Source organism: Leopardus geoffroyi, chromosome C3, assembly GCF_018350155.1.
Source record: "Leopardus geoffroyi isolate Oge1 chromosome C3, O.geoffroyi_Oge1_pat1.0, whole genome shotgun sequence".
Taxonomy (NCBI): Eukaryota; Metazoa; Chordata; class Mammalia; order Carnivora; family Felidae; genus Leopardus; species Leopardus geoffroyi.
This window is the reverse complement of record NC_059338.1, coordinates 27,061,541-27,264,271: the sequence shown is the minus strand read 5'-3', so window position 1 is coordinate 27,264,271 and position 202,731 is coordinate 27,061,541. Positions and strand designations below refer to the sequence as shown.

Genomic DNA, 202,731 nt, shown 5'->3' with positions numbered 1-202,731 from the left:
CTCTTTCCATGTTCAGTCCAGTGTCAAAAATTGCTATTAATAGCCATTGGAGAAGGCCTAAGAGGCATTTGTCTTTCATTGCTTGATCTCCCCTGGAATGTAGCATTATCGTGCGTGCATTGGACGTTGGTGCATACCGGGACGTGCACAGGCAGGCTTCACCCGGGGCTCAGCCACCTATACCGACGACAAAGACAAATTGCTCCGCAGCCCTTAAAGTACAGGAAATCTGTTTCTTTTTTTTTTTTTTTAATTTTTTTTTTCAACGTTTATTTATTTTTGGGACAGAGAGAGACAGAGCATGAACGGGGGAGGGGCAGAGAGAGGGAGACACAGAATCGGAAACAGGCTCCAGGCTCCGAGCCATCAGCCCAGAGCCTGACGCGGGGCTCGAACTCACGGACCGCGAGATCATGACCTGGCTGAAGTCGGACGCTTAACCGACTGCGCCACCCAGGCGCCCCAGGAAATCTGTTTCTTTTCTTAATTAAATAAAGCCTAGCACCAAACTAGCTAAGATCGGCAAGAGGCCTGTCATTTTTTTAATGGTCTCGTCTCCTCCCCAGCCTTGGACGCTGGTCCGCTCATTCATTCAACAAACACACACTGTGCCAGGCACCGTTGTAGGCACCGGGAATACGACAGGGAAGGAAACAAAGTCCCTGCTCTCTGAATTTTGTCTCACAGAGGGGAGACAAAGAAGCAAATGCATAGCACGTCACATGGTGACAAGGACCAGGGAGAAGGGTGAAGTGTGAGGGAAATGGGGAGCGCATGGGGCATGAGGGTTGCCCTTCTGTGGAGTGGACGTTTGTGAAGATGTGAAGGCAGTCAGAGAGTGAGTTAGGGCAATACGAGGAGGAAAGAGATTCCTGGCAAAGGGCCCAGCAAGTGCAAAGGCCCTGATGCAGGAGATCGTGATGTGTTTGAGGACACACAAGGAAGGCAAGAGTTAGAACTGAGTGGCTGAGGGGGAGTGGAGGAGAGAAGTGCAGGCAGGAGCTGGGAGCCGGGCAGAGCCTGGAGGCCATCCTAAGGTTGGCGTCCAGGAAGTGGGAAACCATCGGAAGGTTTGAACTGAGGATGGCAATGATGATCTTACAGTTCAAGGGGATCACGCCAGCTGTCGTGAGGTTGCAGTCTAGAACAAGGCAGATCTGGCCAGCTCGCGTGCCACCGGCGGGCCCAGCCTAATCCTGAGGCACACAGGTAAATCCCAGCCCTCCGTCCCACTGTTGTCCTAGGACACACAGAAGAGTGAAAAGAAAATGCTTGTTCAAAAACAATTGAGACCTATCGTTTGCCACCCTAGTTCATTCGCGCCCTGGTTAGTGAAGTGATCGAAATGACATTCTCCTCCCTCACGCAAGGAGGGAACAAAGGAGACCATCTTGACTTGTGCCCTCCCTGTCCCAGCCTCCCACTCCCGTCGCCGCGCTGGCTGCCTGGTCCCCGGGGCGGGCCTCCTCTGAGCCCTGCTGAGGAGTTGCCTCCTTCCTGCCCAGGGCCCCGGGGGATCAGAACCTCTCTGTGTGGGCTGCCTAGGGCTGAGGGGAGACTTGGGGTGGTCAGCAGACATTTGCTCATCAGAGATAACACCTCACAGTTATCTCTGCTTCGTGGCTCTGCAGCCGCTAGGGCTCCAGGGGAGGCTACCAAACACGGAACTCCAGAGGGACCAAGAAGGCAGACGTCTGCCCGCCAGACTTAAGGAGAGTGCTCTCTTGCCCATCACCAAGCCACCTCTTCCAGGAAGGCCTAGCCTCACTGGGGGACAACCCTCTTGCTTCCAAATTCTCCTCTCTCTCCTCAAGGGCCTTGGGCAGAGCGGGGGCGGGGGAGCAGAGAACTATTTCCATACTTTCTAAATCTATTTATCCTAACCCTGCTGTCTCTCAAGTTTAACTTAAAAGGAAAGTATTTGCTCCCTTTGTTCTGGGTTTCAGACTTGCCTGGACTGGAGAAGGCCTCCAGCGCAGAAACAAGCGAACAGGAGGGTGGGGGGGGGGGGGGGGTCGGTTAAGGCTCCAGCGGCACCCTGCTGTGGTTGTGGTTGCTGCAGCCCCCAAACCTTCCCACACAAAGTCTCGCTAGAATTGTCTTTCACACAGAGCAACGTGGGCTTGTGTGTGTTTGTTCGTGTGTTTGTTTGGTTTTGTTTTGGGCCCAGAAATACAAAAGCTACTGTGGGGCGCCTGGGTGGCTCAGTTGGTTGAGCGCCCCACTTTGGCTCAGGTCATGATCTCACAGTTCCCGAGTTCAAGCCCTGCCTGGGGCTCTCTGCAGCCAGCTTGGGGCCAGCTTCAAATCCTGTCTCTGGCTCTCTGCCCCTCCCCCCACCCCGGCTCAAAAAATAAACGTTAAAAAAAGAAGAAGAGGAAAAAGAAATACAAACGCCACTGTTAACCCCTTCCTAGGGCAAAGGAGACCCAACACGGGAGCTGGGTCCACCTTCCTACAGGGGGCAGCGAGGACAGTGAAGGGCTTGCCTCTTTCTTTTGGCTGGATGAGCACACGGCGGGAGAAAATGCTGGACACCGATTTCTTTCCCAATATCTCACCCCATTACACACTTAGGTCATAAACTCACAGCAGCAATAAGCACCTGAGAGAACTTCTCAGAGGACCCCCCGCATTCTGATGATGGTCAGGCACCGTGCCAAATGCCAGAGATGCAACAAATAAAACAAAGTCCCTGCCCTGAAGGGGTTCAAAGGCTACTCGAGGAGACAGACATTTGAACAACTAATCCCAACAATCGAGGGCCGGTGCCATGGGAACGCAGAAGAGCAAACCCAGGTCCAGAAGGGGAAGTCTTCACAGAGGTGGTGACAAGACATATCGTTTTAAAAAATAACTCTAGGGGCGCCTGGGTGGCGCAGTCGGTTAAGCGTCCGACTTCAGCCAGGTCACGATCTCGCGGTCCGTGAGTTCGAGCCCCGCGTCGGGCTCTGGGCTGATGGCTCGGAGCCTGGAGCCTGTTTCCGATTCTGTGTCTCCCTCTCTCTCTGCCCCTCCCCGTTCATGCTGTGTCTCTCTCTGTCCCAAAAATAAATAAACGTTGAAAAAAAAAATTTTTTTTAAAAATAAAAAGAATTAAAAAAAATAAAAAATAACTCTATTTCTTTATAAAAATGACACTTGCTTTATATAATAACGCAAGCGATAAAATCCCGAGAAGGAAGTAACAAAACGCCTCAAGGCCCACAACCCAGAAATAACCAGTATAAAACTCTTCAAATGGATTTTATTGGAATTTTACGAGACAGAGAGGAGTCTGTCTGTCACAGTGGAGGAACCAGCGCAAGGGCCAAGGACGTGGAAGTGACCAGAGCCAGGGCTGCGTGGAGTGCAGAGTGCCCGCACAGGGGTGCCAGCTGAGGCTGAGTGCGGTGTGCTAAGCATCTAGAGCCACGTGGCAGGAGACTTCCCATAAATATGCGTGGCCCCCGGGGGGCTCAGTCAGCTGAGCACCTGACTCTTGGCTTCAGCTCAGGTCATGATCGCGTGGTTTCGTGGGTTTGAGCCCCACGTTGGGCTCTGTGCCGGCAGCATGAAGCCTGCTTGGGATTCTCTCTCTCCGGTGCTCGCTGCTCCTCTCCCACACGTGCTGTCTCTCTCTCTTTCAAAATAAATAAATAAAAATTTAAAAATATTAAAAAAAAAAAAAAAGGAAAGTGACACACGGCAGGCAGGCAGGCTAAACATCAAGAGAGGGAGAGAGAAAGACCAAAGGGGGCAGTCCACTGAAGTATAAAGAAATGAGTCGAATGCATAATGAGATAATCATACAATAGTGGCCCCCGTTTAATGAGCTCCTACATATGCCAAGTCCTAAGCTAAGCATGGTTCATGGTTAGCCCGATTCATTTTCACAACAGCATTACCTAAGTAGTATTACACTGTCAATTTACACCCAAGGAAACACCCAGAAAGATTAGAGGACCTGCCCAAGATCATCCAAGTAGGTCATTTAGGATCTGAACTTGAACTGATACTCTTAACGCAATGCTTCTGTCTTGCCTGAGGACTCTGAAAGGTTTCGGGTATTAGCAAGATCCGCTGAGTTAGCACAGAGCCTCTCCCCATCAACGGGTTTTGCTCACTTGGATGCGTAAGTTCCATCTGTTTAAAACCAATCTCAATACTTTAAAATCCTGTGTCACGTTCAACCCCGAAATCTTGGAAGGCCGTTAGAGGGAAACACCAGAGCAATCAGATTTAAAACATATACCCTATTTCCCAGGAGTGAGTCGTTTTCTTCCATTATTGTGATGGATAATTTCACACACCTATGTTGTGTTCTCATTTGTTGGTTTGATTGGTTGTTGCATGACGGGGAGGGAAAGGAGAACAGGGCGACAGGGCGCAGCTGGGTCTGAAAAACCTGGAGATTGTCTGCAAAGCCTCCTTTCAGAAGGCTGTTTCCCTCAAGCTGGTTGGGGGGGGGAGGGGGGAGGAGAGAGTCAGGAGACCCGGAGGGAAGATCAGTCTGACTCAAGCATTCTGGGTAGATAAGAGAACCAAGGTCTTAAGATGATCACGCAAGAGAATTTCTTTAAAAAAAAAAAATTTTTTTTTTGAAAGTAGCTGTTCTGAGGTTTGGTTCCATTGGCCCTTCTCTTGGACCGCCTTCCAAGTTCCCAGTTTGCACACAGCCTTCTGGCACCAGAGGCTCAGGACAGTCCTGGGGAGCCTAGCTTCTCTCTTCCACCAGTCCCGGCCACCAGGGCCATGGAGCAATGGATCTTCTCCTGAGGAGTCCTAGCTCTACGCAGACCCCATCCGAAGGACAAGCAGACAGACACCCAGCTTCCGGTTCTCGAACCAGCGGCCTCTGAACCACCTCTGCTTCCTACGGGGTAAGGCTGCGTGGAGGGAGGGCAGCGGGCACCTGGAAAGGCAGAGCTCTGGGGACAGCCGGCCAGGACCCACCAGCGGCCCCCCTGCCCTGAGGGCCTTGTGAGAGCCTGGACGCGCACAGCGGGGGAGAGCAGCCCCGGGAGGCCATGGGCCTCAGGGTCCACTGGGAAGAGGCAGAAGAGACATGGTGCGGAGGCACTGTCTGTATTCCGTGCTATCCCTCTGGGAGTCCATTGCCTTGTGGAAAGCCAAGTCAGAGGCCCTTCTTTCTTTGCTTTTTTTTTTTTTTTTAACGTTAAATTATTTTTGAGAGACAGAACGTGAGTGGGGCAGGGGGAGGGCAGAGAGAGAGGGAGACACAGAATCTGAAGCAGGCTCCGGGCTCTGAGCCGTCAGCACAGAGCCTGACGTGGGGCTCGAACTCACAGACTACTCCCGGAGCATGACCTGAGCTGAAGTCGCATGCTTAACGGACTGAGCCACCCAGGCGCCCCTCAGAAGCCCTTCTTCACATCCTCATAAGAGTCTTAGTGGCCCCTTCTTTTTTGGACTCTCCCGAGATGCAAAGAGAGTTTTAGGAGATGGAAAAAGGAAAGAGGAGAAGGGAGCTAGAAACACATATTGAACAGTTGTGTAAGTTTGGGACACTTTGGGTAGACAGGGGGGTATGGGGTCTCTGGCCTCTGAGATAGCCACACAACAAGCAGGACTGTGACAGATCTCCAGAAGAGTCCTGTGAGGGAGACAGCCAGCCGACAGGGGCCACGGAGGGCAGGGCTTCAGGAGGGAACGGCCTCCAGGGGCCCTGCTGACCCAGCATTGGCTTCATCCTTAGGGTAATACCCAGAGAGTCTCAGAACGTGAAACACAGACCAGCTTTGTCAAAATCACTCAGGGAAGTGTCTATGAAAATAGCCTGCCTCCCTGCCTCAGAACCCAAAGGAACAGTCATGAATCTCCCTCCACCTTGTCCCATCTTTAGCCACACTCCCCACAGACCACAGCGCACCCGGCCAACCCAGGGAACAGGGGGTGAAGACATGGTTTCTGCTATCTTATTGTAACTGAGCAGCGTTTCCTGTGCCCCAAGCTTCATTAGCACATTGGTGGTGTCATTTCCTGTGACGACTCTCTGTTTCCATTCTGGCAAAATGTTTGCTCTCTTCTGTCTGCTTTGAGGGTTGGGGGAGGATGGGCTTCTCACAGAGCCTCTCTCTCGGGCCTCTTGGCAGTTCCCCCCTCCTTGCCCCTCATACTTCCACCAGAAGGCAGAGAGCATAGCGTCTCCCTGAGCCACGTCGCTTGGGGGACACCATACCCGGCTGAGCTCTCGCCTCCGGCACTGTAGCCACATCCAGGTAGAAGCGAACCTGTTGTTTTTGTATTTGGGGTCAACGCAGCCTGACAGTTGCAAGGTAGATGCAAGGTAGAAAGTTGGCGGGGGGAAAGAAAGTTCTAGAAAGATTGGAAAACGTGGGGATGGGGAGGGTGTCCATCGTTCTTATCTACTTAAAAAAGTGGTCATGATGATATGTAAAACACAAACCAATTTTGCCTTTTCTCCTGGGGGTCGACAACTTGGGAAGATCCAGGAGAAGTGGCAACATGCACTAGCTGATGAGAATTAAGAGAAGGCTTAGAAGGAGAAGCTGAAGCCAGAGAGGTTCCCATGGCAATGGATATGATCACCCCAACCCTTTCAGAAATCAGAGGGGGGACCTCGGAGGCCAGGACTCTGCAGGAAACTGGTGGCAGCCTGGACAGGTGAGTGACTCCACCCTCCCCAGATTTAGACAGACATCCCCGGTGGACCCTGGGGGGGGGGGGGCGGGGGGCTCTACCCCAGCAGTGCTCCTAGCCCTCACAGCCAGGCTCAGGTCCACTGAGACCACCAAACTCCAGGCTTAGAGAAGTTTTCTCAGGGCTGCTGGGAGGAAAGGAATTGGTGTTGACGAGAAAAAACGAGTCGCAGGGGGTAGCTGTGATAACACAGGATTTCCCTAGAGCTCGCTGCCTGGCCTGGTTGGATTTCTGACCTCCCAGAGACCCAGTCCATCACTGTCCCCAATCTTTCGTGTCTCAGGTCCCAACCACCAGTCCCCCCACCACAAAAACACACACAAAAAACTAGGCCCTCCCATAATGGAAACAAAAGGCCTACTTTTTTCAATGATGTGTTTTTAGGTCCTAAAAACTTTCCATGAATGGAAAATGCAACCATAGATGTGATAAAGCTATATCTTTAGCATATAAAATCTCACAGAACTAATCGTGGATATAAATTTTACTGCTAAAACTTTCAGTATCATACTAACAATAAAAAAAAAAAAAACCCCATCAGCAGTTGAAGCTTTAGCAACACTGGTGGGTATAAATCTCAGTGCTGCGATAACAAATACATTTTTTTAATGTTCACTTTTATTTTTGAGAGCTAGAGAGAGACAGAGTGTGAATGGGGGAGGGGCAGAGAGAGAGAGACAGACAGACGGACAGAATCTGAAGCAGCCTCCAGGCTCCAAGCTGTGGGGCTCTAACTCACGAATCACGAGATCATGACCTGAGCTGAAGTCAGAGGCTTAACCAACTGAGCCACCCAGGCGCCCCAAAAATGATAAATTTAAAATCTCTGTCGTTCAGGGAAATAAATGTTATTACCATGACAAACAAATATATGTCACCTGCAGGTGAATAGGAGCATTGATGGGGAATGAATTCATAAAGTTGTCAGAACTCGGAATCCCCCCAGAAATCATCACTTCTATATTCCTTCGTGTTTATTAATTTACGCACTCATTCAACAAATATTCATCATGCCCTTAGTAAGTATCAGGCACTGTTCCAGGCACCAGATAAACAGGATAGACAAGTCCATGGCCTCCTGGAGCTTACAGTCAAGTGGAAAAGTCAGATCTTAACAGATAAACAAATCGATATATAATATAATGCCAGTCAGCCTTAAGCCTGAAAAACGAGACCAGAGTTAAGGGGACCGAGAGTAATAGAGTGTGGACTGGGAGGGCCTGTCTGAACAGGTGACATTTCAGAAGAGACCTGAGTGAAATGATGGACCGAGCTACGCAGACACCTGGGAGAGGGCCCTGTAGGTCGGAGGCAGGACTACGCTTTGCACGGACGAGGAAGAGCCTCGAATCCTAGCTGTCAAAGTCAGAGGGAAAGTGGTAGGAAACGAGGTCAGAAGACAGACAGAGGCCAGCACATAAGGTGCCAGGACGTCTTCACTGGGTAGGGACTGTGGCTGTCTTCCCAAGTGTGATGGGAAATTATGCAGGTCACAAGAATATGGGGGACGTGACCTGGTTTACTGTCAGGAGGACCACACTGGCTCGTGCGTGAAGATAATATGCCGGGGTCAAGAGGGAAAGCTAGGCGTCGCATGCGGGAGGGTGCTGCAAACCTCCACAGGGGCCGAGCGTTGGCAGTGGAGGAGCAAGAGGTGACGGGGTTTGGGAAAGATGCCCAGGATGGAGCAGACGGAATCTGCTGCTTGACCGGAAGTGAGGTGTGAACGAAAAGGAGCGCTCAAGGACGGCTCCAAGGTTTCCGACTGAGCCACTAGATGATGGGAGACACCACAGGAGAAGCAGGCTTATGAGAGAAGAACAGGCATTCTGTTTGAGGCCTATATGGCTGGAGACGTCCACTGGGGAGTCTGGCGGAAATGTCCAGTGTAAATTGGGTAAACAAGCCTGGGTCTCAGGAGGACAAAACGCTTCCCTGGTAGCCGATCGGGTTTCTGATATTTGGAGGTAGCAGGTCCCCTGGCGATTCCCACCGTAACCTCTGTTGGCTCTTGTTACGGTGGCAGCAGCCCCGGTCCTGTCAGGGAATCGCCAGCAGCACAAACCGTCTCCTGCCTTTGCACCGGTTACACCCCACGAAACAGCACATGTTGCTTGGCGGCCAGCTCCACACGTTGGTGCATGGGGGTGGCTCAAGTGCCTGCAGGCTGGACTCCGGCACAGAGAGCTCCCTCACTGTGCGTGGGGTAACCCCTCTTCCACACAAGACAGGAAGCCCAGGAGTAGGGGATAAGGGGAAGTAAGGGCAGAGGAGCATGATTTTGCAAACTTGGAGGATAATGTCGTGCGGTAGAAAGAGCACGATCGTTGGGTCCAAACAGACCTCAACTCGCATTCTATCCCTGCCCCTTCCTACCCGTGGGATCTCTGATACATTACTCTGCCTTTCTGAGTCTAGAATCCGGCATTCAGAAGGGACGGTTCCCTTCTCCTGTGTCCAGTGTCCCTCTGTCCATAGAGAAGACCCTCTCTTCAGCCAAACAGCCTACCCACCTCCGCTTTCCGGCACTCAGCTCCCATTCCAAGTCCTCGGGCTCCAATTCCTGTTGAAAGCACCTTCTCCAACCTCCTCAGCCTCCTACAGCTGGCCCTTGGTTTTCCTCACAGACATAAAGACCACAGCAGTGTCATCTTTTCTGGGTTTGCGGGCTTCCTCGCCATCCTCCTCACCACCATGATTTTCTACGGCCTGTGGAACTGGAATAAATTGAAGAAGCGTGAGTCCCTTGTTCGCCCAAAGTTGAGACCTCCCCCCACCCCCCCCAGGGTCAATCATCTAGCCTGGCGTTTAAAGCCCAGTTTATTCTCCAGGGATAAACTATCACACTGGGGAATCCTCTGTTCTTCTCTGACACATGGGTCCTTGTCTCACTCGAGACCCTACGCTGTGTCTCCATTTTGAAAGCCGTTGCCCTGGGACTTTTGTGTCCCAACCCTCGCCCCCGGCCCCCCGTTTCTTCCTCCTGCTTCTGTCTACCAAGTCTTCTAGCTCAAATGGAATTGGGCAACTGTGAAAATGTGTATTTTATGATACATAGTGAGGGTGGAGAATATTTTCAGGGACTACCTCATCCCCAAAGGTCCCCACGTTCTGTGCCACTGGCCTCTGCCACGATCTCCATCTCTGTCATTGCCTTGCAGGACAAGTTCCTTACTTCCGAGTTACCGTCATGCCCTTACTGACTCTGTCTCGACCCAGACAAGGAGCCAAAAATATTTATGACTCCTTGCCCCAGAGGCAAGAAGACCTGGGTAGGTTTTTCTTTCTAATCCATGGACTGCAGACGTTACTGACCTTCTACGCCCAGAATGCACCTCTCACCACCCAGAGGCAACATTCTTTGACTTTTCAGACGTTGTGCCCTTCAGGGAGCATGGAAGAGGAGGGGATAGGAGGAAACACTGGGGGCCTAGAAAGCTCTAAAAAGGGAGTTAGGGGCTCTACAAAGGTTGGGGGGTTTGTTTCACCTTGATGTGAGGTTAGCAAAGGACAGGTGAGTGTGTCTCGGGATGGGGAAGACAGACAGAGGAGAACATGGCCTCCGGCATTACAGGAAGGGAAGGTTCGCCCCAGGAGCCAACTTCCCAGCCTCCCCAGCCCCTGTGCTAGTTAGTGTCCTCCTGTCCTCTGCTAGAAGCTGAGGGCAGTTCCCGGGCTCAGAGCACATCATGCCCGTAGCTCCGACCCTCTCACCACAGAACATCAGGCCCCAACTGCCAGACGCCATACAAACCCACTTCACCCACGATGCAGGGACTGCTCAGGCTGGAGCGCTCAGGGCACCGGCCAGCCATCCTCAGGGTTTGTCCTCTGTCCTTTCAGGGAGACGTCAGTCAAGGAGTAACCGTATTTTCAGTACCGAGAGCCTCCTCTCCAGACATTCTGAGAGCCCTCCTTCTGAGCATGTGGTAAGAGTCAAGGGAAAGGACAAGTCCCTTGGGAGAAAGGATGTGTCTCTGGCAGAAGAACTGGGGGAAAGGAGTTCAGGTCACAGAGCAAACCGCGTGTCCTTTGGCAGTCACCCTGTGACCCTATTACGTTGGGAAGACTAGCCTGGGGACCTCCCTACTGCCCAGGGAGAGAAATGAGGAAAGATAGGCACAAGTGTTTGTGATGTTAAGCAAGGCACCAGGGCACATACATTCAAGGACATGGTGTTAGAACTTAAATGGATTGTTTTCACCAAGACAGGTAACCCTTTATCCAAAGGAGTCCTGTCCCCTTCCAAGTGATCACCTCAGGAGGGCACACAAGCATGCCAACAAGGCTGTCGGTGCTCAAAACACCCTAAAAACCCTGCCGTGGTAATAACTTCTGGGGCCTGTGCCAAACTATTTCAATTATCCTCCGGGGCAGGTATATTTGTAGGTCACTGAGCCCCGTAGCTGGCGTCAAAAGTGTTTGATCAAACGTGGGATTTTTTTTTTTAATTTTTCTTTTAATCTTTATTTATTTTTGAGAGAGAGAGACAGAGTGCACGTCGGGGAGGGGCAGAGAGAGAGGGAGACACAGAATCCGAAGCAGGCTCCAGGCTCTGATCTGTCAGCACAGAGCCCCACGTGGGGCTCGAACTCACGGAGTGTGAGATCATGACCTGAGTTGAAGTTGGATGCTTAACGGACTGAGCCACCCAGGCACCCCAAATGTGGGATCGTTTTTGAGGTGACCAGGGGAGTAGTATAACGAGTACCGATAAGTCCACATGTCCTGTGATCAGGCTCGGAAGGCAGCCCCCAGGGAGGACTCCCACAACACTGTGGCACCCGACACCGTAAAGGGAGGACTTTGAAACTCAGGGGGCTCATTTCCATAGATAAGTCTTTGTTTGCTTGCCGAAGAATCGGTTTGTGATCGTCTCAAGTGAACACAGTCCCGCTGCTGCTGACCTCCTGCTCTCCAGCCTACCCAAAACCCAAAGATTTAGGGTTCGAATACCATGCGACCATCTTCCCGCCGTCCTCCCCTATACCCCATCCTTGGGCTCTGCTCCCACCTCTAAAGACTTCCTGGGGGAGCAAGCCTGCGTGGCCGATGAAGGGCAGGAAAGAGGAAACTCCACTGCCAAAGTGAGTTCCGGCCCTTGGGGGTGGGGGCGAGGCGGGGTGGGGAATCCTGAGGGGATTTTGCATTCAGAGTGCCACACCCAAGTAAGGCCACAACGTGTCTGGCTTGGGCTCTGTAGTGTGCGAAGAACATTTTGAACCAATTGCCAACAGGTAAAAATCTAAAAGGTTTCGCATTCAAGTCTGAAGGCTTTTCTTGAAAAGTCAGAAGCTCTGGAAATTTCAGACCGGCATCCCTAAATGGCCAGAATCACCTGAGCCTTTATGTCAGCCGCCCCTTTCATAATAATGGCAAGCATTTGTTAGTGGTTTTGACGTGGCAGGAGCTATTCCAAACACTTGGCACGTGGTCATACACTTACTCCTCACAAACACCTGTATTATATAGGTATTATGATTATCCTCATTTCCCATGCTGGAAAGTAAGGCCACGGAGAGATTAAGTAACTTGCCCAAACCCAGCACAGAGTAGCGAGGCTGGGATTTGCACCCTGGGTCTGGGCTGAGTCACTACTTTTAGCTACATTGTCTCTCAGTGGGTTCTGAGGCAGGGGGCTGTGTCCAGTTTATCACACTCCCCCCCCACACACACTCCCCCGGTGAACACTCGTACTGTGGCCAAAAACTAGTAGCAATTTACACATCTACACTGTTGCTAAACTTACACTTACACTGTTGTTACACGGACACGGTTGCTCTCCACTTCTCTCATACCTGCCTAGCATCTAAAGCCTTGCAGGCCGGGGGGCGCCTGCGTGGCTCAGTCGGTTGAGCATCCGATTTCAGCACCCATCACGATCTCTCGGTCTGTGAGTTCGAGCCCCGCGTCGGGCTCTGTGCTGACAGCTCGGACCCTGGAGCCTGCTTCGGATTCTGTGTGTATCTCTCTCTCTGCCCCTCCCCTGCTCATGCTCTGTCTGTCTCTCTCTGTGTCAAGAATAAATGAACATTAAAAAAAAAAAAAAAATTAAAGCCTTGCAGTCGATTTAGAGATTTAGAGATTTTTCCCCCAAGGGGAAGAAACAAGTAAAAGAACTATCAGACAGTGGTACTGGCTGGGGAAGTAGAAAGGCTTTGGCCATATTTCCGCTTCCATATCCTATCACTACCCTTCTCTTCTTGTTCATAGCCCTCCCAAGCAGGCAATGTCCTCTGGGTGCACAGAGACCATTATCCTGCCAACGGCTATGCAGTGGGCATCTATGACAATGCCACAGGGCTCCAGATGCGTGGGGACCTCACTCCCTCAGCACACTATGTCAATGTCACAGCAGCCAGAGACTGCCTGAGCATTTCTTCAGAGGATTCCAGAGATTACATCAATGTCCCCACGGCGGAACAGATTGCTGAGACTCTTCTGGCTTCTGCCAACGCCACCCCCACGAACAGTTTTGCCCCCCCAAATGCTCAGAAGCTGGAGCTTACTGAGGAAAGAGAGCAGGGCTGTGGGAATGCCAGTGACCACACCGGTTTTTGGTCTCCAAGGTCTGAGAGCGATGATCCGCTCAGCGATGAGGAAAGTTCTTCTGAGACCTCAAATGACTATGTCAACATGGCAGGGTTGAATCTTGAGGCCATCCGCGGGAAGCGGCCCTGGATGGTTTCTCAGTGCTACAGAGATTATGAAAATGTCCCATCGGCACATGCCAGTGGAAACCAGCAGCAGGCGGAGGAAGAAGTGACATCCTCAAACACAGACCATGTCGAAGGCAGGACAGATGGTCCAGGGACCCACGTCCAATTTGTCATGCAGTCAGGGAGGTTCCTGGCTCTAGGGGATTATGTGACCTATCCGCCATCTGCACAGGAGACTAGTCAGATGAAACATGGAGAAGAGATGCCAAATGAGGCCTCGGATGACTACGAGAATGTGTTAGCTGCCAAGTTCGGAGACGTGGACCCCAAGGGGCCAGACGCATAGCTCCTTCCTGAAGAATTAGGCCCCAGGCACCCAGCTGGAGAGCTATGGGGTGCCAGATCCACAGCCACCACAGGGTCTAGTAAAGACCCTTGAACATCCTTGTATTTCAGTGGGTTCGCTCAGGTAGAGTAGTACAAAGAGGCCGAGATACACAGGAGTTAAGGAAGTCACAAAAGCCAAGGTCTGGGAAAGCCAGAAAGGAATTCTTCTGAAGCAGGGTGCTGTTATCTCTCATACCAACCTAAGAATGTTTGCTGAAACTGCCTTATAGGATGGTTAGCAGATTAAAAATGCGATAGTACTTTAGTGCACAGTGGAAACGTGAAGTAGCCTAAAAGCGTTACCTTCACAAATACCAGCAGGCTGCAAAGCAAGAATGCAGATTCGTCTGTAATCCAGGCAGAGGCCAAAAAGAAGGGACAAGTCAGAGTTGGGGTGGGGCAGCAGCTGCCACTTGAAAAAGAGTGTGGACAACCAAATGCTAGAGAAAGATGTGGAACACCAGGAATTGTCATTCATTGCAAAGTATAGTATCCACTTTGGAAAGCTATTGGATAGTTTCTTAAAAGCACGCATGTATTATACAACCCAGCCATCCCACTACTAGGCGTTTACCCAAGAGAACTGAAAATTTGTGTTCATGCAAAAGCCCATACGTGACTATTTATAGCAGCTTTATTCATAATGCCAAAACTAGAAATAACTCAGATGCCCTTCAACAGGTAAATGGAAAAACGAACTGTGGTATATCCACACAACGAGGTTGTCTATACTCAACAGGAAAAAGGAATGAACTATTGGTTCATGTGACAACAAGGACAAATCATAAGTGCATTTGGCTAAGTGAAAGATGCTAGACCTAAAAATCTATGTATTGTATGATTCCATTTCTATGACCTTCTGGAAAAGGCAAAACTATATGGAAGGAAAACAGGTCAGTAGTTGTCAGGTTGGGGGAAAGGAGAGAAGTTTACTATAAAGGAATTTTTAGGGTAATGGGGCTATTCTGTATTGGTACTGTGGTGATGGATACGTGACTCTATAAATTTGTCAAAACACAAAAAAAAACTATACAGATCAATGAGTGACTTTTATTGTATGTAATTTTTTTTTTAATTAACCATGCTGTCAGGGGAAGCCATGATGGAATGCAGATTAAGACAAATAAAACCTAACTGTCTTAGGAATGTATGATATAGCCTCACTGAAGGTGGGGCCGAGGGGGAAGGAGCTGACTAATTAACTTTGGAAAATAATGTTTTCACTTGAAACTGTAAGATAAGGACACACACACACAAAAACCTGTACATAACACTGTACTCCAGTTGGTAAATTTGTATCTCAGAGGAGGACAGGTTAGCAATTCGGAAACTCTTTAAATGTGTACTAAGTTTGAACAAATAAGTAAATATACATAAGGAGAAGCAGATTTCTTACTATCAGAAAAAGAGGTGACAAGTACAAGAGGCTACAATAAACTCTGTGGTGTTGATGAACTAGCGTTGGAGGCATAGTTTGAACTCTTGTTTACTTTGATATAGGTATGAATAGATACAGAAATAAATATAGATATGTATAGAAATAGGCTAGTATACATATATTTCTCAGCTCTGTCCACTGGGACATCTAGAAGCAATGGCACCCTGGAAGCAATGGACACACTGAGCACTCAGGTCTTGGTTTCTAAATATCATTCTCAATAAAAGGAAACAGAGCTCCTTGGAAAAATGGCTAGTTCTAGAGCTGGGACTGGGAAAACACACGGGGAGCTTGACCTTCTTGTAGATGAAAGAAAGAAAGGAAGAAAGAAAGAAAGAAAAGAAAGGAAAGGAAAGAAAAGGAGGGAAGGAAGGAAGGAAGAAAAAGAAAGAAGGGGGGAAGAAAAGACAAGAAAAGATGAAGGCATGTCAAAAGGAGTCAACTAAAAGAATTCCCAGGGGCAAAGCTAGAACAGTTTCAACAATGAAAACAAGTAATTATGATACAAATCTATAGCTCAACAAAATATTCTTGAGTCCATACCAATAAATGAATAAAATGGAAGAAAGGAATAAACTGTCTTTCCAGATGAATTCTGAATAATAAGTATAGGAGAAATGAGGGGAAAAGAAAATCACTATTGAGACACCACAGAGCTGTATGTTGACAACGCTGGAATTAAAAGATAATAAAAAAAAAAGATACCACAGAATAATTGCTGTGAGCAAGTCCTAATGAATGCTAAAATTAGTGGATGACACTTTTTTTTTTACTATATTAATGTTTTTCAACTTTTGAGAGGGAAACAGAGACAGAGTACAAGTGGGGGAGGGGCAGAGAGAGAGAGGGAGACACAGAATCTGAAACAGGCTCCAGGCTCTGAGCTGTCAGCACAGAGCCGGACGAGGGGCTCGAACTCACAAGCCACGAGATCATGACCTGAGCTGAAGTCAAACACTTAACCAACTGAACCACTCAGCACCCCTAGTAGATGACACTTTTTTTTTAATTTTTTTTAACGTTTATTTATTTTTGAGACAGAGAGAGAGAGACAGAGCACGAACAGGGGAGGGGCAGAGAGAGAGGAAGACACAGAATCCGAAACAGGCTCCAGGCTCTGAGCTCTCAGCACAGAGCCCGACGCGGGGCTCGAACTCACGGACTATGAGATCATGACCTGAGCCGAAGTCGGACACTTAACCGACCGAGCCACTCAGGCGCCCCTAGATGACATTTTAAAGAGAAGTAAGACAGTTGTGTAGCTTCAGAGATCTCCTCCCAAATATCTATACATTACTGTAATGACTTTAACACATGTCCACAAATTATTCAATACTCACCCTGGAATTTAATTCCCCTCCCCTTTAGTGAGGGCTGGATTTAGTGACTCTTTTCTTAAATATAGAAGGAGCAGGGGAGTAAATTTAGAGTGGAGACACTCAACAGACATCACCTGAACCATGTGATCAAGGTTAACTTACCAGTAATAAGTCATGCTGTTATATGATCAAGGACAAGGGTACTTCACCTCTGTAGTATTCTTCCCTCAAATCCGCAAAATCCCATTCTTATAATGAGAAAAAAAAATCAGAAAACATGCATGACATTCTACAAATACCTGAGCAGAACTCTTTTTTTTTTTTTTTAAGTTTATTTTGAGAGAGAGAGTGTGTGTGTGTGTGTGTGCAAGCAGGGGAGAGGCAGAGAGAGAGGGAGAGAGAGAGAAGATCCCAAGCAAGCTCCACACTGTCAGTGCAGAGCCCGACAGAGGGCTCGAACTCTCACAGAACCATGAGATCATGACCTGAGTTGAAATCAAGAGCTGGATGCTTAACCAACTGAGCCACCCAGGTAGTCCCCTGACTGGGACTTTTAAAAGTATTAAAAGTCATTAAAAACAAGGAAAGACTAAGAAACTGTTGCAGATTGGAGGGTGTTAAAGAGAGATGTTGAGTAGATACAAAATGGTACCTCATATTGGGTCCTGGTAGAAGAAAAGGACATTAGTGGGGAAAAATGATTACATTCGAAAAATCCATATTTTAGTTAATAGTATTACATTAATGTTAGTTTTTTAGTTTTGATCATTGTACCATGGCTATGTAAGATGTTAACATTAGGGGAAGCTGGGTGAAGGGTATACAGAAATTCTTTGTACTATTTTTGCAGCTCTTCTGTAAATTATTTCAAAATAAAAAAATAATTAAAAAATTTTTTAATGTTTATTTTATTTTTGGGAGACAGAGAGACAAAGCGCAAGCAGGAGAGGGGGAGAGAGAGAGAGGGAGACACAGAATCGGAAGCAGGATCCAGGCTCCGAGCTGTCAGCACAGAGCCCGATGTGAGGCTCGAACCCACAAACCGTGAGATCATGACCTGAGCCAAAGCCAGACACTTAACCGACTGAGCCACCCAGGTGCCCCTAAAAAAATAATTTTAAAGCATGAATAAAGCTGGGAGCGAAGACATCTAGTCTCATCCCATTTAAATAAATACGCCTTCGTTCCTTCTTCTGCAAAACGGATATGACATTAAAGTGTAAGCTAGTGTCATTGTTCTGGGTATTTTTTTTTCTCTGCATTGTTTGGTTGACGTATATGATCAGCCTCCCTATTAATCTGTATCGTTTTGCCTGCAGGAAAATATACTGGAGCCCTTTGTATTCACTGTGGATCTCAGCACACTGCCCAAGATAAAAGCAAGTTATTGATGATTGATGATGTGGTTTCAGTGCTTGTACTCATACCATAAAATGTTGAGGGAGGTTTTTTCTGTTGTTCAGAAATCCGCGCGAAAGCCTCAAGCTTGGTATAAAACACCTCACATTCTGAATTTAGCGTACTCTGGGCTGTCAGGGGTCAGCCTACCCCTCTCAGGGCTTACTGAGAGCAGGAAAATTAGTCCTACCAAGTGCCGCTCTCCACCACGCCTTGTTCCTGCTCCATGGTCAAGGAGTAACACGTTGGAGGCTGGCCTTTGAGGAGTATGAGGTTCAGGAAGAGAGGTTCTTTCCTCCTTCGCTGTCCCCATCCCTGGGTGAGTGGTAACCACCTCTTTCTGCACAGTGCCTCATACCCTAGGAGAAGGAGGAAGAAGGGAGTGGTGTCAGAACTGAGAGAGAGAGGGCTGTGAAGCCGCTAACCCCCCACTGTTGGGCCTGGCAACCCTGAGTGTCGCCAGGGAAAGATGACTGGGGCTGCGCCACTCAACAGGGTGCCAGGTAAGGGGCCTCTGGGATGCATCTGTCGGGTGTAGACCATCTGAAGGTGGCTTCACAAGCACTTGAATGGGTGCTCTAGACTGAACGTTTGTGCGCCCCCCAAATTCATATGTTGAAACCCCAATGTGATGGTATTAGGAGGTGGGGCCTTCGGGAGATGATTAGATCGTAAGGGTGGAGCCCTCAGGAATGGGACTAGTAGTCTTATAAAAAAAGAACCCAGAGAGCTCCTCCTCTGTCCATGTGTCCACATGAGGACACATGGAGATGAAGGCCATCTGTGAACCGAGAAGCAGGCCTCACTGGACACGAAATCTGATGGTACCTTGATCTTGGACTTCCTCACCTCCAGAACTGTGAGAAATTGTTGTTTAAGCCACCCAGTCTATGGTATTTTTTGTTAGAGCCTGAACAGACTCAGACAGTGGGATCAAGGCAGATTGTTCCAGGATCTAATTCTCCCATACCTGGGGATGGTATTGTGGGCAGAATTCTGCAGGGTGTTCAGATTCACCCCACAAGTGACGAGTGTTTAAATTCCTGCCACCCAGGAGGCACCACGTCTGGTACTGATGGCCAGCCAGGGCTAGCCAGGGAAGCAATGACAAGCACAGAGAGGATGGCAACCTCAAGTGGTCAGGTAAGAAGATGTGAGTGTCCAAGGTGAAAATGAAGGTTCGAGCAGATCTTAAATACCAGCATGAGAGAATTCTGGCAACCAGAAAGAGAATGAAAAACTAAGAGATCAAAATGAGAATTTGTAAAGAGAGGTACCACTGGGTATGAAAGGGGGGGGAGGTTCAACCAACCACAGTCAGGGGACAGGCCCTGGAAAAAATAAAGCCAACTCATGTTTATACCTCAATAAGCCAGTTATACTTACAGACATTCTCCCAAATTGGGAAAATGAGGAATAAATTGTAGACTGTCCCATACCGAAGAGTAACATTTCTGTTTTTCTTGTTCTGAGAATTTTTACAAATGAGTGAATGAAAGGCTGTTTATTACGTTACAATTCTTTCTTTCCCTGTATGGTGTTATTTTCTCATATTAGTTGCCAGGAAATTTTGCATTAAGCTGAACGCCCAAACTGCGGTAACCATCTCATCTCATGAGCCTGAGAATGCTAAGTATGAGGGAAATTTTTTCAAGATCAGGATGAGGAAGTAGATATCAAGATAACTAATCATCATGATTCCCGAATTAGTTAAATACAGCCATTCACGTTTGTATTATGTTGATTGCGACCTCGCTCGGAACACTGTTTAGTATGAAATACAGAGGTCGCTAAGTCCCCTTCCCTCTTTATGATTCACCCTTTAATGGTGAGCAGAAGACAGGATTTTGCTGTCCCTCTGTCATGCCCCCTCCCTGAGCACTCCCTTAGTGTCATGGTGCTTTATCATCACTTCTGGTTTCCCTGTGGGCTGAGGGCCTATACTGACTTGGAAATACTTCCAGAAACTCTCTTTTTTTTTTTTTTTTTAATTTTTTTTTTCAACGTTTATTTATTTTTGGGACAGAGAGAGACAGAGTATGAACGGGGGAGGGGCAGAGAGAGAGGGAGACACAGAATCGGAAACAGGCTCCAGGCTCTGAGCCGTCAGCCCAGAGCCTGACGCGGGGCTCGAACTCACGGACCGCGAGATCGTGACCTGGCTGAAGTCGGACGCTTAACCGACTGCGCCACCCAGGCGCCCCAGAAACTCTAACTCTTAAACCATTTGGGAAGCTGGTATTACAGAAAGAAGGCACAAATGACCTATCATATCCTTTTTTACTTCCATTATCTTTATATTAACTTTAACCACTTATGCTGAAAATGACATAGCAAGAAAGGGGAAAATAAGGTAATCCACAGGGCTTTTTTTTTCCTTCGGTCTTTCCCTTCCTCATCAATAAGTTAAAGGCAGAAAGTATTGGTAGAATGTGGTGAGTCAAGAAATGAAATTAACTATTCAGACTCTTAGCCTCTTGTCTCCCTCTTCTAAGGATCCTTGTGATTATATCGGGCCCTCTCAGATCATCTGGGATAATCTCCCCATCTCAAAATCTTTGACTTACTCACACCGTAAGGTTCTTTTTATTAAGGTAACATAGTCACAGGTTCCAGGGATTAAGACATGAGCATCTTTGGGAGGGGAGCATTATTTTGTCCACCACAACTACATAACAGATGAATATCTCTGGTGAGACATGAACCTGAAAATATCTGAAGCCATGTTATAAGATTCAAAGATATGTGCACACACATGCACACACATATACACATCTAGGTTTCAAAAGATGAGAGGGTAAGAAGAAGGCTGTTGGGCCTGTACATTTCCTGATTTCTTGATAAACTGATTTAGATCATACCCCAGATGTGGTATTAATTTACAGGAGGTGCCTCCTTTCCTGGAAGTCACAGAAAACATCAAAGCAGAAGGCAGACCTCGGGCCACCAGTGCCCCGGAAGATACCAAGCAGACAATCAGAGGAGGTCTCCAGTTGGCTAAACTTATACAAGGTTCCTAGGTAACTTGCACTCAGATGCCGGGACTCTGACAGAAGCTCAGGTTTGTCTCAGGTGTCCTGGAGAACTCTGAGTCTCTATAAGAGAGGAAATCCATTCTTTTTTTTTTTCTTTTTGAGTAATTTATTTTTTAATTTACATCCAAGTTAGTTAGCACATAGTGCAACAATGATTTCAGGAGTAGATTCCTTAGTGCCTGTTACCCATTTGGCCCCTCCCCCCTCCCTCAACCCCTCCAGCAACCCTCAGTTTGTTCTCCATATTTCTGAGTCTCTTCTGTTTTGTCTCCCTCCCTGTCTTTACATTATTTTTGTTTCCCTTCCCTTATGTTCATCTGTTTTGTCTGTTAAAGTCCTCAGATGAGTGAAGTCATACGGTATTTGTCTTTCTGTGACTAATTTCACTTAGCATAATACCCTCTAGTTGCATGCACGTAGTTGCAAATGGCAAGATTTCATTCTTTTTGATTGCCGAGTAATACTCCATTGTATCTATATACCACATCTTCTTTATCCGTTCATCCATCGATGGACATTTGGGCTCTTTCCATACTTTGGCTATTGTTGATAGTGCTGCTATAAACATGGGGGTGCATGTGCCCCTTCCAAACAGCACACCTTTATGAGAGGAAATGCATTCTTGATAATCCCAGATCAAGACATAATTCTTCAAGGGTATTCTAATTTTGCAGAATCTTACATGAAAAGAATGTGTGTTCAGCTGCCATTGAATGGAATGCTCTGAATACGCCAGTTAGGTCAAGTTGATGGACAGTGTGTTTCAGATCATCTATATCTTACTGATTTTCCTTCTGCTGGTTCAAGCAATTACTCAGACAAGAGTGCTGTCGTGTTCAAATATAAATGTTGACTTACCCTTTCAGTTGTACTCATTTTGTCTTCATGTATCTTGAAGTTCTCTTGTCAGTTGCATGTACATTTAGGATTGTTATGTCTTCTTGGTGAATTGACTTCCGTTGTTACATAATGACCCTCTTTATCACTGATAATATTCTTTGTGCTGAAGTTTACTTTATCTGACATTAAATAGCCACTACCCCTTCCTTCCTTCTTTCCTTCCACTTAAAAAAGTTAAACCCTTTTTATTTTGAAATAATTTACAACTTTCCGAAAAGCTCCAAAAATAAGGCGCCAATTCCCCACATACACTCCTCCAAACACTCCCTAATGGTAACACCTTACATAAATAAATGATAGGATGATGGAAACGGAGCAACTAACATTGGTACAGTGTTATTAACCAACTTATACGCATTACTGGGATTTCATCAGCTTGTACCAATGTCTTTTCTCTGTTCCAGGATCCATCCCAGGACCCCCTAGAACGTGTAATTCTACAACTTCTTCACCTCCTCCAGTCAGTGGCAGTGTCTCCTTTTTGCTTGTCTTTTCTGACCTACTATTTCTTCTAGCATTTTTCTGCATCAGTCTGTCTCTTCTCTTCTTTGGAACTCCAATGACATACACATTAGAACTTTTTTTTTTTTTAAGATGTTATTAATTTTTCTTTTCTTTTAGAATTTTTTTTTAGAGAGAGAGTGCGAGTGGCGGGCGGGGTGGTGGGCACCTGGGTGGCTCAGCTAATTAAGCATCCGACTCTTGATTTCAGCTCAGGTCATGATCCCAGGCTCATGGGATCAAGCCCCATGCGGGGCTCTGCACTGAACCTGGATTCTGCTTAGGATTCTCTCTCTTTTCTATCCCCAGTTTTCTGTGTCTTAAGGCCGATTAAGTTGCACGGTCTGTGTGCCTGGGACCACTGGGACCACCAAGCAATTCATTAGGCACTCAGTTTCTTTTCCTGGCTTTTCATCTCTCTGTCTTTCAGATGTTGGCACCCCAGGGCTGGGACCTGCATCTTTTTCCTCTGCTCCTTTTTGGTACGTTCTCTGTACAACGGCTTTTATTTTTATTTTTTAAATGCTTATTTATCTATTTTTTAATGTTTATTTATTTTTGGAAGACAGAGAAACAGAGTGAGAGTGGAGGAGGGGCAGAGAGAGAGAGGGAGACAGAGAACCCGAAGCAGGCTCCAGGCTCCAAACTGTCAGCACAGAGCCCAATGTGGAGCTCGAACTCGCGGACCTGACCTGAGCTCGAACATGCGGATCATGTCCTGAGCCGAAGTTGGACACTTAATCGACTGAATCACCCAGGTGCCCCTATTTATTTATTTTCTTGAGAGAGAGACTGAGTGAGCAGGGAAGGGGCAGAGAGAGAGAGGGAGAGAGAGAATTCCAAGCAGGCTCCACACTCTGTGTGGGTCTCAACCCCATGAATCGTGAGATCATGACATGAGTTGAAACTAAGAGTCAGACGCCTAACTGGCTGAGCCACCCAGGTGCCCCTATACAGCAGCTTTTAAAGCAGAAATCACATCACTGTCCTGCTTACAACCCTTAAGTGGCTTCCTTCGGCAACTAGAATAAAACCCAAACCCAGATGTCTTTTTGTAGTCTAAAAGGTGCCATGTGCCCTGGCCCTGTCTCCATCCTCCTTTCTCACCGTCCTCCCATGTGCCCTGGGAGGAAGACCAGGAGAGTCTGCTGTCACAGAAGCCATGTGGAGAGAGTGTTTCCAAGAAGGACTGGTCACTGCAGCCAGTGAGGCTGAGAGGCTGAGTGAGAAGGGACATACACACGGTCTCTGGATTTGCCCACACGGGGGAGGTAGTGACTTCACTTGCTCCATTAGCAAAGTGGGTTGTTCTGGGGAGTACAGATTATGGAGAGACTGTATCCAAGACATCATTAGTCTGAATGTAAATAATTCTACTTTTGTAGTGATATTCTATTATTAAAATACAGGTTTTCTGATTCATTAGGATTGAGAATTTGCATTCCTAACAACATTCCAGGGATCGCCGAGCCTCAAGCTGTTGGACAAACAGGAAGTTAACAGTCTTTTCCAGGAATTACCTTCTGCTCTTTTTTTTTTTTTTTTTTTTTTGAGAATCCCCATGGTGCCTGTGTGTCCACGAATAGCCTGGTCACTGCTCGCTACTTCAGTGCCCTGGTGAAAAGGAGACCAGAATACCCTTTGAGCTAGGCTCTGCAATTCCTGGTCCCTGATAGCTCCTTGGAGATGCCACTCTGACCAAGTCACCCGTGCCTGCTGGCCTCTGCCCAGCTGTGGGCAGCCAAGCACCTGCTGCCGCTGCTAATAATGGAACCACAGATCCACCACTCAGGAGAACTAGAACTCTGTTAATGTCACTGGTGTCAGTTTCTTGGCTTAAATCCCAGGAGTCCTGAAGGAATAAAACTCCAGTTTTCTGACTCCTGCAGGCCTTACTATAGGCATCTGTAGGTTTCCCTGGACAGTAAACTCTGGTGCCATGGGAAGGAACATGCTCTGTCTCCTGTAAACCCAGTCAAAGCCATCCCACTGCAGAGCTTCCCGGCTTTCCAAGGTGTGAGCTCACTCAGTACACACACATACACTACTCTAGGGTCACCTCCCTCTACCTCCAGCTGAAATCACTCTCGGGGCACACAATATACACTCTTAAAGAGGCTATCCCAGGGGCGCCTGGGTGGCTCAGTCGGTTAAGCGTCCGACTTCAGCTCGGGTCAGGATCTCACATTTCATGAGTTTAAGCCCCGTGTCAGGCTCTGTGCTGACAGCTCAGAGTCTGGAGCCTGCTTTGGATTCTGTGTCTCCCCCTCTCTCTGCCCCTCCCCTGCTCATGTTCTCACTCTCTCTCAAAAAATGAATAAACGTTAAAAAATTAAAAAAAAAAAAAAAAAAAAGAGGCTGTCCCATAGGGCGTTGAGTTGAGTCTGGGTCACTGGCCCCAAATCCATTTTCCCTCATAGGGATTTTTTTTCTTGAGAAACTGACCCTCCTTTCCTGAAGTCTGACTTCGGCCGGGCCTTCCCCACCCATCAGTCATGTCTTTGTAGCCTTAAATCTCAGTGGGGGGGGGGGGGGGGGGATGGGGTCAATGTTCCTGGTCCCTCTCTTTTGTGGGATGGGTTAGTTTCTGTATAAGTTTGTGGCTGCTAAAAGGCACAAGGGATTGCACCACAATTCACTGATGACAGCAAAGAAGCCCCCAGAGCAAACAGACACGGCGGAGGCAGGGCACAAAGTCCACCTAGAACATTCATCCTTCTCCCCAACCCAGTTTCCCCCCAGGTTTCCCCGCCCATCCCAGGGCCACAACCTTGATCTCCACTCTCATTTCTTCACACCTGGATTGTGCCCAACACTTGACTACCTAATCTCTGTCCCTCCAGCATTTCTCTCCCCAAGTCCATTTTGTCCTGCCCTTCCCTTACACAAGAAACAACCCGTCCCTATTTGTCATCATCCAAACTCCTCTCCCTGACCTTCAAACTCTGCTCCCTTAACTCGCCAGTCTTAGCATGTGTTCCCCCAAACTCATCCAAACACATATCAAATGCCTTCACGCACTGCAACTATAAGCTCTTCTTTTGATTTTTTACATGTTTATTTATTCTTGAGAGACAGAGAGACAGAGCGCAAGCAGGGGAGGAGCAGAGAGAAAGGGAGACACAGAATCCAAAGAAGGCTCCAGGCTCTGAGCGGTCAGCACAAAGCTAGACTTGTGTCTCTAACTCATGAGCTGTGAGATCATGACCTGAGCCGAAGTCGGAAGCTCAACTGACTGAGCCACCCAGGCACCCTTAATCTTTTTTTTTTTTTTATTGTTTATTTATTTATTTTGAGAGAGAGTGGGAGAGCGCACACAGGCGCACCTGCAGGGGAGGGACAGAAAGAGAGGGAGAGAGAGAATCCCAAGGAGGCTCAGCTCTAACAGCCCGGAGCCTGTCTTGGGCTCTATCTCAAGAACCTCGAGATCATGACCTGAGCTGAAATCAAGAGTCGGACGCTTAACCGACTGAGCCACCTAGGCACCCTGTAAATTTTAATCTTAATATACAGGTTTGGAATTGTTCTGATTCACGGATAAGTCCAAATTAAGGGACATGTTTAAAATGTGTTCTAGGGGCACCTGGGTGGCTCAGTCGGTTAAGCGGCTGACTTCGGCTCAGGTCAGGATCTCACGGTTCGTGGCTTCGAGCTCCCCATCGGGCTCTGTGCTGACAGCTCAGAGCCTGGAGCCTGTTTCAGATTCTGGGTCTCCCTCTCTCTCTGCCCCTCCCCCACTTGCACTCTGTCTCAAAAATAAATAAACAAAAATAAAAAAATGTGTTTTAAAGATCTCATAATATAGAGACATCATGTATTTGTGAACATGGAAGAAAAGCTAAGAGGAGTGACCAGTATAGTTTCAATTATACCCTATGTATCAGGCTCTGTCCTACATAAAACAATAGTTAGGCAGTTCATCAGGGAATGCAAGAAAGTCATTACTTGTATAGTCTCTCTTCATTTTGCATAATACTGTATATCTACAAAGAATCAGTATTAATTCATTCATCACAGTGATGGACAAGCTTGAAAAGCATTATGGCTTCCAGTCAGTGTAGGACAATACACGTGAACTCTGCCTCCTCTCATGAGATGGATTATATTACCTATTCAAATTATATGCATTGAAAAAAATGAGTCCATTAGTTCGTAAACACAGTATAAAATTCGAACACTAAAAGCCAGTGAAAAGTAAGTTTCTTCCCATACCTGTTCCCTTGACCCTCCCCAAAGCAACTACTCTTCTTTGTTGTTGTTGTTGTTTATTTTTGAGAGAGAAAGAGAAAGTGTGTGTGTGTGAGCAGGGGAGGGGCGGGGGGCACAGAGGATCCAAAGCAGGTTCTGCACTGCCAGTACAGAGCCCAATTCAGGGCTCGAACTCACGAACCGTGAGATCATGAGCTGAGCCAAAGTTGGATGTTTAACCGACTGAGCCACCCAGACGCCCCAGAAGCAGCTACTCTTAGAAACCCTTCCAAAGACCATTCTACATATACAAATGGTAACATTAAATAATGCTCTTTTGCATGTCTATACACATTAATACACAGTATAAAGTACATAGTATAAAGCACATCATTGTTCTTCATGACAGCATAGAACTGCATTATAGAGCTGTACTGCTCTAAATTTAGCCATTATCATATTTATAGGTAGGTGAAGTCATATCCATGTACATATGTCATTTTTGTTCACGTGTTAAGTACAAGTATGGGATAAACTTCTAGATGTAGAATTGCCGGGTCAAAGTATAGAGGTGTCTTTTTTGAAGCTAGTTTTTATAACAAAAGTAACATATGTACATATATATATATATATATACAAAATTCTAACTAGTACCATTTTGTCTCTCCCTCTCGCTGACCCTCCACAACATCAGGGCAGAGCCAGATGCTGGGCTTGAACTCACGAACTGTGAGATCAAGAATCGGATGCTTAACTGTGCCAGCCAGGTGCCCCTAGTGTTTATTATTGAGAGAGACAGACAGACAGAGCACGAGTGGGGGAGGGGCAGTGAGAGAGGAAGACACAGAATCTGAAGGAGGCTCCAGGCTCCCAGCTGTCAGCGCAGAGACAGAACTCACAAGCTGCGAGATCATGACCTGAGCCAAAGTCGGATGCGTAACCGACCGAGCCACCCAGGGGCCCCATAAGTTTATTTGTTTATTTTAAGTGATCTCTCCACCCAACATGGGGCATGAACTCGCAACCCCGAGATCAAGAGTCGCACGGTCTTCTGACTGAGCCAGTCCGGTGCCCCTATACTTGCATTTTAGAAGAGAATTCTGTGCTTGTTTAGAAGGGAGACATGAGAGGGCAAGATGGGAAGGCAGTAAAACCAACGAAGAGGTGTGGCAACGATCTGGACAAGAAGCAACAAGCGATAAAAGCCTCAACTAAACAGAGGCAGTGGGAACGGAAAAGAAAAATGCAGATTCGAGAGATAGCAGGAGGTAAAGCCAATAGGATTGCTAAGTATTTGGATATGGGAGGCGAGGAAAAGGGAAGAGTCCTCGTTAACTCCCAGATTCCTGAGCTCAGTAACTGGGTGGATGGCGGGTGATGCCATCTGCTAAGAGAAAGACCTCCGGAAGAGGAAGAGACGTTGGAGAGGTGATGATTTCGTTTTGGTACGCTGAATTTCAAGGGACTCAGGAACATCCAAATGAAGATTCTGGGAGGCAGTTGGACAGAGATCTGGGTCAGAGATACAGATCTGAGAGTCGCAACATAGAACTAATTCCTAGTTGAAACCAAGGAAATGGAGGGATAACCCAGAGAGAATGCGGAGTGAGAAAAGATGAGGGCACAGGACTGAATCCCGGGGACCATGAATGATTAAGTGAGGGATAGAGAAAGAGGGAAATGCGGCAAAACTAGACCACAGGCAGCCAGAGAATTTGGAAGGAAACCGATAGAATTTTGTCCTTTAAACCACGGGAGGGGGAGTTTAAAGAGAGAAAATTGGCGAACGAAGGTCAAATGATTGTATAATGATTTGGAGTTGGACAGATGTGGGTGTGGTTAGTATTGCCACATACCAGCAATGACCCCTTGGACTCATCAGTCGAACTTTATAAATGTTTGTAAAAAAAAAAAAAAAAAAAAAAAGGTTAATAATATTACTTAACTGGGGCTCCTGGGTGGTGGCTCAATTAAGCGTCCAACTTCAGCTCAGGTCATGATCTCATCGTTTGTGAGCTGAAGCCCTGCATTGGGCTCCGTGCTCACAGTGTGGAGCCTGCTTAGGATTCTCTTTCGCTCCCTCTTTCTCTCTCTGCCCCTCCCCCACTTGCTCACTCTCTCTCAAAAGAAACAAACTTAAAAATAAATAGTATTACTTAAGTAATAGTGATGATAACAGTAATCCCACAGAGTTATTTTGAGTATTAAATTGGATGTATATAAAACCATTAGCATAGTGCCTGGCAAATAATAATGACAATAATAATAATAGTCTACTAATGATATAAGTTGGTTGCAAAGAAGAAGAAGGAAAAGAAGCACTGAAAAAGAGCCATTCAATTTAAGACGAATGAACCCACTGCAGTAATTTCAGAGAAGCCGTGAGGATATAAATCTAAATGAAATATATTGAAGAGTGTATGTGAGCTGAAAAAGTAGCCAAGGAACTTGGCAATAAAGATAAGGTGAGAAATTAGGTGTGCCAGAGGAAAATAAGGAATTGAGCATAAGACTTCCTTGCCACCCTTTCTTTTCTTTTTTCTTTTCTTTTTTTTTTTTTTAATTTTTTTTTCAACGTTTTTTATTTATTTTTTTGGGACAGAGAGAGACAGAGCATGAACGGGGGAGGGGCAGAGAGAGAGGGAGACACAGAATCGGAAACAGGCTCCAGGCTCTGAGCCATCAGCCCAGAGCCCGACGTGGGGCTCGAACCCACGGACCGCGAGATCGTGACCTGGCTGAAGTCGGACGCTTAACCGACTGCGCCACCCAGGCGCCCCTCTTTTCTTTTTTTTAAATACAAGGGAGAGTCTTATATGTTACTAGGCTTTGGAGAACAACTATGGAGAGACAGGTTTAAAATACAAGAGACCGAGTATCACCACTATTACAGCCTCTCTGACACAATTTTGCAAACTTCCTACCTTTCTACAAACTTTCTACCTTTTTGTTCTTGTTCCAAAGCCTTCAAGGAATCCCTACTATGTAGGCAATAGTATTCAAATACCTTCCCAACATTCAGGGTCTTCTAGAATCTTGCTCCAACCTACTTTTGCGGGGTTTTCTCTTTCTATAACCTGGAGACTCCTCCAGCTGATTTTCTCTCCTCCCCCCTTGAGGGGTTTTCCCTTGTCTTCACTTACCGCTCACCTCTGGCCTCTTTTCCACTCACTCAAGTCTCACTCCCTCCAGAAAGCATTTCCTGAGAGACGGCACTTTTCAATGGCCACCTCTGCCTTTCTAACCCTCCTAGAACGAAAGTAGAAGGTGCAGACCGGCCCACAAAGTGGTTGTTTGTTGTTGTTTCATTGGAATTAGCTTCCAAATTGACAAATCAGAAATTTTCACATAACACCCTAAATTTCTAGTTTCTCTTAAAAAATCAGAAGATGTGGTGACACTGTGTCTGCATCCCCTCCTGGCAAGAATGGGCGGGAGCTGAGTGGTAAGAGCTGGCCCTTTTGCTAAGGGCCAAGTTTTATCCTTACAGCCACTCGCCATACTCATATACACACGCGCCTGGCTCATGTAAGTATTTACGCTTGTAACCCCAAGTCTGAACCACGGTGGGACACTTGGGGTGCACTACCTGGTATTTACCTTTATATTTATCATGTCTTCCAGGAAAGTTCCACATTGGCCTTTCCACGTCTTGGGCCCATTTGGGATGCCCCACAATGCCTAGCACAGCAACTTAAACTTAGGAGTACGTTTGGTGTAAGGGAAATGAGGATGGTGATAGTAATGAGAAGGAGTCTGTCTTTTCTTAAATAATCCATCACCCAATAAAAACTGTTATCCCTTCCAAAATTAAATACCAGGAAAAAAAAAAATTCTGCATGAAGAAATAAAACAGCCTAAGAATGCATTGGGAGTGACGAGGAGAAGGCAGTCCTAGGAAGGTGGATTTCGGTGATACCCGTCCCGGTCTTGCAGCTTGAGCAAGATGTTGAAATGTATCCATTGTAGTTAGCAGGTGTTTATGTTCCGCTTCTTGCTAGAAGGCTCTGTTGGTCCCTATTTCTTCACTCATGTGAGACAGCTGAGACCCAAAGGCAGGACAAAAAAAGAGGAGGGATGATGGATACTGGTGGTGGGCACTGGGTTGGAGACACGTAAGGGGTAGAAGCGGCTTTCAAGAATACCCCTATTACCCACTATGCGGACTCATCTGGCATTATGACCCAAAGCCATAGGGCCTGAGGTCCCATCTTGATGTAAGTAGCGTGTAGATTGCGGAGGAGAGACAAGGTTTGAAATGTATGGAGTTAGAAGCTAGTCTGTGGAAAATTCAGTCATCACGTGTAACATTGGAAGGGAAAAATCCAGTCGTCACTAATACCTACAGTAGCAGGCGTCCAAGACAGACCCCGGTGATGTCTGCCTCCCATTATTCATACCCTGCTGAAACTCACTGCAAAACAGCTTTACAGAGGCATTGGGAACTGTTAAAAAGAAGCCAGGCCTCTAAGCACTGACAACCATTAAAAAATATTCAAGATACATTGTAAAGTGGGGGGAGAAAAGCAAACTGCAAAACAATATGCATAGCATTGGCTTGTTCATATCTCAAAAATACTGTGTTTCACTCATTCTAAAACATATATCCTTTCAGCTGTTCATATCTCTGATCAGTGGCCGGTCAGACTTTAATTGGCGGGTTTTCTTGTCTTAGAGTTCCGTAAAATAAGATGTGTCTTGGGGTGCCTGGGTGGCTCAGTCGGTTAAGCGTCCGACTTCGGCTCAGGTCACGATCTCGCGGTCTGTGAGTTCGAGCCCCACGTCGGGCTCTGTGCTGAGTGCTCAGAGCCTGAAGCCTGTTTCCGATTCTGTGTCTCCCTCTCTCTCTGACCCTCCCCCGTTCATGCTCTGTCTCTCTCTGTCTCAAAAATAAAGAAACGTTAAAAAAATTAAAAAAAAAAAAAAAGATGTGTCTTACAATCAAGGATCCCTTAGATTTGATGAAATATGATATAACTATATATAGTATACCAATCAGACCAGGACTGGAGCTTGTAAAGCCCTAGCCTGAAAAACCCTTCAGCTGTGTGGCAAGCCTTCTGCTAAGTTGAAAAACCCTAGGTGTTGTGGCACAGACAGGAATTGGTTACCAGGCACCTGCCTGGCAGGCCTGGTTGACATGGCAATCAGAGTATTGTCATGTAAGGCAGGGATGGGACTGGGATTCTAATGTGCCTTCTCACTATGAAAGGAGATTAAAAGCCCAAGAGTGAGGAGCCCCCCCGGACTGCTCTGACCTGGACTAGCTGAGGCTCCCACACCAAGCTGGTAGCTGGCAAAACAAGCCTAAGAGGAAATAAAAGGTGCCTGCAGTCCCATCCGCTTTACTGTCAAACGTATGCTTTCTTAGTAGCAGCGCTGTACCCTTTACCCAAGTTTGGTAAAATGTTGCCATCGAAGGAAGTTCTGTTGAGCCACCAACCCAGAGGGGATCTTGGGCTCCTACTGTATCAAGAGTAATGGATTTAGATATATTTGCACACAAAAACGTTAGAATATATGCTAAATTAGTGAGAGATGATTTTGCAGGAATGAAATTAATGGAGAGTTAAACGTTCTACAGTTCTGTGTTATTTAAAAATTTTAAAAACGACTTATATGTATTTCTTTTATAATCAGAGAAAAAAAGGTAAACACATTCAAATTGGAAAGTAAAGGATAATGTTAATAATGAAGTGGCCAGATGTTTTTTCCCTTTCCATGCTCCAACCGTCATGAACTTTGTAATGAGCATGAATTATTTTTTCAATATAAAAACATAAAGAAACCCATCCAAACTCAATTTCACCTCTTCAAACAAAAATAAATGCACAGATGCTTCCACGCTGCGTGGGGCAAGTAGTTTATTTCTAAATTAAAACTATACACGGTTGAGGCGGTTTATTCATGAAGCAAATTCTTTGGTAAGAATACACTGAGGGCCTACTGTCTATAGACACAGTTCTCGCGGCTTTCGCGCTTATTACCTCACTCCATTAAAAATGAAAAGAAAAACTTTTTTTTTAAACCAAAGACGGTTTCAAGAAACCCGTAAGTTCCTGAAACGCGTTCCTCGCCAGGGAAGTTACCCCGCGTCCTAGCGCCTCCCCTCTCACGTGACCCTGCGACTCGGGGAAGCCATCTTAAGCCTCGCCTCACAGAGGAAACTACATCTCCCAGAATGCTTTCTCTTTGCGTCGTGCTGGCACTTTTACTGGCCGGGTCCTAGAGCTGAGCCTGTAGCCAGGCGCCATCTTTGACGCTGGCAGTCTTGGATTTCTGCTGGTGTTGCTGCTGTGAGGACGGCGGGCGGTAGCGGCTAAGAAAGAAGAAAGACGTGGCAGCAAGCGGGAGTCGGGGACAGTGTCGGCGGTTCGGTAAAGTTTCTGTTCTCTGGTAACTAGACCCGTTTTTTGATTCCCGGTGGCTCGGGGCAGGGGAGGTGGGGGAGAGGGCGAGGGGAGTGGCCGCGGCCTCCCCTCGCCCCCGGGTTGCGGCCTAGCCCGGGAAGTCAGAGCGGGTCCTTTGGCCCCGCCGTAACGACCCCCCCCCTTCCCCCACCTCCGGCCCGCCGCCCTCGCCGGGGCGAGCTGGGAGCCTCGGGCTCCCGCTCACAGTTCCCGTCCACCCCACCCCCACCCGCTGCACCCCACCCCCACGGCGCCTGCTCCTTTCCCAACAACCTTCCTCCCCTCCCCCACATCCGGTGTTGGCGAAACCGTAGGAGCCCGCCGCAGCCCCGGAAAGCCGGCTTCTTCCCGACTCCCGAAGAGAGAACTGACACTAGATCGCTTTCCTCGCGACAACAGTTTCCCCAGTTTAGCGGTCCCCCACTGCCTAAATCAAACTGAGTGCCAGGAGCTGAATTTACCTACTCTCATTCCTCTCCAGGGTCCCACTACTTGGGAGACACTCTCAAACTCCACATACAGAAAGCCACCGACCTTAATCCGGTATCCTACACCCCTTCCTTACCTTAATTAACTCCCACCCCAGCCCTCCGCATCGGAGTCAAGAACAACAGGGACACTTCCGTTCTCCTTGTAGGATTGATGAAACCGTAATGAAGAACACCCCCTAAGCTCCCATAATCGGTGCGGATTCCTATGGGGAAGGCCCATGTTGTTGACATCTTGCAGGCCTTGGTTCTGGACCTTGAGAAGGAGGCTGTGGAACTAGTGATAGCGATGCTTTTTAGGGTAAATGTATGTAGGTATTGGGGGAAGGGGAGGGATCAACCGAAAAGCAATGAAAGTGGTTTACAGCTCAGATTTCAGTTCTTGCTGCTCCCATAGAGTTCAACTCGTGAGTTACTCCTTTACAGGCAGTAAAGCTTCCCCAGTCTAAAAATGTGGCAGAACGAAATTTGGATTAACTCTTGATACAAACAGTAAATTGAAAATGCAGCTTGTGAACCTTACAAATTTTACTCCCAAATCCCTTTTTTTTTAGCCACCCGCATTTTTAAAAATTGAATTATTGTTATTTAGAGCTGAAAGGGCTCAATTAGCGTATGCTGTTAATGACCAGTATGTGGAGTTTGCTTTATATTTCCCGGATTTGACTTTTTGGGTTGTATTGTCAAATCACAGTCCTAAATGATGAATGTTGAATGATGCACTATGTTTTTGTTTAAGTGAGGTTTCCTGAAATTAAATAATTTCAGAACTAAGGGAAATTGATGTTGCTACCATGACGCATCCTAAAAATACACATTTTAAAAGCTGAAGGCATTTCAAGCAGAGATAGTTCTTGATGAACCAGAGAGAACATGGACCTGGGATTTGGAAGACCTGGCTTCTAGCTGCTACTAACTCTATGACTCTGGGAAGGTGGCCCTCAGTTCCTTTTTTCTATAACACGAAGAGATTGGACTGTTTGAATTCAGATTCAGAACTCAGAAGCTGGAAGGGATCATAAAGCCCTATAAGAAAGAGTTTGGGAATGTTCTCCATTGCTGTCACTTTTCTTCCAAAAATAACCTGGCTTGGAAGTCATTGTTCCAAAGGGAATTTGATTCCCCATAGAAATTGGAGACAAGGTAATGCGATTAGAGAGGAACAGCTGTATTTCTGCTTGAGTGATAAACCCACTAAGAGATTCTGGTACGAATTTTGGAGACATAAAGAGAATGAGTGTATGTACCTTAAGCGCACCAGTTTCCTCGCTCTCTCCTGGCCGAAGATGCAGCACTTTTAGCGGTGCTGGGATTCTGGGATGTGTTCCTATTAATTCTAACACAGATGAAGATGATGCGGTAGAGGGGAAGATGGTGGCCGAAGGAACGGATAAAGAGGCAAAATTGCCTGCTAAAAAGAAAAGGAAGAAGGGTTTACGGATCAAGGGGAAAAGGCGAAGAAAAAAACTGCTCCTTGCAAAAAAGTTTAGTAAGGATTTGGCATCTGGGAGGCCTGTTGCGGATGCGCCTGCTTTATTAGCTTCCAGTGCCCATGAGCAGGATGAAGAAAGTCTTTTCGAGAGCAATATAGAGAAACAGATCTACCTACCCAGCACCAGAGCCAAGACCTCCATTGTGTGGCACTTCTTTCACGTTGACCCCCAGTACACCTGGCGAGCTATTTGTAACCTCTGTGAAAAAAGTGTCAGCAGGGGTAAACCAGGCAGCCATCTGGGGACATCTACTCTACAACGACATCTGCAGGCAAGGCATTCACCTCACTGGACCAGGGCCAACAAATTTGGAGTCACTAGTGGGGAGGAGGATTTTCCTTTGGATGTGCCTTTATCTCCCTCTTCTGCTGGAAGCAGTGGAAGCTTTGAATATATCTCTACTGATCCATTAGATGAAAACAGAATGGGTAAGAAACGTGATAAATCGGTATCTGATGCCCTGAGGGCAGAAAGAGGGAGATTTCTCATCAAAAGTAACATTGTCAAGCATGCCTTAATTCCCGGGACAAGAGCCAAGACATCTGCGGTTTGGAATTTTTTTTATACTGATCCTCAGCACATCTCAAGAGCTGTGTGTAATATCTGTAAACGGAGTGTGAGCCGGGGTAGGCCAGGTTCTCACTTGGGAACTTCCACGCTTCAACGACACTTGCAGGCCACACATCCCATCCATTGGGCCGTTGCCAACAAAGACAGTGGTGTGGTTGGGAATGGATTAGATGAGACTGAGACTGAGAGAAATGATCTCTTAAGCGATCCTCTGCATGGAGAGAAGTCTACAGGCAGCCACAGTTTAACAGCCGAGGACCTTAGTGACTCTGATTCAGACGAACCTCCTGTATTAGAGGTGGAAAATAGTAGAAGATCTGAGAGTCCTAATCCTGTTGCAGAGCAAGACACTCTGACCCATGCACAGGAGAGAGAAACAACATATTCCGAAAATTCAGTCTCAAGTCAAATAAGTCAGGCAATTATTCAGATGATTGTGGAGGATATGCATCCTTACAACTACTTCTCAACCCCAGCCTTTCAGAGGTTCATGCAGATTGTGGCCCCCGACTATAGATTACCATCTGAGACTTACTTTTTCACGAAGGCTGTACCTCAATTGTATGATTGGGTCAGAGAAAAAATTTTCTTAACTTTGGAGAATGTTCAAAGCCAAAAGATCCACTTGACTGTGGACATCTGGACCCACGACCCATCCACGGACTATTTCATTGTGACTGTACACTGGGTCTCTTTGGAAACTGCACCTTCTAGTAATGGCAGGACCCCCAATTTTAGAAAGTGGGCAGTACTTTGTGTGACAGGTTTGGCCAAAGACTGTTTGATAACCAACATTTTACAAGAACTAAATGACCAGATTGGTCTGTGGCTTTCTCCTAATTTCCTCATTCCTAGCTTCATTGTTTCTGACAATTCTTCTAATGTGGTACATGCAATCAAAGATGGTGGTTTTACCCATGTGCCATGCTTCCTGCATTGTTTAAATATAGTCATCCAGGACTTCTTCTGTGAGCACAAAAGCATTGAGAATATGTTAGTAGCTGCTAGGAAAACCTGTCATCATTTTAGTCATTCAGTCAAAGCCCGTCAGATACTGCAAGAGTTCCAAAACGATCACCAACTCCCGTGGAAGAATTTGAAGCAGGATGAAACTGGCCATTGGATTTCTACCTTTTATATGTTAAAATGGCTCTTGGAGCATTGCTATTCAGTTCACCATAGCCTTGGCAGAGCCAGTGGAGTTGTGCTCACCTCCCTTCAGTGGACTCTAATGACTTACGTTTGCGATATTCTGAAACCATTTGAGGAGGCCACCCAGAAAGTGAGTGTCAGGACCACAGGATTGAATCAGGTGCTACCCCTAATCCATCATCTACTTCTTTCTCTGCAGAAACTCCGAGAAGATTTTCAAATAAGAGGTATTACTCAGGCACTCAATCTGGTGGACAGTTTATCTCTGAAACTTGAAACTGATTCCCTCCTGAGCACCATGCTCAAATCCAAGCCTTGTATCTTGGCTGCTTTGTTAGACCCTTGCTTTAAAAACAGTTTGGAAGACTTTTTCCCTCAAGGTGCTGATTTAGAAACTTACAAGCAGATCCTTGCAGAAGAAGTTTGCAACTATATGGAATCTTCAGAGGTCTGCCATATTGCGACTTCAGATGCTTCTGGTCCCTCAGGCATCGTAGGAGCTGATTCGTTTACCTCATCTATAAGAGAAGGCACCTCCAGTTCAGGGTCTTTTGATAGCTCAGCTGCAGATAATGTTGCCATTGGAAGCAAAAGCTTCATGTTTCCTTCTGCCATAGCAGTAGTGGATGAATACTTCAAAGAGAAGTATTCAGAGATCTCAGGAGGTGGTGACCCTTTGATTTACTGGCAGAGGAAGGTGAGCATATGGCCAGCTTTGACCCAAGTTGCCATTCAGTATCTAAGCTGCCCCATGTGTAGTTGGCAATCTGAATGTATCTTTACTGCAAATAGCCAGTTTCATCCAAAACAGATCATGAGCCTGGACTTTGACAATATAGAACAGCTGATGTTTTTGAAAATGAACTTGAAAAATGTTAACTATGATTATTCTACATTGGTTCTGAGCTGGGATCCTGGGAATGAAGTTATTCAAAGCAATGAAAAAGAAATATTACCTTAATTTCTTTTTCCTTTTTCCATTTGAAATGGGCAACTTGTTGCTATGTTACTGTATCCTAATTGCTATAGTTGTTAAACATAGTTACACTAATTATTCTTAATACACACATCTGGGGAAACCTGAAAACACAAAAAGTGCTGAAAATTCCTCAGAGGTAATAATGGTGACAAAGTGAAGATTAAAAATTTCACAATAGTAACTCAATGTAGCTGTCACTTGAAATTTTGTTTATACCAATTAAGAGAGAAAAGGTATTTTTTAACTTAAAAAATATAGTGCAGCATTGAAAGGCTTTAGGCTATTTCTGGCTGGTAGATTGAATTGTAATTGGTTTTAAGTAAAAAAAAAATTTCTCCCATCATGGGAAATTTGATTTCTCTGAAACCAGTGAAATTGAAGGGAAAACATACTAAGCTGGTATTCCTCCCCGTCTCTCCCATTTTTCTGTTCCTTTAAAAACCCTCATCCATACTTACAAGTTGGCAAAAACAAAACTCACGAAATTTGGAAATTTCTAATTGCCTCCTCATACTGGTCAGCTTTATAATTTCAACTTACTGAGTGTGATAGAGTTACCCTTTATATTTAGGGATTGGATCTAAGTAAAAGGGGAACATTAGAAAACAATTGGGAAAAATTACTAAAATTACTTTTAGTCTTTGAGTTGCCTTTTTTAAGCTTTATAAAATAGTGGGAAAACAATAAAGATCGTATGGGTACTTTTTACACATATGGGCAAATGACATAATAGGTTTACAGAAATTGAGAAAGATTGAATGGGAATTGGAATAAAAGCCCCAGGAGCATACTTTTGACAAATGCAGTGTCCGTGTCCCAAAGAATGTTTCTCATTGTAAGTGATCTTAAGTGTCTTAAAATATATATGCTGAATGATCCATAATACTGTATTCTTAACTGTGAGATTGGTTTTTGGCTTTTAATCTTAGCTAAACATAAGCATTCAGTATTTTCAGGTGTTAGGAATCACTGCCTCACTGGTAAAATAAGAGAATTGATCTCAGTGACCTTTAAAGTCCCTTTCCACTCTTAAAGTATGTTTCTGTGGTTGAGTGGGAGGCCAGAGAATGATGACTTTTAGTGAAAGTCTATTACAAGTTTCAGACTGAATAACTAATGTAAGATCCCAATTTTTCCTTTTTTTCATTTTAGATTTGGGGATATTCCCTGCCCAAAAATTTCCTGGAAAATTGACTAGTATTAAGTGTGAGTAAAAGGTGTCCACTTTTTTTTAAGTTTTGGTTTTAGTTTTGTCTTGGATAGTATTTGGCAAGATTTAGCCTAGAAACTATGTAGTACTTATTACATGAGAATCAAAATTGCTTTGTTACGGGGCTGGTTTCAAAATTTAGAACTCATTTCTCTGTATCAAAATTGTTCTTTTTTTGTTTTTGGGGTTTTTTTTGTTTTTTTTGTTTTTGTTTTTTTTTTTTTAAATTCTTAAATGGTAAATGTACCATTGTGCAATGCAATTTCAACTCCCAAAGTTTACCCTTTTACTAACTGGAGTAAATGAATAATTACAAAGTCTTTAGTTGTAGCCATCATTTGTAAAAAAAAAAAAAAAAAAGAAAAAGAAAAAAAGAAAAAAAAATGAAACCGGGCTGCATAAGCAAGCCTTTGCAGGGCCAATATTGAATGTCATGCCAGTGACACTGGTGTTGCTGTAAAAGAAGAGAAAAAAAATCTTCCCTTGGACAGAAGCTTTCTGTATTTTGACAGTCCCAGTTCAGGATGGCTATAATGCTGCTCTGCCTTCTACAGCTTGCTGCACCACTCTGTAGTTACTCGATAACTATACGTTTCTATCTTTTTTGGTTAAACACTCCCTGAAGATGATAAAGATGATAATGATGTACATACATCCGTATTAGTATTCTACACATTGATACATGTGTAAGGATCTCCCTTCATGTTTACTCTGTGGGCTGGGCGAAATTTAGTGTAACATATTGGTACACATCATGATACTTTGGTGTAAGAGTAAGTTCACTATTTTTATAATGAACCCAAATCTGAAGGCTTTTATAGTGTATTTTAAAAGGGAAAACTTACCCAAATGTTTTATTTCTACACATTTGTGTATATGTGTGTGTGTGTGTATAAGCCAGTTAGTATGTATGTATATGTATATTATATACATAAAACACTATATTTTTTCATACAAGTATGCTTTTATTATACAGATAATAAAGATGGGGGAAGGTTTCTGTTTTTTTCTTAATAGGTGAAGAAATCTTGAAGACCAGAAATTGGATCTTATTGAATTTTGGTGTTCTTTTTCTTTTTTCTTTTTCTTCTTTCTTTTTAAATTATATTGTTCGGCTATGGAAGATGGATTTTTTTTTTCCCAGTAATCTTTTGAATCTCAAGTTCATCTTTAAATGAACTCTCTTTTTGTTGGTTTTTTGTTTTTGTTTTTGTTTTTGAGGAGATAACTAACCCTAGCTGTCTCCAGTCTGACAAAGGTTATTCAAATGGACTTAATCTCCCAGTAGTTGGGAGATGTTTTAAAAACACCTCCTGTGTTTGAATTGTGGCTGAGAGGTTTCCTTGGCAATGTGAGGAGGAAAATTCTTTCTGCCTCATTATTATTAATTCATGGATTGAGTGTTGGTTCGACCTACAGGCGTAATAGATTGGAACTCAGTGAAGACACAGAGGTTCCTGTTGAGAGCAAGCAGCTAATGTAAGTGTGGGAATGGGGTTTTTCTTATTAAGGGAGTGAACATTTTTGTAATTTAAGGCATAATTTTCCTGGGTCAGTAAGAAATTAAAAAGCCATTGTCAAGCCATTTTTTTCTTGTAATTATTTACAAGCTTTTGGTTTGGGGATGGAAAAACTCCCCCCCCCCTTTTTTGATAATACATGCACATTATTAAAAAAGTAAAAACAATATACCACCTAATAGTAAGAGGTGATTCCATGTCCTCTTAAAAAAGCACTGTCAGGGGCGCCTGGGTGGCTCTGTCGGTTAAGCGTCCGGCTTCGGCCTGTGTCTCCCATCTTGCCGTTCCAAGTTCGAGCCCCACTGTGGGCTCTGTGGTGATGGCTCAGCTTGGGGCCTGTTTCAGATTCTGTATCTCCCTCTCTGCCCCTTCCCCACGCATGCACTGTTTCTCAAAAATAAAATAAACATTAAATTTTGTTTTTGGTTTTTTTTTGTTTTGTTTTGTTTTGTTTTTTAATAAAGCACTATCAAAGGGTGCCTGGGTGGCTCAGTCAGTTAAGCATTGGACTCTTGATTTCAGCTCAGGTCATGATCTCATGGTGAGATCAAGCCCTTCATCTGGCTCTGCACTGGGTATGGAGCCTGCTTGAGATTCTCTCTCTCTCTCTCTCTCTCTCTCTCTGTCCCTCTCTCTCTCTCTCTCTCCCTCCCTCCCCCCCCCTTCCCCAGCTTGTGCGAGTGCTTTCTCTCTCTCTCAAAAACACCATCTGTAGTTTATCATGACATAGTTCCATGTCCCTGCACGTAGATCTGCCTCATCTGTTTTTTTAATGACGTGATAGTGTTCTTTTATATGGAAGTGCTGTAGTTTAATATCTCTCACTGGACATTTGGGGCTTTGCCATTAAAAAAAATAATAACTGTCCATCCAGTTAACAGCCCTGTACACACATCTGTGTAAACTCTTTCCCTAGAAACAGTTTTCAGATGTGAATTAATACAATTCTCTAAAGAGGGTGTACTAGTTTACGTGAGTAAAGATGTTTTGAATTTGTAAAAGTTCTTGATATATCCTTTTAACTATGGTGATGCTAGGAAAGGTTCCCCCCCACCCCTACTCCCGGCCCAACCTGAGCCTATTAAAAAAATATCACTCATTTAGGGGAACCTGGCAGCTGGTTAACCATCTGACTTCAGTTCAGGTCATGATCTCATGGTCTGTGAGTTCGAGCCCCACACTGGGCTCTATGCTGATAGTGTAGAGCCTGCTTCAGATCCTCTGTCTCCTCTCTCTGCCCTGCCCTGGCTCGCTTGGACTTGCTTTCTTTCTCTTTCAAAAGTAAATAAACATTTTTTAAAAAAATACCATGCATTTGTTTTCCAGTGCTTGGTTATATTTTTTATATTAATAATGTAATCTAGAACTACCCTATGATCCAGCGATCACACTACTAGATATTTACCCAGAGAACACAAAAATAGTAGTTGAAAGGGACACCTGCACCCTAATGTTCATTGCAGCATTATCTGTAATAGCCAAATTATGGAAACAGCCCAAATGTCCATTGATTGATGAATGGATAAAGAAGATGTGGTAAATGTATACAATGGAATATTATTCAACCATAAGAAAGAATGAAATCTTGGCCATTTGCAACAACATGGATGGAGCTAGAGAGTATTATGCTAGGGAAAATCAGAGAAAGACAAATACCACGTGATTTTACTCGTGGAATTTAAGAAACAAAACAGGCAAAGGTGGGAAGAGAGACAAATCAAGAAACCGACTCTTAACTATAGAGAACAAACTGGTGGGTGGGGGAATGGGTGAAATAGGTGATGGGAATTAAGGAGTGCACTTGGGATGAGCACTGGGTGACATGGAAGTGTTGAATCACTTTTGTATACATGAAACACTGTTCATTGACTAATTGGAACTTAAATAGGAACTTAAAAACCAAAAATGTAATCTAGGGATTATGCTAATGTGGCATTGCCTCTCTGTCCCATAAACAGGGCAGCTGTCCTTTTTGCCGAGCACAGTTACCAATTTAGAATCTTTATTAGTATAGAGCTTTAATTAGCGAGCTAAAGCCTCTTTGCTCTCTTTGCTTTTATTACCCTGGAACCTTTTTGTATAAAGCAGAAGGTTTTTTTGTTGTTGTTTTTTTTTTCAAATGGGAGTCCAAAGTTTTTTAAATTTCAAATGCCACTTTTTTCATAAGTCACATTTATCCATGGACTTGCTTGAATTCTGTGGATCTTACATTCACTTGTTTGGGAATATTACATTTAAATGTTCTATTTCACATCTGTAATAGCAATAAGTCTTGTTGTTTTTTCTTTTCTTTTTAACGTTTGTTTATTTTGAGAGAGAAAGAGCACAAGTAGGGGAGGGACAGAGAGAATCCAAGCAGGCTCCTTACTTTTGGAGACTTACTATCTAAAACTTCCAAGTCCCGAGATCTTGAAATGTACTTTGAAAGGACATATCTAAGGTCATAATCTTCCTTTTAAATTCTGGTGCATAGCATTTTGTCTTCCGTCATTTAGAGATTCAGATGATGTCATGTCAAGTCTGATTTTCTTTGTTGTCAGTCTGCTTTTTCCTAGAAATCTGTGTGATTCTATCTTCACTCCTTGGAATTTGACATTTTCAGCTTATCTCTGGTACAGTAGAGATATCTTTAAGTTTTTTTTAAGCAATCTGTACACCCAGCGTGGAGCTTGAACTCACAACCCTGAGATCAAGAGTCGCACACTTCACTGACTGAGCTAGCCGGGAGCCCCAGTAGAGATGTCTTTAAGGAAATTTTCTGCCTGGCGTTTGATGAACCCCTTTTAATTTACAGACCCAGGTTCAAAAAAAAAAAAAAAAAACTCAAGTTTATTCAGTGTAGGGAAATTTTACTGTATTTTATCATTATCTCTACCAATTCCATTCTTTTTTTTTTTTTTTTTTTTTTTAAGATCTTCCATTGTATAGAAATTTAATCTCCTGGAATTATTTCCATGTTATATACATTTTCTTGTGTTGATGTCTTTCCGCATTCTGGAAGATATCCTGATGGTGATACTGTACAATTGAGTTGTGTTTTTCATCAATGTTTATTCTGCTTCCTGTTCTTTTGAAATCTCGGGGGAAGAGGCTAGAAATTTGCGTTTTCTTATTTTTTGCACTTTCTTTTGCTTCTCCTCTGTTTCATAGCAATATATTCATTTGTATCAAGCTGTGTCCTTAGCGTGAAGATTTTAAAAGAATTTCTTTTTCCTACATTAATTCAGGAGTGGGATAGGAGAGTTACTCCTCTTGGCTTCCTTTCACTATTGGAAAGTAATCAGGTTTTTCTTGGCATCATGAAAAGTTTTTTTCTTTTAAAACTTAAGAAATTTATCAGTGTGCATCTTGGTTTTAGGTCCTTGCAAAGTTGGGGTAGTGCTGATTACTGTCAAGTTTTGTTTTTTTAATCTCTGGAGATGGCTTTTGTTTTGTTTTGGGCTGTTTTCTTGAATAGCAGTTATATTCTCTTTCTTCCCCCTAGTGAAAGTTACAGAAGTTCAGTGTGTAAAACAGATATATGAAGTAAACGTTCTGTTGAAACATTAGTAAGGCAGTGCCCATCTACTCAACGTTCAGTCTCCGTGCTCTGTGCCCCTGTGAGGGAGTTTTGCAGAGCCTAACTAAAACAAACAAAAAACCACTGTAATTTGCAACAGTTCACGCTGTTTTGCTATTATTTCTTAAGTACCATTTTGTTTGATTGGGATGTTTTCAGGAATGAAATTGACCCCTGAACCTTTTATTTTCCTTTCTAAAATTTTTTTCTTTTGTAAAACGTTTTTATTCTTGTCTCATTAATACTTTCTCTTTTTGTATATGTATCATTGTAATTATTTGGATATCCCTTAGAGACTTGATCCCATTTGAGGTAGTGTTTTAAATTACCTTTTGCTGTACCTGCTATTACAGAATGCACTCCCCATGTTTAGGGTCAGGGGAATCCTACTAGTGGATCAGTGAGGTGCTATGAAGGGTCCAATCCTTGTCTAATTCTGTAGTGGATCTGTGATGGGCAGGCCGGTTAGGACAGACTTAAATTTTTTATTATGTCTGTGTTGCATTGTATTAGAAAATTTAATGTTCTTATGAGCATAAAATAAAATATAATAAATAGCCGCCTGTAATCCTGCCGATCACCCTGGTGGTAACTACTGTTAATAGTTTGGTCTATGTTCTTCCAAACTTCCTGTTGCTTCATCTTCACCGACATTTAGTGCTGTCAGTGTTCTGGATTTTCACCATTCTAAAAGGAATTTGCAATTCCCTAATGATGTATGATGTTGACCATTTTTTTTGTGTGTTTATTTGCCATCTGTGTATCTTTGGTGAACTGTCTTTCTAGATCTTTTGCCCATTTAAAAAAAATACGTATTTTTTTTGAGAGACAGAGCCTGTGTACTTGAGTAGGGGAAGCGCAGAGAGAGAGGGAGAGAGGATCCCAAGCAGGCTCTGCACTGTCAGCACAGAGCCTGACACGGGGCTCAATCCCACCAGCTGTGAGATCATGACATGAGCCGAAATCAGAAGTCTGACACTTAACTGACTGAGCCACCCAGGCACCCCTTTGACACTTAACTGACTGAGCCACCCAGGCACCCCTTTGTGCCTGTTTATAATTGGTTTGTTCATTTTCTTATTGGTGAGTTTTAAGTGCTCTTTTTATATTTTGGATACCAGTCCATTGTGAGTTATGTATTGTTGCTTTTTTTAATGTGTATTTTTTTTTTTTTTTGAGAGAGAGACACAGTGTGAGCAGGGGCTAGGGAGCAGAGAGAGAGAGAGACGGAGACACAGAATCCAAAGCAGACTCCAGGCTCCGAGCTGTCAACACAGAGCCCAGTGTGGGGCTCGAACTCATAATGAGATCATGATTTGAGGCAAAAGTCGGCCGCCTAACCAACTGAGCCACCCAGGCACCCTTCAGTTAATGTTTTGCAAAGATTTTCTGCCAGTCACTTGTCTTCCGTTTTTTCTTTTATGTTTATTTCTGAGAGTGAGAGAGACAGAACACAAGTGGGGGAGGGGGAGAGAGAGTGGGAGACACAGAATCTGAAGGAGGCTCCAGGCTTCAAGCTGTCAGCACAGAGCCTGATGAGGGGCTCGAACCCATGGATTGCAAGATCATGACTTGAGCCGAAGTCAGACACTTAACCGACTGAGCCACCCAGGCACCCCCTTGTGTCCCATTTTCTTAACGGTGTTTCCACAGAAGCCTCACCAGAAGCACCTTTAACATTCATATTTCCAGCAGCAGTTTCTTCTAGGCTTTTCTATGGCGTGCCTCCAGACTCTTCTAGTCTCTATTCATGACCCAGTTTCAAAGCTTCTACCACATTTGTCGGTGGTTTTTCAGCCACACCCCATTTCCCAGTACTCAAGTCTGTATAATGCTACATATTATCACGTCACATGGAAGTACTATAACTTTTTAAAACGACTCCAGTTTTTGAACATGTGGGTGTTTTTTTCATTATTAGAAGCAAAGTGATGGTGAACCTGATTGAATATTTACCTCGGAATAAATTCTAGAAATGAAATTGTGCATCACAGCATATGCACATTTAAAGGTTTTAGTATATGTTTAGTGGCACTCTTAATTCCTAACCTAGGTTGCTGACTTCAAGGCTGGTTTTTATTGTGGTCTGCTATTCTTGGATTAGGATTATTAGTGGGAGATATGATTGAGTTTGATTTCATTTCAAGTTGTAGATCAGTGTTTCTGAAACCTGGTTTTCTGGTGTATGTGAATTTATAGAAACCCTTTCCAAATTCTGGCAGGTGCTCTTACCGTGTGTTTTTATTTCTGTAGAAGCTTTCTTGAGTACTTCACTGTGAGGGCCAGGGTATGGCAAGAGCAGAGGGTGGGGTGTTGGTAGTTTTGTGTATTTTATGGAAGGAATCCCAAGGACGACTTGCACCTTGTTATAATTGGTGTGCAACTCTGTTTTTGTCAACCGTGATTTCTTTTTTTTTTTTAATTTTGCCTAATTTTTTTAAGTTTATTTTTGAGACAGAGAGAGGCCATGTGTGTGAGTGGGGAAGGGGAAGAGAGAGACTCCCAAGCAGGCTCCACGCCGTCAGCGTGGAGCCTGATGTGGTGCTGGATCCCACAAACTGAGATCATGACCTGAGTTGAAATCAAAAGTTGGATGCTTAACCCACTGAGCCACCCAGGCACCCTGGTGTGCAACTCTTTAACCATCTTAATTCCATAAGCTAGCTCTACAGATGTATTCAGGGGTAATTGTTTCATCAGTTATTCTAGTGAGACAGCTTTTCCCACCTACTTGTATACTTTTGAATTAAAAATGTTTGTGAAAATATTGGGACTTTTGTCAGATGAAAAAAGCCTAGTTTGTCAGATACGTAGATTTAACAAATATCTTGTGTAAAATAACGTAAATCCCATCAATAATCTAAAATTAGATTATTGGGCCACCCGGGTGGCTCAGTTGGTTAAGCGTCCAACCTTGGCTTAGGTCATGATCTTGCAGTCTGTGAGTTCGAGTCCCTCATCGGGCTCTGAGCTGACAGCTCAGAGCCTGGAGCCTGCTTCGGATTCTATGTCTCCCTCTCTTCTCTGTCCCTCCTCTCTTGTGCTCTGTTCCCCCCCCCCCAAAATAAATAAACATTAAAAATAAAATAATAAAATGTAGATTATTTATTGAGTTAGCAGTGCTTATTTTATGCCGAAGTCATGTAATGAGCACCGTAGAGAATACGAAAGAAGGGCATGGCTATCCTTAACGAAAATTTTACATTATAAATGAGAAAGTATAATATTCACATAAGAATAAAATACTAACCAGTGCTCACTAAGCCCTGCACAGGTAAGGACATATTCATGCAATTAAAATTTGGTTTTAACAGTGTGATCTCAGTCAAGGTGATTTGGAGGAGGAAGTTGGCAGAATTTATCTGAAGTACTTTAATTCATTGTCTCCTCATTTTAGGATTGCATTTTAAAGACGATTTCTGTGATTGAGTGGTCTTTTGGAAGATTAAACCCATTTCAAGAGGACTTGGAGCTGGTCCTCGCCTTGAGGAAGCAGTGGCTTGTTTTCAAGAAGCCACTTCTAATCTGAGGATCTACCCAGCATGCCTAATCAAGGAGAAGACTGCTATTTTTTTTTCTATTCTACATGTACCAAAGTAAGAATTGGCATCTCTAAATCAGTTCTTTCTACAGTTTCTCTAATAAAATTTGATAAGACTTACCCAGTATACTAAGTTTTTATGTTTTGTTTTCCTCAACTGTTTATTGTCTGCTACCTGCTACCCTTGTTTAAAAAGAGAATCGCAGTCCTGGGAGACTTCCATCGTTCATCCTTGTTTTTTCTCCTCTCGTATGCTCTTCACTGCCCTTCACGTTCTACAAAAGTGGAAAGGTTTACAGCGCATAGGCATCACTCACTGTTCTCTTATTGATAATTAATCTGTTCGGGGCGATTTCGGAATGAGGAGCGCTTTGGCCCAGCTTGCAAACTTTGATTTTATTTACTTTGCATTAAATGAATGTGTGGGTTGTATTATACTTCTAGAAACTATCGTGGGTTGAATTTGACTTTTTTCCTTCAGATTTCCTGCTGAGTCATCAAGCCATTCTTCTAAATATGCTTTTGCAGCATTTTTTGCTTTTTCTGTGTCCAGACTTCCTGTTTTGCTGCTTAATTTTTCTGCGGCTTCATTGAGATCTATCCACTTTTCTGCGCCTTTATGACTAATTCTATAATTGTATATGTTGTTAAAAAAACCCTTTTTTAAAATCATCTTGGTGCTGTGTTTAAAATGATCCGTTTTGAGCAAAGCCCTGATCACATAGCAGGTTGCACAGCAGTAGTGTTCTGTTTAAGATATTACCATTGTATAAAGTATATAATGAAGCATAGAATTAAACTGAAATCCTAATCTATTAACTTTCTGATTTTCCATCAAAAGCTAGTTACACAAGTCAAGATGTATGAAACGGTTTTGAAGAACTGTAAAATGTATTTTTAAAGTGTACCACTTTAAATACTCCCACTTATCTTTTTGAACCCCATCTCTCAGCTTATGTCACTTATGTTATAAAATCAGATGAAGGATACTGTCAAGGAAATTATAAATTTGTTGACCTCAGATTGTTCTTGTCTTCCCCCTGCACTGTTTTCTACCTTGCCTGTCTCCTTACTCCTTTGTGTTTGTCTAGCTGCCAGGAAACTGTTACAATGAACATTTCACGTAGGCTCTGTTTTGGTACCACAGTTCTTTTCTGTATTCTCTTTGGTTACAGGGTGACAGCTGTCCATTCCGTCACTGTGAAGCGGCACTAGGAAATGAAACTGTTTGCACATTGTGGCAAGAGGGGCGCTGTTTTCGACAGGTGTGCAGGTTTCGGCACATGGAGATTGATGTAAGGTTTCAGTTTGTTCTGTAATATGTAGTCTGGTGTTGTGATGGGCCAATGCAAAATACAGGGGGGAAATGACATTTTATGTAATATGCAGGTTACATTTTTTTTTTTGATGAGATAGTGAAATTTCTGTCATAATGCTCACCTAATAACTTGATATTTTGGAGTATTGGTATCATTTTCTAGGAGGCAGTTTGGTAATCTGTCGAAAGTGTAAAAATTTTGTATGTGTCACTGGGGAGTATTTTTGTTTCCATGTTTATTTTAAAACCACCTCAAACTTAGAGGAAAGCTGCAAGTACAGTATAAAACGTTTTTCTGAGCCACTTGGGAGTAAACTGTCACCTCCAAATACGTTCATGAGTATTTCCTACAAACAAGAAGGACATTCTCCTACATAAGCATAACACAGCCATCAAAATGAGAAAATTGGGGCACCTGGGTGGCTCAGTCAGTTAAGCATCTGACTCGATTTCAGCTCAGGTCATGATCTCGTGGTTCATGAGACTGAGCCCCGCATCAGGCTCTGTGCTGACAGCGTGGAGCCTGCTTGGGATTCTCTCTCTCTCCTTCTCTGTCTCTGCCCCTCACCTGCTCTCACGTACACATGCACATGCGCTCTCTCACTCTCTCTCAAAATAAGTAGATACATGTTTTTTAAAAATGAGAAAATTAACATTGGTATATTACCTTCATTTAATCCAGAAACCCCATTCACGTTTTGCCGTTGTATCAGTTACATCCATTAACGCAGAAGGAGCAAGTCCAGAATCTAGTGTTGTATGTAGTTGTCCTCGCTCTCATTCTCCCTCAGTCTAAAACAGTTGTTCAATCTTCTTTACTTTTCATTTGCCTTGACATTTTGGTAGGTATAGGCCAGGTATTTTCTAGAATGTCCTGCAGTTTGGGTTTGTCTGGTATTTCCTCATTACTAACTTCAAGTTATGTATCTTTGACGGGAGTATTAGTTCTTCTCGTTGCATGTCATTAGTGACACAGTCCTATAGTCTTTAATTATCCCATTACTGGTGATGTTAAATTAACCCTGATCCCTTCATTAAGGTGGTACCAGATTGCTTCACTATAAAGTTTTTCTTTTTGTAACTAATATGTATTTTGTGGAGAGGTACTTTGAGACCCTGTCATTGCCCCATTTCCTACCAAACTCCGTTTTTTCCACTTAGTTACCTATATTTGTGTGAACTCAAGGTTTTCTCTTTTATTCAATGTGTTACACTCCGTTACTATCATTTTTTTTTTATCAAGTTGACCCAGATTTGCCCTTTAAGCTGACTTTTGTGTCCTTTTGATGTTTACATCATTCTTTGAACACCTTTTTGCTTTCTAGCCTAATAAGATTTTTTATTAGGCTCATCCTATATTTTTCCTCCTCCAGCCCTGGAATCAACCATTTCTCTAAGGAGCCCTGGGTCCTATTAGTGAAGAATGCTATATGTATATAGAAATAAGATTTGGGTAGCTCCTGGAGTCTCACTGCTTCCAGGCCTGCAATGGACAGAACAGGGGAGTATATAAGTGTATTCATATAGACACATTCACCTCATTATTATTATTTTTTTTTTTCAACGTTTATTTATTTTTGGGACAGAGAGAGACAGAGCATGGACGGGGGAGGGGCAGAGAGAGAGGGAGACACAGAATCGGAAACAGGCTCCAGGCTCTGAGCCATCAGCCCAGAGCCCGACGCGGGGCTCGAACTCACGGACCGCGAGATCGTGACCTGGCTGAAGTCGGACGCTTAACCGACTGCGCCACCCAGGCGCCCCTCATTATTTATTTTTTATGTCTGTGTACTGAATCAAGAGTTCACAAAGATGCCTTCAATTCACCAGCACTGCAGGGTTTATTTAGTCTAGGCTCTCCTTTTCCATACTTGTAACTCTCTTTTCCAAAAGTAAGAAAGTCGCTTCCCACTGTCCTTAACATCAGCTGATTTTATCAGTCCCCTGGTTCCATAAGCCAGTGTCATATCACAGCCGCCTCCTTCCTCTCAGGCTCTGACATCACACATGAGGCTGCTGTTCTTCCACAGGGACATCTTGCTCACCTTGTGTTGGTTCCGACCACCCTGTAACAGGCCTTGTTCCTTGCTCCACTGTGAGGACCTCATCTTCACCATGCTTGGACCCCAACATACTGCTCCTCTCCCCGCGGATGCCCTTTTCACACCTTTGGTCTCTGATATCTGTGTTGGAGAGCCCTCCTATGTGAGATGCCTACTTTCTCACCCTGCTTGTATTCAGACTCTGTAGCAGGTGCCCACTTGGGAAGAACCTACCTTCCTTACCCTGCTTGGTCATTGCCCATTCTACGCTGGCCCTCCATAAATATACACTCCCTATCCTACCCTGGGATCCCTTCTGCACGGAAGCCTTGCGCACCCTGCTTGGGCTCCATCACTGTGCTGGCCACCCTCCCAACTCCTTCTGGGTTCTGACACCTTAGGCCAGTTCCACCTTGTCACGTGATGCCTTCCTCATTCAGTCAGGCTCCAACACCCCGCCCTGCGCCACATGCCCAGCATGAATGCCTGCCTCTCATCTCTTGGCCTCACCTAATGCCCTTGGACTACATTGTTTGAGGGGAGGTGGGGAAGGAAGGAAGACTGACCATGCACTTTATATGCCTGGGGTTACAGAGTTACTCCAGGTAGGTTCTAGATTTATGGCCTCTTAACTGCATTCTGTGCTGCCTATCTTCCAAAGAGCAGGGAATTCACTAAATAAATTCAGAGAAATACTCTGCAGCTTTTGAAAATTAATGTAGTACTGGCAAAGTATAAATTGGCACAACTCCCTAAAAGGCGTGGTGTGTCAGAGTCTCTAAGAACATCTACATTTAGAGGGAAACCTGGGTGGCTCAGTTGGTTAAGCGTCAGACTCTTGGTTTTGGCTCAGGTCGTGATCTCACAGTTTGTGGGTTCAAGCCCCACTTGTCATCCATGCTGACAGCACGGAGCCTGTTTGGGATTCTCTCTGCCTCTCTGTCTCTCCCGTCCCCTGCTCATGCTCTCTCTGTCTCTCTCAAAATAAATAAATAAACCTGAAAAATAGATTTACATTTAGATATACTTTAGAACTCATCAGGAGACTCAGCATATAGTTGTGTTTCATGGCTAAGATTTATTACAGTGATGGGGAGGTACACTGATTAGAAATGAAAAAAAGACACAGGCAGCGTCTGGAGGAATCCATGTGCGGTTTTCTTTTACGATCTCCCTCTCATGACGGGTCACGCAGAGCACACACTTCCTGGCAATGAAAGGGCAGCACTACGTGTGGGATGTTCCTGCCCAGGGAAACCCATTAGAAACTCAGCATCCAAGATTTTTAATGGGGCCAATCATGTAAGCACCCTCTACCTAGCACATTCCAGAACTCTAGACTCCCAGAAGGATGGCAGCCTAAGACATGTTATTTGCACAGTCTAGGCACCGTGATCAATTAACTGACTAGTAGGAACATTCCAAGAGCCAAGTTCCCACATGCCAACCAAGGGCCAACTTAGCAAGCAGGCTACCTAAGGATAGCAGTCTTTGGGCTGTATCTTCAAAGATACTGTATCCTGGGGTTTTGTTTTGTTTTGTTTTGTTTTTGTGTTTTTAGCTTTGTGTCATCTGTGCTCATACGTGCAAAAGAAGATAGATGCAGAATTACTCATAATTTGTAATGATAAGATATGTGAAATAACCTAACCCTCATTTAAAATAAATTTTCTACAATTAGGAGCGTCTGGGTGGCTCGGTCGGTCAAGCGTCTGGCTTCAGCTCAGGTCATGAGTCTCATGGTTTTGTGGGTTCGAGCCCTGCGTCAGGCTCTGTGCTGACAGCTCGGAGCCTGGAGCCTGCTTCGGATTCCGTGTCTCCCTCTCTCTCTCTGCTTTTGCCCCATTTGCACTCTGTCTCTCTCTCAAAAATAAATAAAACATTAAAAAAAAAATTTTGTTAATAAAGTAAATTGCTACATTCATACAGTGGAGTACTAGACAGCTGTTAAAATTTTTTAAAAGGGAAACTTTATTGATAAGGAAAGATTGGGATATATTGTCAGTGAAAAAGCAAGGGGGTAGAATAAGGTGCATAATATGCTACCATTTGGTAAAAAAAAAAAAATATTTTTCATTTGCATATGTATTTTTAAAATCTCTGGGAGTATAAAAGAGAAACTTAAAACATGGGTCGTCAGGGAGTGGGGACAGGAATGGAAAGGAGTGTTTTTACTGTAACCCCCTCTACATGCAGTTGATTTTCATTATTCATGGGTTCCATGTTTGCAAATTCACCTACTTGCTAAAATTTATTTGTAACCCCCAAATCAATACTTGTGGTGTTTCATGGGCCATCTGCAGACGTGTGCAAAGCATTGAAAAACTTGAGTCACGTGACCTACACACTCCCAGCTGAGATGGAACAAGGTGACACTCTGCTGGCTTGTTTTAGTTCTCATACCATTAGCAAGTGTCCTTTTTGTGGTCTGTTTAAAGCCACGTGTTTTGCATTTTTGTCCTTTTTCTTGGTGATTTTGCGGATTAAAATGATTCCCAAGTGTTGTGCTGAAGTGCTGTGTAGTGTTACTAAGTGCAACAAAGTTCTTAAAGTGCCTTATGTAGAAAATACCTGTATTAGATAAGCTTCATTCAGTTGTGAGGTATAGTGCCCTTGGCCTTGAGTTCTGTGTTAATGAATACACTAAAAAAGGTGTCTTTAAACACAAACACCCGTTCAACCATGCTATATTGATTATTTGATAAAAATGTGACCAGAAACTTGCAGGAACCTGACTAACTTAAACTCTGTATTTCCCTTAGGAGCAGTCGGGTTTACTATTAGCTAATTTAGTATTCGTAGTGACTTCATAGAATCAGCTGTATGTCTTTGGACCATGTGCTGTATCACCTTTTAAATATTAAAAAAAAATTCTGTAGGAGAATGTTACTAGGGAGGATCTGTTGCTAAGTGAAAAGTGGGTACACTTATATGGAATACTTTTAAGTTTTTAAGTATACATGTAGACATTTATAATTTTTCTTCTTCTTTTTTATTTTTAAATAATAAACTCTTGGGGCACCTGGGTGGCGCAGTCGGTTAAGCGTCCGACTTCAGCCAGGTCACGATCTCGCGGTCCGTGAGTTCGAGCCCCGTGTCAGGCTCTGGGCTGATGGCTCAGAGCCTGGAGCCTGTTTCGGATTCTGTGTCTCCCTCTCTCTGCTCCTCCCCCGTTCATGCTCTGTCTCTCTCTGTTCCAAAAATAAATAAACGTTGAAAAAAAAAAATAATAATAATAATAAACTCTAGACCCAACATGGGGCTTGAACTCATGACCCCAGAATCCAGAGTTGCTCTACCAACTAAGTCAGCCAGGCACACCTTTAGCAAGCATTTATTACCATTTTCCAAGTGGTTTTCATTGTGTATTACTTTTCATTTAGAAACAAAATCCAGTGGGGTGCTTGGGTGGCTTAGTTGGTGAAACATCCAACTCTTGGTTTCAGCTCAGTTCTTGATCTCAAGTTTCATGTGTTCGATCCCCACATTGGGCTCTGTGCTGACAGCTCAGAGCCTGGAGCCTTCTTCACATTCTGTGTCTCCCTTTCTCTCTATCCCTCTCCCGCTTGTGTGTGCTCTCTCTCTCTCTCAAAGATAAATAAACTTTAAAAAAAAGGTTTTTTTTTAACGTGTTATTTTATTTTTTAAGAGACAGAGAAGGACAGAGCACGAGCAGGGGAGGGGCAGAGAGAGAGGGAGACACAGAATCAGAAACAGGCTCCAGGCTCTGAGCTGTCAGCAGAGAGCCCGCCGCGGGGCTTGAACTCATGAACTGCGAGATCATGACCTGAGCCAAAGTCAGACACTTAACCGACTGAGCCACCCAGGCGCCCCATAAATAAACATTTTTAAAAAAAGAAACAAAATCCAGTAAGTGTGTTAAACCAGAGCAAGTAAATGTCATGTGACTATATACATGTGTCATGTATATAGAGGATATCATTACAGAAGTCATCCAGTAATTTGAAAACTGCTTCCAGGAAAGAAGTAAAAACTTAAGCAAAGACAGACCCAGGAGCATTAGGTTCTGCCTTAAGGAAGGAGTAATTGAATAATTGTTACTTCTGTCTAAAAGAGAATAGTACTATTATGCTTCCCTTTTGCGTGTGCCAGGAGACTGATAAATTCTGTCCATTTCTTTGAAAGGTAAAGGTTTTTGCTATACTGTTTATTTTTTTTAATTTTTTTTAATGTTTTTATTTATTTTTGAGACAGAGAGAGACAGAGCATGAATGGGGGAGGGGCAGAAAGAGAGAGGGAGACACAGAATCAGAAGCAGGCTCCAGGCTCTGAGCCATCAGCCCAGAGCCCGACGCGGGTCTCGAACTCACGGACCGCGAGATCGTGACCTGAGCTGAAGTCGGACGCTTAACCGACTGAGCCACCCAGGCGCCCCTTTGCTGTACTGTTTAAAAATGGGTAATTATAGGGGCGCCTGGGTGGCTCAGTCAGTTGGGTGTCCAACTTCGCCTCAGGTCATGATCTCCTGGTTCGTGAGTTTGAGCCCTGCATGGGGCTCTGTGCTGACAGCTCAGAGCTTGGAGCCTGCTTCAGATTCTGTGTCTCATTCGCTCTCCACCCCTCCCTGCCCTTGTGCTCCATCTCTCCCTCAAAAAATAAATGTAAAAATAATAAATAAATAAATAAATAAATAAATAAATAAATCGAAAATAGGTAATTATACATGTGGCAGTAAACTCAGGACATCAGTTTTGTAAGTACTTTTTTTTTTTTTCTAACCAAACTGCCTTTCAGAGATGTTGAGCTAATTTTCATTTCCATTATCAGTACACAGGGCTGTATGATCCTTCCACATTCCCACTGACACAGTGTATTATCAAATAATTTCTCAAAATCGTCAATTTTTATCTTTGCCCTTTTTGCTACATTTAAGGATCTTTTTATAATGGTAATTGTTTTTGTTTCTCTCTCCCGTATTTTTAGCTTTCTGAAGCAATGCTGCTATTCTTTCCTAGAATTTTTTTTAATTTATTTTTGAGACAGAGTGAGCGCACCTGTGTGCATGCTCGAGGGGGAGAGGGGTGGAGGGAGAGAGAGAAAAAGAGTCTTAAGTAGCCTCCCTGCCCAGCACAGAGCCCGATGGAAGGCTCCACCTCACAACCGTGAGATCGTGACCTGAGCCGAAATCAAGAGTCAGATGCTGAGCTAGCTGAGCCATCCAGGAGCCCCACTCTTCCTACAATTTTAAACCTTAGGTTGCTTATTATGATGAGCCATCCGACATAATCCAACAGATGCAGTTCTGTGTTCCCCTTTTATCTCTTGACTGTTGCCAACTGTGCCCTCGAAACTTCTCACTAACCTGACTGCTCTACCACGGAGAAATTTTACCTGTTTTGATCTCTACATCAGTGCAGCCACACAGTGTGGACTCTTCTTGTGTATGGCTTCTTTCCTTTTGCACTGTCATGTTAAGTGTAGCAGTGGTTTATTCCTTCTGTGTACTGGGTAGAGTGCTCTTGTATGAAAAAACTACAGTGTATTTATCCATTCTGGTGTTTGTGTACATTTGGTTTTCCATTTTGGAGCTGTTAACAAACAGTATTGTTTTGAACACACGTACACATCTAGTGTATGCATTAGCAGTAATGTATGTATTTCTGCCGAGCATATATCCTGTGACCCAGCAGTATATTCTTGATGTGAGGGTATTTCTTTTCTCGTTCCCTTTCAAAAGGGTGCGGTAGCTTGCGAAGGAAAATACCAATCCTTAGTGTGTTACATGTGCCTTCCTTAGAGAAGTCACAAAGGGGAAAATCGATCTCAAAGCTATGAACTCGCAGCTTCAAATAATAACTGCAGTTTAATGAGTCTTTTCTATGTGCTAAGTGTCTTGTATACATTATTTCATTTAATCCTTACATGAAACTTAAATAGCTACTCTTATTGCCATTTTATAGCTGAGGATACTAAGACTTAGAGGCATTAAATTACCTGTCCACCATCACATGGCCAGTATGTAGCATAATGGTATCTTTGATTCCATAATCTTAACTAATATATTATCCTGCATCTGTAAGTTAAGTGTAGGCATTTAGAGGTTCTAGGATGAGACAACAGCAGAGGAACTACTTCCCTACCCACTTCCTCTCCCCATCAAGCAGGAAGAGCGTCACTTTCAGCAACCCTCTTGCTCACAGTCTGCTCACATACCTCAGAGTTTTGAAGCCTGTGATGAACTTTATTGTTAGAAAACAAATGACCAAAGTAACACAGGTCACAACTCATTTTTTATTTGAAAACAATGTGTTTTTTCCTCTAGAAAAAACGTAGTGAGATTCCGTGTTACTGGGAAAATCAGCCAATGGGATGCCAGAAGCTGAACTGCGCTTTCCATCACAACAGAGGACGTTACGTTGATGGCCTTTTCCTACCTCCAAGCAAAAGTGAGATGTGTTTTTAGTTTTAAAAGAATAGTTACTATTTAATGAACACCTGCTGTGTGCAGTATATAGAGTACTTTACATACATGGCCTTTTAGTCCTGCAAGAAAACAGTTTTATTTCCACCTTATAGATGAGGGAGCTGAACTCTTCTTTAAGGTTAAATGACTTATACCTAGATAGCCCTGCTCATAAACCAGTAAGTATCATAAGCTTTTGTCGCCAAAAGCCATGCTGCCTCACAAATGTTTCTCAGCATGACAGTTTAGATTACGATAGCTTCATTTCCCATTTTCTTATCAGACCCAATGAGTTTTCCAAGAGAAACTTGATTCTCCAGGCCAGGGTTTGACAGAACTGGCCCCCCACCTGTTTTATAAAATAACCTTCTATTGGAAGGAAGCCATGCCCATTCATTCACATATTTTCTATGGCCAGATTTTATGCTCCTGCTGCAGAGTTGAATAGTTGAGACACAGCAGTCTGCAAAGCCTGAAATACTTACTGTCCCAACTGTTTACAGAAAGGGTTTGCCAACCCTGCTTAGGTGATTAAAATTTGATGGCTACACATTTTGGCCCCCGTTTAAGAGAAAAAAGTGGCTTTGCTCCTCTCTGGTTTGGTTCAGAAGTGTTATATCTACTATCTCTTATTTGCTGAGCAAAAAGCCTCAAATTTCAGTATTAAAATTAAGTGTCTAGAATTTGCAACCAGTTTTATACGTCTAGCCTCCAGATTAGTCTGTGTTTTGAACACCTACTTTGAGTGTGTTTATGTACGGTGAGGAGTTACTAGCTAAAAGCCCTGTTTTCCCTCCCTGGGAGTGTGCAGCTTAATTGTGAAAATGGGGAAATCGGGTATAAAAGGACATAAGTGCTCATAAGGAAAATGCACCAAACTTCTATGCGGTTGGAGATTTTTTGATGAAGTGGGACTTTATCTTCTATTTTTAACTTCTGACTGATGTTGTGTGTCTAGCTGTGCTCCCCAGTGTGCCTGAGTCACCAGAAGAGGAAGTGAAGGCTAACCAGCTCACAGTTCAACAGAACAAACTGTCTGTCCAGTCTAATCCCTCCCCTCAGCTGCGAAGTGTTATGAAAGTAGAAAGTTCGGAAAATGTTCCCAGCCCCACCCATCCACCAGTTGTAATCAATGCTGCAGATGATGATGAAGATGATGATGGTGAGTTTTCACCTCTTTCTTTAAGGCAAATAAGTGACTGGGGGTCATTTAGTGAGTTAGAAATCAGAATTAGGGCTTGTTGTTAATTGTACATTTGCCTTACATGTTGATACATAGATCAGTTTTCTGAGGAAGGCGATGAAAGCAAAACGCCCATCCTGCAACCAACTCCCGAAGTTCACAACGGATTACGAGCAGCTTCTGCCCGCAAACCTGGGGTCAGTTTGAAGCAAGGTAAGAAGAGGCCGTCTTGTTGCTGGTGCCTGCTCATGAGTCTTGCAGCACTGTTGAATGTGCCCGAACTCTTTTAAACAACTTGGGAATGGATCACGATCACCGCCACCTCTCTCTCCTCCGCCCCCACTGTACGCACAAGCAGATTTACACATACTTTCCCTTATTTGTCCAGAAAACATTTGCCTGCTTGCTGTGCACAAATAAAACACAGAGGGCGTGAGGTGTTCTTTTCTCATGTGGTTTCTGTTTGGGTTTCTCAGGTGAATGTTTGAATTTTGGAATAAAAACCCTTGAGGAAATTAAGTCAAAGAAAATGAAGGAAAAATCCAAGAAGCAAGGTGGTAAGTCATCAGTTTTGACACGGGTGGTCGGATTTTACTACAGGAGAATGACAAGAACCTTCTGATGAGGACACTTGGCAGCAGCCAGAATGAGCACATGTGGTTTGTTTGAAGTAAAGCACAGACTTCTTGAAATCAGGGCGGCTTTTTTAACTCAGAGCTAGACGTGGACAACAGTATGCTGGGAAGAACTGCTCTGTCTTGAGAAAGACAACTCCAAAGAATGGCATATAAATCACACTGAGGCGAGAAAAGCTTTATTTTGAATTATTTGAATTCTTCTCAGGAGCTGTTGTCTTCTGGAGCTTGCCTCAGCCTGGTTGGCCTATATTTCCAACCCTAAAAACTACAGATCCAGTGTGAAAAGTAGTATTTAGAGAGGATCAAATGGTTGGTTCTAAGTACTCCCTTGCTAAGGCTTGTTCTTGGAGCTGTGTTTTGCAGATGATTAAAAGACAGATTTTAAAAGGTTGAGTTGACACACTTGGTGGCTGGCGTGCTTCTGAGGTTAACTTTAGGAGCTAGCCTTCTTGGTAAATATAAGTAGATTCAGTGCCTGAGTCGCTGGAAACAATTTTATATTTTATTTTTACATTGTGACCAAGGCAGAGAAGAAATAGGGATTCTCTCCCCTCTCTTGCCCCACCCTAATTCACCAAAGGCAACTAGGTTTGCCTATACAAGACTGGCCTGTAGTCCTCCAGTGGTCTGTGTTGAACTTAACTGGTCACAAAAACAAAATTTCTTGGCTTGTAATGGCTTTATTTTTTCCTAAATTATTTGCTGCTCTCTGACTTGCTTTATTCAGAAGGTTCTTCCGGAGTTTCCAGTCTTTTACTCGAACCTCAGCCCATTCCTGGTCCTGAAAAAGAGAATGTCCGGACAGTAGTGAGGACAGTAACTCTTTCCAGCAAACAAGGTGAGATATAGGTCGGTCTGGGTTGAGAATTGTCAGGCTACTACTACTGTATAACTGAGAGAGCTAAGTCCTAGGGTGTAGTGTACCTTCGATGGATTTGCAGGAAGACTTTAGTATGTTGGTCACATATAAGGATGAGAAGAAAAATCAGTGCCTTTGACTCTTACTTATAAAAGGTTAAAATTCTTGTTCAAGCACCTCTCACATTTATGTATGTTTCATTTTTACATTTACCGTTTATCTGTATTCATTCAACAAATTTATTGACTGCCCATTGTGAGTAAAGAACTATAATAAAGTCTTTAAGCTGTAGAAAAATGGAAGTCTTTTCTCTTAATAGTTTTAAATGTGGTAAGAAATAATGACCTAAGTGTAGCGTAGATACATTTAAATGTGCTGTTGAAACAACAAAGAATTAGAAGAAAAAGAGCTCACTTTTTGCTGGTAATCAAAGTTCTGTACAAGGGTTAGCAGTGGAGTAGAGTGTGGTTTCATTGAGTATATCGAGGTGCACAAGCAAAAAGAAGAGCTTGGGTTTTATAATCAGTTGGTCAGAACACAGCCTGTGTTCATATGCTTGGCTACTGTTAGAATTAGGACCGTGTTATTAATTCCCTTTGGGCTGCGCATTTGGCTATTTAAATTATTGTTTAATAGGGCACCTGGATGGCTCAGTCAGCTAAGCACCCGACTCTTTGTTTTGACTTAGAGGTCATGATCCCATGATTCATGAGTTCAAGCCCCTTGTCGGGCACTCCGCTGACAGCGCAGTCTGCTTGGGATCCTCTCTCTCTCCCTCTCTCTCTGCCCTTCCCCTGCTCTCACTCTCAAATAAATAAACTTTTAAAAAAATTATTTAATAGGTTAAATCTTTTTTTCCCAATGAGATATAGTCTTTTTTTTTTTTAAATAATTAATTTATTTTTTAATTCTGGTGAGATATAGTCTTAATACTGAGACCTGACTTTCAAGAGACTTCCTGGGTGGACTTATCAGAGCATACGTTGTAACCCATTATTAGTTACTGAATACAGAAAAATTGACTAATGGTAGAGAAATCCTGTTTTTGCCATTTCAGGAGAAGAACCCTTGGTAAGATTGAGTCTAACCGAGAGACTGGGAAAACGAAAATTTTCAGTAGGTGAGATAAATTTGGGGCAGATCCTTTGTGGTTTTCTGTTTGTGCATTAACATGATATGTCCTCCAGAACTCCCTTTGCATGAACGTCCTGTCGATACTGATTTGCTGGTCCTTCTGAATTCTTGGCTGCAAGAACTTACAGAATTTCTTGATGTTTTTCACGTATGCGTTAATACCTTTTATTGATTACAGAAATTTGTAGTGTTACAATTTAGACTATAACCAGCTTTTTAGAAGGTACTGTGTTGAAAAAACAGTAAAGAAGATATCTCTTTGTTTCTATGGACAGATTGGAAGTTGAGTTTTTTAGCTAAAAAATACGACTTTTTATTTAAATGTCAGCATACATGTAAACTTTGTGATTTTATGGTTTCACATTTAAATTTTTTTTTTTTTTTTTCAACGTTTATTTATTTTTGGGACAGAGAGAGACAGAGCATGAACGGGGGAGGGGCAGAGAGAGAGGGAGACACAGAATCGGAAACAGGCTCCAGGCTCTGAGCCATCAGCCCAGAGCCTGATGCGGGGCTCAAACTCACGGACCGCGTCACATTTAAATTACAAATGAGAATGGAGAGAAAAATCCTACCTTGTGTCTAGTCTCTCCAGTTTCTAATGGGACCCTGCAAAGATGATACCTTCAGTCGGGCAACCTGAAAAACAACTTTCAGCTGGTGACACGTAGACACCTTGTGTAGAGCAGTACAAGACCGCAAACCAGGGGGCGGGAAACCTGGTTCAGGTCTTGGCTCTATCACTAATTGGCGACTTCAGTAACCTACAGAATCCTTCATAACCTTAGATTTCTTATCTAGAAGAGAGAGCTATTTAGTCTTCAGAGTCTTCATGTCACAGGAAAATGTAATGATTGCTTTGCTGGTCACCTAATCATCACAGGTGCATTTAACCCCAGATATGCCTAGAATTCAGCAGTTGGCCAAATAAGACTTTTGTTTGTACGTGTTTTTGTTTTTGTTTTTTTCCCCACATAATCCTAATTCTGAATTTTGGCCTTAATCAGGGCTTATCATTCAGGGCTATTTGTAGTTTTAGTCTATTATTTGGTAGGTGTTGATTTGTGTGTTCTAATTTTTTGTTCCTTATTTTTTCTTTCTGCTACCTTTGTATTCTCTAACACTGAATTCTAAGGAAGCTAGTGAATGAACACACCGTATAAACGCAGAAAACTTAACAATTATTCTGTGTTGTCTGTTTGCTTATAGTTCTTTACCTTGTTGAAGATGGATTTAAACTCTTAAACTAAGTTCTGTCTGTTTGTAGGTGGTGACAGCGATCCTCCATTAAAGCGTAGCCTTGCACAGAGGTTAGGGAAGAAAGTTGAAGCTACAGAAACAAACACTGACAAAGCACCAAAGAAAGGTACCTTCATTCTAATACACGTGTGCGTGTGTGCGTGTGTGTACGTGTGTGTGTAATCATGACGCTTCTCTCTTGTAATGTTATCAAGGATGGTTTGTATTTTTTGTGGTTGTTGTTCAGGTAAATCAGATTATCTTGTGTCTGTATTCAACAACAAACATTTGAGTGTTTACTCTGCTAGATTCTAGGTAGATGCCACTGGATAAAATAAATACCATCACAGTCCTCAGAAGTTTATAGTATAATGGCAGATGGGAATATTTCTATATATTGTGATAAATTCTGTGACAGAAAAAGTACACGGTGTTGGGCACCTGGGTGCCTCAATCGGTTATGTGTCCGACTCCTGCCTCCCACACACCCCCATATAAAGCTTTTTAAGCCATTGTAGAGCCTTTGGGCTTAGTAGCAATCCATGGGAAGGTTATGAAGGAGAATCAAAAGCTCAGATATGCATTTTAGAACCATCACCCTGCCTAAAATATGGAGAAAGATTAGAAGGAGACAAGAATGCTGTCCAGAATATTAGTTAGCAGGATGTTAAAATAATCTGGAGGAGAGGAGTTAGTGGCATAGATATAGTGGTCCTGGAAGTTGGTACGGAGAGATATGGACTGACTTGAGGATGTTTGGGAGTTAGAGTGATTACCTAGTTGAAGTTCTATTTATGGAAAGAAATCAAGGTTGGAATTTTTTTTCCTTTTATGACTTAGCAATGAAACACTGGTGTTAATTACTAAAAAAAAAAAAAATCTTTTTTTTATCGTGTTTAGTTTTAACTTCTCTCTCTCTTTTTTTAATGTTTATTTTTGAGAGAGAGAGAGCATGAGCAGGGAGGGGCAGAGAGAAAAAGGGACAGGAAATCTGTAGTGGGCTCTGCAATGACAGCACAGAGCCTGATGCGGGTCTTGAACTCAACGAACCGCAAGACCATGACCTGAGCCAAAGTTGGACGCTTAACCAACTGAGCCACCCAGGCGCCCTCCAAGAGACTTTGATGGGTAGCTGTTCTTATTTAGAGTCTTCCTTGCATTCTCAGAGCGAGTAGAAGTTATTCTTTTTCTATGCAGCTATACCCTTTTTCTCCTGGCCTATTGATCATATTGAAAATTTTCATAACTAAGAAGCCTATTTTAAAATAGATTTGAGGGGCACCTGGGTGGCTCAGTCATTTGAGCATCCAACTTCAGCTCAGGTCATAATCTCACTATCCATGAGTTCGAGACCCCCGCCGGGCTCTGTGCTGACAGCTCAGAGCCTGGAGCCTGCTTCGGATTCTGTGTCTCCCTCTCTCTCTGCCCCTCCCCCACTCATGCCCTCTTTCTTTCTCTCTCTCTCTCTCTCTCTCTCTCTGTCAGAAATAATAAACATTAAAAAAAACTTCTTTTTAAATAAGTAAAATAGATTTGAGGGATGGGAGCCTTTTGATGCCACTAAGACTTTAGAAGGCTGTACAATAACAAAATTATTTCCCTGAATTCAGTAGTTTTTGCTTTTCAGATCTAAGAAAAAAATTTTTTAAGCTTTCTGGAATACTCTAGGGAATTCATGATTCACATAGGTCTGTTTTGTGGAAAAGAAAAATTTTAAGATCTTAAGAGGGGTTTTTTTTGTTTGTTTTTTAAGAATTTGCATTAGAAGAGAAGCATAAGCCAATTTGTAAACTTTGGGGGGAAAAGTTCTGGGGCACCTGGGTGGCTCAGTCAGGTGTCCAACTCTTGATTTCAGCCCTGGTAATGATCCCAACATCATGGGATCAAGCCCTGTGTCAGGCTCTGCATGGAGAATGGAGCCTGCTTAAGATTCTCTCTCCCTCTTGCCCACTCATGTGCACATGCTCTCTCTCTAAATTAAAAAATAATAGTAATAATAATAATGAACAAAAAAGTCTGGGTTCAACTTTTTTTTTCTTTTTTCTTCACAGTTCACGTTTCCAAGTCTCTGAAGGAGCGATTAGGCATGTCAGCTGGTCCAAACAGTGAGGAGGCAGCAGGTAAGTAAACTCTAAAACCAGCTTCTATTATTTTTTTTTTCCTTGCCGTAACAATCTAAGTAATTAATTACTCACTGGTATGAATCCTCTTCTTAAAAGATGGCAAAATCATTAGTTCACCATAGCATTAGTAGTAAGAAACTGGAAACCACCTGAATAGCCAACAAAAAGAAATCCAGTTCAATTAAGGTAGTTATGTACTAACGTAATTATTGTCATAAGTCATGTTTTAACAATAATGATGTGGAAAATTTCTCACATTATATTGAATGAAGAAAGGTTACAAAAGAACACATAGTGCTTTTGACTTTTTGATGTAGGGTAAGAACCTTATTTTATGGGAGTGATGAAATTTATTTTCTTATTCTAGAAACTTATTCTCGGAAGTAGCATCCATATATATGAGATGACTCCAGTTTTGTAAAGATAAAAGTATATGCCTACAAAGAACACTGCAAAAAATACACCAAAATATTAACATTTGTTTTATTTGGGTGTTGAGGTTTTAAGTATTTTAATTTTCTTCCTTATATTGAGATTTTAATTTTTAAGTAATCTCTACACCCAACATGGGACTCAAACCCACAACCCTGAGATCAAGACACACATGCTTCACTAGCTGAGCCACCCGTAATTTTTAAACCTTTTAAATTTGAAAGTCTAACTACTTAACATATACATGTATACAGTTTAATGAATAGTAAAATGAACATGTACTCTAGCCCTTCAGCTTTTTTATACATTGCTAGATTCAGTTTGATGTTTGGTTGTTTTTTTTCTTTTGTTTTTTTTAAGTACTCTCTGTATCCAAAGTCGGGCTCAGACTCTCAACCCAGAGAGCAGGAGTTGCACACTCTACTGACTGAGTCAGCCAGGCGCTCCTCACTTTGATGCTTTTTAGTTTTTATATCTGTTTATGAATCGTGTTGGCATGTGCTCTTTTTTCATACTGTTTTCATCTGGTTTGTGTGTGAAGATTTTGCCAGCATCATAAAAAGGGAGTCTGATGTCAAACATTATTACCCTTGTAAAGAACCTGAATTTATTCTTCAGAAACTTTCAGTTGGGATTTTCTTTACCCTTCCCTACTATGCTGTGACTTTAGTACGGTGGCTCTAAACGTGGAACTTTTTGTTCATTCAGACCAGTATTCAGGTGGGCCCTTCAAATCTAAGGACTTACCTTTTTTTAGTTCTAGAAAACATTCTTCCAATTTCTTTGAGTATTCCTTTCCCACCCTTCTTTTTAGTTTTCTCTTTGTGGAATTCTTACTAGACAGAGGTTGGAACTTCTGGACATAGGCCTCTCATGTCTTTTAATCTTGTCTTCATATTCTCCATTCCTTTGGGTTTTGGGGGTTTGCCTCACCTTCTATGGTCTTTGCTTGGCTTTATTTTCTAGGTCAGGAATATAGTAAATATTTTAGGCTTTGCAAAGGTTTGTGGTCTCCATTGCAACTACTCCACCCTGCCGTTGTGGTGTGAAAGCAGCCTTGTACAATATGTAAATGCATCCGTGCAGCTATGTTCTAATAAAGTTGTATTTGTAAAATTGAGATCATGGCCACATTGGGCCCAGCAACTATAGTTTGTTAAACCTGTTCTAGATGGCTGATTTTTGACCAGGTTGGTGGGCTTTTTTTTTATTAGTTCCTTCTGTTGGATTTATTTTTGCACTTGTGTTTTTGTTTTCCAAGACCCTTTTTTGGTTCTCTGATTTCTCCGTCTTTTACAGCCTGATTTCAGGCTGCTCTGGAGTTTCTAATTTGAACCTTTTAAAAAATGTGTGAGTATATTATTTGGTCATCTTCATCGCTTCTCTCTATTTTGGTTCACTGTTTTTTTTAATTTATTCTTTTAATTTTAGAGAGTGCACAAGCAGAGAGAGGGGAGAGGAAGAGAGAATCTTAAGCAGGCCCCACGCTCAGTGCAGAGCCAGACATAGGGCTCTGTCCCCCAACACTGGGATCATGACCTAAGCCCAAATCAGGAGTCAGACACTCAACCAACTGAGCCATCCACCCAGGCGTCTCTGGTTCACTTTTAATGTTACTGCGTTTTCATAGCTGTAAGTTCCTAGCCTGGGTTTCCTGTGTGGGTTCTAACCAACTTGTCCTCAGGTGATCCTCCCTCCTGACTGGGAGGCACAAGTAAGGTCCGCCTAAGTGGGGAAGGTGTACTGAAAGGCAGTTGTGTGGGTTGCAGGCTAGAAGACTGGGGGCTCATACCATTGCCACAGTAAGAAGTTTCTTTACTTTCAGAGCACAGCCACTTTCTTTCCTTCCCTAGCTGTACTTTTTCTTCTTGTCCCCTGTTCTTTTTCTGCTTGTCATTTGTTTCATCTTCTCCCTTCAGCCCCGACCTCCTAATGTGCTCCCCTCCCCAGCGGATTCTCCTCCTCATTTTAGGGAGCAGTTCTCAGGAGAAGGTCATGACTGGTCCAGCTGTTCTATAAGTCATCCTTAAATTTCTTTTTTCCTTTTTTTTTTTAAGTTTCATCATGAAAGTGCCTTTTTTTTTTTTTTAAGTTTATTTATTTTGAGAGAGAGAGCGTGTGAGCATGAAAGCAGGAAGGTTAGAGAGGGAGAGACAGAATCCCAAGTAGACTTCGCACTGTCAGCACAGAGCCCAATGTGGGGCTCAATCTCACAAGCCTTGAGATGATGACCTGAGCTGAAACCAAGAGTCGGTTGCTTAACTGACTAAGCCATCCAGGTGCCTCCCATCCTTACGTTTCTACCCACTGTTGCTTTTCCTGCTAGTTTGGCGGGTTTTCTTTGGCTCTGCTGGGAAGAACAGATCTCACTCCTACAGTTTTTTTTTTTTGTTCTTTTTCTGTTTTTCTGTAATTCAGACAGCTGCTGTCTTATCTCAGAAATCCCTCAAGATTTATGCTCTGCCGGTGGTAGCCTTGTTTTCCAGCGCTGTGGATTTCTTCTACTTTTATTATCTTCTCTGTCGTTTTGATAAAATGTTGGTAGAGTGGGGAAACAAGGTCTTCATGTCCCTGTTCACGAGCTCCCTTGGAGTGGTAATTCTGAGATCAGCCCACTGTCTTCAAATGGAAGAATTTGTATTCGAGAAACCTAAGGAAGTGATTCAGTATCTGTTTGAGTGCTGTCTATGTACAGCTACGGTACTGACATATTTCAGATAACTAAATATAGCCCCTTTTTATGAAGTATCTATCTGGTGTGGTTGGAAATACACACACTTGAAGTACTGTGTGAGCAGTGCTATGATCAGAGAAATCAGCGAGATTGGAGGGTGTCAGGTTCTAAACTGAAATCAGTTAAAACTAACTAGGCAGCAGGAGAATGAGACCAGTAGGGAATATTCTGTGTAGAAGGGACGGCACATTCAAAAGTTCAAAAGGTGAAACCAAGTGTGATGTGTTTAAGGTTGTTAAAGGATATTTTTGGGTTTTGATCTTGCATGAAGAGCTGTCATTCACTTATCAAATGTGTGTGTACAGTCTCCAGATTTTCCCACATTACATCATTCTTTCTTTATTTTAGCCCTTCAGTAGTGAGGACAGGCGTATCTGTCAGTGTGAATTTGCTCTTCAAACAGATGTAGAATGATGAATGTGTCATTAAAAATAGCTCTTCGGGGGCATGCCACTCTCTGAGCCTTTCCCATTTCTCTTCTGTCTTGGACCCGTCTCACCTCCTTTTCATCCTTCACATATCACTTAAATATGACTTCCTCTGAAAAGCTTCCCTTCACCGGTTCCTGGGCAGAGGTTGGGGTTCTTGCTGTCTGTTCCTATGTATGAGCATCACACTTCCTGTATCAGATTATCATTGTTGGGGCGCCTGGCTGGCTAAGTCCTTAGGGGAGGGAGTGTGACTCTTGATCTCAGGGTCATGAGTTCAAGCCCCCATGTTAGGTGTAGAGCTTACTTAAAAAACAACAACATATCACAACGTTATTATCACACTTTGTTGTTGCCTGTTTGGTCCCTCAGAGTTTAAATTACATGTGGGTAGATACTGTGTTTTGCTTACCGTTCTTTTTCTAGCACGGTGTCCAGCACATGTTTAGATCTATAAATGAATGGAAGAATTAGTTCATTACTAGTTTGGTGAGATTTACAATGACAGATTTCTCCAGCTAGGAAGTGGCTTTGAGGTTCTTCGGGAATAAGCTTCTGAATACAACTCTAACAAATCAGTAATTTTTGCCACCTAAGAGTTTTCCTTGAGGGCCACTTCCTGAAACTTGGAGTATTCAGAAACTGAAAATGAGACTAATAATACTTTGATCATTTTAATTACCTGCCTAAATGATACTACTCTATTAGGACTCTGTCCTGATCCAAGAACAGAAAGATCGTGAGTTGTTAAGAGATAAACTCCAAATACAGTGACTTGTTTTTTCCCCCATGAAAACAGAGAGAGTTACTAAAGTTGGTGAGATTCACGTGAAGACATTAGAAGAAATTCTTCTTGAAAAAGCTAGTCAGAAACGTGGAGAATTACAACCTAAACTCAAGACAGACGGACCTTCAAAAGTCGATGATTCTACTTTAGGAACAAGAAGCCCCTCCACTATCCGAATCAAAACCTTCTCTGAGGTCTTGGCAGAAAAGAAACATCGGCAACAGGAAGCAGAGAGACAAAAAAACAAAAAGGATGTAACTTGCATCAAGCTGAAGGCCGACAGCGAAATTAAAAAAACGGTGGTTTTGCCACCTCTAGTCATCAGCAAAGTAACGTCGGAGGAGCCCGCAGGGAGAACCAAGTCCATGCAGGAAGTGCACATCAAGACGCTGGAGGAGATTAAACAGGAGAAGGCGCTGCGTGGGCAGCAGAGCTCAGAGAGCAGCATCGGTTCCCAGCAGCAACCCGAGGCCACCCCCGGGGCAAGGCGGCTTCTCCGAATCACAAAAAAACCAGGTAAGGACACAGTTCGGTCTGTGGTGCCATTTCCCCATTTCCCCAAGTCGTGTGTCAGAGGGCAGTCGTGCGCGCTGTGTTCGTAGGAGTTCTGCCAGAACTGTACTCGGATAACTTTGAAGACCACTGGATCCGATGAAGTTAAGCTGTTTCTTTACAGGAGCGCTCTGTAGACCTTTGATACTTTAACAGGCATTTCTAAGCTTTATGAGGACGATGGGCTTTATCTACAATTTTAGTTGTCCTGTCTTGTCTTTATTTTTATGAAGAAAAGTTTTGCTTTAATCTGTTACTGAAGTTGCAGCCTAAGTGAGAGAATTGATGATGTGTTTAATGTGAATATAGGTATAAAAGAAGAGAAGAAACTTCAAGAAGGAAGTGAAGTGGTTTCTCAGAGCACTGTTACTAGAACAGAGGCTAAAGAGGTGAGTTTATTTTAGATCATTGTATAGTTTTGTTCATGGCAAGCAAAGGCCAAATGAATGGTAAAATGTGCCTTTTAGTTTTAGCATAATAAATTTCATGTAACGTTTCACTGATAAGTTAGGGAAACAAGCTTTCACTGTGCTTATAATTTTCTGTGAGAGTTTTCTGTACTTTTGTGTATCTCGGTGTTCTCTACCCCTTTAAAGTTTTTAATTGGCCGCTTAATATTTTTTTAATGTTTATTTTGAGAGAGAGAGTGTGGGAGAGCTCACACAAGCGGGGGAGGTGGGGCGGGTAGAGGATCTGACGCTGGCTCCGTGCTGACAGCAGAGAGCCTAATGAGGGGCTCTCACTCATGAACTGCAAGATCACCACCTGAGCCAAAGTCGGATGCTTGACCAACCGAGCCACAGGCACCCCCATTTAATATTTAAAAAAAATTTTTTTTAATGTTTATATTTGAAAGAGAGTGTGATCCGGGGAGGGGCAGAGAGAGAGAGAGAGAGAGAGAGAGAGAGAGAGAGAGAGAGAAAGAAACAGAATCTGAAGCAGGCTCCAGGCTCTGAGCTCTCAGCACAGAGCCCGGTGCAGGGCTTGAACCCACAAACCATGAGATCATGACCTGAACCGAAGTCGGGCGCCTAACTGACTGAGCCACCCATTTAATATTCTTTAAATTAAGCATAATGTCACCCATTGTACAAAACTTGGGAACTTTTATTTATTTATTTTTTTTTTTTTTAAATTTTTTTTTTATTTTTTAAACGTTTTTTTTTATTTATTTTTGAGACAGAGAGAGACAGAGCATGAACGGGGGAGGGGCAGAGAGAGAGGGAGACACAGAATCGGAAGCAGGCTCCAGGCTCTGGGCCATCAGCCCAGAGCCCGACGCGGGGCTCGAACTCACGGACCGCGAGATCGTGACCTGGCTGAAGTCGGACGCTCAACCGACTGCACCACCCAGGCGCCCCGGGAACTTTTATTTTTTTAATAAAGAATAATGCTTATAATTCCACAACTCAGATGTAGTAACCATTAGGTTTCTTCATGGATTTCTTGCAAGCCTTTTGTTTATATACACATGTATATGTGAACTTGTTCAGTGTTTAACTCATGTTTAGAAAATGGTTGAGGGGCTCCTGGGTGGCTCAGTTGGTTAAACATCTGACTCTTGATTTTGGCTCAGGTCACATGATCTCACAGTTTATAGGTTTGAGCCCCGCATTGGACTGACAGCACAGAACTTGCTTGGAATTCTCTGTCTCTCTCTCTGTCTCTGTCTCTCTCTCTCTGTCTCTCTTGCCCCTCCCCCACTCTGTTTCTCAAAAATAAACATTAAAAAAATAAAGTAATTGAGAACTCTACAGTGTATCGTTTTGCAGCCTGCTTTAATTATGCTGTATTCATAATTCTTCAAGACAGTAGTTGGCCACATAATGTTCTATTATGTCAATATAGTCTGTTTCTGGACATGTAGATGTAGTTTTATACAGTTAAGAGGATGAATATCATTGAACATAAATCTTTGGGCCAGTGTCTGATTAGGAGGCGTTTGTAGTTGACTTAGGGTCAAGATCATCTATCCTATAACATTGGGGTTTTTGTTGTTCCACACATTTTTTTTTTAATGTTTGTTTATTTTGAGAAAGAGCATGCAGACACATGCACGGGGGAGGGACAGAGAGAGGGGGGGAGAGAGAGAATCCCAATCAGGTTCCCTGTTGTCAACACAGAGTCCGATGCAGGGCCTAGTCCCACCAATCAGGAAATCATGACCTGAGTGGAAATCAAGAGTCGGTCGCTTAACTGACTGAGCCACCCAGGTGCCCCTTGTTCCATGTATCTTTAACGTTCATCTTCAGCTTGGCATTTTCCGTTTAATATCAGCTCTTGTGTTCTAGATCACGTCAGACTCTGCTAGACTTAGAGGTCAGCCTAGTAACTTATAAATAAGATTTTCTTAATTGAAATAAAATTGACATAGTATTATATTAGTTTCAGCTTTAGTTTTTTTCTTTGAAACAAGTTTTTTGTTTTGTTTTTTTTAAAGATTTAAATTTTGGGGTGCCTGGGTGGCTCAGTTGGATCTGACTCTTGGGCATGAGTTCAAACCCCACGTTGGGCTCTGTGCTGGGTGTGAAGCCTACTTTTAGATAGATAGATAAATAGATAAAGATTTTATTTTTAAGTAACCTGTATACCCAATGTGGGGCTCAAACTCACAGTCCTGAGATCAAGAGTTGCGTGTTCTACTAGCTGAGCCAGCCAGGTGCCCTAAGTTTTTTGTTTTTTGGTTTTTTTTGTTTTTGTTTTTGTTTTTGAGATCTAAAGAAAGCCTGGTAACTTACAAATAATAATTATCATACAGATTGTTGGGGGTACTAAGTTTTCAAATCTGTCATTTAAATTTATCCACAGGCTTCAGAAGAGACCACGGGAGTTGGCATCCCTAAAATTCAAGCCAAGAGATGTGAGACTATGAGAGAGAAGCACATGCAGAAACAATTGGAGAGGGGAACGATGCAGAAGGAAAAATCAGTTTTGACACCCCTTCGGGGAGATGTAGACTCCTGCAACACTCAGATAGCAGAGAAGGCCCTGTTCGCGGCTGCGCCAGGCATCACACGGCACCTGACAAAGCGGCTGCCCACAAAGTCATCCCAAAAAGCAGAGGTAGAAACCTCAGGAATTGGGGACTCAATATTGAATGTGAAATGTGCAGCACAGACCTTGGAAAAAAGGGGTAAAGGTGAGTGGTTTTGCTAAAGTGTGTTGCTTTAGGATTTCACAATTGCCGAGTTTCTAGTAACTCCTGGCAACAGTTGAGTCAGATTCCGGTTGTGTTGTATGCTGGTCACGCAGGTGGAGAGTAGGATTTTTGATAAGTCTATTTAAAATAAAGACAAAACTAGAGGAGTTCCTTTCTCAGAATTTAAAGTTGCTGTTAGAGGTGCCTGACTCAGTCGGTTGAGCGGTCGACTTCGACTCAGGCCGTGATCTCACGGGCTGTGGGTTCGAGCCCCACATCGGGCTCCATGCTGACAGCGCAGAGTCTGCTTGAGATTCTCTCTCTCTCAAAATCAGTTGATAAACAAAAAAAAAAAAAAAAGAGAAAGAGCTTTGTCTAAAGCTCGCTTCGGCAGCACGTAACTAAAATTGGGACGCTGCAGAGAAAACTAGCATGGCCCCCAGGCAAGGATGGCATGCAGATTCGTGAAGGATTGCATATTTTTAAACAAGTCATGGGACGTAACGTACCATAGTTAACTACTACTGTGTTGCAGGGGCACCTGGGTGGCTCAGGTGGTTAAGCGTCCAACTTCAGCTCAGGTCATGATCTCACGATTCATGGGTTCTGAGCCCCGCAAAGGGCTCCCTGCTGACAGCCTGGAGCCTGCTTCAGGTTCTGTGTCTCCGTCTCTCTCTGCCCCTCCCCCACTTTTACTCTCTTAAAAAATGAATAAACGTTAGAAAACAAAATTAAAAAAAAAAACCGTATTGCATATTTGAAAGTTGCTAGGAAGTAGATCCTAAAAGTTCTCACACACAAAAAATTGTAACTGTGTATGTACTAAGTAGACTTACCATGGCCGTCATACGATCACGGTATATTGAATCATTATGTTGTATGCCTTAAGCTAATATAATGTTAATATGTCAGTTACATCTCCGTGGGGGAAAAAGCTTTCTGTGGTGTATCTTTCCTCTGGTTTTGAAGAAGGAACACACCAGGGAATGGAAGAACAGCAAATTCAAGAGCCACTGGAAGGGATTATTTGAGTATACATCTACATTATGCCCACATGTATAGTGCAGATCGTTCATGGATTGTTTTCATTTTGGGGTGTGTGTGTTATTTCCAGTATTGTGAAGGAAGGTCGATATTCTAAATTATTCTCCATGTGAAAGAAGAATTATTCTAGCTCTTAATCAGATATTTTCTGTCCCTTGTAGCTAAACCCAAAGTCAACGTGAAGCCATCTGTCGTTAAAGTGGTCTCATCCCCCAAGTTGGCCCCCAAACGCAAGGCGGCAGAGGTGCACCCTGCTGTCATTGCAGCTGTGAAGCCACTCGGCTCCAGCAGCGTCCTACAGGAAAGCCCCACCAGGAAAGCAGCTGTGGTAAGCGTAGATCCAACTAGACGCTGCTGTGAGCGGTGTGGGAGGAAAGCCGGGAGAGGAGCTCTGCCAGCTCCCTGCCTCTGTGCCGCTTCTGCCGTTGCCTCCGCATCTTGGTAGTTTAGGTTGTTACCGTAGTCTCCATCTACAAGCACACCTTTGTGGGGAGGCAGAATGGGATTTTTTTTTTAAAGCGAATTCTTGGGCAGCAAGATATTTTGCCTGTTTCGGCACTCAACCTTGGGACTATTTATTCTTGGATTTCCAGAATAATAACCAAGATTCTGAGAAAGTGGCAAAAGAACATGAGTATGTTCAAATAAAAAAAGCCTGCCTCCCACTGAATCGCCTTAATTTTCCTTTTGTAGGCTGTCGTCCCACTCCTCTCTGAGGACAAGTCAGTCTCTCTGCCCGAGACAGAAAAACCCAGAGACAGGTAATACTTGCGGTTCTTCCTAAGCAGACTTTAGGCCACTCTTCTTATTTATGCTCTGGAGAATAACACTGCTTAATAAACATTTGAACATTGCCGATTTAGCCACGTCTAAGTAAATGTAAGCTTCCAGTTAATCGCAAGAAAACATGATACTCGGGGTTGCTGTTCTCCTTTGGTGCCATTGTTTATATATTGACTGTATTTTTTTTTTTTTTTTTGATGTTTTAAATATCTGTTTGAGTTCCGCTTCTTTAAAGGATGAAAATGCTTTGTCCCAAATCAGTAAAACAGTTCTGTGTTACGTTTTTTATCCGAAACAGCTCTTTGCTAACTCTTTGTGTTCCTGAGACATTCAATGGGTGGGACCATTGAATGGTGGGACCATTCAGCCAACCACTGACAAAGGGCAGTTTTCTAATAATCTTTTGGGTTTTTTTCTTACAGTCTTGCGCTGCCTCCGGTCCAGTCCTCTTCCGATCCCTCCCCACCGGAAGTATCTGGCCCTTCTTCATCCCAGGTGGCTACGAAAACTCGCCGACTCAGCTCTGCCTCAACAGGAAAGCCCCCGCTTTCAGTGGAGGATGATTTTGAGAAACTAATATGGGAGATTTCAGGAGGCAAATTAGAAGCTGAGATCGACTTGGATCCTGGGAAAGATGAAGATGACCTTCTGCTTGAGCTGTCAGAGATGATTGATAGCTGAAGGCGGTAGAACACTTAAAACAAAAAAAAAAACACAAAAAAACAAAAAACTGGACTTAGTTTCATCTATTATAACATTTACCCAAGATGATCATTTCTTTAGTCTAGAATTTGCCCCGTATCAGAAGTATACCTCCGAATTACCTGTCCTGGATTCCTTGGGGTCAGATTTTTAAAGTCCCTTGATAACCATTGTCCATTCGATGCCATTGTCTAGCATCTATAAGAAAAATGTCTTGTGTTACACCTCTCCACAAAAAAACTGAGAGGGAGATCCAAGTCGAAGGGTGCGAGAGAACTTAGTGACTCCTTGAGGTGTTTGTCAGTTTGGGCTTTTTTCCCCTTTGCTGTATATTTCTTTTATGTCTTGTCTTAATGTACTTAATGTTACCTGAGTTTGAAAAGGATGAAGACAGCTGCTGCCATTAAGGACCAAATTTCACACTACCACTAAACAAAAAATCACTCAGTCTGTGTTAAATTGTATGTCTTTTTAAAGGTATTTGGAGATCCAACTAAGCTTTAGAGAGGGCTGAGCAGCTCAGAAAGCTTGTAATCTGGACATAACTTTTTCAACCTGATTTTCATGCTTCTGCTGCTCTGTAAGCCTCTAAAGAGCAATAGCTAATTTATTATTACTGTAATTTTTTAAGGCTTTAAAGTGCCTCAGGGGTCCTCTGAAACTAATTTTCTATTTCTGGGATTCCCTGGATTCTTAACAAGAGATGGTGACAGAATGATTAGAGGAATTCTTTTTTTAGCATGAAAGTTGTCCCTTCTCTTCTTCAGTACTTGCCTCCTACTGGCATTGAATTATCACAGGGATAAAAATTGGTTAATTTTTTATTTCTAACTCTCCCAGCAAACTCGTCTCGCCCAGTATTTATTTGGTACTCGTTAACCGCCAGGGGGAAAAAAATGGAACTCCTCCAAGCTGCCAATATTTATCTACGAACTGTAGCAGTACACCGAACCGTACTGTAGCAGGGATTATTGAGATGCTCTGGGGGTGTATTGTATACCTTCCAGTTCTCTTCATTTCAGAATTGAATTTTCTTTTCTTGATGTCGGTCTCCTTCGTATCACCTCAAGGTTTAGACGTGTGAAGGAACAAGCGTGATGGGGAGAAGAGTCTTAAAAGGAGACATGTTGTACATAATCGGAAGGAAGAGGAAAGGAGGACTTGTCCATTTTGATACTTTGCTGTGGGTGGCCAGTTTGTTTCTCATAGGGAAATCTGACCCACCTGTCGTGTTGGCTCCTAAGGAACTGCTGTTGTAAGCGGCTCATCGAGAGTTGAACTTCATGTAGCCTTGTTGGGAATATGGAAAAGGAAGAAAGCCACAGGACTGCCCATTCAGTCTTGGGAAGATCTGGATGATTCTGCACAAGCAAAAATGACTTGAAACTTATGTATAGACACCTCTCTACCAATCCTTCTTCAGCTGACTGAATGTTGTATAATAGCCCTTCTCCAAAGCAGGGGTGGAATGTTCTGGTTTCACCACAGATTTTCTACTCATTTCATTTTTGGAATCAGCTTAAAGATTCCAGGTCCCTTTTGTATATAACCTTTATTCTTTTGCTTTTTTTAAAATAATTTTGTTTCATATTTAAAGTCCTTGTATTAGTCAATGATTCATGTTCAGCATTATTTGAACCATTTGCCATTACAAGAAAGAGAAATACTTATTTGTGTTTTAAATAAAGCCGGTGTAGGAAAGTCTGGACCTTGTGAGTCAAGCGGTCATACGTCACTTCAGCCTAGGGTCTGTCTCGATAGGGGGCCCAGTCAGAACGTCGTTGGCCTCTTGTTTAAATGCTCCAATTTCACAGATGACTGTGTTGCTTTAGAAAACTCTCAAAAGGACGTATTGCCAAACTTACCCACAAGTATGCTCAGTTTTAGCTGCATAGGGTTTCCCAACATTAATTGAATTGAGTTCCATTATCATTGTAACTCAAATAATGCCGTTTGTTTTTTTTTAAAGAGAGGGTTTAGAAATGATCTTAAATGGGTTCCATTAAGAATTTTCGAGCATGAGAAAATTTTTTTTTCAAGCATGAGGTCCTAAAAATTTCAGACAAGTTTTTTCATATAATATGCCAATTTTTTGGTCAAGGGAATACACATAAGTTTGTTACCAAAGAACATAGATTTTTTTCTAATAGTCTAAAAGTAGTTCCGACAAGTCCAATCAACTTTTCACAAATAGCAAACAGATTGTGTGTTGAGGTTCGAGTGATGATGGTTTGCAGTTTTAACAGAAGAGGGCCCAAATGTTGCAGAGTTTGGCCACAGCCAGAAATTTCAAGATGGGCCCCACCCATCTGACTTCATTTAACCTTAATTACCCCGTTAAGGGCCTGTCTCCAACCAAGGTCACATTCTGAGCTGCCGTTGGGGAGTGGGTAGAGCTTCAACATAGGAGTTTCAGGGGGCACACTTCAGCCCATGACAAAAGGCATAAAATAAGTGGCCAGATGAATGAAAAAGCTCTTGAGCCGTATCAGGGGCTGCTGATCTTTGCTAGACTGCCCCTGGCTTTGCAACCCCACTCTTAGGAATGCTCATTCGTCCTAGTCATTCAGCAAGCTGTGAGGCTTCTGGTGGAGACGCAGGGAAGTTGAGCTGAGAGGAAGGATGCTGTTGACTATTGAGGCCTGGACCTGACTCTTCACTCAGGGTGTGTTTCTCTGGACCAGTGTTTCTCGAGCCCACTTTGCAGACACTTGGGGAGCGTTGTGAAAATCTCAGTGTTTTCCAACATTACGATTAGCTGTAATTGAAAACATTAGTTGTAATTTAAAAAGGGAAACAGGTTTCATAGTACTTTCCACTATTTAATGAATTGATGGAGTTGACCCTTGGACAACACTGGTTTGAACTGCACAGGCCCACTTATACGTGCATTTTATTTATTTATTTATTTATTTATTTTTGAGTTGACAGCGAAAGCTATGTGGCATTTATTTACAGATACCCACCCCGGTCTTCAAGGGACCCATGAGAAGGCCACTGATGCAGAGATTGAACCTGCTGCCCTTCCTGGGGAGGCCTCCGGGGCCCTCCGTGGCCTCGGGGAGCCCCAGGACTGGGCAGGGTGGCTGGTCGCCCTGTGTCGCTACAAGGTAGTCAGGTTGAGCAGGGGGCCGCTAGCAGGCAGGAGGCTGGGCTGAGGCAGAGGCCCAAAGGGCAAGGATGTTACTGCATAGGGAGCCCTGGCCACAGAGTCCTCTGTGCACTGGGCTCGGGGAGGCAGCTGCTGGTGGCCACGGGCCCGTGGTACACCTCTAGGCGGTTGGGGCAGATGTATTGTGCACTCAGGCCCTTGTGGCCACCCCACAGCCCCCCCCCACCCCCCCCCCCGCCAACCACCACCACCGGTGGCTACCCCTGCTAAACCAAGGCCACCAGGCTGCAGAATATCACTATACCGGGGCCAGCCTGCCACCACCCTATCCCCTTCTAGCCTGGCCAGCCTATACTCTGGGTTTTTTCAGTGAATGTATGCACAGTACTGTAAGTGTATTTTCTCTTTCTGGTGACTTTCTTCTTTTTTTCTTTCTTACAACTTGCTTAACATCTCCTTTTCTCCAGCTTATTTTAAGAATTCAGGATATAATACATAAAACAGAAAATCTGTGTTAATAGACTGTTCACGTTATCAGCAAAGCTTCCCGTCGACAGCAGGCTATTAGTAGTTAAGCTTCAGGGGAGTAAAAAGTTATACACAGAGTTTTCACTGCACGGTGGGGCTGAGGTGTTGGCACCTCTAACTCTGACACTGTTCAAGGATCAACTGTATATCCACTTACAATTACCAAAATTGAAAATGTATTAAGGGTATACAATAAAAAATTCTCCTTCCTACTCCTGCCCCAGCTACCCAGTTCTCCTCCAAAACCAACGTTATCATTTGGTATTCTTCCAGAGAGATCTTAGGTATATATATATATATATATATATATATATATATATATGCATATATATGCATATATATGCATATATATATGCAAATATATTTACATACAGTATCATTTAAATCCATGATCTGCACCTTGCTTATTTTTTTTTTTTTTTAATTTTTTTTTTCAACATTTATTTATTTTTTTGGGACAGAGAGAGACAGAGCATGAACGGGGGAGGGGCAGAGAGAGAGGGAGACACAGAATCGGAAACAGGCTCCAGGCTCTGAGCCATCAGCCCAGAGCCTGACGCGGGGCTCGAACTCACGGACCGCGAGATCGTGACCTGGCTGAAGTCGGACGCTTAACCGACTGCGCCACCCAGGCGCCCCTGCACCTTGCTTATTATATTTTTTCCTATGAAGTTTTAAATTATGAATTACAAATTCGTGACAAATCCTGTTTCATCTATGCCCATACCCACTATCCACCCCTTATTCTGGGCCCCAGGGCTGAGACTAAGATGAGGCAGGTAAGGTGCCTGGGCGCAATTTAAGGAGGTGCTCGCTCCCAGGGTTATATTTGCATGTGTGAGTGTGAATCCTTAAATGTTTCTCCTTAGGGGCACCTGGCTCCCTCGGTTGGTAGAGCATGTGACTCTTGATCTTGGGGTTGTTTGAGCCCCACGTTGAGGGCAGTGTTTACAAAACAATAATAATTGATTACTTTTGCTCCTTAGGCTTACCCCATCTGAGATTCAGCTCTGCTCACTCCATGGGATTATTATTTTTCTTTAATGTTTATTTTTGAGAGGGAGTGAGAAAGCGAGTGCAGAAGGGGCAGAGAGAGAGGGAGCGAGAGAATCCCAAGCAGGCTCTGTCCTGTCAACCCAGAGCCGGACGCAGGGCCCAAACCCACGAACCGCAAGATCATGACCTGAGCCGAAACCAAGAGTCAGATGCCGAACCAACTGAGCCACCCAGGAGCCCCCATGGAATTATTTTGAAATAAATCTCAGATATACCATAGCCTGATTTTTCTCTTTACTGTGTATGGAGTACCATTTCATATCAGGACACAAGGAGCTTCTTTGATCTTAATTACAGTTGCATAGTAACATACCATATGAATATGCAGTGATTGAGATACTCCCTGTTGATAGACATGCTGCTGCTGTGATTACATTATTCACACATGTAAGTTTATCTATAGGATTAAATACCTAATAGTGCAGCTTAATGATTGCCATTACTACCACTCTTTGATCTTTGTCTATGCTTCTCAGGGGAAATTAGTGTGCATATCTCATAATGAGTGAAGTTGGGCATCTTTTCATATGTGGGAAGATCATCTGTATTTCCTTTACTATAAACTAATTGTTCACTTCTGCCAATTTGTATTTCGGATCTTTGGGTCAGATTGGGGATGCAAATTCTTTAGCCTTTAACAGAAGTGGGTTCTATTTTTCCAGCCCTTGAACCTGACTGGGGGTGTGGACCATAAACTCGTTCCGGGTCTGGCCTTTAAAAGATACTGTTGGCTTCAGCCTTGGTTTTTTTAGAGGCCTGAATCCTCATGTGAGAAAGCCTCCTACTCTGCTAGGGGTGCCTGGGTGGCTTAGTTGGATAGGCATCTGACTTGATTCTGGCTTAGTTCGTGATCTCACAGTTTTTGAGACTGTGAGCCCTTGTCGGGCTCTGCACTGAGCATGAAGCCTGCTTGGGGTTCTCTCTCCCTCCCTCTGTCCCTCCCCCACTCATGCTTTCTCTCTCTCCCTCTCTCAAAATCAATAAATAAACTTTATTTAAAATTTTTTTTAATGTTTATTTATTTTTGAGACTGAGAGAGACACAGCATGAGCAGGGAAGGGGCAGAGAGAGAGGGAGACACAGAATCCGAAGCAGGCTCCAGGCTCTGAGCTGTCAGCACAGAGCCCAACGTGGGGCTCGAACTCACAGACTGTGAGAGCATGACCTGAGCCAAAGTCAGACGCTTAACCGACTGAGCCACCCAGGCACCCCAAATAAACTTTATTTAAAAAAAGAAAAGGAAAGAAAAGAAAAGAAAGCATCTAGTCTGCTAGAGAGACCATGTATGAGGCCCCGAGGCTACACAGACATGGAAGGGGACCCAAGTGAGGCCAGCTTTCCAAATACACACGCCAAGCCCTTGAATATGTCTGTCTTCTGAAGCAAAAAAGTTGCCCAGCTGAGCAATGCCCAAATTCTTAACTCACAAAATCATGAAATGTAACAATACTTGTTTTAAGGTACTATTTGAAATCTTTCACAGCAATAGAGAACCAGAAGAGCATTTTTAAAAAGTTCTTTATATACTAATAAAACTAGCCATTAGTTTGATGTGGTGCAAACATACTTTTCCCAGATCTTTTGACTTTGCTTATTATGGTGGCTTTTTAGTCACCCAAAATTTTATGTAATTTTTATGTAATTGAATCTATCACTTTTTCTTCTAAAACCCTGCTAGAGCATACAAGCAAGGAAAAGGCAATTGTTAAGTACAAGAAAGAGGAAATATCTATGATTACACCAGATAAGCCAGTAAGAAGGAACTAAAAAGTTTACTGGAAAATTCTCAAAAACTCAAAAGGAAAATTTAAACGAATAGCCATCAGGTACTTAGTTTTAAAAAAACTGATTCTAAGTTGTTCTCAAGTTTATTGTAAAAGGATTCTTTTAATCAGATAAGCTAATTCTAAAGTTTATAAGAAACAAACAAGAATAGCTAACAAAGTTCTACTGACTTTTAGTCCTAGCAAATAAACATCATACAATACTTGCAACAGTGACACTGGCCCATAAATAGACACAAAAATCAATTGAGCAAAATATAAACTACACACACACACACACACTTGGTATATTATAAATGTGGCATTTTATTTATTTCTAATGTTTATTTATTTATTTTGAGAGGTATACAGAGTGCAAGTGGGGGAGAGGGGCAGAGGGAGAAAAAGAATCCCAAGTGCAGAGCCTGACTTGGGCTTTGATCACAGGCCCCTGGTGGGATCATGACCTGAGCAGAAATCAAGAGTCCGACGCTCAACCAACTGAGCCACCGAGGTGCCCCTAAATGTGGCATTTTAAATTAAATGGGGAACAATGGGTTATTTTTTTGTAATAGTAATGGAAAACTGGGTAGCCATCTAGATATTATAAAGTTGTATCAGTTCCAGGATATACTGGGATACATTCTAGATGGTTCAAAAATTTAAATGTAAAAAAGCAAAATCATTTTTACTTTTTTTTTAATGTTTATTTTTGTGAGAGAGCGAGAGAGACAGTGAGGAAGCGCGAGCAGGGGAGGGGCAGAGGCTCCAAAGCTGGCTCCCCACTGACAGCAGTGACCCTGATGTGACCTGAGCTGAAGTGGGACTCTCAACAAACTGAGCCGCCAGGCGCCCAAGCAAACTTTTTTTTTTTTTTTTTTAAATCGCTTCTCACGAACTATGTGATCAGATAATAGGTTATAGGGATCGATCTCCAAAAGCCTAGGCATCATGATGTCAGAGCCGGAAAGTTGCAAAAGTAGTTAAGCATCTTTGTTTTCTGAGATGAGACAGCTATGATAGTCTATTCCACCCATGCTGTCTTTGAATTCAACAAATCTCCTGTTTACTCTGTGGACAATCTAACCCTCTACTGGGATTGGGTGGGACACCTTTTTTTTAAAACAAATAATTATCTTGTGCGTTTTCCAGCTCTTTATAGTGTAAAGCTCATTTTCACATCCTTTAATCGCAACATTTTATAAGGACAAGCATCGATATTCTACTCAGCAGAAGATCTCAGGCAAGTTATGATTCTGCCACTTGCCTAAGGGGTGTCCCCTTAGAGGAGTCCCCGCAACTCTGAGCTTCAGTTTCTTCATCTGTGAAATGGGTATCCCGATCAAATAACATTTCTGCCAGGCCACAAGCCCCTGACAAAACCTTACAAATTCCAGCTCCTCTCCTTCCAGCTCTGTCCCCCGGGCGACAGTGTGTTTCAACACGGAGGCCTTGCTGAGCACACACACAAGGCACCGCTTCACTGCATCTTCAACCCGGCGAGGAAGGACATTTTCATCTCCATCCTGGTGACACCACCGCCGAGACAGGGCAAGGCTGAGGAACTTACCCTTATTTGGGCCTAGTCCTCAGGTTTCAGGGCTTCCCCGCCAGCCGGGCCCTGCGGCCACCTTGCAGTAACCCCTTACTTACAGTGTTCAGAAAACAAAGGGGATGAGAGTGGGATCAGAGCGAACCACAGGGCCTGATTTTTGCATTCAGATCATCTGTGGCTGCTAGTGGCAGGTGTGTGTGTGTGTGTGTGTGTGTGTGTGTGTGGGTGGGTGGGTGTGGGTGTGGGTGTGGGTGGAGGGGGGGTCTCCGGGTTTCAGATCATCTGTGGCTGCTAGTGTCAGGCGGGGCGGGGCCTGGCTAGTGTCAGGGAGGCGGTCCTCCGAGTTGGGCTTCTTGCCGCCCTACCCTCTCCATCACGATGCGGCCCCTGATGCCTAAATTTCAAGGAAATAGGCCTCAGAAAAAGCCCTAGACCATAGAGGTACGCAGGGTAACCACTCGGCTCCTAAAGCCCACATAGAAAATGGAGCCGCTCCGGCGCCGTACAGGCGAGGCCGCTCGGCGCCTCCTCCCGGCTCCCTCCAGGAGGCGCTGTAGGACCGACTCACGGTCCAAGGTGCGGTCGCCTCCGGAGGGCCTCCCGGCAGGGGCTATGGAGCACCGAGAAAAGCAACCTCCACGGCTAGAGAGGCATTTCCCAGGAGCCGCCCCGGTCGCCTCGCGCGCGCCACACACTTCCGCTTCCGCCTCTTTTGCCGGAAGTTGCTCTCAGAGCTAGCGTGCGGTCTTTGTCAGCTTCCACCATGGCGTACCGCGGCCAGGGCCAAAAAGTGCAGAAGGTGATGGTGCAGCCCATCGTATCCTACGTAGGATGTCAGGACTGGGAGGTTCGGGCCAGAAAACGGGGGGCGAAAGAGCAGACCGAGAGCAGGCCTGAGGGAGCGGAGTGCGGACCCACATCCCATGAGCACCCGGGGCGAACGAGGCCGGGAGAAAGCGCGGGGTAGTTGAAGACCCGGTGAGAGGTGGGCTTGGGCAGCCCCCTGCCCTGGGCATTGCAGGAGTGGCGCGGATGAGCGAAGGAAGACGGCTTTAGTTAGGTACTGAGTGGAGGTGGGAGTCCTCAGGCTCAGGGAGGAGGAAGATGTCGGCGCCAAGAAGCCCCTGGAGAGCAAAGGAGTGGGAGGGATTCCTTCGGAACGTTCGGGAGCCCCTAAAGAGTGCCTGGCTGGGCTCCGGCCGTTGCCTGGACACCAGACCTCGTGTTCAGAAAACAAAGGCGAGATGGGGGTGGGATTGACCCGTTTCGGGGAGCACGGTCTACCCTCTGCCTGTATTTTTTTTTTTTTTCCTTAACCCCTGGTGCAGAACCTCATCTTCAGATACTTGCAAAATGTACGTAAGTTGTTTGTGCTTTGTTGTTCTGTCATTTCTTTTTTTAAGTAAAAGGTGAATTTATTTGGCTTGTTGGCACCATCCTAATCAACGTGTTTTAGAGTTAAAAATAGATGAAACGGGCGCCTGGCTGGCTCGGTCGGTCGAATGTGCCACTCTTGATCTTGGAGTGGAGTGTTCCAGCCCCACCGTGGGGCTAGAGTTTCCTTAAGGGAAAAAAAAAAATGTACGTGAAACCGGAGATTGGAGGAGTATTTGCGGGGAAGGGGCTCCGGGATGTAATGAAATGCCCACTCCAAGCAGTGAAAGAATAGTGTCATTACTTTTGCAAGACCAAAAGTACTTCAAAAAGCAGTTCTTGGCAGGCATGACTGGTATTTGGGTACTTTTGTTGGTACTCATTATTGGAACGTTTCCTCTTTCCTTTCCTCTGGGGTGAAACATTGAAGGAAAGAAATCCTGTCGACTTTAAGCCACATAATAAGGTGGTGTGTTTAGCACTTGGGAGAAAACAGATATAAAAAAGATGCCCGAAAAGGAAGAGAGGAGGGATACCTTCAGAGGATATAGTGGCAGGCAGCTTTCCTTTAGGGGAATTTTTAGCAATTCACATTGTGAGGTAGTAGGGCCGAGTATTTAAGTTATTTTGGAAAGAAAATGCATTTTCTGTTGCTCTGACAGTTGTAGCATGTGTAACGTAGTTGCCGACAGACTAATTTCAAGCCATGATAATTTTTTTTTTTTTTTGAGTAATCTCCACCCAACGTGGGGCTCAAACCCATGACCCCACGATCAAGAGTCACATGCTTCACCCAACTGAGCCAGCCAGGCACCCCAAGCCATTGTAACTTTTTTTTTTTTTTTTCTAAGCAGGCTTCATGCCCAGCGCAGAGCCCAAAGTGGGGCTTAAACTCCTGACCCTGAGATCAAGACCTGAGCTGAGGTCAAAAGCTGGAGTGCTTAACCCAGTAAGCCACCCAGGTGCCCCCAAGCTATTGTAATTTTTAATCACCAGGCTTGAGGGTCCTTCCCCTGGTTGTTAAATGTGAGATGTGGAAAACTGGGTACCTAGAGAAAGCTGTTTTGAAGCTGGATTTTGCTATTGCAGATAAGAAAGAAGCCCTGATGATTTGGGAATTGGCTGCTTTATGCTATACTGTCAATTAGCACTCAATATGTATCGAGACGAGAAGGTGTAAGAAATACAATTGAGTCCTAGCATCACAGGAAAATTATTAACTTGGTCCCAATATAGCATTTATTGAGACTGTTGCTTGGTAAGTAACTAATCTTGGTTACTAATTCTTACATATGATTTGAGTAGTTAAATTCTTGGCTTTTATTTTTGAAGGTTTTCTTTAGGAGCCAGATTTCTCTATTGTTTGACCAGAGTGATTATGTTTTACTTGTTTTTTTAACATACCTATTTTTACGATTATTTCAGAGATCTCGGATTCAGGTGTGGCTTTATGAGCAAGTGAACATGCGGATAGAGGGCTGTATCATTGTGAGTAACCAGGATGTTTTCTCTCAGTCGGTGTTCATAGAAAACGATTTTGCAAAAATGCCCAGCCAGGACAGTGTACAAAAAGACAGTGACCCAACCCAAGGAAGGTTCTTCAGGGCCACTGTCCTTGTCTCACTGTTGTACTTAATAGGGCTTGGGTCATTCATAAGAGAGGGACAATTAATCTTTAAAAATTATTTGGACAACAGTGTTAGTATTTGAAGGACGGGACGAAAGAAATGAAATTACAATGGGGTGAAAATCAGTGGTGCATTAGTTCTGTCTTAGGTGATAACCTGAATATAGCTGGGTGGGGTTAGTTCAATAGGACTTTCAGGATGGCAGAGTACGCTAAATAATGTTTTAAAGAAAGACAAAACAGTGCTCGCTTCAGCAGCACATGCACTAAAATCGTAAAGAAAGATAAAACATGGCTGAAAAGTAGTATATTAGGACACTTTGGTATTCCCTTTAGACACTGTAGATTCCGTCAGTAATCTCCCCTTCTGTGATTACTAGTAGAAAAACAAACGTTCTGGGTAGTGGTGATAGTGTTTTGTGAGGAACACGGGAGGAGTGGTGCCAGTGCCAGTTCACACACAATTCTGTATGGGACAGGTTGTAAAAGACAGGGACAGTGGCTCTTAGGCGCAGCTAATCAGATCTTAAGTCCAAAAGGCTCTAAAGGTAATTTGGAGTACGGTCTGCCTTTCTTTTGTTATTTAAAAAAAGGCTTAGGAGGGAGATGGTGTTTCAGCTGAAAGATCAGTAGAAAGGTGAATTTCTGAAGTTAGCTGGCATTTCTATATTGAGGTTGGTGTAGTCATCTGAAATGGCATGTGTGTGATTTTACTTGAAGATGACATTCGGTTGGCTTATCTTTCTAGGGTTTTGATGAGTACATGAACCTCGTGTTAGATGATGCAGAAGAGATTCATTCTAAAACAAAGTCAAGAAAACAACTGGGTAAGAATAGCTGGCCTTTTGGACTTATAGAAATATTTATTCGCTTGCAGAATTGAATGAGTTGTAACTCTATTCATGTTTAAATTTAGTGTGCAGTTGAGAATTCACTGTGTGGAGGAGTATATGCTTTTGAAATCCTCCTCAGCCACTTGCTGCTTACCCCACTCCATTTCTGCTTTTGTTTCTCCACTCAGACCCCTTTCGTGAAGGTGACCAAAGACGAACGGTGTCAAATCGAATCGTCAATACTAGTTCTCATTTTATAGAACTCTGAACAGCATTTGGCGCCGTGGGCCACTCCCACCTTAAAACGCTTTGTTCCTTTGGCTCCGTGATACTGTACTCGGTTTTATTTTTCATTTCTAGTTACTCCTTTTCAGACTTTTGTGTATTCATCCTTTCAGACCCCGCCATTAAATGTTTTGAGTTGCTCAAGGCTGGGTTCTAGGCCCTCCTGTCATTTGGTGTTATTTACCCAGGCCCTCTAGACTATACCTTCAGTTGCCATCTCTATATTGACCTCAGATTCACCTCTGTAGCGGTAGGCCTCTCTGAGCCTATTCACCATGTCTACCTGGATGTCTCAAAGGCTCTTCAAAGTGAGCATGTCAGAAATCAAACTCGCTTCCCACTCCCTGTACACTCTTTTAGACCTATTTTAGTGTTCCTGCCTTACTGAATGGCACCAACCCCCATTCAGTTTACTGGTTGATTTCTTTGCAACTGCCTCAGCCCCTTCCACTTTGCTCTGCAGGCTGCAGTTATCTTTGAAAGCACCAATTTGACCTTGTCATCCCTCTGCGTGAAACCTTCCGTGACTTTCTGTTGCTAGTGGGATAAGAAAATCTTTAATGTATTCTGCAAAGTTCTTCATGATCTTTTCTCTCTCTGCTCGTTTTGTATCACTGCTTCATTTTCTGAGCTTCATCCACATGTGTGCTCTCTCAGCTGTTTGAACCTGCATACTTGTTCCACCATAAATCTTTGTATATGTGGTTTCCTATGTGTTTAGGACTCCAATCAAATGTCAGATATCAGGTTTTCTTTTTGTCTTACTGGGGTGAGGATGGGGGCGGGGGGAGACAGGCTGTGCTGAGTTTATAGTAAAACACTCATTAGTGGGATTGTTCGATTAATGTCTCTCTCACTGGGCCGCGTGCTCCATAAGTCCTCTCTTTTTTGCTCCCTAATAGGCCTAGTGCCTAATTCAGTGCCTGTCATACAATAGAAACAAAAAAATATTTGAATAATGAATGCAGGTCCTGAACCCAGTTAATGAAGGGTCTTTAGGAATCATGACTTCAAGACAAGCAGTCATTTCTTTCAAAATCCTGTTCATTTGAAGTTATTTAGGTACTTTGTTTTTAATTGTTTAATGCCTAGTTCACAGCTCACTAGTACCTTAATCAGTGGTGGCCTTCAGGTGTCTCTTTTTTCCGGACCCTGAGGATTCTCTTGAGCCTGTAGGAGATATGTGGAAGGTAGAATCTGAGAAGTGGTATGGTGTTTTGCTATGCTTCTTTCTGTTTAGGCTATTTTTGTGAAAGTCTGGATTTTCGAATTTAAACGTGTCTTGCCAGGAAGGGTAAGCTAGCTTTATTGACATCAGTATATATAAATTATTTGGAGGGTGTTGAATTTCTGTAATAGTATTTATCCTATAGAATAGATTAATATTACCTGTTGTAGAAGTCTGAGAAACTTAAAAATCAATCACAATTGGGGTTGATTAGTATTTCTCAAAATGATTTTACTCAACACTGAAGATATTTATAGCTATTTCTCAGAAAAAAAGTATTCCCTGCTCAAATAAGTTTAGGAAATGGTGGATAAATTTGAAGAATTTTATTTATTGTAGTACAGACTCTTTAATTTATTGAAAACAAGAATGGTATCGGATGCTGTCAAGTGTTTTAAACTTGGAACACCACTCGTTCTTCAACTTCTACAAACTCAGAGCAGTGGGATATGTTGGGGTAGACCTAGTCAGTTGACTTAGTCTGTAGATATCGGAGGTTTTATAAAATAATATTTCTCTACATTCATTAGTTTATTGTTGGAAAAGCTCATACACTCTAATATGCAGAGCTTTTCAATGTGTGGATATTTGAAATTTTTCACATACCTTCTCAAGGAAGAAAGCATTTCAAAATTGCTCAAGTGTGATCTGAAATTCTGAGGCTAAAAGGTGTTGCACACTTGTCTGAGTGGCTATTAATAGCTTTTTTTTTTTTTTTTTTTTTTAATTTTCTGTTGCAGGTCGGATCATGCTAAAAGGAGATAATATTACCCTGCTCCAAAGTGTCTCCAACTAGAAATGATCAATGAAGTGAGAAATTCTTGAGAAGGCCATGTAGTTTGTTTTTTTAGAGGTCCTTTGTTGGGAGTATAGTTCTAAAACATTTGTTCCTATTGTTTTGATTACCTTTATGTTATTACCAGATGACAATAAATGCTGTGGGATTGTTTTTATTTAAACATTTACATTGTTTCTTTCTATCCAGTGTTAGAGACCTTTTACACAGTGGCCCCTAAGTTTTCTGAAGGGCGGCAGTTGCCCCTGGGCATTTGTTTTTTATAGGGCCTGGATCTGTAGATTCTTAAGGCAAAGAGTAGGAATTCTACCTGACAGGTAAGCTTCTGATATTGGGTCATGGAGAAGAGGAGGGTTTGCAGAAATAAAGGTTTTTAATTAAACTAATACATGTCTTCATTATCAGTTCTAGTTCTAGATGCTGGAACACTAGAATTTCTAACCACAGTAGGTTGGAGGTGCTATAATAGTTTCAGTATTTGCTTATTAGCACTCTCCGAGTCACTCTCTGAGGTCTTTGTGAATTCTTGTATTACTAAGATCAGAATGTGAGAAGTATTTGGGTATAAGCAAAGAGTAAAGTGCCCTAAACATACATTTAAAATGAGATCTGTTGGGGCACCTGGGTGGTTCAGTCGGGTAGGTTTCCGACTTTAGCTCAGGTCATGATCTCGCAGCTCGTGGGTTTCAGCCCTGTGTTGGGCTCTGCGCTGGCAGTGTGGAGCTTGCTTGGGATTCTCTGTCTCTGCCCCACTTGTGCTCTCTTTCTCTCTCAAAATAAATAAACTTAATAAGTAAATAAAATGAGCTCTGTTAAGAGTTAACAGGAGGGAGGGGTGCCTGGGTGGCTCAGTTGATTAAGCATCCTACTCTTGGTTTCAGGGCTTTTGCTCAGGCCATGATCTCATGGTTTGTGGCATCAAGCTCCACGTCGGACTCAGTGCTGACAGCATGAGCCTGCTTGAGATCTCTTTTCTTCCTCAAAAATAAATAAATAAACTTAAAAAAAAAAAGTTAACAGGAGGGACACTTTGTGAGATTGGTAACCTGAAAAAGACCGCAAGCAGTGCTGGTAAGTTGGTAGGCGTAATAATAGTACGTTCGTTGGAGCAACACGTATCTCTTACCCTTCTCTCTAAAGATTTTGGTGCCTCCCTCAGTAATTTCTTAGTTCCCAACTGAATTATGTGGATAGATCTTTCCTCCCCCAATTTCTCAGGGCGGTTCTAGTTAGGGGTGCCAGGCTGGCTTAGTCGGTAGAACATGTGACCCTAGATCTCAGGGTCATGAGTTCTACCCCCACACTTAAATCCCTATTTAAGTAATAGGGATTACTTAAATAAGTGAAAAATGACCCCAGGGTGGTTCTAGTTAGAATTCTGTTCAGTGATTATTGAGCATCTGCTGTTACACGGGCACAAGGTTGAATAAATGCGGTGAAACAGACTGGCAAACAAATAGCTTCAGTGCCACACACTAGGTGCTATTTAAATTGGATCTTGAAAGATGAATAAGGCCTACCTTAAATTCTTGTAGTGGGCATTATTAAAGGTTAGTGAAGAAGGAGCAAGACTATTTCCTGCTTTTCCAAGTGCCTGTGAGGGAGATGGCGAACTTTGCTTTAAACTGAGCAAAAGAAATCTTTCGAGATAGAGGAGGTTTGTAGGCAAGTGTAGAAATTTGTCCAGCTTAGAAGTTGGCATTCTAGTTGTTCCTCTGCTATTTGAACCTGTGCCTTTTTGGTCACATTTTGAAGTAAAGGGCTACTTTACTTTAGCTCTTTTAACATAGTTGAGTTTGAAATGCATTGAACCTGCTACAGCGTGCAAAGAAATCCTTGGGCAGCAGAGGGAGTTGCAGCCCTGGGACTGCTTCAGCCTTTCTAGTAAAAGCTTTTTCAGAGCAGAGCAAAGACCTCCCTGCAGCTTTCTTGGCACCAAAATAGGTAGGAAGAAGGATAAAAGCCGGAGCAGTATAATCCCTAAGAAAACCTGCTGGCTGCTTTTCCATTTCCCTGTGTGGCCTTTCTGACCTGGCTGCCCTGTGTAAGCAAAGCTGTGCCTGCTGTGGCTTATTCTGAATGGATCAAGACCTGGAAAGTTCTATTTTTGACAGAGCAAACGATGATAGAAATAAGGTACAGTGAACTCTTACAATTGAGCTCTGTATTTAGAAATCTCTGCTTGCTTTCCTGCCTTACTGGAGCCTGTGGTGTTTGCTTTTTAAGTTGTACTTTTCCACAATCTGTAGATCTCTTTTCCAACCAGAATTTGTATTATAGGAGGCGTTGCTCTCTGCTTCATTAAGGTTATTAAAACATGCTGCTGGGAAGCTGCTCTTGTTGGCAGCCCTTGGTATGTGAGCAATTATTTTTCTGGAATGGCTGTTGGTTTCTGAGGGGGTCTTGCTAACCACCCACTAACTCTCTTGTAACATTCTTGAAGTGGGGGTGGGAGGAAAATAAGGCTCTGAAAAAGTTAAGTGCTGGTGCAGGCCTGGTGTTTTATTAGTCTAAGTAGGTAGGGAGAGAACGCGATAAGAATAGTTTGAAAACCCTAGGATTTTGTATTTGCAGGCACCAGCTATTGTATCAAATTTGTCAGTTTCAAGATGAGAGAGTGGATCTTTGTCTAATCTAGTTTTAGGCATTATTGGCTAGGCAGTGTCATGGACAATTCCTGGGGTAAGCCTAATAGGCACATCGCCTATTAACTGGATGACACAGGAGGTTTTCCTTAATTATTCCTTTTAGAGCTAACCATAATCATTTACTCAGGCCATGCTTTTTGTGAGGAGATGTGCTTGGTAAAACTTTTAAAGTGGGTTAGAACTTAAGTCTATTGTACCTAGAGTTTAATTTTAAGTTATATCCAAAACACTTTTTTTAAAAATTGAATTTAAAAATCCTAGCATAGTGCATGTTTATAATTAAAATGCCAGTAGAATAGAAAGATAGGAAGTAAATAACAAAAGTCCTTCCTTTTCCCATCAGTGTTCTCGATACATAACTACTATTAGGAGTTAGGGGTTTATCCTTCTAAACTCTGCAAATATGTACAATTTGGGTTTTTTCTCAATTTGGTATTTGTATTTAAAAGCTTTTTTTTTTTTTTTTTTTTAAAGCTTATTTATTTGGGGGGATGGACAGAAAGGGAGAAAGAAAATCCCAAGCAGGTTCTGCTGACAACATGGTGTCCAACATGGGGCTCAGGTCCCAAGAACTGTGAGATCATGCCCTGAGCTGAAATCAAGAGCCAGACATCCAACTAACTGAGTCACCCAGGCGCCACTAAAAGTTTTTTTAATTTTGGTAAAATTGTGCAGCTCAGTAACGTTAAGTACATTGCATTGTGCAAACATTCCCTAGAACTTTATCTTGCAAGAGTGAAACTACCCTGTCAACAACTTCCCATCCCTTGGCCCTCCTAGCCCCTGGCAAACATCATTCTTTTCTGTTTCCAGGAGTTTGACTCCTAGATCCCTCATATATATGGAGTCAGAATAATACTTGTTTTACAACTGACTTATTTCATTTAGCGTAATGTTCTCATGGTTCACCCATGTTACAGAATGTGTCCTAATTTCTTTCTTCTCTTTAAGGCCGAATAATACTGTATGTTTACACACCATGTTCTGTTTATGCGTTGAACTGTCAGTAGACATTTAAGTTACTTTCACCTTTTCGCTATTGTGAATAGTACTGTTCTTAAAGGTCCTGTTTTCAGTTCTGTTGAGATATACCTAGAAAGTTTTCGAGGAACCATCTTACTATTGCAGTAAACATGGGTGTACAAAGATCTCTTTAAGACCCTGCTTTCAATTTTTTTGAGAGTATGAACCCAAGATCTTTTTGAGGAATCATCATCATATTGTTTTCCACAGCAGCTACACCGTTTTACATTCTGATCTGTAGGGCACAAGGGCTCCTGTTTCTTTACATCCTTGGCAAACCCTATTTTCTACTTTTGATAGTAAATGTCTTAATGGTTGTGAGGTGATATTGTGGTTTTGATTTGCGTTTCCTTAATGGTTAGTGATCATTTCTTCATATGTTTATTGGTCATTTGTATATCTTCAGAGAAATGTCTACTGTTAAGTCCTGGGCCCATTTTTAAACAGATTATTTTTTTGTTGTTGAGCTGAAGGAGTCCTTTACATATTCTGGATATTAACCCCGTATCAGATAACACACTTCACAAATATGACAGTTAAGCACTGGACTTCAGCTCAGGTTGTGATCTCACAATCCGTGAGTTTGAGCCCCACATCAGACTCTGCTGACAGCTCAGAGCCTAGAGCCTGTTTTGTATTCTGTGTCTCCCTCTCTTCCCCTCACCCTCTCATGCTCGCTCGCTCGCTCTCTGAAAAATAAACATTAAAAATTAAAAAAAATATATATTTTCATCCATCCTGTGGGTTGTCTTCACTCTTATGTCTTTTGACGCACAGATAATTTTGATGGAATCTAGCTTATTTTTTAAGATTTTGTTGCCTGTGCTTTTGATGTCATAGGTAGTTTTACTTATATATGCATACTCCCTGCAGCTTGACCCTTATCAACAAAGCGTGGATATATTTCCATGTTAAACAGCTGTATTCTATTGTATGGGTCTCTCAGGTTAAGTAATCACCTGTATTAGTGGCTATTTTAGGCTGCTTCCAGATTTTTGCTGTTAAAAAGAGTTTCTGTCCATTTACATATTCCTGTGAGTTGAATTCTTAGAAGTGGAATTACAAGATCAAAGGATATGCATATTAAAAATAATTCTGTAGGTACTTCTAAATTGCCTTCCACAGTACAAATGAGAAAATTGTTTTCTTCGTTCTAAACAACCATCAAGCAACAGTTTGAAATTCAAGCAACAGTTTGAATGAAATTCACAGGCTTATTGTGAGATGACTATGAAGTAGTGATTGCCAGCATCCTAAGGATGTCAGAGTAGAACAACGGAAAAAAAACTTGGTCTTTGATGACTTTTGAGCCACTGAATTAATCAGCTCTGGAACTTGCCTAACACCAAACTTGTTATGTGAGAGAATAAATTTCCTGGTTGATTTTCTGTTAGGTGAAACTGAAGCATTGTGAATGAGAACAATGTCAGTACAGGGCCACCTGTATTTGGAAGGGGATCAGTTGTTCAGTGAAGAATTTTTAAATGCCATAGTTGAGTTGGCAATTGCAGTGATGATCTTGGACTATATGCGGGAATACAAATGAAGTGATGTGACTGGTTTTATTCTGTTAAACAGCAGACTTTATTTCCTTCCCTAGTTATGAAAATAATTCCTGAGAAAGATGATCCTGGATCATCATTCCATGTCCATAGAAACTGCTGTCTCTGGAGTATTAACAGATTAGCCTCATCCCTAGGGCCATGCTGAGTTAGAGATGTTTTGCTGGGCTGGGAAATTGCAGAGGAGACGTGGGGAAAATAAACAAATGAATGCCTCTTCCTGGTGGACTTTGTTGCTAAACCAGAGAGAAGGTAGATAGAGTGAGGAGAGTGTTTTGCCCAAAACAGCCTTTTTTAGATCCTCTACTATAAGATAATTCAGTTTGGAAGGTGTTTCTCATTTTTCACCAGTGTCCACTTTCTTTGGGTGTTCTTTGCTAAACAGTGAAGGATATAAAAGGGTGTCCTTACCTTGGAGATTTAGGGAAGCAGTGAAATACACTCAAAAAGATCCAAAGATCTTGGGGGTCCACAATCACAACTTTAGAATTACCCAAACCTCTCAACCTCAGTTTCATGGTGGTGGTGGAATGATTTAATAAGATAATACATATGCCATCTCAGGTCTCGGGAATGCACAAGAACTATTACTTGTCTAGTTCCAAATGAGGATACTTTATAGTTTAAAAGATTCGTTGAGGAATATGTGTGGATAAGAGGTAAACTCATTCCACATAAACCCAAGATATTAAAATTTGGGGAATTTTTTGTTTTTGCTTTTTCAGTCAAGTTTATGGAGGTATAATTTACAGATACTAAAATCACACGTTAACACCTATATACTTTGATGACATTTGATAAATGTATACAGCCCTGTAACCACCAGCAGTCAAAAAGTATTTCCATGATCCAAAATGTTGCCTGGGCCCCTTCATAGTCAATCTACCTCACTCACCCTAGCTCCTGGTAACTAATGGTCTGATTTCTGACCTTAAAGTTTTGTTTCCCTCAGAATGTCCTACAAATGGAATTTTACAGTGTGTAACCATGTATGTGTGGCTTTTTTCATGGAATATGCTTTTGAGTTTCATTCATGTTCCATGAATCAGTATTCTGTTCCTTTTTATTGCTGAGTAGTATTCCATTGTATGGATATAGCACAGTTTGTTTATCTGTAAACTACTTAGTGGAGTTGGGGGTTATTTTCTGTTTTTTCGCACTTCTGCATTGATTCCTATAAAGTTCATGTGTAGGCCCATTTTAAAAATTGGGATGTGGTGCATGGGTGCCTCGGTTGGTTAAGTGTCCCAGCTTTGGATCTCACACTTTGTGAGTTCAAGCCCTGCGTTGGGCTGTGTGCTGACAGCTCAGAGCCTGGATCCTGTTTCAGATTCTGTGTCTCCTTCTCTGTCTCTGCCCCTCCCCTGCTGTGCTCGCTCTCTCTCAAAAATAAATAAGCATTAAAAAATAATAACAATAATTGGGTTGTCGTTTTTTTCTTCGTTGTTGGGAGAGTTCTTTATGTCTTCTGGATTTTTAAAAAATTCCTTACCAGATAGGTCTTTTGTGAATACTTTTCTCCCAGTCTGTGGCTTGTCTTTCATTTCTGTACGGTGTTTTTAAACAACACAGAATTTTCCTTTTTTTTTTTTTTCAATTTTCAAGTTTTCATTTATCAAATTTTTCTTTTATGGTACATACTTTTTGTGTCTAAGAATTCTTTGCCAGGGGTGACTAGGTGGCTCAGTTGAGAGTCCAGTGCTTGATTTCGGCTCAGGTTGTGATCCCAGGGTCATTGCATCTTTTATATAGATGATCATTTTGTCTGCAGAAAATGAAGATGCAAGAAATTTTAAAAATGCAAATAAAAATAGTTTTATTTCTTCCTTTCCAGACGAAGCCTTTTATTTCTTTTTCTTGCCTTATTTCAGTGGCCAGGACCACTCTAATGGAGTGGTGAAAGGAGACATCTTTGTCTTGTTCCTGATATTAGGGGGATCCTAGGGAAAAAACATACTAGTAAGTATGATATAGTTACAAGGTTTTTGTACATACATACAAGGTTTTGTACAAGTCTAATTTGCTTAGACTTTTTCTTTACTGAGATGATCATACGGTTTTTCTATTGAGGCCTGATAAGGTAAATTGCATTAATTGATTTTCAGTGATAAACTGACCTTGCTTTTTTGAAATAAACACTGTTTAGTCATGGTTTGTTATCTATTTTATATATTGCTAAATTCACTTATTTAATATGGTCATTAGGGATGTTGGTCTGTAGCTCTCTTGACAATGTTTTTGTCTTTTTTTTTTTTTTTTTTTTAAGGTTATTGATTTTGAGAGAGAGCACATGGGGTGAAACCCCAATGCTGGGCTCCATCTCACAAACTGTAAGATCATGGTGACCTGAGCTGAAATCAAGAGTCAGACACTTAACCGAGTGAGCCGTCCAGATGCCCTTTGTCTGGTTTTAATATCAGTGTAGTAGTTTCATATAAGGAAGTGTTCCCTCATCTTTTATTTTCTGTAAGAGTTTTATAGGATTGATGACCTATTTCCTTTCTTAAATGTTTGGTATGTTTTCACCTGTGAAGCCCTTTGATCTGGAAGGTTTCTATACTTTATCCCCCAGTTTGGAAATCTTTTTTTTTTTTTTTTGGAAATCTTTATCGTATCTATCTAAAGGAATTTACACACTTACTAAGGGCACTGTATTACACATAAATCCAAGAGAGAAAATACTATGAGGCATATATAAATACTAATGAGCAAGTGACATAAAAAATGCAGAAGGTATGGGGTACTTGGCTGGTTCATTTGGTAGAGCATGCAACTCTTGATCTTAGGGTCATGAGTTCAAGGCCCGTGTTGGGGGTAGAATTTACTTAAAAAAATGCAGAGAATGGTCTGGAGCACAATGTGAAAAAGACATTGTATGATAGAAGTTGGTAATTGTAGCCTTTCGGTGCTTATTTTTAGACCAACCTTATCTCTCAGGATTCCCCTGTAAGAATACTTTTCTGTATTACAGTTAACTTACTATCCCTCAAGTTCACCTATCTCTGTAGCTTGTTGTAGCTTGTGTTGTTTTTACTCCTAATTCAATTACTTAAATAGATCTAGGATTATTCAAGTTATCTACATTTATTGAGTAAGCTTTGGGAGTTCTGTTTTTTGTTTTTTTTTTTTTTAAGTATTTTTACCATTTCATCTAAGCTATCAAATTTATTGGCTTAAAGTTGTACATATTTCCTTATTCTTCTAATGCCTGTAGGATCTGTAGAGATGCCTTCTCTCTCATTCCTAATATGGGTAATTTGTCGCTTCTCTACTTTTTTCCTTAGTCTGATTAGAAATGTATCATTTATTGAACTTCTCAACCAGCTTTTCATTTCATTAATTTTTCTCTAATGTTTTATTATTTTCAATTTCTCCTGTTATTTTCTTCCATGGGCTTGCTTTGAATTTAGTTTGATCTTTATATAGTTTTTTTTTTTTTTTAACTTTTTTTTACATTTATTTATTTTTGAGAGACAGAGAAAGACAGAGCGTGAACAGGGGAGGGGCAGAGAGAGAGGGAGACACGGAATCCAAAGCAGGCTCCAGGCTCCGAGCTGTCAACACAGAGCCCGATGCGGGGCTGGAACCCACAAACCGCGAGATCATGACCTAAGCTGAAGTCAGACACTTAACCGACTGAGCCACGCAGGCACCCCTGATCTTTATATAGTTTCTAAGGTTGAAGCTTAGATTATTGATTCAAAACATTTCCTGTTTTTTAATGTAAGCATTTTGCCATGTGTTAGAAATTTCAGTAATGTTGCGTTTTGATTTTTGTTAAGCTCAAAATATTTTCAGTATCCTTTTTTAATTGCTCTTTGATACGTGAGTTACTTAGAAGTGTATTAATTTCTGGGACGCCTAGGTGGCTCATTTGGTTGGGCATCCAACTTCGGCTCAGGTCATGATCTCATGTTTCATGAGTCCGAACCCCACATCAGGCTCTGTGCTGACAGTTCAGAGCCTGGACCCTGCTTCAGATTCTGTGTCTCCCTCTCTTTCTCTGCCAATCCCCCCACTCACACTCTGTCTCTTTCTCTCAGAAATAAATAAAAACGGGCTCAGTCAGTTGAGTGTCCGATTTCAGCTCAGGTCATGATCTCAGGGTTAGTGAGTTTGAGCCCCATGTCTGGGTCTGTGCTGAAAGCTCAGAGCCTGGAGCATGCTTCAGATTCTGTGTTTCCCTCTCTGTGCCCCTCCCCTGCTTGAGCTCTTTCTCAAAAATAAATAAAACATTTAAAAAAATTTTTAAAACATTAAAACAAATTTTAAAAATAGAAGTGTGTTAATTTCCAAACACTTGGGGATTGTCCACGTGTCCCCTAGGTTCAGATAATTTATATGATTTCAGTTATTTTCAACTTGTTAGGTTTCTTTGATAGCCCACAACATGATCTATCTTGGTGACTATTCCACATCCATTTAAAGAATGTGTGTATTGCTGGGGTGCTTGGCTGGCTCACTTGGTAGAGCATGCAACTCTTGATCTCAGGGTCAAGAGTTTAAGCCCCTTGTTGAGTGTGGAGCTTACTTAAAAAAAAAAAAAAATGTATTGCTGTTGTTGGGGAAAATATTCTATAAATTATCAGGTCAGATTTGTTAGTGTTGTTCAAGTCTTTTATGTCATTATTATTTGTCTACTCATTCTCCATTACTGAGCAAAGTAGGTTTATTATAGATATCATATAGTTGAGGTCCAATCTGACAATCTCTGCTTTTTAATTTGGGTGTTTAAATCACTTACCTTTATAGCAATTATTCGTATGGTTTGTTTAAATCTGCCATCTGGTGGGAGACAATTCTTCATAAGTCTCTTGCATTTCTCTATGTCTTACAAGCAAGGTACGGACTGTCCTTTGTTTCTGACTATCTTTACACAGATGTTTATTTAGCAAACTACCTTGGAAGATAGATAATATCCCCCTTTAGAATAAAGAAAATAAAAAAGTTTACTCCTCAGATACCAGGCTTTTCTGCAATAACACAACCCATTACTTATATCAGTGTCATGTATGTGATTCCCTATTGATTACAATATACATCTTTAATTTCTTATAGATTATCATCAGAACTATCTTATTGCTTCATGTATGGCATAAGAACCTTATACCTCCAGTTCCTCCCTCTTTTGTGCTCTTTTTGTCACACTTTTAGATGTGTTATAAATCCTATAGCACATTATTAATGTCAGTTATCAAGACTCATTCTGTGACTATCAAGAAGTCCCATCTTTTTTAGGAATTTTAAAAAACATAATGTAAACTTGAATTGGAAATAATTTTCCAGGTTATTCTTTCTGAAAGAGGTGTGAGCTTTGTACTGAACAAATCTTTTCTTGGCTTTTACTTGATATCTTGCCATACATAACCTTCCTATGTCCTCTTAAAGGAAACCTGAGTGCTGATTCCATTTCTGTATAGACTGCCTTTTAAAGTGTTGGCGAGGGTTTCGTGTCAGGGAATTAGCAGGAAAGGCTGGAGGAAAGGTCAATAAGGGCATTTCCTTTTCCCCTCTTATTGTTAATTTCCTTCAGACAGCTAAAGAAGAAGAAATACTTTCTGCTACAGTCTTTATACCTTGCTCCAACTCTAGAGTGTTCCTTTTTTCCAGATTCTATTGTTAAAAACAGTTTCTTATGACATTTGGGGGTTCTAAAATATCACCCATAATCTTGCTTCCTGTAATAGCCATTTCCTGCTGTCCTTTACTTTAGGCTTTGTGCATAATATTCCATTGATTTAACAAATCATAATTTATGAAGTATTTTCTTATGTAGTTTCTTATTTTTCGCCTTAATAAATTATGCCACAGTGAACATCGTTATCTCTTTTGTCTCTCATAAGGATATATTTCCATGAGTGGGCTTCTATATTTTGAAACTGTCTGCATTTTTGTAGTTCTTATTATATGTTGTTAAAGTAAGGAAGAGGAGGACATTTGGAACATAGATACTTTGTGGGGGAAGATCTTACAACTTTGCCTAAAGAAAAGAAGGTGAGTCAAATTGGTTTTAGGTTTGTTGAGAGACTGGCTATGGCAAGGAAATTTTCAAAACTTTGGTTATGGATTTATACTTACTCTTTCTCCAGAGATTAGTGCTTAAGTTTAACCTCTAGATTTTTTAAAAAAATTATTTATTTAAGTAATTTCATTCAACATGGGGCTCAAACTCATGACCCCGAGATCAAGAGTCTCACACTCCCCTGAGTGAGCCAGGCAGGCACCCCCAGATTTTTTTTTTTTAATTTTTATTGTGGTTTAACACATATAGCATAAAATTTACCATATTAACTATTTTTATTCTATTTTTTATTTGAGAGAGAGAGAGTGAGCATGCGTGAGCAGGGGAGAGGGTCAAAGGGGGAGAATCCCAAGCAGGCTCCACACTCAGCACTAAGCCTGAATTTGGGCTTGATCCCATGACCCTGGGATCATGACCTGAGCCTAAATGAAAAGTCGATGCTCAACTGACTGAGCCACCCAGGCCCTTTCTTTCTTTCTTTCTTTCTTTCTTTCTTTCTTTCCTTCTTTCTTTCTTTCTTTCTTTTTCTTTTTAATGTTTATTTTTGAGAGAGAGAGTGCAAGCAGGGGAGAGAGAGAGACAATTCGAAGAGGCTCCACACTGTAGCGCAAAGCCCAACATTGGACTTGAACCCATGAACCCCGAGATCATGACCTGAGCCCATCAGACACTCAACTGACTGAGCCATCCAGGCACCCCTCCTTTAATTTTTTTACTAAAAATTTTTTTATTTTTATTTTTTAAAGTAATCTCTACCCTCAGTGTGGGGCTCAAGCTCACCACCCTGAGATCTAGAGTCACATGCTCTACCAACTGAGCCAGCCAGGCGCTGCTAACCATTTTTTTTTTTTAAGTGTACAATTTGGTGATATTAAGTACGTTTATAATGTTGTACAGTCATCATCATCATACATAACTTTTCATCATGTTAAAGTAAAACTATACCCATTGAACAATAATTCATTCCCCCCATCCCCTTCCCATCCCCCAGCCCCTGGCAATCATAGTTCTACTTTTTGCCTCTGATTTTGACTACGTTAAGTATCTCATATAAGTGGATTCATACTGTATTTGTCTTTTCCTGACTGGCTTATTTCAGTTAGGGTAATGTCCTCGAGGTTGATCCATGTTAAAATTTCCTTCCTTTTTGAGGCTGAATATTCCATTGTATGTATTATACCACATTTTGCTTGTTTATTCATCTGTCAATAGGCACTTGGGTGTTTTATCTGTTGTGAATAATGTTCTGAACATGAATGTACAAATATCTCAAGACCCTATTTTCAGTTCTTTTGAGCATATACCCAGAAGTGGAATTACTGAGTTACATGGTAACTCTATTTTTAATTTTTTTAAGTTTATTATTATTTTTTTTATTTTTAGTAATGTCTACACCCAGTGTAGGTCTCAAATTCCAACCCCAAGATCAAGAGTTGCATGCTCTTCTGACTGAGCCAGTCAGGTGCCCCTCAATTTTTGATTTTTTGAGGAACCACCATACTGTTTTCCACAGCAGCTGTACCATTTTACATTCTTACCAACAGTGTAGAAGGGTTTCCACTTTTTCCATGCCCTCACCAACGTCTCTTATCTTGATTTTTTGATAATTGTTTTTTTTGTTGTTTGTTTGTTTTGTTTTAAGTAGGCTTCGTGCCCAGTGCAGAGCCCAACACAGGACTTAAACTCACGAACCTGAGATCAAGACCTGAACCAAGATTAACAGTCAAACACTTAACTGACTGAGCCACTTGTTTTGTTTTTAATGTTTGTTTTTGGGAGAGAGAGAGGGAGAGTGTGTGTGTGCATGAGCACAAGCAGGGGAGGGGCGGGAGGATGGGGGACAGAGGATCCTAAGCAGGCTGTGCACTGACAGCAGAGAGCCCAGTGTGGGGTTTGAACTCCCGAACCATGAGATCATGACCTGAGCTGAACTCAGATGCTTAATTGACTGGACTACCCAGGCGCCCTGTTATTTTGTGTTTTTTGATAGTAGCCATCCTAATTGATGGGAGGTAGTATCTTAAAATGTTCATTTGCATTTCTCTGATAATGATTAGAGACACTCAGCATCTTTTCATGTGCTTATTGGTCATTTGTATGTCTTTAGAAAAATGTCTATTCAAGTCCTTTGCCCATTTTTTAATTACATTGTTTTTTGTTGTTGTTGACTTCCAAAGAGTTCTCTGTATATTCTGAATATTAATCCCTTATCAGATACATGATTTGCAAATATTTTCTCCCATTCTGTGGATTGTCTTCTTACCCTGGATACTGTCTTTCAATGCCTAAAATTTTAAAATGTTCATGATGTTCACTTTTTTTTTCTTTTCTTGCCTGTGCCTTTGGTGTCATATCCAAGATAATATTGCCAAATCCAGTATCATGCAGTTTGAGTCCTATGTTTTCTTTTAAGTGTTTTATAGTTTTAGGTCTTACATTTAAATCTTCAATCCAGGGGCGCCTGGGTGGCGCAGTCGGTTGAGCGTCCGACTTCAGCCAGGTCACGATCTCGCGGTCCGTGAGTTCGAGCCCCGCGTCGGGCTCTGGGCTGATGGCTCAGAGCCTGGAGCCTGTTTCCGATTCTGTGTCTCCCTCTCTCTCTGCCCCTCCCCCGTTCATGCTCTGTCTCTCTCTCTGTCCCAAAAATAGATAAACGTTGAAAAAAAAAAAAAATTTAAATCTTCAATCCATTGTGAGTTAGTTTTTCCAACTTCATTCTTTTATGTGAATATCCAGTTTTCCCAGCACCATTTGTTGAAAAGACTGTCCTTTAGGGGCGCCTGGGTGGCTCAGTCGGTTAAGCATCAGACTCTTGGTCTCTGATCAGGTCATGATCTCGCAGTTTGAGACTGAGCTCCATGTAGGGCTCTGTGCTGATAGCGTGGAGCCTGCTTGGGATTCTCTCTCCCTCTCTCGCTCTCTGCCCCTCCCCAGCTCTCATGCTCTCTCTCTCAAAATACATACATACATACATTAAAAAAAAAAAAAAAGACTGTCCTTTCTCCATTAAAAGGACACCTTCGTCAAAAATCATTTGATAATATATGTGAGGGTTTATTTGGCGGCTCTTTATTCTATCTCATTGGTTTATATATCTCTTTTTTTTTAATCTTTTTTAATTTTTTTTTTTTTTTTTTTTTTGAGAGAGAGACAGATGGAGTGCAAGCATGGGAGGGGCAGAGAGAGAGAGAGAGAGAGAATGAATGAATCCAAAGCAGGCTCCAGGCTCACAGAGCCTGATGCGGGACTTGAACCCACAGGCTGCAAGATCATGACCTGAGCTGAAGCTGGACGCCCAACTGACTGAGCCACCCAGGTGCCCCTGTATATCTGTCTTTATGCCAGTACCACACTGTTTTGAGCTTTGTGGTAAATTTTGAAATTAGGCAGTGTGAGTCTTCTAGTTTTCTTCTTCCTTTTCTGAGCTGTTTTGGCTATTCAGAGTCCTTCAAGATTTCATATGAATTTTAGAATGGGTTTTTTGTTTGTTTCTGCAAAAAATACCATCAGGTTGTTGACAGGGATTACATTGAATCTGTAAATCACATTATATAGTATTGACATCTTAACAATCTTAAGTCTTCCAAGCAATGAACATGGGATATGTTTCCATTTATTTATGTCTTAATTTCTCTAATCAGGGGGCGCCTGGGTGGCTCAGTCAGTTGAGCGACCAACTTCAGCTCGGGTCATGATCTCACAGTTTGTCAGTTCGAGCCCCGCATCGGGCTCTGTACTGACAGCTCGGAGCCTGAGCCTGCTTCGGATTCTGTGTCCCCCCTCTCTCTGCCCCTCACCCACTCATGCTTTGTCTCTCTCTGTCTCAGAAATAAATAAACATTAAAAAAAATTTTTTTTTAATTCTCTAATCAGTTGTAGTTTTCATTGTATAGAAGTATTTCACCTCCTTGGATAGGTTGATTTCTAAGTATTTTATGCTTTTTGATGCTATTGTAAATGCAACCGTTTTTGTAATTTTCTTTCAGATTGTTTATTATTATGTATGAAAATACAACTGATTTTTGTGTGTTTGTATCCTGACTTTGTATCCTGCTACTTTGCTGAATTAGAATATTAGTTGTAAAAGATTTTTTTGTAGACTCTTTAGAGTTTTCTACATGAAATATCCTATCTGTGAACAGAGATAATTTTACTTTTTTCTTTCCAATTTGGATGCCTTTTACATTTTCTTGACTAATTGCTCTGGTTAGAACTGCCAAGTACTATGTAAGTAACATAAAAGTGAAGAAAGTAGATATCTTTGTCTCGTATCTGATCTTAGGAGGAAAAGAGCTTTCAGTCTTTCACTATTGAGTATGATGTTTGCTGTGGGTTGTTTTGTTTTGTTTTTTTAGTATGGCTTTTATTATGTTGAGGTGATTTCCTTCTGTTCCTAGTTTGTTGAATGTTTTTGTAAGGAAAGGGTGTTGAATTTTGTCAAATGATTTTTCTATATGAATTGATATGATCATTTGAATTTTCTTTAAATGTTTATTTTTGAGAGAGAGTGAGGGAAGGGCAGAGAGAAAGAGGGAGAAACAGAATCTGAAGCAGACTCCAGGCTCTGAGCTATTAGCACAGAGCCTGATGTGGGCCTCGAACTCCTGAACTGTGAGATCATGACCTGAGCCAAAACTGGATGCTTAACTGACTGAGCCACCCAGGCGCCCCTGAGATGATCATTTGGTTGTTTTTTTGTTTTTTTTTTTTTAACTTCATATTGTTATGTGGTGTATTATATCGATTGGTTTTTGTATATTAAACCACCCTTGCATTCTAGGAATAAACCCCACTTGGTCATGATGTATAATCCTTTTTAGTATGCTGCTGAATTTTGTTTGCTGGTATTTTATTGAGTATTTTTGCATTGGTATTCATAAGGGATAGTGGTCTATAGTCTCTAGTATCTTTGTCTAGCTTTGGTATCAGAATAATGCTGGCCTTAGAATGAGTTAGGAAATGTTTCCTACCCTTCTAATTTTTTTCTGAAAATATTTGAGAAGGATTGGTGTTAGTTCTTTAAATATCTGATTGAATTTACCAATGAAACCATTAGGTTCAGGAGTTTTCTTTGTTGGGAGACTTTTTAAATTACTGATTCAGTCTCCTTACCAGTTATAGGTCTATTAAGATTTTCTATTTCTTCATGGTTTAATCTTGGTGGGTTTGTATTTCTGGGAATTTGTACATTTCATTCAGGTTATCCAATTTATTATAGTCGTTCATTTCTGTAGAATCAATAGTAATGTCTCCATTTCTGTTTTTTTGTTTTTTGTTTTTTAAGTTTATTTATTTTGAGAGAGAGAGTGTGGGAGGGGCAGAGAGAGATGGAGAGAGAGAATCCCAAGCAGGCTCTGCACCATCAGCACAGAGCCAGATGTGGGGCTTGAACTCACGAACTGTGAGATCATGACCTGAGCTGAAACCGAGTCAGACACTTAACCGACTGAGCCACCCAGGCGCCCCTCCATTTCTGTTTTTATAATTTGTGTCTTTTCTCTTTTGTTGTTAATCCATATAACTAAAGGTTTATCCATTTTGTTGATCTTTTCAGAGAACTAACTTTTGGTTTTGCTGATTTTCTCATTTTTCTGTACTCTTTTCATTTATCTCTGCTCTAATCTTTATTATTTCCTTCCTTCTGCTAGCTTTGGGTTTAGTTCCTTCTTTTCTTGTTCCTTAATTATAACGTTAGATTGTTGATTTGAGATTTTAAAATTGTTTTTAAGATTTTTTTTAATGTTTATTTATTTTAGAGCATAAGCAGAGGAGGGGCACAGAGACAGGGGGACAGAGGATTTGAAGTGGGTCTGTACTGACAGCAGCAGGTCTTGAACTCACAAACCCTGAGAACATGACCTGAGCAGAAGTTGGACGCTTGACCGACTGAGCCACCCAGGCTCCCTGAGAGTTTTTTTATTATAAACATTTATACTTGTAAATTTCCTTCTTAACACTGCTTTCACTTCATCCCACAAGCTTTGGCATGTTGTGTTTTTGTTTTCATTCATCTGTGTTGTCTAATTTCCCTTGTGCTTTTGTCTTTGAGCCATTGTTGTTTAAGATTATATTGTTTAGGGGCACGTGGGTGGCTCAGTGGGTTGAGCATCCAATTTAGGCTTAGGTGGTGGTCTTGCAGTTCATGAGTTTGAGCCCCACATTGTGCTTGCTGCTGTCTGCACAGAGCCCCTTCGTATCCCCTGTCCCCCTCCCTCTGCCTCTCCCCCGCTTGTGCGCCCTCTCTCTCAAAAATAAACATTAAGAAATATATAAAAAATTAAAGAAATTTTTAAAAAAAGATTATGTTAATTTCTACAGATTTGTGAATTTTCCAATTTTACTTCTGTTGTTGATTTCTGACTATCCTGTGTGTGAAAGAAAATATGTTGTGCACCTAAGAAGAGTATGTGTGCTCTTGTTGGGTAGTGTGTTCTTTATATATCTGTTAGATCTAGTTATTGTGTTGTTTAAATACTATGTTTCCTTATGTATCTTCTGTCTGGTTGTTCTGTCCATTACTGAGGGTGGGGTATTGAAGTCTCCAAACTGTTACTGTAGAGCTGTCTGCTTTTCCCTTTACTTCTGTTTTTGCTTCATGTATTTTGCTGGTATGTTATTAGGTGCCTAAATATTTATAATTGTTATATCTACTTGCTGTGTTATACTTTTATTAATGTGTGTAATAATTTTTTTGTCTCCTGTAAACTTTTTTCATTTAATGTCCATTTCTCTGATATTAGTATACCTACCCTTTCTCTCTTTTTATTGTTACTTGCATGGGCTATATATTTCCATCCTTTTATATTCAATCTATTTGTGTTTTTGGATCTAAAGTGAGTCTCTGGTAGACAGATATATTTTGGATCATGTGTTTTTATATGTACTGCTGATCTTTGTTTTTTAATTGGAGAGTTTAATCCATTTACATTTAATTACTGATAGGGATTTCTGTCATTTTGCTGTTTGTTTTTCTGTAGGCATTATAACTTTTTTTTGTCTCACATTGCCTGCATTACTGTCATTTGTATTTAGTTGATTTTTTTGTAGTGAAGTGTTTAAATTCTTTTCTGATTTTCTTTTGTGCATATTCTGTGGGTTTTTTTTTTTTTTGTGGTTACCATGGGGATTACACTGAATATCCTATTGTTGCAACATTCTAATTTGAATTTAACTAACTTAATTTCAATAACATTCAAAAACTCTGCTCCTTTACAACTTTGTCCACACCCGTTTCAATTGTTAATATCACAAAATTGAATCTTTATACACTGTGTGCCCCCAGACATAAACTAGTAATTCTTTTAAATGCATTAGTCTCTTGGGGTGCCTGGGTGACTCAGTCGGTTGAGCATCTGACTTCAGCTCAGGTCATGATCTCACAGTCCATGAGTTCAAGCCCCACGTCGGGCTTTGTGCTGACAGCTCAGAGCCTGGAGCCTGCTTCGGATTCTGTGTCTCCCTCTCTCTCTGCCCCTCCCTTGCTCATGCTCTGTCTCTCTCTGTCAAAAATAAATAAACATAAATAAATAAATAAATAAATAAATAAATAAATAAATAAATGCATTAGTCTCTTAAATTATATAGAAAACAACATATCGATTTATAAATCAAAATTACAAAAATATTAGTGTTTGGACTAATAATTTTTAAAAAATATATTAGTCTCTCTCTTAAAAACTGAGAACAAACTGAGGGTTGATGGGGGGTGGGAGGGAGGGGAGGGTGGGTGATGGGTATTGAGGAGGGCACCTTTTGGGATGAGCACTGGCTGTTGTATGGAAACCAATTTGACAATAAACTTCATATTTAAAAAAAAAAATATATATATATATATATTAGTCTTAGATCATGTAGAAAACAAAGTGGAGTTACAAACTTGTCAAAATAATACTAGCTTCTGGGGCGCCTGGGTGGCTCAGTCGGTTAAGCATCTGACTTCGGCTCAGGTCATGATCTCACGGTCCGTGAGTTCAAGCCCCACATCGGGCTCTGTGCTGACAGCTTGGAGCCTGGAACCTGCTTCTGATTCTGTGTCTTCCTCTCTGTGACCCTCCCCCATTCATGCTCTGTCTCTCTCTGTCTCAAAAATAAATAAACATTAAAAAAATAATAATAAAAATAATAATACTAGCTTCCATAATTTTCCATGTATTTATTTTTATTGAGATCTGTATTTTTTCATATGGATTTGAGTTACTGCCTAGTGTTTCTTCATTTCACCCTTGAGCGTATCTTTCAGGATAGGCCTAGTGATAAGAAATCTCTTAGCTTTTGTTTATCTAGAAATGTCTTAATTTCTCCATCACTCTTGAAGGATAGTTTTGTCAGATATAGGAGTTTTGGTTGGCAGGTTTTTTTTCTTTTAAGACTTTGAATATGTCAGCCCACTACCATCAGGCTTCCAAAGTTTCTGAGGACTCTCCTTTTTTCTTTCTTTTTTTAAAATAGGCTTCACACTCAGCATGGAACCCAACACAGGGCTTGAACTCACACCCTGAGCTGAGCTGAGATCAAGAGTAGGACACTTAACCAACTGAGCCACCCAGGTGCCCCTCTGCTCCTTTTCTTATTGAGGATCCCTTGTATGTGACAATTCACTTTCCTCTTGTTGCTTTCAAGATTCTCTTTAGCTTTTGAACGTTTGATTATAATGTATCTCAGGGTTGATCTCTGTGACTTCATCTTTATTGGAATTTGTTGAGCTTCTCGGGTATTTATTTTCATGTCTTTCATCAAATTGGTAACCTTTCAGCCATTACTTCTTCAGATAGTCTCTCTGCCCCTTTCATCTCCTTCTGGGATTCCCACAATGTATATGTTGGTCCACTTAGTAGTGTCCCACAGGTCCCTCAGGTTCTGTTTTTATTCATTCTTTTTTCTTTCTGCTCCTCAGACTCAGTAGTTTTCATTGTCCTATCTCCAAGTTTTTTAATTCTTTGTTCTGCCTACTCAAATCTGCATTTGAATCCCTCTAGTGAATTTTTCCTTTCAGTTATATTTTTAGCTCCATAATTTCTTTTTGGTTTCCTTGTAGGTTTCCTACTGCTTTGTTCATACATCATTTTCTTGACTTCCTCCACATCTTTATTTAGTTCTTTGAGCATTGTTAATATTGCTTCAGCGTCTGGCTAGTAGATCTGTTATTAGGTCTTCTTCTAGGATAGTTTCTTTTGACTTAGTTTTTTCCCTTGAATGGGCCATGGTTTACTGGTTTTTCTGTGTGCGCTTTGTGATTTTTTTGTTGACAACTGCATATTTAAATCTAATAATGTTATCTCTAGAAATCAGGTTCTTTCCTTCCCCAGGGATTATTGTTTTTAAAGTTATTTTGATGGTTTGGGTTTTATGTTGTTTTGTTTTCATTGTTATGGGCGGTCTCTGTGCCAAGGATCAGCCTGAGGTGTAAACTTAAGGTCTTCTCAAATTGAGAAATAATGGCTGAAATTTTTCTAAATCTGATGACAACTATAACCCCACAGATCCAAGAATCTCAATGTGTGCCAAACACACAAAACATGAAGGGAACTAAACCAAAGCACCTTTACTCAATTTCCTCAAGCCAGAGATAAAGAGAAAGTATTAAAAGCAGTCAGATGAAGACACATCACAGAAAGAGAAACAAAGATAAGGATGACCGCATGTTTCTCATCAGATACAGTAGAAGTATGAAGACAGTGGAGTAACATCTCGAAAGTGCTGAAAGAAAAGGGGCACCTGGGTGGCTCAGTCAGTTAAGCATCCAACTTCGGCTCAGGTCATGATCTTGTGGTTCATGAGTTCAAGCCTTGCATAGAGCTCTGTGCTGACAGCTCAGAGCCTGAAGCCTGCTTCAGATTCTGTGTCTCCCTCTCTCTTTGCACCCCCCTCTCAAAAATAAACATTTAAAAATTTTTTTCAAAATAAAAAGTGCTCAAAAAAAAGAAAACAAACTCAGATTCTATACCCAGCAAACATATCCTTCAAAAACACTGGTGAAATAAAGGCTGCTTCACATATGGAAAAGTTCAAGGGATTCACCACAAGACTTGTACTACTAGAAGTGTTAAAGAAGGTACTTAAGGGATAAGGGGAAGGATAACAAATAGAAATCTGGGGCCATACAAAAGAATGATGAGTAAAAGTTTTCTTTAAAAGATAATTACTGGGGTGCATGAATGGCTTAGTTGGTGAAGTGTCCATGAGCTCACAGTCGTGAGATCGAATTCTGCATCAGGCTCTGCACTGAGCATGGAACCTGTTTAAGATTCTCTCCCTCTCTCTCTCTGTGCCCTCCACTCATACAGGTGTGCACGCTCCCTCCCTCCCTCTCTCAAAAATAAACGTTAAAAAAAATACTGCTTAAAAGAAAAACTAGTAAATTAATCATGAGGTTTTTAATAGATGTAAAAACAGAACAGTAGGACAAAGGCCGGGAAGGGGTAAAGGGAATCACTGGTGTAAGATTCTTACCCTGTGCATAAAGTTGTATATTACTTGAATGTAGAATGTAATAATTTAAAGATTAGTGTATTTGAAAGGCCTAAGGCAGTTACAAAAATGAAAAAACTGATAAGCCAACAGAAGATATAATAGAATCATAAAAAGTTCTCAGTCTAAAAGAAGAGAAAAGAGGGAACAAAGAAGGGCTGGGACAAATTGAAGACATGGCAAGATGGTACATTTAAGGCCAATCATATCAATAATCATACTTCATGAAAATTTTCCAAATACCTTAATTAATATCAGATGAGATAAAAAAGCAAGATCCAATTATATGCTGCTTATAAGAAAACCACTTTAATAAGACATAAATAGGTTAAGTGTAAAAGGATGAAAAAAGAAGCCCTGTTACGTCTACTATAAAGAAGACTGGAGAGGCTGTATAAATAACAGATGAGGTAGATTTCAGAACAAAGCCATTACCGGGGAAAAGATGATCATTTCGTAAAGGGCAGAGGGTCAACTCTGTAAGAGATCATAACAATCTTATGTATTTATGTGCCTAACAGCTTCAAAATACATGAAGCAAAAACTGACAAAATTGTGAGAAGAAACTGGCAATTTTCACAATTACAGTCAAAATTTCAGTACCTCTCAATAATAAAATGTAGAAAAGTAATACACCTGAAACTAATATATGTCAATTACATCTGAATTTTCTGAAAAAGAAAACAATGATATAAAAATTTTGAACTATACTATCAATCGATTTAATGTACTTGACATTTATATAGTACTCAACAACAGCAGAAAATACTTTTTTCAAGTGCACAAGGGAACTTTATCGAGATAGGTCATATTCTGGACAACAGGGCAAGTATCAATACATTTAAAAGGATTCAAAATCATGCAAAATATGTTCTTTGACAAAATAAAATTTTAAATTAAATTTGACATTTAGAAATTGGTAATAGAACAGTTTCTGGGAAACCTCCAAATATATGGGAACTAAATAACACATTTCTACACAGCTCATCAATCAACAAAGAAACCTAAAGGGAAATTACAACTTATTTTTTTAAGTGCAAAGTGAAAACAATATATCAGAATTTGGAGAATACAGCTAAAACAAAATTTAAATGACAATTTATAATGTAAATGCCTGTGTTTGGAGTCAAATGCTCTGCCCCTGAGCTATCTCCACTACCTGTGTTTGAAAAGAAGAAAGATCTCAAATCAATGACATAAGCTTCCACCTTAAACTAGAGAATAAAGAATAAATGAAACTCAAAGTAAGCAGAAGAAAGGAAATAGAAGTGTGGAGATCAGTGAAATTGGTAAACCTTTAGCTAGACTAATAGGAAAAAAGAGAAATGGCAAAAATTACTAATATCAGGAATGAGAAATGACTTAATTATAGGTATGTATTAGAATATTGTGGACAATAAATTTAATAATTTAAATGAAAGGGACAAATACCTCTATAGAGAAACCTACCAAAGCTCACTCAAGAAGAAATAGGAGGCACCTGGGTGGCTCAGTCAGTTGTATTGGTTCTTGATTTCTGCTGCTCAGATCATTATCTCACAGTTCGTGGGATTGAGCCCCGCATCCAGCTCTGCAGTGCAAAACCTGCTTGGGGTTCTCTCTCTCTCTCTCTCTCTCTCTCTCTCTCTCTCTCTCTCTCTCTCCCCCTCTCCCTTTCTCTCTCTCCCCCGCTCATGCACATGCTCTTTCTCTCTCAAAATAAATAAACTTAAAAAATAAAAAAGTAGGATGAGTCAACTAGACTTGTTATGGTGATTATTTCACAATATATACAATTATCAAATCATGAAGTTTTTACTATAATGTTATATGTCAATTATATCTTATTTTTAAATGATAAAAAGTGAGAAATAAGTTTCTTCATTATCTGTGTAACTATTAGAGTTTGAAGTTATAATTAGAAACCCCACAAAGAAAACACCAGGCCCAGATGGCATTTCTAGTGAATTCTGCCATATATTTAAGGAAGGAAAAAAACCCATTCCTCACAAAGTCCCTTAGAAAATTGAAGACGATGGAACACTGCCTTACTCTAGGAAACCAATTAGTATAATTGTCCACACTAACGGACTGTCAAAGAAAAAAACATTATCTTCTCAACACTTGCACAAAAAACATTGACAGACTTCTAACATCCATTCTTGATAAACTCCCAACAAACTAGGAATCATCATTTATGAAAAGCCTACACCAAACATCATGTTTAATGTTGAAAGACTGCTTTCCCTGTACAATCAGAAAGAAGGCAATGCTCTCACCTCTGGCCTCTGCTGGCACCTCTTCTGTTCAATATAGTACTGAATGTTCTACCAGTGCAGTGAGGCAAGAGAAAGAAATAATGAGCCAAGATAGAGTAATAGGAAATGGATTTTCCCTCTTACCTGCAACAACTGAAAAACAAGACTAAATATATGAAACAGTGGTTTTCAAGACATTAGGCATCAGGCAACTATACAGCAATGTTTGGTTATTGAGAAACAAATACGGCCCTACTAGTTGGCCCAGCTTACTGCCTGAATATAGTTGCCAGGTTGCAGGGAGGGGGACCCCAGGTATAATCTGGACATCTCCCTGTAACAAAGAGAGGAAATTGGGTTACTGGCAGGCCAAGGTGGTTGGAATTCTCAGGGTAAAATATCCAACAGGACAGAGACACATAAAGAGTACTCTGGATTTGGCAGTTTTCCTCAGCTGAGAACATGCATCTAAACAAAAAACCCAAAGACTTGGAAATAAGCAAAGAAAGGAGGGCCTTGCCTTTTCAGTGTGTTCCTGGAGCATTGTTTAACAGACCCATCCAAAGTTTATGGACTTTATTTTTTCTTTTTTTATGTTTATTTATTTTGAGAGAGAGAGTGCACATGTGCTGGGAAAGGGCAGAGAGAGAGGGAATGAGAACCCCAAGCAGGCTCTGTACTATCAACACAGAGCCCAGTGAGGGGCTCTATCTCACGAACAGAATCGTGAGATCATGACCTGAGCTGAAATCAAGAGTTAGACGCTTAACCAGCTGAGCCACCCAGGCACCCCTCAAGGTTTATGGACTTCTTTAGGATTACTGTACCTGTATCTGATGTTACTGTTTACCATCTGTAGAGCCCAAACTGTGGAGTTCCATGTTAACTTGTAGGTTTCTATCCAGTAGAAAAAGGCTGTGGTTTTATTGTCCTGAAACTCATTTACCAGTTTTAGTATGTAACCTAGCAATCTTAATCTAGCAGTCTTTTTAAAAATAAAATATCTATATAAATACACAACTCCTCCAATACTCTCGGAACCAGTTTTACTATCTTGGGTGCATCATTAACTAGTTAATAAGTTTTTGACATGGCTTTATTTTATTATTTGTATGAAAGCCATATTTTCAACTTTTTGAATATTTTACTTTGATAGGGTTCCACTGAGATGCCCAAGTGGACACCTATACCAGAGTCAGTTAAGGAGTGCTGCTAGAAGTGCATCTCATGGAATATTTAAGCCCTTACATACCTTTTTCTTCTTTTCTTTTTTCAAGTGTGTCTGTGTGTGTCTGTATATATGCACACGTGTACGCTGAGAATAAATCCCAAAGGAAATAGAACTATTTATTTTTGATCTCTCTTTTTATTCCTGGCCCTGTGTTTTTCTTTTTGTTTCTGGTTCTTGACCAAAGTTGGTTCTAGTTCTGACTTGCAGGATAGTTGATAAACTATTTTCAATTGGTGATAGCAACAAGTGGGGATCTGATGTTATGGCCTGAAATTTTGGTCATCAATATCATATCAGCATGGTATTTCATTAGCTAATGGATGGGAGACTATGGCTTGTTACTCATTTTTCTTTTTGAATGCGTTCCTATTAGTGAGGTCATATCAATTAAGAAGATAATTTGTGAACACTGGAAAATATCTCTTTGAGATCAGGACTGATGATATTTTGTGTTCTGTGTTTACTTTGACCCATAGCTGTAATTGTAGAACTAAAGCTTTCTGTGATTCTTTTTTTTTTTTTTTTTTTAACGTTTATTTATTTTTGGGACAGAGAGAGACAGAGCATGAACGGGGGAGGGGCAGAGAGAGAGGGAGACACAGAATCGGAAACAGGCTCCAGGCTCTGAGCCATCAGCCCAGAGCCCGACACGGGGCTCGAACTCACTGACCGCAAGATCGTGACCTGGCTGAAGTCGGACGCTTAACCGACTGCGCTGAAGTCGGACGCTTAACCGACTGCGCCACCCAGGCGCCCCGCTTTCTGTGATTCTGTGTGCCTTTATGAGAAAATGCTTTGCCTCTCATATAAATTTGTAACATTTTCTTATCTCTGAGTATATTAATAAGTTATACTCTTCATTTACACAATACAAAGCCACCACATGTAATTCCTTTTTTTAATTTAAATTTTAATTTTTTAAAATTAACATCCAAATTAGTTAGCATATAGTGAAACAATGATTTCAGAAGTAGATTCCTTAATGCCCCTTACCCGTTTAGCCCATCCCCCCTCCCACAACCCCTCCAGTAACCCTCAGTTTGTTCTCCATATTTATGAGTCTCTTCTGTTTTGTCCCCCTTCCGGTTTTTATATTATTTTTGCTTCCCTTCCCTTATGTTCATCTGTTTTGTCTCTTAAAGCCCTCACATGAGTGAAGTCATATGATTTTTGTCTTTCTCTGACTGACTAATTTCACTTAGCATAATAGCCTCCAGTTCCATCCACGTAGTTGCAAAGGGCAAGATTGCATTCTTTTTGATTGCCAAGTAATACTCCACTGCATATCTATACCACATCTTCTTTATCCGTTCATCCACCGACGGACATTTGGGCTCTTTCCATACTTTGGCTATTGTCGATAGTGCCGCTATAAACATGGGGGTGCGTGTGTCCCTTCAAAACAGCATCGCTGTATCCCTTGGATAAATACCTAGTAGTGCAATTGCTGGGTCGTAGGGTAGTTCTATTTTTAGTTTTTTGAGGAACCTCCCTACTGTTTTCCAGAGTGGCTGCACCAGCTTGCATTCCCAACATGTAATTCCTTTTTATCCTGTCACCTCTTGGATGCCTTTGTGAAGGTTGTATGTGTAGATGTGTATGCAGCTGCGTATGGATATGTTTTGTATGTGTACAACATTTTGGGTTGTTTTTAGTGGGAGGGGTTGGGGTTGCCAAATAAAATTAGAGGGCAGCAGTTTAATTTGGATTTCAGATAAACAATATTTTTTCAGTATAAATATATCTGAAATTCACATTTAACTGGGCATCTTGTTTCTTTGCTACATCTGGCAACCCCGAGGGCAATGGGGATCAATTCAAATAATCTAGACTACCATCACTAGAAACAAACATCATTTCTTTTTTCAAATTCTTAATCTTTGGCTAGAAATTTCAAAGGCATTTAAATAATTAATTTTTTAAAAGATTATTCTTGTTTGTTATTTTAGTTTTGAAGGGAATAGCTCTAGCTTTTATCCATTAAATAGAATACTGGCTCTTGAGTTGAGATACAGTTTTTTATACTACGGATTGTGTAATGAAGAATTACCCAAAGAGATGTCTAGCTTCTGCCCTTTGATACCAGAAGGTGATTTCTGGGATCTGATCGACAGGAATGTCCTGCCTGATGGGAATGTCTTTGTTAGCTGGGGGCTTAGAACAAAAAAAAAAAAGTTTAACACTGTGGTTTATGTGGTTATGTGGTTTATGGCTGTGGGCCATACCATATTAGTTCCAACTTCCAGAAGAATTGATGACTAAAGGTATTATCTCAACCTTGGGAGGGAATGAAAATTAAGAATTAGCCAGGTGAGCTAAGCCTTAATAAAATCAAGCCTTAATAAAAATTCTGGACACCAAAGGTTAATAAGCTAAGCTTCTCTGGTTGGCAGTGTTGTGTGTATATGGTCACACATTGTGACAAGAAGGAAGTAACACCATATATGATTCCATGGGGACAGATGAGTAGAAGCTCTGCATGTAACCTCCTCCTTGAGTCTGCCCTGTGCATCTCTTCCCTTGGCCGATTTTGATTTAAATCTTTACTCTAGGGGTGCCTGGGTGGCTCAGTTGGTTAAGCGTCCAACTCGTGAACTCCGTTCAGGTCATGATCTCACGGTTTGTGAGTTCGAGCCCTGCGTCAGGCTCTGCACTGATGGCACGGAGCCTGCTTGGGATTCTGTTTCCTTCTCTCTGCCTTTCCCCCACTTTTGTGTGTATGTGTGCATGTATGCAGTCTCTCTCTCTCAAAATAAATAAATAAACTTTAAAAAATAAAATAAATCTTTACTCTGTAACAAACTGTAATTGTAAGTATAAAAGCTTTCAGGGAGTTCTGTAAGTCCTTCTGGGGAATTACCAAAGCAGAAGATAATTTTCAGAACCCCCCAAATTTACAATGGGTGTGAATTAGTAAGGCTAGTCTTGTGGGTACTGTTCCTTCAAACTACAGTTGGGTTAACTCTGGATAGGATATATTTATACTGTTGATAAGAACATTAGTGAATTTTATTATGCCTTCTTTTCAAACTTCTATTGAAATAATCAGTAAACTTATCTGATGGATTTTAAACAATAAACTCTATGCCCATCCTGGGGCTCAAATTCATTACCTAGATTGAGTCGCATGCTCTACCAACTGAGCCAGTCAGGTGCCCCTAGAGCTTTTTTCAATATTAATCTGTCATAAGGATGGACGCAGGCTTTGTGGAACCTGAAACTTCTATAATTTGGGTGAATCTTTTTAAAAAGTATATAAAATTATAAATATGGAATCATACATAGAAATGAGCAGTTATTTAGAATGAAAAAAGAAGTAAATTAAAATATTTTAACTTGACCACACAAAATCATAAAATCTATAAAACAACATAATATTTTTATTAACTAATGATTGAATCACTTCTATAATGCTTTTTTTCCTGCAACTCTTTGATTGCTTCTTAATATAAGCTTTTGTAATATTTTCTATTAAGTAAATAGACAAATCATTCTTTTCTCTTTCATGGTTGTTTGAAATTTATTTTGAGTGTTTAAAAAAGTTTCTTCAGCTTTGCAATTTGTCATTAATAATACCATATAGTTTCTTAAAATGTCAAGTTTGCTAAAATCTCTAGCAAGTTTCTCTCGTATATAATCTCCAGATTTCAGGGTGTTTCAAATTTTCTTGTGCAATAACTAATCCTAAAGTACTCTTTGTATTAATGACACTAATGCCATAGATATCTTCCTCTCGTGAGTATTATGAGTTATGTTCTCTTTGTAGTCAATTCAGCAACAAATTGAAAGCTAGTTCTAATATGTTTATATGATTCATTTCCCTTCATTGATTGGGTTAATAAATAATCCAAGAAACTATTTACCTCTATTTGAAATTTAGCTCATACTCCTAAAAAACTAATGATTATAGCGGCACCTGGGTGGCTCAGTCGGTTAGGTGTCTGACTTCAGCTCAGGTCATGATCTCACGGATCGTGGGTTCGAGCCCCATGTCAGGCTCTGTGCTGACAGCTCAGAGCCCGGAGCCTGCTTCAGATTCTGTGTCTCCCTCTCTCTCTGCCCCTCCCCCACTTGCACTCTGTGTCTCTCTCAAAAATAAACATTTAAAAAAATTAATAATTTTGATATGATATAAAAATGTTCCTGTTATAATTCACTTCTTAATTAAAAAAATACAAATTTGCTGATTCCACAGCTGCTCTTTATTGCTTTTATTTCCTAGTCTGAATTTTCCTTTGATTTTTTAATATATAAAGTTAAAGATGACAAAATTCATCTTTGTATAAATCCAAATTAGGAAGCTACCATTTTTCACTTTATTAAAATATTTCAAAATATCTCTTCAAATTGCAATGGAAATGGTGTATTAAGCTTTATACCACAAGTCATTCCCATCAAAAAAGAGGAAAAAAAAATCTATGGTACATTTGATATTGCATATGTTGCATTATCAGTATGTTTCTGACAGGAGTATCTTTGCTTTCAATTAGGTCTTCATGAGACTGGAATCCTCTATTGACAATTTTATGTGACCTTTAACATGTACCTTCCTGTGTCTATGCCAGGTATATTGGCATGGTAGGTTTTAGGAGTGTTCCTGGGTGCGTTCCTTCACTGGGAGGGCTAGCAATAATTTAACTGTGCGCAAAAGCAACTCAACTGCATACAGTATCTCACCTAACTAAAGTATACCCCCAGCTCAACTTCTTAGCCACATCCAAAAATATCTGTGACCTGATACAAGGGGATATGTGATAAAGGGAAAATCTAAGTGGAAAGAGACAATAATCTTAACCTTGATTTTTGCAAATTAAAAATATATTTGATCATGTAAAGATTGCTTGGGTCCCTCCTAGGACCTTGGAAGGGCCTGTATATGTGAGAAGGCCTGAAGCTTAAGCTTTATCTTCGTGTTGTTGTTTTTTTTGTAATTTTAATTTAATTTAATTTTTTATTTTCAGAGAGAGAGCATGTGAGTGGGGGAGAGGGGCAGAGAGAGAGAGAGAATCCCAAGCAGAGAGAGAGAGAGAGAGAGAGAGAGAGAGAGAGAGAATCCCAAGCAGGCTCAATGCTTAGCATGGAGCCTGAGGTGGGGCTCGATTCCATGACCCTGGGATCATGACCTGAGCTGAAATCAAGAGTTGGACACTCATTGATCTTCACTAATGGAGGCACCCCTTCATGGTTTTTAAAAAAAATGTTTTAAGGGGCGCCTGGGTGGCTTAGTCAGTTAAGCGTCCAACTTCAGCTCAGGTCATGATCTACGGTCTGTGAGTTGGAGCCCTGTGTTGGGCTCTGTGCTGACAGCTTAGAGCCTGGAGCCTGCTTCAGATTCTGTGTCCCCCTTTCTCTCTGCCCCTCCCCCACTCACGCTCTGTCTCTCTCACTCTCAAAAATGAATGAATGTTAAGAAAATAAATAAAATAAAATAATAAAAAAAATTTTTAAGTAAGTCTCTACATCCAACATAAGGCTTGAACTCACAGCCCTGAGTTCAAAAGTCATGTGCTGTATCAACTGAGCCAGCCAGGCACCCCTTTAAATGTTTTACTTTAAAAATTCATGTGAATTTTTCTTATATTTTATTCCATTTATGTTCATCACCATTTAACATGCAAAGAATGTTTTTAAAAACTTAACTCACCTTCAGTGCCCACTCTTTGAACGGTGGGGGAAAGGAAACAGTAAAGCCAGTGTTTCAGTTTTGTCATTGCTTCGCATCCTTATAATTTCTTTTCCTGTCTTTTCTCCTTGGGTTTATCATTTGAGAATATGATATTTTCTGGAAATTTGCAAGGAACACAAAAACCAAGTCGCAGTAGCTTAAACAAATATAAATTTATTTATCCCACAACAAGAAATCTGAGATAGGTAGTCCAGTTATCGGCCATTCATTGGTATATAGCACTTACCAGTATTGAATAGATACGGATGATAGATATATGATGATGGCATTCAGATTCCCAGGCTACCTTCATCTTTTCCTGCTGCTTCCCTTGTCACATAGGGCATTATCCTTGTGCCTATCCCCTTGTGATCACAAGAAAGGAATGCTGGTCTGCTAGGAAAATGGAGGGAGTCTGAAGGAGCATACCATCTGGGTCTGTCCTTTTTAAAAAAAGCATTCTCAGGGGTGCCTGGCTGGCTCAGCCAGTTGAGCGTCTGACTCTTGATTTCAGCTCAGGTCGTGATCTCACAGTTTGGTTTATGTGGTTGAGCCCTGCCTGGGGCTCTGTGCTGGCAGCAGTGGAGCCTGCTTGGGATTCTCTCTCCCTCTCTCTCTCTGTCCTTCCCCCGCTTACGTGTGCATGTGCGCTCTCTCTCAAAATAAATAAACATTGGAAGGAAAAAAAAAAAAAAAGGTCCTAGCATACATTTAAAACAATAATAAAAAAAATGAAAGATGAAAAGCATTCTCAAGAGTTTATACCCAAAGATTTCTTTATATGTTTTATTAGCCATAACCAAGGGTCATTTTCACTCCTAGATATAAGGATGTCTGAGAAAGTAAGAGTATCAGGCTGTTTAGGCTGCCATAACAAAATACCACAAACTGGATGGCTTAAACAACAAATTTATTTTCTCACAGTTGCAGAGTCTAGATATCCCAGATCAAGATGCTAGCAGATTCTATTTCTGGTAATAGCTCTCTTCCTGGCTTTCAGGAGGCTGCCTTCTTATGTCCTCACATGCCCTTTCTTCTGTGTGTGCAAGGAAAGAGAGAGCTGTCTGGTGTCTTATCCTCTTTTTATAAGGATACTAGTTCTATTGGATTAGAGCCCTCACCTTATGATCTCATCCTCACTATCTCCTTAAAGGCTCTACCTCGTTTTTTGTAATTTTGGAAGGCATTGTTACTGTATTTCCCTGTGGCAGTGTTTGTTTGGATTAACCTATGTATTTGCCACTTTGTTCTTCCATTATTGTCTTTCATTTTAGACCATCTGTGATCACTTTCTTTCTGTCTAAAGTGCACACTCTAGAATTTCCTGTAATGAAGATCTTTGGTGGCAAACTCTGTCTTTGTCTGAAAAATGTTTTCATTTAACCTTTGTGGCTTTTTAAAAAATGCTTATTTTTGAAAGAGAGCGAGCGCAAGCAGGGACGGTGCAGAGAGAGACGGGGGAACAGAGGGTCTGAAGTGGATTCTGCACTGACTGCAGAGAGCCCAACACGGGGCTCAAACTCATGAACTGTGAGATCATGACCTGAGCTAAAGTCAGATGCTCGACTGACTGAGCCACCCAGGCACCCCTAGCCTTTGTTTTTAAAGATATTTCCACAGGCCACAGAATTTTAGTAAGTTACTTTTTTTTTTAAGTTTATTTATTTTGAGAGAGAGAGTGTGTGCGTGCATGCTGGGGAGGGGCAGAGAAAGGGGGAGAGAAAGAATCCCAAGCAGTTAGTGCAGAGCCTGATGCAGGGCTCGAGCTCATGAACAGTGAGGTCATGACCTGAGCCGAAATCAAGAGTCAGATGCTTAACCAACTGAACCACCCAGGCGCCCCTGAAAAGTAACAGTTGCTTTTTTCAGTGCATTAAACACTTTAGAAATATTACTTCATTAACTTCTAGCTTCCATTGTTACTATTGATAAGCCATCTGTCATTCTAATTGTGACATATTCGAAGCTAATCTCTCTTTTTTTAGCGGCTGCCTCAAATGTAGTTTTGTTTATTTCTTTTTGTTTTTTACTGTTGTTCTGTCATTTCCCTGTCGTAGGTCTGGGTATGACTTTTTTACTTATTCTGTTGGAAATTCATTGGATTTCTTGCATCTGTGAATTGAATTCTTTCTTTAGTTCTAAAACATTGTTAGCCATTATTTCTTCAATTATTTCCTCTACTCCATTTCCTTAATATCCTCCTTGACTATTTTAAATAGTCATTTGTTAGACCCTTACACTATATCCTTCATTACCTTTTGCATATTTACCATCTTTTTTTTTCTTTGTTCCGTACGATTTTTTCAGATTTATCTTCTAGTTCATTATTTTTGTCTGTGTCTGAAAAGCTATTAGACCTATTCAGAAAACAGTTTTTGTAATTTGTTACAGATTTTATTTTTAAGTGATCTCTATACCAACATGGGGCTCGAACCCCCAAACCCGAGATTAAGAGTCACACTCTCTACCAGCTAAGCCAGCTAGGTGGCCCAGAACATTTTTAGTTTTAATTATTACTTTTTTTAGTTCTTGGTTTCTTTTAGATATGTTGGTTTTTCCTATTGGGTGCCTGATAATTCTAATATCTGATGTCTTTGCAGTTCTGATTTTCCTGTCTTTCCTGCTGGCTCTTGCTCATGGTGCTTTCTTTCCTGGTTGTTTTGTGACTTGTGTTTGTTTCATGATATTGTTGTTTGACTGTGAACTGATTTAAAAAAATTTCTTTCTCCTTTGGGAAATCTTTAAGGCCTGGGATGAAGATGAGTTCCTTCCAGGAGATTTGCTTTTGCTTCTTTTGGGCACGTGAGGGCATCATTGTACTAAGACTACTATTAAACCTAATTTTTGGCTTAAGACTCTTTTCAGGTATCTAGGTTGTATGTGTTGGGCTACAAACCTGCACTGGAGTAGCTCTCGGTTACAGATTCTTGGGGGAGATAATCTCCTCCTCTTCCTGACCCAGCACCAAGTTTTGAGCAGTTTTTGTTGTAGACCTCTGGTGGTGATAGTTGGGCAGGGAATAGATGAATTCTAATTGGCTTCAATCTGAGAGTGTAACACTTTGAGGATTCAGCCTTATGGGAGGTGGGAGGAGAATCTCCTTTTAGAGTCCCTATTTTAGGCAGTCCTGGGCTTTTGTTTTTAACTCACATGAGACAAAGTTCTATCAAAAGTGAACTATAAGCTTTTCCAGTTTGGGTAGATTTCTTTCATGTCTTCATCCCTACTATAATTTATCTTATTTTATTAGCCAAAATATACCACCACCATCCCCCCCCCACACACACACACACACATTTTAACATCTCTGAAATCTGTATAGCTCTTAAACTGATGGCATCCTGGATTGACTGGCAGCCAAGGTCAGGCATAACATAGATGTATTGTTTATGTGTGTATGAATATCAAAAGCAAAGCATCAAATTTTGCAGAATAACCACCAGTGGCTTGGAAGAAAATCTTGAGGCAGATGGTGGAGCATTCTTTTAACTCCTAGGAATCAAATGTCTATGGAGGGGAACTGTTCTTAGAGTGAATCAGACACATTCAGCAGCATTCCTGAAACATGAGTCAGAAGTTGGTTGGTGCTACATAACTGCAAAGTCATGCTGGAGAGTCCAGGGCCACCTGGTTTTCATTTTTTTAAGGATTATTTTATGAAATAATAAATCGCTTGTGTTCTTGATGGCACAGAGCATTGTGTGGAAGAGGAAGATTAAATGAGGAAGTTTTAGGCAAATGATTTTTTTCACTTATATTTTACTGTTTATAAATACCTAAGAGTAATTTATACTTAAAATAGATGACTAAGCCTAAAATATCTCTTTCTGTTCACGAGTTCAAGCCCTGCATTGGGCTCTGCTCTTGTCAGCTTAGTCTCTTTCTCTCTCCCTCGCTCGCTGCCCCTCTTCAGCTCACACACACTCTCTCCCTCTCAAAATAAATAACTAAACTCTAAAAAATTAAATATCTCTTTCAGTAAGTACAAAACTTACTGATTATAAAACTTATTAATTATAAGAAAGCATTATGTTATAGTTTTGACGGCTTGTATCCCTTTTTTAGTAGTGAATAAAGCAGTGGTATCTCTTTCAACCAATAATGCCTTAGAATAAAGGTAATAAAATTAAGTAATCTTTCATTTCTTGTCAGCTTCTGAGTACATTGGAGACTTTTTAAAAATCCAGTAATTTCAGATGGTAGCTGTACTTGTGGCGAGCGTAGCACAAGGTATAGACTTGTTAAATCACTATGTCATACTCCTGAAACCAATGTAACATTGTGTGTGTGTTGACTGTACTTCAATTTTCTAAAAAACCCACTGATTTTCGTTGCTTTTAGCAGGGGAGGGGCAGAGAGAGAGGGAGACACAGAATCCGAAACAGGCTCCAGGCTCTGAGCCATTAGCCCAGAGCCCGACGCGGGGCTCGAACTCACAGACCGCGAGATCGTGACCTGGCTGAAGTCGGACGCTTAACCGACTGCACCACCCAGGCGCCCCAACATCATTTGTTTTTGAGAGGGTCTTTCAAAAGGAGAGGGAGAGAACTATAGTAAAAGACAGGGTTTTTCTTTAGGATAGGGAAAATTTTACCATGTTCATATATTACTTACCTCCTTATTTCTAACAATTTGTGTCTATTTTTCTCTCTCTTTTTTTAAGTTACATTGCCTTTTTAAAAAAAAACTTTTCAAATGCTTATTTATTTTTGAGACAGAGAGAGATAGAGCATGAGTGGGGGAGGAACAGAGAGACAGGGAGATAACAGAATCTGAAGCAGGCTCCAGGCTCTAAGCTGTCAGCACAGTGCCTGATGCAGGGCTTGAACTCATGAACCGTGAGATCATGACCTGAGCTGAGCCACCCAGGCACCCCTATTTTTCTCTCTTCTTGATTACATTTGCTGGAGCCTTGTCTATTTCATAGTGTTTACAAAATCAAATCGCATTTACTTCCAATTAACTTTATTTTGGTTTTAACTAGCCCCATTCTTTACTTTTGGGGATTTTGTTGCTTTTATATCCAATCTCTTTGCTGTCTTAAAAAATATGATATTTGAAACTATACATTTTCCTCCAAATACTGCTTTGACTTTCCCACAAAGATTTAGATAGGTTGATATTTTTATTATTATTTTTAAAAGAAGTAACTAATCATAATTGCTGATATTTGCCGTATACTTTTATGGCCTGCAAAAGCAGTCTGTTTACATTTCTCTTTCTTTTTGTCCAAGTTCTTATTTGTGGAAACTTTGTTTTACAGATGACTGGGGACTCTTTATAGGAAAACATGAATGCAGTTAATGTTTAACTACAGATAAAAACATATAGCCTATTAAATATTTTGTTGTCTTTAATGAGATTTTTCTCAATAATCTAATATGTTCAGTTTCTATATGTGAACATATATAGCCATTATTTGTAGAATATAAAATCTGCAATAATGTTCTTCATTATGAATTATAGGGTTTAGATCCTTTCCAGCTTTTTTTTTTTTTTTAATGTTTATTTATTTTTGAGAGAGAGAGAAACAGAGTGCAAATGGGGAGGGGTTAGAGAAAGAGGGAGATACAGAATCTGAAGCAGGGTCCAGGCTCTAAGCTGTCAGTGCAGAGCCACAGGATCCTGACCTGAGCTGAAGTCAAACACTTAACCGACTGAGTCACCCACGCCCCCTGATCCTTTATAGCTTTACATATATTATAGCCTTAATCTGTCATTGATATTGAAGAATTAAAATTTTCCATTGTAATTGTATTTTTATAATTTTCATATGACATGGGTATTAATCTACATGATATAATTAGCTGTCATGTTGGTCCATATAAATTCTTTATTATTTTATTCATTATTGACTACCTTTTATCATATGCAGTAACCACCTGCCTTAAGTGCTTTTTTGCCCTAAATTCTGTTTCATCTGATATTAATATTGCTATCGCTGCTTTCCTTTTTTGTCAGTGTAGTTTATTTTTGCCCATTCTTTGATGTTTAGCTTTCCCAGGCCTCTTGGCTTCTATGTATCTATGTTAGTAATATATTATTTCATTGATTTTTAAATAATTTATGCTTTTTTCCCTTCTAATAGCAAGATTTCTACTATTTAGGATAATTTTAATTGTTATTCTTGGTTTATTTTACTTTCTATTTATGCTTCCTAACTTTTATTCTTGCTTCTTCAATTCTGCCTCTTCTATGAGTTTTACTTTGTTTCCTTTTTTTAAAGTCAATCTGACAGGGAAACTTAGTAGCTGAAACAACAAACATTTATTATCTCACCCAGTTTCTGAAAGTCAGGAATCTAGGAGGGGTTTAGCTGGGCAGGTCTGAATAGGGTGTGCTTGAGATTACAGTCTACAAGTCACCTGATGCTTCAGTCCTCTGAAGACTTGATTAGATGCTGGGAAGTTTGCTTCTAAGCTCACTCAGATAGCTGTGCTCAAAGACCATAGTTCATTGGTGGCTATTAGCTGGAGGCCTTGCTCCTTCCCACGTGGCCTCTCCACAGGATTATTCGGGATCTAGCAGATGGCTTCCCCCAGAGCAAATGGTCCAAGAGAGCGGGAAGGATCAAGGTGGAAGCTCTAATATCTTTTATCACCTAACCTTCCAAATGATAACTGTCACTTTTGTTGTATCCTATTGGTCACACAGACCAATCCTGGTACTGTGGGAAGGGACAGCACAAGGACGTAAATACAGGAGGCAGGGAGATCGGGAGCTATCTTGGAAGCTGGCTACCACAAACACCCAATTTTTAACTCCACCAGTAAATATCTGGAGTCCAAAAACATTCTTAACTCTCTATTTGCCTGTTTATAGGTATCTAATAAAATATAACTCGGGCTATCATATTGTAAAATAAGCATTTGCCGCCTCCTCCTCCTCCTCCTCCTCCTCCTCCTCCTCCTTCTTTAATTTTTAATTTTTTAAAATTTACATCCGAGTTAGTTAGCATATAGTGAAACAATGATTTCAGGAGTAGATTCCTTAATGCCCCTTACCCATTTAGCCCATCCCCCCTCCCACACCCCCTCCAGTAAACCTGTTTGTTCTCCATCTGTAAGAGTCTCTTATGTTTCGTCCCCCTCCCTGTTTTTATATTATTTTTGTTTCCCTTCCCTTATGTTCATCTGTTTTGTCTCTTAAAGTCCTCCTATGAGTGAAGTCATATGATTTTTGTCTTTCTCTGACTGACTAATTTCACTTAGCATAATAGCCTCCAGTTCCATCCACATAGTTGCAAAGGGCAAGATTTCATTCTTTTTGATTGCCGTGTAATACTCCACTGCATATATATACCACATCTTCTTTATCCGTTCATCCATCAATGGACATTTGGGCTCTTTCCATACTTTGGCTGTTGTTGGTAGCACTGCTATAAACATGGGGGTGCATGTGTCCCTTCAAAACAGCACACCTGTATCCCTTGGATAAATACCTAGTAGTGCAATTGCTACATCATAGGGTAGTTCTATTTTTAGTTTTTTGAGGAACTTCCATACTGTTTTCCAGAGTGGCTGCACCAGTTTGCATTCCCTTTTTTTTTTTTTTTTTTTTAAATGAGAGAGAGAGAACCCCAAGCAGACTCCACACCCAGTGCAGTACCTGATGCAGGGCTTGATCCCCAGCCCCTGGGACTGTGACCTGAGCCAAAATCAAGAGTCAAACGCTCAACCCAGGCACCCCAACCATTTGGCTTCTTTATCTTTTGACTTTCTCATACTTTCTCATTCTTTTTTTTTTCTTCTCATTCTTAATTAATTTGCTGTGAGTCTTTATAATTTAGGAAATCAATCTCTCTTCCATACCCTTTTTCTAATATTATATCAGTGAAGAAGACTTACCAACAACTGTAGTTAACGTCTCTGTGTCAAATTGCCACCAGAGAAAGAGGGCCAGTAGGAGATATATATTAATAGATTTATTACAAGGAATTGGCTTTTGCAGTTGTGAGGGCTGGCTAGAAAAGTCTGAAATCCATAAGGTAGGTCATCAGAGAAGCCACGCTGGAACTCTCTAGCAAGCCAAGGCTTTAATTCACAGGTGGAATTTCTTCCAAGCTTTGCTCTGAAGAGATTTCAACTGATGGAATCAGGCCCAGCCAGATAATCTAAGTAATCTCTTTTACTTAAAGTTAACTGATTATGAACTATAGACACATCTACAAAATACCTTCACAGTAATACCTAATGTAGTATTTGAGTGAATAACTGGGGGTTATCCTAGCCAAGTTGGCATGTAACATACCACTTTTCTTCAAAATCACTTTTTTTCAAACAGTAGCTTCCAGAGGCCTTGGTGTTCTTGAAGATATCAAATATGAAAAGATATATGCCTCCATATGTCTCCTATTTTGCCAAACTAATGTTGGTTTCCTGGCCCATTTGTTTACTAATGAAACTTATGTTTGAATTAAGTATGTTTTTTCAGTGATTCCTTTGGTTTCGTTTTAATGGCAAAATATAAAGCTGCTCTAACTTGAATAGAGCCTGCTTTTTTTTCAGGTTGGAAGGCTTAGAATTATTTTTTTTACAGTTAAAATTTAGTTTCTTTTCCCATAAGCCATGATCTTGGACTCTGCTAGTTAATTTTCATTTCCTCTCTGAGCTCTCTTTGTGTCCAGTCTCAGTTCTTTATTTGGGTGAAAAAATATTCTTTTATACTTTTATTGATTACATATGTGCCCGTTTTTCTGCATTCTTTGAGATTTCTATCTTTCAAAGGTTGGTTCTGCCTTTCCTCTTTCATGTTCTTTTAAAATATATTTATATTTTTTCTTTCCTAATACATTTCTCTAAATTACTTTGCATTTCACTGTTGCTACTTTACCCTGCTGAGTCCATTTTGTTTTTTAGTGTTTTACAGAATGATCTCACTTGGTAGTGTGATAATCCTGACAAGGTGTTGCATAGCAAATACATACAAGGATCCTCTAGACTAGACGTTCCCTTGCATTTATCTTCTTTAGGGATTAGCTTTCACCTCCTCCCGAATGTATTTTTGTGGTTTCTTATGGTTTATCCATTTCATTGATTGGGTTAACTGCGAGCTAATATAGTATTGTTATTTCTACAGGCCCTGTATTACTTTTCTATGTATTTCCGCTGCCTTGAGTTTAATTCCTTAAATCTTACTGTTGATACTGATGTTTTTCCTTATTTCAGTGATTCGTTTTTTAGAAATTTGGAGAGCAGGGAAAGCTTGGAGTCTGGGGCACAGTTACTCTTTGCCATCTTTCAGGAAGTCCTGAGGTATGTACTTTTAATTGATCTTGTTAGTTTACTTGTTTTTGGTTTTGTTTTTGTTTTTAATATTATGACAGAGTGTTTGTAATAGAAGGTCAAGAATCAGGAGAATTCTAGGGGCACCCGGGTGGCTCAGTCGGTTAAGCATCTGACTCTTGATTTCAGCTCAGGTCATGATTTCATGGTTTGTGAGTTTGAGCCCCACGTGAGTTGAGCCTGCTTGGGATTCTCTCTCTCTCTCTCTCTCTCTCTCTCTCTCTCTCTCTTTCTCTGTGTGTGTGTGTGTGTGTGTCTCAGAAACAAATAAACTAAAAAAAAAAAAAAGAGTAAGAAGAAGAATCAGAAAAATTCTATTTCAATCCTAGCTATTTTCCTAAATACCCTGTGTAACTTTGGCTAAAGTCCCTTCATTTTTATGGGCTTTAATCTCTCCATCTACAAAGTGTGGGAAAGAAAACTGTCCTTACCTTTTAGGAATGCCAAGAAAAATCTAAAAGTTTATGAGAAAGTCAAGAAAATTCAGGGCTTTTAGCCAAAAATAGTCTGAGGATCAGGCATTGGCAGTGGGAATGGAAGGGCAGGAACTTAGAAGTGAAGGAAACAGGGGCACCTGGCTAGCTCAGTCAGGAGAGCATGAGACTCTTGATCTCAGGGTAGTAAGTTTGAACCCCACATTGGATGTAGAGAGTACTTAAAAATAAAATCTTTAAAAAAAAAACACACACACAATATATCCATAACCCAGCTTGTCACTTCTTAACATTTGTTGCTTCAGATTTTTTTTTTTCTTTTAGAGAGGGAGCGAGCACAAGCTGGGGAGAGGGCCCGAGGGAGATGGAGAGAGAGAGAAAGAGAGAGAACCTCATGCAGGCTCCACACTCAGCGTGCAGAGCCCAACACAGGGCTCTATCCCACAAACCTGGGATCATAACCTGAGCCAAAATCAAGGGCCGGATGCCCAACCAACTGAGCCACCCAGGCACTCCTCAGAATTTTTATTTGAGAAGTTGAACATTATATATATAGTTGAATCCACTTTGTACCCTTTATGATAAAATCTCTTTCTCTTTCTTCCCAGTGGTGTTCATTATGTTAATGTATATCATTTTTGTGTGTTTTTTATATTTACTGTATAATATAATATATGCTAGTATTTTGCCTGTTTTTAAACTTTATATTATTATTATAATATATATTATAGAATATTATATTATTCTGCAAATTGCCTTTCCCTTTCAAGATTATTTTTTATATTTATCCATGGTAGTATATGTAATTCTAGTAGAGTCATTTTAACCATCAAATATTTTTATAGGATCAAATATCAAATATGCCTCAGTTTCTATTTTCTAGCTACCTATTGATGGACATTTAGATTGTTGCCAATTTTCAGTGTTACATTAGTGCTGTAATGAATATTCTTGTATAGTTCTCCTTGTACACACATGTAAGAGTTCTCTAGACTAGAGTGTCTTTTTAATGTTTATTTATTTGAGAGAATAATGTTTGTTTATTTATTTTGAGAGAGAGAGAGAAACAGAGCAAGTGGCAGGGGCAGAGGGAGAAGGAGGGAGGAATCCCAAGAAGGCTCTGCCCTGTCAACATTGAGCGTGGCACACGGCTCAATCTCATGAACTGTAAGATCATAACCTGAGCCAAAATTAAGAGTCAGAGGCTCAAATGACTGAGCTACCCATGCACCCCTAGACTAGACTATTTCTACTCAACTAGAGTTGTTGGGTCATGTGTTATGTGCATCTTAAACTTTACTAGTTATTGCCAAATCATTTTCCAAAACAGTTGTACCAATTTACCTTTCACTAGCAGTGTGTAAGTTCCTGGTTCTTCACATTCTCACCTATACTGGTTTTTGTAGACTTCAAAATGTTTTTTGGTCTGATGAATATGAGTAAACAATCTATTTTAATTTGCATTTCTCTTATTAGTAGAGAAATTGAGTTTCTTTTGTTTATTGGCTATTTGAGTTTTCTCTTCTGCAAATTGCTTGTTCATATCTTTTGCCCATTTTTCTATTAAGTTGTTTTCTACTTTCTTATTGTGGTGTCACATTTTTTTAATATATTCTAAATATTAACTCCTTGTAGGTAATATTTATTGCAGTCATATTCTCTTAGCCTGTGGCTTGTTTTTCACTTTATCTATGGTCTCTTGTTTTACAAAAGTTTTAAGTTATAATACTATCCTTTTTTTTTTTTTAAGTGAGCTCTAGGCCCACCATGGGACTTGAACTCATGACCCCAAGATCAAGAGTTGCATGATCTACCAGTTTTTTCCTTAACGTTTATATCCAACGTCATAAAAAAAATTCTCCAATATTCTCCTAAAAATGTTTCAATTTTGTTTTTTGCATTTAGGTCTTTGTCTAGATTTTTACTTTTTTGTTGTTGTTGTTGTTAATGTTTATATATTTTTGAGAGAGAGAGAGCACAAGCTGGGGAGAAGCAGAGAGAGAAAAGGACAGAGAACCTGAAGCAGGCTCTGTGCTGACAGCAGGGAGCCTGATGCAGGGCTCGAATCCACAAACCATGACATCATGACCTGAGCCAAAGTTGAACAGTTAACCACCTGAGCCACCCAGGTACCCCTAGAGTTTTCTTTTTTGTACATGATATAAAATAGGGATCTCATAATTTTTTAAATTATGAATTACTAATTATTCTAATATTATTTTTTCAATAATCCTTTTTTTTCCTACAAAATTTGCAATGTCACCTTGATCATATTTGTATTTATCTGCACTTAGCTCTCTATTCTGGTTCACTGGCAGCCTTGACAATCCCTATACTATTACCCTGGTGTTCAATATTATGTCTTTATTATAGGTCTTTTTTTTTTTTTTTTTTTTTTTTTTTTTTTTACATCCCCCTGACATTTATTATATAGGTGGAATTTTTTACCACTTGACCCCTTCACTCATTTTGCCCATTCCTCCACCCCCTCCTCTGGCAGCCACCTATTATTGGTCCTGGTAGAGTAAGTCTTACCTTGTTTTTTTAATAACTATCCTGGCTATTGTTGGCCCTTTAATCTTTTTTTTTTTAATATTTTATTTTTAAGTAATCTCTACGCTCAATATGGGGCTCTAATTCACAACCCTGAGATCAAGAGTCGCACGTTCCAGGGACTGAGCTAGCCAGGTGCCTGGCCCTTTCATCTTTCATGCGAAGTATAGGTTCTACAAAATAAGTCTACTGGGATTGTGCATGGAATTTGATTGAATTTTGAGATTAATTGGGGCCTGACTGCCTATCTTATTAACTTTTTTAAAAAATTATTTTTAATGTTTATTTATTTTTTAGGAGAGACAGAGCATGAGCGGGGAGAGACAGAGAGAGAGACACAGAATCTGAAGCAGGCTCTAGACTCTGAATTGTCAGCACAGAGGCCAGCGTGAGACTTGAATCCACAAACTGTGAGATCATGACCTGAGCTGAAGCAGGATGCTTAACCAACTCAGCTACCCAGGCACCTCTCTTACTAACTTTTTAATGTTGAACATAGTATATTTTTATTTAGTTAGTTTTATTTTATGTCTTAATATAAAGTTTTAGAATTTTATGTTAGGGTTTTAAATAATAATTTTTTCCTGTAGTTTTTTGTTTTTGTTTTCCTAGCCTGATAATAGAAACAAGTACAGTAGCAGAGAACACAGGAATGAATCTTTAAAAGGCTCTGAAGAGTAAGGGAGGAAATGTTTGGAAGGACTGTCCAGTTGTGTATTGATTCTGATGACAGCTTTGTACTGTGTCGATGGTAGCTAAGGTAGAACTATATTCCTCCTCATATCCTTCCCTGTACGCTTCCTAGTTAGAATTGTCACAAGAGAGATTTGCATGAGATTTTGAAGGTAAGAGTAAAGTAGTAGTCAATTTTGTGCTCTAAAGGTCAGTGTAGGGCAGGTGCAGTTACGTAGGTTACATGTTGTCAGTTGTCTGCTGGTTCAGTTTGTTGGTTTGGGGCAGGAGCCATATCCACTGGATCTCCTCCTTCATCCTCTCCAAATTCTGGGCCATGTTCATGTCCTCTATGCTGAGGAACACCAACCTACCATAGGGATCCCCTATAGCATTTAGAGTAGAAGAAGTGAGAAAGAGACACACACAGTTCATTTGTCCTCATGGGTCCCACTTTGTCCTCTGTCTCTCCCACATTGTATCTATCTTCCTTTTGCAGCTGCTGGCCTTGCTGACTTCAGGGCCAACGCCAGATGTAGAAGCAACAGACTTACACAGACTGCTTAACTAGCTCCCATGATTGCAAAAGACCCGATCCCCATAATAAATCCTTTACTCTATTTTACTCATAGTGGTCTGCTTCCTTGATCAAATCCTAATTGATACAATGCACATTTTCCTAAAGGTCCTAGAGCAGACACTGGAAAAATAGAATGAAGAAAATGGGAGTTGTATATGGCCTCTGAGGGAATGAGAGAATATCAGAGAATTCAGGGACAAGACACTAGTCTTCAATGAAATGCATAAACATTGATGCTATGGAGACTGCAATGGTTGGTGTCAGTGGAAAGGAGTCTGAGACATACTTCCATAGTGTTGCACAAATCCAAAATCTGGGAATGCAGGATCTATTTCTAACTAACTTTGTTTTCTGTTGTTGGTGATTTATTTTAGAAGCCCCTTAGTATAATCCTGACACAGTATGCATTCAGCAAACGTTTGTGGAATGAATTGAAATTAGACTACTTGAAATTAGACTAATTGAAATTAGACTTGAGCATCTTATGAGACTCACCTTTGCTGAAATACTATTAATTAGGCCAAAGAGAAATATTATTGCCCTGTCTTTGAGAAGAAAATGGGCACCTAAAAAGGTGGTACAATGTTGTCTCTTTTCATGGAGAAATATGAACTGGATGACAGAATCCTTGAATTTTGGAAATGGAGCCCTCTCATTTTCCAAATAAGTTCAAGAGAAGTTCGTTGACTTGTCAGTGGCAAAGTCTGTTTCAGAATCATGTTCATAGGAATCTCAGTCCATTGCTCTATTTAGTAAACTACAACCTCTTCCCTGCAAAACAGTCGAGTGAATTTCTTTATTGTGGATTTCAAAAGTTAAATCCAAGTACTGATAAGATCAATTTCAACTTGGAGAGAGATCACTGAAGTCCCAGGCCTTATCTCACTCAACATTTTATTCAACAACTTGGATAAAGACCCATGAGAAATAATTTTGAAATTTTCAGGTGACATAAACTGTAGTACCTATAACCTACTATATTGGTTTGGAGAGTTAGGATTTCAAATTCTAATTAATAGGCTAAAAGACAAAAATTTACAGGAATAATCAGAAAGTCCAGTATATACATTAAAATATATAGTTAGTACAGGAAGGGAAAAATTTGGTTTGGTACCAATTCATGAGAAAAAGGCCTGCAATTTTGTAGGAGTTAGTGAATAAGCAAAGGAGCTTTTTAAAAAAAATGTTTATTGCAGTCTTTGGACACAAGCAAATGGAGGAAGCAGGATGGGTCGTAGATGAAGCCATGAGGACAATTTGGAGCAAGTCCTAAGACAAAACTTTAAGCTGTGGTGTCTAAATCTTTTCTTAGAAATCAAGAGAAGCCAGTGCATAGCTTGTGGGTATCCCTGCTAGACTGGACTTTCTTACTCTTGATTATTCCACCTCCTCATCATGTGCCTGTAGCACTCTGCTCTTACCTGTATAAAGTGACTGCAGACCACCTTTCCCCCCCTGCTCACCTAAATCCATCCTTCATTCAAATCTAGCTCCAGCCCAATTCACTTCTCAACATGATTCATGGTGAGCTTTCCCCTCCTCTGAAATTCTCTTTTAGCCTGCTGCTTTTATTTCATGATGATTATGGGAACAATATTGGTGGCAGTGGTGATAAATAGCATTGGCCACATAAGAATTATCTGAGTATAATAAAACTTTGGGGAGAGATGGCTCATTTTGAAGACGATATAAATGCTAATTGTAAAAGCTAAAGAATGATGTAGTTTGGAAAAATACCTATTCTATTTTTGCTTTGAAATTTGGCACTTTTTTTTCAATTTACTAGTTTTTAGGATTATTTTTATTTTTTTTAAAGTTTATTTATTCATTTTGAGAAAGAGAGAGAGAGCATGAACCGAGGAGGGGCAGAGAGAGAGGGAGAGAGAGAATCCCAAGCAGGCTCTGCACTGTCAGTCCAGAGCCGGACGTGGGGCTTGATCTCACAAACCGCGATATCATGACCTGACTCGAACAAGAGTCAGATGCTCAACCACCTGAGCCACCCAGGTGCCCCTGAAGTTTGACTTTTTCAAAAAATTGTAAAATTATCTTAGAGCAAAGAGGGGCAACATAGAAATTAAGTCCCCGGGTGTTAAGTGACTTTGCTCAAAGTCACTAAAGGAGAGACAAATTTGATCCCCAATGTACTGGGGCCTACACTGTGTCTATCAGAATAGGCTCTTAGGAGTTTACATTGTAAGAAATAGAAGTCAACTATGCCTGATTTATTTGATCAACAAGTCTACTTAATGTATATTTATTGAGTGCTTACTCTGTGCTGGACAGTCTTCTAGGCCTTGGGGATACAGCAGCAAATAAACAAATTCCCTGTAGTAGGGGAGATAGACAATAAACAAACTCACAAATATATTGTATTTTGGATGCTAAAGAAGAAAAATAAAGAGAACTGAGTCAGATGTTAGAGAAGAGAAATGAAGAGGAAAGGAGTGCTTAGACAGGATGGGGTTAAGGCAGCCCGTTTAATAAAGTAACATTTGTGGAGGCCTGACTGGAGTGACGAAGCAAGTCAGATGGGCGTCTTGGGGAAGAGTGTTCCAAGAGTGTGCTCAGCATCTAGAAGAATAGCAGGGAGGCTAGTGTGGCCAGAGGAGAACAAGTGAGGAAGTGATAGGAAATGAGGTTAGAAAGGCAGCAAGCAAGGGGCCAATCCTATAGACCTTCATAAGTATTTTGGATTCTGAGTAAGATGAGAATCTCTGGGATGGTTCTGAGCAGAAGTGACAGGATCTGACTTACAGTTTTTAAAGAGCACTGGCACCTGGGTGGCTCAGTCAGTTAAGCGTCTGACTTTGGCTCAAGGCATAATCTCTTGGTTTGTGAGTTCAAGCCCCACATCGGGCTCTCTGCTGTCAGCACGGAGACTGCTTGGGATCCTCTGTCCCACTCTCTCTCTCTGCCCCTCCCCCGCTGGTTCTCTCTCTGTGTGTCTCAAAATAAATAAATAAATAAAATTATCAGGGCACCTGGGTGGCTCAGTTGGTTGAGCATCTGACTTTGCCTAAGGTCATGATCTCATGGTTTGTGAGTTCGAGCCCCACATTGGGCTCACTGCTGTCAGCACAGAGCCTGCTTAGGATCCTCTGACCCCCTGTCTCTCTACTCCTCCCTTCCTCACACTCTCTCTGTCTAAAATAAATAAACCTTTTTAAAAAAGAATTATCTCCACAATCATTGATAATGAAATATACGACAAAAATTATTTAAAAAAACAAAAACAAAAAACCACTGACTACTGTGTAAAGACATGAAGGACTGCATGGGAACAAAGGTGAAACTAGGGAGATAAGTTAAGAGGCTCTTGCAGTGGGGCCCCTGGGTGGCTCAGTCAGTTGGGGGTCCGACTCTTGGTTTTGGGGCAGGTCATGATCTCATGGTTCATGGGTTCAAGCTGAGCAGGACTCTCTGTCTCTCTCCCTCTCTGCCCCTCCCTCACGCATGCTTTCTCCCTCTCTCTCTCTCTCTCTCTCTCTCTCAAAAGAAATAAACTTAAAACAAAAAAGAGGCTATTGCAGTACTCTAGTGAGGGGTCATGGTGAGTACCACCAGTGAGTACCAGTGGAGGAGAAGGCCACTTTCAGAATTTCCTCATGGATTAGACATAGGGTTACAAAAAAGACTCAGAGAGTCTCCAGAGTTTGGGCCTGAACAACCAGAAGGAGTTGGATATTCATGGGCCCTCCTGGTAACTCAAGCTCTAAAAATGGGCATAAATGAAGAGGAGGAAGAGAGCCATAACCACTGTCAAAATCCTACCCCAGAGCCAGTCTGATGAAGCCTTTGTCACTGCCAGCACTGGACACTGCATGCTACCCCTGGCCTAGATATTGCTGTTGCTAGAATAAATTCTGCTTCCTTGCTTCATTCTCTGCATTACTATTGCCTGAGCCAACATTCCAGGTGGGCACAACCGATTGACCAAGTTCAGATCACATGCCTGCTCCCTAACTACAAGAGGTGCTGGGAAAGGAAGTATATGCTCCTTCTACTTTTTTCCCCCCTCCTTCTACTTTTAAAGTGGGATACTAGCCCTGCTTTTTACTCAAGTTCAAACGGTAGGGGATTCCTCAAAGACAAGAAGACAGTTCAGATGGGGGGGGAACCACAAAATCAAGGAATATACATGACAGTCTGTCGGAGGGGTCACTGTGGAAATGTGTTGGACTGCTGATACAGAAAGCCACTGTAACTCATTTAAAAGCTCATTGTTTAAGGGAATTTTAAACAAACAATCTGAGAGAATTTCATTCATAACTGGGAAAGCACTTCAAAGTATTCAACAGGAAGATGAACGTTGCATTATCACTCAATGGCACAGAGCATCAGTAACAGACTTCCTTTGGCTCTGCCCACTTCTCTCACCCCAGCCCTGCAAGGCTGGGATTCTTACAGAAGTGAGGCTTTCTTTCAAGGCACCCAGACCCTATCTGTGAACTACTTATCTGTTTTAATCATTGCAGCATCAGGGGAAAGTAAGGCCTAACCTTCTGAGGATTACCGAGGGAACCAAATGTATTTCAAATCAAAGGGTGATACCAAAGTCAGGCATTACTGAGCAGTGGTCTAAAGTTTTTTGACTTGCTATAAGAATGTCCATAAAACCCCACAAATAGGGGTGCCTAAGTGGCTCAGTTGGTTAAGCATCCAACTCTTGATTTCAGCTCGGGTCACACGATCTTGTGGTTCGTAGGATTGAGCCCCGCAGCAGGCTCTGTGCTGACAGTGCGATGCCTGCTTGGGATTCTCTCTCTCCCTCTGTCTCTGCCTCTGGCCCCCGCCCCCCACATGCACACGTGTGCGCACACACACACGCACACACACACGCACTCTCCCTCTCTCTCTCTCTCAAAATAAATAAACTTAAAAAAAACCCACAAACAATCCATGGAATTGTTAAAGGCCTTGAAAAACAAAGTTTGAAAACCACTGGGCAATGCAGAGAATAACAGATGGAGTGTTTAAAGACCTGCATGGGGTTAACTACTTCTCTATAAGCTTTACTTTCTGTAAGCCGTAGTCTCCTCTAAAATGGAAAAAAAACCCAGCCATCTCACAGTGTTATTATGAGGATTAAATAAGAGAATATATATATAAAACCTAGCTGACTGGCAAAGCGTCCTATGATGTTAGAATAACTTACTTCTCACAGGCACATGGGACCAAGAATTTTAAAGCTAGAACACTTAGGTCCTGCATCTATATGCCTGAGAAATTTCTGCCATCTGGAAGATTTAAAGGCCCAGAGACGTTCACCGCGCCTTGCCCCAAGAATGTTAAAACAATAGTGATAGAACCAGGTTCCCGGCCGTTCCTGTCCCTATCACTTTAAACACATCACCTGAGCTCTGGCTTACCTTACTGCCTTGATTTGTCTTGTTAGTGTGAACTGATGGCCGGTTCAGGTGTTAATTTATGCATCCCGCAGTTGCGAGGAGTGTCTCCAGGCTCCACTCAGGGATGGCTTACTTGTTCTCTCTGCATCTGGCTAACCCAGGTGCTGCTTTCCATCTTCCCCTATTTGGTTCCAGAGCCGCCTCCTCAGAGACTTTCTCCCACAACCCTGGGGAAAAGCTGTTTGGCTGGACGATTCCACTTCACCAGCCTTGGTCCCTCCTGGCATAGGAGCCATTCTGTGGTTTGTGATTGAGTTCCACTGGGAGACAGTCCTCTGGGTGGCTGCTTTTGTTGAAGATGCATGAACTTAACAGCCCACGAGTGGCTTTGAAGGCTTTTCCAAACTTCTCTTCTGTGGGTCGGGTAGGGAAAATTTTCCAAACTTCCAGGGTACTTCCTACCTTTGAGAAATAGTCTCCCAGATCTGGCCACAACTGGAAAGATGAAACTAACAGGGCATCTGAGCTGTGTTAGAGCTGGGGGCAAAGGAAGAGTTAAGGGGACTTAGGCATTGTGTGTTCACCACGAGAAGAGTAGGGGAAGATGAGAACATGCTGAGTGTATGGGGGGGGCAGTGGATAAGGTTGCAGGGTGCAGGGTCTGCATTTTGGTATTGAACATGAAAAACATTTTTAAGTTAAAATATATAATAGGGGTGCCTGGGTGGCTCAGTCTTGATTTCAGCTCAGGTCACGATCTCATGGTTCATGAGTTTGAGCCTCACATAGGGCTGCACACTGACGATGTGGAGTCGACTTGGGATTCTTTCTCTCTCCCTCTTTCCACTCCTCTCCTGCTCAAGCTCACAGTTTCTCTCTCAAAATAAATAAATAAACTTTAAAAATATATATTATATATACATAATATATGTATGTATATTATAAATATTTGTGAAATGACTTCTTATTTGTAAATCATTGGTTTGGAACCCTTGTGCTTCTGAGCATGTGAAATAGGGAAAAGAGATGAAGGCAGGTCTTTTCCCTTATTGCATTTTTTTTAAGTTTTTTTTTTTTTTTTTTTTTTTTTTAACGTTTATTTGTTATTGAGAGGCAGAGCACGAGCAGGGGAGTGGCAGACAGGGGAGAGACACAGAATCCGAAGCAGGCTCCAGGCTCCGAGCTGTCAGCACCGAGCTCGACGCGGAGTTCGAACTCACGAACCGTGAGATCATGACCCGAGCCGAAGCCGGACACCCAACCAGCAGAGCCACCCAGGCACCCCACACTTGTTGCATTTTAAAAACATACCCAGAAAACCTTTTGGAAGGGAATGGATGCCTTTCAATCCCTAAACTTGGTGACTCACGGAATCCCTTTTTAGAGGAGCTAGAGGAAGAGCCCAGAGGTGAGAACGTTTTGCATTAGATCTTAATTAGATCTTTGCATTAGATCATCTGTGTAATATGTTTTTTATTTTTAAAATAATGTGTTAGGGAGCCCCTGGGTGGCTCAGTCAGTGAAGCGTCCGACTGAGGGTTTCGGCTCAGGTCCTGATCTCCCACTTTGTGGGTTTGAGCCCCACATCAGGCTGTGTGCTGGCAGTGCAGAGCCTACTTGGGATTCTCTCTCTCTCCCATTCTCTCTGCCCCTCCCCTGCTCACTCTCTCTCCAAACAAACAAACAAACAAACTGAAAAAAAGAACGTTAAAACAATAAATAAATAAATAAAAATAAACATCACGTGCTAGAGCCCCTGGCTGGCTCAGTCGGAAGAGCATGCAGCTCTTGATCTCGGGGTCATGAGTTCCAACCCCACACTGGGTGTAGAGGTTACTAAAAAATAATAATAATAAACTTAACAAAAAAAAATCGCGCGTTCCTAGGTTCCACGGTATGAGATCAGAGCCAGTGTCTGTCTTTTGTGACATTAAAACTTGAGATAGGTGTACTTGAGAAGATCCAACCTGCAGTACCAGAAAACTAAAACCAAAACAACAGTGACATAGGACTAAGATGTTTTCATGAAAAACCAGCAGATGGTAGAGTTGAGAATGAAGGAGAACTTGACAAAAAAACAGTTCAGAGTTTGGTGTCCAGGAGGAATGTTCCGTAGGAGGTGTGCTAAAGAGAGGGAATAGGATGTTTGAATGAAATTAATTCTTTACACTCTCTAGACTGTGGCTTGTGCGAAAGGGACCCTCTTGACGGGGAGAGGTCAACGGCTTTCACGGCCCTGGCAGGATGAGTAACAACAGTTAGGTAAGCAGTTTTCTTCCACTTTGGCAAATCAGAGCAGTACCGGATTTGTGGGGTACTAGTGGGCTTGTAAGATGCTAACTTTCCGGAGGTGGTTGTTGCCGTGCGCCCCATACCTGGGATCAGGCTACTTTGAAGGTTAATTGTCATGTCACTGATCTGCAGCTGCAAGAGGGCCCTTGCAGATCTGGGAAAACAGATACCATCAACACCGGTTTCTGCAGAGCCCTGAGCACAGCACGTCAAGCAGGAGAGGAAGGCAAGTAGAGGGGGCTGCTGCAGGAAGTTTGCCCACCGTGAGCAGCTGGGAGACTGTGTTTTTATAGCTGGCGAACCTACATCTTTGTGTAGAACAGGGAGCGTAAGATTGATACCAGTTATTCAAACTGCAAACCATGCTGGAGACAAAAGCAGGACCTCAGTTGTCCTGGATTAAGACTTTACAAGGTGAACCCCCCTGAACTTTGCCCATAACAAGGGGAAAGTCCTTAGGATCTGACCCAAGGACTTGCTTTGCTTTGGAACTAACAGAAACTTCTTCTGGACACTCCCTTTTGACTTGAATGCCTTTCCACTCCTTTGAACAATTTATTTTATTTATGGATCATATGTAATAACAAGAATAAACAAAAATCATTTATGAAACACCAGCAATAATGTACAATGTTATGCTAGGCCTTGTAGGGGATGCAAAGAAAATTATGAAATGTACACTTTTGTAAGTCTTAATGCTTTCCAAAATGCTTTCAGATCCTTGCATGATTTCACCCTTATAACATTACTCTGCTTAGCCTTTCCAGGAAGCTTTCTCCCATTAACTTTACTTTGCTATTTTTATTCGAATACCTAGATGTATCAGTTTTTGAAGTTGCATGCATTTGTACTTGTCTTTTTTAAAAATATTTATTTAAGAAAAAAATATTTTTGACATTTTTTTTTATTTTTTGAGAGACAGAGAGAGACAGAGCATGAGCAGGGGAGGTTGCAGAAAGAGAGGGAATCACAGAATCCGAAGCAGGCTCCAAGCTCTGAGCTGTCAGCACAGAGGCCGATGCAGGGCTCAAACTCACTAGCGGTGAGATCATGACCTAAGCTGAAGTCGGATGCTTGACTGACTGAGCCACGCGGGCACCCCTAATGTTTATTTATTTTTGAGAGAGAGCACAAGCAGGGGAGGAGCAGAGAGAGAGGGAGACAGGATTCCCAAGCGGGCTCTTCTGTGACAGCAGAGAGCCCGATGGGGGGTTCAAACTCATCATCTGTGAGATCATGACCTGAGCTGAAGTTGGATGCCCAACCAACTGAGCCACCCAGACGTCCCTGTACTTGTCTATTTTTGATATATATCTAGAGGTGTACCCCTTATATTAGACTGTTTCTCAGAGCAGTCACTTTCATTTTACCAATTGCTCTAAAATTTCCCGGAGGGTTCAAACACTGTTTCATCCAAAAGATTGTAGAGACAGAACTTTGTTTTTATTCACTTTAAAAAAATTTACATATAATAAAATTCACTTTTGTGAGTGCATATATGTCTGAGTTTTGACACATGCGTAGTTATGTAAACACCGCCACCATTAAGATTATAGAAGTTTCATCTGCCCCTTCCCACAAATTCCTTCCTGCCGCCCTTTTGTGGTCCATCTGCCCTCTATCCCCACCCTCTCCCAGGCCCTGACAACCACCGATCTGTCTTATATCTCTATAACTTTGTCTTTTCCAGAATGTCATATAAGTGGAATCATACATATGTAGCCTTTCACATGTGACTTCTTTCACTTACCACAATGCACTTGAGATCCGTCCATGTTGTTGCATGTGTTGTAGTGTTTATTGCTGAATGGTATTCCATTCCACAGAGGTACCATAGTTTGTTTATCCTTCTACCCACTGAAGGACATTCAGGCTGTTTCCATTTTTTGTTCTTATGAATAAAGCCACCAAAAACATTTATGTACAAGTTTTTGTGTGAATATAGATTTCCATCTCTCTTAGATAAATACCTACAAGGGAGATTGCTGGATCATATGGTAACTGTATGTTCGACTTTAAAAGAAGCTGTCTGTGAACCTAAACCTGCTCTAAAAATATAGTCTTTAATAAGAAAACAAAACAAAACAAAACTGTCAAATTGTTTTCCAAAGTGGTTGCTCCATTTTGCATTCCCACTGGCATTGTGTGAGAATTCCATTTGCTATGCATCTGTGCCAACACTTAATATTGCCAGATTTTTTATTATAGCCATTCTTTTTTTTAATGTTTATTTACTTATTTATATAATTTATTTATTTTTTAATTTATGTCCAAGTTAGTTAGCATATAGTTCAACAATGATTTCAGGAGTATATTCCTTAATGGCTCTTACCCATTTAGCCCATCCCCCCTCCCACAACCCCTCCAGCAACCCTCTGTTTGTTCTCTGTATTTAAGAGTCTCTTATGTTTCATCCCCCTCCCTGTTCTTGGGTAATTTTTGCTTCACTTCCCTTGTGTTCATCTGTTTAGTACCTTAAATTCCTCATAAGAGTGTAGTCATATGATATTTGTCTTTCTCTGACTGACTGATTTTGCGTAGCATAATACCCTCCAGTTCCATCCACAGAGTTGCACATGGCAAGATTTCATTCTTTTTGATTGCCGAGTAATACTCCATTATATATATATATATATATATATATATATACCACATCTTCTTTATCCATTCATCCGTTGATGGACATTTGAGCTCTTTCCATACTTTGGCTATTGTCAGTAGAGCTGCTATAAACATTGGGGTGCATGTGCTCCTTTGAAGCAGCACACCTGTATCCCTTGGATAAATCCTAGTAGTGCAATTGCTCGGTCATAGGGTAGTTCTATTTTTAATTTTTTGAGGAACCTCCATACTGTTTTCCAGAGTGGCTTCACCAGTTTGCATTCCCACCAGCAGTGCAAAAGAGATCCTCTTTCTCCACATCTTTGCCAACATCTGTGGTTGTCTGAGTTGATAATGTTAGCCATTCTGACAGGTGTGAGGTGGTATCTCATTGTGGTTTTGATTTGTATTTCTTTGATGATGAGTGATGTTGGGCATTTGTTCATGTGTTGGTTGGCCATCTGGATGTCTTTGGAGAAGTGTATATTCATGTCTTTTTCCCATTTCTTCACTGGATTATTTGTTTTCTGGGTGTTGACTTTGATAAATTCTTTATAGATTTTGGCTACTAACCCTTTATCTGATGTCATTTGCAAATGTCTTCTTCCATTCCGTTGGTTGGCTTTTAGTTTTGCTGATTGTTTCCTTTGCTGTGCAGAAGGTTTTTATTTTGATGAGGCCCCAGTAGTTCATTTTTGCTTTTGTTTCCCTTGCCTCCGGAGATGTGTTGAGTAAGAAGTTGCTGCAGCCGAGATCAAAGAGGTTTTTGCTTGCTTTATCTAGGATTTTGATGGCTTCTTGTCTTACGTTTAGGTGTTTCATCCATTGTGAGTTTATTTTTGTGTATGGTGTAAGAAAGTGGTACAAGTTCATTTTTCTGCATGTCGCTGTCCAGTTTTCCCAGCACCACTTGCTGAAGAGACTGTCTTCATTCCATTGGATATTCTTTCCTGTTTTGTCAAAGATTCGTTGGTCATACGTCTGTGGGTCCATTTCTGGGTTCTCTCTTCTGTACCGTTGATCTGAATGTCTGTTTTTGTGGCAGTACCATACTGTCTTGATGATTACAGCTTTGTAATACAGCTTGAAGTCCGGGACGGTGATGCCTCCTGCTTTGGTTTTCTTTTTCAAGACTGCTTTGACTATTCAGGGTCTTTTCTGGTTCCATACAAAGTTTAGGATTATTTGTTCTAGCTCTGTGAAGACTGCTGGTGTTGTTTTGATAGGGATTGCTATTTTAGCCATTCTAATGGATGTGTAGTGATTTCTCATTGTGGTTTGAATTTGCTCCTGATAACTGGTGTTGATGGTCTTTTCTCATGCTTATTTGTCACCTGAATATTTTCCCTTGTGAAGTATCTCTTCAAATCTTTTGCCCATTTCCTTTTTTTTGTAAGTTTATTTATTTATTTTGAGAGAGAGAGAGAGAGAGAGAGGGAGGGAGAGAGAGAGGTGGGGGAGGGGCAGAGAGAGATGGAGAGAGAGAAAGAATCCCAGCAGGCTCTGCACTGTCAGCACAGAGCCCAGCGTGGGGGCTAGAACTCACGAACCATGAGATCATGACCTGAGCCGAAACCAAGAGTCAGACACTCAACCGACTGAGCCATCCAGGAGCCCCTCTTTTGCCCATTTTCTTAATTGGGTTATTAGCTATTTTATTGTTGAGTTTTGAGAGTTGTTCATATATTATGGGTATTAGCCCTTTGTCAGATATACATCTTTTTAGACACAAGAAAAACCTCAGACAGGCTGAAATGACAAAGGTGATTTATTGGCTCACATAATTACAAGATCCAGAGGTATAATGTGCAGTCTTTGGGGTTGGTGAAATTCATTTTCTCACTGTCTTCCCATATCTCCACTCTGCATCCTTCTGTGCTAGCTGTATCGAGGACATAGCTTTTCTCATAATGTCAGCATTGGCGCAGTTAATTCCAAGCCTCGCCCATAAACTATATTGTCCAGAAAAACAGCTGGCTTCCAATACACCTTTAAAATGACAGATCTCAGGGGCGCCGGGGTGGCTCAGTCGGTTGAGCGTCCGACTTCAGCTCAGATCACGATCTCGCGGTCCGTGAGTTCGAGCCCCGCGTCAGGCTCTGGGCTGACGGCTCAGAGCCTGGAGCCTGCTTCCGATTCTGTGTCTCCCTCTCTCTCTGCCCCTCCCCCGTTCATGCTCTGTCTCTCTCTGTCTCAAAAATAAATAAATGTTAAAAAAATTTTTAAAAATAAATAAATAAATAAATAAATAAAATGGCAGATCTCTTATAACAACTGTTGGAAATTTCCCCATTGGTGTGAAATGGGCCAGATGCCTATTGCAAAGCAACCTCAATGGCCAGGGGAATGCCACAAGCTGACTGGGTTAAGCCATGATGAGGGGACACCATGCTTTGAGGTTTCTAGCATCTTTTGTTCACTCTTCCCTTGTGGGTTGTTTTTTGGGGGTTTTTTGTTTTTGTTTTTGTTTTTTCTGCTGGCACTATGAGTCCCACCTCACTGAAGTGTAGGAGCTGGCTTCAGTCTGTCTCCGTGACTCTTGTAGCTAAGGCACAGGCCTGAAAGTAGGCTCACCAATCAGATATTCCTGTGTGAGATTTTTGATGAGGAAAGAACAAGATGAAGAAGCGAGAGACAGGCAGGATCACACTTTCTTACCAGAGTGGCGGCAGAGACCCAAACATTGATTTGTTAAGTAAGTTTGGGCCCTACTGAAGTCATCCCCTGTAAAATTAGGTCAATATGGTCCTTGACACATATCACTACAAAACTATGACCTCTGTTTCTACCCCCATTTGTTTTAAGCTCCTAGATATGTAAGGATTATCTCTTCGTGCTGTGTCTGGTAGCTCTTCTGCCAGGGAAGGCAGTGGAGCCTGTGGGTGAGGGACTTCCATAGCTCTCCATTTTGAGTATTTTACATAGGAGTTATCATTTTACACAGGAAAGTGTAAAACCCTGAAGGCAGTGCCCTGAAAGCAGAGGTTTGAGAGGAAAGATGATGATGAGTTTGAGGTGCCTTTGAGATAACCTGCCAGTTAGGCAGTTGGATTTATGAATTTAGGTGCTCAGGAGATATAGAGCCACAGGCAAATTGTACACATAAAAAGGTAGAGGCTGGGAGTTCCTGGGCCCTTTTCGTGGCTCGCTTCATATATACCTTATGGGAGTGCATAATGAGTTTTATTTTATTTATTTTCAAATAGGCTCCATGCCCAACATGGGCCTTGAACTCATGACCCTGAGATCAAGAGTCATATGCTCAGGGGCGCCTGGGTGGTGCAGTCGGTTAAGCGTCTGACTTCAGCCAGGTCACGATCTCACGGTCCGTGAGTTTGAGCCCCGCATCAGGCTCTGGGCTGATGGCTCAGAGCCTGGAGCCTGTTTCCGATTCTGTGTCTCCCTCTCTCTCTGCCCCTCCCCCGTTCATGCTCTGTCTCTCTCTGTCCCAAAAATAAATAAACGTTGAAAAAAAAATATTTTTTATAAAAAAAAAAAGAGTCATATGCTCTATGGACTGAGCCAGCCTAAGTGCCCCCATAATGAGTTTCAATAGACGGGCCTCTTGGTTACAAGAGACAGAAACCCAACTTAACTGGCTTGGATAAAACCAGGAATTTGTTGGAAGGAAATTGGTATAATTCTCCTGGTCAAGGAAGAATTGATGAACCAAACTGTAAGAAGGGCAAAAATGCAGTTGGGCTGAAGGAATAACTGAAAGGACTTCATGTCATGTCAATAACACTTATCCTTTCTTCCCTTTCCCCTGTGTTCTCTTAGTGCATACTGACCTCTTCCCTGTGGAAGAGGAAGCAATGAAACTCAATTGTAAAGAGACACACACAATTGCTGGGTGATGCTATACTCCACAGCTTGAAGTGCAGGTAACCAGGGAGACTGGCTTTTTACAGTTCCAGTTCAGAAATCACAGGCGAGGAGTTCTTGGCCTGACCTGGCCTGGGACAGTTGACTCTGGTGCTGGTAGTAGAGTGGTGGTGGTCTTGTATGCCCATGGCAGAATAAAACCTAAACCGTTTTTACCATGAAATTGGTCTGGCCATTGTGATTGAGATCCAAAATAACAATGGGTTAAACAAGGTAGGAATTAATTTCTCTCATGTAATTACCCAGATATGAATACAGCATTGAAAATATATGTAACCAGACTGCTATGGTTCAAACCAAGGCCCGGTCTAGATTTTGTGAGGCTGAATACAAATTTTGGAATCCTCTTTAAGGAAAATAATACCAAGTTTCCAGTATAAAAATTAGGTATAAAAACATTTGTTAAGTGTGAGAAAATAAATTACAATAAATTATTGGAGCTTTGGAGTTTCAGATCCCTTTCTTCTGAGATCTCTTTAGCCAATTCATCAGAAATGCTTCCTCATTTCAATCTGTTCCCCTCTCCATCTAGAACACTCCACAACTCCCAACAACTGTCAGGTGAGGCACCCTGAAGCTTCAGTTTTATTAGTTTCATGATACATCTGCCTCTGTCCTGAGGCAAAAAATTCTATACCTATGTAAATGAAGAAGAGGGGCACCTGGCTGACTCAGTTAGTAGAGCATATGACTCTTGATCTCAGGGTTATGAGTTCAAGCCCACATTGGGCATGGGAGGTACTTTAAATAAATAAATATATATATATATATATATAAAACATTTAAATCAAGAAAAGAATTGATATCCCACTAACAGTCTCTCCCACTAGCTCATTATGCATAACTCCAAAGGGTATTATTAGGATTTAAGGGTAAGGGCTTGAGAAGAATTATGTCAGCCTAATATTCAGAAGAAACTTTTTAATGGAGTCAATGGATATAATGAACAGCATTAAAATACGTGGAATTCTTTGCCCCTGGAGGGGATTGGGCTGTTAACCATTCTTGGGGATGTCTTAATGAGGATTTAAACACCAGATTGGACAGGCCTTTTTTTAGATTAGATGAACTTTAAGATAGTGTAGTGAAATGCAAATGGATGAACTTCAAAGCAAAAAAGAGCTGGGTGTGTGGCCAAATTCTACCTCTAGCTAGTTGGATGATGATGGGCAAGTGGTTTAATCTCTCTGGACTTTGATTTCTAAAGTCTATAAAATGGGGTAGCAAAACGTAGTCTCTATTTTCTGTAAGGATTAAATGTGAATGAATTTTGAACATCCAGACAGGTACATAATAACAGACCTCAATATAAATTATTTTCGTCTCTCTTGCTCCTTTCCAGTACTGAGCTTCTCTGATTCTATGCAGGATCTGAGCTTTATCTTGAAATATAAATGGGATTTAGATGAGCACATTAGAAGGTGGGCATTCTAAACAGAAGGACTTCCATAAGGTGATGCACTGATTTCTAGTTTTTGGATTGTCTAACATCCCTTCCCCCTTTTGAAGGACTGCTCCCTTCTAACAATAGTACATGTAATTTGGAGACAATTTATAATTCACAAAACAATCCTTTTATCACCCAATTTCTCCATTCTTGTGGTCATAATTATTCACATATTGAATGGCAGAAGTAAATCCTCAATTTCTTTTAAAAAGGGCAGGTAGGTCTATTTACTGAGCCCTTATTTGTCTTCCCTCAGAAACATTCATTTGGTTGGTTATAAAATACTGTTTTGCAAATATGTTTAATGTCTGGCTTAATAGAAGCTCATACATTTCTGCATTCAGTCTGTCTTAATCTGTTGTTTTAGTTGGAGTACATGAAGGAAATCTGGCTTCATACCGATATATAATTGTAAAAGGGAAAAGTATTTGGGGGGGGGGGTATTTTAATAATCTTTTCAGATAATTCTGGATATTCTTCTTTGATACCAGAATTCAGCAAATAGTAGTTTCCTAAAGATTAATTGCAATGTGGAACTCAAAACGTATCAGTGAATATTCATACTCTGTTAAATTAGAATCTATTGATCTTTTATTTTCAATGGATTTTTTACCCAGGCATAATTTTGTATCATCATGCATTTGATCATTTGAAAATTATTGACTCACTGAGTTATGCCCGTCTTCCAAATGTTAACATATATTGTTAATCAATATTTTTAAAAATCACTTTCATTCACATTACCACTGATCTTATCAGAAAAATCTTTAAGTATTAGGTATCTGAGTAGCAAATACAACTTTTGTAATATTTTAATTTTCATTTGAAATCTCAAAAAAAAATTTTTTTTTTTTTTTTGAGAGAGAGAAAGAGCTCAGGGGGGAGAGGCAGAGAGAGAGAGAGAAAATCTTTTTTTTTTTTTAATTTTTTAAATATTTACTTTTGAGAGAGAGAAAGAGACAGGTTGTGAGTGGGGGAGGGTCAGAGAGAGAGAGGAAGACACAGAATCTGAAGCAGGCTCTAGGCTCTGACGCAAGGATCACAAGAGCATGACCTGAGCCTAAGTAGAACCCTCAACCAAGCCACCCAGGTGCCCCTTATATTTATTTCTGAGAGAGAAAGAGAGAGGCACAGAGAGAGGGGGACAGAGGATCCAAACCGGGCTCTGTGCTGACAGCAGAGAGCCCGATGTAGGGCTCAATCTCATGAACCATGAGATCATGACCTGAGCTGAAGTTGGACACTTAACCCACTGAGTCACCCAGACGACCTGTGAGAGAGAGAGTGAGAAAGAGAGAGAGTGAGAGAATCTTAAGCAGGCTCCATGCCCAGTGGGGAGCCCAATATGGGGCTGGATCTCACAAGCTGGACATCATGACATTTGCTGAAATCAAGAGTCAGACAGACGCTCAACCAGCTGAGCCACCCAGACACCCTTCAAATGTTCTTAATGGCAACAGATATTGTCAATTGTTTTCTTTGAAGAAATAGGGTCATTTTGTTCATTTTCAAGAAAATTTCTGCCAGTACCTAAGTCTATCAGTCCTTCTTTCAAGTAAAAATGGTGATGCATGAGAAAAGTAGCTAGTTCAGCCTGTGACCCAATTCCACAAATGCATTTCCTCAAGACAACCATCATACTTCACGAAACAGCAGAAGTGCAATATGTATACTTCCTGTTTGCTGCACAGAATATTAAAAAAAGGTACACTTAAGATTCAAGATTTAGTAAAATTAGTATTTTTTATTGTTTCAACAAGGATACTTGGGAGTATGCGGTGGTGAAGAACATAATTACTACTACAGTTGGTACCAAGGCCCTAATTTGTCCTAAGCTGGCAGCAGTCTTACCCACTTTTGCTTTTGCATCAACAGTGCAAATATTAACAAAGTGAAAAGGGCAAATAATGTCTTAGTATTATTACAAAAATAGCTTTGATCTTATAGATACCCTGAAAAGATTTCTAAGACCCCAAGGAGTCCAAGGACTACACTTTGAAAATATCTGTTTAGTACATGCTTTTTGCTGACCTATGGCTATGTCAGATAATTTCCCCCTAAAAATTCTGTAGCTATTGTTCCATTATATTTAGTATTCCAGAAAAAATCAAAATCAAACATAATTATTTTTCTTTATAGCTAACCTATTTATTCTCTTTAGGTTGTAGCAATTTTTTTTTTTTTGTAATTAAAAAAATTTTTGCCAGAGCATGTCTATATACATCTATTTGTTCATTTTCATTCAACATGATCCTCTTTAATCTTAATACTTAGGTTTTTTTCTAGCTCCAAAACCTTTCAATTTTGACTTCTTTTTCATTTTTCCTCCCTTAGGAGCAGCAGTAATTCTTTTTTTTTTTTTCTTCTTTTTTTTAAAAAGATTTTATTTTAAGTAATCTCTACACCCATCATGGAGCTCAAACTCACAACCCCAAGATCAAAAGTTGCCCACCCCACCAACTGAGCCAGCCAGGCACCCCAGGAACAACAGTAATTCTTGCTTCCAATCTGTCCTTTGTCAGGGTGACTGGCTAGCTCAGTCTGTAGACCATATGACTCTTGATCCTGGGGTCATGACTTCGTTATTGTTTTGTTTTTTGTTTTTTACAAATGTTTATTTTTAAGAAGGAGGGAGTGTAAGTGGAGGAGGGGCAGAGAGAGAGGGAGAGAGAAGATCCAAAGCAAGGTCCCTGCCATCAGTGCAGGGCCTGATGTGAGGCTCAAACTCAGGAACCGTGAAATTGTGACCTGAGCCAAAGTCAGATGCTTAACTGACTGAGCCACCCAGCTGTCCCACCAAGGTCATCAGTTAAAGCCCCATGTTGGGTACAGTGCTTACTAAAAATCAGTCAATATATCTATTCTTTGTCCTCTATTGCTATCATCTTTTCTTTTATTATTTGACCCTTTCTCCTTTTCCTCCACATTTTAGGGAACTTTCTCATATTTGTTCTCTACATCATTTATTCCATTGTCTATAATACTGAGTTCTTTGCATCTTTTTTGTTGTATATTAAAGTGTAGATTTCCTGTAGTTCTCCCATATCTTACCCAACTCCCTTTCATCTCTCTTGTGGCTTTTGTGTTTCATGCACTGTCCTTTCATCTCCTTTGTTTCCTCTTTATGACTTTTTGTTCCTTTTTTGTAGAGAACGTGGCTTTTTTTTTTTAATGTTTATTCATTTTTGAGAGAGAGACAGAGCGTGAGCAGGGGGAGGGGCAGAGAGATGGAGTCACAGAACCAAGGCAAGCTCCAGATTCTGAGCTGTCAGCACAGAGCCCGATGTGGGGCTCAAACCCATGAACCATAAGATATGACCTGAGCTGAAATCACATGCTTAACCAACTGAGCCACCCAGGTGCCCTGAGAACATGATTTCTTATATCCTAATAAAGACCTACTTATTTTCAGAGTAGGAAATGTGGATTTTCCTTGGCTCCATTACTGCTTGCTTTTAGATTTTCTGAGCACCTTGTCAAAGCTCTAGCTTTTTGACAAGTTGTGTGCATAAATCCTGACTCCCTTCCCTGGGTCTGGTACACATTCTCCTAGAGAAATTTTGGCATGCTAAGATGAGATCTTCTTCTTTCCTGTGCATGGCTTTCTGATGCTTTGAACCGATTGGTTTGGGGAGAGTACATTTCTCCATCACTTGGTATTTCCTTCACAGTGAGGAGAGGTTCACTAGGATAATTTTCCCGGCCTCTCCCTTTTCCTTCATTCTTAGCTTCCCATGGAGGAGTGGGGGTTACCTAAGAGATAAGTTTGAGGAAATGGGCATAGGTAGCTTAATGCCTTCATCTAGGAAGCTGCTTTGCCTATAAAGAGTAGAATCTTCTAGGGCACCTGGGTAGCTCTGTTGGTTAAGCAACCGACTTTGGCTCAGGTCAGGATCTTGCGGTTCATGGATTCGAGCCCGGCCTCAGGCTCTGTGCTGACAGCTTGGAGCCTGGAGCCTGCTTTGGATTCTGTGTCTCTGTCTCTCTGCCCCTCCCCGACTTATGCCCTGTCTTTCTCTCTCAGAAATAAATATTAAAAAAAAAAAAAAAAAAGAGTAGAATCTTCTGATTATTGTCTTCCATGCCTTAAGAGATGTACAGGCAGGCCTTCCCCCTGGAGTAAACCCACCGGCATTTTAGATGTGTAACCTCAAACACCCCAACATCTGAAGTGTTGGGTGTGAACACTGGTAAATAAATAGGGAGTTAAATTCTGGATGACAACATATATACAAAAAAAGGTTTTTGATGAAGTAGGATATGTAGCTTTGAGCTTTGGAGTATACTTAGTAGGTTTAGACTTGGGCAATTTAAGAGGTTATTTTAAGCCAGGTGGGTTTTTACAGTTGCGTAGCTCTAGCTTTTAACTTCTGCAAGAGGCTTTAAGTCTTAAGCCACCTCATATTTTGACCTTGGCAGGTGACTACAGCTTACGTCAGGATATTGCAGCTTATACTTTTACAGAGCAAAGCTACACACATTAGACCTTAAGCAAAGATGTGGTCCCTGGCAAGACAACACACCCCTTGGCGAAGCTGCTGCGTGGGCCTCAGGTGGTCTCAGGGTATACACCAGTGGTGCATCCCAGAACTTTAACTATGGCATTGGCCTCCACATGTGGACCTCTCGGAAACCTCAGCACACACCGGTGGATTTAGAGAACATAGTTAGCAGGCCTAGCTGAGGCAAGAAGGTGAACTCTAGGGGCAAACAAACATTTCAATTTGTAGCTCTTTTAATACTTGGTGGGCAGAAGAATGTTTGTGCTTTTAAAATACAAGCCAGCTCAATCTATATGGACTAAAAGAATTTGTGAGGGTTAAGCTTTAAATTATTACTGCCTGCCACAAGGAGGCTTCTGTTTTATGGTAATGCTTCATGTTTTGATCTTGGTGCTGGTTACTTGGAGTGTTTACTTTGTGAAAAAATTCTATTCAGATATATACTTGATTTGTGTACTTTTCTGCATATGAACATTTTTCTTTTAAAAAAAGGATATGGAAATAGTTCAAGCCTATGTAAAAAGCATTAGGCTGTCTACCCCAGACCCATCTATATTTTAATTAAATGTCTTACTGCTCAAACAACTGTTAATCAGGTATTCTCTTACATGAAGTCAAATATATCCTAGTACACTGTCTATTTCATTTAAGTTTACTAATTCATTGACATAAAGTTCATAATAGTTTCCTATAATATTTAAAGACTTAATTGTAAGAGAATGAGGTCCCCCTTAACATTCCTGATATTACCCATATGTTAGTTATCTATCAATCTTGTTGTAAGTTTGTCTGTTTTAATACCTGCTTTGTCTTTATAGATCATCTACATTGTCATTTTATCTCTGTTCCATTAATTTTTTTTACTTGTGTTATTTCTTTTGTTATGCTTTCTTTAACCTTACTCTGCTTTTTAAGATCGTTTATTCTGGGGTGCCTGGGTGGTGCAGTCGGTTAAGCGTCCGACTTCAGCCAGGTCACGATCTCGCGGTCCGGGAGTTCGAGCCCCGCGTCAGGCTCTGGGCTGATGGCTCGGAGCCTGGAGCCTGTTTCCGATTCTGTGTCTCCCTCTCTCTCTGACCCTCCCCTGTTCATGCTCTGTCTCTCTCTGTCCCAAAAATAAAATAAACGTTGAAAAAAAAAATTTTTTAAGATCGTTTATTCTTTTCTGATTTGCAGTTACATTGTGATAGGTTTTTGTTGAATTTCATTTTATTTATTCTCCCTGAATTTGGGGGGGGGGGGGGTCTGGATCTGAGGATTGGTCTGTCTCAACAACCCTGAAAAATTCCAATCATTTTATCTTCAAATATTGTTTCACCCCTACTCTCTCTATTCTCTCCTTCTGGAACTCCACTAAGCTATCTGTTAGACTTTTTCATTCTGTCTTCCATTTCTCTCAACCTTTCATTCATATTTTCTGTCTGAATCCATGGACAGCATACTGGCAAAAGTCTTTGGGTTCATTTTTCAGTGCATTAATTTTCATTCATTATGGTTTCTCATTTCCTGCTCATAGTTTATTTATTTCCTGCTTTTATTTCTTTTAAAATTTTTTTTAAGTTTATTTATTTATTTTGAGAGAGAGAGAGCACAAGCTGGGAGAGAGAGGAGAGACAGAATCCCATGCAGGCCCCATGCCATCAGCACAGAGCCCAATGCAGGGCTCGAACTTCACAAACTATGAGATCACGACCCTGAGCCAAGATCAAGAGTCAGACACTTAACCGACTGTGCCACCCAGGCATCCTTCCTGCTTTTATTTCTTGAAGCATATTAAACATAATCATTTTAGATTCTTTCATTGATAAGAATTCATTATGGAGTTTTTACATTTCTGCTTCTGCTGTTTATTGTTTTTCTGGCTCTCACTCAAGGTATCTTTTCCTTGTAGGTATTTTGTATTTCTCAGTGTGAACTACTATTTTCCTTGAAATTTACTCTCAGTAATTCTTTGAGGCCTGGATTGAAAATAAGCTCTTCCTAAGAAAGTTTGTTTCTGCTGATTGTCAAATTTCTACTTAAAATTTTTCTAACCACACAGGCAACAGAAATTCTGACCAAAAACCTCGTGAGGACTGGTGTATTAGTTATCTATTGCATAACAAATTACATAACTTAGTAGCTGAAAGCAATAAGCATTTATTATCTTTATGTGGTCTTTGTAGACTCTGGGAGTACCTTACATGGGTGGTTCTAGGTCAGGGTCTCACTTGAGGCTGCTTTTAAAATTTTTTTTTTTTTCAACGTTTATTTATTTTTGGGACAGAGAGAGACAGAGCATGAACGGGGAGGGGCAGAGAGAGAGGGAGACACAGAATCGGAAACAGGCTCCAGGCTCCGAGCCATCAGCCCAGAGCCTGACGCGGGGCTCGAACTCCCGGACCGCGAGATCGTGACCTGGCTGAAGTCGGACGCTTAACCGACTGCGCCACCCAGGCGCCCCGAGGCTGCTTTTAAGATGTCAGCAAAGACTGCAGACATCTAAAGCCTTAGCTTCCCTGGAACTGGAGGATATACTTCAAAGATGGCTCACTCAAAGGCCTGACAAGTTAGTGCTGGTTGCTAGGAGGAAGTCTCTGTTCCTTGCCTCTTCATAGGACCGTTTAAGAGTCTTTGTGACATAGCAGCTGATTTCTCCTAGAATGAGTGTTCCAAGAGAGAGAAAACTAGAAGCCTCAATATCTTCTGTGATCTAGCCATGGAAATCACACAAAGACATTTCTGCAGTATCCTATTAGCTATATAAATAAGCCCTATTCAGTGTAGGAAGTGACTACATATAAGAATATGAATACAGGAAGGCAGAAATCACTGGGGCCATCTTAGATACTGGCTACCTTACATGGTTTATTGTAAATTATCCAGGGAGACTTTCTTTTCATTCTGTCCAATACTAAAGTCAAGCCAGGTATGTTTCCTTGTCACAGGATTTTGTTTTTACGACAGGATTTGATTTTTTGTTTATTCTTACACTGAGGGTACTCTTCTTTGGGTCCTAACTATTAATAGCCACCTCCAGTGAAATTCTGCACTTAGTAGATTCTGTGATCCTTGTAGCCATTAAAATAGAGGACAAGGCTTCAGCGTTGGTCAAAAAACCTCAGAGTGGATACTAGAGCATTGAACTGCCAGAATGCTTCTTGTTTGTTGCTATTGTTGTTGTTGTTTTAACTAATTAATTTATTTATTATTTAATTTACATCCAAGTTAGTTAGCATATAGTTCAACAATGATTTCAGGAGTAGATTCCTTAATGCCCCTTAGCCATTTAGCCAATCCCCCATCCCACGACCCCTCCATCAACCCTCTGTTTGTTCTCTAAATTTAAGAGTCTCTTATGTTTTGTCCCCCTCCCTATTTTTGTATAATTTTTGCTTCCCTTCCCTTGTGTTCATCTGTTCAGTATATTTGTCTTTCTCTGACTGACTAATTTCGCTTAGCGTAATACCTTCCAGTTCCATCCACGGAGTTGCAAATGGCAAGATTTCATTCACATACCACATATTCTTTATCCATTCATCTGTTGATGGGCATTTGGGCTCTTTCCATACTTTGGCTATTGTTGATAGCGCTGCTATGAACATTGGGGTGCATGTGTCCCTTCGAAACAGCACACCTGTATCCCTTGGGTAAATACCTAGTAGTGCAATTGCTGGGTCGTTCTATTTTTAATTTTTTGAGGAAACTCTATACTGTTTTCCAGAGTGGCCTCGCCAGTTTGGATTCCCACCACCAGTGCAAAAGAGATCCTCTTTCTCCGCATCCTCACCAACATCTGTTGTTGCCTGAGTTGTTAATGTTAGCCATTCTGACAGGTGTGAGGTGGTATCTCATTGTGGTTTTTTTTTTTTAATGTTTTTATTAATTTTTGAGACAGAGAGAGACAGCATGAGCAGGGGAGGGGCAAAGAAAGAGGGAGACACAGAATCGGAAGCAGGCTCCAGGCTCTGAGCTGCCCGCACAGAGCCCGACGCAGGGCTCGAACTCACACACCACGAGATCATGACCTGAGCCGAAGTCGGACACTCAACTGACTGAGCCACCCAGGCGTCCCTCATTGTGGTTTGGATTTGTATTTCCCTGATGATGAGTGATGTTGGGCATTTGTTCATGCGTTGGTTGGCCATCTGGAGGTCTTCTTTGGAGAAGTGTCTATTCATGTGTTTTGCCCATTTCTTCACTGGATTATTTGTTTTTTTGGGTGTTGACTTTGATAAGTTCTTTATAGATTTTGGATACTAACCTTTATCTGATATGTCATTTGCAAATATCTTCCCCCATTCCGTTGGTTACCTTTTAGTTTTGCTGATTGTTTCCTTCACTGTGCAGAAGCTTTTTATTTTGGTGAGGTCCCAATAGTTCATTTTTGTCCAGAACTCCTCCTGTAACTCATAATGGGAATTTGGAGATTTCTTTTATGCTAGCCTAGTAACACCCTAAAAGATTTTTTACAAAATAATATTTTATTCAGAATTTTAATTGAAACAGAAGATTTATCCAAATTAACTCTATATAATTTCATTATGTAGTCAGAAATAGGATTCAATTAAAACATTTCCTTGAATTTTCACTATATTTTATTTCTCATTTTTAAAAGGGAATTCTTGCCACTTTAACCTCCATCTATCTCCTGCTCTACTCAATGCATTTAAGACTATTAATATTTGGGGCGCCTGGGTGGCTCAGTCGGTTGAGCGACCAACTTCGGCTCAGGTCACAACCTCATGGTTTGTGAGTCTGAGCCCCGCATCAGGCTCTGTGCTGACAGCTCAGAGCCTAGAGGCTGCTCCAGATTCTGTGTCTCCCTCTCTGTCTGCTCCTCCCCCACTCATGCTCTGTCTCTCTGTCTCAGAAAAAAATAAACATTAAAAAAAAAAAAGGCTATTAATGTTCCTCTTGGTACCGTTTCAGCCACTTATAGATTTTGAAATGTAAGTATTTTATTGTCATGGGAATTCTAAATATATTCTAAGGCTTCATTATATTTTCTTCTTTGGCTCATGATTTGTTAAAATGTATTTTATAAATAATTTTAAGCACTTAATTTTTGGTTAGTTAATATTTTCATAGAAATCAAAGATGAAAAATATGAAATGGTATTCGGTGAACTTTACATCCTACTACTGATCCCATCCACATGGTTTAAATTTTTTTTAATGTTTATTTTTTTGTTTTTGAGACAGAGAGAGACAGCATGAACGGGGGAGGGTCAGAGAGAGAGGGAGACACAGAATACGAAGCAGGCTCCAGGCTCCAAGCTGTCAGCACAGAGCCTGACACAGGGCTCGAACTCACGGACTGAGAGATAATGACCTGGGCCGAAGTCGGACACTTCACCGACTGAGCCACCCAGGTGCCCCCCACCCACATGGTTTAAATACCCAATACAAGTGGCCAGTGTTAAATTGGGGGGATATATTTCCAAATGATTTTTTATATATACCTGCAAATATATATGCACAAATGTAATGTATGGTTGCATATATAGTAATCATATTATTAGTCAGATATTATACAATAGTCAGTGTCTTGAATTATTTACTTCAACTATATATCTTGTACTTTCCATAGAAATCCATAGAGATGTATTTTAAGTTTTCCAAATGTGTGCATTTAAAAGTTATGTTTTTATTTTGATTTCTTTTTTTAATATTAAAAAATATTTTTTTAATGTTTATTATTTTTGAGAGAGAGAGAGACAGAGACCAAGCAGGGAAGGGGCAGAGAGAGAGGGAGGCACAGAATCTGAAGCAGGCTCCAGGCTCTGAGCTGTTAGCACAGAGCCCGACGCAGGGCTCCAACTCACCGCGAGATCATGACCTCAGCCGCAGTCCGCCGCCCAACCAGCTGAGCCACCCAGGTGCCCCTTTATTATTGATTTCTTTTTTTTTTTTTTTTTTTTTAGAAGCTTCAGATGGTTTTTATTTTTTATTATTTTTTTTTTCAACGTTTATTTATTTTTGGGACAGAGAGAGACAGAGCATGAACGGGGGAGGGGCAGAGAGAGAGGGAGGCACAGAATCGGAAACAGGCTCCAGGCTCTGAGCCATCAGCCCAGAGCCTGATGCGGGGCTCGAACTCACGGACCGCGAGATCGTGACCTGGCTGAAGTCGGACGCTTAACCGACTGCGCCACCCAGGCGCCCCTATTATTGATTTCTGATTGTATCTCATTATGATCAGAAAATGGCCAACATAATATTAAAGGTTTTTTTGTATTTTTTGATCCTTTCTTCCTAGCTTGCTATGTGCAGGGGTGTTGATATCTAAAATATCATTCAACTCACCTTTTTAACTTGTCATCTTGGAGAATGACTGTGGGTCATGAAATTTATCAGATAGTGATTCCATTTACAGCTATTGTTCCAGAAATGGTATATTGCCTGGAACAAATCAAAATAGCTGTTATGCACATACTGATCTTGCAAAAGATTTTTTTTTAAAATCTATATCAGTTTGTAAGGATCACCCGATGGTAATTGCTTTGACCTAGAAGCCTACAATACACCTTCCCAGATTTGCTCAAGTTTCTTTTATTTTTTTTAAAGTGTATTTATTTATCTTGAGAGAGACAGAGACAGCACCAGTGAGAGAGAGGTAGAGAGAGAGAGGAAAGAGAATCCCAAGCAGGCTCTGTGCTGTGGGGCTTGAACCCATGAAGCCATGAGATCATGACCTAAACAGAAACCAAGAGTCAGATGCTAACTGACTGAGCCACCCAGGCACCCCTATTTTCTTTAAAATATAATCCAAAGAAATTTTCATGGTGCTGACATCTCAAGATTATCACACTAGTCACCCATGTATACTGTATTGCTGTTCGTATCTGTTCAGCCAGAAGAACCAAGTACTTAAACACTTTTAAGGAGACTTCCACTTCTGAACATGGAAATAGTGGGGATCAGATTTACCCCACCACCTCAAATTACTAAAAACACAGACAAGAGGTATGTGACTGGTTCAGTCAATAGAGCGTACAACTCTCAACCTCAAGGTTGTAAGTTCAAGTCCCACATTGCTCATAGAGATTACTTAAAAATAAAATCTTTTTTAAAAAGGGACACCAGTCTGGCTCAGTCAGTAGAGCATGCAATTCTTCTTTTTCTTCTTTTTTTAATGTTTATTTTTGAGAGAAAGAGTGAGCAGGGGAGGGGCAGAGACAGAAGGGGATAGAGGATCCAAAGTGTGCTCTGTACTGACAGCAGCAGTTTGGATGGGCTCGAACTCACAAACCATGAGATTATGATGACCTGAGCAGAAGTTGGACACTTAACGGACTGAACCACCCAGGTGCCCCAGGGCATCCAATTCTTTTTTTTTTTTTTAATGTTTATTCATTTTTGAGAGACAGAGACCGAGTGCAAGCAGGACAGGGGCAGAGAGAGACACAGAATCCAAAGCAGGCTCCAGGCTCCAAGCTGTCAGCAGAGAGCCCACTGTGGGCCCACAAACCACAAGATCGTGACCTGAGCCAAAGTCAGGTGCTTAACTGACTGAGCCACCCAGGTGCCCCCAGGGCATCCAATTCTTGATGCCAGGGTTGTGAGTTCAAGACCAACGTTGTGCATGGGGCCTACAAAAAATATAAGTACAAATAAAATTAAAAAAAAAAAAAAACAGAAAAAGACCCATAAATATAGAGAACAAACTGGAGGTTGCCAGAAGGGATGGGCAAAATAGGTGAAGGAGAGTGAGAGGTAAAAGTTTCCAGTTATGGAATGCGTAAGTTGTGGGGACAAAAGGTAAAACATAGGAATGTAGTCAATGATATTGTAATAGCGTTGTATGGTGACAGATGGTAACTAAACTTGTGGGTGAGCATAGCATAACCTATAGACTTGTTGAATCACTATGTCGTACACCTGAAGCCAGTTAATATTGTGTGTCAATGATACTTCAATTTTTTTTTTAATTTTTTTAAGTTTATTTATTTTGAGAGACGGAGAGAGCAGAGGAGGGGCAGAGAGAGAGGGAGAGAGAGAGAGAGAGAGAGAGAGAGAGAGAGAGAATCCCAGGTAGGCTCCATGCTATCAGAGCGGAGCCCGATGTGGGGCTTGAACTCACGAACCGTGAGATCATGACCTGAGCCAAAACCAAGAGTCAGAGGCTTAACCAACTGAGCCGCCCAGGTGCCCCAATGATACTTCTGTTTAAAAAATGTTTTTGGGTACCTGGGCGGCTCAGTCGGTTAAGCCTCTGACTCTTGATTTTGGCTCAGGTCATGATCTCACAGTCGTGAGATCGAGCTCCACATCTAGCTCAGCACAGAGTGTGGAACCTACTTGGGATTCTCCCTCTCTCCACCCCTCTCCACTCATGCTGTCTCTCTCAAAATAAATAAATAAACTGAAAAAAAATTTTTTTTCTCTAAAGTGGACATGAGACAATACAGAAGAGTGGTCCCAGGGAGAAGAGGAAAAGAAAATGAATCACCTAACCACATAGCTGGTATTTTCTGGATTTCAGTACACTGAACAGAAACAGAGCCCAGGCTCTGGTCATCTATAATTTACAAGGCAAAGTATTGGAGAGGAGAAAGCTGCAGAGATATAGGGAGGATTTCCCTTTAGTCTTCAGTTGAATATTCATCAACACCTGGGTGTGAGAAAACTGCCATAGACCAGTGAAAGAACCACTAGGTAGAAGATGTAGAATAATTCCCAGAAAATATACCGGTTTGAAAATAGTTCATATTTCCAACAATCAGAATGGAGCAGCCTTGTAATACATAGGGCTAGGGTCAAATTCTGAGGATTGCCTCAGTAGTGGGGCCAATATAACCCTAGAATAAAGACAGCTCTGATTTTACCTAACAAAGCTGAAAAGCAACCCTTGAAAGGACCAAACTGTTTGCAAGTAATTTAACAGCATCCCCGAATAAACATAATAAACTCTGAAAGACTACCAAGATAAAAAATCACCCAAGAATGTAAAATTCACAATGTCTGTCATCCAATAAAAAATTATGAGGCAGACAGGGCGCCTGGGTGGCTCAGTCAGTTAAGCGTCCGACTTCGGCTCAGGTCATGATCTGGCAGTCCGGGAGTTTGAGCCCCACGTCAGGCTCTGTGCTGACAGCTCAGAGCCTGGAGCCTGCTTCAAATACTGTGTCTCCCTCTCTCTCTGCCCCTCCCTGCTCACACTCTATTTCTCTCTCTCTCTTCCTCAAAAATAAATAAACGTTATAAAAAATTTTTTTTAAAACTATTAGGCAGAGGCATCTGGGTAGCTCAGTTGTTTAAGTGTTCAACTCTTGATTTTGGCTCAGGTCATGATCTCATGGTTCATGAGTTTGAGCCCTGCACTGTCAGCAAAGGGCCTGCTTGGGATTCTCTCTCTCTCTCTCTGTCTCTGTCTCTGTCTCTCTCTCTCTCCCCCCCCCTCTCTCTCTCTCTGCCCCTTCCCCTCTCCTGCTTTCTCTCTCTCTCTCTCTGTCCAAATAAATAAATAAAAACTTCTAAAAAAATTATTAGGCAGCAAATATACAGGAAAATACAACCAATAATGAAAAAAATCAAATGATAGAAATAGATTCAGAGGGGGGCGTCTGGGTGGCTCAGTCGGTTAAGCGTCTGACTTCAGCTCAGGTCACGATCTCGCGGTCCGTGAGTTTGAGCCCCGCGTCGGGCTCTAGGCTGACGTCTCAGAGCCTGGAGCCTGCTTCCGATTCTGTGTCTCCCTCTCTCTCTGCCCCTCCCCCGTTCATGCTCTGTCTCTCTTTGTCTCAAAAATAAATTTAAAAAATAAATAAATAAATAAATAAATAAATAAATAAATAAATAAAAATAAAAAGAAATTAAAAAAAAAAAAGAAATAGATTCAGAGGGACATCTGGGTGGCTCCTTTGGTTAAGCAACCTGCTTTGGCTCAGGTCATGATCTCACATTTTGGGAGTTCAAGCTCCTCATTGGGCTCTCTGCTATCAGCACAGAGCCTGCATCAGATCCTCTCCCTCCCTCTCTCTCTGCCCCTCCCTCGCTCACTCACGCTCTCTCTCAAAAATAAACATTAAAAAAATAGATTCAGAAATGACAAAAATGATAGACATATATTCCATAATTTCAAAAAATTACAGGAAATTATGAGCATGTTGAAAGATATGGAAGATATTTCTTTAATTCACATAGAACTTTGTTATTATTATTATTATAATTACTATTATTTTAAGTAAGCTCTACACCCAAAGTGGGGCTTGAATTCATGACCCCGAGATTAAGAGTTGCATGTTTTACCAACTGAGCTAGCCAGGTGCCCCCACATAGAACTTTTAGAGATGAAAAATATACTGGGTGGAATTTGTATTAGTGTGTTAGGAACTCCATAACAGAACCACAGGCTGGATGGCTTAAACGACAGATGTTTCTTTTTTCATATTTTGGAAGCTAATGTTCAAGATCAAGTTTCCAGCAGAGTTTGCTTCTGATAAGGGCTCTTCCTTTGGTTTATAGATGGCCACCTTCTTGCTGTGTCCTCACATGACCTTTTCTCTGTATGCATGCACTTATGGTTTCTCTTCCTCTGATAAGGACATCAGTCCTATTAGGTTAGAGCCCCACCCTTATGGTTTCATTTAACCTTAATTACTTCCTTAAAGTCCCTATCTCCAACTAAAGTAACATTGGGGGTTGGGGCTTCAACATATGAAGTCTGAGGGGGACACAATTCAGTAGGTAACAGAATTTTTGGCAGGTTAGACACAACAGAAAGATGATTAGAGAACTGGAAGGTATAGCAATGGAAACTGTACAAAATGAAACACACAAAGGGAAAAAGAATACTGAAAAATATAAGCAGAACATAGTGAGATGTGGGACAACTTCAAGTGGCCTAAAATGCACAGTCCTGGAAGGAGGGAAGTGTTCAGCAAAAGAAATATTTGAAAGACTAAGAGATAAAAACTTTCCAAGTTGATGAAAACTATAAATCCACAGATCCCAGAATGTCAACAGCCTCAATCCCAAGATACAGAAACAAAAGTTTCAGAAAACATCACAGCCAAATTGCTTAAAACTACTGATAAGGAGAAAATCTTAAATCTTAAAAACAGCAATGTTTTTAAAAAGGCACCTTATTTACAGACTATAAAGATAATGCAGCAAATTTCTTGTTGGAAATAATGCAAGTCAGAAGAGAGTAAAACAATATATTTAAACTACTGAAAGAAAAAATTATCAACTTAGAATACTGTACCCAGAGAAAAATTTACAAAACAATGGCCCAATAAAGATGTTTTCAGCTTACAAAATCTGAAGAAATTCACATAAGCACACGTGAACTACAAGAATGTTAAAGGATGCCATCAGGAAGAAGGAGAATATGATCAAATGGAAAGCCGAATCTACATCAAAAAAATGAAGAGCACTGGAAATGATAAATATGTGGGTGAATATAAAATCACTTTTAAAATTATTTAAATTAAAAAAAAATTTTTTAAGAAAATTGATGGGGTGCCTGTCTGGCTCAGTTGGTAGAGCATGGGACTCTTGATCTTGCGGTTGTGAGTTTGAGCCCCACTTTGGGGGTAGAGATTATTTAAAAATAAAATTTTTTTTTAAATTTTTTCTTAATGTTTATTTATTTTTGAGAGAGACAGAGACAGAATGCGAGTGGGTTAGGGGCAGAGAGAGAGGGAGACACAGAAGCAGAAGTAGGCTCCAGGCTCTGAGCTGTCAGCACAGAGCCCAACGCGGGGCTCGAACTCACAGACCATGGGATCATGACCTGAGCCGAAGTCGGACGCTCAACTGACTGAGCCACCCAGGTGCCCCTAAAAATAAAATCTTAAAAAAATTAAAAGAAAACTGACTACTAAAGCAAATAAAAACAAATGTGATGTGAGATTTATTACATATGTAGAAATAAATTATATGCTGTAATAGGACAAAGACCAGTAGTGGAGAAATGAAAGTATATTGTTGTGGGTTCTTAAACAATTTGTGAAGCAGTATAATGTTACTTCAAAGTAGGCCATGATAAGTTAAACATGTTTACTATAGACCATAAAGCAACTACTCAAAACAAAACAAAATCCAAAGCATTAGAGCTAATAAGACAATGAAAAAGATAAAATAGAATCATAAAAAATCCTCAGTCCAAAAGAATTTTAAAAAAGAGAGAGAGAGAGGTGCCTAGCTGGGTAAGTCAGTAGAGCATGTAACTCTTGATCTTAGGCTCATGAGTTTGGGCCCCACATTGTGCATAGAAATTACTTAAGTACTTTTGAAATTTATTTATTTATTTATTTATTTATTTATTTATTTATTTATTTATTTATTTTAGAGAGAGAGAGAAAGCACAGCAGGGAAGAGAGGCAGGGGGCGAGAGAGAGAGAGACAGAGAGAGAGGGAGGGAGGGAGGGAGAGAATCTTAAGCAGGCTCCTTTCTGAGTGTAGAGCCTGATGTGCTACTCAATCCCATAACCCTGGGATCATGACCTGAGCTGAAATCAAGAGTTGGATTTTTTTTTTAACGTTTATTTATTTATTTATTTTTTTGAGAGACAGAGTAGGAGCAGGAGAGGGGCAGAAAAAGAGAGAGGCAGAGAAAACAAAGCAGGCTCCAGGCTCTGACCTGGGGCTTGAACGCATGAATTCTGAGATCGTGACCTGACCTGAAGTCCGAAGCTTAACAGACTGAGTCACCCAGGCGCCCCTCAAGAGTCAGCTTCTTAATCAGCTGAGCCACCCAGGCACCCAGAAATCATTAAATAAGTAAAAGTTTTTTTAAAAAGATATTAAAAAAAAAAAAAAGAGGGGCACTTGGGTGGCTCAGTCGGTTAAGCGTCTGACTTCAGCTCAGGTCATGATCTCATGGTTTGTGGCTTTAAGCCCGGTGTAGAGCTCTGTGCTGACAGCTCAGAGCCTGGAGCCTGCTTCCGATTCTGTGTCTCCCTCTCTCTCTCTGCTCCTCCTCCATTCATGCTCTTTCTCTCTCTCTGTCTCTCAAAAACGAACAATCGTTAAAAAAATTTTTTTAATAAAATAAAAAGAGAACAATGAGCAGATGGGGCAAATAGAAAGAAAATAGCAAATAAATAAATTTAAGTTCAACAATATTATTAAACAATTTTATTTATTTATTTATTTTTAATTTACATCCAAGTTAGTTAGCATATAGTGCAATAATGATTTCAGGAGTAGATTCCAGTGATTTATCCCCTACATATAACACCCAGTACTCATCCCTACAAATGTCTTCCTTAATGTCCCTTACCCATTTAGCCCATCCCCTCACCCACAACCCCTCCAGCAACCCTCAGTTTGTTCTCTGTATGTAAGAGTCTCTTATGTTTTATCCCCCTCCCTGTTTTTATATTGTTTTTGCTTCCATTCTCTTATGTTCATCTGTTATTAAACAATTTTAAATTAAGTCTTCTTAGCATCCCAATTAACTGTATTTTTAAAAAGCAATATTCAACTATATACAACCATAAAAAAACTAATTTATTATTTATTTTTTGTAAAGATTTTATTTTTAATAAATCTCTACACCCAATGTAGGGCTTGAACTCACAGCCCCAAGATCAAGAGTCACATGCTCCACCAACTGAACCAGCCAGGCTTCCCCCAAAACTCCTTTTTTTAAGTAGGGTCCATGTCCAGTGCAGAGCCCAATACTGGGCTTGAACTCACAATGCTGAGATCAAGACCTGAGCTGAGATCAAGAGTCAGATGCTCAATTGACTGAGCCATCCAGGCACCCCAGGAAACTAATTTTAAAATATAAAACAAATAGGGGGCGCCTGGGTGGCTCAGTCAGTTGAGCATCCAACTTCGGCTCAGATCATGATCTCACAGTTTGTGGGTTCAAGCCCTGCATCAGGCTTTGTGCTGACAGCTTGCTCAGAGCCTGCAGCCTGCTTCAGATTCTGTGTCTCCTTATCTCTCTCTGCCCCTCCCCCACTCATGCTGTGTGTGTGTGTGTGTGTGTGTCTCTCTCTCTCTCTCAAAAATAAATAAATGCTAAAAAAAAATTTTTTTTTTTAATTAAAAAAAACACAAATAGGGGCACTGGCTGGGTGAGTTGGTAGAGTGTGTGACTCTTGGGCATGAGCTCACTTAAAAAATAAGCAACTGGAGGGGCACCTGGCTGGCTCAGAAGAGCACACAACTCTTGGTCTGAGGGTCATGAGTTCAAGCCCCATTTTGGGTTCAGAGATGACTAAAAAATAAACTCTTAAAAAAATAATCAACTGAATTTAATAAAATATGCATGGATAGGCATATATATATATATATATATATATATATATATATATATATTTAAGCTTTTATTAAATCCAGTTGAATATATATATATATGTATGTACATACCTAAAATAAAAACAGAATAAAAGAGGATGTAAAATGATATACCATGCTAAGACAAAAGAAAAGAAAGATGGAGAGCTATCTAACTTCCAGAATGGTATTAAGGAACTGCAAACATTTGCTCCTCCATAAAGGCAATGAGAAACCTAGGGAAAACAAAAACAAAAACAAAAAACTGCCCAACTCAACTTTTTCAAACCCTTGAAATTAAACAAAGGCTTTTGATAATCTGAGAGTGTTTCTTCACAAAAACTAGCTGACTCTCAGTAAAGCAATGAGCTTTGGGGCATCTTAACTTACCCTAATCCAATACCCCTTTTCCCAGCTTCAAAGTACCATTAAAAAAATTTTTTTTAATGTTTATTTATTTTTGAGAGAGAGAGAGAGAGAGAGACAAAGCATGAGTGGGAGAGGGGCAGAGAGAGGGGGAGACACAGAATCCGAAGCAGGCTACAGGCTCTTAGCTGTCAGCACAGAGCCCAACATGGGGCTTGAACTCAAGGACCGGGAGATCATGACCTGAGTGAAGTTGGATGCTCAACTGACTGAGCCACCCAGATGCCCCCAAAGTACCATTTAAAGTGAATAACCTCACAACTACAGTAGCTGTGAAAAACAGCAAACTAGTAGCTATTGGAGGGGGAGCATGGATTTAGAGTTCCCCAAAAGTCCCAGTCCCCAGAGAATTGTCATTATTTGAATTGTCTGGCAGCTCAATGAAAAGTTCCATTCTCAGAGCTTGTCTTTATTTGACCAGAGTAGGATCTCAATCTAAGAATAGTCCTATCCACAGGGCATTTGTAAAAAACAACCAGTGGCAATTGTTTAACATTGCTGCCAGAGGTGTTGTTAATAGTTTGGGCTAAAAATAGGCAGATGAAAAATCTTAAAAGGAGAAGTTGGAGAATTAAGATGTCCACAGAGAGATTTGTGAAGATCTGACACAGTCCTGGGAATTTATAAGGCCACATGCATGGAATGTGCACACCCAAGAAAGGCCTGAGAAGACTGTAATGTCTCACTCCTGACTGACTTTGAGGCTTTGATCAAGCAAGTGAAGGCTAATAAGAGGTGTAAACTGCCTGACAAATCACTGAAACCATATCCCAATACACATAAAGAGTCATTTAACAAAACCTGGGAGACTGATTAATTTAGGATATTTGAGGAAATCTCTGTCCAATCATTAGCTGACTACTAAGCTAACTGAACAGAGATTTCATATAATAAAGAATACACACTTGAAAGAGTTAGTCCAGGAAACTCACTAACCAAACCCTGAGGAGGGAGTGAGTATCCGATTTACAAAGTTGCCACAATGTTTGATTTAAAATGTCCAGTTTCAACAAAACATTATGAGATGTGTAAAGAAACTGAAAACTGTGTCTCACTAGATGGACTCAACATAGATTTCAACAGACAAAAGAAAGAATCAGAGAACATAGAGCAAGGTCAATTGAGATTTTCCATTCTGAAAAATTGAAATAAAAAAGAATGAAGAAAATGAACTGAGCCTCAGAGACCTGTGGAATGCCATCAAGTGAACCAACATGAGCACAACTAAAGTCTCAGAAAGAGAGAAGAGGGAAAATGGGCAGAAAGAATATTCAAAGAAATAACAGCCACAAATTGATGGAAAACATTAGTTGGCACATGCAAAAAGCTCAATGAATTCTCAAGATAAACTAAATATCATTCACACTTTGGTATGTCATAGAAAACCTATCAAAGACAAAGGGAGAATTTTGAAAGCAGCAAGAGAAATGTGACTCCTCATATACAAGAGATCTTCAATAAATAACAACTGGTTTCTTGCCAGAAAGAAGTGGGATGACATATTCAAAGTGCTGTTGTCAACCAAGAATTCTATATCCAGCACAACTATCCTTCAAAAAAACTGAAGAAATTAAGACATTCCCATATAAACAAAAAGTGATATAATTTGTCACTAGTATACCTGCTTTATAAGAAATACTAAAGGGGGGGGGGCGCCTGGGTGGCGCAGTTGGTTAAGCGTCCGACTTCAGCCAGGTCACGATCTCGCGGTCCGTGAGTTCAAGCCCCACGTCAGGCTCTGGGCTGATGGCTCAGAGCCTGGAGCCAGTTTCCAATTCTGTGTCTCCCTCTCTCTCTGCCCCTCCCCCGTTCATGCTCTGTCTCTGTCTCTCTCTGTCCCAAAAATAAATAAACGTTGGAAAAAAAAAAAAAAAGAAATACTAAAGGGGGACACTTAAGTAGGTTAAGTGTCCCAACTCTTGATTTCAGCTCAAGCTCTGTGTCAGGTACTGTGCTGACAGCATGGAGCCTGCTTGAGATTCTCTCTCCCCCTTGGTGCCCCTCCCCCCTCTCAAAATAAATAAACACACTTAAGAAAAAAAAATTAAAGAAAAAAGAAATACTAAAGGGAGTCCTTTGGGCAAAAAGGCAGACATAAATGCTCCCTCATCAATTACTACACTAAATATACATGGACTTAATACTCCCATGAAAAGGATATATTGGCAGGAGGTGTTAAAAAGAGAAACGATGCAACTATAACCTGTCTACGAGAGATATATTCAAGATTCCAAGACACACAGAGGTTAAACTTAAAAGGATGGAAAGAGATATACCATGGTAACTGAAAGATAACTAGAGTAACTATGCTAATACCAGACAAAACAGACTTTAGGGGAAAAAAAACAAAAACAAAAACCCACCTGTTACTGGAGATTTAAAAGGACATTTTATAATGGTAAGATAGTTAATCCATCAGGAATACATAATAACTATAAATATAGGTACATAACAATCAAGACTCAAAATACATAAAGCAAAAGAAGGGTGCCTGGGTGACTCAGTCAGTTAAGTGTCCAACTCTTAATGTCCAGTTCAGGTCATGATCTCACTATTCATGAGATCCAAGCCCTGCATTGGGCTCTGCATTGACAGCATGGAGCCTGCTTAGGATTCTCTCTCTCTCCTCTCTCTCTGCCCCTTCCTGGTTCTCTCTCTCTCTCTCTCTCTCAAAAAATAAATAATTTTTTTTTTAATTTACAAAATTGAATGGAGATATTCACAATTCAGCAATAATAGAATTTTTAATACCCCATTTTCAGTAATGGATAGAACAGCTAGGCAAAAGATCAACAAGGAAATTGAAGACTTGAACAAAACTATAAAGCAACTAGACACAACACACTATAAAACACTCTACCCAACAACAATAGCATACACATTCTTCTCAAGAGCACATGAAACATTCTCTAGAATAGACTATATGTTAAAGTATAAACCCAGCCTCACTAAACTGAAAAGTATTGAAATCATACAAAATATACTATCCAACCACAATGGAATGAAACTAAAAATTAATAATAGAAGGAAATTTAGGAAACTCCTATATGTGGACAAATTAAATAACACACTGATGAATAACTAATGAATCATAAACAAGACATGTCTTCTCTGACCACCACTCTAAAAATAGTAGAGTTACTACTATTTGACATATAAGAGGATCTAGCCAGGACAATTAGGCATAAATAAATAAATAAATAAATAAATAAATAAATGGCATCTGTATTACAAAGTAAAACTATCTCTATTCAAAGATGATATTATTTTATATATAGAAAATACTTCTTAACTATAAAAACAAACAGGGTTACTAGAGGGAGGTGGATGGGGGATGGGTTAAATTGGTGATGGGTATTAGGAAGGGCACTTGTGATGAGCACTGGGTATTGTATATAAGTGATAAATCACTAAATTCTACACCTGAAACTAACATTGCACTTTATGTTAACAAACTGGAATTTAAAGTATTTTTTTTTCAACGTTTATTTATTTTTGGGACAGAGAGAGACAGAGCATGAACGGGGGAGGGGCAGAGAGAGAGGGAGACACAGAATCGGAAACAGGCTCCAGGCTCTGAGCCATCAGCCCAGAGCCTGATGCGGAGCTCGAACTCACGGACCACGAGATCGTGACCTGGCTGAAGTCGGACGCTTAACCGACTGCGTCACCCAGGCGCCCCGTAACAAACTGGAATTTAAATAAAAGCTTGAAAAAAATTTTAAAAAGAAAATACTAAGAAATTCTCACACACACACACACACACACACGCACACACCTATTCAAACTAATAAAGAAAAGTTCCACAAAATTGTGTGTTGATACAAGGTCAATATAGAAAAATCAGTTGTATTTTTACTCCAGCAGTGAAAAATCCAAAAACAAAATTAAGGAAACGCTTCCATTTACAATAGCATCGAAAAGAATAAAATACAAAGAATAACAAAGAATGTCTGACTTGTACACTGAAAACTACAAAACATCAATGAAAGAAATTAGAGAAGACTTAAGTAAATGGAAAGATATTCCTTGTCAATAGACTGGACATTTAATATTGTTAGATGGCAATACTACCCAAATTGATCTATAGATTGAATGCAATTCCTATCAAAACCCCAACCACCTTTTGTGCAGACATTCACAAGGTGGTCCTAAGATACAAAAGGAAATACAAAGGACTAAAATAGCCAAATCAATCTTGAAAAAGAAGAACGAAATTAGAAGACCACTTCACAATTTCAAAACTTACTACAAAGCTAAAGTTATTAAGGCTGTGGTACACATATTGATCAGTGGAATAGAATTGAGAATCCAGAAATAAGTCCATACATCTACAACCAACTAAGTTATTTCTTTATTCTGAGGGTGGGGGCAGAGAGAGAGAGGGGGGAGAGAGAATCACAAGCAGGCTCCGTACTGTGAGTGTGGAGCCCAACACAGGGCTTGAATTCATGAACCATGAGATCATGACCTGACCAAAAATCAAGAGTCAATGCTTAACCAACTGAGATACCCATGCACCCCACCAATTGGTTTGTAATAAACGTACCAAGATCATTCAGTGGAAAAAGAATAATGTCTTCGACAAATGCTCTCAGTCAGTCTTAGCCTATTGACATTGATGTGATTGGCTAGGAATGCCTAAAACACTTGTCTGAACCCATATTACTCAAAGCAAGTCCCCACAGAAGGGGGGACCAATGTGTGGCTCCCACTGGACCAATGTGTGGCTTAAATGGCCCTTGGCGTTCTTATGATTGTAGGTACCACTTTAGCAAAAACTATCAGGGAACTTTGGGGAACAAGAATTATTATTCACAGGTCCTACAGGGTACATAGCATGCTCAAGGGGCACACAGGTTGCAGGTAGAGAGAGAGAGGATCTGGGCTTCTGTCATTATTAGGTACCAAGGGTGGGGTGTCTAGGGTTTTGTAGGTTCGATCTTTATTGGTTAATTTAAAGAACGGGAATTAAGCATGGGAGGGGGGAAGCAAGGTCACTCAAATGGTCAGTTATCTTGGTTACCCAGAGCTTTCTGGAAGAGGGAACTTGATGGGTGGAGGCAGTCTAATTCCTTGTCTGGTTGTTTTGTTAGTAACTTTGGCATACAGCTGGCAATATGCTTATTCAAAATGGATGTCTTTTGATGTGGATGCCTCAGCAATCAAAAGATTGTCAGGCACTTCCATTACAATGGTGTTGGGACAACTAGATAGCTACATGCAGAAGAATGAATTTGGACCCTTACCTCACACCATATACAAAAATTAACTAAATAGAGGGATCATAGCCAAATCTAAGAACTAAAATTATAAAATTCTTGGAAGAAAACATAGATAAATCTTGACATTGGATTAGACAATGGGTTATTAGTGACAAAGGAAATAATATAAGTGACAAAGGAAAAAATAGATAATTGGAATTCATCAAATTAGAACCTTTTGTGCTTCAGAGAATATCATCAAGGAAATGAAAAGGTAAAGCATGGAATGTGAGAAAATATTTGCAACTCATGTATCTGATGAAGGACCTATATCCAGAATATATAAAGAACTTTTATACCTCACTAATAAAAGACAAATAACCCAATTAAAAATGGTAAAGGGAAAAATAAATAAACAAAATTAAAAAAAATAAAAATGGCAAAGATTGGGGAGCCTGGGTGGCTCAGTCTGTTAAGTGTCTGACTTCAGCTCATGTCATGATCTCACCATTCATGAATTTGAGACCCACATTGGGCTCTGTGCTGACAGCTCAGAGCCTGGAGCTTGCTTCAGATTCTGTGTCTCCCTCTCTCTCTTCCTCTCCCCCCCCACCCCCACTCATGTTCTGTCTCTGTCTCTGTCTCTCTCTTTCAAAAATAAACATTAAAAAAAAATGGCAGGGGCGCCTGGGTGGCTCAGTCAGTTAGGTGTCCAACTTTGGTTCAGGTCATGGGTTCGATCCCATGTCAGGTTCTGTCTGACAGCTCAGAGCCTGGAGCCTGCTTCTGATTCTGTGTCTCCCTCTCTCCCTGCCCCTCCCACGCTTGCACTCTCTCTCAAAAATAAACATTAAAAAAAAAATCTTTACAAAAATGGCAAAGGATTGGGGCACCTAGCTGGCTTAGTCAGTAGAGCATGTGACTCTTCATCTTGGGGTCATGAGTTAAAGCCTCACATAGGGCATAGAGCTTACTTTAAAAAAAAAAAATGGTGGGGCACCTGGGTGACCCATTCAGCTGAACATCTGATTCCTGGTTTTGGTTCAGGTCGTGGTCCCAGGGTCATGGGATAGAGCCCCACATCAACATGGAGCCCGATTAAGAATCTCTGTCATTCCCTCTGCCCTTCTCTCCAGCTCATGTGCTCTTTCTCTCTCCCTAAATTTTTTTTGAAAGGATCTGAATAGACATTTTTCCAAAGAAGATACACAAGTGGCTAATAAGCACATGAAAAGATGCTTAACATCACTATAGTCATTGAGGAAATATAAATTAAAACCACACTGAGATACCTCTACAATGAATTGTACACTTTATTTATTTATTTATTTATTTATTTATTTATTTATTTATATTTGAGAGAGAGAGTGCACACAAACAGGGGAGAGGGCCGGGGTGGGGGGTGGGGAGGAGGGGAGAGAGAGAGAGAGAGAGAGAGAGAGAGAGAGAGAGAGAGAGAATCCCAAGCAGGCTCCATGCTCAGTGCAAAGCCCAACATGGGGTTCGATCCCACAACCCTGGGATCATGACCCACGCCAAAATTAAGAGTCAGACACTCAGCCAACTGAGCCACCCAGCCACCCTTGTTTATTTATTTTTTAAACTAAACTTTATGCCTAATGTGGGGCTTGAACTCACAACTGTGTGATCAAGAGTCACATGCTCTACTGACTGAGCCAACCAGGTGCCCCCAAAGATAGAAAGATTTTGAGAAGTTTTTTAAGTTACAGAATGCAGTCTCTACAGACTGTTCAGGGTAAGAGCTCAGGTATTTCTGCTCTTATCATAAGAATATATAAAGGAAAAGCCAATTCTGAAAAATTAGAAATCCATTTTCTTTTTTTTTTTTAATTTTTTTTTTAATGTTTTGTTTATTTTTGAGAGAGAGAGAGAGATAGAATGTGAGCAGGGAAGGGGCAGAGAGAGGGAGACACAGAATCTGAAGCGGGCTCCAGGCTCTGAGCTGTCAGCACAGAGCCCGACGCGGGGCTTGAACTCACGGACTGTGAGATCATGACCTGAATGAAGTTGGATGCTCAACGGACTGAGCCACCCAGGCGCCCAGAAATCCATTTTCTATGGTATCCCGTGAGACTGAGAAATCTTTGACATTATCATTTGGTATTGGGTGAGGGCAAGTCCCAAATAACTTCTGATACATGAGGAGAAAGAGACTTTTCACTCTGTGTGATGTTATGGCCTAAGTAATGCACTTGGGTCTGATCAAATTGGAGTTTATTCTTGGAGACATTGTGTCCCCTGTACATCCACACTGTCTGCAGATGGAGGGAATCAATTTTACAAGGCTCTCCTTTGGGAGAAGTTCATCATGTTGTGTAAGAACGGATTCCTAGGAAAATTGGATCTCTCTCAGGTTATGGTCGAGTATTTGGAAAAAATAAGAGGGCATAAGTCCTTGGGGTATAATTGTTCATGTGTTTTGTTGGTTTTCCCAAATGAATACAAATAAATACAGTGTTTGGTTGTTAAGTGTTGTAAAGAATGTGAGATACAGATTTACCACTGTGGAGTAAGAAGCTGTCTTGGATTGAGGATAGAATGGACTTGCGGTTGAGGATTATAGGGAAATGAGGAAGCACAATTTTGTTAGTGGCTATTATATCTTGTACATATTGGCCATGAGCCTATTGGCCTTTTAGGTGGGCAGAATGGGGATAAAACAAGAACTGGTACAAAGAATGATGTGCCTTTTCTGGAGGTATATAGAATATTATGTTCTAAAGACCGCTAATATCCTTATTTTTGTAGTAGGTTTTGGGTTAATTCTGGAAGAACACAGCTGGATCAATTGAAACCTTTAAGGATTCAGCCTTCTTTATGTGTTCCACACTTGAATTATCTTTGGCCTGGAGGCTATCAGGGCTTGGTTCAAGGTCTGACATGTTAGTAGAGGAGGCATCAGGCAGTTGATAATTAATCTTTGCCATCGTAAAGTTATTGGCCACAGTCTAAGGTGTATTTGAGTTTCCTACCACTGAAAACTTTTTGTTACTCCAAGGAAGGGAATTATAGAAAAGTTGTAGGGTGTATGGTAGAAATAAAACATTCTGGTTTTGCAGCTACGTGGAAATCTCTCTCTCTTTTGTGTTAAGGGCAATTGCGGGCAGGGATTCTCTTTCTCCCTCTCCCTCTGCCCCTTCCCCATTCATGCTCTCTCTCTAAAAAAAAGTGGGGGGGGGGGCACCTGGGTGGCTCAGTGCATTAAGGGACCGACTCTTGATTTCAGCTCAGGTCATGATCTCATGGTTCATGGGTTCGAGCCCCTCGTAGGGCTTTGTGCTGACATCGCAGAGCCTGCTTGGGACTTTCTCTCTCTCCCTTTCTCTCTGCCCTTCTCCCACTCATGCGTGCTCCCTCTCTCTCAAAATAAATAAATAAATAAACATTTTTAAAAAATGGGCAATTGTGGGCAGACCAGAGCAGCTACTCAATAGAGAGATGCCATTTTGTCAACCAAACTCTGTCCTCTATCCTTTACATCCTATCTTCCAAGCTAAAGCAGAGCAGTTGTCCTTCCACTGACCCCTTTTCTTGCAATATCGACAGGTGTCTTTGTCTGGACCAAACATAAAGGTGTCCTTGTTCTAGTTCTATCTAGTTACTTAATCTAAAGAGCTATTAATTTGATATGTATACATATATATATTTTTTTCTCAAGTCAAAGTATCTTCATAGGGGTCTAAAAGATCTTGCCATTTAGAGAAGGGTGATGCTATCTTCTCCTCCTCCTCCTCCTACTCCTCCTCCTCCTCCTCCTCCTCCTCCTCCTCCTCCTCCTTCTTCTTCTTCTTCTTCTTCTTCTTCTTCTTCTTCTTCTTCTTCTTCTTCAACTAAACTGTACCCCCCGTGTGGGGCTTGAACTCACGACCCTGAGATAGTCATATGCCTTACCAACTGAGTCAGCCAGGTGCCCCCATCTTCTGTTTTTTAAACTAAATTTGCCTCCTTAGCTTATGCCATCAACAAAGAAATTACATAAGGCAGCTGTGATATCATTAGGCTTATCAGGACTACAATGTTCCTGGAAGGTGATGGTTAAGTGGTTTCTGAAATTAGGATGGATTTATTCTCTTTCTGTTTACACACTTGACTTTGACCAGTTTTTTACTTTACCCTTTTACAGGAAAGACTTCATGGAAAGTCACTAAGATATTTTATCTTATTTTTATATGTTTAAATATCCATCTATGCTTAAATTTTGATGTGTATAGTATTTAACATAATTCGGTTGTGAGTCCAGCCTGCATTTTCTATCCAACTTTTTCATCTCTAGGTTCCAGAACAATATGGTTTAACCAGACTATAAATTTTTTTGAATAATCCTAAAATGTTTGGTGAATTTTAATTTTTTTTTTTTTTTTTTTTGTGAAAGTTAGTCCAGTCTTTTTTTTTTTTTTTTTTTTTTAATGTTTATTTTTGAGAGAGAGAGACAGAGACAGAGCATGAGCAGGGGAAGGGCAGAGAGTGAGAGAGAAGGACACACAGATTTCGAAGCAGGCTGTAGGCTCTGAGCTGTCAGCACAGAGCCCGACGTGGGACTGAAACTCACAAACCGTGAGATCATGACCTGAGCCAAAGTTGGACGCTTAACCAACTGAGCCACCCAGGCGCCCCAGTTAGTCCAGTCTTTAACTAGATTTGATGTAAATTTGACTTTGCTAAGGTTTAGGTGTGTAAATCCACTGATATGGGGAATGATTTTCAGTCATACTTTATTATGAGCCAGCAGGAGGAGACCCTGTCAGTGAGAGGAATGTGTTTAGAAAAGAGCAGTAAAGGAAAGAGAGGGGGTCCCAGGGATGGTACAGAAGGAAGATAGGGAAGGCAGAGCAAAGAGAAGGGGCTAAAGGTACAGGACGGTGATCAAAAGAGAGGCCTGTCTGGAGTTGGTCAGAAGAGTCTGGATTCTTAGGTACTAGACTTTTAGGTACTCTGGATTTTTATTAGCCTTTTTCTAAAAGTCTTTAAGGGAACTAATTTGGTGCTATTGGCACTATAATGTCTGTACATGTAAGAAGTAGGACAATGACCTGGAAGTTCGCTGAATAACTGATTGCCCATATTCAAATGATGAGAACAAACAGAGACAATAATCAGCCCAGAGAATCCCAGTCATACCTTGTCTGTAAGAGCCCTGAATGATGAAAAACAATTCAAATCTAGAAGCTTATATCAAGGACAATAAAGAGGTGATGCTCGGGGTGCTGGGTGGCTCAGTCAGTTAAGTGTCCAACTTCGGCTCAGGTCATGATCTCACAGTTTGTGGGTTCGAGCCCCGCATCGGGCTCCGTGCTGACAGCTCGGAGCCTGGAGCCTGCTTCGGGTTCTGTGTCTCCCTCCCTCTCTGCCCCTCCCCTGCTCGCACTCTGTCTCTCTCTAAAAATAAATAAACATTAAAAAAATTAAAAAAATTAAAAAAAAAAAAAAAAAGAGAGGTGATGCTCAAGAGAAGAGAGTGATGCATTTATCAGGAGCAGGACATACTCAGCTGTTCAGTCACTGAGACTCCCAGGAGGGGAGATAGCGAAAGTTTCTACTTTATTGATCAGGCTGAGTAGCAGAGGGTCCCAGTCCCAGCACCAGAAACTGGAAGAAGATTAATCAAAACACTGAATGAAGCACAAGACATCCTTCACAGTGCTGCAGCATGAGAACCATTCCGAAAGGATGTTCTGTCTTGAGGAAGAAACATGGAGATTTTGTCGAGATTTAGCCTAGCCTAAGAAGTCAGCCTGAAGTTTGAGTAGCTTTGAGAATAGTTGGTCAAAAGTGGTTCTTGGAAGAAGGAGGTATTGTTTTTGCAGTTTTGGAGCCATTGGCTGGACACTACCATCCAAAAGCTACTAATATGTATAGGTAGCAGGTCACCAAGTATGGTCTGCAGAGAATGGGAGAAAGTGTAGTCTCTCAAAGAACAGAATTTGTGGCGATTTAATTATTTGACCAGGAAACTCAAACCCAATTTCCAATCAAGGAAACAAATACTTGACCTAATACCACTGAGATGGTAGATGATACCTTTCACCTCAGTATCCCTGTCCAGCAGGACCTGGCATATGCTTGACTGGTGACCCACGTCTGAAGCTGTTGTGGAAGTTTCCTTCATTGTCCTTTCCTATGGGGAAATCTTTATTGTCCCTTCACTGTTTTCTTCCATTACTGTAACGCACATCTACTTCATGTGCTCAATTTGACCGCTTAATCCTTTGGGAGTCCTGGCTCAACCACTTTGTAGCTGTGTGACCCACTTCTTAGTTACCCTTGACCCACAGTTGAAAGTTTAAACTTTGTCTTTCAGCGTGTACATATGTTTATATGACCATAATTCAGGAAACTCTTCACCTCTCATTGTGTGAATGTGTAATGTTTCCCTACCTTCAGATGGTATTACCAAATTAGATGATAAAATCTGTTAGAGGAGCGCCATTTTGATTGGCTTAGAGATCAATACGCACTTGCATAAATGAAGCATTAAAAAAATTCCCAGAAAGTAATACTTTTTTGAATTTTTTTAAGATTTTATTTTCAAGTCCTCTCTACACCCAGCATGGGACTCACTCAAACTTACAACCAGGTCAAGAGTGAAATGCTGTACTCACTGAGCCAGGCATCCTGAGCCTCTAATACTTTCAATGTGAGAAAAAAGGGCATTTTTATAGAAATGAAACCATTTTAAGAATTCAAGCTAACATAATTGAAATAAATCTCTGACAAACAAAACTAGTTTAATAATTTTGGTTTAATAAAAATACCTTTCTTTCTCCGAGTTATAGACATTAAGTAAAATATTAGTGTGCATTTTTATTCTACTTAGATATGTTCTTAAACTTAATTGGTTTACTGATCCAATAAGCTAGCATTACTTCTACTTAATGTTTAAGATTACCTTTTACTTGTAAAAGTGTAAATTTGTGTTTAACTAAATAGAATAATTATCCTAACAAACTTTATTTTAGCAATAATTAATTTGAAGTTAATTTTTAAGATCTTCAGGAAATTAAAACCTTGAACAGTAAATTGAGTTACTTAATGGATATTCATTAGACATCTAGATCATTTCCAAGATAAAATACTGAAATAATGATTACTAAGTATAATTTAAGTTCATACGCTCCTTGTTTTTATATGCTACAGAAAGACTTTATCTTTGGGTCGAGAAGTGTATAAATGCTGCTGTGTGACCGATAGTGCATAATTATCCACCTCCTACTTTTCTCTGTCAAATGGAAATTACTTTGGTTAATTGTCCAGTGCATTTTGTTCTTTATACTCCAGAATATCTAATATCTCTTGAATCCATTGATGTCTTTTTATTTCTATCACAGTCATCACTGCAGTTGTTTAAGCTGTGATAATCTTTCACCTGAACTATTGAGCTAGTTTTTTAAATTATCTCTACAGTTTATAGTACTATTCATAAAATTAAAATCAGAATATAATATTCACTCCTTTATAACTGTTGGTGTCTGTTCACTGCACGGTCTGACCTCATCCGTATCTTTTCTTTTCTTTTTGTTTCTATTCTTTTCTTTTCTTTTCTTTTTTAACTTTTTTTAACGTTTATTTATCTTTGGGAGACAGAGAGAGACAGAGAACGAGCAGGGGAGGAACAGAGAGATGGGGGAGACACAGAATCGGAAGCAGGCTCCGGCTCTGAGCTGTCAGCACAGAGCCAGCCCGACAAGTGGCTCGAACTCACAAACCGCGAGATCATGACCTGAGCCCAGTCAGTTGCTCAACCGATTGAGTCACCCAGGCGCCCCCGTATCTTTTCAGCTTCATCTTCTATTCCTTTTCTACTCACTCTCACTACGCTTGAGTCACACAGGCTTCCTCTGCTCATCCTTTCCAACCCGGGGCCTCGGTCGGTGCTTGCTCTTCTGTCTACCTGAATGTTCCTTGCATGACTGACTCCTTTTCATCATCCAGCTCTCAGATAAAATCTTACCTTCTTGGGGCCCCTGGGTGGCTCCTTTGGTTCCTCGTCCGACTTGGGCTCAGGTCATGAACTCACTGTGAGTTCAAGCCCCCGGGTCGAGCTCTGTACTGACAGCTCAGAGCCTGGTGCCTGCTTCAGGTTCTGTCTCCGGCTCTCTGCTCCTCCTCTACTCTCTCTCTCACTCGCTCTCAAATATAAAATAAAACATTAAAAACAATTTCTTAAATCTTACCTTCTCTGAGAGGTCTTTACTGACCGCCCTGTCTAACGCAGCCCAGTCCCCACCACATTTCCATTTTTATTTTCTTCTTAGTGCCTACCCAGTACCATGATCTGAAATTATCTTAGTTGTTTTTCACTTGATTATTTTCTATTTCCCCGACCAGAACATAAGCTCCATGAAAACAGAGACCTTATATTAATCACCACTGTTTCCTCAAGGCCAAGAATGTGTCTGATACATGAAAGGAACTCAATAAATATTTGTTTATGGATGAAGGAATGTCCATAACATTGCTGAGTCTTGCCGTGTCAACCTCCATCCCTATTGAACTGAAAAATCAGGCCTGGGCCAGGACTGCTGGTCTTCCATTTCTTCGCATCCTCAATTGTTTTCTGCTTTAATGGCCTTAGCCTCCAGGCATAGACCCAAAACAAAGAGGTAGAAAGGAGTCGCAATGAACCTATCTTCTCTAATCTCCCGAAGAATGTTGCCCATGCTCCCCAACTACATTCCATCTTCAGTCTTGGAATGGCAGCCCTCTTTCAGCAAAGATATGCATGAAAAGAGGCTATTTGCAGGGCAGGGGCAGGGTTCCAGGAATTCTCAATGTTTTCCCTATATTCCTAGTGAGATTCTCAAGATTCCACTCTTTCCCAAGCAAGTGTATCATCCTCTCCCAGTCTGTGCATTTGGTTGGCTGCTTTGGGGCCTGGCGAGTCATTGATGTATCGATCTGAATTTCAGAATCTGATCTGTGGTTTTGCTTTTCTTTCCAAGCTTCCAGCTTGGCCACCCTGAACTGGAATTTGTCTCATTGTATCAGCCTACTCTGATTAGCTTAACATTCATTCAACATATATGTATTGTCTACTATGTGCCACTGTTGTGAGCGGAGTGCGTTAGGAAACACAGGAGAACAAGTTCCTTGCCGTAGAGGAGCTTCCACCCTAGTGGCATGGATGGTGGGTGGGATCACATTAAACGTAATAAATAGGCAAATTGTATAGGATATTGCAACGTGATAAGTAGATACTTTGGAGAAAAGTAAAAGTAAATGGGATTAAGGAGAAGGGGAGGTAGAGACTGCAGTTTTAAACAGAGAAGGAACCTTTAGCATGTGACATCCAAACAACAGTCGAAGGCAGGGAATTATATATTCAGTCATGTGAATATCTAAGAGCAGGGCATTCCGGGCAGAGGAAGCAACTAATTCTAAGGTCTTAAGGCAGGAACCTGCCTGGCATCTTAAGAATAGCCGTGTGTGCTGGGGCGCCTGGGTGGCGCAGTCGGTTAGGCGTCCGACTTCAGCCAGGTCACGATCTCGCGGTCCGTGAGTTTGAGCCCCGCATCAGGCTTTGGGCTGATGGCTCAGAGCCTGGAGCCTGTTTCCGATTCTGTGTCTCCCTCTCTCTCTGCCCCTCCCCCGTTCATGCTCTGTCTCTCTCTGTCGCAAAAATAAATAAACGTTGAAAAAAAAAAAAAAAATAGCCGTGTGGCTGGAGGAAGGTGAATGGGAGTAGTAGGAGATAAAGCCAGAGATGTGATGGGGGGTCAGAACAAGTAGGGCCTTTAGCCATTGTGAAGACTTTGGTTTTTGCTCTGAGTAACATGGCAGGACTTTTAACAGAGGAGCACTGATTTAAGGTTTGAAAGGATTCCTCAGACACTGTTGAGAACAGACTCTACCAACACAGAGGTAGAAGCTAAGAGACCTATTAGCATCCAATAGGGAGACCTGTTCCTTCCTGTGCCAGTAATCCAGGCCAGAGATAATAGTGGTAGAAGGGAATATAGTTGGAGGGGAGGAAACGTTTTCCTTGACTTTCTCGAGGTCCCTGGTTGAGTCTGAAAATTAAACTGATAAAGATTAACAGGAGAAAAGCATACATATTTATTTTACGTGACACAAGACCCTTCATAAGGAAATGAAGACACCCCCAAAATGGTTAAACCCGAGTGTTTTTAGTGCTAGGTTTGATGCGGTGGAAAGTCATGGAAAGATACAATAGGAGAAAGAGTATGAACTAAAAGTAGTAAAGTGGGGGAAACAGCAAGGCTTGTTAATTTGGTTGGAGATGAGGTTATTCTTTTCCTCTGGTTATAGGGAGGGCACCTCTCACATGAGGGTCTTATGACCTGCTAAAAGCAAGAGGGCAGGGGGAAGGTCAATAATCTTCCTCCTTCTGCCGTTTCCTTAGACTCCTTCAGCTTGAAATATTCAGTATGCCAAGGAGCATATTTTAGGATAGCATGTCCTGAACCCCATTATAGTGAAAAATAGATTCCTGATATACTTTGAATATAAGCCCACAGGAAGACATGGCTATGTCATTTGAAAGAAAAGAGTAAAGATGAGTCCAAGATTTTCTCCTGAACAATAGAGTTGCCATCCACTGAGATGGGGAAGGCCAGGGGTGGAGGGAGCTTGAGATGTGTATCAGACTTCTAAGTGGGGAATGTGAGCAGACAGTTGGATACACAGGTCTGTGAGTTGCTGGCTTGTATAAAGTATTTAAAGTTGTAAAACTGAATGAGAGAGTGAGAGTAGAGAAAGAATAAAGGATGGAATGCCTGACTGGCTCAGTTGGTGGACCCTGCGATTCAACCTCGGGGTTGTAAGTTCGAACCCCATGTTGGGCGTAGAGATTGCTAAAAAATAAAATGTTTAGGGGTGCCTGGCTGGGTTAGTCAGTTAAACACATGACTTCGGCTCAGGTTATGATCTCATGGTTTGTGAGTTTGATCCTTGCATCAGGCTCTGTGCTGACAGCCAAAGATAAATAAATAAACTTAAAAACAATAAAATCTTTTTTTTTTTTAATTTTTTTTTTTTAACGTTTATTTATTTTTGAGACAGAGAGAGACAGAGCATGAACGGGGGAGGGGCAGAGAGAGAGGGAGACACAGAATCTGAAGCAGGCTCCAGGCTCTGAGCCATCAGCCCAGAGCCCGACGCGGGGCTCGAACTCACGGACCGCGAGATCGTGACCTGAGCTGAAGTCGGACGCTTAACCAACTGCGCCACCCAGGCGCCCCCCAAAAAATAAAATCTTTAAAAAAAAAAAAAAAGACCATCAAAGGCTGAGCTCTAGGGCACTCCAACATTTAGAGTAGTGCTGACAATAGAAATATCATGTGAGTCTTGGGGCACTTAAGTGGCTCAGTCAGTTAAGCCAGACTTCCACTCAGGTCATGATCTCACGTTTGTGAGTTCGAGCCCCACATCAGGCTCTCTGCTGTCAGCACAGAGCCCGCTTCAGATCCTCTGTCCCCCTTTCTCATTGCCCCTCCCCTGCCCATTCTCTCTCTCTCTCTCTCTCTCTCTCTCTCTCTCTCTCAAAAATAAACTTAAACAAAAAGGGAATATCATGTGAGCCACATTAATTTTAAGTTACAGCCACATTAAAAAAAAGAGACAAAAAAGAAATAGGTGAAATTAATTTGAAACAACATTTTATTTAACCTAAGATATCCAAAATGTTATCATTTCAACATGCAATCGCTATAAAAATTATTAACGAAATATTTTATATTCCTTTTTTCCTCGTAAGTCTTTGAAACCTTGTATGTGTTGAACACATTTCAATTCAGGCTCGCCACATTTCTAGTATACTATGGCCACCTGAGGCTAGCTGCTGATGTCTTGGATAACACAGATGGAGTGGTCTAGAAGAGAGTGTCTGGCAAAGGTGATGGGGAAGGAGGAATATGTGAGGTCGAAAGGAAACAAAGACTTCATGGCACCCTGGAAGCTGTTTGGGTGGGAGTCGTGAGAATCTGTAGTTTTCTTATAACAGTTTCAGTTTTCCCAGTGAGGAGAAAGCCAGGTTTATTGCTGGGTGAGGATGTGGGAGGAGGTATGGGCAGGGCTATGAGGACAGAAGAGAGACCGGGAGAAGGAGCAGAGGAGGGAGATAAAGGATGAATGCTGGACAGCATGAAAACTCAGAGAATGACCATCACAAACTTAAAGTGAGAACAGGTCAGTGAGGCTGGGTGTTTTTCTCTAGACAGGATAGACAGAGACTTGGATTTAACCAGGGTAATGGTTTTATGCTCTCCTTTTTTTATTTTTTTGGTTTTGTTTTTTTAATAATATGTCTAGGAATATTTTTTAAAATGTTTAATGTTTATTTATTTTTGAGAGACAGCATGAGCAGGAGAGGGCGGGGGCGGGGGGGAGACCCAGAATATGAAGCAGGCTCCAGGCTCTGAGCTGTCAGCACAGAGCCTGACACCGGGCTCGAACTCATGAACCGTGAGATCATGACCTGAGCCAAAGTCGGACGCTCAACCAATTGAGCCACACAGGCACCCCTCTATTTTTGTTTTTAAGTTAATTTCTTTATTTTGAAAGAGTGAAAGAGACAGCACGAATCAGGGAGGGGCAGAGAGAGAAAGAGAAAGAGAATCCCAAGCCTGTCATGGGGCTTGATGCATGAACCATGAGATCGTGACCTGAACCAAGATCAAGGGTTAAATAAACACTTAGCCAACTGAGCCACCCAGGTGCCCCTACACTCTCCTTCTTGACGTCACTTTCTTTTGATTAAAGTTGTCTGCTCATATGAGGTAAATCAAAAAAGGGAATTTATTGGAAGAATTCTGGATAATTTTTAGAAATCAAAAGTTGCTGAAAGAGTCAGGAAGCAGGCAGCAGCCAGGAACCAAAGCTGTGGGCCCTCTACACGTCTGCCTCCTCCTTCTCCTCCAGCATGCCTTGTCTCCTGGGTTTCCATCCACAATCCTACAAAAGACAGTGGTCCCACTGTCCCAGAACATATTTGGGTCAAACAAGATATGAGTCAAGGAAAAAATCATGTATTCAAAATACTGTCTTATAACATATGTTTGCAAGAACGTATGGCATCAGAGGCTGATACCCAGTAAGTGTTCCACTGAAGTTTTGTGGAATATTCGTGTGAACGTGTAATTAGAAAAAAAAAGATCATGATATGATGCCCATACAGATATAAAATGAGCACATCAAAGATATTTGACTCATTAATTAATGAGGGAATAAGTAAGATGTTTCAACCAGTTCAAAAGAGAATTCAAAGACAATACGTATATGTAGTCATAAAATCAATCTACAAATAGTTGCAAAACTAGTTGTTGTTGTTTGGTGAAGAGTGTGAAGGAAAAGAAATCAGTTGTCTTTTTCCTGAGTACGCAGGATTCATTTTGCAGGTTTATAAAACAGAATTATTTGCATTGCTATGTTATCTACAACTTACAGTATTGTAAAATAGCTCAAAGATGATGGAAAGTGAAAATCCCCAAAGAGCCAGGTAATTTAGAATGGTGCACTGTATACAATGCATAGATTTCCATTGAAGACATCTAGCAATTTTTTGATCCATTTCAAAATCTTTCACAATTTTTTTCTGATAACTGAAAAAACCTTGAGTTGTTGGAAAGCACATTTCTTTATGATTCTCTCATTGTCCAGTATTTTTATGTGCTCGGTATTTTGTGCCTTTTCTTTTTTTTAAAATGAGGTTTTAGGGGCGCCTGGGTGGCTCAGTCGGTTAAGCGTCCAACTTCGGCTCAGGTCATGATCTCATGGTTTGTGAGTTCTAGCCCCGCATTGGGCTCTGTGCTGACAGCTCAGAGCCTGGAACCTGCTTCAGATTCTGTGCCTCTCTCTCTCTCTCTCTCTCTCTCTGCTCCTCCCCCACTCACACTGTCTCTCTCTCCTTCAAAAATAAACATTAAAAAAATAAAAAAATGGGGCGCCTGGGTGGCGCAGTCGGTTAAGCGTCCGACTTCAGCCAGGTCACGATCTCGCGGTCCGGGAGTTCGAGCCCCGCGTCAGGCTCTGGGCTGATGGCTCGGAGCCTGGAGCCTGTTTCCGATTCTGTGTCTCCCTCTCTCTCTGCCCCTCCCCCGTTCATGCTCTGTCTCTCTCTGTCCTAAAAATGAATAAACGTTGAAAAAAAAAATAAAATAAAAAAATAATAAAAAAGTAAATAAAATGAGGTTTTATATTTAATTATTTAGTTATATGGCACTCAGAGACATAGTCACACACAATAAAGCACCAGATATCTGGATTCCTTGGGACATGTGCATAAGTTTTATTTCTTTGAGCCCCAAAGTTCTATCATCTCATCCATTTTGGTTTTTCTAAACCACATTAGATCTTGGGGCGGGGGGGGTGGGGAGGATACTACCAGTGATATGAGTAAATGCTCCTGTAAAGGATTAGAATATGCCATCCCAAAATATGCCATTTTGGCATAAGAATGATTTAGAGATGGAGGCAAATGAGAATCAATAGTTATAGAAAGAAGCCTTCTCATAGCCTTCCCTATCTAACTGAAGGCAGAAACTTCTGGGAAATGAGGATTGCTATAAAGAGAAGTTTTCTGGGGGAGTTCTATGGCCATGAAGAAGAAGGAAAGTCAGCACTGACATGGGTCTGCAAACAAAACTTACTGATAAAAACCGTTATCTTCTACTATTTTACTCCCCTATATTCACCTTTCCAGTTTGCCACCCCCTAAAAGCTTAAACTCATTTTCCTTTATCTTGTCACTTCTCTACAATTTCATTGTTCTTTGTTGAGATGCTAACATGTTGAGATGAGTTCCAAGTTCTACCCATCCCTTTAATAATTCCACATATCCCCTCCCATTGCCATGTGATTTTCAGGACACATCCCATTGATGGCAGGCTTAGCCACCTGACATGTTTTGTGAGTCAAGACTATTTGCTACTTCCTAACTGATGCTTCAAGAGCCATGGCTTTCCACTTTTCTTTTCCTTCCGCGAGGAAAACAGCTTCTTCCCAATAGAAGTTTTTGCATCCACTTAAATCCAAGAATAAGAAGACATATAGAGCAGAATATTGGCCAACCCACAACTGAGCTGACATAAGCAAGAAGCACACCTTTGTGATGATAAGCTTTTGGGGGTTGAGTCTGTTGTTTGTTACCATAGCATCACTTACTTATGCACTTCCCTTTTATTACACAGGGGATATATGTAAGATCTTCTGTTGAACTTTGCATCCCACATTGTGTCTTGATTCACTTTTCTTCTTGTTGAAACAGTTCTTTCAGTGAAAGTCTGTGATTACTAAAATTTCTGAGTCCTTGCATGCCTGAAGATGTCTTTATTTTACCCTTACTCTGGAACACTAAGTCTCGCCGGGCATAGAATTTTACATTAACCATTATTTTATTTCACCATTTTGGAGATTTTATTCCCTTATCTTTTGGCATCTGTTGTTACATAAGAGAAAGTCTGATATCAATCTGATTCTGGTTTCTTGGTACATAATCTGTCTTCCCTCTTTGGTAGCTTTTAATGTTTCTCCTTCTTGTTTTCAAGTGTGTCTATGAGTTTTTAAATCTATTTTCTCCCGCATTTTATGTATTCAGAGAAGGAGGAGGCTTCAGCGTCTGCTCCACCTGCTGTCTTGACCCAGAAATTGGCCCCTGCATTACTAAACGGAGAGGACTTGCTTTGACGAGATGTACTTGTCACTTTGAGTTGTCCATTTTTGTATAATGCTGCAAAAGCCTGGTGCCCCTCAGGCATCTGATGCAGCTTACAGAACTATTTGGATTTACCCTAGGAATCATTAATAAACTTCTGTGTTTTTTTTAGTTCTGTGTCCTTTTTTAGGGTTTCCAACTCCCTCTTCTTTCTGGCTCTCAGATTCCACTTCATTCTAGTGTCCATATATGCATCCATAACAATCTTCTGCACGTCGCTTGACCTCTTACCTGCTCCTCAGCTACCTCAGATTTATTCCTCCTGCTTTCTTGTGCAGAGCAATTGTGTTCTCTCTAGCTCCTGCCTCCAAACTCAGCTTGCAACTCCACTTTGAAAATCCACGGGATCATTCATGCGCTCTAGTACACAGTGGGAGATATCTTCTGACTCCTTTTCTTTTTTCTACCCGTTCGGCAACGGAAAGAAATGGTATAGACATTTATTTCTTTATTGCTATAAATCATGCTACTGTATTAATGGGAATTATGTCTGACTCCTAATAATAAAGACTCATATTAAATGGCTTAATGTAATAAAAATTTTTTTACTCCATGTAATCAAACTTGGTAGGTTAACCTTCATAAGCGGTTCGAGGCTAGTATGGTAGCTCGTTGGTCGTCAGAGACCCAAGCACTTTTTATTTTTCTGTTTGGCCTTCCTTAACCTTCAAGCTTTCAAACTCAGTGTCCCTTCGTGGTCTCAAGATTGTTGCCAGATCTCCAACCATCACAACCACATTCCAGCCAAGACAAAGAGTGAGATGAGAAGGGCAAACACGTATTACATACTCCCCACCTGAGTCAACTGCCCTTTAGAAGTTTTCACACACTGTACCTCTTCCGTTTATATTTCACTGGCCATTCCTAGCTGCAAGAAAAAGATTTTGTTGTCTCAGATAAATTGAATACATTGCCTTTATGCCATCACTTTTCGTTGCTCTACAATGTACATTAGCTTGCTTCCTGATTCTCAATTATATTCTAGTTAGATGCAATATGACTCAATATTTAAAATAAATATACATGTTTTGATTTTTATGGCCCCTGGCTATTTTCAAAGATCAAGTCAATAGCTATAAAATGGATAAAACATTAAGTGTCAAAATCATCGACTATACCAACCTTGAAATACCATCCAGGGAGCACTGTTGAATTGGTAAAATTAACTCACACAATTGCCAGTTAATTGAATTCTGTGTTCCTTGAGCAGCTTTAGTGCTGGCTAGGTGCCAGTTACCTGTGGTGGGTACTGGGAACGCTCACCATGCCCCTGTCTTTGAAGGGTTCCAATTTCCATGACTCACAGGTGCCTGGAGGCGGGAGGGGAAGCCACCAAATGGTTTTACACAGAGGAAAGATGTGATCCCATCTGTATTTCTGAAAGATACAGACTAGGTATCTAGACAAGGTAGGGTGAACTGGAAGAGAAAAGACACTTGGGCCAGGGGATTTCGTTCTGGAGGCTAAATACCATTTTGCGTTGCTGTGCCCTTTTTGTCCAATAACTACACCTTGCCCTCTGTGCCATCCATGTGCCTGGTCTATCCCCAAATCCTCACTACCCCTCATCTTTAGATTTTTCTCACCTTAAACTTTCAATCCCATGCCTAGTCTCCTGGAGGTCCAGCGATAGTCAATGTGACTTTCTGGGGGTGAGGAGTCAACATTTCGTGAGCCTGTAGGTTGTTCTGGGCTTGGGGCTATGGGCTAGGGTTGCAAAGGTGGGTCAGACTCAATTGTTACACTCAATGCGGGAACAAATGATTTTGGCTTCTATTTATGCTTAGGAGTGTTAAGAATCTAGGGCTAATTTTGGCAGGAAAGGGGGGTAGGTAAGAAGGGCGGAGCAAGAACCAGAACAAAATGAGCAGTCTGAGGGGCGCCTGGGTTAAGCCGTTGGGCGACCGACTTTGGCTCAGGTCATGATCTCGCAGTCTGTGAGTTCAAGCCCCACATCGGGCTCTTCTGTGCTGACAGCTCAGAGCCTGGAGCCTGCTCCGAATTCTGCGTCTCCCCCTCTTTCTGCCCCTCCTTCGCTTGCGCTCTGTCTCTCTTTCTCTCAAAAATAAATAAACATTAAAAAAAAAAAAATTTTTTTTAAGCGAGCAGTCTGGGATTGAGAGCAGTGAAACCAGGAGGGCAAATTTTTCCTCGGGGTCTAGTGGTAGTTTCCCCTAACCCCAGACTGCCCCCTCCCCTTCCTTTTCCCCTTCCTCCTCCTCTTCCTCCTACTCCTGTCTCCTCACTTCGCAGCCAAGCTTGGCTTCCAGTCAAACTTTCCGGAAATCCCCTACCCAATTTCCAGCTTTTGAAACAAAGACTCTCTGGAGACTATTCCCATTGTCCTTGGAACTAGAACAATGTGCGGTAGAGCCTCCTCCTTGGCTTCAGGCTACATCCCTGCTCCCAGCCTTCTCGGCCAAAGTAAAAGCTTCCTCGACTCTCCAATCACTGTCCCCATCTGTCTAGAGGCAGGAAGTTGGGGGAGGTAGGAGGAAAAAGCACTTTCTATTAACTGCTCCTGAAACCCAAAGTCAGCCCCAGCCTCTAAGTCCTACCTGGGCCTGCCTTCTCCGGGCCAGAACTAAGAAGGAATCTCTCCACAGGACAGCAATTGGACACCTGAATATGCTGGGAGTGGGCAGACAAGCTCAGGGCTTGATTCCTGTAGTTTCTAAACCTCTTTTGATGCCTTAGTTTCCCCCTGCCATCGAGGTGAGGGGACCAGAGATCATTCTAAAGGGATTGGCCGGTCTGGTTTTTTTCTCACTGCACAGCTCCTCTTCCACTCCCAACTCTGACCCCAGGAGACCCCTGTCCCATTCCTTGTCCACTTCTGCCAAAAGGGCTGTTAGATGGGGGAGGGGGTGCAGGCAGGCTTTTCTTGCACCATCCTGGCGCCTGACTGGATCGGGTTACTGGAGGCAGTCTGGATTTGAATGTGCAAATAAACAGAAGTCGCTTTGATCCGCCAGGCTGAGAGGGAGGGAGAAGAAAACCGAGTGCCCTGGTCAGAGAAGTGCATGCTGGGCACTTGAAAGAGGGTTTGGGGGATGTGGAGCGTGAGCTGTCCTTATTCCTTTGACAGGACAGAAAACCTATTTAAAAAAAAAAAAAAAAAAAGGAGCTCTAGAAAGAGGCAGAAACACACTTCAGGCATTTCAGACTTCCCGTGCAGTCCAAATATTCCTTGGGCCCTTTCTTGCTGTTACCAGGAAGGGACTGGTACCTTGGACCTCACCCTCCCTCAGGGCTGTCCCACCTTTGGGACTTCTCGGGTGCTCTTGGGAGAGGGAGAGAAGGAATGGAGCTGTGGTTGTATGAGGTTCAGGGTGGGACCATAGGTCGAGAGGGGGTAGGGCCTATTGTCTCCCTGGGCACCAATCCACAGCCACAGGCAGGCTTAGAGAGGGAGAGACAAAGGAGGGGATGGGAGAGCACAAAGGGAGCGAGGAATGAAATGGTAAGTAAAGGCAAACAAAAGTGAACCGGGGGAGACAAAAGCTGGGAACAATATTCCCCAGGCAATAGGCTCAGGAACAATAGGGACACTGACAGCCCCACAAAGACACCAGTGTCTCCAAGTAGACGTTATCTCAGGCAGTGTTTGGCAGCCCTGCTCTGGCTGCAGCTATTTTCAGTGCCGCTTTTGTGCCATGCTGAACAATATTCCTTGCATGGCTGCTGATAGAAAGATGAGAAGGTTTCTGTTTGATTCTCCTCTTCCTTCCCTCCCCCTTCCCCCTTTTCCAACCCCCACCAGCTCCAGCCATTCTGAGCTCAAGTCACTGGGCTGGTTAGGGGTGTGTGTGTGTGTGTGTGTGTGTGTGTGTGTGTGTGTGTGTTGGAAGGGGACCAAGTGGACCAAGGCAGGGAAGGTCTCAATCAGGCCTTCTAGTTGCCCTCAACCTTACTAGGACCTCCATGGAGGGGAAAAAGAAGTTAGGACTGGGCAAGTAGGGGCTACAGAACTAGGGTGTATGAGGAGGATTGTTCAGGGAAGTGGATTCTGTCTTCACCAATGGTCACAAGACCAGCCCAAGCTATTCACTGTAAAAAGTCCTGCTCAGCAAGTGTTTCCCTGTTGTGGGTGGCTCTTCATTTAATAGCCAAGGCCAAAAGGGGTCCTAGCCAGCCTTCTGCCCCTTTCTTTCTTTGTGCCAGCAAGTGTTCTTTGCCCTACCTCCCAAGAGCCATTGTTTTCTTCCATCTACGTATATAGTATCAGCAGTTCCTCGATCAGCTCCCAACATCCCCCCGCCCTACGTCTGCTGCTCCAGGTTGAACCTAAAGATCAGGGTCACTAGTCCTAGTTTCAGAAGAGACTGTTGAGTAGCACAGACCCTGGTACAGGCCTGACGGCCATTCCCGTGAGGGCACACGTGACCCCAATCTACAGTGGTAGCCCTTCCCCATTAAGTATCTCCCCCATGTTCCGTCCTAGAAGAGCTCTGATCCTGGACTATTTGGTCACAGGTGTCCTTTCTCAGGCCTCCTTGTACACAAGCCTGTTTCACTCTTCATTTTCTCAGGGTTGTAACCCACTGCAGCTGCCCCCATGGGCTTAAGAAGAACCTTACACTTTTTCATCTAACTGATTTTTTGTTGTTCTTATTCTTCTGTTCAGGTTAATTTTTTAGGCAGCTGAACTACTGCACTTCAGGGCTCTGGCTTCTACAAAAAAAAAAAAAAATTGAGACCAAACTTCTTGGGAAAGCACCGATATAAAAATTTCAAGGAGAATGCCTTCCTAAGAAACTAGACACTCAGAGGTTGACCCAGAAGGTTGAGCCATTGCTGAACTTATGGGACTTGTGGCTTTTGTCCACCTTCCTCAATTAGCTCGTTAAAGGACGGAAGCACATTTCATGCCTTGATTGGCCCCCTCATGGTATCATGGCACATAATTAATTGGTTCTCAATGAACACTTGCTGAATTGGACCAAATTTAAAGGCTCTGAAGGGAACTTACAGATCATCTAGCACCTTGCTACTCAAAGTGTGGTCCCTGGGCCAGCAGCATTAACATCACTTGGGAATTTGTTAGAAATGCAAAATCTCGGGGCGCCCGGGTGGCTCAGTCGGTTAAGCGGCCGACTTCGGCTCAGGTCACGATCTCACACTCCGTGAGTTCGAGCCCCGCGTCGGGCTCTGTGCTGACCGCTCAGAGCCTGGAGCCTGTTTCAGATTCTGTGTCTCCCTCTCTCTCTGACCCTCCCCCATTCATGCTCTGTCTCTCTCTGTCTCAAAAATAAATAAACGTTAAAAAAAAATTTTTTTTTTTAAAAAAGAAATGCAAAATCTCCAAGTTCTACCTCAAAGCTACTGAATCAGAATCTGAATTTTTTTTTTTTTAGTTTTTTAATTTATTTTGAGAGAATGAGAGAGAGAGAGAGAGAGAGAGAGCTCACACATGGAGGAGGGACAGAGAGAGAAGGAGGGAGAGAATCCCAAGCAGGCCCCACACTGTCAGCACAGAGCCCCACGTGGGGCTCAAACCCACAAATGAAGAGATCAATGATCTCAGCCAAAATCAAGAGTTTGGATGCTCTACTAAGCCACCCAGGTGCCCCCAGAATTTGCATTTTAACAAGCTCCCAAGTAATTCATATACTCCTTGAGAAGTACTGATCTACAATAGCTTCTTCTTTTCTGCCTCCCCACACTCCTGCCCATGTCTTGACGGTATTGCTATCCATAGCCTAGAATGTATGAGCTAAACCAGGCCATTCAGTGGGCATCTACAAGATCTCTGTAGAAGCAAGCTCACCATCTGTGGTAACAGTCTGTGCCACAATTGGAACCAAATAATACTGAACAGAATTAAACTGACATTCAAAGAACTTAAGAGTGGGACCTTGTACTTAGCCTATGCTCATTCAAAGCTTGTTGAGAGAAAGGTTTAAATCACCTGTTATAACCTCCCTGGATGATCACTGTGATGGGTAATTTATGGGTCAACTTGACTGGGACAAGGAGACCCAGACATTAGGTCAAACATGAATCTGGATGTGTCTGTGATAGTGTTTCTGAATGAGATTAATATTTGAGTTGGTAGACTGAGTAAAGAAGTTTGCTTTCCTTAATGTGGGTGAGCCTCATCCAATCATGTGAAGACCCAAAGAGAACAAAAAAGGCTGAGTAAGAGGGAATTTTGCCTGCCGAACTGATGAGCTGAGGCATTGGTCTTCTGTCTTTGGAGTCTAACTGAAACATCAGCTCTTCTTGGGTCTCAAGCTTCCTAGCTTTTGGACTGAAACTTACAGCATTGGTTCTCCCAGTCCTCAGGCCTTGAGACTTGGACTGGTACTACATCATCAGCTCTCCTGGGTCTCTAGCTTGCTGACTTGCTCTTGGGACTTATAATCATGTGAGCCAATTCCTTACAATAAATTTCTTTAAAATATGGTTCTGTTTCTCTAGAGAACCCTAGAAGTGGGAGTGCTTCTCTAACAAATACCTAAATATGTGGAAGTGGCTTCAGAAATGGGAACTGGGTAGAGGCTGGCAGATTTTTGACATGCATGCTCGAAATATGGATGTCAAGGGCGATTCTGGTGAGGTCTCAGATGGAAATGAGGAACACGTTATTATAAACTGGCAGAAAAGTGATCTTTGTTATAAAGTGGAAAGAATTTGGCTGAACTATGTTCTAGTGTTTTGTGGAAGATGGAACTTTCAAGCAATGAAATTGGATATTTAACTGAGAGGATTTCCAAGCATAGTATTGAAGGAATGGCTTGGTTCATTCCAAATGGTTGACTCTTATAGTAAAATATGAAAGGAGAAAGATGGATTGAAGAAGGAATTATTAGGCAAAAAGGAACCAGAACTTGAAGATTGGGAAAATTATCAGCCTATCCATACTGTAAAAAAAAAATGAGAAAACTTGATCTGAAGAGAACACTAAGGGTGTGGCTAAACAGCCATTTGATAAAGAGATCTTAGATGGGGGCACCTGGGTGGCTCAGTTGGTTAAGAGTTTGGCTCTTGATCTTGGCTGAGATCATGATCTCACGTTTTATGAGTTCAAGCTCTGCATCAGGCTCTGCACCATCAGTGTAGAGCCTGCTTGGGATTCTGCTTGGGATTTTGTATCTCCTTCTCTCTGCCCCTCACCTGCTTATGCGCTCTCTCTCTCTCTCTCTCTCTCTCTCTCTCAAAATAAATAAACTTAAAGGGAGAGAGTGAGATCCTAGTTGTAACTCATGGACTTAATCAGCCACTTCAGCAGAAGCCAGGCATAGAGATGTGATTATACTAGCAAAGACACTGCCAGTGTGAACTAAGGAGGACAGAGAAAACAAAATGAAGGAAAGCTGTTGGACTTTTTAGATACTACAGAATAGGACCATAGAGATATTTATCAAATGTGTGATATTCTTTAAGAAAAGGGAAAAACAACCCCTCAAGTAATTGAGATTATCAGGGCTGCTTTCTTGGTTTCAAAAGGTGGGTCCATTGCATTGGTTTCAACAGGCCAGAGAGCTTCTGACTAAAGCCTTGGGTGTGGGAGTCCAGAAGGCACGGCATTGACCCAAAGAAAATTATGCTCAAGTTAAGATCTAATGGAATTTGGCTTGCTAGGTTTTGGACTTGCTTAGGACTTATCACCCATTCCTTCCTTTGGATTTCTCCCAATTATTTATTTAAAAAAAATTTTTTTAATGTTTTTATTTATTTTTGAGACAGAGAGAGACAGAGCATGAGCAGGGGAGGGGGAGAGAGAGAGAGACACAGAATCCGAAGCAGGCTCCAGGCTCCAAGCTGTCAGCACAGAGCCCGACGTGGGGCTCGAACTCACAGACTGTGAGATCATGACCTGAGCTGAAGGCAGACGCTCAACTGACTAAGCCACCCAGGTGCCCCGAATTTCTCCTACTTATAATGCCCATGCCTGTCCCTCATTGTATTTTGGAAGTACATAATTTGTCTGATGTCACAGGTTCACAGCTGAAGAGGAATTTTGTCTCAGGATGAATATACCTCAAACATGTATACCTGATTTAGATGATATTTAGATGAGACTTTAGACTTCAGGGTTAATACTAGAATGAGGTAAGATTTTTGGGGTCATTGGTATAGAATCAATGTATTTTGCGTGCAATAAGCCATGAATTTGGTGGGGAGCAAGCATGGAATGCTATGGACCAAATTGTGTCCACCGCCCAAATTAATATGCTGAAGCCCCAGCTCCCAATGTGACTGTATTTGGAGTAGGGAAGTAATCAAGGTTAAATGAGGTCATAACGGGAGGCCCTCACAGGTTTAGCGCCCTGTAAGAGGAGACACCAGAACTCTCTTTCTCCCCATGGTGTGAGGAAACAATGGGAAGGCAGCCATCTATAATGCAGGAAGAGAGCTCTTACCAGAAACTGACCCTGTTGGACCTTGATCTGGAACATCCCAGCCTCCAGAACTGTGAGAAATAAATTTCTAGTATTTAAGCCACCCCGTCTATGGTATTTTGTTATGGCAGCCCAAGCTAACACAGTCTTTATTATGGTAACCTGAGCTGACTAACACAATCTCTAATGATAGGAGATGAGGAGAGGTCTCTAGGCCTCCACAGGGCGGACTGAAGGGCTCTGGAAAGGCCTCAGAGCCCAGGACACAGAATCTCATTATTCTTCTGATGTCCTTGGTGCAAACCAGGGAGCTGCTGCCTGCCCTAGAACTCCAAGCCATTCCCAGGTAGAAATGGGCACTCAACACCATCATGGTTATACCAATTCAAGACTCTTTTCTTGGACTGAAAGGTTTTGGTACTGTTGTTGAGACATCTTCCCAGTTGTAGGGGGGAATGTTATAAATGAAGAGTCAACATTTTACAATTACAATTATAAAATTGTTTCCCAGAGGTTAGGAAAAAAACCAAAAATACCTTTGTTGGAGCTTACTTATAAAAAGCATTATTCACGTGGCTGTTTTCATCCTAATATGTTCAATTTCATCATCTTCTATAAAGATCATCATGACTCCCAAGTATTCGACCAATCTATACATATTTATAAACGATTGCAGGGTTTATTTGACTGTCTTTCGTTATCAAACCTGTCAATTCCCTTCAGTGAAATGAACAGCGGTGTAATTTCTGATCTGTGGGCAGTGTCTGGGAGGAGGGTAGGGTGTCTGTGGCTGGCAACCTACTGGCCAGCCAAACTGGAAAATCAGCTTTTCAGAAGCTTCCTCTTGACTCCTCCCAGGCCATTTATCTCAGATTATCCTCCACCTGCACTCCCCAGGTTAGGGGAGGGCAGAGGAGAGAAAAAATATTAAGGTTTGGGATGGACTACCATTGAGCATATTTGTAATTAGTTCCGAGTTCTGGCAACAGAGGACAGGGACAGAGGCATTATTGTGTTTTTTTCAGCACCCAGCAAGCCATAGTAGCCACAGCAGCAGCCATGTTCTTAGCTCTCCTGATCCACATGGCACAGCCATTGGACAAGACTTGGGACAACGAGAGCCTTACATGCTGTCCCACCCCTCTGGCATGTTCACGTGTGCCTCCTGACATGACCTAATTGTCCTCCACCAGCTGCCTCTGATGTATGGGAAGGTCCCCTGGCCAACACAAGGTGTGGGCACAAAGGGTGGCACTGTTTCCCAGAATCTGAGAATAATCCTATTGGATCCAGGCAGCTAGTGCTGGGCAATGGCTCAGAGTTCCCAAGGAAGTTCAATAAAGTAGAAATTAAGTTATTGCAGACATGAGCTAGGATGGGGACTTGGGGAGCCTACTCACAGAGTGTTAATGAAGGTAGGTAGCAGAATATGCTACCCTAAAATATGGCATGTTGGCAAAGGATTACATTGAGCTGAAGGCAAGTGAGAAGAAGCAGACACAAGAAAAGCTCCGACTTCCCCTTGTTTGCCTAAAAGCAGGACATAAATTTGTAAAGGTGTCCCCCCTCCCTGCTCTACCAGGAAGAACAGAGGTCAATGACTGGAGACAACTCTAGACCCTTATCAGCCCAGAGATGGCACCAGAGCAACCTATTTAACAAACTTTACTGAAACTTTATCAGCCATTAGTTCTCTCACATATTGACCTTCCCACCAACTGCTGCCTTAGAAACTCAAAGTCCTTTTCCTTTCTCTCGGCACTTCCCTAAAAATTTATTTTTAAGCTGCTGTATAAACCCAAGTCCTAACCACCTCTTTGAATTACTCATCATTGGGTACTCATGTGCGTATGCTCAATGCACATGTTAATAAACTTCCGTTTTTGTTTTGTTAATCTGTCTTTTACCAGCCTAATTTACAGGGCCCCTACAGTAAATCTAATATGGGTAGAGGGAAAACAGTTTTCCTCCTCCACTTTAGGGAAATGCAAGGGCCCCTGGGCTCCTTAAGAAGACGAGGGGAGGTTGACCCCCTGAGAAAGAGCCTTCTGAGTTGTAGAGGTGAAGGAGAGATTTCAGCTTCTGCTGATGAATAGGTAAGGCACATATAAATAACTGTAAGCTTGAGATCTTAATTTTGAGTCAATAATGCAGGGTTTTGATTGTTTGGGCCATATACCCTACTTAGACCCCTAGAATGAGTTCTAGCATTATGCACTATCTGTACCACTCCCTGTCCTCATATCCTCCCCTATCCTGAGGCATACTTGGATGCAGGTGGATTGTCAGTCTCCCTTTGAAAGACTCATTTCCAGTTGGCATAGAGAAAGTTCACAGAGGGGTGCCTGGCTGCCCCCGTCAGAAAAGCATGTGGACTCTTGATCTCAGAGTTGTGAGTTCGAACCACACACTGGATGTAGAGACTACTTGAATAAACTAAAAAAGAAAAGACAAGAAAGAACGTTCCCAGAAACTGCCATCTGAATGATGCCTCTAGAATGAGCAATGATGTGGCCTGACCCATTTTTGCTTCTTAAGTCTGTGCCCCGTCAGTGAAGCACCAAAGTCACCCCACTCCCTTCCCCAAGGCCTAATCTTTGATACTTAGATCACCCTCATCACCCATTCTGGGGCCTTGCCTGCGCTCTTTGGAGAGAAATGTAATCTCAACCCATCCTTCACTTTTCAGGAGGTATTAATTTAGGTATCCAGTATCAAGGACTCCTTTCCTTCTAGGTAAGACATTTTAAGTTCGGAGTCAAAATTACCTTTCTTTTCTTCAAAATTCTGTTGAAGACTCAGGCATTCTAGGATTAAATCCCTGATCAAACCAGCCAAGTGGTAGTCGTTGAACACTGCCCCTTTCTTGGGATTCGCTACCGACTTAACACATTCATCTTTGACCTTAGGCTTTGGTTTCTCTTACTCAATCTTGGTTTGAGTTTTCTCCAGAAGTGACTATACTGCTTTCATTAGGTATCAAGCTATGAGATGGAAAAGGCCTCACGTAGTCCTGCCTTGAGATCAAACCAACAGAGTTTTCCAACATCCGTTGCATGCAAGACGCAGTCCTAGGATGAGTACTGGAAGATGAGCAAACGGACACAGTGAGTTGGAGGCTACCCCTGCCCTCAAGTAGTTTATAGCTAGCTGGAGAGAGAGACACAATCAAGTGTAGAGTGAACTGATAAGATATCAAGGTGGCAATAAGGTAGAATTGAGAAGGAAGCCTGGGAATGTTCAAAGATGATAAAGTCAATACAGGTAATAACAGAGGCAAGGGAAAATAAACCTTGAAGTGAAGGCAGAATTGGGCCAGGCAAAAAGGAGAAAGAATGACCTTAGACAATGTTATAAACAAAGATACAGTCGGTTCTGCTGTCAGGCTTGTTTTGAAAACATGAATTTGTTCCAATCTGATTCATATATTAGGGAGCAATTTGAACATGATGTGATTTTTGCATTTGCTTATGCTTGATTTTGCCCTGGAAAACATTAGGCAGAGAAAAACGCACCCAGCTGAACCAAGCAGGGTGGGAATACATAAAATGTAGACAAGCACACCCCTCAAATGTCTGCCCCCACCTAAGTTCACGGTGTTACAAACCATACCCTTTGGTATCTGGTGTTATCATTTTCTTTCCAATCTCAGATAACCCCCCCTTTAGCACTTCACAGTAACCCAGAAGTTTGTGCCCCTTCCAACATCCACTTCCATATGCAAAATTCAAATCTGCGTTGAGGTATAATGCTATATTAATTGTAGCGTTTACATATTTCTCAACTATTTAACATGTATAAACCGTACTACCATTTTATCAGGCCCCTGTCTTTCATTGTTGTTACCAACAGAGTGTTTGGGTATTGTGCCTTCTAACCTCACTTTTCCCTTAAGCCCGTGGTTTTCATTGCACAGCATTTGTATAGTGTGGTTATTTTTAGTAGCATATGTTGTGTTACGGCACAACTGGCCATACAGGTTTGGGTGCTAAAAATAATACTGGGAAAACTGTGGGTAAATGATTAGGATTATAACTGAATTTATGTAGGAGAATTTAAGACTAAAAGCTGATGTCAGATCCATTCGTTCTTTTATGCATTCATTTGACAAAAATTTGTTGGGTGCCTACTATGTGCCAGACTTTGTGGTAGGCGCTGGAGTTTGGCAGTGAACAGAAGGGGCAAAAATCCCTGCCGGTTTACATCCTAGCTGCAGAGAGGGACAAACACAAGGTAAATAAAAAATATATATCATATGTTAGATAATAACGGATGCTGGGGCACCTGGGTGGCTCAGTTGGTTGAGTGTCCGACTTCAGCTCAGGTCATGATTTCATGGTTTGTGAGTTCAAGCCCCATGTCAGGCTAGCTACTGTCAGCCTGTCAGCGCAGAGCCCACTTCAGATCCTCTGTCCCCCTCTCCCTCTGCCCCTTCCCCACTTGCACCCTCTCTCTTAAAAAATAAATAAAAACATTAAAAAAGAGAGAGAGATCCTAGATAGTAATCAATGCTAAGAAGAAAAAAAATAAAACAGGCAAGTCGATATAATATCTCAGGGGCTGGGTTTGGACATGTTGTCAATATTATTTATTGCTGTGTAACAAATTATCTCCAAACTCTACAGCCAAAGACAATAAGCACTTACTGTCTCACACAGCTTCTGAGGGTAAGAAAGACAAGAGGAGCGTAAGCAGTGATTCTGGCTCAGGGTCTTTCACGAAATCACAGTCAAGGCATGGGCTATCAGTTTCCATGCTCAACCTACAGCGCTCTTGGGAAGAGACCTCAGTTCCTCGCCTGTCTCCATAGGACTGCTCATGACATGGCAGCTCGCTTTACCTAGAGAGAATGACTCGAGAAAAAGAGATGGCGTGCCCAAGGTGCAAGTTGCAGGCTTTTATAACCTAACCTCAGAAGTGGCATATCATCACTTCTGCTGCCACACAAACCAGCTCTAGTACGATATGGGAAGGGATGACGGGAAAACATGGGAGTATGGGGATCAAGAGACAATCATTAGGGGACATTTTGGATGCTGACTCTGATAGTGACCAAGGAAGTCTTCATTAAGAAAATGACCTTTGGATTAACCCTTGAAGGAAATGAGGGAGGTAGCCATAAGGATATCTGGGGGAAGGTCGTCCTATGTGGGCGAAACAGCATGAACAAAAACACAGGCCTGGTGTGTGGGAAGGACAGCAGGGTTCAACGAGCTACAGTGGAGTGAACGAGAGGGAAAGGAAGAGAAGAGGTCAAAGAGG

The 202,731-nt window shown here is 41.5% G+C and overlaps 4 protein-coding genes and 1 non-coding gene across 42 annotated transcripts; all 5 read left to right on the top strand.

The window, feature by feature from the left end:
* Window positions 1–4,594: 4,594 nt before the first annotated feature.
* LAX1 (lymphocyte transmembrane adaptor 1) lies at window positions 4,595–14,851 on the top strand. 9 transcript variants are annotated; one of them, XM_045456392.1, is made up of 7 exons: window positions 5,273–6,221; window positions 6,450–6,627; window positions 7,548–7,682; window positions 9,291–9,400; window positions 9,825–9,935; window positions 10,507–10,592; window positions 12,877–14,851. In XM_045456392.1, exons 4-7 carry the CDS (start codon window positions 9,358–9,360, stop codon window positions 13,666–13,668), a joined length of 1,032 nt encoding a protein of 343 aa, XP_045312348.1. In that variant the 5' UTR covers window positions 5,273–6,221; window positions 6,450–6,627; window positions 7,548–7,682; window positions 9,291–9,357; the 3' UTR covers window positions 13,669–14,851. The 9 variants fall into 9 exon arrangements, with proteins under 9 accessions (XP_045312345.1, XP_045312343.1, XP_045312344.1 ...); XM_045456391.1 differs by having other exon boundaries at window positions 9,082–9,400; XM_045456389.1 differs by lacking the exons at window positions 5,273–6,221; window positions 7,548–7,682 and adding an exon at window positions 4,595–4,862 and having other exon boundaries at window positions 6,456–6,627.
* A 17,850-nt stretch (window positions 14,852–32,701) lies between these two features.
* On the top strand, window positions 32,702–76,679 carry ZC3H11A (zinc finger CCCH-type containing 11A). 29 transcript variants are annotated; one of them, XM_045456367.1, is made up of 21 exons: window positions 32,733–32,865; window positions 33,380–33,441; window positions 33,536–33,687; window positions 38,733–38,786; window positions 40,210–40,269; window positions 47,267–47,465; window positions 48,586–48,705; window positions 57,054–57,177; window positions 58,153–58,356; window positions 58,474–58,590; window positions 58,854–58,934; window positions 59,743–59,853; window positions 60,932–60,994; window positions 62,276–62,374; window positions 64,299–64,367; window positions 68,764–69,267; window positions 69,613–69,692; window positions 72,112–72,442; window positions 73,648–73,814; window positions 74,180–74,247; window positions 74,692–76,679. In XM_045456367.1, exons 6-21 carry the CDS (start codon window positions 47,412–47,414, stop codon window positions 74,948–74,950), a joined length of 2,451 nt encoding a protein of 816 aa, XP_045312323.1. In that variant the 5' UTR covers window positions 32,733–32,865; window positions 33,380–33,441; window positions 33,536–33,687; window positions 38,733–38,786; window positions 40,210–40,269; window positions 47,267–47,411; the 3' UTR covers window positions 74,951–76,679. The 29 variants fall into 29 exon arrangements, with proteins under 29 accessions (XP_045312340.1, XP_045312310.1, XP_045312315.1 ...); XM_045456375.1 differs by having other exon boundaries at window positions 32,735–32,865; window positions 39,808–40,269; XM_045456360.1 differs by having other exon boundaries at window positions 32,740–32,884; window positions 33,536–33,582; window positions 39,808–40,269.
* On the top strand, window positions 33,694–37,766 carry ZBED6 (zinc finger BED-type containing 6). The gene has a single exon (XM_045456353.1). The coding sequence runs from the start codon at window positions 34,620–34,622 to the stop codon at window positions 37,560–37,562; it is 2,943 nt and encodes a 980-aa protein (XP_045312309.1). The 5' UTR covers window positions 33,694–34,619; the 3' UTR covers window positions 37,563–37,766.
* On the top strand, window positions 72,822–72,926 carry LOC123587066. Its single transcript, XR_006707131.1, has one exon. It is a non-coding gene; the product is annotated as a U6 spliceosomal RNA (small nuclear RNA).
* A 6,992-nt stretch (window positions 76,680–83,671) lies between the features above and the next one.
* SNRPE (small nuclear ribonucleoprotein polypeptide E) lies at window positions 83,672–189,231 on the top strand. 2 transcript variants are annotated; one of them, XM_045456350.1, is made up of 6 exons: window positions 83,672–83,802; window positions 84,314–84,340; window positions 85,785–85,847; window positions 86,735–86,813; window positions 129,166–129,237; window positions 189,005–189,231. In XM_045456350.1, exons 1-5 carry the CDS (start codon window positions 83,749–83,751, stop codon window positions 129,234–129,236), a joined length of 294 nt encoding a protein of 97 aa, XP_045312306.1. In that variant the 5' UTR covers window positions 83,672–83,748; the 3' UTR covers window position 129,237; window positions 189,005–189,231. The 2 variants fall into 2 exon arrangements, with proteins under 2 accessions (XP_045312306.1, XP_045312307.1); XM_045456351.1 differs by lacking the exons at window positions 129,166–129,237; window positions 189,005–189,231 and adding an exon at window positions 89,073–89,291 and having other exon boundaries at window positions 83,675–83,802.
* Window positions 189,232–202,731: the final 13,500 nt, after the last annotated feature.

Excerpts from the sequence above, each read along its gene's own strand:
- LAX1 (XM_045456389.1), top strand. The coding sequence starts at position 6,533 with ATGGCAATGGATATGATCACCCCAACCCTTTCAGAAATCAGAGGGGGG. Across the intron at positions 6,628-9,290 it reads ACTGGTGGCAGCCTGGACAG|ACATAAAGACCACAGCAGTG; the intron begins GTGAGTGACTCC and ends TTTTCCTCACAG. Across the intron at positions 10,593-12,876 it reads GCCCTCCTTCTGAGCATGTG|CCCTCCCAAGCAGGCAATGT; the intron begins GTAAGAGTCAAG and ends TCTTGTTCATAG.
- ZC3H11A (XM_045456384.1), top strand. The coding sequence starts at position 47,412 with ATGCCTAATCAAGGAGAAGACTGCTATTTTTTTTTCTATTCTACATGT. Across the intron at positions 72,443-73,647 it reads CTTGGAAAAAAGGGGTAAAG|CTAAACCCAAAGTCAACGTG; the intron begins GTGAGTGGTTTT and ends TGTCCCTTGTAG. Across the intron at positions 74,248-74,691 it reads ACAGAAAAACCCAGAGACAG|TCTTGCGCTGCCTCCGGTCC; the intron begins GTAATACTTGCG and ends TTTTTCTTACAG.
- SNRPE (XM_045456350.1), top strand. The coding sequence starts at position 83,749 with ATGGCGTACCGCGGCCAGGGCCAAAAAGTGCAGAAGGTGATGGTGCAG. Across the intron at positions 83,803-84,313 it reads AGGTGATGGTGCAGCCCATC|AACCTCATCTTCAGATACTT; the intron begins GTATCCTACGTA and ends CCCCTGGTGCAG. Across the intron at positions 84,341-85,784 it reads TCTTCAGATACTTGCAAAAT|AGATCTCGGATTCAGGTGTG; the intron begins GTACGTAAGTTG and ends CGATTATTTCAG.
- ZBED6 (XM_045456353.1), top strand. The coding sequence starts at position 34,620 with ATGAGTGTATGTACCTTAAGCGCACCAGTTTCCTCGCTCTCTCCTGGC.